General features: G+C 52.6%; 14 protein-coding genes, 4 long non-coding RNA genes and 1 other non-coding gene across 115 annotated transcripts, besides 74 other annotated features; 7 read left to right on the top strand and 12 right to left on the bottom strand.

Annotated features, from left to right (window-relative positions):
- Positions 3,848 to 4,014: a silencer, noted in NCBI's record as "fragment chr1:155075818-155075984 (GRCh37/hg19 assembly coordinates)". NCBI's record gives its function as "represses an EF-1alpha promoter that drives an FKBP-Casp9 reporter gene in an ReSE screen in HepG2 liver carcinoma cells {active_cell/tissue: HepG2}" and the evidence as "EXISTENCE:reporter gene assay evidence [ECO:0000049][PMID:32094911]".
- Positions 13,224 to 13,838: an enhancer, noted in NCBI's record as "H3K27ac-H3K4me1 hESC enhancer chr1:155065994-155066608 (GRCh37/hg19 assembly coordinates)". NCBI's record gives its function as "activates a minimal SCP1, AML or CMV promoter by ChIP-STARR-seq in primed H9 embryonic stem cells {active_cell/tissue: H9 hESC(primed)}" and the evidence as "EXISTENCE:reporter gene assay evidence [ECO:0000049][PMID:30033119]".
- EFNA3 (ephrin A3) lies at positions 19,818 to 28,519 on the bottom strand. The gene is made up of 5 exons (NM_004952.5): positions 28,287 to 28,519; positions 21,952 to 22,265; positions 21,414 to 21,479; positions 21,151 to 21,228; positions 19,818 to 20,943 (listed from the first exon to the last, which is right to left on the bottom strand). The coding sequence occupies exons 1-5, from the start codon at positions 28,412 to 28,414 to the stop codon at positions 20,813 to 20,815; spliced, it is 717 nt and encodes a 238-aa protein (NP_004943.1). The 5' UTR covers positions 28,415 to 28,519; the 3' UTR covers positions 19,818 to 20,812.
- EFNA4-EFNA3 (EFNA4-EFNA3 readthrough) lies at positions 19,818 to 43,616 on the bottom strand. The gene is made up of 5 exons (NM_001407761.1): positions 43,420 to 43,616; positions 21,952 to 22,265; positions 21,414 to 21,479; positions 21,151 to 21,228; positions 19,818 to 20,943 (listed from the first exon to the last, which is right to left on the bottom strand). Exons 1-5 carry the CDS (start codon positions 43,530 to 43,532, stop codon positions 20,813 to 20,815), a joined length of 702 nt encoding a protein of 233 aa, NP_001394690.1. The 5' UTR covers positions 43,533 to 43,616; the 3' UTR covers positions 19,818 to 20,812.
- Positions 21,346 to 21,395: a silencer, noted in NCBI's record as "silent region_1392". NCBI's record gives its function as "represses an Ori minimal core promoter by ATAC-STARR-seq in GM12878 lymphoblastoid cells {active_cell/tissue: GM12878}" and the evidence as "EXISTENCE:reporter gene assay evidence [ECO:0000049][PMID:35858748]".
- Positions 21,380 to 21,548: a silencer, noted in NCBI's record as "fragment chr1:155058284-155058452 (GRCh37/hg19 assembly coordinates)". NCBI's record gives its function as "represses an EF-1alpha promoter that drives an FKBP-Casp9 reporter gene in an ReSE screen in K562 erythroleukemia cells {active_cell/tissue: K562}" and the evidence as "EXISTENCE:reporter gene assay evidence [ECO:0000049][PMID:32094911]".
- Positions 21,746 to 21,945: a silencer, noted in NCBI's record as "silent region_1391". NCBI's record gives its function as "represses an Ori minimal core promoter by ATAC-STARR-seq in GM12878 lymphoblastoid cells {active_cell/tissue: GM12878}" and the evidence as "EXISTENCE:reporter gene assay evidence [ECO:0000049][PMID:35858748]".
- Positions 22,146 to 22,245: a silencer, noted in NCBI's record as "silent region_1390". NCBI's record gives its function as "represses an Ori minimal core promoter by ATAC-STARR-seq in GM12878 lymphoblastoid cells {active_cell/tissue: GM12878}" and the evidence as "EXISTENCE:reporter gene assay evidence [ECO:0000049][PMID:35858748]".
- Positions 22,746 to 23,045: an enhancer, noted in NCBI's record as "active region_1805". NCBI's record gives its function as "activates an Ori minimal core promoter by ATAC-STARR-seq in GM12878 lymphoblastoid cells {active_cell/tissue: GM12878}" and the evidence as "EXISTENCE:reporter gene assay evidence [ECO:0000049][PMID:35858748]".
- Positions 25,317 to 25,396: an enhancer, noted in NCBI's record as "active region_1804". NCBI's record gives its function as "activates an Ori minimal core promoter by ATAC-STARR-seq in GM12878 lymphoblastoid cells {active_cell/tissue: GM12878}" and the evidence as "EXISTENCE:reporter gene assay evidence [ECO:0000049][PMID:35858748]".
- Positions 26,315 to 26,384: a silencer, noted in NCBI's record as "silent region_1389". NCBI's record gives its function as "represses an Ori minimal core promoter by ATAC-STARR-seq in GM12878 lymphoblastoid cells {active_cell/tissue: GM12878}" and the evidence as "EXISTENCE:reporter gene assay evidence [ECO:0000049][PMID:35858748]".
- Positions 28,261 to 28,410: a silencer, noted in NCBI's record as "silent region_1388". NCBI's record gives its function as "represses an Ori minimal core promoter by ATAC-STARR-seq in GM12878 lymphoblastoid cells {active_cell/tissue: GM12878}" and the evidence as "EXISTENCE:reporter gene assay evidence [ECO:0000049][PMID:35858748]".
- Positions 28,441 to 28,600: a silencer, noted in NCBI's record as "silent region_1387". NCBI's record gives its function as "represses an Ori minimal core promoter by ATAC-STARR-seq in GM12878 lymphoblastoid cells {active_cell/tissue: GM12878}" and the evidence as "EXISTENCE:reporter gene assay evidence [ECO:0000049][PMID:35858748]".
- Positions 35,276 to 35,788: an enhancer, noted in NCBI's record as "H3K4me1 hESC enhancer chr1:155044044-155044556 (GRCh37/hg19 assembly coordinates)". NCBI's record gives its function as "activates a minimal SCP1, AML or CMV promoter by ChIP-STARR-seq in naive H9 embryonic stem cells {active_cell/tissue: H9 hESC(naive)}" and the evidence as "EXISTENCE:reporter gene assay evidence [ECO:0000049][PMID:30033119]".
- Positions 35,864 to 35,943: an enhancer, noted in NCBI's record as "active region_1803". NCBI's record gives its function as "activates an Ori minimal core promoter by ATAC-STARR-seq in GM12878 lymphoblastoid cells {active_cell/tissue: GM12878}" and the evidence as "EXISTENCE:reporter gene assay evidence [ECO:0000049][PMID:35858748]".
- Positions 36,303 to 36,815: an enhancer, noted in NCBI's record as "H3K4me1 hESC enhancer chr1:155043017-155043529 (GRCh37/hg19 assembly coordinates)". NCBI's record gives its function as "activates a minimal SCP1, AML or CMV promoter by ChIP-STARR-seq in naive H9 embryonic stem cells {active_cell/tissue: H9 hESC(naive)}" and the evidence as "EXISTENCE:reporter gene assay evidence [ECO:0000049][PMID:30033119]".
- Positions 37,329 to 37,841: an enhancer, noted in NCBI's record as "H3K4me1 hESC enhancer chr1:155041991-155042503 (GRCh37/hg19 assembly coordinates)". NCBI's record gives its function as "activates a minimal SCP1, AML or CMV promoter by ChIP-STARR-seq in primed H9 embryonic stem cells {active_cell/tissue: H9 hESC(primed)}" and the evidence as "EXISTENCE:reporter gene assay evidence [ECO:0000049][PMID:30033119]".
- On the bottom strand, positions 37,803 to 43,616 carry EFNA4 (ephrin A4). 4 transcript variants are annotated; one of them, NM_001406810.1, is made up of 5 exons: positions 43,420 to 43,616; positions 42,796 to 42,914; positions 40,340 to 40,626; positions 39,916 to 39,984; positions 37,803 to 38,337 (listed from the first exon to the last, which is right to left on the bottom strand). In NM_001406810.1, exons 3-5 carry the CDS (start codon positions 40,509 to 40,511, stop codon positions 38,183 to 38,185), a joined length of 396 nt encoding a protein of 131 aa, NP_001393739.1. In that variant the 5' UTR covers positions 40,512 to 40,626; positions 42,796 to 42,914; positions 43,420 to 43,616; the 3' UTR covers positions 37,803 to 38,182. The 4 variants fall into 4 exon arrangements, with proteins under 4 accessions (NP_001393739.1, NP_005218.1, NP_872632.2 ...); NM_005227.3 differs by lacking the exon at positions 42,796 to 42,914 and having other exon boundaries at positions 37,803 to 38,503; NM_182690.3 differs by lacking the exon at positions 42,796 to 42,914 and having other exon boundaries at positions 37,803 to 38,357.
- Positions 37,803 to 56,040, bottom strand: ADAM15-EFNA4 (ADAM15-EFNA4 readthrough). The gene is made up of 26 exons (NR_176418.1): positions 55,891 to 56,040; positions 54,579 to 54,685; positions 53,863 to 53,939; positions 53,368 to 53,446; positions 53,130 to 53,206; positions 52,850 to 53,042; positions 51,504 to 51,566; positions 51,356 to 51,424; positions 51,107 to 51,276; positions 50,886 to 50,970; positions 50,255 to 50,403; positions 49,994 to 50,168; positions 49,627 to 49,719; positions 49,201 to 49,505; positions 48,915 to 49,110; positions 48,569 to 48,646; positions 47,382 to 47,454; positions 47,013 to 47,151; positions 46,524 to 46,593; positions 44,987 to 45,111; positions 44,097 to 44,896; positions 43,420 to 43,577; positions 42,796 to 42,914; positions 40,340 to 40,626; positions 39,916 to 39,984; positions 37,803 to 38,503 (listed from the first exon to the last, which is right to left on the bottom strand). It is a non-coding gene; the product is annotated as an ADAM15-EFNA4 readthrough (long non-coding RNA).
- Positions 42,164 to 42,665: an enhancer, noted in NCBI's record as "NANOG hESC enhancer chr1:155037167-155037668 (GRCh37/hg19 assembly coordinates)". NCBI's record gives its function as "activates a minimal SCP1, AML or CMV promoter by ChIP-STARR-seq in naive H9 embryonic stem cells {active_cell/tissue: H9 hESC(naive)}" and the evidence as "EXISTENCE:reporter gene assay evidence [ECO:0000049][PMID:30033119]".
- Positions 43,156 to 43,305: a silencer, noted in NCBI's record as "silent region_1386". NCBI's record gives its function as "represses an Ori minimal core promoter by ATAC-STARR-seq in GM12878 lymphoblastoid cells {active_cell/tissue: GM12878}" and the evidence as "EXISTENCE:reporter gene assay evidence [ECO:0000049][PMID:35858748]".
- DCST1-AS1 (DCST1 antisense RNA 1) lies at positions 43,365 to 62,165 on the top strand. 2 transcript variants are annotated; one of them, NR_040773.1, is made up of 4 exons: positions 43,365 to 43,599; positions 57,995 to 58,087; positions 61,201 to 61,396; positions 61,503 to 62,165. It is a non-coding gene; the product is annotated as a DCST1 antisense RNA 1 (long non-coding RNA). The 2 variants fall into 2 exon arrangements; NR_040772.1 differs by lacking the exon at positions 43,365 to 43,599 and adding an exon at positions 56,191 to 56,749 and having other exon boundaries at positions 61,110 to 61,396.
- Positions 43,596 to 43,745: a silencer, noted in NCBI's record as "silent region_1385". NCBI's record gives its function as "represses an Ori minimal core promoter by ATAC-STARR-seq in GM12878 lymphoblastoid cells {active_cell/tissue: GM12878}" and the evidence as "EXISTENCE:reporter gene assay evidence [ECO:0000049][PMID:35858748]".
- Positions 44,126 to 44,215: a silencer, noted in NCBI's record as "silent region_1384". NCBI's record gives its function as "represses an Ori minimal core promoter by ATAC-STARR-seq in GM12878 lymphoblastoid cells {active_cell/tissue: GM12878}" and the evidence as "EXISTENCE:reporter gene assay evidence [ECO:0000049][PMID:35858748]".
- ADAM15 (ADAM metallopeptidase domain 15) lies at positions 44,581 to 56,040 on the bottom strand. Of its 12 annotated transcripts, none has more exons than NR_048578.2 (23): positions 55,891 to 56,040; positions 54,579 to 54,685; positions 53,863 to 53,939; positions 53,368 to 53,446; positions 53,130 to 53,206; positions 52,850 to 53,042; positions 51,504 to 51,566; positions 51,356 to 51,424; positions 51,107 to 51,276; positions 50,886 to 50,970; positions 50,255 to 50,403; positions 49,994 to 50,168; positions 49,627 to 49,719; positions 49,201 to 49,505; positions 48,915 to 49,110; positions 48,569 to 48,646; positions 47,382 to 47,454; positions 47,013 to 47,151; positions 46,524 to 46,593; positions 45,867 to 45,941; positions 45,239 to 45,452; positions 44,987 to 45,111; positions 44,581 to 44,896 (listed from the first exon to the last, which is right to left on the bottom strand). NR_048578.2 is itself a non-coding variant. In NM_207197.3 (23 exons), the coding sequence occupies exons 1-23, from the start codon at positions 55,967 to 55,969 to the stop codon at positions 44,854 to 44,856; spliced, it is 2,592 nt and encodes an 863-aa protein (NP_997080.1). In that variant the 5' UTR covers positions 55,970 to 56,040; the 3' UTR covers positions 44,581 to 44,853. The 12 variants fall into 12 exon arrangements, 9 of the variants coding, with proteins under 9 accessions (NP_997080.1, NP_997079.1, NP_997077.1 ...); NR_048577.2 differs by having other exon boundaries at positions 45,867 to 45,938; NM_207197.3 differs by having other exon boundaries at positions 45,381 to 45,452.
- Positions 49,809 to 50,619: an enhancer, noted in NCBI's record as "H3K4me1 hESC enhancer chr1:155029213-155030023 (GRCh37/hg19 assembly coordinates)". NCBI's record gives its function as "activates a minimal SCP1, AML or CMV promoter by ChIP-STARR-seq in primed H9 embryonic stem cells {active_cell/tissue: H9 hESC(primed)}" and the evidence as "EXISTENCE:reporter gene assay evidence [ECO:0000049][PMID:30033119]".
- Positions 55,876 to 56,335: a silencer, noted in NCBI's record as "silent region_1383". NCBI's record gives its function as "represses an Ori minimal core promoter by ATAC-STARR-seq in GM12878 lymphoblastoid cells {active_cell/tissue: GM12878}" and the evidence as "EXISTENCE:reporter gene assay evidence [ECO:0000049][PMID:35858748]".
- Positions 56,426 to 73,550, bottom strand: DCST1 (DC-STAMP domain containing 1). Of its 2 annotated transcripts, NM_152494.4 has the most exons (17): positions 73,502 to 73,532; positions 73,259 to 73,384; positions 72,796 to 72,921; positions 72,629 to 72,703; positions 67,825 to 67,953; positions 66,732 to 66,871; positions 65,743 to 65,959; positions 65,499 to 65,642; positions 64,500 to 64,621; positions 63,847 to 64,004; positions 61,364 to 61,463; positions 61,136 to 61,231; positions 60,870 to 60,996; positions 60,044 to 60,160; positions 59,427 to 59,569; positions 59,186 to 59,299; positions 56,426 to 56,739 (listed from the first exon to the last, which is right to left on the bottom strand). In NM_152494.4, the coding sequence occupies exons 2-17, from the start codon at positions 73,317 to 73,319 to the stop codon at positions 56,488 to 56,490; spliced, it is 2,121 nt and encodes a 706-aa protein (NP_689707.2). In that variant the 5' UTR covers positions 73,320 to 73,384; positions 73,502 to 73,532; the 3' UTR covers positions 56,426 to 56,487. The 2 variants fall into 2 exon arrangements, with proteins under 2 accessions (NP_689707.2, NP_001137159.1); NM_001143687.2 differs by lacking the exon at positions 72,629 to 72,703 and having other exon boundaries at positions 73,502 to 73,550.
- Positions 56,806 to 56,865: an enhancer, noted in NCBI's record as "active region_1802". NCBI's record gives its function as "activates an Ori minimal core promoter by ATAC-STARR-seq in GM12878 lymphoblastoid cells {active_cell/tissue: GM12878}" and the evidence as "EXISTENCE:reporter gene assay evidence [ECO:0000049][PMID:35858748]".
- DCST2 (DC-STAMP domain containing 2) lies at positions 73,575 to 88,829 on the top strand. Of its 5 annotated transcripts, NM_144622.3 has the most exons (15): positions 73,575 to 73,922; positions 74,092 to 74,262; positions 74,588 to 74,689; positions 75,585 to 75,782; positions 76,122 to 76,187; positions 76,711 to 76,924; positions 77,115 to 77,272; positions 77,959 to 78,123; positions 80,641 to 80,808; positions 80,954 to 81,054; positions 82,754 to 82,884; positions 83,397 to 83,524; positions 83,899 to 83,992; positions 84,099 to 84,239; positions 88,596 to 88,829. In NM_144622.3, exons 1-15 carry the CDS (start codon positions 73,655 to 73,657, stop codon positions 88,810 to 88,812), a joined length of 2,322 nt encoding a protein of 773 aa, NP_653223.2. In that variant the 5' UTR covers positions 73,575 to 73,654; the 3' UTR covers positions 88,813 to 88,829. The 5 variants fall into 5 exon arrangements, with proteins under 5 accessions (NP_653223.2, XP_047301527.1, XP_011507490.1 ...); XM_047445571.1 differs by lacking the exons at positions 84,099 to 84,239; positions 88,596 to 88,829 and adding an exon at positions 83,736 to 83,803 and having other exon boundaries at positions 83,899 to 83,988; XM_011509188.3 differs by lacking the exons at positions 73,575 to 73,922; positions 74,092 to 74,262 and having other exon boundaries at positions 74,602 to 74,689; positions 75,589 to 75,782.
- A 3-nt stretch (positions 88,830 to 88,832) lies between these two features.
- Positions 88,833 to 105,606, bottom strand: ZBTB7B (zinc finger and BTB domain containing 7B). 23 transcript variants are annotated; one of them, NM_001377451.1, is made up of 6 exons: positions 104,687 to 104,707; positions 104,413 to 104,513; positions 96,959 to 97,098; positions 96,341 to 96,440; positions 91,542 to 92,701; positions 88,833 to 91,136 (listed from the first exon to the last, which is right to left on the bottom strand). In NM_001377451.1, exons 4-6 carry the CDS (start codon positions 96,434 to 96,436, stop codon positions 90,671 to 90,673), a joined length of 1,722 nt encoding a protein of 573 aa, NP_001364380.1. In that variant the 5' UTR covers positions 96,437 to 96,440; positions 96,959 to 97,098; positions 104,413 to 104,513; positions 104,687 to 104,707; the 3' UTR covers positions 88,833 to 90,670. The 23 variants fall into 23 exon arrangements, with proteins under 23 accessions (NP_001364380.1, XP_047277809.1, XP_047277807.1 ...); XM_047421853.1 differs by lacking the exons at positions 104,413 to 104,513; positions 104,687 to 104,707 and adding exons at positions 98,370 to 98,408; positions 98,592 to 98,762; XM_047421851.1 differs by lacking the exons at positions 96,341 to 96,440; positions 104,687 to 104,707 and adding an exon at positions 105,153 to 105,606.
- Positions 89,571 to 90,040: a silencer, noted in NCBI's record as "silent region_1382". NCBI's record gives its function as "represses an Ori minimal core promoter by ATAC-STARR-seq in GM12878 lymphoblastoid cells {active_cell/tissue: GM12878}" and the evidence as "EXISTENCE:reporter gene assay evidence [ECO:0000049][PMID:35858748]".
- Positions 89,571 to 90,081: a biological region, named in NCBI's record as "melanoma risk locus-associated MPRA allelic enhancer 1:154989823".
- Positions 89,937 to 90,081: an enhancer, noted in NCBI's record as "145 bp 1:154989823 sequence used in MPRA reporter constructs". NCBI's record gives its function as "activates a minimal TATA-containing promoter with 1:154989823 allelic activity by MPRAs in C283T melanocytes and UACC903 melanoma cells {active_cell/tissue: C283T | UACC903}" and the evidence as "EXISTENCE:reporter gene assay evidence [ECO:0000049][PMID:36423637]".
- Position 90,009: a transcriptional cis regulatory region, noted in NCBI's record as "1:154989823 MPRA-significant variant associated with a GWAS melanoma risk locus at 1q21.3". NCBI's record gives its function as "allelic transcriptional activity by MPRAs in C283T melanocytes and UACC903 melanoma cells {active_cell/tissue: C283T | UACC903}" and the evidence as "EXISTENCE:reporter gene assay evidence [ECO:0000049][PMID:36423637]".
- Positions 94,454 to 95,201: an enhancer, noted in NCBI's record as "H3K4me1 hESC enhancer chr1:154984631-154985378 (GRCh37/hg19 assembly coordinates)". NCBI's record gives its function as "activates a minimal SCP1, AML or CMV promoter by ChIP-STARR-seq in primed H9 embryonic stem cells {active_cell/tissue: H9 hESC(primed)}" and the evidence as "EXISTENCE:reporter gene assay evidence [ECO:0000049][PMID:30033119]".
- Positions 96,701 to 97,450: an enhancer, noted in NCBI's record as "H3K4me1 hESC enhancer chr1:154982382-154983131 (GRCh37/hg19 assembly coordinates)". NCBI's record gives its function as "activates a minimal SCP1, AML or CMV promoter by ChIP-STARR-seq in primed H9 embryonic stem cells {active_cell/tissue: H9 hESC(primed)}" and the evidence as "EXISTENCE:reporter gene assay evidence [ECO:0000049][PMID:30033119]".
- Positions 98,952 to 99,666: an enhancer, noted in NCBI's record as "H3K27ac-H3K4me1 hESC enhancer chr1:154980166-154980880 (GRCh37/hg19 assembly coordinates)". NCBI's record gives its function as "activates a minimal SCP1, AML or CMV promoter by ChIP-STARR-seq in naive H9 embryonic stem cells {active_cell/tissue: H9 hESC(naive)}" and the evidence as "EXISTENCE:reporter gene assay evidence [ECO:0000049][PMID:30033119]".
- Positions 101,910 to 102,582: an enhancer, noted in NCBI's record as "H3K27ac-H3K4me1 hESC enhancer chr1:154977250-154977922 (GRCh37/hg19 assembly coordinates)". NCBI's record gives its function as "activates a minimal SCP1, AML or CMV promoter by ChIP-STARR-seq in primed H9 embryonic stem cells {active_cell/tissue: H9 hESC(primed)}" and the evidence as "EXISTENCE:reporter gene assay evidence [ECO:0000049][PMID:30033119]".
- Positions 102,076 to 102,125: a silencer, noted in NCBI's record as "silent region_1381". NCBI's record gives its function as "represses an Ori minimal core promoter by ATAC-STARR-seq in GM12878 lymphoblastoid cells {active_cell/tissue: GM12878}" and the evidence as "EXISTENCE:reporter gene assay evidence [ECO:0000049][PMID:35858748]".
- Positions 102,186 to 102,235: a silencer, noted in NCBI's record as "silent region_1380". NCBI's record gives its function as "represses an Ori minimal core promoter by ATAC-STARR-seq in GM12878 lymphoblastoid cells {active_cell/tissue: GM12878}" and the evidence as "EXISTENCE:reporter gene assay evidence [ECO:0000049][PMID:35858748]".
- Positions 103,286 to 103,405: a silencer, noted in NCBI's record as "silent region_1379". NCBI's record gives its function as "represses an Ori minimal core promoter by ATAC-STARR-seq in GM12878 lymphoblastoid cells {active_cell/tissue: GM12878}" and the evidence as "EXISTENCE:reporter gene assay evidence [ECO:0000049][PMID:35858748]".
- Positions 105,116 to 105,305: a silencer, noted in NCBI's record as "silent region_1378". NCBI's record gives its function as "represses an Ori minimal core promoter by ATAC-STARR-seq in GM12878 lymphoblastoid cells {active_cell/tissue: GM12878}" and the evidence as "EXISTENCE:reporter gene assay evidence [ECO:0000049][PMID:35858748]".
- Positions 105,416 to 105,655: a silencer, noted in NCBI's record as "silent region_1377". NCBI's record gives its function as "represses an Ori minimal core promoter by ATAC-STARR-seq in GM12878 lymphoblastoid cells {active_cell/tissue: GM12878}" and the evidence as "EXISTENCE:reporter gene assay evidence [ECO:0000049][PMID:35858748]".
- Positions 106,056 to 106,275: a silencer, noted in NCBI's record as "silent region_1376". NCBI's record gives its function as "represses an Ori minimal core promoter by ATAC-STARR-seq in GM12878 lymphoblastoid cells {active_cell/tissue: GM12878}" and the evidence as "EXISTENCE:reporter gene assay evidence [ECO:0000049][PMID:35858748]".
- Positions 106,356 to 106,435: a silencer, noted in NCBI's record as "silent region_1375". NCBI's record gives its function as "represses an Ori minimal core promoter by ATAC-STARR-seq in GM12878 lymphoblastoid cells {active_cell/tissue: GM12878}" and the evidence as "EXISTENCE:reporter gene assay evidence [ECO:0000049][PMID:35858748]".
- Positions 107,023 to 107,975: an enhancer, noted in NCBI's record as "H3K27ac-H3K4me1 hESC enhancer chr1:154971857-154972809 (GRCh37/hg19 assembly coordinates)". NCBI's record gives its function as "activates a minimal SCP1, AML or CMV promoter by ChIP-STARR-seq in naive and primed H9 embryonic stem cells {active_cell/tissue: H9 hESC(naive and primed)}" and the evidence as "EXISTENCE:reporter gene assay evidence [ECO:0000049][PMID:30033119]".
- Positions 107,026 to 107,265: a silencer, noted in NCBI's record as "silent region_1374". NCBI's record gives its function as "represses an Ori minimal core promoter by ATAC-STARR-seq in GM12878 lymphoblastoid cells {active_cell/tissue: GM12878}" and the evidence as "EXISTENCE:reporter gene assay evidence [ECO:0000049][PMID:35858748]".
- Positions 107,446 to 107,505: an enhancer, noted in NCBI's record as "active region_1801". NCBI's record gives its function as "activates an Ori minimal core promoter by ATAC-STARR-seq in GM12878 lymphoblastoid cells {active_cell/tissue: GM12878}" and the evidence as "EXISTENCE:reporter gene assay evidence [ECO:0000049][PMID:35858748]".
- Positions 107,746 to 107,825: a silencer, noted in NCBI's record as "silent region_1373". NCBI's record gives its function as "represses an Ori minimal core promoter by ATAC-STARR-seq in GM12878 lymphoblastoid cells {active_cell/tissue: GM12878}" and the evidence as "EXISTENCE:reporter gene assay evidence [ECO:0000049][PMID:35858748]".
- Positions 113,035 to 113,770, bottom strand: LENEP (lens epithelial protein). 2 transcript variants are annotated; one of them, NM_018655.3, is made up of 2 exons: positions 113,508 to 113,770; positions 113,035 to 113,426 (listed from the first exon to the last, which is right to left on the bottom strand). In NM_018655.3, exon 1 carries the CDS (start codon positions 113,746 to 113,748, stop codon positions 113,563 to 113,565), a length of 186 nt encoding a protein of 61 aa, NP_061125.1. In that variant the 5' UTR covers positions 113,749 to 113,770; the 3' UTR covers positions 113,035 to 113,426; positions 113,508 to 113,562. The 2 variants fall into 2 exon arrangements, with proteins under 2 accessions (NP_061125.1, NP_001381459.1); NM_001394530.1 differs by having other exon boundaries at positions 113,041 to 113,770.
- FLAD1 (flavin adenine dinucleotide synthetase 1) lies at positions 114,245 to 124,012 on the bottom strand. 7 transcript variants are annotated; one of them, NM_201398.3, is made up of 8 exons: positions 123,959 to 124,012; positions 123,290 to 123,514; positions 118,507 to 119,251; positions 117,649 to 117,796; positions 117,099 to 117,197; positions 116,828 to 117,017; positions 114,570 to 114,643; positions 114,245 to 114,454 (listed from the first exon to the last, which is right to left on the bottom strand). In NM_201398.3, exons 2-8 carry the CDS (start codon positions 123,368 to 123,370, stop codon positions 114,319 to 114,321), a joined length of 1,473 nt encoding a protein of 490 aa, NP_958800.1. In that variant the 5' UTR covers positions 123,371 to 123,514; positions 123,959 to 124,012; the 3' UTR covers positions 114,245 to 114,318. The 7 variants fall into 7 exon arrangements, with proteins under 7 accessions (NP_958800.1, NP_079483.3, NP_001171820.1 ...); NM_025207.5 differs by having other exon boundaries at positions 123,290 to 124,012; NM_001184891.2 differs by having other exon boundaries at positions 114,245 to 114,643.
- Positions 121,055 to 121,744: an enhancer, noted in NCBI's record as "H3K27ac-H3K4me1 hESC enhancer chr1:154958088-154958777 (GRCh37/hg19 assembly coordinates)". NCBI's record gives its function as "activates a minimal SCP1, AML or CMV promoter by ChIP-STARR-seq in naive H9 embryonic stem cells {active_cell/tissue: H9 hESC(naive)}" and the evidence as "EXISTENCE:reporter gene assay evidence [ECO:0000049][PMID:30033119]".
- Positions 124,100 to 124,279: a silencer, noted in NCBI's record as "silent region_1372". NCBI's record gives its function as "represses an Ori minimal core promoter by ATAC-STARR-seq in GM12878 lymphoblastoid cells {active_cell/tissue: GM12878}" and the evidence as "EXISTENCE:reporter gene assay evidence [ECO:0000049][PMID:35858748]".
- Positions 124,100 to 124,759: a biological region, named in NCBI's record as "OCT4-NANOG-H3K27ac-H3K4me1 hESC enhancer GRCh37_chr1:154955073-154955670".
- Positions 124,162 to 124,759: an enhancer, noted in NCBI's record as "OCT4-NANOG-H3K27ac-H3K4me1 hESC enhancer chr1:154955073-154955670 (GRCh37/hg19 assembly coordinates)". NCBI's record gives its function as "activates a minimal SCP1, AML or CMV promoter by ChIP-STARR-seq in primed H9 embryonic stem cells {active_cell/tissue: H9 hESC(primed)}" and the evidence as "EXISTENCE:reporter gene assay evidence [ECO:0000049][PMID:30033119]".
- Positions 125,360 to 125,957: an enhancer, noted in NCBI's record as "H3K27ac-H3K4me1 hESC enhancer chr1:154953875-154954472 (GRCh37/hg19 assembly coordinates)". NCBI's record gives its function as "activates a minimal SCP1, AML or CMV promoter by ChIP-STARR-seq in primed H9 embryonic stem cells {active_cell/tissue: H9 hESC(primed)}" and the evidence as "EXISTENCE:reporter gene assay evidence [ECO:0000049][PMID:30033119]".
- Positions 128,105 to 132,675, bottom strand: CKS1B (CDC28 protein kinase regulatory subunit 1B). 2 transcript variants are annotated; one of them, NR_024163.2, is made up of 3 exons: positions 132,444 to 132,675; positions 129,242 to 129,369; positions 128,105 to 128,631 (listed from the first exon to the last, which is right to left on the bottom strand). NR_024163.2 is itself a non-coding variant. In NM_001826.3 (3 exons), exons 1-3 carry the CDS (start codon positions 132,608 to 132,610, stop codon positions 128,579 to 128,581), a joined length of 240 nt encoding a protein of 79 aa, NP_001817.1. In that variant the 5' UTR covers positions 132,611 to 132,675; the 3' UTR covers positions 128,105 to 128,578. The 2 variants fall into 2 exon arrangements, 1 of the variants encoding a protein (NP_001817.1); NM_001826.3 differs by having other exon boundaries at positions 132,552 to 132,675.
- MIR4258 (microRNA 4258) lies at positions 131,573 to 131,663 on the bottom strand. Its single transcript, NR_036212.1, has one exon. It is a non-coding gene; the product is annotated as a microRNA 4258 (primary transcript).
- Positions 132,270 to 132,329: an enhancer, noted in NCBI's record as "active region_1800". NCBI's record gives its function as "activates an Ori minimal core promoter by ATAC-STARR-seq in GM12878 lymphoblastoid cells {active_cell/tissue: GM12878}" and the evidence as "EXISTENCE:reporter gene assay evidence [ECO:0000049][PMID:35858748]".
- Positions 132,430 to 132,579: an enhancer, noted in NCBI's record as "active region_1799". NCBI's record gives its function as "activates an Ori minimal core promoter by ATAC-STARR-seq in GM12878 lymphoblastoid cells {active_cell/tissue: GM12878}" and the evidence as "EXISTENCE:reporter gene assay evidence [ECO:0000049][PMID:35858748]".
- Positions 132,850 to 132,939: a silencer, noted in NCBI's record as "silent region_1371". NCBI's record gives its function as "represses an Ori minimal core promoter by ATAC-STARR-seq in GM12878 lymphoblastoid cells {active_cell/tissue: GM12878}" and the evidence as "EXISTENCE:reporter gene assay evidence [ECO:0000049][PMID:35858748]".
- On the top strand, positions 132,980 to 145,058 carry SHC1 (SHC adaptor protein 1). 42 transcript variants are annotated; one of them, XM_047427995.1, is made up of 14 exons: positions 132,980 to 133,108; positions 133,848 to 134,063; positions 137,157 to 137,324; positions 137,908 to 137,978; positions 138,522 to 138,585; positions 138,742 to 138,861; positions 139,099 to 139,152; positions 139,325 to 139,376; positions 139,559 to 139,685; positions 140,839 to 141,037; positions 141,125 to 141,194; positions 141,279 to 141,410; positions 141,575 to 141,717; positions 143,425 to 145,058. In XM_047427995.1, the coding sequence occupies exons 3-14, from the start codon at positions 137,160 to 137,162 to the stop codon at positions 143,551 to 143,553; spliced, it is 1,326 nt and encodes a 441-aa protein (XP_047283951.1). In that variant the 5' UTR covers positions 132,980 to 133,108; positions 133,848 to 134,063; positions 137,157 to 137,159; the 3' UTR covers positions 143,554 to 145,058. The 42 variants fall into 41 exon arrangements, with proteins under 42 accessions (XP_047283951.1, XP_047283938.1, XP_047283948.1 ...); XM_047427982.1 differs by having other exon boundaries at positions 141,575 to 141,813; XM_047427992.1 differs by having other exon boundaries at positions 141,276 to 141,410.
- Positions 133,030 to 133,179: an enhancer, noted in NCBI's record as "active region_1798". NCBI's record gives its function as "activates an Ori minimal core promoter by ATAC-STARR-seq in GM12878 lymphoblastoid cells {active_cell/tissue: GM12878}" and the evidence as "EXISTENCE:reporter gene assay evidence [ECO:0000049][PMID:35858748]".
- Positions 136,731 to 137,281: an enhancer, noted in NCBI's record as "H3K27ac-H3K4me1 hESC enhancer chr1:154942551-154943101 (GRCh37/hg19 assembly coordinates)". NCBI's record gives its function as "activates a minimal SCP1, AML or CMV promoter by ChIP-STARR-seq in naive H9 embryonic stem cells {active_cell/tissue: H9 hESC(naive)}" and the evidence as "EXISTENCE:reporter gene assay evidence [ECO:0000049][PMID:30033119]".
- Positions 137,282 to 137,832: an enhancer, noted in NCBI's record as "H3K27ac-H3K4me1 hESC enhancer chr1:154942000-154942550 (GRCh37/hg19 assembly coordinates)". NCBI's record gives its function as "activates a minimal SCP1, AML or CMV promoter by ChIP-STARR-seq in naive H9 embryonic stem cells {active_cell/tissue: H9 hESC(naive)}" and the evidence as "EXISTENCE:reporter gene assay evidence [ECO:0000049][PMID:30033119]".
- Positions 144,487 to 145,226: an enhancer, noted in NCBI's record as "H3K27ac hESC enhancer chr1:154934606-154935345 (GRCh37/hg19 assembly coordinates)". NCBI's record gives its function as "activates a minimal SCP1, AML or CMV promoter by ChIP-STARR-seq in naive H9 embryonic stem cells {active_cell/tissue: H9 hESC(naive)}" and the evidence as "EXISTENCE:reporter gene assay evidence [ECO:0000049][PMID:30033119]".
- Positions 144,487 to 146,028: a biological region, named in NCBI's record as "H3K27ac hESC enhancers GRCh37_chr1:154933865-154934605 and GRCh37_chr1:154934606-154935345".
- On the bottom strand, positions 144,733 to 145,818 carry PYGO2-AS1 (PYGO2 and SHC1 antisense RNA 1). The gene has a single exon (NR_171036.1). It is a non-coding gene; the product is annotated as a PYGO2 and SHC1 antisense RNA 1 (long non-coding RNA).
- Positions 145,109 to 145,518: a silencer, noted in NCBI's record as "silent region_1370". NCBI's record gives its function as "represses an Ori minimal core promoter by ATAC-STARR-seq in GM12878 lymphoblastoid cells {active_cell/tissue: GM12878}" and the evidence as "EXISTENCE:reporter gene assay evidence [ECO:0000049][PMID:35858748]".
- Positions 145,227 to 145,967: an enhancer, noted in NCBI's record as "H3K27ac hESC enhancer chr1:154933865-154934605 (GRCh37/hg19 assembly coordinates)". NCBI's record gives its function as "activates a minimal SCP1, AML or CMV promoter by ChIP-STARR-seq in naive H9 embryonic stem cells {active_cell/tissue: H9 hESC(naive)}" and the evidence as "EXISTENCE:reporter gene assay evidence [ECO:0000049][PMID:30033119]".
- Positions 145,569 to 146,028: a silencer, noted in NCBI's record as "silent region_1369". NCBI's record gives its function as "represses an Ori minimal core promoter by ATAC-STARR-seq in GM12878 lymphoblastoid cells {active_cell/tissue: GM12878}" and the evidence as "EXISTENCE:reporter gene assay evidence [ECO:0000049][PMID:35858748]".
- On the top strand, positions 145,574 to 150,330 carry PYGO2 (pygopus family PHD finger 2). The gene is made up of 3 exons (NM_138300.4): positions 145,574 to 145,882; positions 146,330 to 146,379; positions 147,510 to 150,330. The coding sequence occupies exons 1-3, from the start codon at positions 145,780 to 145,782 to the stop codon at positions 148,575 to 148,577; spliced, it is 1,221 nt and encodes a 406-aa protein (NP_612157.1). The 5' UTR covers positions 145,574 to 145,779; the 3' UTR covers positions 148,578 to 150,330.
- Positions 147,572 to 148,071: an enhancer, noted in NCBI's record as "H3K4me1 hESC enhancer chr1:154931761-154932260 (GRCh37/hg19 assembly coordinates)". NCBI's record gives its function as "activates a minimal SCP1, AML or CMV promoter by ChIP-STARR-seq in primed H9 embryonic stem cells {active_cell/tissue: H9 hESC(primed)}" and the evidence as "EXISTENCE:reporter gene assay evidence [ECO:0000049][PMID:30033119]".
- Positions 150,331 to 151,256: 926 nt separating the features above from the next.
- On the top strand, positions 151,257 to 163,276 carry PBXIP1 (PBX homeobox interacting protein 1). Of its 3 annotated transcripts, NM_020524.4 has the most exons (11): positions 151,257 to 151,287; positions 153,599 to 153,685; positions 155,435 to 155,561; positions 155,821 to 155,885; positions 155,959 to 156,124; positions 158,990 to 159,223; positions 159,351 to 159,374; positions 159,644 to 159,714; positions 159,808 to 159,939; positions 160,553 to 161,784; positions 162,239 to 163,276. In NM_020524.4, exons 2-11 carry the CDS (start codon positions 153,635 to 153,637, stop codon positions 162,330 to 162,332), a joined length of 2,196 nt encoding a protein of 731 aa, NP_065385.2. In that variant the 5' UTR covers positions 151,257 to 151,287; positions 153,599 to 153,634; the 3' UTR covers positions 162,333 to 163,276. The 3 variants fall into 3 exon arrangements, with proteins under 3 accessions (NP_065385.2, NP_001304663.1, NP_001304664.1); NM_001317734.2 differs by lacking the exon at positions 153,599 to 153,685 and having other exon boundaries at positions 155,437 to 155,561; NM_001317735.2 differs by lacking the exons at positions 153,599 to 153,685; positions 155,435 to 155,561; positions 155,821 to 155,885 and having other exon boundaries at positions 156,100 to 156,124.
- Positions 154,872 to 155,371: an enhancer, noted in NCBI's record as "H3K4me1 hESC enhancer chr1:154924461-154924960 (GRCh37/hg19 assembly coordinates)". NCBI's record gives its function as "activates a minimal SCP1, AML or CMV promoter by ChIP-STARR-seq in naive H9 embryonic stem cells {active_cell/tissue: H9 hESC(naive)}" and the evidence as "EXISTENCE:reporter gene assay evidence [ECO:0000049][PMID:30033119]".
- Positions 155,001 to 155,110: an enhancer, noted in NCBI's record as "active region_1797". NCBI's record gives its function as "activates an Ori minimal core promoter by ATAC-STARR-seq in GM12878 lymphoblastoid cells {active_cell/tissue: GM12878}" and the evidence as "EXISTENCE:reporter gene assay evidence [ECO:0000049][PMID:35858748]".
- Positions 155,481 to 155,530: an enhancer, noted in NCBI's record as "active region_1796". NCBI's record gives its function as "activates an Ori minimal core promoter by ATAC-STARR-seq in GM12878 lymphoblastoid cells {active_cell/tissue: GM12878}" and the evidence as "EXISTENCE:reporter gene assay evidence [ECO:0000049][PMID:35858748]".
- Positions 162,276 to 162,777: an enhancer, noted in NCBI's record as "H3K4me1 hESC enhancer chr1:154917055-154917556 (GRCh37/hg19 assembly coordinates)". NCBI's record gives its function as "activates a minimal SCP1, AML or CMV promoter by ChIP-STARR-seq in primed H9 embryonic stem cells {active_cell/tissue: H9 hESC(primed)}" and the evidence as "EXISTENCE:reporter gene assay evidence [ECO:0000049][PMID:30033119]".
- Positions 163,509 to 163,578: an enhancer, noted in NCBI's record as "active region_1795". NCBI's record gives its function as "activates an Ori minimal core promoter by ATAC-STARR-seq in GM12878 lymphoblastoid cells {active_cell/tissue: GM12878}" and the evidence as "EXISTENCE:reporter gene assay evidence [ECO:0000049][PMID:35858748]".
- Positions 164,539 to 164,918: an enhancer, noted in NCBI's record as "active region_1794". NCBI's record gives its function as "activates an Ori minimal core promoter by ATAC-STARR-seq in GM12878 lymphoblastoid cells {active_cell/tissue: GM12878}" and the evidence as "EXISTENCE:reporter gene assay evidence [ECO:0000049][PMID:35858748]".
- Positions 164,539 to 165,453: a biological region, named in NCBI's record as "H3K4me1 hESC enhancer GRCh37_chr1:154914379-154915254".
- Positions 164,578 to 165,453: an enhancer, noted in NCBI's record as "H3K4me1 hESC enhancer chr1:154914379-154915254 (GRCh37/hg19 assembly coordinates)". NCBI's record gives its function as "activates a minimal SCP1, AML or CMV promoter by ChIP-STARR-seq in naive H9 embryonic stem cells {active_cell/tissue: H9 hESC(naive)}" and the evidence as "EXISTENCE:reporter gene assay evidence [ECO:0000049][PMID:30033119]".
- On the top strand, positions 164,698 to 182,616 carry PMVK (phosphomevalonate kinase). 4 transcript variants are annotated; one of them, NM_001323012.3, is made up of 5 exons: positions 164,698 to 164,780; positions 174,941 to 175,004; positions 178,180 to 178,332; positions 180,873 to 181,002; positions 182,091 to 182,616. In NM_001323012.3, exons 3-5 carry the CDS (start codon positions 178,246 to 178,248, stop codon positions 182,225 to 182,227), a joined length of 354 nt encoding a protein of 117 aa, NP_001309941.1. In that variant the 5' UTR covers positions 164,698 to 164,780; positions 174,941 to 175,004; positions 178,180 to 178,245; the 3' UTR covers positions 182,228 to 182,616. The 4 variants fall into 4 exon arrangements, with proteins under 4 accessions (NP_001309941.1, NP_001335625.1, NP_006547.1 ...); NM_001348696.2 differs by lacking the exon at positions 164,698 to 164,780 and adding an exon at positions 170,637 to 170,765 and having other exon boundaries at positions 178,299 to 178,332; NM_006556.4 differs by lacking the exon at positions 164,698 to 164,780 and adding an exon at positions 170,637 to 170,765.
- Positions 165,009 to 165,058: an enhancer, noted in NCBI's record as "active region_1793". NCBI's record gives its function as "activates an Ori minimal core promoter by ATAC-STARR-seq in GM12878 lymphoblastoid cells {active_cell/tissue: GM12878}" and the evidence as "EXISTENCE:reporter gene assay evidence [ECO:0000049][PMID:35858748]".
- Positions 165,449 to 165,528: a silencer, noted in NCBI's record as "silent region_1368". NCBI's record gives its function as "represses an Ori minimal core promoter by ATAC-STARR-seq in GM12878 lymphoblastoid cells {active_cell/tissue: GM12878}" and the evidence as "EXISTENCE:reporter gene assay evidence [ECO:0000049][PMID:35858748]".
- Positions 169,247 to 170,188: an enhancer, noted in NCBI's record as "NANOG-H3K27ac-H3K4me1 hESC enhancer chr1:154909644-154910585 (GRCh37/hg19 assembly coordinates)". NCBI's record gives its function as "activates a minimal SCP1, AML or CMV promoter by ChIP-STARR-seq in primed H9 embryonic stem cells {active_cell/tissue: H9 hESC(primed)}" and the evidence as "EXISTENCE:reporter gene assay evidence [ECO:0000049][PMID:30033119]".
- Positions 170,168 to 170,367: an enhancer, noted in NCBI's record as "active region_1792". NCBI's record gives its function as "activates an Ori minimal core promoter by ATAC-STARR-seq in GM12878 lymphoblastoid cells {active_cell/tissue: GM12878}" and the evidence as "EXISTENCE:reporter gene assay evidence [ECO:0000049][PMID:35858748]".
- Positions 170,168 to 171,187: a biological region, named in NCBI's record as "NANOG-H3K27ac-H3K4me1 hESC enhancer GRCh37_chr1:154908701-154909643".
- Positions 170,189 to 171,131: an enhancer, noted in NCBI's record as "NANOG-H3K27ac-H3K4me1 hESC enhancer chr1:154908701-154909643 (GRCh37/hg19 assembly coordinates)". NCBI's record gives its function as "activates a minimal SCP1, AML or CMV promoter by ChIP-STARR-seq in primed H9 embryonic stem cells {active_cell/tissue: H9 hESC(primed)}" and the evidence as "EXISTENCE:reporter gene assay evidence [ECO:0000049][PMID:30033119]".
- Positions 171,088 to 171,187: a silencer, noted in NCBI's record as "silent region_1367". NCBI's record gives its function as "represses an Ori minimal core promoter by ATAC-STARR-seq in GM12878 lymphoblastoid cells {active_cell/tissue: GM12878}" and the evidence as "EXISTENCE:reporter gene assay evidence [ECO:0000049][PMID:35858748]".
- LOC105371449 (uncharacterized) lies at positions 185,723 to 196,179 on the top strand. Its single transcript, XR_001738239.2, has 2 exons — positions 185,723 to 186,044; positions 194,559 to 196,179. It is a non-coding gene; the product is annotated as an uncharacterized LOC105371449 (long non-coding RNA).
- Positions 195,861 to 196,361: an enhancer, noted in NCBI's record as "H3K4me1 hESC enhancer chr1:154883471-154883971 (GRCh37/hg19 assembly coordinates)". NCBI's record gives its function as "activates a minimal SCP1, AML or CMV promoter by ChIP-STARR-seq in naive H9 embryonic stem cells {active_cell/tissue: H9 hESC(naive)}" and the evidence as "EXISTENCE:reporter gene assay evidence [ECO:0000049][PMID:30033119]".

Here is a 216,537-nt window from a genome sequence, read left to right as displayed (position 1 = left end):
GCTGTAGTCCTCTTTGGAGGGGATGTTCAGCGTAATTAAGCAGCCCTTTCTGATACCTGATCCCCGTGGATGTGCTTCACCTGGACACAGAGGACCTGGGCATGAAGATCCCCCACTCCTGGGGTTGGGGGCAGGATAGGTTTATGGCCACCGAATGGAAATGCAGCTCCTTCTGTTGTTCAGACCTCACTTGTCATATTAATGTTACTTCCTTGCTTGGCTTCAAAGTTAGACAAATGCAGGATGGTCAAGCCCATTCAGTTCCCGGGAGAGAAAGAAGTGGCTGTGACAAGCAGGCCTGGGTGCAGCTAGTGATGCACCTGGGGTGGGCGTGGCCTTCCTCCCCGTTAGGCTGGCTGTCTCTTCCTCTCAGCCTTCTTTTGTCTCTTTTTATTCCCATTCTAATTTCTTTTTATTTTTACTTTAAAAAATTGTTTTTAGAGGCAAGGTCTCATTCTGTTGCCCAGGCTGGAGTGCAATGGCGTGATCTCGGCTCACTGCAACCTCCGCCTCCCAGGTTCAAGCAATTCTCCTTCTTCACCCTCCCGAGTAGCTAGGATTACAGGCGCATGCCACCATGCCCGCCTAATTTTTGTTTTGTTTTGTTTTGTTTTGCTTTTTGACACAAAGTTTCACTCTTGTTGCCCAGGCTGGAGTGCAATGGCACAATCTCAGCTCACTGCAACCTCTGCTTTCCAGGTTCATACAATTCTCCTTCCTCAGCCTCCCAAGTAGCTGGAATTACAGGTGCACACCACCACGCCCAGCTAATTTTTTTGTATTTTTAGTAGATACAGGGTTTCACCATGTTGGCCAGGGTGGTCTTGAACTCCTGACCTCAGGTGATCCACCCGCCTTGGCCTCCCAAAGTGCTGGGATTACAGGTGTGAGCCACCACACCCGGCCTAATTTTTGTATTTTTAGTAGAGACGGGGTTTCACCACATTGGCCAGGCTGGTCACAAACTCCTGACCTCAAGTGATCCCCCTGCCTTGGCCTCCCAAAGTGCTGGGATTACAGGCATGCCTGGCCTAGTCCTATTCTTCACACACAGTTGAGAGATCCTTTAATTTAATTTAATTTAAAGAGACAGGGTCTTGCTGTGTTGATGCTACAGTGCAGTGGCATAATCACAGCTCACTGTAACCTGGAACTCTTGGGCTCCAGTGATGCTCCCACCTCAGCCTCCCTAGAAGCTAGGACTACAGGTACGTACCACCACACCAGGCTAATTTTTTTTTTTTTTTGTAGAGAAAAGCTCTCACTATGTTACCAGACTGGTCTCAAACTCCTGGCCTCAAGCAGTCCTCCTAGCAGAATTACAAAGTGTTGAGCCATCACACCTGGCCTCAAGAGATCCTTTAAAGTGTGACTCTTATCTGTGCTCCCCTGGCCAAACCCTCCAGTGGCTCCCAGTCATGTTTACAGTGAAATTCAGATGCACACTGTGTTCTCCCAATCCCCTGGCGCCCGCCTCCACCATTTCTCAATCCATTTCCCTCCTTACACACCATTCTCCAGCCACACTGGGCTTCTTCATGCTCCTCGACCTCCCTGGCCATGCTCCAGCCTCAGGGAATTTGTACTTTGAAACAGAGGAAGCAAAACTCTCCTCCAATGTATAATTTGGCTCAATCAAATGTTCCCTCCAGTGAGAGTCTTTCCTGATGGCTACAGCATGCACAATGGAGCGCGCTCACACACACACACGCAGACAAACAGACATACACGCCTCTTACTCTATCCTCTTTTTTTTTCTTGGCTCACTGCAACCTCTGCCTCCCAGATTCAAGCGATTCTCCTGCCTCAGCCTCCTGAGTAGCTGGGACTACAGGCATGTGCCACCAAGCCCGGCTAATGTTTGCATTTTTAGTAGAGACGGGGGTTTCACCATATTCACCAGGCTGGTCTTGAACTCCTGACCTCAAGTGATCCACCTGCCTTGGTCTCCCAAAATGCTGGGATTACAGGTGTGAGCCGCCATGCCCGGCCCTATCCTATCTATCTATCTATCTATCTATCTATCTATCTATCTATCTATCTATCATCTATCTATCTATCTAATCTTTTCTATTTTGTTTCTCCCCAGCTGACTATAAGCTTCATAAGGCAGGGACTTTGTTCCATACTGTAGAGAACATATCCAGAAAAAGGTTCTGAGCACAAAGTAGGATCTTAAAAAACAGGAAGGGCATTGCTGATTCTCAGGAACACCAAACAGAGTGGCTTTGAGGAGCAGATACATAAAAATGGCAGCCTGTATGCTGCTCCCTTCCCCCTAACTGTTTCCTGAGAGCCAGGTTTACACTTCCAGGAATAAGATTAGAGGACTCTTCTGGAAAACTTCCAGAGAATGGTCCCAGGCCAAAGATCTACATTTAGAACAAATGAGAAGCCACTAGATGTCCTTTTATTCTTGCCTTCCACACTTACTCCCTTCTGCACCTACTATTGAACACCTGCTATGCGCTAGAAAACATTCTAGGTGCTGGGACTCTATCTGTAAACAAAACTGCTGTAGATCCTCACCTTGAGGAGCTTACATTCCGAAGAGTGTGCCTTCGAAACCCAGGTGTACACAGTCACCCAACAGCACTCTGTCCTGCTTCATGCAGAAATGTGAATGGAGAGCCACCAAGGGGAAAAACAGACCAAAGCACAGAGAAAAAGAAATCAAAGGGAACTAGGAATCATTCAGGGAGTAGAAGAAAACCTTTAAAATGGCAATTAGTATTTTTAGAGAGGTAAGAGATTATTCATAAAATGAGAACCAGGTTATATTAAAAAATAAAATAAGGCCAGGCTCAGTGGCTCATGCCTGTAATCCCAGCACTTTGGGAGGCAGAGATGGGTGGATTACTTGAGGCCTGGAGATCAAGACCAGCCTGGCCAACATAGTGTACTGCCTTCTCTACTAAAAATACAAAAATTAGCTGGGCATGGTGGCGCACGCCTGTAATCCCAGCCGCTCAGGAAGCTGAGGGAGGAGAATTAACTTGAGCCTGGGAGGTGGAGGTTGCAGTGAACCAAGATTGTGCCACTGCACTCCAGCCTGGGCCACAGAGTGAGACCCTGTCTCGAAAAAACTAAACTACTCGGAAATTAAATATAGGTAAGTAAAAACAATTAACCAAAGGAATGGCAAGTCTGAGGAAATCTCTGAGAAAGCAGAATAATTAGACAAAGAGTTGGGGAACAAAGGAGAAAAATAGAAAAATTAGAGAATCAGCCCAGGAGACTGAACATTCAACTATAAAAGAGAGGAGACGGGAGGAAATTATCCAAGAAATAATACAAAACGCTTTCTTCCTCCATTTCCTCCTTTCTTTTCCTCCCTTCCTCCCTCCTCCCTCCCTCCCTTTCTCTCTCTCTCTCTCCTCTCTCTCTCTCTCTCTTTCTTTTCTTAATAAGGAGTCTTGCTCTGTTGCCCAGGCGGGAGTGCAGTGGCATGATCTCAGCTCACTGCAACCTCTGCCTCCTGCGTTCAAGCAATTCTCCTGCTTTAGCCTCCCAAGTAGTTGGGACTACAGGCGCCTGCCATCACACCTGGCTAATTTTTGTATTTTCAGTAGAGATGAGGTTTTGCCATATTGGCCAGGCTGGTCTTGAACTCCTGACCTCAGGTGACCCACCTGCCTTGGCCTCCCAAAGTGCTGCCATTACAGGCGTGAGCCACTGCGCCTGGCCAAGAAACTTTCTAAGAACTGAAAATTTAGAATGAGTGATAAAGATTAGTATTCATACACAGGATCGGGAATCTGTTTTGACTTGGATTTCTCAATAGCAGCGCTAGAAACTGGGATAGCTGAATCAGTGACCTTGAACTTCTGAGGGAAAATGTTTTCCAACTTAGAATTCTACCCCCAGCTAATCTAACAATCAAGAATGAGGTTAGTGCCGGGCGCGGTGGCTCATGCCTGTAATCCTAGCACTTTTGGAGGCTAAGGTGAGTGGATCGCCTTAAGACAGGAGTTCCGAGAACAGCCTGGCCAACATGGTGAAAACCCACCTCTACTAAAAATACAAAAATTAGCCGAGCGTGGTGGCGCACGCCTGTAGTCCCAGCTACTCTAGAGGCTGAGGAAGGAGAATCGCTTGAACACGGGAGGTGGAGGTTGCAGTGAGCCAAGATCGCACCACTGCATTCCAGCCTGGGCCACAGAGCGAGACTCCATCTCAAGAAAAAAACAAAAAGCCGGGTGCGGTGGCTCACGCCTGTAATCCCAGCACTTTGGGAGGCCGAGGCAGGGGATCACAAGGTCAGGAGATCGAGACCATCCTGGCTAACACGGTGAAACCCCATCTCTACTAAAAATACAAAAAATTAGCCTGGCGTGGTGGCAGGCGCCTGTAGTCCCAGCTACTCGGGAGGCTGAGGCAGGAGAATGGCGTGAACTTGGGAGGCGGAGCTCACAGTGAGCCGAGATCGTGCCACTGCACTCCAGCCTGGACGACAGAGCAAGACTCCGTATCAAAAACAAAACAAAACAAAAAACAAACAAAAAATACATACATACAATACATCCCGGAGATCTTTCTTGGAGAAATTCCTTACTCCTTTGTCTAGTGGCTTATTCCATTGCGTGGATGTACAGTAGTGTATTTAGCCAGTCCTCCATAGGACACTTGGGTTGTTTCCAATACTTTACTATTGTCAGTGAATGCCACAATGAATAACTATATACCTACTTCGTTTCAAATGTGCATAGACATAGCTGCCGGACAAATTCCCAGAAGGAGGATTGCTAGGTTAAAGGGTAAATGCATTTGTCATTTTGCTTGGTATCTCCAAATCCCCTTCCATGTGAGTGATAGAGCTTTGCCCTCCCACTGGCAATGTATGAAAATGCCTGTTCCCTAAAGCCACGTCAACAGACTGTGTTGTAAACCTTTGGATTTTTGCCAAGCTGATAAATGAGAAGTGCTATCTTGGTGTGGTTTTAATTTTCATTTCTCTTATGTGTGAGAATGAACATCCTTTTAAACATTTAAAAGCCACTTGCATTTCCTTTCAGTAAACTGTTCATTTTCTTTGGTCATTTCTCTTTTTTTTTTGAAACAGTCTCACTCTGTTACCCAGGCTGGAGTGCAGTGGCGCAATCTCGGCTCACTGCAACCTCTGCCTCCCAGGTTCAAGCAATTCTCCTGCCTCGGCCTCCCGAATAGCTGGGATTACAGGCGTGCCCCACCATGCCTGGAGAACTTTTTTGTATTTTTAGTAGATACGGGGTTTCATCATATTGGCCAGGCTGGTCTCAAACTCCTGACCTTGTGATCCGCCCACCTCGGCCTCCCAAATTGGTAGGATTACAGGCGTGAGCCACTGCTCCCGGCCTCTTTGGCCATTTCTCTATTGGGTTATTGGTCTTTCCAGTTAGTTATTAATTCCAAGGAAAAGAAAAAGTTTTTAAAGAACTAGAATGAATCATAGTATATTATGTGAGTCAATTGTGAACAATTGTCACAGTTTAATAACCATCTAAATGCTAAATATTGATTTAACCAAAAATTTTGGATTTGACTCTATTGGGAGGGCAGTGTATGTGTTTCTGTGCATTGAGAGGCAGGACACAGAGAACTGAATCCTCATGTTTCATGAGAGGAAGTCGATAGAGCAGGTCTAACATTGAATAAAGAAAAAGAAAAAAGAGAAAAACAGCAGTGCAAGCATCTTATTTAGAAATATAAAGGTAAGGCCGGGCACGGTGGCTCACACCTGTAATCTCAGCACTTTGGGAGGCCGAGGTGGGCGGATCATGAGGTCAGGAGATTGAGACCACCCTGGCTAACACGGTGAAACCCTGTCTCTACTAAAAAATACAAAAAAATTAGTCGGGCGTGGCTGGGCGCTGTGGCTCACGCCTGTAATCCCAGCACTTTGGGAGACTGAGGCGGGCGGATCACGAGATCAGGAGATTGAGACCATGGTGAAACCCTGTCTCTACTAAAAATACAAACAATTAGCCGGCCTTGTGGCGGGCACCTGTAGTCCCACTGTAGTCCTACTGGGGAGGCTGAGGCAGGAGAATGGCGTGAACCCAGGAGGCGGAGCTTGCAGTGAGCCGAGATCGCACCACTGCACTCCAACCTGGGTGACAGAGCGAGACTCCGTCTCAAAAAAAAAAAAAAAAAAAAAAATATATATATATATATATATATATATATATATATATATATAGGTAAACTGGGTGTGGCGGTGCACACCTGCAGTCTCAACTACTTGGGAGGCTGGGGGAGGATTGTTTGAGCCCAGGAATTTAAGGGTACAGTGAGCTATGATTGTGCCACTGCACTCCAGCCTGGGCAATAGAGTGAGGCCCTGTCTCTAAAAATAAAAAAAAATAAAAAGAAATATGGGCCGGGTGTGGTGGCTCACGCCTGTAATCCCAGCACTTTGGGAGGCCAAAGCGGGCAAATCACCTGAGGTCAAGAGTTTGAGATGAGCCTGGCCAACATGGAGAAACCATATCTCTACTAAAAATACAAAATTAGCCAGGCATAGTGGCACACAACTGTAGTCCCGGCTACTCACTGGGACTACAAATATCAGAAGAAACTAGAAGATTGGAGAGTGGTTGCCTATGTGATGTGAGATTGGGAGCTGGAGAAGGGTGTGGCAGGATGTGCCATTTTTCTTTCTTTCTTTTTTTTTTTCTTTAGATGGAATCTTGCTCTGTCGCCCAGGCTGGAGTGCAGTGCCACCATCTCTGCTCACTGCTGCAACCTCCACCTCCTGGGTTCAAGCAATTCTCCTGCCTCAGCCTCCTGAGTAGCTGGGATTACAGGCACGTGCCACCATGCCCAGCTAATTTTTGTATTTTTAGCAGAGGCAGGGTTTCACCATGTTAGCCAGGCTGGTCTCAAACTCCTGACCTCAAGTGATCCACAAGCCTCAGCTTCCCAAAGTGCTGGGATTACAAGTGTGAGCTGCCACGCCTGGCCTCTGTCATTTTTCATCAAAGCTGTTTGGTCCATTTGACTTTTTTTTTTTTTGAAATAGAGTTTCGCTCTTGTTGCCCAGGCTGAAGTGCAATGGCACGATCTCGGCTCACTGCAACCTCTGCCTCCTGGGTTCAAGCGATTCTCCTGCCTCAGCCTCCCGAGTAGCTGGGATTACAGGTATGCACCACCATGCCCAGCTAATTTTTTTTTTTTTTTTGAGACGCAGTTTCGCTTTGTTGCCCAGGCTGGAGTGCAGTGGTGTGATCTTGGCTCACTGTGAGCTCCGCCTCCCAAGTTCATGCCATTCTCCTGCCTCAGCCTCCCGAGTAGCTGGGACTACAGGTGCCTGCCACCATGCCCGGCTAATTTTTCGTATTTTTTTTAGTATAGGCGGGGTTTTACTGTGTTAGCCAGGATGGTCTCGATCTCCTGACCTCATGATCAGCCCACCTCAGCCTCCCAAAGTGCTGGGATTAGAGGTGTGAGCCACCGCGCCCGGCCTAATTTCGTATTTTTAGTAGAGACAGGGTTTCTCCATGTTGGTTAGGCTGGTTTTGAACTCCCAACCTCAGGTGATCTGCCTCCCTCAGCCTCCCAAAGTGCTGAGATTACAGGTGTGAGCCACTGCGCCTGGCCCCATTTGACTTTTTTTTTTAGAGACAGAGTTGGGCTCTGTCACTCAGGCTGGAGTGCAGTGACACGATCACAGCTCATTGCAACCTCAACCTCGTGGGCTCGAGCAATCCTCCCACTCAGCCTCCTGAGCAGCTGGGACTACAGGCGTGTGCCACCACACCCACTAATTAAAAAGTTGTTTTTGTAGAGACAGGGTCTGGCTATGTTGCCTAGACTGGTCTGAAACTCTTGGCCTCAAGCAATCCTCCTGCCTCAGCCTTCCAAAGTGCTGGGGTTACAGGTGTGAGCCACTGCACTTGACCCTATTTGACTTTTTAAACTACGTCATGATGTAATGTGTTACTATGATAAAATAAAATTAATTATATGCAATTAAAAGGGATGATGTAGTCTGGGTGTGGTGGTTCATGCCCGTAATCCCAGGACTTTGGGAGGCTGAAGCCGGAGGATGGCTTGAGCTCAGGAGTTTGAGAATAGCCTGGCAACATGGAGAAACCTGGTCTCTATAAAAAATATGAGTTAGCTGGACATGGGGGCGTATGCCTATGGTCACAGCTACTTGGGAGGCTGAGGTGGGTGGACTGCTTGAGCCTGGGAGGTCGAGGCTACAGTGAGCCATGATCATGCCATGGCCCTCCAGTCTGGGAACAGAGCAAGACCCTGTCATAAAAAAAAAAAAAAAAAAAAAAAAAAAAAGGATGGTGTATACATTACAATATAAAGCCCCTCCCCTGCCCTGTGATATACAGGAGTGTTAATGCTAGTTTTGAGGCTTTTGTTTTTGTCGTTTTGAGACAGAGTCTTTCTCTATCATCCAGTCTGGAGTGCAGTGGCACGATCTCTGCTCACTGCAACCTCCACCTCCTGGGTTCAAGTGATTCTCCTGCCTCAGCCTCCCAAGTAGCTGGGATTACAGGCATGCACCACCACACCTGGCTAGTTTTTGCATTTTTAGTAGAAACCAGGTTTCGCCATGTTGGCCAGGCTGGTCTCAAACTCCTGGCCTCAGGTGATCCACCTGCCTTGGCCTCCCAAAATGCTGAGATTACAGGCGTGAGCCACTGTGCCCAACCACAACAAGGTCTTTTTTATTTATTTATTTATTTTGGGAGATGGAATGTTGCTCTGTCGCCAGGCTGGAGTGCAGTGGCACAATCTTGGTTCACTGCATCCTCTGCCTCCCGGGTTCAAGCAATTCTCCTGCCTCAGCCTCTTGAGTAGCTGGGAGTAGATGGCTGCATTTTACAGGGCAGAGTACTGGAGAGGAAAGAGCTGCACAGCGATCTGCAGGGTCTCCCTCAAGTCTTCAGCTGCGTGCTGAGCAGTATATGCATATGAGGAAAGGACAGGATTAGGGAAAGAACCACAAGAAAGATGCAGGAAGGCCGGGTGTGGTGGCTCACGCCTGTAATCCCAGCACTTTGAGAGGCTGAGGTGGGCAGATCACCTGAGGTTAGGAGTTCAAGACCAGCCTGGCCAACATGGTGAAACCCTGTCTCTACTAAAAATATAAAAATTAGCCAGGCATGGTAGTGCGAGCCTGTAATCCCAGCTACTCAGGAGGCAGGAGAATTGCTTGAACCCGGGAGGCGGAGGTTGCAGTGAGCGGAGATCGTGTCACTGCACTCCAGCCCGGGCAGGAAGAGCAAAACTCCATCTCAAAAAAAAAAAAAAAAAAAAGCAAAAAATCTGAAGTGCTCATACAGTGCCAGGAATACTTTGTGTTCCCACAAACCAGAGTGGAAAGACCTCCTCATAGTTATCGGTTTGTGCCAGTTATTAATGTATTGCCTCTCAGCTCTAAATTGATTTTTCATTGCCTGCTCTGTGAAAATGTAGCTGGGCCCTTTAATTACTTTTCTTTTGCCAGCCCAGCATGATGTTAAGCTTTGTCAATGCAAAGTGCTAGAGAGACACCGTGGGAGAAAGGAGCTTTTCTTCCTGATTCTGGTGTGCTCCATGGGTCCATAGCACATGCAGCTTCTCAGATGCAGAGAGGGGAGCTGGGAAACAAGGACCATCTTCTCACTTGCTTTTTTTTTTTTGAGACTGAGTCTTGCTCTGTCGCCCAGGCTGGAGTGCCGTGGCAAAATCTCAGCTCACTGCAACCTCTTCCTCCCAGGCAGCTGTGATTCCAGGCACATGCCACCGTGCCCGGCTAATTTTTGTATTTTTTAAATTTTTATTTATTTATTTATTTATTCATTTTTTGAGATGGAGTCTCACTCTATCGCCGAGGCTGGAGTGCAGTGGCACGATCTTGGCTCACTGCAAACTCCACCTCCCAGGTTCACGCCATTTTCCTGCCTCAGCCTCCCGAGTAGCTGGGACTACAGGCGCCTGCCACCGCGCCTGGCTAATTTTTTGTATTTTTAATAGAGACAGGGTTTCACTGTGTTAGCCAGGATGGTCTCGATCTCCTGACCTCGTGATCCGCCCGCCTCGGCCTCCCAAAGCACTGGAATTACAGGCGTGAGCCACCGCGCCCGGCCAATTTTTGTATTTTTAGTAGAGAGAGGGTTTCACCATGTTGGCCAGGCTGGTCTCAAACTCCTGACCTCAAGTGATCCACCCACCTCAGCCTCCCAAAGTGCTGGGATTACAGGCATGAGCCACCGCACCCGGCCCCACCTGCTTTAAACAACTAAAACACCTGACAGACTATATGAAACAGTGATTCCAGACATAGGACAACAGGCAGAATGGGGAGGGCTGTTCTTGGGTGTTCCACCTTAGACCCAGGAAGAGTAGTCGCTTCTTGTATCTGCTATTCCTGATTTTTTTTTTTTTTTTTGAGACAGAGTCTCGCTCTGTCACCCAGGCTGGAGTGCAATGGCAGGATCTCGGCTCAATGCAACCTCTGCCCTCCCCAGTTCAAGCAATTCTCCTGTCTCAGCCTCCTGAGTAGCTGGGATTACAGGCACCCGCCATCATGCCCAGCTAATTTTTGTATTTTTGTAGAGACAGGGTTTCACCATGTTGCCCAGGCTGGTCTTGAACTCCTGACCTCAGGTGATCCACCTGCCTCAGCCTCCTAAAGTGCTGGGATTACAGGCATGAGCCACTGCATCTGGCCCCCTATTCCTGTATTCATTTAGAGTTCTGTTTATTTCTTACTAGCCAATCCCTTCTAACCTCAATTCCTTGTTAAGTTAATACCTTTTTACATTAGACTGCATGTGGTGGGTCACACCTGTGATTCCAGCACTTTGGGAAGCTGAGGTGGGAGGATTGCTTAAGTCCAGGAGTTCCAGACCAGCCTAGGCAACATAGGGTGACCCTCTGTCTCTACAAAAGAAATGTAAAAATTAGCCAGGTGTGGTAGCACACGCTTGTGATCCCAGCTACTCAGGAAGCTAAGGCTGGAGAACCACTTCAGCCCAGGAGGTGGAAGCTATGGTGAGCCATGATTGCACCACTGCATACCGGCATGGGTAACAAAGCAAGACCTTGTCTCAAAAAAAAATTTTTTTTCTTTTTACATTAAACTTTCCCTGTTCAAATTGCTGTGTGGTTTCTGCCTCTTGACTAGATACTGACTGATACATGGGACATCAAGTAGAGTCATCAGATGATACTGCCTCAGTGGTGAGAGCAAATTAGCCTTAGACCAAAGGCTATTCTCCTCTTGCCAAATGGTACCTAAAAGCACACCTTAAAAGGATCAATCTGTTTCCAAGGAACTTAACTAAGTCCCTGAACGAGGCTCAAATATATTCAAAGGAATACAAAAAAATCTAGCACCAAACAACATAAAATATACAATGTCTGGCATCCAATCAATAATTACCAGGCATGCAAAGACACAGGCAAATAATGACACAAAGCTGACCCAGAAATGTCACAGAATTAGTAGACAAGGACTTTAGCTCCAATAGCTATTATTAAATACCATCCATATATTCAAACAGATATGGAAAAACATAAACACGATGTAAAGAGGTGTGAAGATATAAAATAAGACCTCAATTGAACTTCTAAAGATGAAATGTATAATATCTGAGATGAAAAGTATACTGGATGGAAATAAAAGCAGATTAGACCCTGTAGAAAACAGGTTTTTGAAGACTTAGCAATAGAAACTATCCAAGATGAAACACAGAGAGGAAAAAAAGACTTAAAAACAAAAAACAAAAAACAAAAACAAAACCTCCAAAACCAAAATCCAGAAAATCAGTGAGCTGTGGAATAACAAGTAGCCTGTATACCTGTTTGGAGACCAGAAACGTGGGTCTAACAGATTCACAGGAGAGATGACAGAAAAAATATCTGAAGGAACAATAATTTTCAAATTTGATGGAAACTATAAATCCCTATGTCGAAGAAGCTCAATAAACCCTAAGCAGAAGAAATATGAAGACAACTACACCAAGGGTACATCATAATCTGCCTTAATCACTGCTGAACACCAGTGATAAAGACACAAATCTTAAGAGCTGCCAGAGGAAAAAAACACATTGTGTAAAAAGGAAAAATAGAAGTGATTTCTCGTCAGAAACAATGCAACCCTGAAGACAGTGGAGTAATGTCTTTAAAGTACGAAAAGATAAAAACTGTCAACCTAGAATTCAGTGGAGATATCTTTCAAATAGGAAGATGGAATAAAGATGCATTCAGACATTCCAAAATTGAAAGAATTCATCATCAGTAGACCTGCACTAGAAGAACGGCTTTAAAAAGTCCTTCAAGCAGAAGAAAAATGATACCAGATGGAAATCTCCGTCTACACAAAGGAATGAAGAGAGCTGGAAATGGTAAATATGTGGGTAGATAGAAAAGATATTTTTCTGATTTTAAAATTCTCTTTAAAAGATACTTGAGGGTTTAGAGCAAATCTAATAATGTATTGTGGGGCTTATAGCATGTGTAGAAATAAATCCATGGTGACAATAGCACAAAGGCGGAGAGGTGGGGAATGGGAGGAAGGTGTTTGCGCTGAGTGGTGTGATATTACTTGATGGAGATAGACTATAAGTTAAAGAAGCATTGTGTAATCCTAAAAGAACCACAAAAAAATGTAAGTGTAGTATTATGAACCAATAAAGGAGATAAAATGAAGATCACAAGGGGTGTGCTGGCCACCCCCTTGGCACACAGAACAGTTGGGTGGAGTTCCCCAGCCCAGCAGGGTCCCATAGAGCCTCTGTAGGTGTTTGGGATAGAATGAGTACCGTCAGAAAGAAACTTCCTCTCCTGCCACCTTCTGGCAGTAAATCCAGCCTATTTTTAACTCAGGCCTCTGCTTAAGTGCTTTTGGCTAAAAGAGAATTGCTGCTTCTAAGAATCTCAGGCAGCCACAGTCTCCTCGGCTTCTCTGCTCGCTCCAGCCCTAGAAGGCTCAGGGACTGCTCAGATGTCCCCGGCTTCCCAACCACTTGTCCCAGGAGAGGAGGCTCCCTCAACTCTGGGTGCTCACTGTGGGCACCCACAGACAGGCAGCCCTTCAGCAGGGTGCAGGTGTGAGAGGATCTCTAAGGGATGTCATCTCATGGAGACTGCGGGGATGGTGCCACGGAGTGGTGTGAGGGCAGCCTGGAGCGAACAAACTGCAGAGTGTTGCTCCAGGAGGGTGCACATGTGTACAAAGGCGCCCTGTGTGAAAAGGGCGTGCTCTGTTGTGAGTGTGAATGTTTTTGTGACTGCTTATGCTGTGAAACATAAACACAGCAGCCTCCGTCCTTTTGATCATGCTGCCCCCTCTGCTGGCCTGTCTCCCCTCGTAGTCCCTCCCAGCCAACACCCACACCCTAGCTGGCAAACTGCCAATCATCCCTCAAGCCTCTCATCTCTCCCAAAGTCTTCCCTGACAACTCTGGCCAGAGGCCCAGCCAAATGGCCGCCAGACTCGGGGTTGTATACCCAGGGGTTAGCATGATGCCTGCTGTGTGCTTAGCCTGCAAGGAGGGAGGAAGGCTCTTAAGGCCTCTTTTGGGGGCCGTATTAGGAGGGCACTGAGAATATTTGCTTTTTCCACTGTCAGACCAGGTCCTGCCAGGCCCTGAAGGGCACCCAAGTGACAAGCCTGGGGTCACAGAGGGATGCGAGGGTCACCCTCCATGCCCAGTGTGCTTAATGGTGCAGAGAGGCCAGGCCTGGGGTCTGTGCCCAGAGTGGGCAGTGCTGGTGTCCAGGTGGTCAGATATGGGCATGGCCCCACGTGGAGTTGGACAGCCTCTGTTGATTTCTCCTCAGGGCTCTCCCTGGAGGCTCAAGGTCTGGCATCTGTGTATGTGTGTGTGTGTGTGTGTGTGTGTGTGTGTGTGTGTGTGTGTGTGCAGGCATGTCTGTGGTGTGGGAAGAGGGCTTTCTCCTGTCTCAAGCTTAGCTCTTACTCTTCCCAGCCCCCTCTGCTCCCCACCATTGTCTTCTCCTTCACCAGCACAAGGCAGGAGTGGGTAGGAGGTTCCCAAGGTCCCTGGGAAGAATGTGGTGGGCACTGCGTGTGATGTTGGGTGTGGGCACGTATCTGTGGGTGCACATATGGATGTGATTGAGAAGCCCCTGCCTCTCCTTGTGTTTGTGTATGTGTCTGGGTATATCCTTGGGGTCCTAGAGGTTGTTTTTGTGTCTCCTGTGGCTGTTGAAATGACCTATCGGTTTCCAGAGGGTGTGAATGTGGCTCTGATCTACCCCCTCCCACCTCCTCCCTCTTCTGATTTTCTTGACTCTAGGGTTTGCCCAGTTGGCTTGGCTGGGATTGTCATTGGGTCCGTGTTAGAGAATTGTATCATCTGTTGAATGCCAGCCCTCAAGTGTGTCACCGTATGTGACCCTGGATGCAAGCGCGGCTCAGGGTACCTGGGAGCCCCTTGCCCTGTGTGGGGTCTGGTGCCTGCGTGAGTGTGTTATAGACAGTGGGGCGTTAGTATGTGCCTAATACCCATGAATGGCTTGAGTGTGACGGCCGCAAAACGGGTCGAATGTGCACACATGGATGTGTGTGCAAGTGATGGATGAGTGTGTGTGCGTGTTCCCTCCTGTGGGTGCCTGGACTGGTCCCTCAGTCCCGTGGGGGGCCTCTCCCACTTCAGTGGTGTGAACAAAGCCCCTGCTTTCCTCCCTGCTTTGCCCCCCAGCCCCCTCTCCCTCAGCACCGAGTTTGATTGACTGTGTGTGGTTGCAAGGTTATGAGATTATATGATTGGTGTATGGCATATGAAGTGTATGCCATTGAATGTGAAACTCTAGTATCCCCTGGCCAATGCCAGCCTCTCAGAGGCAGGCTGGTGGACCTCCGGTCAGTTGAACCTAGCTCTCCCAGGTTCCTAGGCTGGCCCATCCATCCTTTTATAGCCAGGCTTGGCCCCTGTAATTACCTGGGGCCAGATGCTGTGGCGAAGGCCAAGAGTTTGGTGCTAACACTCTGGGGAGGAGTCATATCTGCCCCTCCCCCAGGCCACACCGGAGGAGACTGGAGGAGGCCAGACCTCTTTGGAGTCAGATCACAGGCCACATCACTAGGTTCAGCCTGAAGCTGCTCTGCTGCTCTGGGCCCAGTGTGTCTCTGGCTGACCTGGCCCCAGCACATCTGGGCTATCCCATCCGCGTCACACTTCCCCAGACTGTCGTCCACAGGCTGCAGACACCGAGCCTGTGTTCCCATCACCTCCCACCTGGACCCCTCTTGCCAGTCCATGCCCCCAACCCAGCTCATGCCCCTCGTTCCCCCCCTCCATATCCTCCCGCCCCCCTCATCCTAGTCCTTGTCTCCTGGTCCCAGCTTGTGTCCTTCATTCCAATCCATGGCCCCCCAGCCCCGTCACCACCACCTCCAGTCCACGCCTCTGTCCCTGCCACGTACCTCCAGCCCAGTCTGTATCCCTGGTTTGCCAGCTGGACGGAACATGGAGGTTGAGAGAGAATGGCGAGATTTGCGTGCCGAGTAGGTCTGGGCTGGACGGCTGTGGACTGAGCCCAAGTCCACTCCCAACCCCATGGCATCTACAACTAGGGGAGGAAAAGAAGAGAGTGGGGATAAGAGAAATGGACGGAGAGTGGGCTGGGCCTTAGCCCACCCTGCCCCAGGCCTGAGAACAGAGGGTCCTACGGCGCAGCTGCTTGAGTCCCCTCAAGGACCAACACCCGCTCCACCGACCGCAAACCCATCCCAAGCTCCCCTCACAGCTCCGGCGAGTCCCAGCCCAGGTGCTGCGCCACCTGGTGGATATCGGCAGACTTGCAGGCCCCGAGTGGCAAACCCACGTGGCAGCGAGGCTTAGACCCCAGCCGGGATTGTAAATAGCTCCTTCCCTGCTACCCACAGCGCTGCTGGAGTGACCTCTCACCCCGAAGGGAGGGGCGGGGCAGCTCTGAACTTTACTCTCCAAGCCAAAATCTCTGTTCAGTTGTTTGATGTTGCTGTTGTTTTTCACCCTGGGGAGGACGGGAAGAGGAGGGATGTGTGCGATCTCTACCTGTGTTGGGGGCATTAACCTGTGACAGCCTCTGGGAATGCCAGCGTGTCAGGTGGGAGCCCTCTTTGTGCCTGTGCTGGAGGGGGCCAACATGAGACAACACAAGGGTGAAGAAGACCCTGCCCAGGGTGAGGCTGCTCTGCCCTCAGGCCATACCACTGTGCCTGGTGACATCTTACCACTGCCTTGGCCAGGACGCCCTGGGCTCTGCAGACCTTGGTGTCACAAAGTAGGGCCCTGTACCAGACAGGCTCAGGGTCATTGGTGTCTGGCCATCTAAGTGCAGACCTCTCTCCCCAGTCTTCCTTACATGCTCTGGGATTGAAAGCCTCGCTGGACGGGAAAATCCTCAGCAGGGCTCCGCAGCTTTTAAAACTGATTTCATTTATTTATTATTTATTTAGATATTTATTTTTGAGAGACAGAGTCTCGTTCTGTCGCCCAGGATGGAGTGCAGTGGCTCGATCTCGACCCACTGGAACCTCCGCCTACCAGGTTCAAGCGATTCTCCTGCCTCAGCCTCCTGAGTAGTTGGGATTACAGACATGCACCACATGCCTGGCTAATTTTTGTATTTTTAGTAGATACTGGGTTTCGCCATGTTGTCCAGGATGGTCTCAAACTCCTGACCTCAAATGATCTGCCTGCCTTGGCCTCTCAAGTGCTGGGATTACAAGTGTGAGCCACAGTGCCTGCCAATTTACTTATTTATTTATTTTAAAGACAGGGTCAGCCGGGCGCGGTGGCTCATGCCTGTAATCCCAGCACTTTGGGAGGCTGAGGTGGGCGGATCACCTGAGGTTGGGAGTTCGAGACCAGCTTGACCAACATGGAGAAACCCTGTCTCTACTAAAAATACAAAATTAGCCAGGTGTGGTGGCACATGCCTGTAATCCCAGCTACTCGGGAGGCTGAGGCAGGAGAATCACTTGAACTCAGGAGGTGGAGGTTGCGGTGAGATGAGATCACACCATTGCACTCCAGTCTGGGCAACAAGAGCAAAACTCCACCTCAAAAAAAAGAGTCAGGGTCTTGCTCTTGCTCTGTCGCCCAGGCTGGAGTACAGTGGTGTGATCATAGCACATTGCAGCCTTGCTCTCCTGGGCTCAAGCAATTCTCCCGTCTCAGCCTCCTGAGTAGCTAAAACTACAGGTGCATGCCACCACGCCTAGCTTTTTTTTTTTTTTTTTTTTTTTGTAGAAATAGGGTCTCACTATTTTGCCCTGGCTGGTCTTGAACTCCTGGGCTCAAGCGATCCTCTCACCTCAGTCTTCCCAGTAGCTGGGACTAAAGGTTTGTCACCACACCTGGATATTTTTTTTATTTTTTGTAGAGATGGAGTCTTCCTATGTTGCCCAGGCCGGTCTCAAACTCCTGGGCTCAAGTGATCCTCCTACCTCAGCCTCCCAAAATGCTGGGATTAGAGGCCTGAGCTACTGTGCCTGGCCATTTGTTTTGTTTTTGTTTTTGTTTTTTTAAAGATGGGGTCGGCTGGGCACACTGGCTCACGCCTGTAATCCCAGCACTTTGGGAGGCTGAGGCGGGCAGATCACCTGAGGTCGGGAGTTCAAGAACAGCCTGGCCAACATGGCAAAACCCCATCTCTACTGAAAATACAAAAATTAGACAGGCGTGGTGGCATGCACCTGTAATCCCAGCTACTCAGGAGGCTGAGGCAGGAGAATCACTTGAACCCAGGAGGCGGGGGTTGCAGTGAGCTGAGATGGTGCCACTGCACCCCAGCCTGGGCGACTGAGTGAGATTCTGTCTCAAAAAAAATAAAAATAAAAATAAAAGATGGGGTCTTGCTATATTACCTGGGCTGGCATTAAACTCCAGAGGTCAAGCGGTCCTCCCACCTCAGCCTCCTGTTAGACCCACTTTGAATGCCAGCCCTATCATTAGCCAGGCTGTGTGGCCCTAAGTCTTAGATCCTCATCTGTGTTATTGGAATAGTGAGGCTTACAAAGGCGCAGCACTCGGCACATAGGAGGTGCTCAGTGAATGGAAGCTGGCTTATTCTAGTTACTGCCCAAAGTGCTTGGCCCTTTCAGTCTTACTATTCCAGAATTTTTGAATCTGCAAGGCCCTCCCCCATCCCATCTGGCCAGCCCCTATCCTGCCTGGCCCGGGGAATTGAAGCAAGCCTGCAGCCCAGGCCCACTACTATGGGTCCTCGAGATTCTCCCCAACAGTACCCGACCCCGCTCTGTGTATCTCCTCCTGTCTGAAGCCTCTTTCCTCTGTCCCTAGGCAAGTGTGTGCTTTTTCTTGGCATTCCCACAGCTCCCAGGCATTTACCCACGAAAGAGCTGGTTATGTTGTCAGTTATGTATGTGTGTGTTACCAATTTCTGCTCATACATCAACACATACTAAAGTATGAGCTTATTTTGGGGTAGAGACTATATCTTGTGTCTCCAATACCCAGGATAGAGCCTGGCACTCGGCAGGTGCTCGATAAATGTGGATTGAATGCATGGACGATTGGATGGATAGGCCCACCTTTTCTGTCTTATCAGTCTGTAGGGAGTCTCAGACTGGTCTAGTGGCTGCCCCCAGTTCTTTCCCCACCTGCTCTCCCACCCCACACTCTTCCCTGTTCCGCTATTGGGAAACCCACCCACTCTGCAGAGTCTAGCTCAGATTCCATTTTCCATGTTTTATGGGTAGAGAGGAGCAGAAAACACAGTCCTTACCACCAAGGGCTCATTCTCACAAAGCAGCCGGCAAGAGCCACAGGGGCACACAGGATCTGGCCTGCTCACACAGTGCCAATTAGAGAGCCTGGGTGGGATGGAGTCCCATGGGTGCACAGCTTGGCAATAAGGTGTCCCCTCCCTGGGCCAGGCACTTGGCTCAGCAAGTGAAGTTGCAGGTACATTTCAGCCCCTATCCGCACTCCCTTATGCTGTGCTGGTCTGTAAACCCTGACCTTCTCTGGGGCCCCTGGGAAGCGGCCATTATCCTGTCTTTTGCCCTTCTGTCCTCTCTGCCCTCCCGAGCGATGCAGGGTGGTGTAGTTATGAGCAGCCCCAGCCCCAGCAAACTCCCAGCACCTTGGGCATAATGTTTGAAATGAGTAAAATTACAAAGGGTTATAAAGAAAGCTAATTATATTGAAAGAGTTATCAAAACATTTACATTTCTTGATATAGTAATATATATGCTTTCTTATTAACACATTAAAAATGAGGAAGGCCTAACAACTATGATCATTTCAAAGTACTGATGAGTGTAAATTGTATTTTGAGATATCTTCAACAACTATAATGCAGCCTGAAAACGTGTGATTTCTGGTTACAAAGTCACAGGTACTATTAATACTATTATGGCTTGCTGCCCAAGCACACAAGAGAATGTTAAATTTTAGTTATAGGCAAGTGAAAATAAAGATAGTTTTTTTTCTGTCTAGGTTCTCAAATCCCCTGAAATCCATAGACTCCAGTCAAGAACCTCAATTACAGCATGGAAGGGGAAGAAAAGGTGGAAACCATAATTGATGGAGCCTTTAACTCCCTGCGTCATTTAATCCCTACACCAACCCTAAGAGAGAGATACCACAACCAGTTTTTCTGGTGGGATACCTGAGAATCAGAGAGGTTGAGTGATTTGCCCAAAGTCAACCAGGCCCTGCCTGGAGGCCCCTCTTGCTCTTTCCAAGCAGCGCTGCCTTTGTAATGAAGATGAGCCCCAGAACAAGATTTGAACACCTCGTTGTGACTCTTTGGCCCCAGAATTCCCTCTCCTACTCAGGCCCTGTGCCCTGTGAGGTTTAACCAGTGTAACAGAAGGGTGATGGCCCCTTGAAATCACACACACTCAGTTATTTTTATCTCCAGTTTATTTTTTTTAGACTAAGAGCAGAGTATGAAAGTCACAGCCAAAGCACTTGAAAAAGGCCCAGGAGGATAGGTGGGACCACATAGGGTGAGCAGGGCAAGGTCCTGGGAGATGGTTCCCGGCTCAGGGCTGGAAGGGAGGGGGCGTTGTTGTTTTACGGTCTCCAAAAGTGTCTGTGCGTTGCATAGGTCCTGTCTTCACAGAAGACAAAAGAGGGGCCAGGGGGTCCCCCAGGTGTGGGGGGCCTAGCCTGGTGGGGAAGGGGTCTGAAGCTGAAGGGGAAGTCAAGAAAGGTCAGGGGGTTAAAGAGGGAAGGGACTCTGTCTGTCTGTACATTATATATAGAGATATAGAGTCTGTACATGCCTGCCTGGCACCCCAATGCCCACCCCTTGCCATCCTTGTCCACTGCCCGCCCCCCCAGGGGTGTCTACTTGTAAACTTGGTTTCAATCCAAACCACAATCCTGGAAGTGGGAGTGGGGGAGGAGGACGTGCTTATTGCTGTAAACAGGGGAAGGAAGCAGCAGGCAGTGCTGCCCCTTGCCCATCTAGTCCCCTCCCCATGTTCTGCCCCTGGAGGAGAGCAATGGGGGTGCCTCCCACGCTTCGATTTGCTCTCTCTGGGGGCATATGTCTCTCTGGGGGGACAAAGGGAGAGGGCACCAGGAGTCAGGGAAAGGTACCAGGGGCCAGGGAGTCCTGAGCACTGCCCTTTTTGGCCCCCAAGTTTGGTACCAAACATTACCAGAGCCACAAGGCCGCCCGGGACCCATGGCTGTCCCCGTGCTTGGTCCACTACAGTGCCCTACGTGGGGGGAAGGGGTAGAGGGGGCGGACACAGATGTATGGTGCAGGCCCCACTTCTAGCCATGGGAGGAGGGGTCTAGGCCCACTAGGCTTCCCTTGGAGAGGCCAAAGGCTCCCTGCTCCTTCCAAGCCCCGCCCCATCTCTCCCCCCCCAGGGGAGGGGGCAGAGCTAGGAGGCCAAGAACGTCATGAGGAAGAAGGCGATGCCCACGGCCAGGGGCAGGTGTTCCCGTTTGGGGCTGGTCCCGCTGATGCTCTTCTCAAGCTTGGGCACCTGAGGGTTCTCTCCCTCAAAGTCTTCTGTGGACAGAGGAACAGACAGACTGGTGAGGGCTGGGTTGCGCGCCAGGGCAGGGGCACGCGGCAGCAGCAATGGAGCCAGGGACGTGACCACCCACAGGGTAGGAAGTATCAGTGCCCCCAGGGAAGGCATGCGAGGTGAGCAGGCACCGGGGCGGGGGGCTGCGGTTCCAGCAGTGGCCACCAGAGGGCGCTGCGCAGACTCACCCAGCACGTTGATCTTCACATTGGGGCCCATGGTGAACTGGGGGAGAGTGGGGACCGGCTTCTCCCCGGAGTGCGATGCTGCGGGGTGGGGTGCGGGTGGGGAGAGAGGAGGGGAGAGTCAGGGCCAGGATTCCCTCCCCTTGCTACGGCTGGGGAGCAAGCCCCCCTCACCTGTGCCCTCCGCCCCCACCCCCAGGAAGCCAGGGGAGCCCCAAAGCAGGGAGCTGAGGATGGGGGCGCGGCTCGGAGCCTATTCTACTCACTGGAGGCGCAGCAGACGAACACCTTCATCCTCAGACACTTCCAGTGCAGGTTGTGAGTGGGCGTGGCTGGGGAGGAGACCGGGCCTGAGTCACTTTCGCCCAATGTGTGCCTGTGCCCTCCCTCGACGGCTCTATTTCTCACCCCCTCCAAACTGTCCCCGTCGGGCGGTCTCCTTCAGGAGCTCCCCTACCCTTTGGACACGGGTCACTTTAGCTCTGCCGTCGGCCCTAGACGCCCCTTTGGTCCCACCCCTCAAGAAACTGGGATCCCTGATGTTCCAACCCCGGAATGTCCCTCACAGAAACAGCGATTCTCCGCAGCCCAAACTTGGGACTGTCACCAAACTCCTCTCTTGGCCCCACGACCTCGTCTGAGCTGAACCCCTCAGGCGTCCCGTGCCCACGCCTCCTCCCTGGTCTCAGCCGCGAGACCTGGCGCCCGCCGCGCCGGCCCCGCCCCGGAGCCTAGGGGCTCCACCCCCCGGCTGTCACTCAGACTCTCGCGTTCAGACCCGCCCGCCCGGCCGCCGTCACTCACAGATGTAGTAGTACTCGTGGCCGGCGTGGAACTCGTAGCCCAGAGAGAAGGCGCTGTAGCGCTGGAACTTCTCCGAGAACTTGATGGGGCTGTGCGGGGCGTGCGGCCGGTTGCACTCCCAGCGCTTGAAGCCCTGGCTGGCGTTGCAGGTGCGGTAGCCGTTGCGGCTCACCATGTACAGCACGTACTGCTCTGCCCCGCCTCCGGGCCCCGGTCCCGCCCCGGGGCCCACCCCCGAGCTGTTGTAGTGCGGGCAGTAAATATCCAGATAGTCGTTCACGTTCACCTGCACGGTGTAGCCCTCTCGCCGCAGGCTGTGGGGAAGAGGAAGCGGCTCAGAGAGAAGAAACCCCAGAGCAAAGCCGCTTTCCATCTGACCGCTCCGCAGCCCCTCCCCAGGGTCCGCGTAGCCTTCCGACTTTTCCTCCGAGCTTCCTCGCGGCTCAGCCCTGTCTCTGCCCCCGGGGCCCTAGTGCCGCCGCTCCCCTAAGTCTCCTTCCGTGCCCTCCTTCTTGGTCTGTCCTTCTCCTGTTGGCCACCAGAGGGTAGCAAAGGCGCAGGGAAGCCCGGCCTGCCTCCAAAGAAAAGGAGGCGAGGGAGAGGGGCGGAGGGAAGAAGGGAACGTACGCTTTGGTTGCCACAGAAACGGCGCAGGCCCCAGCGACTCTCAGACCCAGGCCCGGATTTCCTCCGTCCATCCCCCATAATTCAGCAGCCGGGAGGAGGGATGGGAGGGATGGAAGCCAAGGGTGAACGTGGGAGGGATCCCCTCCGAGGGACGCACACACCCTCCATCGCTTCTCCCACCATGCTTCCCTGCGGCTGCCAGTCCACCCCGGAGGCCAGTCCAACAGGACCTGCCCTTACAGACGCATGTATGGCGGCTTCATGCATATACATGCATAAGTTCTATGGCACACGCACAAATATGTCCACCGCCCACTCATAGGCAGCAGACACACAGAAAAGCTGGGCTGTATGTGTGCTGGCCCGCATGCCAGTATTGGTTGACCCCACCAATCTGGGGGTCTCCCCCTGCCCTCCCCATACTACAGTATCACTGGCTTCTGTACCTTGAGTCCCGTGACAGAGACCCCACCCTGAGGCCAAGGACAGTTAGGCTCCCAGGAACTTTAAACACATGAGGGCGCTAAGGGACTCAGTACCAAGACTCCACATGGCATCATGCCAACCAGCCCAAACTTCTGTCTCATTGTGCACCTCCTTCCTCAACCTGGCACAACGGCCCCCCTTAATGATGCTGGGCAGAGCAGTGGGCACAGGGCCTAGACAAGATGGCTGCGCCTCTTATTTCCCTGATCCCTCTTTGGGACAGAGAAGCAGATGCTGGGTCCCTTGTAATCCCCACCTGCCTTGCTAGTCACCATCAAAGTGTTGGTCTTAACACCCTCGATGGCAGTAGTGAGCGGTGTGGGGATGGAGAAACCTCTGAATGGAGAAAGAAACTCGGAGAGGGGGCAGGAGTTTTCCCTAATTTCTTTAGCGTAAGAATGCACATATCTTGGCAGTGCAAGGAGAGTGGTGGACACAGAAAGGCATGGGGTCCTTGGCAAAATGTCATACCACGGGGTCCCTAGTCCCTGGGAGCTCCCTGGGGGGAGAGACTGGCTCCCTATGTCACCAGGCACCACCCAGTTCCCCAAACAGTAATTAGATCCATTAAAGAAATGAGCGTGGAGGCTTCTGCACACGGTGGGGCCTTGGGGGTCCCTCCCCCCTGACCCCACTTCCTTGGCTTTGCTTGTGCTGTCCCCTCCACCAGCAACCCATTCCAAGCCTGACAGTGAGGCAGGCAGAGAGCTGATGTTTGGGTACCCCAGTAAGAATTGGCACAGCCTCCTTTGGTCATCAGGAATGCCACCAGCCCCACTCTGTTCCCATGGGATTAATGGGTCACTCAGGCCCCTCCCTTGCCCTGGCACTCAGGTGGGCAGGAGCCTCGGCCTGCGGCACTGGGAGCAGGAAAACGGGTTAGACCAGGCCTGGCTCCAAACTGCCATCCTAGGCTTGCCTGTCCGTCACCAACCCACAGTCTGTTCCTCCCCTCAGGCCTTGGGGAGGGGGCCTCCAGTGGTGAGGGTGCCAGGTCTGGAGCAGCTGCACAGCCACACTGGGATCTCTGTCTTTGAGCCTCACCCATGTTTCCAGTCCCACTCTGAAGCAGCCCCTCCCTGCTGTACCGCCCAGTTCCCCCTACAACACACCCCATTCCAGCAGGGAGGAAGCCAACACCCAAGGTATTCCTACAGGTAATTCCATTTCCTCAACAGGGCAGGACTAGCCTTATAAAAAAGGTTGCAGGGCGACCACAGGTGAAGGGAAGCCATCTGTTATGTACTCCTGCGCTGGGTGGCAGGAACAGCTCCTGAAATGCCCCCCCAAGGCTGGGCATGTGAGAGAAAGACCTGCCGGTGGGGTGGCTGGGCCCAGTTGGTACACAGAGGGCACGGGGACAAACGGGGTGAGAGCCAGGAATTCCCAGCCACAACTCTTTGGAGACCCAACGTGTCTGCTTGGCTTGGGCACTTTAATTGAATCTGTCATCCTCCCTCCTTCTCCCTAGCAGTGCGGAGAGAGAGGTGCCGCTGGGCCCACGCGAAGCTCCGCAGCTAACCCCGCCTCTAGGGCCGCGCCTCCTGCGGAAGGGTGGGGGTGGGCTGGGACCTGGGGACCGGGTTGTGCCCTGCCCCTTCGTACTGTTCTCTCTTCTTGCTCCACTTCATCCCCTATAGCCTCTCGCCTCTCTTGCAGAAAGGCGAATGCCGACACACCCCATTTGGAGGGGGTGTCCCCTCACCCCGTTATTTCGGTCTCTCCTGGCTCTCACAGCCTCTGAGGCGCATCCCGACACCTCTCTCTCGCTTTCAGTGCCCTGCCGGCCCGCGCCTGGCTCCACTTAACCCGGAGTGTCCGCGGAGGGGGCAGGCGGGCGGAGCGGGGAAGGAGCAAACTTCTCCCCCAGCCCGGGGCAATTAGGGCAGGTAAACAGGGTGTCCAACAAGACCAGGGAGTAGGGAAAGGATCCCAGGGGGCCCTGAACTTGTCAAATCCTCGCCATCCTCCACCCCCAGCCCCGGTCTTAGACGCCGGGCTGCAGAGTTACAGGGGTGGAGGACGAATGTAGACCCGGGTTCCTCTTCCCTCTAGCGCGCGCCCCCGAGGCTGCGCGCCGCCCGCTCCAGCAGGCGAGGCCGGACCACGTGTGCGCGGCGTGGGGTCCGCGCGCCCGGGCTTTGAGGGTGGTGGCGGTGGTGGCGGGAACGCTGGGGGGCGGCGGTTGCACGCTGACACCTCTGCGCCCCTCAGGCGCCCTGGGCCTCGGCGCCCCGCCCGTCCCAGTCTGGACAGCCCAGGTCTGGGCGCAAGGCTTCCCTGGGCCGCGTCGGGTGGGGGAGAATCAGCGCGCCCGACACCTCCGCCCCTCCTCCCTGCGACAGCGGCGGCGGCGGCGGCGAAGGTTTATTGATCTGCAGCGGCGGAGAGGAGCGAGAGACCTGCCGAAAGCGAGACACAGAGACGGAGTGAGGGGGAGACACACACCGACAAGGGGAGGGTGGCAGAGGCCGGATTCACTGAAAGGGGAAAGGAAGGGAGACACAGTGCGAGAGAGACGCAGAAACCGAGAGAGGCAGGGAAGAGAACGAGAACCGAGAGTCTTGGAGAACAGGAGAGACAGGCAGGCCAGAGAGGCCCACAGACGGCGGAGACGGAGACAGAGACGCAAAGGAGAGAAGCAGGGACAGGGAAGGGTGCAAGGCTGAGACTCAGAGACTGGGAGAAAACACAGAGAAAGACCATCAGGGACGTAGTAGAGCCTCAATAAATATTTGTTGAATGAATGCATGAATGAAAGAGAGATCAGCAACAGAAGCATTTCAGAGATAGGTCGAGAGACAGCTATATAGAAAGATGTTCCCGAAGCTCCTTGAGAACGGAGCAAATACCAACATCCTTGCTCAGTTCTGCAAAGAAATGAAACACAGGCCAGGGGGCATATATTTGGCCATCGGCCGTCCCAACCCCCCTCACCAAGTTCGATTCCCGGCTTAGGGGACTCCTCGACCTCATACTCTAATGCATCGCTCCAATACAGTCCCCCCATCCCTAGTTTCTGGGCCAGATTGGGAACAGGTCTCTCCTGTTCCACGGGACTAAATGGAAGTACTGAGTGGGGGGCAGAGGGCTAGGTCGCGGCCGGTGTGCAAGGCACAGTCCCCAGGTCTGTCAAAGGAGGCCGACGCACGTGACCCCCCCAGGAGGCGGGGTCGCAAGACCCTCCCCACGTGACCCCAAGGGGCAGAGACCCTCCGCACGTGACGGGAGGTGGGAGCCAGGAGCCCAGCTCACGTGACTAGGGGGAGGGGGCGCGGGAGCCTGTGGCTCGGTCGGCCCCGCCCCCAGCTCCCCGGCCCTCTCCATTCTCGGCTCCGGAGCACGTCGCTCTCACGATTTATGGGGCCGCGGCTGCCGCAGTGAGGGAGCCGGGGAGCCCGGGCGCAGCGGCAACAAAGGCCCGGGAAGCGAGGCGGGGGCGGCGGCAGCCTCCTGGCCCGGTGTGCGCCCCCTCCTACCTCTGCCGGCCCAGGCCCGCACGGAGTAGAGAGGACAGAAAGGAGGCTCCCGGAACCCGGGCTCCCCCACCCGCTCCCTGAGCTTTCACCTGCGCCCAGGTGTATGCGGGGGAGGGGAACCTGATCAACACCTCCCCCCACCAAACCTATTCCCGCATCCTCCCCGGCTCTGGCTTCCCCTAAGAACGCTGAGGTGCTCCAAGGGTGGCGGGGAACCCGGGGCCCCTCACCTGCGAGCTCTCCGTTCCCCGCCAGACTCTAGCGGGGTGGGGGGCGGACGTGTGAGTCTGGGGGAGGGGGCTGAGCTAGATAGAGCTGGAAAGTCAGCCCCCAGCGCCCCCCGGAGTTCTTGGAGTCCCGCTCCGGGGGGGAGGGGCCACGTCCCCACCCCCGAGGTTTCCATGGGAAGCGAGAGGGGGGCGTCGTTGGCTCATCCCCACCCCCAGTCTGACACTCCGGGCGCGAGGAGGGAGAGAGGGGGAGGCGCGGAGCCCCAAACAACAAAGAGCGGAGCGGCGAGCGGCAGCCCCTCCTCCGAGAGGTTGGGGGTCGCGGCCGCCCGGCCCTCCCGGTCCCCTCCCCTGGGGTCTGGCCATTTGCTCCCTGGTCGGTCGGTCCCTGGGGTGGGCAGCCAGAGGCAGTGCTGCCGCCACCGCCCGGGCAGGTGTGACAGTGACCCCCGCGTCCCCAGGGATCTCCCCCTACTAACACACAGACACACACTGATGTGGCCAGGGAGATACACACGGCGGCTTGGCGGGGAGGAGAAGACAAGGGCAGCAAGGACTGAGCAGAATGAGGACCCGGCCCCGCAGCCAGCACCCGGCCACCGCGCCACACACCCCGGGAAACCACACGGCCGCCCTGACACCCGCCCAGACCGCGGCGGCGCCAACAGCCACCCCAGCCCAGACGCAGCTGGCCGCGCGGACAGCGACCGCAGCCCCTTCCCCGACCCGCAGCCCGCTCCCACCCCCAGACGATCGCCGACGCAGACACACAAATCACACACTCAGACACACACGCACACTGACAGCCGCGCACGCCCGCTCACACTTGGAGCCATTCGCCGTCCCCAGCCCGGGCGTGTGTGTGCGTGTGTGACACACCGACATCTCTCTGCCGCCTTCCGTCTCGCCGGTACCCCACGTTCCCATCCTAACCAAGCAGCATTCCCAGGGCCCCCCAACTCAGCGACCCAGCCCTAGCTCACCCTAGCCGGGCTTATCCACACAACCAAGACAACCCATTCGCCTTCCTTCTAGGGAGGTGCTCGGTCGGACTCCCTGCCTCAGCTCTGGACCCCACTTTTAAAAGCAGGAGTCCTAGACAGAACCCCTGGAAGCCCTCATGGCCAAAAACAGGTCATCCCTGGGCCCCAAAATGCAGCGGCCTATCCCCAGCACAGCGCTACCCCCAAACCCCAGCCCAACTGGTGGGACTATGGGACAGGGGCATGCTATTCCAGCGGCGGGTGCGGAGAGAAGCCAAGATGGGGTGGGGGGCCCCTCCAGCAGCCTCCTCCACACGGCCCGAGCGCTCCTTACTATAGCCCAACAGCCTCTTCAGACACCCCCGAGTTTCCTAGACGCCCACAGAGTGCGTCCCCCTCTCCGTCCCCTCCCAGCCCCCAGCTCTGGTCTCCCAGGACTCCCACCCCGGGATCCCCCAGGACTTCTCGGGCCCACCGGCTCCCCCTCTCACTGAGACGGGACGCGCGGACTCCCAGGGTCCCCGACTCACTGCTGGTTGGAGCTGTTCCAGTACACCGCATGCCGGTTTCCCAGCGCCCCTCCGGGCCCTTGGGCCAGCAGCGGCAGCAGCGGCACGGGCACGAGCAGCAGCAGCAGCAGCAGCGGAGCCGCCGCCATCCCCGGAGCCGCCGCCGCCGCCGCCCCCCGACTGAGCCCCGCGCTCCCGGCTTCTCCGCTTCCCAGCTCCCTGCTGCCGCCGCCGTCGGCCCCCAGCCTTAGGCCACGCCCCCAGCCCTTCCCTCCGCCCTCCTGGGCGCGCCCCCGAAGCCCCGCCCCTGGCGCGCCCCCGACAGGCCCCGTCCCGCTCCGGTCGGGAGCGCGCGACGCGTGGGAGGTGGGGACCGTACTGCCCCCTCGGGAAAGACCAGCGCGTGCCTCGTCTCTCCTTCTTGAGTTCAGTTTGCTACAACTGGTCCTGGGTCTTTTGCTCCCCAGGCTGAATTTCCCAGAAGGATTTGGGAACCCAAGATAAGGATCTCGATCTCAGGGAAGCCCAATCATCTCTGGGAATGAGGGGAAGGAGAAGACTTGAGAAGAAGTTGGGGATCCAGGACCTCTTAGTAAGTAGGGCTGGACCCCTTCCCTTCTGAAAACTGTGGCCCTCTGCTGCGTCCATGCCCCCTTTTCCCGTGTGCATGAGGACTCAGGTGGGCACAGAAGGGTGGTGGAGAAGTCCTCAGCTGGCACCAAGGCTTTGACAGCTGGTGACCTGAAGCCCCCAGCTGAGCATGAGGCTTGTTTATCTTGGAGGCAGAGTAAAAGAGCTCAGCCCCTGAGAATGTCAATACTGGGAGCTGTAAGAGTCTTCAGTGGTCCAGAACCCAAGGCGCAGGAGGGGGTCAAGGAGAGAGTCAGCTGGGGCAAAGCAGGGTTCCCTGGACACCTACAAAGGATTCCTCACTGGCACTTAGGCAGGGCCCCTCCCGGGGCAGCCAGGGTTGTCCCCAGGGATTCTCACTCCTACTCTCAGAGACGCTGATCCTGAGTCAGAGGGCAGAGCACCTTGTGTTCCAGCTCTCACCACAGTCATTGTCCTCACAGTGACACCCAAGCACACACATCACACACACACATTCAGGAAAAAAGGCACAGTCACCCAAAGGCAGAGAACATAGAGACACAGGTGCCTGACACAGACATATGGACACACAGGTACACCTTCCAGACACACATAGGAAAGGGTACTATCAGACTGCTAGAGATCAGGCACAGAGACACCCAAGCACACACCTATATCCATCCACACACAACACACACACAAACCCACATGCATCCTGACACACACAGTTCCTTGCTCTCCTCTTCTCTCTTTCTAGGAAGTAGAAGTTCAGGAAAAGGGTTCAGAAACCAGACCTAGGGCTATCTGTCCCTTATCTCTTCTCTTTTGGAGAGGCCCAGACCAGGCGGAACCAGGCCTGACTGGGTTCTCAGAACGCAAGCCAACCACCTGTGTCCAGGGAGACAGGCATGCTGCTACTTTGCTTCTATCCTTCAGGAGAGGGAACATGCAGGCACCTCCCTATCTGCTTATCTGTGGCAGGACAGAGTCTTGACCACAAGTCAGCCTCAGGTGCTAGGCTGGGGGCAGGGGCGGTGCTATCCAGAATAGGTTCAGTGTCTGACTGCTGCCAGGTGAGAGTAGTCTCTGTTTTCTCTGGGCTCCTCTCCACCCCAGGAGATCTCTTCTTCCTTCTCAGGAGCCAGCAAATAAATTAGGCCCCTTGGGATGGGAGTGGGGGACTCTGCAAACAGCTCTCCCTCCCTGCAGGCTCCTCATCCCCAGAGAGATTTGTTTCACCCAAATGATGCTAACCTGCTTACTCCAGGTGCCACAAATCCCAGCCCCCTCCACTCAAATCATATTCCCTGCTCCACAAGGGCAGCTTCTCTCTGTAGGGGCCCACAGTTGGCAGAGACGCTGCTCATATTGATAGTGAACAGGAACTTGCTGGTTTGGTCTAGGACTTTAAATTCCATTTTAGAAAAGATATATCCCTGTTTATCGAATCTAGGTTCTGCTTAAGAATTTGGGCCTTTTTCTATAGGGCCTGGGTACTCTTTAGAATCTGGCACCCCCACACCCACCCTCCAATAATAACTGAGCCCTTCTCTTAGAATCCGGAGCCCTCTCTACAGGATTTAAGCAGCTCTCTCTATGGAGTCGAAGCCTCTGGTTTTGAAGTTGAGATACTCTTTATAGGGCCTAGCTAGGCCTGTGTCCGTGGGATCTAGTGCTTTGTCTACCTGGGCCTCTATCCATAGGGCTGCTAGCTGATTTGGGCCTTTGTGTGAATTAGAAAAAGGACCCTTCTTTGCAGGCTCAGTCCCTAGGGTGCATCTCTTGGCAAGTGGTGCCTTTGTGCAAAAACAAAGGTGCTGCCTCCTTCAGTGAGAGGTGGCTCTAGTGGCTCCCTGTCTTAGTGAGGGAGCTTGGGCCGATGTCCCCTTCCCCTTGGGTGGCTCCTTTGTGCCATGCACAAACTATATGACCATATATGGCAATTCTGTCTACAGGATATGTGCTTCTAGCTATAATGCCTATGTCTGTCTATAGGCCTCTATTCATAAGGTCTGGGCTTCTCTAGGGACTGAGTCCCTGTGTATAAGATCTGAGCCACTGTCCACATGCCCAGGGCCTAATCTAAAGGCCTGGGCTTCTCTCTGTGGCATGTGAGTCATGGAAGGACCCAGGCCTTATTGATGGGGTCTAGACGTTTGGGTATAAATGTAACTCAAATTGTTTCTGACTGTGATCCACCACAGTAGGATTATATTTTGCACTGCAGTTCAGTCACACACACACACACACACACACACTCATACACACACACTCATACACACACACATTTAACTGAAATAATAAGTTTCATGAAACAATACTTACCCTTACTACAGAGGATGCACGATGATATTTTCCTCTGTTCTAGTTTTAAAATTAAAAACAATAAAATAAAAAGCTGGTTGAAGCCCATAAAATTGACTTCTTGACTTTACCATCCCCACTATAGATCACAACCTATAGTGTGAAAAACTGGTGTCTAAGGCCTGGGCCCTGAACGACCTCTCTGTTGGATGAGGGCCTCTGTGGAGGTTGGAGCTCCCTCCATGGGGCTGGTCCTGTTTTCAGGGCTTCAGGCCTCCTCCTCCTTACCTGCAGGCTCTGACTCTTGGGCTTGCTAGCACACTGCTGGCTGCCAAGATCTCTCCCGGGACACTGAGCTCAGCTCCTGGGAGGACTCTGACATGGTGCCTCACTCTCCTCCATCCCTCAGGGGCCAAGGAAGCAGGGAGCTGAGCAGGTGTGGGACAGAGGGAGCTCTCAGGCTGTGTGGCCGAAGGCAGCGTCTGGGACAGTAGGTGGCAACCACAGAGCTGAGCTGTGTTCAATAAATCATGGAGGCTAGGGCCTGGGGAAGGGGGAGGTCAGGAGGGAAGCGGGGCCATGGATAAATAATTCATTAAACAAATAAACAAGGAGCCTGTGAGAGGGAAGATCAGGCACACGTGTGAGCAAGAGAGGCAGCTGCCAGCTCCAGGCATGAAATATTCACAGGTTCTGCACCTTGCACAGGGCCCGTGTGTGTGGCCCCAGCCCAGGCAGGCTGTTGGTGCCGTCCTAACCAGGAAACCTGGGTCCCAGCAAGTGTGTGTGTGTCGGCATGGCTCTGAGGATGCTCTAACGTCTGTGAGTTGACATGGAACTACATACAAGCCTGACAGCAGGGAACATAAGCACTGGTATGTGGTCCAGTTCACAGGAAATTAGGATGCAGGGCTTGGTGGGTGGCATTGGGGTGTAATCACCTCTGATTCTGGTCATGTCCTGATCCCTCTAATGAGTCCAGCAAGCCAAGAAGCCTGGAGCTCTGGGGTGTTACACTAGAGGTGTGTGTGAGTCCTCTGAATGTATTTCAAGAAAAGCTGAGAGGCAGCAGTATTGGCTTAGCAGTGAACAGCCTGGGCTTGGATTCGAATTCCAGTTCTGCCACTCGCTAACTATGCTAGTCACTCAACTTCTCTGAGACTGCTTCCTCATCTGTAAAATGGGGATAATAATGCCCCACCTCAGGGAGCTGGTAGTTAAGAGGATTAAGATCCATAATACCTGGGAAGCACTTAACACAGTGTTTAGGATCCCAGAGGCACTGGATTAATGGAGGGTTTCTTATAATTAAGAGGTTATCTACTGAGGTCTGCCCACCTAGACCAGCCCAGACTCTTTTCCATTTGTTCTCCCTCATTTCCAAGCTTTCCTAACAGCTAACATAGGGAGAGATGTGACCTAGGGCTTAGAAAGTATGCAAGGGGTAGGAAAAGATTAGATGGAATGAGAAGAGGAGGTTACAGTCAAAAAAGGAAGTCTCTATTCTTGACAGTGTGGAAGAAGGGACCTTGACCTTCTCCTCAGACCCCAGAGACTCTCCTTAAGCCTTAAAAGTCTTCCTAAATCCAGACTTTCACCAAAGTTTAGCTCTCTAGAAAGTGACTGCAATGGCCGGGTGGCTCACACCTGTAATCCCAGCACTTTGGGAGGCTGAGGCGGGAGGATCACGAGGTCAGGAGATCGAGACCATCCTGGCTAACATGGTGAAACCTCGTCTCTACTAAAAATACAAAAAATTAGCCAGGCATGGTGGCGGGTGCCTGTAGTCCCAGCTACTCGGGAGGCTGAGGCAGGAGAATGGCGTGAACCCGGGAGGCGAAGCTTGCAGTGAGCCGAGATCGTGCCACTGCACTCCAGCCTGAGCAACAGAGCGAGACTCTGTCTCAAAAATAAATAAATAAATAAATAAAAGAAAGTGGCTGCAATGCCCATGCAGTGGCTCACACTTGTAATCAATCCTAGCACTTTGGGAGGCTGAGGCAGGAGGATGACTTGAGTCCAAAAGTTTGAGGCTGCCATGAGCAATGATCACACCATTGCCCTTCAGCCTGAGCAACAGAGTGAAACCCTGTCTCTTAAAAAAGAAAGGAAGGAAGGAAGTGGCTGCAAGGAGGCAGAGAGATTGGAGCAGAGGTCTCTGAGTAGCATCATAACCACCACCCCCAACAAGTCTTCCCTGCCAGAGTTCTGGCCCCCACCCTCTGCCTAGTGGTTGAAGGCTTCCTTGACAAAAATGATTGTGTCTGGGCAAAAACCAGAAGAGTGGCACCCCAGAGTGGGTGGGGAGAATCCAGGATGGAGAGAGCCTCAGAGGGCCAGGGTGGAGTATCTGGCGGCCTCCCAGTAGGTCCCAGCATTCCCCAGCCCTCTGTGTCCCCTGGAAAGGATCCGCTCCCTGTGGGAGAGCCAGCAAACAGGTCTGAGCTGGCCTGCTCCTCCACAGACAGAAGAAGAACAGGTTGGGGGAGGGGGCCTGAGATCTTGGTGGGGAGTGGTAGCGGTAACCCCCATGTCTCCTCTGAGGAGTTAGGGACAGAGGGGACTAGAGCCTGGGCACACCCTACAAAGCCAGGGGCCCAACCCTTCACCTTCTTTGGTCAGCCTGCTGCCACTTTGGGAGCCAGGGGTCTGGGCCCCCAGGTGTGAAGATGGTGCCTGCCCACCCTTTCCCAAGGAGCCAACATCAGTCTCCACTTCCCCTCCCCTGGGCTGGGCAGGTTCAGGCCAATCTGCTGAAGAGCTTCACAGCAAACATTGATCTGTAATAAAACCACAATGTGTTTCAGGAGAAGGGATTCCAGACACAACACACATACACTAACTCACACACATACATACGGATGCAAAACATGCCGCTCTGGGAGGGCAGACACCAGCAGTCCTGAAAACACATCCAAACATAGACCCACACTGTGTCAAACCCACAGACATTATTAGTTCTACACATCCCCTCTCTGCCATATACTTTGTCCTTCAAAATCAAAGCCTTCTCTGATGACCCGTTTTCCCTGTGTTCCCATAACACTTCGTATATAGCTCTATATTAGCATTTTCACTTTGCATTATAATTACTCATTGGCCAGTCTGTCTCCTTGGGTAATCTGAAGATCCCTTAAGGGAAGCGATCTTGTCTTATGCAAGTGTGTGTCCCCAGCATCTAGTATGCAGCCTAGTATTTACTTAGTAGGAGTAGTGAGGTGCTTAATAATTGTTGAATCAAGGAACAAAAGAATAAATGCCTTCTGACAGTGGGACTCCCATTTCTAGAATCCTTCAGAAGCCCACAGTAGAAAACCGTGCATGCTACTCAGGCTTCTGACCCTGCCTTCTTTTCTCTTGGTCCCCTCACCACCACTCAGCTCTCCAGAAGCCCTCCTTTCCTTCCCTTCCCTCAGTGTGAGACCACGAATTTGAGTTCAACCTGAGGGTTGGCAGGCAAGGTAAGGGTTAATGACACCTCATTAGTGTTTAATTGGAGGAAGGAAGCTGCCTTGGCACCAGACAGGTGGGCAGGCCTGCCCCTTGCTGGAACCAGGCATCCCTAGTTCCAGCACCCCGCCAGGCATGTGGGTGATTTGGCCCTGGAGACCCTCCACCCAGCCGGGGCCAAGCAGTATAGACTAGTACTCCCCATCTGTCACCAAACATCCAGCGGGAGAACAAACTCCTTATCCTTTCTTCTGTTGCTGGCTTTGCCCCATCCGTCCCCAACAGACACTGGAGAATGGGAGAGGTGGGGTATGAAGGTGGAGAACTGAGGGACAGATTACAGAGCCACTCAGGGATAGATTCCAGAAACAGACAGGCGACAGGGCTGGGGATGTGGAGATGTCTGCCCAATTTGACCTTAAATGAAGAGAATGCAAATGAGATGCAGACGATATGCAGATGAACACAGGATCTCAGTACTGACATTCCTGGTGGCAGCAGCTCTGCACCCCAATGCTGTTGCCAATAACCAACCTACTCCTAATCTTTCTGCGTTAAGTGGTGCTGACCATTACTTTGAGAACGAAAAAGGATCTCAAGAGAGATAAGAGCTTGCTTGGGCTAGGGCTGCAGGACCTGGGAAGCTGAGCTCCACCCCAGCTTCCTCACCCCATCCCAAGCACCCACCCAAGCTGCCACAGCAGCTCAGGCAAACATTACTCTCCAGGTTGCACTCGGACGCACCGTCGGTTGCTATGGGGACCCCTTCCTCACTTCCAGACCTGAACCAATGGGCATCACCGCTGATGACCTCATGCCCCAGGCCCCGGGATTCTATTGGCTATTTGGAAGCCAGAGCGCACCCTTTTCAATGGCGTCACCGCTGGGGATCCCCCGACGACCCCAGCTAGCGTCTGGCCTACTGAAAGAAAGGCGCGCTGGAAGCTCACAATGTGCTGAGTGAATGAAAAAGGAAAGAAGGAACTAATAAAAGGGAAGAAGAAAAAGGGGGGAGGTGACAGAAAAAGAACAAAACTTCAGGGTTGAATCTGGAGAAGAAAAGGGAGATTTGAAACCCCAGAAAGTGTGGAGCAGGATTGCCCGTCGCAGAGACTCTCAGGCTCTCAAACAGGGAGACAGGGCGAGGTAAAGATGAGTGGAGTTTTCGCATCTATTCGGGAGAGACTAGGGCAGGCCCAGCAAATTGAGGGCCCCACCCTAAGCCGCCTAGCGCTACTGAGTTTAGGGGAGATCGGTGACGCCCCAAAACTTGCAGGCCTGCCCAGCCTCCTGGAACTGCGCCCTGGAACACGCCTCGACTTCTCGTGGGTAAGGCCCGGTGCCTGGAAGACCTCCCAGCGCCTGCAGCCCGTCTCGGCCCCATGAGTGGACTCAGCCCTGGCTTTCCATGGGGACGCGCCCCGGGACTGAATCAGCCGCCCGCGCATGCTATGAGGAAAGTTGTATAGGGAAGGCCGGCTGGGCCTGAGCGCCTGTGGCTGGGCGGGCCTAAGTTTAAGACTCCCCCCGCCCCCCACCAACCTCCCCAGCCCGGCTCCCGTGGTCGCTGAGGCATCCGCCCTTGCACCTGCAAGGGGCTGGGCGGCCGGCAGGGGCGTGTGTCCGTGTCAAGTGGGAGCGCCCGACAGTTAGGGCGTGCGTCTGAGTGCGGAGAAAGCTGACTGGGCCCCGCGTCTCTTTCGCACATGCGTTATCAGCGGCGCGTCCGCGCGCCAGCCCCAGCCGCGGGAGCGAGCGCGCCCGCCTGGTTCTGCGAAAAGGAGGCTGGCCTGGGGCCGCTGGGAGCCGGGTGAGACCCCCACAGTTCTCAATCCAGGGAAAGGGCTGCTAACTAGTCGCTCCCAGTCTACTCCGCCTATGGCTTCACTTGGGAGGGGCGGAGGTAGCAGTAAAGCCAGTTTCCATGGCAACGTGTAGACACCCTCCTGGATGACGGTAAAGATGGAACTTGAACACTTGAACCCAGGACCTGAAGACCTAGCCCATAGCTTCTCCTTCAGCCGACTACACCCTCCCCTTCGCGTCCCAGACCCTCGCCCCCGCTAAAGATCAAGGTTTGGGGTGAAGGCCCTGATACACGCACCTACCTACAAGAGGCATTTTCTGAAAGGTGGCCTCGAATTGGGGGAAGGGACAGACTGGAGTCCGCTCTGCCCGCGGTGCTGCCCTCCACCCAAGGCCTCAGCTAGAGCAATCGAATTAACATGAACGATGGCAGCCGAAATGGGTGCATGGTGGTGGGGGATAGGGCCCCCGCCCCCTCCGAGAGAGACCGGGATCTGACCTAGGTGTGCAAAGGGGTGGGGGAGGGGTTAGAAAACCCTAGCACCTCTGTGTCGGTCTCTGGACCTCTAGCGCCCTCCCCCCACCCCGCCGTCTCCCCCACACCCCGTAACCATGTTCACACGCTGCCTCTCGCTGCCGCAGCCGGGCCGAGCTAATCAGCACAACATCCACCTATCGATGGCTGGCTCGGTGCCAGGCGGGCCGGCACCGTGCCAGTGGAGGCTGCGGGGCACCAGGGCGGGTAAAGTACAGCTGCAGGGGAAGGGGCGCCCCTTACCCAGGCACCACCTAGGATACCATTCAGAAAGAGGGCCCCACTTGGCCTTGTGGGGATCATAGCCTCGCCTACCAGAGGTGGAAGAGACAGTGTGGGCTGAGAGCAGAGGGAGCCCTCCCTCCTCAGCCCCACCTCCTCCTCCTCCTTATAAAAGCTAAGAACAAAGAGGCCGCTGGGGACGGAGGCTTTGATCTGACCCCACCTTCCCAGTTCTAGGCCAGGCACCGCCCAGAGTGCCCTTGGGGAGGGGGAGGGATGACCAGCTCTCAGGGACCCAGGCATTCTGAAACCCAGATGCTATTAATACTACCCTTTGCTTTTGCTGGGCGCCCTGGTTGGTGCTACCAGGACTTGGGCAGGGCCCCAAGCGGATGGGCTGTCAGGAGCATCTGCCCCTCCTCAGCACAGGAAGCCGGCTGGGGAGGTGAGAGAGGGTGCCAAGCTCCACAGCTGCTGCTGGCACCCACCCCACATTGCCCAGAGGGGTGCCCACTGAGGCCTGGCATGGATGGCCTGAGCACAGCTGGCATGGAGGTCAGGCCAAGCTAAGCTGAGAGCCCAGGCCACAGGGAGTCCTGCTATCAGGGAAGTGGCCTGAGGGCAGTAGATTGGGGAGGGCAACAAAAAGATGAGTGGTTTATTGAAGGTTTGGTCTAGATACTTATAAAAATACAAACTGGCATGAAATTCAACCTCATGAAGAGTCCGTCTTCATAGAAGACAAGTGAGTGATCCCCTGGGGAGGGCAAGGTGCTGCCCCAGGGAAAAGGCCCACAGGGCACAGATGGCAGGGCTTCTTCTTTGCCCTGGTCCAGCAATCGACCTGTCCCCAGGTCTTCAGCCTGGGCCCCCAGCTGGCTTGAGGATTTGATCATACCAAATCCCAGTCCTCCTGGGGGATGGGCTGAGACCCTCAGAGCAGCCTGCAAAGCGCCTGTGTTTGTCTTGCCTCTGCTTCAGAGTGTCCAGGGCTGTCTACTGCTCTTCTTTAGCCTGTGATGAGGGGACAGGCTCCTGCAAGAGTCACCTCAGACCCTCTGATCTCCCCCATCAATGCTCCATCTTGTCGGTCTGAATTGGCACCCCCAGTGCAGGCAGCAGGGATCCCTCCTCCTCCAGGGGATCTTGGGAGGACTCTGGCTCCTTGGGATGAGAGGGAAGGTCTGCTTGGCTCACAGAATTCGCAGAAGACGAAGAATCAGAAGCAGCAGTAATAGCAAGAGACAGAGGGGGCTGGGAGTGTCCCCCCCTCGCCACCCTGATGTGCCACTCTCTCCAGGGCTCCCAACAGGATGGGCTGACTCAGACTCTGTGAGGGGGAGGGGGTAGCACTGATCAGTCCTCCCACTTTACCATCCTCCTTCCTCCCCTTCCCATTAGCAGTTCCCTCCTTTCCCATCCTCCAGGGTCTCCCAAACCAGCCACTCCCTTCCCATGATCTATGACCTCATCCTTTCTAAGCCCCAACTTCCAAGCCTCCCCAAAATTGCCAATAGAGACAACCAACTCAGCTAAGACCTTGAAGGGCCTTGCCCCTGGACACCCTGTTCTCTTGGCCCAGCTTTAAAAAGTGTACAGTATGTCGGGTGTGATGGCTCACGCCTGTAATCCTAGCACTTTGTAAGGCTGAGGCGAGTGGATCACTTGAGGCCAGGAGTTTGAGACCAGCCTGGCCAACACGGTGAAACCCTGTCTCTACTAAAAAAAAAAAAAAAAAAAAAAAAAAAAAAAAAATCAGCTGGGTGGCACACACCTGTAGTCCTAGCTACTCGGAATACTGAGGCAGGAGAATTGCTTGCACCCAGGAGGGTGAGGTTGAAGTAAGCTGAGATCGCACCACTGTACTCCAGCCCTGGGCGACAGAGCGAGAGCGAGACTCTGTCTCAAAAAAAAAAAAAAAGTGTGCAGTGAGGCCACACAAGACATGGTGGCTCACGCCTGTAATTCCAGTGCTTTGGGAGGCAGGAGGATCTCTTGAGGTCAGGAGTTCAAGACCAGCCTGGGCAACACAGGCCAGGAGTTCAAGGCCAGCCTGAGATCCCATCTCTACAAAAAATAAAAAGTAATTTAGCCAGTTGTGAGTTGTGGTGGCACATGCCTGTAATCCCAGCTACTCGGGAAGCTAAGGCAGGAGAATCGCTTGAACCCAGGAGTTTGAGGCTGCAGAGAGGTATGATCGTGCCACTGCATTCCAGCCTGGGCAACACAGCAAGACCCTGTCTCTTAAAAAAGAAGTGGGGGAGCTGGGGGTGGTGGCTCATGCCTGTAATCTCAGCACTTTGGGAGGCTGAGGTGGGCAGATCACAAGGTCAGGAGATCGAGACCATCCTGGCTAACACGGTGAAACCCCATCTCTACTAAAAATACAAAAAATTAGCCGGGTGTGGTGGCGGGTGCCTGTAGTCCCAGCTACTCCGGAGGCTGAGGCAGGAGAATGGCGTGAACCAGAGAGGCGGAGCTTGCAGTGAGCTGAGATCGAGCCACTGCACTCCAGCCTGGGCAACAGAGCGAGACTCCGTCTAAAACCAAAACAAAACAAAACAGAAGTGGGGAGAGGATGGTGCAGTAGAAGCTCCCTCAAGGCTAAATGGGGAGAAGAGACCACAGCTTGAAGCTTCACCAGGACCCCTGGAGTCTGATCCTCCTAGATTCTTCTCACTCCTTCCCTCCTTCCCAAGGCCCCACATTAGCCAGTAGGGTCCATGCTCCCAACCCACTTACTCCTCTCCTTGCAGCAGACAGACACCTGGAGCCTCAAGCACTGGCCAGAACTCTCTGGAGTGGGCACCGCTGGGTAGTGGGAAAGTGGGAAAAAGTTAGCACAGGGAGTCACCCCTTTGTATGCCTCAGACTGTTTCAGACCCTCCCAGGTTTTCTTCTCTCCAGGTCCCTGGAAAGCGTTTCCTTACTTTGGGGCCACACCCATGTATCAGGCCCCATCCAGTCCTCTCATCTCCCTGGCCCCCTTTCCTAGCTCCTCCTACTTTCTCCTTTCTAGACATTTCCCTCCTCAGTCCTGAGTTCAGCCCATACCTCAACCCGATGTACATTAGAGACCCAGCCCCCTCCTCCTTCCAGGCCTCTCCTTCCCCCTCCCTACCCTTCTGGTACACAAGAGGTGTCCAGTGTGCCCTTGGCCACTCACAGATGTAGTAGTAAGTCTCTCCAGGTAAGAACTCAAAGCCGAGGGAGAAGGGTGTGAAGCGCTGAATCTTCTCTGAGAATTGAACATGGCCAAAGGGCAGGGAGCACACCCAGCGCTTGTAGGCCCGGGGGCCCTCTGCCTGGCAGGACTCATAGCCTGGCCAGTCCACCATGTACAAAGCAAACGTCTCGGGGCCCTCAGGGGGCCCTGGGCCTTCGTAGTGGGGGCAGACAATGTCTAGGTAATCGTTGAGGCCCAGCTCCACCACGGCGTCTCCTCGAAGCAACCTGCAGGCATAACGCAGGGGTGGGCTGAGGAGTGGAGGGCACCACGCCATGGCCATGGATGCCAGAGACACCCCTTCTCAGAGGCCCCTGCCAGCCTCTCCTCCACCCATGTGCGATGGAGCAGCTCAGGAAGGCCCGAGGTTCCCAGACTGACAACTCTTGAGAGACAAAGAGAGTGCAAGAAATGGATGAGATGATCGATTCACAGGTTCCGAGAGGCTAAGACCTGCAGTGCCCATAACCACACAGCTTAGATGTGAGAAGGAGGGTCACCACACCCTGTCCTACAGGCTGGAGCTGCCACACACCTCTCTAGCTCCAGTGCCCAACACTCAATGTGGTATAGCACCAGGCTTGATCAATGTCAGGTGGATGGATGCTGTGAAGAAGCTGGGCAGAGAGGCAGGAGGTACAGTTGCACACAGTGCAGCTGCAGACACAGAGGTGGAAACAGGGGTTGGGAAAGGTCTCCTCAAACAGATATAAAGTGAGGAACACTGTCCTTTAGACTGACTTCAACCCAAGGGTGAAAAGAATGTCACGGTAAAAAAAGAATGAGGGAGGCCAGGTGTGGTGGCTCACATCTGAATCCCAGCACTTTGGGAGGCCGAGGTGGGAGGATCGCTTGAGGCCAGGAGTTCAAGACCAGCCTGGGCAACATGGTGAGACTGTCTCTACCATAAATAAATAAATAGGCTGGGCGCGGTGGCTCACGCTTGTAATCCCAGCACTTTGGGAGGCTGAGGCGGGCGGATCATGAGGTCAGGAGATCAAGACCATCCTGGCTAACACGGTGAAACCCCGTCTCTACTAAGAATATAAAAAGAAAACTAGCCGGGCGTGGTGGCGGGCACCTGTAGTCCCAGCTACTTGGGAGGTTGAGGCAGGAGAATGGCGTGAACCCGGGAGGCGGAGCTTGCAGTGAGCCGAGATTGCGCCACTGCACTCCAGCCTGGGAGACAGAGCGAGACTCCATCTCAAAAAATAAATAAATAAATAAATAAATAAATAAATAAATAAATAAATAAAGGCCATGAGTGGTGGTGCACTCCTGTAGTCCCAGCTACTTGGGAGGCTGAGGCGGGAGGATCCTTAGAGTCCGCAAGTTCCTGTAGTGAGCTATTATGCCACCGCACTACAGCCTGGGTGACAGAGCAAGACCCTGTCTCTAAATTCTAAAAATTAAAAAAAAAAAAAAAAAAAGAATGAGGGAGTGGGTGCTAGGTGCCTCCCTTTTTTGGCCAGGAGGAGCAAGTGCCAGGCATGGGGGGAGTCCACATACTACCCAGTCTTCAGTCTTCTCAGGACTCCCTTCCCCACCTCTTGGGAGCTGCCTGGGGAAGCCAGCACAGGTGGGAAGGGCTGGAAGGGGCTGCTCCCCACAGTACTGAATGCTGCATGAACCACCCCCCATACCACAAACACAGCGAAGCATGACTTAGGAAAAGCCTCCAGTGGGTGGTCCAAGGACGACCTGTATCAGTTCTGATTAGAAATGAAGATTCCTGGGCTCAGCCAGCCCAGACTTACTAGAACGCAAGCTGAGCAAGGACAGGGCCTTGGTAAGTTTTGTTCTACTGCATCCCCCGTGCCTGGAAAAGTGCCCAGCACAGGACAGTGTTCAATAAATATTTGTGGATTGAATGAATGAGCCAGAAACCTTAAGATTGGGGGGTGAGAAACCTGAATTTTTAACAGGTCCTCCAAGTGATTCAGAAGCTTTGGTCTGTGACAGAGATAGAGAATTCAGAGTCCAAGGACAACAAAAGCTCTTATCACTTGTTATTGGTATTGTAATGACCTGTCTTTATGCAGGCTCTCCTGCCTGCGCCTGTTCTCCAGAGAGTCTGTGGAATCCCAGAGGGCAGGGTCTTGATCTTCTCATCTATATAGTTAATCCCCTGCAACCTAGCACAGGGCCGGGCACACACAGTATGTGTTTAATAAATAAATGTTAGTGAGTGAAGAAATGAATAGTCACAGATTGTCTCAAGTAGAAAATCAGAAAGAAAAACAGATAGGAAATAGGAGAGGCAGGGAGACTTGGGGAGGGGGATGGAAACAGTAAAATATACTAAGGTTCAAAGGCAGGCAGCTCAGGAGAGAGAAAGAAATAATAGTTTATATCTGTACAGCCTGAGCCTCTTTCACATACATGACCTCACTTACCCTGCCAGACTTCCCAGGGTACTAGGTATTATTAGCCCATTATACAGGTGAGATAAATGAGGTTAGGAAGGTCACGAGACTTGCCCAGAGGTGATTCGGCTAGAAGGGCAGGGCTGACACTGGAAAGAAACAGAAGGACCAATAAAGACAGAGATGAAAGCAGAGATAGCAAATGAGATCAGGAGACAGAGTGAGAGCCAGAGGTGAGACCCAGCGGGCAGGAGAGTAACCCACGCTCTTTCATAAGAGTAAAGCCCCCTCCCTCGCTCTCAAGTTCGTCAGCCACAGCTCCAGCCTGCGGGAGGCTGGGGATCGCCAGGAGAGCAGCGAGGGGGGCGGAGCCCGGAGTGCGGGCAAAGGCCCCCCCAGCTCCATGCTCCAAGACCCCCTAGACAACCCTTGGGGCTGGGGTCTTCTGCCTGCCCCCCAACACATGCGGGCTGTGGGGAGACCCAGGGCGCGCCTCGCCCCTCGCCCCTCCCCCCTCCCCCGCCGGCTCAAACAAAGGAGCCCCGGCGCGCGGCCAGGCTCAGGCGGCGCCGCGCAAAGAGCGGGTGGCGGGCGCGCGCAAAGCCCGGGAGCGCGCAGACTTGGCTGTGCGCTCGCCCGGTTCGGCCCGGCTACCTGGGGTTACTGGAGTTCCAGTAGACTACGTGGCGGAGGCTGGAGCCCCCGCGCAGAGGGGAGCCGAGGAACGCGGCCCAGAGGACAGTCCGCAGCAGGGGCAGCAGCCGCATCGCCCCCGAGGTCCGGTTTGGTCTGGCCTGGCAGGTCCCGGCCCGCTTCACAGTCGAGGAGAGAAAGGTACAAAGTGAAGAGGGAAGTTGCGGAAAGGGGAGTGGGGTACGGAGATTCACTGACCCCGCCCCTGAATAACTTTCCGCCAATGGGAGCGCGTCTCCTCCTCTCCACCCAGCGCCAACTCCAGTTAACCCTCTGTGCACCGCAGCGCGCGCCAGGTTCGCCAAAGCTTCCACTGAGGCTGCACCGCACTGCGAGGGGGCGGGAAGGAAGGACGTATTCCAACAGCAGTATTTTTAGGGAGGTCATCTCTTTCGTGTCTGCTTTAGTGCAGGGTAGACTGCCTTATTAGAAGTTTGGAAGATTTTAAATAAGGGTACATAACCTTTGCCCAGATAGGGGAAAGTGAGGCGCGGGCGAGGATCCATGAAGCCTGTCCAACCACCTTCATGCACTGCCCCGTTTTCTTTGCACATCTAGGGACAGTGCAAGCGGAAGGGACAACACAGCTCTGGGACCACCTTCCCTAAAGAGCCTTAGGTGGCGCGCTAGATGCTCACTTTAGGATTGGCGTCTGTCCCTTGCCGCTCCACACCTTCGTTCCGGGCTGGGGGCCCACGCGGCCCCAGTCCCTAAGACGAAGTAATGAGGTGGTTGCGGCCTGTACAAAGCACCTTTGTTCCCGATCCCTCAGGTGGCGGCGGCGGAGGGGGAGGAGGCAGGTGCGCGGCCTTGGGATCGTGGGAGCAGCCGCCGCCCCGCTCCGCCCTGGCTCCTGGGCTCTGGGAGCATCAGCCAGATCCACTTTTCCCAGCCAATGGTCAGAGTGGGGACGGCAGGTCCAACAGCTTGACAGATTGCGCCGAAAGCCACCCCAGTCTGGGCAGAGGGAAGCTGCGAGCATCCCGGGGACACACGCCGACCCTTTCTGGTACTCCCGCCCCACACAGCCCGCCCTCGTCTGAGGCGGCAGCGTCTTCTGGCGGCCAAACCTGGAACCGCAGCAGGAGCGACCCGGGTTCTAGAAGCAGACAAACTCTGGGGAACGCTCCCAAGATGTCACGTTTATTGCAACTGAGCAGAGACAGGCTGTGCGGACCTTCCTCAATCCCGTCCAACCCCCAGCCCCTCCCCAAGCCCCCGCTGCAACTACGCCGGCAGGTCCGCAGAGTGTTGCTTGACAGCGCGTGGCGGTGCCCGGAGTCTTAAGACACCGCCAGTCTCTGGCGCCTTCAGTCATGGTAGGGGACTCCAGAGGGCACGCCCGCCTCTTGAAGCCCTAAGTCCGGCTTGGAGGCAGCGGAACCTCCGGAGAGGTCAGAGGTAGAGCGAGGACACTGTCGGAGGCGGTGGCGCTGGTCTGGATTGCGGGAAGCCAAGAAAAAAGAGTCAGAGGCCCCTTTCCCCCAGGTCACTCGCCCCGCCCACCCATGCCCAGGGCTCCTCCTACCTGGAGGGTACCACTAGGGGCGGGATTCCAGCCCCTGGGCCGGGCAGGTCACCCGATGGGCACCGGCCCTGGGGGTCGGCAGGCAGTGGCTTCCTTGGGGGTGGGGGCTTGGCTGGCCCCTGAGACTGAGGGAGAGAAGGCAGGAGGCCGGCTTAGGTGGGGGGGTGTCATGTTGCCCACCCCCAACGCACTGGTGCTGGGGAACACCAGCTTGGGGGCAGCACCAGCGGTCACCCTTGTCTGCAAACAAACCTGTCACCATTAAAGGCACCACCGGGATATGTGCCCTCATGCACTGAGGGGGCATCTCGCCACGGCCACCACCGTCATGGCTACCAGCACCACAGCCCTAGGTGGGGGGAGAGGCCGTGCCCTTCTCTCCCCCCACCGTTACCTTCGGGCTTCTCACCACCGGGTCAGCGGGCAGAGGGCGGGTAGGGGGATTGGGTCGGTCAGCCAGCTCAGCCTGAACAGAGAGAGGGGCAGTGGCTGTGAGAGCATAACCAGGGGCTGTGGACATGCACAGAGATTCCCCAGAGGGGTTCAAGTCAACATGCAAAGTCAGCCAGGGGGCAGGAGAGAATGAGGGCATGCGCAGAGGGCTTGGAGGCATGCCAGCTGATGTCTCAGGGGAGGAAGGTGTAGGTCAACCGCAGTCCCTGGCCGACTGCAGTCCCGCCATTGACCACCAGATGGTGGTAGAAACCAAGGCAGGAGGCTCACCCTTTGCTGCTTCTGGGGCTCAGAGTGTCTGAAGGCTGAGGGGCACCCCGATCACCTAATGAAGAGCACCACTGGCAGGGAGCAGGGATGAGAACTGCAGTTGGGTACCAAGCCTCCCACCTGCCTTGGCTCAGGGCGGGCCCTGGCCCAGATTTACCTGGAGTCTCTTGGACACAGGGTCAGGCGGCAGCGGCCTGGAAGGGGGGGCCGGGAAGCTGAGAGCACTAGCCTGCTGAGAGGGCAGGAGGGGCAGATAGGCACAGAGGGGGAAGAGGAAGCAGAGAGACAGAGTGGGCAGGGAAGGGTCAGTGCCCAGGGGGGGCCAGCAGGGGCCCAGGGCAGTGGGTGCTGTGCATGCAGTTATGCAGGTGCATGCAGGTGGGGAGCGAGTGGGGAGGAGGTGTGCACACACTCCCATCATCCAAGCAGAGGGCTCAGGGTGGGGATGCTCACCAGCCCTTCTAACATGGTGACCTGGGCCTACGGAAGGCCATTCTGAGCACCACTGCCCTTGTGCCCTCCTGGGGTCACTGCTGGGGGCATGGATAGATCCACCTCTCAAAGCCACCTCTTGGCCAGCGGACGGAGCCCAGCAGCTCCTGCTCCAGCTGGCTGCCCTCCCCACTCTTCTGGACTCAGCTTCCCTGCCTGTAGCCAGGGGAGGGGAGGGCAGGGCTGGCCCTGACTCCTTCGACTGACTCTTGGGCAGTGCTAGCCTTTCTCTGAGTCTGGAGCCTTTAATGCGCACCCCCCAGGGCCCAAGCTGGATGCCCGGCCAAGGTGGAGTCCCCTTCCTCTGGCATCCAGGACTCACCTTAGTGCCTCGTGCCAGCAGGGCCCTCTGCGGAGGTCCTGGCCGTTCAGAGGGACCAGATTGGGCTGCCCTATGCATGAGGAAAGGCAAGAAGGGAGAGGGCCCAGCCTCAGACCCTGTTTTCTACCATATGCCATCCCTGAGTGGGGTTAACCCTTTGCAGGCACTTATGTGTGGTTTAGGTAAAATTGTGGTAGGGCCGGGGTGGGGGGCAGTATTTATTAGCTTGAGGGAAGACCCTACTTATCCAGCACAGGGGCTCCTGGGGAGAAATGGCCCTAGCAATCCAGCCACCCCACAGGGGCACAGCTGTGAGGTAAAAAGCTGTGGGCACATATAGGGAAGGGAGGTGTGGGGTATGGCAGTCAGCAACTTTAAGGTCCAAGGGGCCTGGGGCTCAGAACCAGGTGGCAGGGGCTGCAGAGGTGAGGCAGCCTTCAGCACTGTCCCCAGTTGAAGGAAGTGGTAGCAGGGAGGTGATGCTCATACCTGTACTGGCAGGTGGGTCCCTTGAGCTGGCAGAGTCGCTGGTGCAGGCGGGCACGGTACCAGTAGCTGGCACCAAGCATCACCAGGACCAATAAGACCAGGAGGCTGAGGAGCAGCCCTGTGGTCAGGGAGCTGGTTGCTGTGGGCGGAAGTCAGGTTTAAGGGAGGACGGGGCTAAGAACTCTAGATCCATGAAGGCGCAGGGGGCAGGGAGTGAAGTCAAGTGATCAGGGAGAGTGAAGGGTTCAAGGGGCACAGACTCAGGGAACCAGCAGCAAAGGGGGGTCAGAAAGAGAGGGCCGAGGGGGCAAGATAAAGCATGAGACGCTTTGCCCTCCCAGCTGCCCCTGTCCCCCACCCCCATGCTACCTTTGAGCTGAGTGGTGCAGTCAGGGGGTGCCCAGCCCTCCTCACAGTAGCAGTGCCTGTTGCTGTCACAGACCTAGGAGGTACAAGGCGAGCAATGAGGAGCTCTGCACTCTGGAACTATTTCCTTGTCTCTAGCTTTTCAAGATCTCAGATTTCTACAACTGGGGGTTGTGCTGGGTATGTGTGTAGAGACAGCCCGGAGGGAGGGTCTTTATCCATACCAGAGCAAATTAGATCAAACTAACACTTACTGAGCTCCTTCTGTGTGCTGGGCACTGTGGTACATGCTTTCTTTCTTTGTGTTTGTTTTGTTTTGTTTTATTTTATTTTATTTTAGACAGCAAGTAAGATGGAGTCTCACTCTGTTGCCCAGGCTGGAGTGCAGTGGTGCAATTATGGCTCACTGCAGCCCCAAACTCCTGGGCTCAAGCAGTCCTCCTGCCTCAGCCTCCCAAGTAGCTGGGAGCATAGGTGTGCACCAGCAGGCCTGAATAATTTTTAAATTTTTCCTTGAAAGAGATGGGGGTCTCACTATGTTGACCAGGCTGGTTTTGAACTCCTGGCCTCAAGTAATCCTCCTGCCTTGGCCTCCCAAAGTACTGTGATTTGGCTGGGTGCAGTGGCTCACCCCTATAATCCCAGCACTTTGGGAGGCTGAGGCGGGAGGATCACTTGAGGTCAGAAGTTCAAGACTAGCCTGGCCAACATGGTGAAACCCATCTCTACTGAAAATACAAAAATTAGCTGGGCATGGTGGCGGGTGACTGTAATCCCAGCGAGTAGGGAGGCTGAGACATGAGTAATGTTTGAGCCTGGGAGGCAGAGGTTGCAGTGAGCCGAGATCACGCCAGCGCACTCCAGCCTAGGCAACAGAGCGAGACTCTGTCTCAAAACAAAACAAACAAACAAACAAAAAAACTGTGATTATAGGCATGAGCCATTGTGCCCAGCCTGTGCTAGATGCTTTCATACTCATCTCATGTACCCTGGATGGGGATACTATTATTATAGCCATTTGATAGGTGGGGAAACTGAGCTCAGCAAAGTTAGTAACCTGCCCGAGGTCACACAACTGGGAAGTAGTAGAGCAAGGATTAAAACCCAGATATGTCTATTTCCAAAGCCCAGTATCCTTTTCCTCTCTAGAGGCTCTCTGCTCCCCTTCCACTTCCCCCATCCCAGCTCACCCCATGTCCATGGCATTTGCTTCGACATTCCTGTGCCCCCAGGAGATCCACACGCTGGCATCGATGGTCTATACACACCTGACCCAGGGAGAGAAGAGCCTGGATCAGATTCCCACAAAGCTTTAATGGGACTGGGAGGCCAATAAGGTTGAGGCCATACCCTGCGTTTACAGATGGGGAAACCAAGGCATAGTGAGTTGATAGGACTTTGCTCCATCTGAAGTAAGAAACTGACTTCCCTTGGAGTCCCTGCCTTTGACATTGGTGAATGGTGAAGTCTGGGCTCTGTTCATTGTGGTCCAAATGTCCCTTCTCACACCTGGTCTTGCCCACCCAGGCTGCTCACCAGGCCAGGGCCACAGGCTGTGCCAGGCAGAGTCAGGAGGGGCTGGGCCACATCACTGCCCAGGTCCAGGTGCACCCAGCTGCAGTTCAGCTCAGTCCCATTCACATCTATTGTCTCCCAGAGTAGATCCCGGATGGAGCCCAGCAGAGGCTGGGTCCTACCTGTCTGGCACTGGAGCTGCCCACAAATGGCATCTCTGTGGGGAGGGGGAAGGGCACACAGAGTTAGTAGGAGCAGGGCCAAGGCTCTCAGAAACCCAAAGGAGGAGCCAGGTTTCCTCACTTACCTAGGGGTGCAGGACACATAACTGCCACTGGGGTTGCGCCCACAGCTCCCAAAAGCATTTCCCCGAGTATTAGCTGTCTGGAGGCAAAGTGGCGCAGCGGGCTGGGCTCCAGGTCCCCAAAGTGACTGGCACTGCTGGGCATAGGAGGCACAACGCCCGTGCATGCACACAGCTTGCCCGCCAGCGCAGGGCTCGCCATCCCCTAGGCTGACATCAGGGGGACACTGGGAGCTGTCTCCTGGGCAGAATTCAGGCAAGTCACAATCCCCTCTGGTAGGACGACACTGCCAGCCAGACGGGCGCAGCTGTGGAGGGTGGATGAGCATCAGTGTGGGCACTGAGCAAATCCAGCCGGGGGTCAGAATGACCCTTTCCACCTTGGCCCCGGCAGGTGAGCTCCGGGTGGCCAGTCTAGTCTCTACCCACCTGGCAATTTTGACAACAGGGTCCGTCAGATGCACACTGTGCACCTGGCCTCAGCTGGCAGGTCAAAGAATCACAGCAGGGATCGACGCAGTCCTGTGGGCAGGAGCACGGGGGCCGGGCATCAGAGCAGGTGGGGCCTGTGAGCCTCCCTCCAATCTCTCCTCCTCCCACAGGCCAAGACCAGAAGCTACACAGCAAGCGAGGGCTAGAGCCCAACAACCCATGTGCTGTCCCCACAGACAGGGCAAGTAGGAGAGGGGTGGAAAGTCCCTTCAGAACCCAAGAGCTCAGGAGGCTGGGATAGGGCTAATGAGCCAGGGTGAGGGTACAGAAGTGAGTGGGGCGAGGCTTTGGGAAAGGGGCTCACATCCAGGAAGCCACAGTCACACTGCTCGCCCGGCTCCACAAACATATTTCCGCAGAAAGCAGCCATAGGGGGTAGGCTAGGCAGCCGTTCGAAGAGGCAGCTGCCCATTCCATCCAGGAGGGCTTTCTCCAGGGCCCGTCGGCTGCAGTTGCTGAAGTTCAGGCCTGGTAGGAAGCTGGGGAGGGTGGCAAGGAAGGTTGGGGCTGGGGGCCTCTCCCTGCCCCCTGCCCCACACCCTCTCTCCATCCTGCAGCTACTTACTCTGTGGAGGCCTCCATGATGCAGGTCTTGGCTGGGGCTGGACCTGGACAGGGGCAGCTATTCCCAGGCAAATCATGGTCCAGGCCCAGGCTGTGGCCCAACTCATGGGCTATGGAGGAGGCGACTCCCAGGATGCTGGTGGAGTGGTCCTGTCATTGGGGAGGGGTACTGTAGGTCCAGTCCCAGCCTGCCTCCACCACAATGCCCAGACCACCCTCTCTGCTCCTGTTCCCTCCACGTCTGACCTCGTGGGCACTCAGCAGGCACTGCTTCCCTCCTGAATTGCTTCTAAAGTAGGAGAACCCAGGCCTGGATGGCAGAAACTTGGGTTCTAGCTCAGCTCTGTCCCCCTCCCTCACTGGAGGGAGATCACCTCTGTTCTTTGGGCCTTAGCTGCCTCCTACCCTCCTCTAAGAAATGGGAAGACTGCACAGGGGATGACTGTGTACACTGTGACTAGCTGGCCATAAGCGAGGGCTCCCTGATAGCAAAGGCCACATCACGTACCTCCACCCTCTATACCTGTAGCTTTGGGGTTGGGCAACTTTATAGGGGGGTTTCAGTGCATAAATGCCACCACACTTGGGAGGAACTGAATTGGGAATGAGGAGGAGACCTGGAAATAACTCACCATGTTCACACCTCCTGAGAAGTCAGGAGAACAGATGGAGTTCTGAATGGCCATGCCCACCGTAGGCCCAGAGAATGAAGTACCACTGTGGGACAGAGAGGCTAAAGTTCAGGGCCAGAAGCCACGGTGGTCAGAGCTTCAGGGGCTGAGGTAGGGTGCTGAAGGGGTGTGAATTTGGCCAGGACAGGACTGGCCTCTCTGGCTGAGTCTGGGGCCCTTACGTCACCAGCTGGGCACTGTCATGGGGCAATCGAGGCAGCAAATGTGCCCTGCGCCAGTGGAGGAAGTTTTCGAGGGTGACAGCTGGGTTTGGGCTGATCTCCACCAGGTCACGCTGGGTCCAGGCCTCCAGGCCCACTAGTGCCACTCGTACATTCAGGGGCCGGAAGAACTGAAAGACAGCTGGGGCTCAGAAGAGGGGTTGCCATGGTCAGGGGCCTGGGGTGGGGGTTGCCCTGTCCAGCACTCACTGTGTCCAGCAAGAGGGCCACTTCCAGTGTGCGGTTTAGCAGGTGCTGGAAGTCCCGGTATTTCTGGGCCTGTAGGCCAAGAGAGGTGACATGAAAGGCGGCAGGGCAGTGCAGGGGGAGGAGGATGTGCAGGGGCCAGCAGGCTCACCTCCGAGTGATCAGCCACAATCACCAACTCCACAGTCTTGGTCTCTGTTACCACATCCCGCCTCTACTATGGACAAGAAGAATTATCAGGCAAACCTGCCGCTCGCAGCCAGCAGCTGTGCCGGGCTGACCAAGAGGCAGCCACTCCTACTCTGTGGGTCAAATAGGAGGGTGAAGAGCCCATTTTACAGATGAGCCACTGAAGGCCAGAGGGCCCAGGAACTTGCCAAGGAGGACCAGGAAGTAGATAATGAAGGTTGGAGTAGACCCCTGCTTTTCTGGCTCCAAACTCAGTGGTTTTTTTCAAATTTTTAAAAAACAGTAATTTAGCTGGGTGCGGTGGCTCACGCCTGTAATCTCAGCACTTTGGGAGGACAAGGCGGGTGGATCATGAGGTCAGGAGATCGAGACCATCCTGGATAACACGGTGAAACCCTGTCTGTACTAAAAAATACAAAACATTAGCCGGGTGTAGTGGCGGGCGCCTGTAGTCCCAGCTACTCGGGAGGCTGAGGCAAGAGAATGGCGTGAACCTGGGAGGCGGAGCTTGCAGTGAGCCGAGATCATGCCACTGCACTCCAGCCTGGGAGACAGAGCGAGACTCTGTCTCAAATAATAATAATAATAATAATAATTTTTAAAAATCCCAATAACAACTCTTGTCACTTACCATAGGTCTGGCATAGTTTTAAGCACTTTACATCTATATGGACTTATTTAATCTTCCCAGCAACTCTATGCAGCAAGTAGTTTTATTATCTTCATTTTACAAATTAGGAAATTGGGTTTATATTGCTTCATCATTGGTAACTATGTATTATCTATAACCAAGTGAGAGCTCTCTGCAAATGGGATCATAAGACAGATGAAGAGCCAAATACAACTAATAAATGGATAGGCCATTTATTAGTTGTAGGGCCTCGGGCAAACCACCTAATCTGTCTCAGCTAGATTTTATTTTATTTTATTTTTATTTTATTTTTTGAGACGAGGTCTCACTCTTTCACCCAGGCTGGTGTGTAGTGGCTCGATCTCGGCCCACTGAAACCTCTGCCTCCTGGGCTCAAGCGATTCTTCCACTTCGGCCTCCTGAGTGGCTGGAACTACGGGTGCACGCCACCATGCCCAGATACTTTTTGTAAGGTTTCGTCATTTTAAAATAGAGCTATTGATAGCACCTACCTCCTAGGTATGGGAGGAGTACACGAGCTAATGTTCACAAAGTGCCCAGCATGTGGAAAGTGCTCCATTCGCAGGAGCTGTTGTTACTGTGCACACATAGCTCTAAGTGTCTGGGGATCAGCCCTCAAGACAACCAAAGCCCACCCCCCTGCCATTCATCCTCACCCGGCGAATGTGGCGCTGTCCCAGGGGGTGCTCTGGTGGCTTCTGAGTGTGTACAGATTCCCGCCAGCTCAGGGCACAGGTGTGGCCTGGCAGGTGGAGATCTTGGATTCGCGAAATAATGGGAGGACCCTGAAGGTCCCCAGGCCCCTGCTCCAGGGTATAGCTTCTCTCTGGGGTCAGGACCACCAAGCCTCTAAGAAAAAAGAAAGTCAGAGAACATTTCAGCTCCATGCCTGGGTCTCCTTACTTTCTCTACTGTCATTAAATCCGCCCAGTATACCTGAGCCCAGAGCAGGTGCAGATGGACACCCAGGAGCCTGCATATCCCCGCACTCTTCCCTGGTAGCAGCAGTTCTCCTGCAGCATGGGAACAACATTAGTGCTGTCTCAGAGAGCACACCAGGACTGGAACTGAGGAGCCTAGCTTGACGGTAAAAATATGCAGTGTCCTCTCACCTTCCAGCCACCCCCTCCCTCTTTCCCCTAAGCCAAAAATGGCACAAGAGGGCCTGACTCACCAAAGTGTGTCCCTCACTGACCACCCGAGTGCCATCGGGCTGGTACCACACCAGGGTTGGGCGGCCTGGGACCAACTCCCTGTGGAGTGAAGAAAAAGAAGGCAGTGCTAAAGCCACTTCCCAGGTCGTGCATTGACAAGCAGAGGCTTGAAGGTGGTTGTGGGGCTGGGGACCAGGCAACCCCCGCAGCCAACTTTTCCACTCCTGACCCCGGGGCAGCAAAGTATACTGGTTGGGCCACTGACTCTGTTAGTTTATTTGAATTCCAATCTGGTTTTCACCACATACTAGCTGTGTGACCTGGGGCAAGTTATTTAATCTCTCTGTGCCTTGACTTCCTCATGTATAAAGTGAGGACAATAATACATGATAGTATATCCCTTATAGGGCTGTTATGAGGATTAAATGAGCACAAGCACTTAGTACCTGGCACATAATAAATGCTATACAAGTTGTTGGCCATGTGGTCACTGTTATTGCCACCATCACTATTACCTATTCTGTAGCAGCTCCAGGATATGACTGTCACCGTCCAGCTCCAACTTGATCCTCAGGGGCTCAGGCAGACTGGTCTGTGGGCACCAGAGGGCAGGTCACCTCCCTAGACCTGTCCACAACTCCCAGCCTCTCTAACCAGAAAACCTCAGGCCCACAGAAGAGCACCAGCAATTAGATCACTGGTGGGGGGATCCCAGGGGAGGGGCCAGGAAACCCTGCCTGGCCTGGAGCATTGTTCTGGGGGGTTGTGTGCGGAGGTCAAGGAAGGTATCTGAGCCACCCCTTCTCGGCTTCCTGCCCAGAGAGGAAGCACCGTGTAGGACCCAGCACAAGCCCCAGCCCTTCCTCTGACTCAGCTTTAGAATGGGGTGGGGGGGGGGGGGTTTGGTAAGGTCCTGACTCTTTCCAAATCCCCCCACTGAGAAAACCGACAACATGAGATGAAGAAAGCAAGTTTGGCTTCACAATTTCCCCAGTGGAGATGGATGGGTTGGGTGGGGCTGAGGCAGACAGATACACGTGTGTGCAGAGGGAGAGGGAGATAAGTGAAGCCAGGTGCTGGGGTGTGGTGGGAGAGGCAGCTGGGCCTGGGATAGACCCACTACAGTGAGCTCTACCCACCAGCTCCTCAGCCAAGCTTTGGCTTTGAGACACCTGGCTATACCGGGGCGTGTGTGGATTCGTTTATTTATTAGAGGGGAGTGAGAGCTCACCTGAAGCACCTTTTTGAGGCTAATTGGGAGATCGTCCTGAAGGACCTGGGGCTCCAAGGGCTCCCTCGGGGCCTTCTCTGACTCTGCCTGCTGCTCCTCAGTGCCACCTGCAGGTCCCAGGACACCCCAAGACAGTACTGAGGGAATCGACAGCAGGGCTGGGGGTGACAGGTGCCCTCAGATCCACCAGCTCCCAGCCCATCAAGACCCTTAGGTACCTGAGGGGCTTCCACATTGCATGCTGAGACTTAAAGAAGAATACTGGAAGGAGAGGGTGTCTCTCTAATTTATGGCTTTCCACCCACCAACCCATTCACAAGTCCCCAAGAAAGACTTTCGGCTTGCGCAGCCTGTGGCCCTCCTTGTCCCCTTCCGGCCAATCCCAGGTTCTCACAGGACCCTCCCCGGTTCCCACTCCCTCCCAATCACTCTCCCCCCACTTCAGGAACGCCCCCTCTCGAGACTGAGCTAAGCCTTGTGGCCGGGTGCCCGCTCACCCTCCCCTTCGCTCACATCGGAGATGCCAGGAACGCCCATTTCTGGGTGAGCAGTGCAAACACCCCCACCTCCCTAAACACCCTCATGCCCAGTCAGGCACACCCGCTGCCTACAGCCTCTGCTTCCTCCTCGAGCACCCCCCACCCCCCCAACACACAATGGCCCTCTCTCCTCCGGACACTCCACCCGCGCCTGCCCTCTCGGTCCCGGCCCAAGACAGCAGCGGGAAGTGAAAGTTCCAAGGAGGAGTTGGTGTCCCAGCCTCTTTCCTGGCCAATTCTCCCTTCTCCTGGCTCATCTCGGGCCCCTCCCGCTCGGCCAGGCACTGGTGGCAACAGCACCAGGGTGAGGAGTGCCTGGCGGCCCCAGGCCTGGAATAGAGGCTAGAGAGAATCCTCTTCACTAAACCCTACAAGCCATGCCCGCTCAGCGCCCTGGCACCGGGTCGAACGGTTAGCTAGGCCCCAGAGCAGCGAAGATGCCAGTCCTGGGGAGCAGCGACCCTCTCATCACGATCTTGAAGTGGCGCTGGACAGGCCCCTCGGTACCTGGTACCTGAGCCTGAAAGTGTCCGCAGGGACCGCGCAGAGGATGACCAGGCAGGAGGCAGGGGGCGCCGGCATCCCCCCTCCTTCTCTTTTCACCCCATCGCCAAGTCACCGGGCCCTAGGCCCAGGACAGCGGACCAGGGCGGGCCGCGCTCTGGCTGGGCTCTCCCAGGGTCTCCGTCCGGCCCCATTACCCTAATGCCTTCCGACTTTCCTGCACCTCCCTCCCAGTCCGCCCCCCGACCCACTCCAGGCGGAGGACTCACCTATATTTGGGAGCGGCCAGGAAGGCAGAGGGCTGCCCGCGCCCAGGAGCCCCAGGGCCCAGAGCAGCGCCAGCCGCATGGCAGCGGCGCTCCGGGCCGGGCGAGGGCAGCAAGTGCGGAACAGCGCGCGGAGGAGCGGCCGGCGGCCAGGTCGCCTCGGAGAACCCAGCAGCGCCGCGCGGCCACCAGGCCCCGCCCCGGCCCGCCCCCTCCCACCCGGCCCCAAGCCAAGCTCCGCCCCCGGCAAAGCCCGCCCCGCTGCGCGCCGGGTGCCTCGGGAGCGGGGACACCGCCCACTACGCCCGCGCTGCTCAGCGCTACCGCTTCCCCGCAACTGTGCGGAGTGGGAGCCGGTGCCCGGTCCGACCGGCTTGGGCGGCGCGCCTTCACCCGGCGCCAGGTCCGGACCCCTCCCTAGTAGCTTCGCGGCCTCCCTGCCTCCTGTGCGCGGCCTGGCTCGGAGAGGTCGGGCGGGCAGGCTTTCCCGACTGCAGGCGAGGCAGTGCGCGGCTCACCCCAGTCCCCGACCCACGTGAAGCGTACAGGGCATTTTATTAACCGGGAAGGACGGTGCGGAAGAGCGAGCAGGACGCCTCTTCACCCCGCGTAGGCAGTGTCGTCGTTGCTGTCACTAAAGGCGGAGGAAGAGAGCTCTTCGCGGGGCGTGCAGACCGGGCACCGCTGCCGCATGTCGTCCCAGCACGACCAGCAGTACACGGCCTCGCAGTCCAGCGTCCGGCACACGTAGGACTCGGGCGTCTCGGGTGCCTGGCACACCACGCAGCGCCGGCACAGCCAGCGGCGCAGGAGCGGGCAGCCGCGGTGCAGGATATCCGCCAGCGGGTGGCGCTGTTGGGAGGTGGGCGTTAGCGCCAGCCCGGGAGCGAGGCGGGAAAGAAGGGGAACTGGACAGCGTTTCCTGTCTGAAGTCGCCAGGCCTGACAATTCCCGCGTGTTGGAGGAGGCTGGGTTGGACAAAGGAAACCCCTGGAGGGCGAGGGTGCCTCCCTCCCCAACTCTGTGATGGAGAATGGGAGGATGCACCCTCCAGGCTCTCTCCAAGCGGATATCAGCCACAACTCTCATTTGCACTTTCCTGTAAATCATCTTATTTGGTTCTCACAGTGAGGCTGAGAAGTGAGCAGGCCAGATCGACTATCACTGTTGCTATCCCCACTTTACAGTTGAGAAAGGTGAAGTGACTCTCAAAGTCACACAGATAGTAAACAATCCAACTTGGCTGGACCCCAGGGGCCCTGATTCCAAACCACAAACCTAGTTCACTATGCTCCCTGCCATCCCTCACGACATGTCTCTACACAGTTGTCAGGGATTTTCCACAGGCCACCTTACCCAGGAAGCAGCCACTCTTTGCCCAAGAAACTCCAGAGGCCCTGCTGCCTGCCAGACAGGCAGAACTCTTGGGCTTGGCCTTCAGAGCCTTCCCTCACCTGGTCCCTTTCTAGCCTCTTTCCTACTTTAGCCCTCCCTGAGAGCTGTCTCTTCTGAGCCAGTTTCTCCTGAGACTAGCCCTGGCACTTCGCATTCCCTGTGGACTGAGTCTTTGCACATTCTGCTTGGAATGACTGTCTGGCACATTTCCATCTGTGCATTCACATTCAGTTTGCTTCACGACCCTGTCAAGGAATCCCAGCATGTTCTTTTTTGTTTTTTGTTTTTCATTTTTTCACAACACATTCATTTGGCCCCTATTGTGTGTCATGGGGGCTGGGGGTATCCAGGCCCTAGGGAAAAAGCTAAGCAAACACAGTCTCACTTTTATGAACTTTGTTAGGACTGATTAAATAAGAATGGCTGCCACTCATTGTTTATAATGTCAGGTCCTGTACTAAGATACTGTACATAAATTATTTCAATTCTAAATTAGCCGGGCGTGGTAGTGTGTGCCTGTAATCCCAGCTACTCGGGAAGCTGAGGCACGAGAATCGCTTGAACTGGGGAGGTGGAGGTTGCAGTGAGCCAAGATCACGCCACTGCACTCCAGCCTGGGCGACAGAGTGAGACTTAGTCTCAAAAAAAAAAAAAAATTCAATTCAATTGTCATGTAAGGCAGATAGTGTTATTATCATCTCCTTTTTTTCAGGTGAGAAAACTGATGCTTGGAGATGTGATCACTGCCCAGGGTCACCCAATGATAACATGCATGCATATGGAACTTGCTGCATGCCAGCACCATGTAAGTACAACTCATTTAATCCTTAAAACAACCAGATGGAGTAGTTAACCCCATTTTATGGAAGGCAAAAGCCCAGGCACAGCAGTTAAGTCATGTGCTCAAGGTCACACCGTTGTCATAGTAATGAGGGAAGGAGCCGGGATACACACTTAGGCCCTCTGGCACCGGAGTCCCACACCTGACCACCACTCTAGGCTGATCTCCAGTGAGCAGGCCTTACAGATCTCTCCAGTCTTGCCATTCTTCAGAGGGAGAAACTGAGGCTCAGTGAAGACCTTGGCCAAGGTGACACAACTTAATGAGGGAGTATGGACTGGAGTCTGCTTCCTCAGATTCCATGTGCCTTACCATGTGCCCCTGCATGAGGCCTTCCTGACTCCCAGCCCACCTGCCTCCTCCTGTCCCTTGAACTGCACTGAGCTTCTGGTCTGCAGCCCTCTGGTAGAAACTTTGGTTTTGCCTTGGGCCTCCTGTTTCTGTGCGGCCCTCTTGCTTTTCTATGAGCAGACTGTATTAAATCTCATTCTCCTTTTCTGCCTGCTTCCTAATGGTCCACTGAGTGTCTTAGGCTGGGCTGAATCCTGGGATTCAGAAACGGGCACAGCCCTGACCTTAGGAGCTGGATGGCTGGGGCCCTCAGCATGTGTTGCATCAGATTACACCGGGCTTGGCTGGGCTTGGTGGCTCACGCCTGTAATCCTAGGACTTTGGAAGGCTGAGGTGGGCAGATCACCTGAGGTCAGGAGTTTGAGACCAGCCTGGCCAACATGGTGAAACCCTGTCTCTACTAAAAATACAAAAAAATAGCTGGGCGTGATGGCGTGTGCCTGTAATCCTGGCTACTTGTGGAGTGGGGGGCTGAGATAGGATAATCGCTTGAACCTGGGAGGCAGAGGTTGCAGTGAGCCGAGATCGTGCCACTGCACTCCAGCCTGGGCGACACAGTGAGATTCCATCTCAAAAAATAAAAAGAACTTACCAGGCTCGAGTAGGCCTGCGACCATTGGTGGGTGCTGGGTGGACTGAAGGGAGCTGCCCCTTGCCTGCTGTACTTAGACCCAGCCAGGAGCTGGCAGCAGCACTTACGCCTGGACTTACCGGAGCCTTCTGCTGTCGCTCCCGCCTCAGGATAGCGGCCCTCCTGAGTTTGGTGAAGGCTGCTCTTTTCTTCAATAGGTCATTGTAGAGGAACAGGATCCGCTTCTTCTCTCGCTGGGGGCAGGAAGGGGGTCAATGATAGAGAAAGGCATCCCCCAAATATGGAGTTGGTAGGGAGCTGGGTGGTGTGTGTGTGTGTGTGCAGGTGTGTAGGGGTGGAGAGGTCTGGGGAGGGGCAAACCTTGGGGAAGTAGAAGGCTGCGATGACCCTCCGGAGTCGGTAGCCAAAAGCCTGTAACAGGCAGAGACACACTAACAGGCCAATCGGTACTGCAGCTCTCCAGTAGGCCCTGGCATCCAGGCCCACAGGCTGGGGCAGGCAGGCTAGGGGAGGGGCAGGCCAGGGGTCTGGTCAGGACCAGCCAAGGGGCAGGGCAGCCCTGGGTTGGACTTCCCATCCCAGTGGGAGGTGCAGTCCTCTGATTCCCCTGCTCTCCTCCTGCCTGCCCCTCACTGCAGAACTGCCCTGTCAGTACTGTAGCCGCTGGGCCCAATGTGGCACAGATCTTGCAGATTTCTATCTTGACTGAATGTCCTGTTGGACAGTGCTGCTCTGGAGGGCTGGGGCCCCCTAGCCACAAGACCCTGGCCTCCAGACTCCTCTGACTGAAGCTGGTCATGCTCCCCTTTTTCAAGCCTGCCCAGATGTGTTCCCTGCTCCGATTTCCCCAGCTCAAGCGCTCCAACCCCCATCTCTCCACACCCAAGGCCCAGGCCCCTAACTCTTTACCTTGGAGTCTTTTGACCCTTGCCCCACCGCCCTCGATTCCTCTGATCCAAACTTTCAGCATCACTCACGCATGTTGTTTGATTCCATCACTGTCTCTGAGGAGGTGTTCAGGGCCCCAATGGTTTTTCGAAGAAGCCGGGCTAGCATGGAGTCTCCCCCGACCTTCACCTCCAGTTTATGACTGCCTGCGGCCAGGAGGACAGGTAGGGAAGTCAGGGCAGGTGGAGAAATCAGGAATGTGTTAAGGGGGTGGATGTCAGGGAGGGGTCAAGACACAGAAATGCTTCTCAGCTGCCTGAGTCTTTCTGTCCCTTCCTGAATCCTAACCCCTCCCTGCTCCCAGTTGTAAGTGTAAAGGGGTACAGAGCCCCCCTCCCCTGCTGTGAGAGCTGTCAGGTTGCAGGGCTGTCATTTGACCTTGAGGAGGACAGGGAGGGGCTGAATCACAGAAAGGGGAAAAGAACAGGCAGAAGGATGGCTGGCACAGTGGCACACACCTGTAATCCCAGCACTTTGGGTGGCCGAGGCAGGTGGATCACTTGAGGTCAGGAGTTCGAGACCAGCCTGACCAACATGGTGAAACTCTGTCTCTACTAAAAATAGAAAAATTAGCTGGCCGTGGTGGCTCACACCTGTAATCTCAGCTACTCAAGAGGCTGAGGCAGGAGAACTGCTTGAACCTGGGAGGTGGAGGTTGCAGTGAGCTGAGATTGTGCCAATGCACTCCTCCAGCCTGGGTGACAGAGCGAGACTCTTTGTCTCAAAAAAAAAAAAAAAAAAGAGGCAGAAGGACGAGGCACAGTTGGAAGAACTAGGGTGGGGTGGCTGTGCAGGCATTGGAGTTCTCCAGAGGGTGTCTCTTGGGCCTGGAATGTGTCTGGGGGATGGGCTTACTGCGGAAGGAGTACTGCAGGAAGGAGTGGTGGCGGATGGTGTCGAAGATGGAGTAGAGAGCCCAGTCCAAGCCACACAGCACCACCAGCAGCAGCAGAATGGGCAGTGTCTCCAGGAGCTCCCTCACCTGGCCAAGGAGCAGGAGGGGCAGAGCTGGGCAGTGCCATCTGCCTGGGCACGGAGCACTCTCTGGTGCCTTTTACCCTCCACCCTCACCTTCAGGCCTGTCTTTGCACCCAGGAGTCCGCTCCCCATGCTGTCCTCACCACATTGCTCATTTCTGAGGCCTGGATGGTGGGCTTGCAAGGGAAGATGACGGTTTTCTCCTCAGCTTTGCGGAGTGGCAGCAGAGTCCGTTTGCCCTGGAAAACAAATGTCCACACAGTTAGGAAGCCCAAGGGCCCTCTGCCCTTTCCTCTCTGCCTTCCTGGAGCATGAACCCACACAGGGCACACAGCAGCAAGGCATCCCCGGGCAGTGCCGTGCCCACTCACCAGCTTCTTCCTGCGGTCATCGATCTGGCAGAAGTAGGTACTGATGTAGATGTTGTCAAAACGAATGTCATGGTTATAGCTGTCCATGTAGGAGAAAGACCTGTGGGTGGATGGGCAGGGATGTCTCCATCTCTTCCAGGTTCTCCTCATCTATCCCCAAACATGGGCTTCCTTGAGGCACAGTCATTCAACCAACCAGCCAGCATTCATTGAGCACCATCTATGTCCTGGGCACTGCTAGGGGATGGTGATAACAGGGAGAAGACTCTGTCCCTGCCTTCCAATTGTGTAGAGGAAGACATCCCCCTACATGATGGGTGAGACATAGCAGAAGTGAGTAGGGGATGAGGTGGGGGCTCAGAGGAGGGCATGGTCAGCCTGTCTGGGAGGGAGTTGCATGTGTGCATCTGAGGTAGGGACAGGCATGCATCTTACAGGATGAATATCGAGCAGAGTTACAGAGAGGGGGAAACTCCTTGAGGTTTCAGGAATCACCTAATCCACTGTGACTCACAAATTCCTGCCTCTTGGCTTTGCCTGCAGCATATCTCCTGGAAGTGTGCTGGGGCAAAACTCATCCCAGACCACCATCTCCATCCTCCCCCAATACACCCTGGCTCTCCCTGGCTACCCTTGAGCACGGTGCACGTGTGCATGGGTGCATGCCTGCATATATAGCTATCCCCCATGTATTTCCCAAAGCCCTACATAATGCTTCAGTTTGCTAAGGAAAAAATGTTAATTACTGCAAATGTGTTTAAAACTGTAAAAGTACATTAAACAAACTCTGTAAAGTGTGAAACATTAGTTTCAATGCTATTGCTTCTGGGGCCCTGTAAAAATCCACATCTTTGCCTTTAAAACTACTGTAAGTGCAAAGACATACTGTGAGTGCCCTCTTGTGGAGAGGCTCACAGAGGTGGTGCCTGGGCTTCCTGAGCCAGGGCCTGCCCTCCCGCCAGCTGTCCTTTCAGTGCATGACCTCACCCAGCTTGAAAGCCTGGAAGTAGCTTTTGACTCTGTGCCTCCTTCCTTCCCTCCACAAGCTGGCTCTGAGCCTCGCTGCACCTTTCCCCTTCCCCCACCATCTCAAGCCATCTTCCTGCCATGCTCTACCCGGGCCAGGCTCCCTAACCTCCAACCCAGCCTGGCCTCCCGCCCTCCCTCCAGACTTCCTGAGGCCATCTTGCCACCACCGCCAGTTCCAGGTCTTCCTGCAGGGCTTTCCAGACTGTTCTGGTCATGCCCACTTCAGTTCTCCAGGCCAGCCTCTGCCCTCTGCATCCCATGGATACCAGGAGCCTTACGCAAGGGACACCCTTCTTTCCTTGACCACCGTTCCGCATCTGCGGCCATTTGGAGCCCAGTTATTGCCCTTCCAAGGGGCACCTTCCCAGCTCCCATACACGTCTCAAAAGCCAATCCATAGAATGGCCCTTGAACCATCTCTGTCTTGTGGGTGTCTCATGATCCCAACTAGATCATTAGCTTTTTTTTTTTTTTTTTTTTTTTGAGACAAGCTCTCACTCTGACACCAGGCTGGAATGCAGAATGCAGTGGCACAATCACAGCTCACTGCAGCTTCGACCTCCCAGTGATTCTCCTGCCTCAGCCTCCCAAGTAGCTGGGACTACAGGCATGTGCCCCACACCTGGCTGATTTTGTTCATTTTTTGTAGAGACGAGGTCTCACTGTGTTACCCAGGCTGGTCTCAAACACCTCAACTCAAGCCATCCTCCCACCTCGGCTTCCCAAAATGTTGGGATTACAGGAGTGAGCCGCCATGCCTGGCGATCATGAGCTTATTGGGGGCAGGAATAGAGCTCCTTCATCTTTGTCTTCCCATGGGGCCCTAGATACACACATACCCACTCACTTGCAGTCACTCTAGGCCCCCCACATAGGGGCAGACAGAGCAACAGCCCTGTGGCAGCCCTCACCCAAGCCCTGCCCATCTCAGGTGTTTGGGAGTGGAGATGGGAAATAGAGGGTCCAGAGACCAGCAGGGGAGCTAGAGCAGAGCAAGGCCCGGGGCAGCCCAGCTGGACACTGGGCTGGGTGGGGTTGAGGACTTTGTTCTAAATGGAGGGAAAGTCGCTGCCAACGCAGCAGGCAGGAGAAAATGAAAGCAAAATGGAAAGATAAAAATGGCACAAAGTCAGAGCCAAGGGGAATATGAAGGGCAAGAAAAAATCAAAAGTCAAAGCTAAACGTAAAAAAAAAAAATCAGTATTGGGATAAAGGCTGGAAGGAGGTGGATGAATGAAGACGGTTGGCCTTTTAAGGCAGTGGGAACATGGGTAATGTTCTTCTGACAAAATGTCCACTTTTCCTTTAACTTTGTGTAAACAAAGACAAAGGTAAATAATATTCAGATTCAGAGGTGAGGATAGGTGCTAGGGTTCCATCCTTACAGCCTCCCTCAGGGCAGGGCTCCAGTCCGGGGCAGAGGAGGGGCTGCTGGGGTGGGGACTATGGCTCACGCATGCAGGACCAGCAGGAAAGTGCAGGAGAGCAGCACGTGCAGCAGCCCCAGGGCCCACTCCAGCCGGGCCTCCTGGCGGTACACGTAGTCCCGCACCTCGGTGCTCACGCGCTCCCAGCTTGTGTTGAGCCCCAGCACCCCAGCCTGCTTCTCTTCCTGGTGGAGGGCACATGAGCAAACTCAGCCTGCGGCCACCTCGTCAGACCTGGGTCCCACCTCTTCATGACATCTGTTCCCCAGTACCCCACTTGTGTCCCTGGGGCCCTCCCAGGACCTCTAGGAGTTGTCACTTCCTTCTGCTCACCACCCTCCTGGACACAGTCTTGCTCCCCTGCACCTACATCAGCTGACATCATCTCATATCTGGCTGATAGCTCCCACCCCAGGCCAAGTCTGCACAAACCACAGGCTTGGCACTGTCCCCTCCTCACCACCTTTCCCCTCCCCTGCCCATCTCAGGTGTTCGGGGGTGGAGATGGGAAACAGAGGGCCCCCTCAACACCAGCGACATTCCCCCTCCTTGTCCCCCTCCCTCACCCCTGGTCACCTCTTTCCTGTGCCCTCTCACTTGTCCTTCCTCTAGCTCTATTCCCTCATGCCCTCCTCCCACTCCCTATCTACCCCCCACCAACCCTCGCCCTTGCCTTCTACCTTGAAGTCAATATTGGCTGAAAATTCCCCATCCAGGCCACGAATAGACTGGTTGAGGGAGTCGTAGGTCTGCCCAAAGTTGCCTTCCACTGGGATGCGATTGCGGCACCAAACCTCCATCACTGGTGAACAGTGGACGGGGTCAGGGGCCTCCCCGGGCCTGTCCTCCAGGTGCAGGCCTGGCCTGCCTGTCCTCCTGTAGTCCTCCTCATCCTGCTTTTTTGTCTCTCTGCCCATGGCTTGCTACCACACCAATGCTGAGTCTTCCCCTCTCTGCTCTCTTTGGATCCTGCCCTCCAGGAACCAGACCTGAGTTCCCTCATTTTTGTCAATCTATCCTCAACCATAACAAACATCAGTAAGGAGAGCCAGCGTTTACAGAGCAGCTCCTCTGTGTGCCAGCTCTGCCACTGCCTTCACATACGTTAGCCCCATAAATCCTTAAAAGCCCTTAATGTGGCTGGGTGCGATGGCTCACACCTGTAATCCCAGCACTTTGGGAGGCTGAGGTGGGTGGATCACCTGAGGTTAAGAGTTCAAGACCAGCTTGGTCAACGTGGTGAAACCCCGTCTCTACTAAATATACAAAAATTAGCTGGGCATGGTGGCGGCCACCTGTAATCCCAGCTACTCAGGAGGCTGAGGCAGGAGAATCGCTTGAACCCGGGAGGCAGAGGTTGCGGTGAGCCGAGATTGCGCCACTGCACTCCAGTCTGGGTGACAAGAGTGAAGCACCCCGTCTCAAAAAAAAAAATTAATGCAAGAACTACTGTTATTCTGCCCATGCGCATCTTTCAGATGAAAAGCCACAGCTCAGAGCTTTGCTGTAACTCACCCTGCGTCACAGAGCTATTCAGCAGGTGGAGGGCTCTAAGGATGCTGTGGCCTCAGGGCCAAAACCCTCCTCATCTGTTGCTTTCCTGCCTGTCACCTACCAGTGGGTCCCAAGGACTCAGCTCCCTACCCCGATGCTCCCCACCCCTTTGCAACTGTGCAGACCCTTGGCAATGCCACAGAAGAACTTGAACTTCATAGGCAGGCAGAGCAGGTGGGTGAGGAGTGGGACCCAGATGTGCTTCATGCACTGTTCATGCTTGCGGTCAAACCAACGACGGCAGCTGAGTATGGCCTGGTTCACCACATCTGTAGGAAGGAGCAAGGGTGTCTGAGGTTCCCACATCTTGATCCACAATGCTGGCCCCACATCCCACCCCACCCTCCACTCCCCAGGGATACCCCTCACAGGAGCAACGCAGCTTGGTCTTCAGCTCATACATCTTCTGTGTCGACAGGTGGAGTCTGGAGGCTGGGGCTTGGCGGGCCTCCCTGCCCTGGGCTGTCTCCCCTGAGTCCATGGTATCCTCAGGCGTGTAGCCCGTCTCACTATTCACCTGGGCATCCAGGTCCTCAAAAGTGGCGGAGATGTTCCGAGTCTCTGCTCTCAGCAATTCTTTGCTACTCTGGGATTGGAGGTGGAGGGAGGAAAGGGTGAGGGCTGGGGCTTTAGAACTTCTGCTGCCTGAGGGCCTGTCCTCCCCCAGTAGCCAAGCTTTGGGTTCTCACCCCAGGCCGACAGGGAGCCTAGGCCCTGAGACACAGCCTCTCACCTCAAATTCCCGGCTGTCCATTGCCCTTGGGAGCCCCCCCACCAGCTGCCTTGTCTGATGCCACATGTCCTGGCTCTGCGTACCTCCCAGACTCTCAGCTCTTCCTCAGTCCTCCCATCCCAGACCCTTCCTGGTCAGTGGTTCCCCAGGTCCTTAGACCTTACCCTTCACCACTAGTCTCTGAGATCATTATGCCATCTGAATGCCCCCAACTTCCAAACCCCTCAGCCCCCATGTCCCCAACTCTCCAGCTCTCCAATTCTCCCAAACCCCCAGTCTCCAGCCTTCCAATACCCAATTCTTGAATACTCTTGTCTTCGAAACTTCTGAGCTACTCAAGGCCAAAGCCCCCAAATTTCCTAGATATTCTAGTTCAGCTGTCCAGAGTACTGACCACTCAGGTATTAGGAAATGTGTATAGAGCATGTCCTAATGACTCAGGGGCTCTCCTGGCATTTAACACCAGGACCAGGGCACGTTCTGCAATGTTTGGGAATAGTTCTGCAAAAAATGCCAGTAGTATCCCCATTGGGAAACTGTAAATCCAGGGTGACAACTCCCAGCTCAAGTTAACTTGGCCCCAGGGAGAGGGACCCCCCAGGCTCTGCCTGTGCAGATTCCTGACCAGCAGGTCCTTGAACATGGCCCGTAAGGGGGCTGTGGAGATGCGCCAAGCTGCGCGGGTGTTGTTGATCTGCAGCTCCACGGTGCAGCCCAGCGATGCGATCACGTTGTTGAGATTGTGTCGCAGATTGGCTACTGGCCCTGGAGAAAGAGGCCCTGGTTGGTCACCTCCCTGTATAACCAGCACTTTCTCAAACCCGCTCAGCTTCCCTCTGCAAATAGTGCCCATCGCCTAGAACTATACAGTGGTGGGGCCGAGAGCCTATGAAAGGTCAACTTGTTCAACCTTTGATTTTTTTCACTGTTTTTTTTTTTTTTTTTTTGAGACGGAGTCTCCCTCTGTTGCCCAGGCTGGAGTGCAGTGGCTCGATCTCTGCTCATTGCAACCTCCGCCTCCCGGGCTCAAGCGATTCTCCTGCCTCAGCCTCCTGAGCAGCTGGGATTACAGGCACACGCCACCATGTCTGGCTAATTTTTTGGTATTTTTAGTAGAGACGGGGTTTCAGCATGTTGGTCAGGCTGGTGTCGAACTCCTGACTTCGTGATCCGCCCGCTTCGGCCTCCCACAGTTCTGGGATTACAGGTGAGCCACCGTGCCTGGCCTTTTTTTTTTTTTTTTTTTTTTTTTTTTTTTTGAGACGGAGTCTTGCTCTGTCACCCAGGCTGGAGTGCAATGGCGCAATCTCGGCTCACTGCAGGCTCCGCCTCCCAGGTTCAAGTGATTCTCCTGTCTCAGCCTCCCGAATAGCTGGGACTATAGGTGTGCACCACCATGCCTGGCTAATTTTTGCATTTTTAGTAGAGATGGGGTTTCACCATGGCTGGTCTTGAACTCCTGACCTCAGGTGATCCACCCACCTCAGCCTCCCAAAGTGCAGGGATTACAGGCATGAACCACCGTGCCTGGCCAATGTTTTCACTCTTATAAACTGAGGAGGCCCAGATATGGGGAGGAGCTCCCTCAGGGACATACAGTGAGTTAGAGCAGCTGGGATGACACTCCTGTCTTTTCTCCTTCACCCGGCCTGGCTCCCATTGGATGACCCACCCAGGGTCACTGCTTCAGTGTAACTCACTGGCCCCCACATACTCACCCACATAGATGGCAGCCAAGGCGTATCCCAGGACAAAGAGCCTGCCTTCCTTGCCCAGCATCTTGGGTACTAGTAGGAGGCTGGCACAGCGGATGTGAGGGGAGGTCCCCCAGCCCATGGCCCCCAAGCCTGTCAGGAGAGCCCAGGAGGTGGTGAGCTGAAGTGAGGAAGCTGCCTCCCTTCCTCACGTTTACCAGAGCACCCACCTGCAACACCCCCTTCTGGAACCACCACCATCCTGCCCTTATCCCCATTTACACTGACTCTGATAGACCTGCTGGGCCACTCATTCATTCATTCAGCAGCCACTCACAGAGTTTAGCTATGTGCCAGTCTCTGGAAGGGCATAGAGGGATGGCTAGAACTTAAAAAACCACAAATGATTGACTTGTGTGTGTTTGTGTTAGGGAAGGAAGCCAAGGTTTTCCGGGCTACAGTGACACTGACCCTAGGTGCTGAGGGAGCAGAGAGAGCAAGAGAAAATATCTGGAAACAGGTGCTCATGCTCAGAATGGTCAGAAGAGAGATCAGAGCCCACCTCAGTACTCCCAGTACTCAGACACCTACAGCACTCGCAGTCCCTGCCTCTAATTTTAGCCCTTGGTCATGTACCGCCTGGTATGTTTTAGCAGTTTCACATGTGTCTCCCTGTGGTCTCTGCAAGGAGACAGTGAACTTCTGGAAGCTCATAATCCAGAGAAAGAGACAGATGAGTAAACAAGTGACTACAACACGATGTGCTAAGTGCACAAGGGAGGTGCTTATAGAGCGCTGTGGGAGCCAAGGAGGGAGTACGTATTTCTTCAGGGAGGGGTGGGGCTGAGAAGGCTGGACAAAGACAGGACGTGTCAGCTGGGCCTGGAAGGTGAGTAAGTGTTGTTAGGAGGTGCAGATGGCATTCCAGGCCAAAGGAACAGTATAAGCTGGTCGGGGGAGCTAGAAGATTCCTGTGTTGATGGAATGTTCACCCAATGATCGTCAAAGCAAATCCCAAATCCTTACACTTCCTCCATCTCCACTGTCGTGGTAGAGTCCCCATCATCTCTTACTGGGACTATAACCTGATGAGTCTCCCTATGTCCTCTCTTGCTACCTTACACTTCAGTTTTTACAAGGCAGCCAGAGTGATCTTGCAAAAGCATAAATCGGATCATGTCCCTTCCCTGCTTCAAACCATTCGGTGGCTTTCTACCACATTTGGTATAAAATCCGAACTCCCTAACATGGTCTACCTAGCTTGTGATCTGGCTCCTGCCTGCCTCCTGATCTCATGCTATGCAGCCCTTCACCCACCATGTCTACCCACACAGACCTCGTTGCTGCTCCTTGGACAAGCCAAGCTCATTCCTCCTCTCTGGTCTTTGCCCTAGCTGTTCCCCCTGCCAGGAGCACTCCTCTCCCTGTTCTTCACATGGCTGGCTCCACCTAGTCATTCAGGTTTGTGGCAAACCCTGTCGGGTGCCACCCCACAGTTTTTTTTGTGCCTTCTTCCTTGCTAACACAACTTGGGTTTTTTGCAAGGGCAATAGCCTGGCCCTGCCCCAGCCCCTGAGGGATAAATCTGGATCTGTCTAAACCAGTCATGGTAGAACAGGACACTGAAAGGGACTAGTTCTGTGGTCTTGGCCTTCTGGCCAAAGACTCGAGCTGAGGCTAATAGTTGACAAATAGTTGCCCTATGTTCTAATGAGAGCCCCATGGAGCTATGGGTGTCTTCTTTGGGCTCACCAAAACAGCAAAACTTGACTCTCACTCCTCTATCCCACCCCATCTATATAAAAAGAACAGCAATATGGGCCAGGCATGGTGGCTCACGCCTATAATCCCAGCACTTTGGGAGGCCAAGGCGGGTGGATCACTTGAGGTCAGGAGTTTGAGACCAGCCTGGCCAACATGGCTGTCTCAACTAAAAATATAAAATTTAGCCAGGCATGGTGGCAGGTGCCTGTAGTCCCAGCTACTCAGGAGTTTGAGGCAGGAGAATTGCTTGAACCCGGGAGGCGGAGATTGCAGTGAGCTGAGATCGTGCCACTGCATTCCAGCCTGGGGGACAGAGCAAGACTCTGTCTTAAAAAAAAAAAAAAAAAAAAAAAGACCAACAATGTGGATTTCCTGGAAGGGGAGAAAAGTGGTTGGAATGGGCAGGCAGAGAGGGAGAGTCTGTGGAGAGGATGGGTGTCACATGTCAAGTGAGAGACTCCAGGAGTCCAAGAGGCTTCAGGGACTGGCGCTGCAGGAAGGGGAACCTGCCTGGTCTCTGTAGACTAGACTCCTGCTGAGTGCAGAGCCTCATGAGGCCACTCCAGGGCTCCCACCAGAGCACAGAGTGGAGGGAGAGCTCCTGGGAGAGCTCAGCCTCTGTAATGCCTCTGTAGACCTCCCCTGGACGATGTTGGCACACAAGCATGGAGACTGGCATCTGCTTCTCATCAGGGCAGGAGAGAGGCAACCATAAGGTGCTCTGCTTTTGATGGGGCGTTGGTGGCTCACGCCTGTAATCCCAGCTCTTAGGGAGGCAGAGGCGGGAGGATAGCTTGAGCCCAGGGGTTTGAGACCTGCCTGGGCAATATAGCGAGACCCCATTCTCCACAAAAAGGAAGGTGCACTGCTTTCTCTGCCTGGCAGGGCACGGACGTGTGCACTCCCAGCCTGCTGGAGGGAGGGATCCAAAAAGCAAGAGGCTGTGGGTGGCCCCTGAAGGGGGGCTTCACTCGAGGTCAGCCAAAAAGAACTGCCCTCTGCAAGAAACCGGGCATTGCCGAGGTCCACACACAGCCTCCAAGGGGACAATAATCAGGCCTACTGGGACAGCCAGGGTGTGAGTGCCTGCTACACGCAGGCATCCACAGTGGAATTATAATAGCATTAGTGACTTAAGACTTTTGTCCCTTTTCCTCTAATTCTTCTAATCTCCCTTCTGACATCAGAAGAACCAGAAAGGGAAGGAAGTAGAGGAAAAAAGGGAAAGAGCAGGCCACGCCCCTTCTCCATTGCAGGACCCCATGCTAGGGAGCAGGCCTGAGCTGGGGGCGCAAGGGATGGGGAGGGCAAGATAAGGAGGGAAGATGCTTGAGAATGGATGAGGTTAAAAGTCTGATGTAGAGTGGACTGGACCTCTTTAACCCCTAAAAATAAGTCTTAATTGTTGAAGTAGGACTAGGTCTTCTAAAGAAATACAACCAGAAATCTAAGGGGCTGTGTGAAAGGTTATCAATGGGAAAAAACATGTTTGAATACAGTGGGTCAGAGAAAAAGTAGTCTCCTGTTGGTATCCAGCAGGATTAATTCAATAAACAGGTGATGAAATGCTAATTCTATTTCCCTTGCCTGGGACAGGTTCAGGAAAGGGCATGTGTTGCACGCAGTTCTGACCAAAGAGATGTGAGGAAGTCTACTGTGGGGATTATAGGCAAGTTTCCCTTGTTCCTAAAAAGAGACATGAGGAAAGGATGTTTCTTCCTTTTTTTTTTTTTTTTTTTTTTTTGAGACAGAGTTTCACTCTGTCACCTAGGTCATTTTCCTTTTTCCCTGGCCTCAAATCGCACAGCCCAAGACAGTGAAGTTGGGCCTGGGATTGAACTTCTATTCTTTTCTTTTTTTTGAGATGGCCTTTCGCTCTTGTCACCCAGGCTGGAGTGCAGTGGCACGATCTCCACTCACTGCAATCTCTGCCTCCTGGGTTCAAGCAAGCCTCCTGCCTCAGCCTCCCAAGAAGCTGGGACTACAGGTGTGCACCACCACATCCGGCTAATTTTTGTATTTTTAGTGGAGACAGGGTTTCACCATGTTGGCCAGGCTGGTCTCAAACTCCTGACCTCAGGTGATCCACCCGCCTCAGCCTCCCAAAGTGCTGGGATTACAGGCGTGAGCCATTGTGCCTGGCCTGTTTCTTCCTCTTTTTTTATTTTTTTCTGATCTTTGATATTATTGTATGAAGATGTGATGCCAGAGTTGCTGCAGCTATCTTGTGACCTGAAGAGAAGTGGTCAATAGACTGAAGATGGCAGAGAAAAGACAGAAGGAACCTGAGTCCTTCTCGAAGCTACTGAGCTGTTAAATTATCCAAACTGGGCTGGGCACGGTGGCTTACACCTGTAATCCCAGAACTTTGGGAGGCCGAGGCAGGTAGATCTTTTGAGGTCAGAAGTTCGAGACCTGCCTGGCCAACATACAGAAACCCCGTCTCTACTAAAAATACAAAAATTAGCTGGGCATGGTGATGGGTGCCTGTAATCCCAGCTACTTGGGAGGCTGAGCAGGAGAATGGCTTGAACCTGGGAGGTGGAGGTTGCAGTGAGCTGAGATTGAGCCACTGCACTCCAGCCTGGGCAACAGAGCGAGACTCCGTCTCAAAACGAAAACAAAAACATACAAACAAAACCAAAGCAAAACGGCTGGATGCTTGTCATCCTTGTTTACTGCTAAATCCTCAGCAGATTCTCAGTAAGTGCTGAGTGAATGAATGAATGAATGAATGAATTTAATTTCTTAGGAGGATCAGAAAACGAGGTCAGACAGGTCAGGAGAGATGAGAGTTATGAAGGGTTATGGGGTTGGACTATATCATGTGGGTGATGGGGAGTCCCTCGGAATGGAGAGACTCCCTCAGGGCAAGGACGGTGTCTTCCTTCTTAAATTGGCAGCCTCTTCCCTCTGGACCTCCCCGTAAAGCCCAGGAGGAGGCGGAAGCCACAGGGGATGTATGGGTACAGAAGAAACAAGTCCCGACTCCTTCCTGGGCATGCAGGACGGCGCTGTGTTCCACAGGCCGCTTGAGTGTTCCTGGCTTTTGCCCAGCACTAACCCACCAAGCTGTACAAGAACATAATCTTCTGTTCTTCGTAGATGTTCATGGGGTTCACCAGGAGCTGAAAGAGACCTAAGGGCACAAGGTCAAGCCAAAGGCCAAAAGATGGGTCCTAGCCCTGGTCCAGCCTCTGCCCACCCCGAACTTTCTGCTTCCACACTCACCTATGGCCAGGAGCCCCCCAGCGCCTGCCCCCAGCAGGAGAGCAGTGACAGGAAACTCGCCCGGCTGGCGCCACAGGAACCAGCTACAGGAGACTGGCAGCCCCCAGGTCAGGAGCCTCTGCACCGCTAAGAGGGGGACAGGGTAGCTCAACAGCCCACTCTTCTGCCTGGGATGGGGCTCATTAGGATTCAGGGCTTGCAGGTGGATAGAGGCTGGGGAAACCTGGCATGTGAAACAGTAGGAACTTAGGGGACCCTGGAGGAGGATGAGGGAGCCTGAGGAAGTGGTATGGGTGTAAGGGACAGCAAAGGCAAGGGCTGGGCTGGGAGGCGGGAGGCACTAGACCAGAGAGGTGGTGGAGGCGCGGACACCGAGTTGGGGGATAGTGTGCAGGAGTTCCAGGAGGAGAGATGGGATGAGAGTGGAGGTCAAGGGATACTGGGTCTCTGCTGAGTGACTCACTGGTATGAGGCTGTTTTCTTCTTTGCCCTCTTGTGCCATTCTGATGATGTTTAATGTCCATGAGTCTGTTTTGGGGAAGCACCACTCATCCCAGGTCTCCTGAAGGACCTCCTTGGACACAAGGTTCTGGTGAGAGAAGAGAGGTGCTGCCTGTCTCTTCCGCTTCATGGGAAGCCTAGGCCTGAGCTCTGGGCCTTTTAATCCTTCTGCTCCGAGAAGTGGGGAAGGAGATTAGAGACCTACCTATCCCCTCTCCAGTCCTCGGAACTGGGTCAAGGATTCCAAGACATATGCAGTGAAAGCCCTTTGGAACCTTAGAATACGGTGAGAAATTCCAGGAGCACAGAAGTCAGCGGGCATCTCCTGGAGACAGGCAGACATTTGGTCTCAGCAGCCATGCCCAAAGTCATGAAGGATGTTGTGCACCCCTTGGGGGGAGAGGAGCCTAGCATGGCGAGAGCTGTGGTTCGCAGCGTGGGAGGTTTTACCCTGGGCTTGTCTTTAGCCACGGCCTACGGGCTTCTGGAGCTACTGGTGGAAGGCCACAGCCCCTGGGGTTGCCTGGTGGGCACCCTCACTTTGGCTGCCTTCCTTAGCCTGGGCATGGGATTCTCTCGCCAGGTCCGAGCCACTGTCCTCCTGCTGCTGCCTCAGGCCTTCTCCAGTGAGCTTGGCACCCAGGGCTAGGGGGCAGGTCCTGGGGCTGGTGCTGGGGCAGAAGAGATGCTGGAGGAGAGGCAGGGGTTAAGGGAAATATTCTGAAGGCTTATGTAAGGGACTTGCTGCCATGTTTGGGGCTGGGGTCTTGGTTCTAACAAAGCTGTCGCCCCCAGGGCAGGGCCGGACACTACTGTTGGTGGCTGCTTTTGGGTTGGTGCTTCAAGGGCCTTGTGCCAACACTCTACGCAACTTCACCCGGGCCAGCGAGGCTGTAGCCTGTGGGGCAGAGCTGGCCCTGAACCAGACCGCCGAAGTGCTACAGAGGGCCAAGCAACCTCTTGTCAGTAAGTCCCCCACCTCTACCACTGTCTCCCACGGGCCCCCCTCGCCCCCCTCATCCTGCATGTTCTACAGTCCTTTGGCCTCCTTCTCTGCTGGTGCTAATCGCGGAGCATCTGGGCCTGGAAGGGACTCTGGGCACAGCTAAACCCTCTCTCCTTGCTCTCTGGCCTCCTCCACTCCCAGATTAACGATCTCCCAGGCCCCAGAATCCAGGCTTCCCGCCTCTGGAAATGGTGGCCTCCTCTCTACTCCCTGCTTAAGGGGCAATGGTGAGAACCAGCCCCTAGAGGAGAAGACTCCAAAGTGCCTCTGTCCCTCACCCATCAGGTGCCCTGAACAAGATTAAAGCTATTGCCCGGAAGACCAAAGAGGTGGCTGACCGGGTCCGCAAGTTCTTTCGGTCAATCATGGATGGTGTGAAACACATAGGTAAGCACATTAGCATGTCTATCCCGGGGACTCAAAATGCACCCAGTCCTGGCCGGGTGCGGTGGCTCATGCCTGTAATCCCAGCACTTTGCGAGGCCGAGGTGGGAGAATCACTTGAGCCCAGGAGTTTGAGACCAGCCTTGGCAACATGGCGAGACCCTGTCTCTATAAAAAATAAAAAAATAGAAAATAAATAAAACTAGCCAGATGTAATGACACATGTCTGTAGTCCCAGCTACTGGGGAGGCTATGGTGGAAGGATCTCTTGAACCCAGGGGTTTGAGGCTGCAGTGAGCTATGATCGTGCCACTGTACTCCAATCCAGCCTGGGTGACAGTGTGAGACTCCATCTCTAAAGAAAAAAAAAAGCGGGGGGGCCAGGTGCGGTGGCTCACACCTGTAATCCCAGCACTTTGGGAGGCTGAGGCGGTGGATCAGGAGGTCAGGAGATCAAGACCATCCTGGCTGACATCGTGAAACCCCGTCTCTACTAAAAATACAAAAAGTTAGCCGGGCGTGGTGGCACGCAGCTGTAGTCCCAGCTACTCAGGAGGCTGAGGCAGGAGAATCTCTTGAACCCAGGAGGCGGAGGTTGCAATGAGCCGAGATCACTCCACTGCACTCTAGCCTGGGCAACAAGAGCGAAACTCCATCTCAAAACAAAACAAAACAAAACAAACAAACAGAAACAAAAAAATTCAGTCTCCTCACCTGTACCCTGTCCAGGGTTTTTTGGGCCCCTTCTGGGCGCTGGCTAGTGTTCACTGGACACAGCACAGCCAGGTCCCTGACCACAGGCCTCTCCAGCCCTGGATACTGTGGTATTGTTCCCCAAAACCCTGAGAAGAGGCTGTAGGATTCCAGCCCTGGGTGCCAACCCTGCAGCTGTCCCCAGCCAGGGCTCTCCGGAATGTGTGGCAGTGGCTCCTGCACATCGGCGATGTGTGCAACTCGGAACTGGGCAACCCTTACCTGAAGTGTGCACGGGTTTTCGATGATGCCAAGGACAGCTGCATGATGGTCATACCACAAGCCTACCACCTGTGTTACGTGCTCATGCCCTTCAAACTGGCGCTCTGTGGACTTGCCAGCCGTGAGAAAACCAGGGTCTGCCAGCGGGGAGGAGCCGATGTGGGGTGGGGTGGGGTGGGAATGTGGGGGTCAGTTGGGAGGGCAGGCTCAGGAGGACGATTAGAGGGCAACAGAGAGGAACCAATAAGCTTGGTAGGACCAGTATTGGGGGTGGGGGTGGGCAGTAGGGAGGGACTGGTGTTGGGAGAGAAGGGCGACAGGGAGGTGCTACAAGGTTTTGAGCAAATGTGGAGGCCAATAGGAAAATCGAAAAGAGGCCCTGTGAGAAGAGGTCTCCAGAGGTCGGGGGCAGGCCTGGCTGTGCCCCTCCTTCCGACACTCAGCCGACTCCGCCCCTCAGTGGTCCAGGTGTTCTGCGTCATCCCTAAGTACATTCAACCCTTCTTGCGCCAGACCATCGGCACCCGTGAGTGACCCCCTCCTGCCACATATGGTGCTCCCTAGTGGTCTCCCTCCCTCATCCCGGTGTGGCCATGGCCAGCCCCCAGTGCTCCCAGCCCATAAAGGAGAATGTAAGAGAAAGAAAGGGGCTCAAGTGATCACCCAGGCCCATATCCATGCTGTACAGATCAGGAAACGGGTCCAGCGAAGGGCCAGTGCCTCACCACAGCCTGCCCTGAGAGCAGGAGCTGGGAACAGAACCAGGGCCTCCTGTCCACATTCAGGTCCACACTCAGGTCATCAAGATCATTCCTTAGGGGCATCTGTTGCATGCCCTGTGTCATGCTGGGTGCTGAGCATGTGATGGCGATGGCACAGATACGTGGAGGCTTTGTCCCCTCCTCAGTCCACCTTGACCCAAGCACTGGGGGGTTCCCAGCTGGTCTGTAAGCTGCGCCCCCTGGGCTGTGCCAGGCCCCTCCCCAGGGGCAGCTCCACCCTCTCCTAACTCTCCTTGCCCACGTCTCCCCTGAACCTGCTGGCCCCAGCCGTGATTCAGTTGCTCAACCGGGTGCGTCAGGAGTTTGAGTTCAACATGACAGCCACCCACCACTTCTCTGTGGATCTCAATGCCTCTCGGAGCCTGTCCCAGGTAGCCATGGACCTCCACGAGGCTGTCAGCATGAAGCTGCACCGTGTCCGAGAGGCCCTGGCTCTGATGGGCTTCACCACGCCTCTGCTGCTTGTGCTTCTCTACCTCCAGTGAGGGGCTGCCGGGCAGCGTGGGGGATGCAGGGCCGGGGGTGCAGGGCCAGGGCTGCAGGGAGCAGCTCATTTCTCCCTGCCCCAGCATCCAGGGAGGTTGAAGTTGTGGGGTTGAAGCGCGGATGCCCTGTGGGGTCTGGCCTGGGGTCCTAAGGGGCCTCACATGTGCTCCACCTCCCCTTCCCAGAGCCCTATTTTACCGGTATTGTTACCTGAACTGGGACCATTATGACAATATCTACATCACTAGCCGATTCCTGCGCATGGAGGCTGTGCGCTCCACGGCAGGGCTGCCCACAGTGCTACCGCTCAGTGCTCACGAGGCCAGGCGCTACATCCCACCGGGTGAGGGCCCTGAGGACAGGGAGAGCCCAAGCCAGGGAGGCCAGGGCTTCCCCCCACCCCGCTGCCCTGCCCCTAAGCCCCTGCACAGGCAGGGCTCAGGATGGGCTTGGGGCAGGGGCCAGAGGGAGGAGACACAACCCAGAGCTTAAGGAACTTTCAGGCTGAGGGAAGACACTGCCCGGTCCTTGGGGAGCCCGCAGTCTGAAAGGGGGAACATAGACACCCTTGGAGAAAGTAGCCAGAGACAAGAGGGGCAGATGGTGCTTCTGGGAGCACCCTGGACATCAGGACAGCAGGGGATGGACACAGAGCGAGGGAAGTCAAGTTGGGAGGGCTTCCCCGGGGTGGGCAGGAAGTGCTAATATGGAGGGGGAGGACTGCCTGTGAGGTGGGGAGGCAGGTAAGGGGATGAGGGATGCCCTAGGAGGGAGGGCTCCTTAGACTGGAATGGGCCACAGGGCCAGGTGGAGATGCTAGGCAGGCCCCTCCCTTCTAGCCACGGAGCCCCCTCCCCTGAAGAGTATTTTCCATCCTTGCCAGAGTCCTCACAGCTTCTTTTCTTTTCCGTATTCCTGATGAGCAGACGGGCCCACACCTGATTAGGGGCAGGAGGCCTCTCCAAGAACTGGGATCTGGTGGACGGGAGAACTGGGGAGCATCCTCCTGACCATCCCACTCCTGCTCAGGCTCCATCTTCTTGTCCCAATGGGAGAAGTTTTTTTACATTCTGGAGACCTTCAACCTTATCCGACACCTCCTCCTCGTGCTGTTCCTAGTCTTCCTAGACTATGCTGTCTTCTGGGTGCTTGACCTGGCCCGGCACCAGCTGCAGGGGGAGATTGTGGCCCGCAGTGAGTGCCTACGTGACAGCCTCCTCCCACTCACCCACTGCAGCCCCCTCGGCCTGTTTCTGATCTCCCCGCCTGCTCCCAAGCCTTCTCCTCTTCCCATCCTCAGTCCTGGTGACTGCCTGAATGTCCCCATGTCACTGTTACTCAGCAGCCCACAAGTGTGCCACTCTTTCAACTCTATGCTTTGCCTAGTAACACCTATGTCTAGGTCAAGATTATAACTTACAGAGTAGTTAAAAATGCAAGCTCTAGAGTCACACTGGCCAGGGTTCAAATCCCAGCTCTGTCCTTTATTAGGCGGTGACCTTCAGCAAGTTGCTTAACCTCTTCAGCTTCAGTTTCCTCTTTTTTTTTTTTTTTTTTTGAGACAGAGTCTCGTTCTGTCACCAGGCTGGAGTGCAGTGGCGCCATCTCGGCTCACTGCCTCCGCCTCCCAGGTTTAAGTGATTCTCCTGCCTCAGCCTCCTGAGTAGCTGGGACTACAGGCACATGCCACCATGCCCAGCTTATTTTTGTATTTTTAGTAGAGATGGGGTTTCACTGTGTTGGCCAGGATGGTGTTGATCTCTTGACCTCATGATCTGCTGGCCTTGGCCTCCCAAAGTGCTGGGATTACAGGTGTGAGCCACCATGCTTGGCCTTTTTTTTTGAGATGGAGTCTCACTCTGTCACCCAGGCTGGAGTGCAGTGGTGCAATCTTGGCTCACTACAATCTCTGCCTCCCGGGTTCAAGCAATTCTCCTGTCTCAGCCTCCCAAGTAGCTGGGACTACAGGCACATGCCACCATGTCCAGTTGTATTTTTAGTTGAGACGGGGTTTAACCATATTGCTCAGGCTGCTCTCGAACTCCTGACCTCCGGTGATCCACCCACCTCAGCCTTCCAAAGTGTTGGTATTACAGGCGTGAGCCACTGTCCTGGCCCAGTTTCCTCATCTGAATAGTGGAATAATAATGGTAGCAACCTCTCTGGGTCACTGTAAGGAATAAATTAGATTATGTGTGTTGGGGCCAGGCGGGTGGCTCATGCCTGTAATCCTAGCACTTTAGGAGGATGAGGCGGGTAGATCACCTGAAGTCAGGAGTTTGAGACCAGGCTGGCCAACATAATGAAACCCCATCTCAACTAAAAATACAAAAAATTAGCCAGGCGTCGTGGCAGGTGCCTGTAATCCCAGCTACTTGGGAGGCTGAGGCAGGAAAATCACTTGAACCTGGGAGGCAGAGGTTGCAGTGAGCCGAGATCCTGCCACTGCACTCCAGCCTGGGCAACAAGAGTGAAACTCTGTCTAAAATAATAATAATAAAATAAAATAAAATAAAATAAATTATGTGTGTCGAGTGCCTGGTAAGCCATTAATTGAGAATGTGAGCCAGGTGCGGTGGCTCACGCCTGTAATCCTAGCACTTTGGGAGGCTGAGGCAGACAGATCACCTAAGGTCAGGAGTTCAAGACCAGCATGGCCAACATGGTGAAACCTTGTCTCTACTAAAAATACAAAAAAATGAGCCAGGCATAGTGGTGGGCACCTATAATCCCAGCTACTTGGGAGGCTGAGGCTCAAGAATCACTTGAACCCAGGAGGCAGAGGCTGCAGTGAGCCGAGATCACACCACTGCACTCCAGCCTGGGTGACAGAGTGATACCCTGTCTCAAAAAAAAAAAAAAAAAAAAAAAAGAAGTAAAAAACTCCTAAAAAACAAAAACCAAAACCCCAAAACAAACAATAAAGCACTTGGTTAAGTGTCTGCTACACAGTCAGTGCTCAGCCAATAAATGTTTCTGGGGGTCTTACTCGGTGGCTCACACCTGTAATCCTAGCACTTTGGGAGGCTAAGGCAGGCGAAGTGTCTGCTACACAGTCAGTGCTCAGCCAATAAATGTTTCTGGGGGTCTTACTCGGTGGCTCACACCTGTAATCCTAGCACTTTGGGAGGCTAAGGCAGGCGGATTGCTTGAGCTCAGGAGTTTGAGACCAGCCTGGCCAGCATGGTGAAACCCTATCTCTTTACAAAAAAAAAAAAAAAAAAAAAATAGCCGGTCGTGGTGGCACGTGCCTATAGTCCCAGCAACTTGGGAGGCTGAGGCAGGAGAATCACTCAAACCTGGGAAGTTGAGGCTGCAGTGAGCCAAGATCACACCACTGCACTCCAGCCTGGGTGACAAAGTGAAACCCTGTCTCAAAAAATAAATTAAAAAAAAAAATAAATGCTTCTGGGTGGTCATGGAGGCCGGGGGGTGGACTCACTGACCATTAAGGTCATCTTAGATATGGTGGCTTGGATAGGAAGACCAGACACCAGTACCACCCAGTTGGACCATGGGGCCAGTCCTAGGAGCCAGAACTGAGGTCAGGCCCCAGGGCACCATGAGGGTGCCTGAGGCATCAGAGGCCCCCAGCCAAGGGTCTGAGTCATCCTATGACCTGCGCTGCTCCACTTTCCTCATTCCAGAAGGTGTGGGGTTTTCTGCATAGCAACTGCCATGAGTGTCACTCACACAGTGTCTTTGTGCCAGGTCCTGTGTTGGTGTCTCTAACCGTGGAAGGTACTGGCTACGCTGGGAATATTTATCGTGACCTGGTGTCAGCATTTGATGTCCTGCAGCAAGGCAACATCAGTATTTTGTCCCGGCGTTGTCTCCTTCGTCCCTCGGAGCCTGACAGCACTGGCTACATAGTCATTGGTATCAACTACACCCTGAGGTCCCTGGGGGCGTGGACACCATGTGGGAAATGAGGGGTGCAGACTGCTGAGGATGTGGGGGGCGCCAGGGGTGGGCTGGCACTTGTGCCTGCTGGTGAGGCTGACTGTGGCTGCTGTGCTCCCAGGCGTCATGTATGGCCTATGCTTCTTCATCACCCTGTTTGGCAGCTATGTCAGCCGGCTGCGGCGAGTCATCTGTGCCTCCTACTACCCATCCCGGGAGCAGGTGAGGGGTCCGGGGCTGGGAGCTAGTCCCTGCCCCCTCCCCAGGGGGCTTAGCTAGTGGCTGGCTTTTTTGGCTTTGGGAGCTGACTTCCTTCAGCAGCCCCAGCCCGCTCTCCTCTGGTTGAACTCCAAAGCAAATGACCTGGACTGCAAGCCTCTGGACCCAAGATGGGGCTGGGAGAAATGGTGCCTCTGGGGTGGGGCTTCCTGAGACAGCATTTACATCCAAAGTTTTGTTAAAATCACAGGGGTGTTGAGGGGGTGGGGGATGAGGGACGGGGGAGAGTTGGAGAGTGGAGCAGGCAGCATGGCTCACACCTGTAATCCAGCACTTTGGAAGGGTGAGGCAGGCAGACTGCTTGAGGCAAGGAGTTATAGACCCTTTCTGCAACAAAGTGAGCCTCTGTCTCTATTAAAAAAAAAAGAAAGAAAGAAAAAAAAAGAAAATAAAACGCCAGGCATGGTGGTGTGTGCCTGTAGTCCCAGCTACTAGGGAGGATCGCTTGAGCCGAGGAATTCAAGGCTGTAGTGAGCTATGATTGCACCACTGCACTCCAGCCTGGTAATGGAGTGAGACCCTGTCTCAAAAAAACAAAACAAAACAAAACAAAAAAACATGGTGGTGAGGTGGGGGCAGTGTTGGCATGTTGAGGTGTAATTAAAAACTCACCATCGGGGCTGGGTTTGGTGGCTCATGCCTGTAATCCCAGCACTTTAGGAGGCCGAGGTGGGCAGATCACAAGGTCAAGAGATTGAGCCCATCCTGGCCAACATGGTGAAACTCCATCTCTACTAAAAATACAAAAATTAGCCGGGCGTGGTGGCACGTGCCTGTAGTCCCAGCTACTCGGTAGGCTGAGGCAGGAGAATTGCTTGAACCCGGAAGGTGGAGGTTGCAGTGAGCCGAGATTGCGCAACTGCACTCCAGCCTGGCGATAGAGCAAGACTCCATCTCAAAAAAACAAAACAAAACAAAACAAACAAAAAACCCTCACCATCGGTTTACTCATTTACTAATCATTTACTGAGCATGTACTGTATTCCCCTATCTCTTTGCCAGTCTCCAAGGATGCCAAGATGAACCAGACACAGTCTGGAGCTCACAGATTCGAGGCAGGCCAGACAAGCTTTCTTTTCTTTTTTTTTTTTTTTTTTGAGACAGAATTTTGCTCTTGTTGCCCAGGCTAGAGTGCAATGACACGATCTCGGCTCACCACAACCTCCGCCTCCCGGGTTCAAACGATTCTCCTGCCTCAGCCTCCCGAGTAGCTGGGATTTCAGGCATGCGCCACCACCCCAGTTAATTTTGTATTTTTAGTAGAGATGGCGTTTCTCCATGTTGGTCAGGCTGGTCTTGAACTCCCGACCTCAGGTGATCCACCCGCCTCGGCCTCCCAAAGTGCTGGGATTACAGGCGTGAGCCACAACGCCCGGCCAGACAAGCTTTTAACAAGACGTTGTAATTTAAAAAGCACTTTTATTTAGGAATGAATAAAAGTGTTATGGAAACCCAGAGGAGAGAGTGGTAACTCCACCTGGGCAAGTCCAGAAGACTTCCCAGAGGAAGGGGCATTTGAGCCAAACCTAGAGGGATTCATAGGAGTTGGATAGAAGGAAAAGGTAGGTAGTGGGTGCAGAGGGCATTCCAGGCAGACAAAACAGGGTCAAGTGGGACCCCATCCCTGATCTCCCCGCACCAGGAGAGGATCTCCTACCTGTACAATGTACTTCTGAGCCGCCGAACCAATCTGTTGGCTGCCCTGCACCGATCAGTGAGGCGGCGGGCGGCTGACCAGGGCCACAGAAGTGCCTTCCTAGTGCTGGCCAGTCGGTGAGGCCACTGTCTTTTCTATAGGGGTGGGGCAAGAGGGGATAGAAAAAGAGCCAGGAGTTGGAATGGATTTCTGTGCTATCTAAGTGTCAAGAGATTTGGTTGAAGAGAATGCCCATTGCATACCCTTAACGCTGTGAAAGGTGGGAATTCTTTTTTTTAATTTATTATTATTATACTTTAAGTTTTAGGGTACATGTGCACAATGTGCAGGTTAGTTACATATGTATACATGTGCCATGCTGGTGTGCTGCACCCATTAACTCATCATTTAGCATTAGGTATGTCTCCTAATGCTATCCCTCTCCCCGTAAGGTGGGAATTCTTAGGGGTGAGGAGTGAAGGGAGGAAGGAAGGCAGGGCCATGGAGAGGTTGCTGCTGAAATCAGAGGGATGGAGGATGTACTGCAGGAAGTCAGGAAGTCCTCCCTGCCATTTGGAGGTTGGTGCTGGAGTGGGGAGGGTTAAGCTGGCTGGGCTGGCCTGCTTAGTGTCTGTGACCCTTTTCTCAGGTGCCCCTGCCTAGGTCCATTTGTCAGCCACTTTTGGCTGCATCAGGCCTACTGCCTGGGCTGTGGGCAGCCCCAGGATGAGGGAGACATGGAGAACACTGTGTCCTGCAGTACCCCCGGCTGCCAAGGTGAGACCCCCTGGGGCGTGTGCCTCTCCCTGCTCGGACTTACCCCACTTGCATATGACAATCCACTGTGGTCCTTCCTTGATGGACTTCTCTTGTACCTCATCTTTTGTGCCCCTCCCTTCATTACTATGCACGTTCTCATTTACACAGAGCCTTCAGGTAGCTCATTTTCTCCATGCTTGCCTTTATTCTCCCGGGTATTTATGAATAGGATTTATATGCAAGTGGCATTGCAGCAGCTCCCTAGTGTGCACCCCTTGACAAGGATGGTTCATCCAGGTCTGTGATAGGGGAGGCAGGGGCTGGCAACCAGGAAGCACAGAGGGTGGGTGGGTGAACTCGGGTTCACCTCCATTCCCCATGGCCTCCACCAGGTCTCTACTGCCTCACTTGCTTCCGCCTCCTGGACAATACCTGCTCCGTGTGTGCATCTCCCCTCTCCTACCAGGGGGACCTGGACCTGGAGCTGTGAGTCTTTCAGTGACATGGGGTGGCTGGAGTCTGTAGGGGCAGTGGAAGTAGGCACCCTTCTCCCAGGATGTCTGCAGGCCACTGAGATGAGAGTCTTCTCCAGGGACTCCAGCGATGAGGAGGGCCCTCAGCTATGGCTGGCTGCAGCTCAAAGGAAGGACCCTGAGCAGGCATGGTTATTGCAGCAACAGCTCCAAGAAGTGCTCGGCAGGAGCCTCTCAATGGAGTCCACTTCCGAGTCCAGGTGAGCAGGAAGCAGGAGTTGGCACCTGGGAATTGTGAGTCCTAAGCATGTTCTGTTCCATTTGCAAAGGCCTTCCTGGGTGTCTGGACCTTTGCCAGGGCTTGAAACAGACATGAGGGGAGGGGAAGTAACTGAGGTTTGCCAAGCGGCTGCTCTGTGTCAGCACCGTGGCCCAGGAGGAGCTCACCATGCCCTTGGGGAGAGTGACATCGAATAGATAACAGGGTGGACAGCACCCTGATAAAGGAGTGAAGTACACTCTGGACAGCACAGAGGACACAACAGCCAATTTGGGAAAAGGGGCATATTAATGAAGGCTTCATAGAAGAGGTGATACATGAGCTGGATTTTTGTTTTGTTTTGTTTTGTTTGAAACAGGGTCTCACTCTGTCACCCAGGCTGGAATGCAGTGGTGCAATCCCAGTTCACTGCAACCTCGACCTCCTGGGCTCAAGTGATCCTCCCACCTCAGTCTCCTGGGTAGCTGGGATGTCAGGAACACCATCACACCTGCCTTATTATTATTATTTTGTTATTATTATTATTTTGTAGAGACGGGGGTCTCACTATGTTGCCCAGGCTGGTCTCAAACTCCTGAGCTCAAACCATCCTCTCGCCTTGGCCTTCCAAAGTGCTGGGATTATGGGATTATAGGTGTGAGCCATGGTGCCTGGCCACGGGCTGGATTTTGGGGGCAACTTGGTGGTTTGTTAGGCTGAGAAGTAGAGGAAAGCATTCCAAGGGGAGGCCTGTGTGGGTTTGGAGAATGTGAGGCATTCAGAAGGGTAGAGCCCAAGGGATGGGTGTGGCTGGGTAGAGACCTCAGAGAATGCTGGGAGATGAGGTTGGAAGTCAAGGTGGGAAGAGATGGGCAAGAACCTTAACTTGTCATTTGAAAAGCTTAGGTTGGAAAGTGATATGCTCATATTTGTCTTTTAAGACCATAAGCGGGCCGGGCACGGTGGCTCATGCCTGTAATCCTAGAACTTTGGGAGGCCGAGGTGGGTGGATCACCTGAGGTCAGGAGTTCGAGACCAGCCTGGCCAACATGGCGAAACCCCATCTCTACTAAAAATACAAAAATTAGCCGGGTTTGGTGGTGCATGCCTGTAGTCCCAGCTACTCGGGAGGCTGAGGCAGGAGAATTGCTTGAACCCAGGAGGCAGAGATTGCAGTGAGCCAAGATCACACCACTGCACTCCAGCCCAGCCTGGATGATAGAGTGAGACTCAGTCTCCAAAAAAAAAAAAAAGACCATAAGCAAAGAAGGCAGAGTGGAGGTTGGGCAGGAGCAGGGAGGTCAGAGAGAAGCTTGTCTTAGTCTAGGAGAAGTTCGTGATGGCCTCAGTACTGAAGTGCTGAGCGTGACTGGGATTTCTATGCTTGGGCCTGGGCAGGTGTTAGGGCAGGAAGATAAACAGGTTCTGGGGAAAGACGACTGGCCCAGTTTGAGATCTTTGAGGTGTCTGTAGGGCATCCAGCTGGAGATGCCCAGGGGGGCAGTTAGAAAAGGGCAGGGATCCGGGCTGGAGGTATATTTTTGGGGGGTTAAGTTAGAGACTGTAAGAGAGAGGATGAGCTAGATCATCCTGGCAGAGGGCATGGCAGGAGAGTGGGAGGGGACAGGGAGGGGAGAGGCTCAAGAAAGCAGGAGAGCCAAACATATGAAATCAAGTAGGGGGATGGGCACAGTGGCTCACACCTGTAATTTCAGCAATTTGGGAGGCCGAGGTGGGCCGATCACTTGAGTCCAGGAGTTCGAGACCAGCCTGGGCAACATGGCAAAACTCCATCTCTACTAAAAATACAAAAACTTGCCAGGGCATGGTGGCTCACGCCTGTAATCCCAGCACTTTGGGAGGCTGAGGCGGGAGGACCACTTAAGGTCAGGAGTTCGAGACCAGCCTGGCTAACATAGTGAAACCCCATCTCTACTAAAAATACAAAAATTAGCCAGGAGTGGTGGCACGCACCTGTTAGTCCCAGCTACTCAGGAGGCTAAGGCAGGAGAATTGATTGAACCTGGGAGGTGGAGGTTGCAGGGAGCTAAGATTGTGCCACCGCATTTTAGCCTGGGTGACAGAGGGAGGATTGGTCTCAATAAATAAATAGGTAATAATACAAAAATTAGCTGGGCATGGTGGCGTGCATCTTTAGTCCCAGCTTTCAGGAGGCTAAGGTGGGAGGGATCACTTGAGCCAGGGAGGCTGAGACTGCGGTGAGCCAAGATTGCACCACTGCACTCCAGCCTGGGCAATAGTACAAGACCCAGTCTCAAAAAATTAGAAGATTAAAAAAAAAAAAATCAAGTAGGATCATGTGAAGACAGGTGACAGGCAGTTAAGACATCACTGGAGTAGCTTGTGGGAATATTTTTCATGGCATCGGGAAGACCAAAACTGGATCTGTCATGATGGGTTGAGGGGTGTCAGGTAAAGAAGACTCAGAAAGGCTGGGTGTGGTGGCTCACGCCTGTAATCCTAGCACTTTGGGAGGCTGAGGCGGGCAGATCACTTGAGGTCAGGAGTTTGAAACCAGCCTGGCCAACATGGTAAAACCTTGTCTCTACTAAAAATACAAAAAATTAGGCATGGTGGCAGGCGCCTGTAATCCCAGCTACTTGGGAGGCTGAGGCAGAAGAATCACTTGAACGCGGGAGGCGGAAGTTGCAGTGAGCCGAGATCGTGCCACTGCACTCCAGCCTGGGCGACAGAGCAAGACTCTGTCTCAAAATAAATAAATAATAAAAGGACTCAGAAATATGGTATGTGGCTCCTGCATCACTGTTGCCAGGAGTTTGATAATGCTTTTAATCTAATGAGTGCTGTAGTTTGAAAAAAATGTAAGCTTGATGGTGAAGAGAAAGAGAGAGTTAGCTTCACAGAGCAAGAAAGTAGCTTGAAGGGGATTCAGCACTAAAAGGGTTTTCTAGATCTAAGAACAGGAAGATTTGAGCATTTAGGCAGTGTAAAAGCACGTTGGGGAGGGAGGTTTGGGCTCCAGGGCCAGGTGGACCAGGTGGCCTGCCTGAGAAAGGAGCAGGCTGGCAGAGGCAGAGGGGGAGAGTATAGGTTCCCCTGAGCAGCTGAGCCCACTCCAGCCTGGTGGCCTCGCTTCTCTTTGGGGAGTAGGAGGCAAGAGCACCTGCTGAGAGAGCAGAGCAGGCAGCTGGGAGTGGAATAAAGGTTTCAAGGAGTGGGTGGTAGAGGTTGAAAGACCTGCCGTGGCAAGTGTGCAAAGAAGCCGACTAGGGAGGTTAAGGGATTTCCAGGTAGCGTCAAAGGCCCAGATGATGCTGGAAGCTGTAACTTGTAATGATTGCTCCAGTGCGCTCAGTTATGTGATTTTCTCTGGCAAATGTGGTAGCCATGAATAGGATTCACAGGTGGAGGGCTTTTTCTGGGCAGGTCAGGAGGACAAGATGGAGTGAGAATTGAGGTGTCTTTGGTAAGAGTGTCTGAGATGACTGGGGAAGAGGAGGGGCTAAGGCCCCTGGGGGCAGCCCAGGGTCTCTGTCTTGATGACGTGTTAGAGCAGGGGCAGTGGCCAGGAGGGAGAGCTGGCTGAACAGGAGGGACTCAGAGAGGGGGCCATGGCCAGGGAAGAACTCTGGAATGAATCCAGTGAAAGGCCAAGGCTGAGGAAGACGTCTGAGTGGGAACAGAGATGACGGTCAATAGAACCAAGGAGGTTAGGGATTGAGAGGCCAGAGAATTGGGTGGGTCCTCTAGCGACGAGGTTGCAGGACCATACAAACAGCAGGAGTCCAGAGCCGGCATCTTAAACAGATGTGGCAGGTGTCTGGCAGGCCTGAGGAGACAGCCACAGCACTGGTGGTACAGCTATCATGGCAGCCAGGGGCTTTGCAAAAAAACACTACGGGCCAGCTGGGTTTGAGAAGGTTAAGCTGCCTCCTCTTGGGAGGACTGCAAAGAAAACTGTCCAGTGGGCACATTCCAGTGTGAATGGGGCGGTAGAGGTCATGATGAGTCAAGAGGTTGAAGGGGAAGCAAAGCTTTCTTTTCAGAGGTTCTAGAGGGCCCAGTGAAAGGATAAGCTGGGTCAGCAGAGGGGACAGCTTGAGCCTTGAGCAGGTGTGACTACTGAGGTCACTAGTGATTCTGCCCTTCCTAGCCATGTGGCCTCAGGCAAGTCACTGCCCACCCCCCAGCATCAGCCTAAAATCAGAAAATATCTACAGCCATGGGCTGGTACGCCTCGTGGGCCTGAGAGAGCAGGAGTTGCTCAGAAAGAACAGGAGCTGGATCTGAACAGATGGGGCAGGGCAGGGGGCAGGGATGCACCTGTGAAGACAGAAGGTGGGTGATCCGGCCACCCCCTTCCTCTCCTCACTAGTGACCTGGATGAGGAGAAGGGGCCTCAGCAGAGGAAGCACGGGCAGCAGCCCTTACCTGAAGCCCATCAGCCTGTCAGCATTCTCACCAGCCCTGAGCCCCACAGACCACCTGAGACATCCTCCGCCACTAAAGGAGCCCCCACTCCAGCTTCAGAACCCTCAGTCCCTCTCTCACCTCCCTCTCTTCCTGATCCTTCCCACCCACCCCCCAAATAAACCAAAAGTGGACACAAGTGTGAATCTTAAATTATTATTATTTCTTCCTGTCGCTTACACCCGAGGTGGGGGAGTTGGGGTGGGGGGAAGGGAATAGGAGGGGGGGAGTGCCTCTCCCCCTAAGGCACTGACTGGGAAAGCCGAAAGTAGGGAGAAGGGAGGCCACATTGTCCCCACTTTCTGGGGCTGGGCCCCAGGTCTCCCCAGCCCTGGGCTCCCCCCATCACCTGAAATGCTAAGATGAGGCCCAGGACAACCCGATCTCCCCGCCACCCCAATATATTACATCATCACTTTTTAAATAGATAACAGGGACTGGTCCCGCTACCCCCTCCCTGTGACCCCTCCCCACTGTTAGGGGTACCTGGGCAGCTGTGCAAATGGGCATGGGGGTGCATGGAAGGGAGGAAGAGCACCGGGCCCCTGAACCTGCCCCTTTTAAGGAGGGGGAGGAGCCGTCAGGCCAGGAAGGGGAAATAGTGCAAGGCAGAGCCCAGGCTGCAAAAGGGGTCCAGCACCCAGCGAGGAAGGGGGGGTGTCCCCCACCCCCAGCAGAATTGGGTAGTTAAAAATCTGAAACTAGATTTCAACAAGACCAACAGAAGAGGCTATGTACAGAATGGGGGTGGATTCAATCCTAAGAGCAGAGTGGGGATTATTCTCCCCTGCCTGACAGGAAGCCCGGCTGGCAAGGATCTGGGAAGGGGATCACTTTCCCACAGGTCCGCAGCCCCTTCCCCTGCGGCCAAGCGAGAAGTTCTGTGCCCACTGCCTTGGCAAGGGGGCGCCGCTCACCAGCTGGGGTGGATGAGGAGCGTGAAGACAGCTCGCTCCAGTGGCCGCGGGGGGCGCTCGCCCACTCAGAGCATGGCCGCCAGATGGCGCCGGCTCGCCCGCTCTCCACAAGGCTCTTCCAACCCCTTACCCTGTCCCACACCCTTCGCTGCGCCAGCCCGGGGGCGGCGTGAGTCAGGGGCGGCAGCGGTGGCGGCGGCTCCGGCTCGCACCTGGGCGGGGAGGAGATGGGGAGGAGGAGAAGAGGGTAGGACGCCGCCCGGCCCGCCCTGCCCTCTGGCCCCGGGGAGGGAGCGGCGGGAACAAGACATTCCCTGCCCAGGGCCGTGGGGAGGGAGGGCTAGGGAGGGGAGTGGAACGGAGCGGCTCCCCTAGCTGGGCGGGGCCCCTCTACTGCCCCCAGGGGCAGGCGAGCCAATCAGGCCACCCCGCCCCCTTCTCCACGACCCCATGACTCAGCGCCGGGAGCAGGGCGGAGGGGGACTGGGATGGCTCCTTCCTTACAGGCCCAGTCCCCCAGTCTTTCAAGCTTCCACCTGGCTTTCCCCCACCTACCCTTCCTTTGCCGGCCCCCTTTGCATAATTCACTGCCAGGAAAAAGGAACAGAAACCAGGAAGGAGGGGTCTCGAAAGGGAGGGGCAGTCCTTCACCCCCTTACACAGCCAAAACCCCCAAGGGGCATAGGGGCGGGGCAAGGCTTTGGTCCCAAGCCCCCACCCCCTAGAAACCCGCATAGCCGAAGTGGGACCCACAAATTAGAAATACATTATTGCTTCTACTCCCCAGGAGCAGCTGGGGACAGGGACCCCACTTTTACAATACAGCTGTAAATATATACACAATATATGTATCACTCCTTGGGGGATCACCCCAATTTGGGGAGCCTCTGCCCCAATACCTTCTTAGCTTGGAATTGGAATGAGGGCTCTGGGAGGAAGGGCTGATGCTGATGCCAGCAAGGCTCCGTGCCCCAGACCCCTGCTGTGTCTGTCCTGCGTGCTCCCACTGCTTGGCATGGGTGTCCCCGGCCTTGTGCTGCTTCAGTCTGGCCCTCGTCCCTCTTTAAGAGGACTCCATGGCACCTTCAGCCTGGGGTGTGGTGGGTGCCCCTTCCTCCTCATCGTCATCAGGGGGCCCTGGGGTAGAGACCGGGGGCCCAGTGGGGGCTGACTGCTCCCAGAATCGAGCTAGAGAGAGGCGGAAGGTGTCCAGGTGGCCATTGGAGAGGTCGAGGCCAGCGGGGGATGCAGCAGCGGTAGAGGGTGGTGGGTAGTGGGGTGGTGCATCGTCCTTGCGGCGCCGTCGGGTGCGCACCTCCAGGCAGTTCTGGCCTTTGAGGTGGCGCTGCAGGTGGTCCTCCTTGGCGAAAGCCTTGTGGCACAGGTGGCACTCATAGGGCCGGTCCCCTGTGTGCAGGTGCATGTGGTTCTTGAGGTCGTAGCTGTGCAGGAAGCGGGCTGGGCAGTGCGGGCATGAGTAGGGGCGCTCTCCCGTGTGCTTCCGCATGTGGATCTTCAGCTTGTCGTTCCTGGCACAGGCAGGGGTGAGGGGCAGGGAGGTGTTCAGGATGGGATCCCTGGCTCCTCCTGGTCATCCCACCCTGGCCTTGTCCCATCCCTGTTCCTCACCATTTGTTACCCCACTATTGCCCCAGGAGATACCCTGCTAGCTCACCTCTAGCTTAACTAGGCCTTGTCATTATCCACTCCTCTGCTTCCAGCACTGCCCTCCTGGGCACCGAATCCTCCATGCTCCAGATCCACCCCCTGCTGGCTTGTTTTCTTCTGCTCTCCTCACTCCAGTAACCCACCCATGCCCCAGTCCCTCCAGGACCACCTACCACCACCTCGGGTCTCCTAACTTCTTCCCCATCTCCTCCCACCCTGTCCCCTACCCATGGCCCCTGCCGGGCCCTTCCCCCCTTGCTGCTCACCTGGTGAATCGAACACCGCAGACCTCGCAGGCAAAGGGCTTCTCGCCTGTGTGGGTCCTCATGTGGCGAGGCAGTTTGCCTGCCCCATGGATGATCTTGTGGCAGACAGGGCACTCCTGAGGCATCTGGGAGCGGCGTTTGCGCACCAGCTTGTCTTGGCTGTCCAGGCCTGGTGCCAGGTTGTCCTGGTGCAGGGAGCTTAGGTAGGCCATCAGGTCAGGATCGATGGCATCCTCATCTGAGCCCAGCTCCTCTGGGGACAGCGGGGGCCCGCCACCCTGCGCCAGCCCATAGGCTGGGGGATATACCAGCTCCTCTTCTTCTTCCTCACCCTCATAGGGTTCGTAGCTCTGGGGACCCTCAGGAGGGGAGGCAGTTCCTGTGGGAGGGCTGTAGCTGTCCCCCGGCCCACTGCCCCCACTGCTGCCCACTCTGCCCGCCACCTCCTCCTCCTCATAGGTCAAGGGATGGGCGGGCACTGTGGGCACCTCAGGGACTAGGTGGTTTGCTCTGGCCCCCTTGGTTTGCAGGAAAGCTTTCCGGGGCTTGCGGCTGCGGCGGGCAACAGGCCGAGGTGGCGGTGGCGGAGGTGGTGGGAGGGGCACCTGTGGAGGACTGTCTTCACCATTGGGAACTCCAGAGGCCGTGGCTGTGGCAAAGGCCTCCAGATACTGGCGGGCTCGCTCACAGTCATCCTCGTCCGGGCTGGGAGCTTCTAGCCCACTGCCCTGCAGAATCTCCATGCAAGCAGCGATGACACACGGGATCTCCAGCAGGCGGGCAGCCTGGAGCACAGCTGGCATGTTGGCGCTGCTGGTGGTCAGTGTGGCTGTATAGGCAAATTCAAGGAGGGCGCCTAGTGCCTCTGGCCCTACAAAGTCCAGCTCACACACACCGGCCCCTGCTCCCCCAGTGGCCGTCCCGCTACCCCCGGCCCCCATGACAGCTCCGCCACCGCCCTCAGTGAAAAGCTTCTTGAAGTAGTGGCTACAGGCAGCTAGCACAGCCCTGTGGGTGCGGTATTCAAGGCCCTGCGTCCGGATGGTGAGGTCACATAGGTGGCCCAGCTGGCGCTGCTCATTGAGGCAGCTCAGGAGCTCACTGCTGTGGTCCGGGAATGGAATCCCAATCAGGTCATCCTCGGGGCTCCCCATCTTCTCCTGCAGAGTCAAGTAGAGGGGAGATTAAGAGCGCTCAGCCCACAGGGGTCTGGGGAAAGAGGACCAACTTTAGCCAATACTTATTGAGGGATGACTGCATGCCAGTCACCCTTCTGAGTACTTTACACTCATTTCATCTTCCAGAACCCTCTGAAGTATGATCATCATCTGTTTCACAGACAAGGAAACTGAGGTTCAGACAGGTGAAGTGATTTTCCAAGTTAAGTGCAGAACAGTGTTCAAACTCAGGGAGTGGGCCCGGTCCTTGTTCCTAACCACTATACTATTCTACTCTGCCTCTGTGGCAGCAGGAGCCCTGCCTTTCTGGCCCTTTCATGGAGGTCCATCTATGTCACCTGCCCCATTCCCCATCTCTTTGGAAGGAGCAGTGGACTGGGAGATAGGATGCCTGGGTCCCGGTTCAGGCTTCATAAAGAATTGGCTGAAGGACCGGGGGTGGTACTGGCAGCTGGCCTCAGTCATTTGAAAAGTGAGGTAACAGTCTTTGTAATGAACCTCCTCATAACCTGGGGAGAGGCCAATGAGAGAGTTCAGACTCACACTGGACCAAGATCTGCTGGAGGCCAGGCACAGACAGGTGCTTTAACTCAAGTTATCGCTCTCCAAAGCGGTTAGGACACTGTAAAACATATGCAAACAAGAGAAGGCAGCTTCCAAGCATCATCCTCTTCCTCCTCTTGCCCCTCCCCTGGCTACCAAAAGTTCATCTCCCCTTCTAGATCCCCCACTTCTCCAGGCCAAACGGGAAACACAGCTCCCAGCATCCCTCCCCCCACATCCTCCCCTCCCCCATGGGGCCAAGGAGCAGCCACCCTTTGCTGGGGTGTCACTGGCTGGCGCGGGTGCTTCCTGCCCCGCACAGATAAGCATCGCCCCCGCCCCCTCCCCCACTGCCAATAGGCCAAGTTCCAGTCCCACCCCCCACCTCCCCCTCAGCTACTGCCACCCCTCCCTCCCTATTCCAGGAGAGCCCCGTCTCCAGAAGGCCTTGGTCCTGCTCTCTATCCTTTACCCTCCAAGGCCCAGCCACAGGAGGTGGGTGCAGAGCAGCCAGGAGGTGGGTGCAGAGCACCAAGGCTGGCAGAGGTGTCGGCAGGGGTTGGGGCCTGGAAGGGGGTGAGACCTGCTTTAAATCCTGGCTCTGCTACTGTCTTGCTGAATGACCTTGGGAAAGTCATTTCTCTCTGTGCTTCCATTTCCTCAGCTGTGCAAGGAGGGGGTGGAAGTAGTGGCCCCAATGGCTCAGACCTTCAGCCCTGACATTTTGTGGGTCTGGAGCAACTGGAGACAGTGCTGGGGCTTGGAAAGAACTGGGCTCTGGAGTCAGCCAGGCTTGAGTTTGAATCCTGTCTCTGCCACCAGTTAGCTCCATGACCTTAAACAAGTGATTTAATCTCTGAGCCGCCTTCCTCATCTGTAACATAGGATAATTCCACCTGACTCCTAGGGTTGTGGTGAGGGTTAAATGAGACCAAATATGGCACAATGCCTGATATGCAGTAGGGATTCGATAAATGTTCTGGCCTTGGCCTAGCCTGGGGTCAGATTCCACTATACAGATGGCCTCTGTTAAGAAAACTACTTGGGGACAGGTCTGCCTCCCTCCCTCAAATCACCCTGAGGGAACCAAGCTACTACTAGCTACATGACTTTGGACAAGTCACTTCCTTTCCTGAGGAAGCCTGTTCCTCATATGTAATATTAAAGACTGGCCCAGATGATCCCTAAGGCAAGTCCCACTGACATTTTGTCAGTGTCCCCTCTGCCACTCCAGCAGCTGTTCAGACCTGGCCATTGATGGGGAAAGGTTTTTTTTTTTTTTGGGTGGGGGGGTGAATGGGGGAGTCAAGCCACAAATTTCCTCTTTAGGACACAAGAAGTGCATTCTCTGTGTCTGCCTCCCTGCCTGCCCTCTTCATTGCAAGGCCAGGGCTCCTGCACAGAAACCTTGGGTGAGCAGCACCCGCATGTCCTTCTTTGCTTGTAAGCCACCTCTAGGCACCCTTAGATAGCTCACCTGTTCCCACCGTAAGTCCGCAAACCACTTCTCTCCCTAGGAACCAAGCCATCTGGGAGCTCTCCCTGCTCCCTTTAATCCTCCTGCCTGTACTTTACAAATGGTACAAGTGGCAAATGGCCCCCAGACTTGGGAACAAACAAAAACCAGGTGGGCAGCAGCAGCAGCAGGAGGAGCAGCAGCAACAGTGGCTGCAGCTACTTAAGCAGCAGTAGGCACCCTCCTGGGCCCAAGTGGATCCTGTCCCTCCTAAGGGGGATGGGTGGGGCTGTCCTCGCTGTCCATTGGCTGGGAGCTGGGCACTGGCAGGCACGTGGCTCACCCCATCCCTCTCCCTCCTTCCCTGCCCACCCCACCCATTCCCGCTGCTAAACCCGCCTCCTTTCTCCCACCCCAGGGCCGGTCTCCGTGGCAACTTGGTGTGGTGGGGGCGCTGATTGGCTGACCTCACTGTCAGGTCACAGGCTCAGGCTCGTTCACCACGCAACTCACACAGGGATTGGGCAAGGGTGGGTGTTTAACTCCTTAGGCCCAAATCCAATGCCCATGGCCAAGAGGTAGCAATGAAAGAGGGGGAGAGGCAGAGGACATGTGTGGGAAGGAGAGGGTGTTCATAAGCTTCTCTAGCTTCTGGGAAACTCCCCTAACCCTTACCCAGGGCTCTAACACCCATGCCAATATAGGTGCCACCTGGAGCTATGGTGGTGCCAACCAGGCCAAGGGGCCCTCCTAGACCCATCATCTGGGAGGGATGGGTGGGGCAAAGGCCTCCCCCTTCTTTCTGCCAGGGCAGGGCACTGGTGCCAGGGTGCCCACCCTACCTTGGGCACCTTTCCCACCTCTGCATCCCAGAGGGCCCAGTCCCCTGACGCCCCATGAAGGCGGCCCATCCCCACCCAATCTGGCATGCCCCCTCTTGCTAAGACCTTGTGGGCATGGGTGTGTGTGGTGGTTGGGGGTGCAGCTGTGCCAGGGAACCGGGCAAGGTCTGTTTGGTCTGTTTGCCTGGTAGGGGGAAGAACTGGGGGCCCCACCCCATCACTCCCCTCTTTCCCGCCACCCCCCCAGGCTCCCCTCACTGTCAGGCCTGCTAGACCGGCCAAGCCGGTGGGCAGCTCTCTTGAAACTGGGCCCTGAGTCAAGCCTGCCCTGTCCTTGGTTGGGGGAAGACTTCAGGGTGAGAAAGTTGGGAGGGGGTAAAGGTGGGAGTGCCTATCACCTACCCTTCAGTGCTCAAGGGCACCTGGCAGGGTATGTCCAGCACCAAGAAACCAAAAGGTGGAGGCCACTGGCCTGGTCTTGGAAAGAAAAGGGAGATGGGAACTCTTTCCGGGTGCTGACCTCAGGCAGGGTCCAGTGCAGGGCTGGGGGCCACGAAGGCCAACACTGCTGGCTTGAGCCAGCCGAAGGGCAGGGATAGCAGGCCCTGAACAGGGCAGCTGAGTAAAGCTGACCCCCCTTTCCCCCACCCTGGGGATTAGGGGAGTGAGGCTTAGTGTGGGGGGCAGCAGGCGGAACCAGGATTAGCAGCAGAGAAAATAGATATGGGCCTGGGACACAGGCACGCAGAGCCCCCCCTCCCCAGGTTCCAAGGCCCCTACCTCTAGGCTCTGCCAGGGAGCCTGAGAGGGGCCTGGCCAGGCTTCTCCAGGAGCAGCAGCTTGGGGTGAGGGAGGATGAGGACCAGGCTGTAACATCTTCCTGCCAGGGATGATGGAGAGACCTGAGGCTCTTCCCAACGCTCCTGGTGCCTTGGCTGGCCACCCCTCCCCCTTACTTCTGTCTCCTTTCTCCCTCCACCCCCCCACCCCAACTCCAGCCTCAGGTTCTCTTCCTGTTTTTTTGGAGCTAAGTTTGCACGAAGCCATGGCTTTGGCCTGCGTCTGGACCAGGGGGGTGGGGAAATTGGACAGCCAGTCCAAAGTCCTAAGGGACCCAGGAATCCTTGTTCTCCAGCTTCCCCCACCGCTTCCCAGGGCCTCTGGGGCCCAGGAGCTGCAGCCATCTGGATTGCCCAGTTGGGGAGGGAAGGTAAAGGGGCTGAGCCTCTTCTCACATGAGGACTAGAAGGGCTTCAAAGAAGAGGTTCTCTGCCCAGGGATGCTCTGACATTTATGGAGCCCTTCTCTCCCCACCCCAGCCCCTCCAAGCTTGTGCATGCCTTCCCCATCCCCCATATGACGCTTCCCCCTCCTAACCTCACCACCCCCAGCACTCACACTTCCTGGGGGCCGAGGCGGGGAAGAGAGACCGCAAGCCACGAAGGGGGAAGGAGGCGAGGGGAGTTGGCTGCTTCCCGGTGCTGTGGGGGTTAAGTCTCTGCCCAGCTCCAAATCCCCCAGTCCTGGTTCTGGGGCTCCTGAAATGAGGGAGACCTTAATGCTTCCCTACATTTTCTTTCCATGACACCAGCCCTTGCCCATAGCCCCTTAGTCCCCATCAAGGGAAATATGAGGAAGATAAAAGATGGCGGAGGAAGGAATGGGGGCAACTCTCTCAGCCTTAGCGCCGCCACCTTTGGGTATTCCCTGCCATCATCCAGCCCTCACTCTTGCCCCTCTCTTGGCCTCCTGGTTCTGTCCCCTCATTGCCTCCTCCGACCCTTGTCTTCCCTCCACAAGTCCACCCTTTGCTTTCCTTCCTTCAGCCCTCCCTGAACTCCGCATCCTCTCCACCCCATCAGTGTCCCTAGGCCTCCTCCCAGGAACTGTCCCTGCCTCTCCTTTCTCTTCCCCTTGGTTCTCTCTTGCTCAAACTTCTCCACTTTCTCCATTGGCCCCCTGCTCCAACCATCCATTCCCTTCTTCCCAGGCATATGAGGGGTGGAGAGCCGCAGAGGAATTAAATCAGGGACCAGGCCTGCCTTCCAATGCCTGGTCTTGCCAAAAGATGGTTGAGTTTAGGGCACCCACACCCCACTTTTGGATGAAGCAGGGGACCACAATTTGGGAGCCAGTTGGGGAGAATGAGTGGTGGAGGGGGGTTTGCAGCGAGAGCGGATGTGGGGTGGGGGTGGGGGGACAACCTGTGCCTCTCTGCCCGTCAGAGTTTCCAGCCCTGGAGCTGCTGGACTTTCCCCGGAGGGTGCCCACCCTGGACCAGGCAATTGTCCACTTGGACAGACTCTGGCCATCAGGATTCTCAGCAGGGTCTGCCTGGACAGTGCCAGCTCCCCTTAGGGCCTGAGGAGACCGCACAAGGTGCCAGGGTCTGCCCTGTGCCCACCCCCTCCCCCCCAGCCTAGTGTCTCCGGCTGGGTAACCGAGCTGGCTGGTAACCCCACACCCGCCAAGCCGCCAGCAGAAACCTGAGCCCCCCAGCCCCAGAGGACACCCCAGCCCGATCTCCGGAGCCCGGCTCTCTGCCAGCCTGTCCAGCCTCCTGGCCTGGCCCAGCAATCACTCAGTCCCTATAGGCCCCTCTTCTGCCTCTCCTGATCTGCTCGGGTCCCCTTAAACACTGAGGCCTCCCCACATTCCCGCTTCTCAAGCCCTCAGTTCCCTAAACTCTCTTGTGAAGTCTGGGCACCCTCTTCCTGACCTGTTTTTCAGTCCTCTGACCCTTGGCTAATTCTAGGCCTCCAAGCCCCCCTGGGGCCTGATCTCCCAAGCCAGAGCAGGGCCTACTCACCTGAACGCTGAGGGGCCTGGCGGCAACTCCTCCTGGCCCCTGGGGGCAGCAGGTTGGGACAGGTGGGGGAGGGCCAGGCTTGGGGGGAGGTAGGGTGGCTGTTCCCCGCTCCAGCTCCCTCCTTCAAAGGGGCCGCCCACGACCTGGCCCAGCCCCTCCCCCCTACAGCCTTAACCCTCTGGGTGCTGTCCCCCCTCCCCCCAGCTTGGAGGGAGGGGTTACCGGAGGGCTGGCGGCGTGGGAGAGGGCCCAGAGTCTCTGCCTGTGGTGCCTGAAGCCCCAGCAGAACCCACCCACTCCTGTCCTTACTCAGTCCTAAAAGAGGAAAAAGGTGAGGGGTAGGAAAGGTAGGAGCTGGGACAGTCCAGGAGGACAGAGATGAGGAGGAGCAATGGGAGAGGCTACTGGAGGTGGGACCAGGAGAAGGAAGAAGGGAGGGGAGGGGACGGAGGCAGCTGTGGCTAGAAGAGGGAGGAGGGGAACCCTGGACAGTCAGTGCCAGGGGTGACAGGTGCCTGGGTCCCAGCCCCTCAGAGTATGTGGGATGGGGACCACAAGGAAGCCCTCTAGACCCCAGCAAGCTCCTCAGTCCCCCTGGGAGCTGGCCGAATTCTCCCTACCCTGTACTGGGCTGGGGCCCTCAGGGGCTGGGCAAGGCGGCACCCCGCCCTCCCCATAGCCTCACCCCAAACCCACTCACATACCACAGTTCCTTGCCCGGGTGCCAACCCCTGCCAACCAGGCCAGGGGGCAGCACTCATGCCAGCCCCCAATAGCCAGGGGGATCAGGGGGAACAGAGCTGGCCTGAGGGGGATAGACAGATTGGGGGAGCTGTGGGCACCGAAAGAGGAAGGAGCTGGGAGGGGGCATCTGCTGGGAAGCGCCTAGCCCCACCCCTTGCGCAAGCTGCTGCCACCCTGGCCGGTTGGGTGGGACCCGCCTGGGCCTGAGGGGCAACTCAGGAGAGCTCTGAGCCCAGACATGGATGGGCCACCAAATTTCACTTAAACAACTCCTGGGGTCCCTTATTCCTGGAATGAGGGGTGCCCTAGTGACCCCCAGACACTAGGCCATCCCAAATCCTGCTAGGCTTGGGGGTACCATAGAAATGCCCCCTAAAATATCCCCTCCCCTTTCCCCCAACAGCTGCTGGCTCAATGCCGCTGGCCTGCTGCCCCTCACCAGCTCCCGGCCCGGTTGGCACCTACCCACCAGGATGCTGGCAGTCCTGCCCTCCTCTCCCTCCTACCCCCCTGCTCCCAGCGCCCCATGCCAACTGTGGGCCTGAGGTGGGGGAGGGTCACCCTGTGCCTTGGTGCCAGCCAGACGGGCCCAGGCCCCTAGGCCTTACAGATAAGGCCTAAGACCCTGTTCTCAAACCACCTCCTCAAGAGGTAGCACACTGGTCAGGGCCTACACAGAGAGAGCCTAGGAGGCAATGGACAGCCCTGTGAGTAGTTAATGAAGGCTCCACACCCCAGGGTGGGGGCCAGTGTCTCTCCCTACCACCAGGTGCCAACCTCCCGGCATTCCCCCTGCCCAAGCATTTGCTTGGGCACCAAAGTCCCTGCAATTCCTGAGAGCCCTAGTGCCTGCAGCCTGCAAGGGAGTGGGGTGGGGCTGCTCTCTGCCCTTTGATCCCCATAAAGGGAGGGAACCAGCCTAGAGGGCAGGGGGCAGGGAGGGAGTTCATGGGGCCCCTCTGTTTCACCCCTGCCAGGGGCAGCAGGGCAGGGTGTGGGCATCTTTTGGGTGGGGCCCTAAGGTGAGGACAGGTAGCATGTCTCAGCAAGGGAGATGGATGTCAATCATAGGTACACAGCATCCCATGGCAATGCGATAGCAAGAATAAAGTGGGGGGATGCAGAGGGTACCCACATTCCAACCCATCCCAGTTCTGACTTTCACCTTCATCCAGAAACACTTCCAGACTCAGCCAAATTGAGAGCTCAAGGACTACAACTCCCAGTGTGCACCACAATTGCTTTGTATGTACCTTGGGAGTTGTAGTCCCCCTTGAGAAGCTCTGGGTTCTCCTCTTCCCCAGAGCCTTGCTGATGGGTGAGAAGGGCAGATGACTTGGTCATGAATCTCCAAGGGGGCTAGGTTTAAGAAGAGGTAAAAGGCTAGGATGTCCATGGTGGAGGAAAGAGGACCCCTGCTCCCAGGCAAAGGGGGAGGAAAGGAGGAAGGAAGGAGGAGAGGATGTCTGTTGAAAGGGGCATATGGGTGGGGAGGAGTTGGGGGGACGGTGGAAACAGGAAGGAAACTGAAGCCAGAGACATGAGGTCGAAAGTAAGGGCCTGGGGGAGCCCCACTCTGAGGCCTGTCAGGGACTGGGATGGCATTTCCCCATGTCATTCTGTTGGCCTGGGAGGAAGAAGAGGATCAGTGATGTCAAAAGATAGCAAATTGACATATTTATGGGGGATCACTGTTTCATTTGCCTGCCATCAGCCCTCTTTTGCCTGGGGCACCTTCGACCCCTGAATCTGGCACAGGTATTTGCTGACTGGGAAGCTCTGAAGGCTGACCTGGTTCTGGGGAAGATAGCAGGCAAAGGAAGGGGTTTGGGGAGATCAGGGCTAGGCCTGATGGTGAATATGGTAGAGGTATATGTGGGGTTAGGCCCAGGTGTGGTCAGGGCAAGTGCTGGCAAATGAGAATGCTATCCTCCATAGCAGAACCATGGCATCTGGAGGCCTCAGGGAAGAGAGGGCTAAGATGTCCATCCCAAACTATGGGACAGGATGAAGAGGGCAGCCCTCTCTGGTCTCCCTGGGGAATTTGTTAAAGGTAGCTTTGTCCCTGTGCCAGTGAATATTAAAGATGGCAACTCAGGGGGCCAGGTGGTAGCTGGGTGCCTTTCCCTAGTAGAGGTGGAAGTCAGAAGTGGGCAGAGGACCTGCTTTGAAGCCACTTTTCCTGGGCTCCCCAGGGCTCTGGGACAGATGCTGGCAGGCCCCAGCCAAGACTCTTGCCAAGACCTAGGCCTGGCTGGGTGTGGGGGTCTTTCTTGTCCCCACCCCACCAAACACTTGATGGTGGATGACAGCAGCTCTATCCCCTTCCTCCCAGTCCCCCGGGCCCGCCTTGGCGCCTGGCCGCTTCTGTGTTGGCAAGAGTGGGGGGGAGGGGGCAGCGAGGCAACTTCAAACTGTCCGGGCAAAACGTCAAGTTTACTCACGAGTTTACTCAGCACAAGGAGGGGGAAGAGGCCAGGGCGGGCACACCCCATGCCAGGGTCCTATCCATCTGCCTGTCCCCACCTTCCTCCCCCACTGTTCTCTCCCGCCCTAGGCCAAAACAGGCATAGGCCCTAAGGCCTGGTGTCAGGGCAGTCTTAACTCTCAGGAAGGTCAGGGAGCCAAGCGGGGCAGAGGCAGGAAGCCCCGCAGCAGGCCCAGAGGCTTCTGTCAGAGGGCAGTGCCCTGCCTGGAGCCCATTCACTACTCATCTTGGGGCCTTGGTCTTGGGCCAGAAGAATTGGGTCTCTCAGCCATTAAGAAGGGGGCAGTACCAGGCCAAACCTTCTCCATCTGAGCAGTCCCCTGGGCAGTGACTTCTGACCCCAAATGCCCAGTCCTAGGCTGTCCCTCAGTCTGATGCCATCCAGGCAGCCATAGGATCAGGGGCTGGTTCTCTCAGCCTTGGCTTGGAATGGGGGGCTGGCACCCTATCTGACCTACTTCCCTTTCCTCCCCACCTGCTTTCATTTGCTTCTCTCCCCCAGCCTTCACTGTCCCCACCCCAGAGCGCTCCGCCCCCCATGCCTGCTGGGCCCCCTCCCCCACCCTTCCCCAGGGTGCCAAGTGCAGGCACACAAAGGGCCTGATGGTGCATTGTTAGCCCAGCCCCCGCTGCCCGCCGCACCCTCCCTGGGCAGGCACTAGGCCAAGGAGGAGCTGGGGGCCCTGGGTGCCAGGGGGCACCATGGGGAAGAAGAAGGGGACAGCACCTGTCTTCCAGACACTGGGGTCTACATCAGCCAGAACTGAGTAGTGATGAGAGTCCCATTAGAGCAAGCCTGTCTCCTTGACACCTGAGCCTAGTGGGCACTGCCTTCTTTCTTCCCCAGAGCCCCATTCTGGTGGTATTAACCCCTTTTTGACCCCTGTGCCAGGGCTGGGGGTGTGTGGTACCCAAGGGAGGGGACAGTGTCTGGGGGTGCCAGCAGGTTGTGTTGTGCCCACAGCAACCATGTAACAGAGGCACGCTGGGGGAGCTGGGGTCCCTGGGGCCAGGGACAGAGGCACTGACAGAGATTTCTCCTTGTTTCATCAGCTGCTCCAGGGGGAGCCCCCTACCCTTCTCCCCAGTTACCACTAAGGAGGAACACTAACTATCATCCAGACATAGTCACACATATGTCCCTCTCTAGCGCAGCACAACACTCCTTATGCCCACTCTCTCCTCCCCAACCTGATGTCCACTCCATGCCAGCTCTCCCAGCAGTGCCAGGCGGGTACAGGGGTGACCAAACCAGTTGGTGTGTGTGGGGCAGCAGGAGGCAACCCCATAATCCTCCAGGCCTCATCCCCACACTCACACATACTCCCTTAGGGACCAGACAGTTCCCATCCTGCTTTAACCCCTCACAGCCCAATCTGGTTCCCCCGTCCCTGATAAGCGGTCTCCCTCCTCCAGGAATAAGTTGGGGGAAGGGGGAATAGCTGCGCTGACTCATTCCCATTCTCGGCTGCAGCTAGGGGTCTCCAAGGCATTCGGGCGGGGGTCAATTCAAGAACACCCTCCACCTGGCCCGGAAGCCTGGACAGCCTGCCGGTCTCCCCCTCTCCCCAGCACCCACTTCCGGTGTCCCAAACTAGGTCAGCAGCGCTCGTTTCCTGTGGGTCAGCTAGCACCGGCGCCTCTGCCCCTCCCCTGCTCCGGACCCAGGCTCCCCGCCCCCCTGCCCCCCAGGGCGCCCCGAGGTCTCACCATGTCTCAGCCGCCCTTTGATACGTGGGGGTTGTGCGGGGCGGGGGGCAGGGGACCCGCCCTCTCTCTAAACACCAGCAGGGCCGGGGCGCCTGGGCAGGCACGTGTCCGGGCACAACCCGCTGCCCACGCCGCCCCCCCACTCCCGCCCCCACCTCGCTCTGGCCGGGACACGTCGCTCTCTTACTTGGGATGGGGTGGGAGGAGGGAGAGAAAGCTGGAAATTGAAAGCAGCGCCCCCCACCCCTTTGAATGGCAGCCTTCTGCCAGGCGCACTCTGTAGGTTCTACAACAACACAGTAGCGACCCCCACTCTGGGCTGGGGCAGGTGCGCCGGCGCCGGTGGGGGGACGGGTAGTAGGTAGGAGAATTCTTCCTAGTCACCCGCCCTCGCTCTTGGGTTCTGTGGTCATGAGCTGGCGTGGAAAAGGTAGCGGCGGGACTGGAGCCTGAAGGAAGGGAGTGGGATTGAGGGGCAGGGAAGAGAGCGGTCGTTCTATGTCGGTTCAGAGGTTGTTGCTGAGCCCCACTACCGCTGGAGAGAGCGCGGCTCTGGAAGCGCAAGAAACCGAATAGTCCAGCCGGTAACTTTCCCCCAAGCCGCGGCTCCTCCTGCGCCCCCCCAACCCCCATGCAACTGGCCTGGGGCCAATCCACCGCGCCAGGGGGCGCGGGGTGGGGGGGGGGTGCGCGTTGTCCTAGTTAGAGTCCGTCAGCGTTTCCATTCCCTCAACTCAGTCCGGTCTGGGGTCTCCCCCTAAAGTCACGAAGGAGACTGGGGGAACGCTCAGCGTCGCCTCACCCCCTCTCCATCCCGAAGCCGTCTGTCTGTCTGATCCCAGGAGAAGTGCAGATAAACTTTCTGGGGACCCTCCGCCTAGGGTTGGGGGGCATCCGCAGTTCCTTCTCTGTCTTTCATCTCAGTTAAAACCAATTCCAGAGACCCGGGGTGTTGGGAAAGCACAGGGAAGGGGAGTGGTGGGAATGTGATCTGCATGCGTGTGTATCTGGGGGTCCCACTTACAGGACGGACGAAGGACACTGCAGTAGTCTCGAGCCTAGTGAACCCCGAGCCAGGAGACAAAAGTGGGGTACACTCACCTCTCAGCCGTCGGGTCCGCTGGCTGGAGCTGCTGAGGCTCACAGTGTGGGAAGAAGCGCGTCCCCCACCAGGCCCGGGGGCTTGGGGCCCTGCTCCGGTCCTGGTCAGAAGGCCGCGGTCAGTTGCTCGCCGCTCGCTGCTGGGGGGCTCCTCCTCCGCCGCCCTCTGCCTCCTCCTGCCGCCCGCCCCCCCTCGGCCGCCAAGAGCCGTACATTCACCTGGCTCCCACCCGCCCCCCCCTCAGGGCCCGCCTCACCTGTCCTGCTGTCTCACCTGTCCTCCAGCTTGCTTTCCCCCCATCCCTCCCCTCCCTCCCCCCGCCCCTGCCACCCCCCAAACTCCCCCCCCCCAACACTTAGAAACACCCTCTGTCACTTCCTGGTTTTTCACCCGCCCCCCCAGGCCCCCTCCCTCCGCCCAATAAGGACATAAACTTCAACCCCTTCGTCCAGCCAGTCCCTGCAGAGCGCAGATGGGTCCCTCCCTCCTTTTTTGCCCCCTTCTCCAAACTCTTACTTAGCTCTCCTAGCCTTTCCCACCCTCCTCCTTTCCCTCCTTCTTTCCTTCTCTCTGTCTCCCTTCACCTGCCGCGGTCCCTCTCTCCCCCCCCTTTCTCCTGCCCCTATCTCTCCCAGTCCACCTTAACTCAAACTCCGCCCCCGGCCCCCATCCAGCCCTTTGCTGCTGCTCTGCCCGCCCCCTGCACGCCACCGCCCTGTCCGCTCATTGGCCTGAATACCCGCTCATCTCCAGTAGGTCTCGCCTTGCGTTCGTCCAGGGAGGGGGCGGAGCCGAGGGGCTGGCCTGGAACCTGGAGAGGAGGGGGGAGGGGGCAGTGTCCGCAGCGGCCAGGGAATCGAGCACCCCCTACAGGGGCTCCCTCTCCTTCAAGAGGGGCTTCTGTAGGGTCAGGACCTCAGGAGGGAAGGGTATGAGAGGTTAGGGATAGGCTGGGTGGGGGTGAATTGGGGACTTAGGGTCTTGAGGGAGGGGGTCCCGTGAGGGGCTGTAATCAGGTCAGGGACCTAGAAGGGAGGGGGAGGGGGAGCCACCAGGCCTTCGGCTCCGGCCCCTACGCCCCACCCCCTCTCGGAGGGAGCCGGGGAGTTGAGCCTGCGGGCGCCCTGCGTCCCTCCCCACGCGTGACGGTGCCCCGCGGGGAGGGAAGGGCGCCCCAGGCAAGCAGCCTCTGTGCTGTCGCCAGTGCCCGCTGCGGCCTTGGCATTGTCGGAGGGGAGGGGCCCAGTCTGCGAAGGGGGAGGGGGCGCGCCGACGCTTTTGCTCCCCACCTCCATCCCGCGGGTTCCCTAAGTGGAGAAACTGAGTCTCCACCGAGGAGGGATAGCTTGACATGAATTCGCTGAGAGACCCAGGTGGCGAGGGGTGCCTGGATGTTTTGGGATGTGTGGTATGTGTAGGTTTTGGGGAGGACCGGGATAAATACTTAGGAGTCCCCCAACTGAGAAAGGTAGCGGGTGAAGGATGTTTCTGACTGAGCCTGCGGAGCTGCGTACCCCAAAGGGCCCCTCCCACTAGTGTCAAATGGAATCAAATCCGGCTACCTAGGGCCAGGTTTGGCTCCCCTGCGACAAGCCAGGCCGAACCGGGTCGGACTCGCTTTCCCCTCCCAACCCCCCTCCGCAGGGGGCCTCCCTCCCTTTCCAGCAGGTGGCTTCTCGGGACACCAGCTCAACCTGTTGGACCACAATGGGCGGCGCCAGGGGGGCCCTGGCCCTCACCCGGGCTGACCCGGGATCCCCGCGCACGAGGGGCGGAGTCCAGGTCCCTCCCTCCCTCTTTCTCCCTCTCTCCCTCTCCGCGCCGGGCCGTGACTCAGCCTCGGGGCCGCTGCCCTGCGCCCCAGCCAGGGGCGGAAAGTGTGAGGCGCCCCTGAGGGCTCAGGCCAAACCAAACAGCCCCCCACCCCAGACATTATCTCACTGGAGAATTAGGGGGGCTATAGGAAGGAGGAGGTAGCGGCAGGCATGGGGCGCTCTGGCTCGAGTAATCCGCTCCGGGTTTTCCTATCGTCCCTGACCCCCTTGGGTCGCGAGGCTGATCACTGCTCCGGGTTTTCTTCTCAGCCCCGCCGGACAGATCCTGGTCCGGAGGGGCCCGGAGCCGTCCAGGCCGGGGTTTTCCCCTTCCTACTCCAGCCGTCTGGGTCGTGCAGGCCTGGTGAAGGGCTGTGCTAGGGGCTAGGCGGCAGTGCCACAAGTGAAATGGAGAGGGGGCTGCTTTGGGGAGGAAGGAGGATAGCCAAGGAAAGGGGGCGGGGGGCAGGGGGCGGGGGGCGGGGGGGGTGGGAACGTGGCCCGGGGAGGGCAGAGCCAGGGCTTCCAGAGGCAATAGAAGGGCGGGCTCCCTGGCACCAGCCTTTGGGTACAGAAACTCGAAAGGTGCCCAGTGCCTCAGGCTCGCCTCGCCCAACTTCCCCCATGTTTGAGGGTCGCGTTCTGCGTCTGGCTGAACATGACTGATCTTTCTGCGGCTAGATTGCCACTCCTCACCTCATTCCCAATGGTCCTGGAACCCGCAGTTAGTTCCTCAGTGACGCCCACCCTCCCTTGTCTCTCTTTTTCTCCTGGTGCAAATAGCTCCCCTCCTTACTCAGAAATCGGAGCGGGGAACCCCTACTTGAAATTCCCTCTTACCCCAACCCCTAACCACGCCAAACGACTGAAACAGCGGCGGCAGAGAAACGCTGACTGGGGACCCCGCCCCCTCCCATGAAACCCCTGCTGGGCCCCAGGGGCCGGCCGCCCCCGCCCCGCCACTAGGCCCAGACTGGAACTGGGAGCTGGAGGGCAAGTGAGGGGCCTGCAGGGGCCGCCTGGGGATAGGAGAGCGTCCCAGATCCGCATGTTAAGACTTAAATTTTTAGGTGACCAGCTAGACCTTAAATTTGGGGAGAGTAGCACGAGTTGGACAAATACCCAGAGAAGGAAGTGTTTACCCTAAGAGAGGAATGAAAGCCCCGAGTGGGAGGACTGAATACCTGGGGCTGGGGACAGCGACTCGGAATGACGGCCAGGTGCGCGGACTGGCCGGGCCACGTGCGCCGAAGGGTAGAAGCATAGAAGTTAGATGCTTGCAGAACCTGGGGGAATGAGGCCTTCAGGTGTTAAGAAAGGCGAGGCTTTGCCTGGGCGGGGTCCTGCGTGAGTGGGTCTGGGGGCCTGTTTCGGAATGTGGGGGGCTGAGCTGCAAGCGGAGCGTCAGCATGCGCCAGGCGCCCACCTCTTCTCCGCTGCTCCCCCCCATCCTCCGCTGCCTCCGCTTCCCTCGAAAAACCCGCCGCCCAGGAAACCGCTGGGGGCGCTCAGACCGCAGACCCCCCACGCCCCCCGCCCCCCAGCGCTCCCACCGCGACCGCCCAACCCACCTGAAGGGGCCGTGGCCGCCAGGGGTACCCCCCTCCCGCCGACTCCCCCCAACACCTGCGGGTGGCACTATTTATAACTCCGCGCCTATTCCGGGCCTCTGGGTTGGAGCCGGCTGCCGCGCAGCGCTAATCGCCGCCGGGATCTCTGCGCCCCCCAAGGCCGGGGGAGGCAAATTTAGCTTCAGGAAGCTCAGGGGAACAGTTTCCAAAACTCCACGTCCCAGAGAAGGCAAGACAACCCCTCTGCACTCAGCCTCCTTCCGATCAGCCACCAGGAGGCGCAGGTCCCCGGCTTCTCGAACCCAGCCAGCTAGGAGGTTACGGTCGCTTCTTTGAAGCTGGGGTAGGCGAAGGCCTGAGGGCGAATGATGGAAAGGAACTGAGGCCGAAGAATGGCTGGAGGAACGGGTACGCTCCAAGGCTGGCGAACACTCTAGAGTCTGAGAGTAACTGAGAAAGTTGGGTGGAGGGAAATAACTCACATGCAAGACAGATGTAAATATGATGCAAATAAGAGCCTATGCCCATGCCGGGCGCGGTGGCTCTCGCCTGTAATCTCAACACTTTGGGAGGCAGAGGCGGGTGGAACACCTGAGGTCAGGAGTTCGAGACCAGCCTAACCAACATGGTGAAACCCTGTCTCTAGTAAAAATACAAAAATTAGCCAGTCGTGGTGGCACACGCCTGTAGTCCCAGCTACTCAGGAGGCTGAAGCAGAATTGCCTGAACCTGGGAGGCGGAGGTTGCGGTGAGCCGAGATCGCGCCATTGCACTCCAGCCTGGGCAACAAGAGCCAAACCCCGTCTTTAAAAAAAAAAAAAAAAAAAAAAGCCTATGCCCTTGGGGATGGGTCTGCGCTCTGGCGCTGCCAGTGAAATGATTGCCACACACCCCTTTTTGCCGGCCTCTTGGTGTTGGGAAAACGTGGGACATCCCCACCCACCCACCCCTCCCCGCCGCCAGATTATTGCTATGATATCCAGTTTATTGCCTGCCGCTCCTCAGACCCTTGGGCCGTGACCCCTCTCCTCCAACTGTTCCTTGCATGCCAACGAGGGTCCTGTATCCGATGTAATCCGCCGGGAATCCTGGATATCAGGCTTCTCCTCTCGCTGTTGTACTTGAGGGTCACATCCAGCTGGTCCCTCCTGTCTCCATTCCTACTCCACCCATTCCCCCACCCCCTGTGACCATTAGAGGGCACCAGGGCACCGAGGGGTAGGTGAGGTTTTAATGGCAAAGGCCGCAATTACTTTTGCACCAACCTAATATCTTGGTACCCTGTCTCCTTCACCTCCCTCCCACCTTACTCCACTTGAGTTCCTGAGGGAGTAATTTGGACACTCAAAACCTGAGTTGCCCTAGTCGGGGAGAGATACTTGTGGGGGAACAGCCACAGAGTGGGGAGCCATGGGCCAGGAAAGATCTCTTGGCTGTGTGGATTAGGTGAAAGGGCTGCACCTGAAACCTCCAAATGGGCTGAGAACAGGGAGCTTAGGGCTGAGGTGGGAAGTGGCATGGAGCGGGTGCATGGAGGTGGTACCCTCCATGCTTTTGTTTGCATGGCCCTGCCTCCAGGCCACTTTGGCCACCATCTCCATGCAAACACCAGCTCAGAAGAGGAAGGCAGGCTCATTAGGAGAAGCCGTGAGTTGGGGATCTGAAAATCTGGGTTCGCTAAATGACTCCTTTACCTCAGTGTGCTGTGTATGTTCTTGGGCGAATCATTTCACCTCTTTGGGCCTATTTCCTTCATGTTAACATGGGATAATTGCTGAAGTGGACTTTCGTAAGGCTCAAAGCACTCTGTATTGTGAAAAGGGCTCTCTGAATGGTATCTGAGGTTTCTTTTATTCTCCTCATCCCTCTCCTCAGTCTTTACACTGCCAAAGCCCTCTTTCCCACTCTGACATTCTCCTTGGGCCACTGGCAGTCTCTACCTGTCACTCCCCCTGCTGCTCTCTATTACCCTTCTCACCACAGGCCACAGCCCTGGATTCTGCCTTCCTCTACCCACCACTTCCCCAGTGGTTTCTGCCAGACTTCCCCTCCCCTGGCAAAGGCCCTTGGGCTCAGACCTCAGACTCCAGGATCCACCTCTAGGCACTGCCCCGCTTGGTGGGAGTGAGGCCTAAGAAAGGAAAAGAAGGCGGTAGGCCAGGGCCTGAGTCAGGGAAGGAAAGGCTGGAGCTGGCCAAGTAGGGTGCAGGCTCTGAGGGGGAAGAAGGAGCCCCAGATTCATGGGAAGGTAAATTCTGACTACCCCCATCACTGGGACCAGGTGAGAGCCTCTCAACGGACCAGCCAAGAGCACTAAGCTGCATTTTGTGGATGCCTAAAGAGATGCACTGAGGCCGGGCACGGTGGCTTATGCTTGTAATCCCAGCGCTTTGGGAGGCCGAGGTGGGCGGATCACTTGAAGTCAGGAGTTCGAGATCAGTGTGGCCAACATGGTGAAACCCTGTCTCTACTAAAAATATCAAAATTGGCTGGGCGCGGTGGCTCACGCCTGTAATCCTAGCACTTTGGGAGGCCACGGTGGGCGGATCACGAGGTCAGGAGATCAAGACCATCCTAGCTAACATGGTGAAACCCCGTCTCTACTAAAAATACAAAAAATTAGCCGGGAGTGGGGGCGGGCACCTGTATCCTAGCTACTCGGGAGGCTGAGGCAGGAGAATGGTGTGAACCCGGGAGGCAGGGCTTGCAGTGAGCTGAGATCGCGCCACTGCACTCCACCCTGGGTGACAGAGCGAGACTCTGTCTCAAAAAAAAAAAATCGAAATTAGCAGGACATGGTGGTACGCTCCTGTAATCCCAGCTACTCAGGAGGCTGAGGTAGGAAAATCGCTTCAACCCGGGGGACGGAGGTTGCAGTGAGCTGAGATTGTACCATCGCACTCCAGCCTGGGTGACAGAGTGAGAATCTGTCTCAAAAAAAAAAAAAAAAAAAAAGACACATTGACCTGCCAGGGATAAGAAATAAGCTCAAGTTGGAGTACCGTAGAGGCTAGGCTGCTGTAAAAAAGAATGGACAGGCTCTCCGTGTACTGATGTGGGATCCTGAATCCTGTCCAAGGTTTATCAAAGGAAAAGAAGCAAAGTGCAGAACAGCGTGGAGAGTATGTTAACTAGGAAGAGTAATATATCCAGAATCCAGCCACCCCTCACTACTGCTATTGCTATAAACCTGGTCCGAGACCACCAACATGTCTGGCCTATATTGTGCCATTACCTCCTAATAGGTCACTCGTATTCTACCTTTGCTCCCCTGAAATCTATTCTCAACACAGCAGCCAGCTTGAGCCTTTTAAATTAAAAAACTCATTTCACACTCAATATTCGGCAATAGTTCCTCATTTCACTCAGCATAAAAGCTCAAATTCTTAGGCCCTCTATGACCTGCCCCCATTCCCACCTCCAGCTCGATTTCCACTTCTTTTTTCTATAGTGCCTATCATCTAATAACATATACATACTTTAAAAAATGTTTATAGTTTGTCCTCTCCACCCCCTAAAATGTAAGCTTCACAAGTACAAGGATCTGTTTTGTTCACTGCTGCATCCAAAGACCCACAGTGACATATAATATACACTCAATAACTCAATATTTGTTGAATGAATGAAGATGCAGTCTATGCACAGACTGGAATGTTCTCCAAGAAACTGGTAACCATGGTTGCCTCCAGGGGGAGCGCTAAAGGATTGGGGGATAGACGTGGAGACTTTTAACTATTAGAGTTCTTTTTTTTTTTTTTTTTTTTTTATAAGACGAAGTCTTGCTGTGTCACCCAGGCTGGAGTGCAATGGTGCAATCTTGGCTCACTGCAACCTCCACCTCCTGGGTTCAAGCCATTCTCCTGCCTCAGCCTCCCAGGTAGCTGGGACTACAGGCATGTGCCACCACGTCCAGCTAATTTTTTTGTATTTTTAGTAGAGATGGGGTTTCACCATGCTGGCCAGGCTGGTCTCGAACTCCTGACCTCAAGTGATCCACCCACCTCGGCCTTGTCCCAAAGTGCTGGGATTACAGATGTGAGCCACCGCGCCCGGCCTTTTTTTTTTTTTTTTTTTTTGAGACAGAGTTTCATTCTTGTCCCCCAGGCTGGAGCGCAGTGGCATGATCTCAGCTCACCGCAAACTCTGCCTCCCGGGTTCAAGTGATTCTCCTGTCTCAGCCTCCCAAGTAGCTGGGATTACAGGCACTCACCACCTCGCCCAGCTAATTATTTTTAGTAGAGATGCAGTTTCACCATGTTGGCCAGGCTGGTCTAGAACTCCTGACCTCAGGTGATCTGCCCGCCTCTGCCTCCCAAAGTGCTGGGATTACAGGTGTGAGCCACTGTACCTGGCCTGGCCTAAAGTTCTTTACTCTGGGCATATATCACCTTTACAAAAAGAATCTAGAAAAAAAAAAGAGTTAACTAAGAAGAAGGCTGAGGAAGAGCTGGTCCCAGGCAGGGAGGAAGAGGGCACTATCTATAATCTCCAGGCCAGTGCCCCAAGTGACAAAGGGCTGGGGGATGATAACTGGCCCCCCAGGAGGGGCCAGAGAATGCTGGATGGGAATCCCAGGGAAATACTGAACAGTCCCAAACAGGCTGGCTCTGAGGTTTGGGGGGCTGTGGGTGGGCAGATCAGTAAGCATAAGCACCCCCTGAGCAAGACGATACACATGGCTGGTGTATATCTACCACCGGGAGTAACTCATGGAAAATACCAGCTGTGGCTACCAAGAGGAAGTAAAGAGCCAATTCTGCTCAATCTAGCTGTTTATGTCCTGATAGGGCTGTGTCATGATAAGCCTGAGGGACCTGTGTGGCCACACAGGTGTCTTTCTCTGGTAACTTTGTATGTGAGCTGGGAGCTCTTGTAGCTCATGGGGTCCTACTTCCTTGATGAGCTGGGGACTAGCCTCAGCGCAGTGCTTTCCCCAAGATCCTCAGAGGCAGGAAGCTGCCTGGACCAGGTCTTCTATTTGGGAAAGGGCTGGGTCCTCTGGGTTTCCACACACCCTTGGCCTCACAGATGAAGACCCTACTCAAGCTGGGTCCCCTCCTTACCCACAGATTGAGAGGAACCTGAACTGTCTTCCACCCTCCCCACTCAGGAACCAGTGAGTCAGAAAACCTGGCTTTCAATCTTGGTTCTATTCAGGACAAGCTCCTTCCCTCCCTGGTCTGCACCCTTGCTCCCAGACCGTTCTAGTGCTGACTTTTTCTGATTCCCCTTTAGACACTTATAATCTTGGGCCTCAAGGCCTATGGATTATATTTATAATTCAGTGATTCTCAAACAGGTTTCTTAGGGGGCAGTCCATTCTTGGTACTATGAGGGTATGGTAAGATCAACCATCTGAGCTGGTGGGCTCACTGTGCCAAGCTTGGAGGAGTGCCAGGTCTTGCCACAATCTTACTGGGGTCCTAGCCAGAGCAGTCCAAGCTCCTGCCCACCAGAGGTCCACCAGAGGCAGGGGTTGGGAATGAAGGAGGCTCAGAGATGAGGCAGGTCTGCTAGATGACACAGCTCAAAGCAGGATCCACACTTTACTGTTTACTCATTGTTTATGGCCCATCCTTGGTCAAGCACAGCTGGCTTCAGGAGTCTTGATGGCAATTGGGCTGGGGGCTAAAGAAGAGAATGAGAAGCTAAGGCAAGCTCTGCCACAGAAGCTGCAGCTATGCCTCCTGTTTACTCTACCCTGCCCACCTGAGCGATGCCAGCCATGGTGCTGGTGGGGAGAGGAGGCAGTTCCCTGCTACCATTAATCCAGCAGTTCCTTGATACACCAGCAGCAGAGGAGGATGTAGGCGACTTCCTTCAGGGTCCGCTGGAAGCCCTCCCACCCTGTGCCCATCTTAATGACAGGCACCCGCAGCCCAGTGTCTCGAGGGGCCCCTCCGAGGAAGAAGGGTAGGGTTTGGGCTAGGGGCTGTGTCCGGGGCTGCATGTGGGCAACAGTTCCGAGGAAGGGTGTGGGAGCTGCCTCTAGTGCCTTTTATCAACACTGTCCCCACCCCCTTCAGCCTCATGACTACAGAGACAAAGGATCCAGGGTCTAGCAAAGGGAAGGTTCTAGGCCTGGGAACAGGCTGAGTCAGCCCCTCTAGACAGGGATGGGAGGGTGGGGTTAGTGGGAGGGAGGGCCTGGCCACTCCATCTTTCATCCTCCACAGCTAGGCCAAGGCAGCTTCCCCTCTTCCAGCCCAGGTGGTGCCCTGCCTGATTGCCCTTTTCCCAGTGGTTGGCACAACTCCTGCTTTCGCCCTCTGGTGGGCTCCTGCTGAGGCTGACATTGAGAACCATCAGTGAGAGCTCCTTTCCAGCCTGTTCTGCCCTGCCCCTGGGCCCCTTAGAGTGAGCACAGCCAGTCAGAGCTGGCAGCATTTGACCCACTTCTGCTTCTCCCATCCTCTGGAGCAGGAAGACACAGCTAGAGCAACAGGCACAGTGAGAGGCACGGTTTATTGCCAGGTTATACCCTAGGACGGTGTCCTTCCCTCCCTCCTAGGGTGGGAGGTCATGTGCGGGAGTTCCGCTCCTCTTCTTCGTTCTCCAGTAGATAGGCTGGACGGTATGTGGGGTGTCCTCCTGGGCTCAGGCACTTCAGGGCCGGGTTCCGCACGGTATTCTCCCGACTCCCCAGTGATGTGTATCTGGAGCAGGGAGGGTGGAGGGCAAGCATGTGGTAGGGTGGGCGATCCTATTGGCCCTCCCTATCCCAGCACCCTAAAAACTCCCTTACCCATTCCCTTCCCCTAATACCCTTACCCTCGGTCATACAGGATACAGTATGGGACAAACAGCTGACGCAGAAAATCCCAGATGTCTCTGTAGGTCCAGTCCTGGGAGGTCAGAGTAATAGAATAGTCACAAATGCTCACCTTTCCCACTTCTACCCCTGCTGTCCTGGGAAGGGGCCCATCCATGGCTCTTCTGCTCCCTTGGCCTCTGAGGGAGGGCTTGCTATCTGATTCTCTGGTATAGCTTGCTCTATGTATGCAAAGAGAAAGAGAAGGACTTCATCTTCTCCACTCTCTGCTTTCCATTCTTGAACCACCCTCTAGTGCAAGGGTGGAGCTTGAGGACAGGGAGAAACCGTCTATTTTTTTTTTGAGACGGAGTCTGGCTCTGTCGCCCAGGCTGGAGTGCAGTGGCGTGGTCTTGGCTCACTGCAACCTCTGCCTCCCGGGTTCATGCCATTCTCCTGCCTCAGCCTCCCGAGTAGCTGGCACTACAGGCGCCCACCACTGTGCCCAGCTAATTTTTTGTATTTTTAGTAGAGACGGGATTTCACTGTGTAGCCAGGATGGTCTCCATCTCCTGACTTCATGATCCGCCCGCCACGGCCTCCCAAAGTGCTGGGATTACAGGCGTGTGCCACCATGCCCGGCCCTATTTTTTTTTTTTTTTTTGAGACGGAGTCTTGCTCTGTCACCCAGGCTGGAGTGCAGTGGCGCGATCTTGGCTCACTGCAACCTCCGCTTCCCAGATTTAAGCAATTCTCCTGCCTCAGCCTCCTGAGTAGCTGGGATTACAGGCATGCGCCACCACAGCCGGCTAATTTTTGTATTTTTTTAGTAGAGATGGGGTTTCACCATGTTGGTCAGGCTGGTCTTGAAATCCTGACCTCGTGATGTGCCTGCCTCGGCCTCCCAAAGTGCTGGGATTACAGGCGTGTGCCACCGTGCCCAGCCCTATTTTTTTTAGACAGGGCCTTTACTGTTGCCCAGGCTGGAGTGCACTGGCATGATCATGGCTCACTACAGCCTCGACTTCCCTGGCTCAAGCGATCTTCCCGCCTCAGCCTGAGTAGCTGGGACTACAGGCATTGATCAGCCCACCTCGGCCTCCCAGAGTGCTGGGGTTACAGGTGTGAGCCACTGTGCCTGGCCAGAACTTCCTGTGATGATGGAAATGTTCTGTATCTCTACTGTCTAATATGGTGGTCATTTGAAATGTGGCTAGTACAACTGAATAACTGTATTTTTTTTTTGTTTGTTTGGACGGAGTCTCACTCTGTTGCTCAGGCTGGAGTATAGTGGTGCCATCTTGGCTCACTGCAACCTCTGCCTCCTGGGTTCAAGTGATTCTCCTACCTCAGCCTCCTGAGTAGTTGGGATTACAGGTGCCTGCCACCACGCTCCGCTAATTTTTGTATTTTTAGTAGAGACTGGGTTTCATCATTTTGGTTAGGCTGGTCTCGATCTCCTGACCTCAGGCGATCCACCTGCCTCAGCCTCCCAAAGTGCAGGGATTACAGGTGTAAGCCACTACGCCCGGCCTGTGTATGTGTGTGTGTATATATATATATACATATATATATATATATTTTTTTTTTTTTTTTTTTTGAGACAGAGTCTTGTTCTGTTGCCCAGGCTGGAGTACAGTGGTGCCATCTCAGCTCACTGCAACCTCCGTCTCCTGGGTTCAAGCAATTCTCCTGCCTCAGCCTCTCGAGTAACTAGGACTACAGGCCACCACGCCTGGCTAATTTTTTGTATTTTTAGTAGAGACAGGGTTTCGCCATGTTGGCCAGGCTGGTCTCGAACTCCTGGCCTCAAGTGATCTGCCCACCATGGCCTCCCAAAGTGCTGGGATTACAGGCGTGAGCCACTGCGCCCAGCCAGAACTGAATTTTTAATTGTACTTAATTTTAAAAATTGAGGTATCCACATACCATCAAATTCATCCTTTTAAAGTATATAATTCAGTGGTTTTTAGTCATATGTATTTCATTCTAATTAATTAAAATTTAAGTATAAATAAATAATTAATGGCTATATTGGACAGCACAAGTCTAAGTCACTATTCTATCCACAGTAGGAAGTGCAATGCCTGCTATTGAATTTGGGCTCAATAAATATTGGTCAAAAGGATGAATGAACAGATAGCACTGCCTCCCTTGGATGATGAGGCCCCTTCATCCAGGTTCCAGGCTCTAGCCTCCCCACTACTGCAGGTGAGCTAGGGTGCAGTGACTGCTGGGGCACGTGAGACTGAAGGTGATAAACCCTCTTCCCCATTACCAGCAGTGGGTTGATGCGCATGAATGCGGGCCAGCCTGGGTCAGTGGGGCTGAAAGGGCAGAGGCTACAGGAGTAGGGGTCAGTCCGGCGGGTGCCCATAAGGACAGCCTCCAGCTGGGGGTGCCGTGCCTGCAGTTCACCCAGGGCCTGCTTCATGCTGCCCTCAGCTTCCAACATCTGCAGATTATACCTTAGGAAGAAACAGAAGTAGGGGTCGGGCGTGGGCTCTGTCAAGCTTCTCTTGGAGCCCAAACCTCCAGGCCCCTAGTACCTCTTGATAGTGTCCTGTAGAAACTGTTCCAGCTCAGGGAAAGGGGAGATGCTGCGGATATACAGGATCTGGAGGGGGTTTGGAACATCAGGTAATTTCCTGCAGAGGGGGAAGAATCCACAGGCTTGTGAGCATGGACAAGGAAATGGCTCCCCTGAAACAGCTCACTGTTCTCGTTGGCCCCTAGGACAGACTCTCACCCCTTCTCCCTTTTCCTTGTCCTTTCCATCCATTAGACCCACTTCCTCTGGGAAGCCCACTCTGACCTTTCACCTCTCAAATCTAAGCACGCATCCCTGGTTCAGGTATGTAAATCTCTCATCTCCCCAGCAGGACTGTGACCTCCCTGTCGTCAGGGATAGTGGCCTGCACATCCATACACAAGGCCAGGCACATATCATATACTCAATATGGTGGGAGAATGGAACTGAGAGGTCACCATGACTATCTCCCTCTTGAACTCCACCTGTACACCCCCTTTCTCCTTGCTTTCTGGGATGTGGAACTGGAGAAACAGATCAGGGGTCTTGTCTCCCGGGGGCAGGCTCACCTCTGCACAGCTGCATGGAAGAGGTGCAGGAGGGCAGTGCAGTCTTTGCCCCCGTTGAAGCCCACACAGAGCTGGGTGAGGCTGTACTGAGCCAGGGAGGTCTCAATGGTCTGTAGGGCACCTGCCACCTTTTTCCCCAAAGAAGACCCTGCCAAGCAGGCAGGGAAGAGGGCATCAGATGGACACATATGGCTATCAAAGGGGAGTGAAGGCATGCTGCCCTTGCTTAAACCCTTCAATATCTTCCCAGTGTTCTGAGGATAAAGTCCAAACTCCTTCATGCTGCCCGCTAGGCCCTGCAGTCTGCCCCTGACCTGCCCTGCCATCTGCCACCCAGCCACACCTCACAGTAGCCTCAGTGTCATTCCTCTGTAGCAGGGGGTGTGGGGTGTGGGCTTCCTTCCATTCCCTAACCCCATGCTGCTTCCTTGCAGGCCCTCATTCATACTGTTGGCTCTTGCCCACCTACTGAACTGATCAAATCCTCCTTATCACTCAGTTTATGTCATTTGGCCTTCTCTGACCCCAGATCAAGGCTGATCTCCCTGCTGTGGGAGATCACTCCTTTCATCACCCCATGCAGGATCACCTGTTTAATGTCCATCTTTTTTTGTTAAAACACTGGTCCATAAGAGCAGGGCATACATTATCCTATTGAGCCATATCCCCAACACCTAGCACAGTGCTGATGAAAATAGGTACTCAATCAACATTTATTGGAAGAATAATGAATTAACAGAAGCTATCTTCTGCCCTCTCAGGGATTTGCAGGAAGCACCCAACAGCCCCTGCATTACTGAGATCTGGGGTGCCACCAATGGCTTTGGGCATAATGCCCCTCCTCCATAAGGTCCCTACCTGATTCAGCGAGTTTGTATACAGCCTCACTGGCCTGCTCCACAGCGTTGGGCATGTAGGGGACCAGCGATCCCTGGGGCAAACGGGCAGTCAGGTAGGCCAAGCATTCCTCCAGGGGTCCTTCTTCCTCTGAGTCTAGAGTCAGCTTCACCTGATAGTAGTTGCTGCCCCAGTCAGGGTAGGAACCCAGGCCAAGCCTACGTCCAAAGTGGGCCTGGGCCTCAGCCAGAATGGGGGCGATGGAGGCTTCATCAGCAGCCACATATAGCTCCTTTGAGTGGAACTGAACAGCTGGGTTTTGGAATAGTCCCTTCATCCCCTCCAGCACCCGCCGCAGCAGCTCTGGAATGCCTGGGAAGAGGTAGACGTTTCGGACGGAGACCAGAGGGAATCTGAAAGGTTGACCAGTGCAAGGATCTGTGCCATAATGCAGGCGGGCAGAGGAGGGCACCAATGATAGCTTCTCCCAGCCTTCCCCTCCTAGGGCTTTGGTGGCTGCTTCCAACTTGGGGTGTGGCTTCAGCTCATCTCCAAAGGCCTGTGCCACTGCCTCAAAGGTCACATCATCATGAGTGGGGCCGATGCCCCCTGCTGTGAGGACATGGGTGAAGCGGTTGGAGAAAGAAGTGACCTCAGCTGCAATGGTGGCTACCTCATCAGGTACAACTGAGACTCGGCAAACCTGGACCCCTAGGGAGCGCAGTGTCCGGCACAGAAAGAAGGTGTTGGTGTCCTGAGTGTGTCCCTGGGGGTTGAAGGGGAAGATGAGGCCATCAGTACTGTAGGGATGAAGGGGAGGGGTTGAAGATGATGGCTGCATCCACCTGATGATGCAGTGCTCTGCTCTTTGAAGGACACCACCTCAGGCTGCTGAGGGGCCTGGACTGGACACAAGAGTGGGAAAATCCATTTGTTTGGTTTTAAAGCTGGGTCTCTGTCACCCAGGCTGGAGTATAGTGGCTCAGTCACAGTTCACTGCAGCCTCAACCTCCTGGCTTCAAGGGCCACCCCAGCCTTCCGAGTAGCTGGGACTACAGGCGCGTGCCACCACATTCAGCTCATTTTAAATTTTTTTTGTAGAAATGGGGTCTTGCCATGTTGCCCAGGCTGGTGTTGAATTCCTGGTCTCAAGTGATCCTCCTGCCTCAGCCTCCCAAAGTGCTGGAATTATAGGTGTGAGCCACCACGCCTGGCCTGCTTTCTTCTTTCTGTCCCCACTGCCACCAAGCAGGTCCTTAGCACCTTTCACCTGGACAATGGCGACAGCTTCCTGGCCAGGCTCCCAGCCTCCAGCCACAGTGCTCTGATGTCTCCGGAGTAACCGTTTTAATGCGTCACTGTGATTGCATCACTCTTGGACTCAAAAGCCATTTGTTGTTTCCAACTGTATACAGAAGAAAGTTCAAATTCCTTTGCAGAGTATTTGGGGCTGTCTGTGGCGTATACCCTATCTTCTTTTCCAGCCCCATCTCCCTCTAATTGTCTACAAAGGGTTTAGTGGTTAAGGGTCTGTGTTCTGATGGCCGGGCATGGTGGCTCATGCCTGTAATTCCAGCCCTTTGGGAGGTGGAGTGGGGTGGCTCGCTTGAGCTCAGAAGTTCGAGACCAACCGGCACAGTATGGTAAAACCCCATCTCTACAAAAAAATACAAAAATTAGCGGGGCGTGGTGGCGCATGCCTGTAGTCCCAGCTACTTGGGAGGCTGAAGTGGGTGGGCTGCTTGAGCCTGGGAGGCAGAGACTGCAGTGAGCCGAGATCATGCCACTGTACTCCAGCCTGGGTGACAGGGACCCTGTCACCAAAGGAAAAAAAAAAAAGGGTCTGTGTTTTGGAGTAAGGGAGCATCAGGCATTAGGCTGGAATCCCATCTCTACAACTTCCTAGGTATGTAACCCTGGGCAGGTTTCTCAACCTCTCTGACCCCCAGTTTCATCAATTGGGATTTTTTGCCGACCAGGTGTGGTGGCTCACGCCTGTAATCCCAGCATTTTTGGAGGCTGAGGTGGGAGGATTGCTTGAGCCTAGGAGTTTGAGACCAGCCTGGGCAACATGGTGAAACCCTGTCTCTACAAAAAAATACAAAAAATTAGCTCTAGCCTAGGCGACAGTGAGACTTTGTCTCAAAAAAAAAAAAAAAAAAAAAAGGGTGGGGGGCTGGGCAAGGTTGCTCATGCCTGTAATCCCATCACTTTGGGAGGCTGATGTGGGAGAATTGCTTGAGGCTGGCCTGTTTAACATAGCGAGAACCCCGTTTATAAAACAAATGCACACAGAAAAATAAAATTTTAAAGAAGAAAAAAAGTGCCAACTTCGTGGGATTTTTGTGTGGGGTTGTTGTGAAGATTAGTAAAATCACATATATGTGATGTATAGGACACTACCAGACTCTAGTAGGCACTTAAAATATAGGGGTCACCAGCCTGGCCAAAATGGTGAAACTCTGTCTCTACTAAAAATACAAAAAATTAGCCAGTCGTGGTGGCGGGCGCCTGTAGTCCCAGCTACTCGGGAGGCTGAGGCAGGAGAATGGCGTGAACCCGGGAGGCGGAGCTTGCAGTGAGCCGAGACCGCGCCACTGCACTCCAGCCTGGGTGACAGAGCGAGACTCCGTCTCAAAACAAACAAACAAAAACCCCACAAAAATTAGCCAGGCGTGGTGGCGGGTGCCTGTAATCTCAGCTACTCGGGAGACTGAGGTGAGATAATTGCCTGAACCTAGGAGGCAGAGGTTGCAGTGAGCTGAGATTGCGCCATTTGCGCTCCAGCGTGAGCAGCAGGAGCGAAACTCCGTCACACACACACACACACACACACACACACACACACACAGCCGGGCGCAGTGGCTCATGCCTCCCAGCACTTTGGGAGGCTGAAGCGGGTGGATCACCTGAGGTCAGGAGTTCGAGACCAGCCTGACCAACATGGAGAAACCCCGTCTCTACTAAAAATACAAAAATTAACCGGGCGTGGTGGCCCATGCTTGTAATCCCAGCTACTCGGGAAGCTGAGGCAGGAGAGTCGCTTGAACCCAGGAGGCGGAGGTTACGGTGAGCCAAGATCGAGCCATTGCACTCCAGCCTGGGCAACAAAAGTGAAACTCTGTCTCAAAAAAAAAAAAAAAAAAAAAAAAAATTGGGGTCAGGGCCAGGTGAGGTGGCTCACGCCTGTAATCCCAACATTTTGGGAGGCTGAGGTGGGTGGATCACTTGAGGTCAGGAGTTCGAGACCAGCCTGGCCAACATGGCGAAACCCCATCCGTCCCTACTAAAAATACAAAAATTAGCCAGGTGTGGTGGCACATGCCTGTAGTCCCAGCCACTTGGGAGGCTGAGACAGGAGAATTGCTTGAACCTGGGAGGTGGAGGTTGCAGTGAGCCAAAATTGATCACGCCACTGCACTCCAACCTGGGCAACAGAACAAGACTCTGTCTAAAAAAAAAAAAAGGGTCTATTAAGGCTGAGTGCAGTGGCTCATGCCTGTAATCCCAACTACTCGGGTGGCTGAGGCATGAGAACTGCTTGAACGCGAGAGGTGGAGGTGCAGTCAGCTGAGATCCCACCAATGCACTCCAGCCTGGGCAACAGAGTGAGACTATCTAAAAAAAAAAAACAAAAAAAACAAAAAAAACACAAATTTACAAAGAATATTAAAAAAGATTATTATTAAAACTTGACATTTGGCCAAGCTCAGTGGTTCATGCCTATAATCCCAGCAAGGTGTGGGAGGATTGCTTGAGCCCAGGAGTTTGAGACCAGCCTGGGCAACATAGTGAGACCGTTTCTGAAAAAAAAAAAAAAAAAAAAAAAAAAAAAAAAATTAGCCAGGTGTGGCGGCTAACACCTGTAGTCACAGCAACTCCAGATGCTGAGGCAGGAGGACTGCTTGAGCCTGGAAGATGGAGGCTTCAGTGAGCTGTGACTGTGCCACTGCACTCCAGCCTAGGTGACAGAGCAAAATCTTGTCTCAAAAACAAAAAAACCCGTGTCATCTGTTATGTCCTCTAGTAAGACTTTCCTGATCATTCGGAGGGGATTCATCCCTTCTAGTACCTTCCTTCTAGCTCACTTATCCACTACGCTGAGTACCTTGAGTCATTTCCAAAAAGGCTGGGTAAAACTCTTTTTTTTTTTTTTTTTTTTGAGACGGAGTTTCGCTCTTGTTGCCCAGGCTGGAGTGCAATGGCACGATCTCAGCTCACTGCAACCTCCGCCTCCCACGTTCAAGCAATTCTCCTGCCTCAGCCTGCCAAGTAGCTGGGATTACAGGCATGCACCACCACGCCTGGCTAATTTTGTATTTTTAGTAGAGATGGGGTTTCTCCATGTTGAGGCTGGTCTCGAACTCCTGAACTCGTGATCCACCCGCCTCGGCCTCCCAAAGTGCTGGGATTACATGCGTGAGCCACCGCACCCGGCCAAAACTCTTAAATATACAATACACACACCTGTACCTCCTCTACTCGAGGGGCTTCCTGTCATTGTTGTGTAGCTCCTCTGCCCTCTACCATACTGCTTGGTAAATTGCAATGACCTTTTTATTTTTCTTTTTTTCAATCAGCTCTCTCAGGTTGAAAAATTGTAGGGACTTTGCTACAAGTTTTTCAGTAGAGTAATTGAAAGAATGAGGGTTAATTTTCCTCCAATATGCTGGATTCACTCCAGGATCCTACTGCAGCAAAGAGGCTCCCACCCTGTTTCACCTCCTTCCATGGAGGGATGTGCAGCAGGCCCTTAAGGACAGGAGAACGCAGCGCCCTCCCCCCTTTTCTGTCCCAGACACACCTTAAGGATCTCATCTCCAACAATGATGATGCCAGCCGTCACGCTGCGCCCCGGAGAAAGTTCAGAGGCCCTAGATGTCATGGTCCTGCCTTCTCTGCCCCTCTGCAAGGCCCTCCAGTAGCCACCCAGACCCCCAAATAGGGGTCGCAAGCACGGGGGGCCTGCCAGGTCTACAGGGCACTGGGGGCCATAGCCTGGGAACAGGGGGTCCTGGGTCGAGGGAACCTGGAGAAGCCAGAAAAGACAATGGGGGAGAGCAGGCGTGCGCGTGCTTCCTTCGAGGAAGACCCTAGTCTTCTCTAACCAGATCCTTGACAAGCGACTCCTTTGTTCCTGCCTCTGGAATAAACGTGTTCCCAAATCCCAACCCATGTCCTTTTAAATGTCTTGCTTAGCTCTAGTCTTAAAAACTTCTTCTCTCTTGAGAACCTACCACTTTAAGTGTCTTCCGTTTGCTGAGCTGGTCTCCTCAAGTGTCTGCTCTACCTTGGGCATCCGTACCCCTTTAAATGTCTACCTTATCCTGGGCCTTGGCCCTTTTCAATGCATTCGCTCTCCACCCCGGACCAAAATCCCGTCTCTTTCTACTTCAGGCTTCTGCACCCTTTCTAGCCCAGAATCCCTTCTTCCCACCAAGCTTCAGATTACTGAGCCCTCTTAGACTCTCACCTGCCTGTTCTGCCCCTTCACCGGCTCTTTCCCTTGTTCCTTTCCTCATGTCCCGGGGCAGCTTCCGTACTTAAAGTCCCGCCTTGCACCTAGCTGACATTGAATGGTGATTTTGGCTGTCGCTTAGACTCTTCCAGGGTCCCATTGGTGTATTCAACTGTCGCTCTCAGGCTTTAGCCAGTGGATGGGAGCAGGGCCGGATTGTTATAGGCGACAACCACGTGGTCACTTCTCGCCCGGAAATACGGGGGCCGGACCTTAGCCCACGGTCGGGGGCGGGACCTCGGGAGTTTAGGGCGGGAAAGGAGCCGTAGTTAAAGGTGCTGTAAGGCCCTCGGGGAGTTTCTGGTGCTGGATTCAAATAATTGTTATGCATGTGTTGCTTTGTTTTGTTTTGTTTAATGGGTCAGTTAGCCATGGTTTAAGCTGTTTTCATTCACCGTGACTCTAACACTAGGCTAAGGGCTTTTACTGGAGTGAGAAAGCATCTTATTTATAGCAGAAGGAAGTTGGAGGGACACCGAGAAAGATTATTACCACTGTCTGTCGGATATGAAGACCCTGGAGTAGGTGAGCTTTTGATGTGTGGAACCTTAATTTATCTCTAGTATAGTAGACAAAACGAATTACTTAAATCTCTTTGACAAGAAAGAGTCCAAAAACCCTCTCTTCCTCCACCTTGCTCCAGATGGTGCTTAGTTCAAATGACCTTTCCCAGTAATTGGTCTTGTAGGTGCAAATGAGGCAGCGAATAGGGAGTGCCTTACATGTTTACTCTGGATCCTCACATCATCCGAGCTTACCCCCATTTCAGTTGCCTTTGTTCTAAAAGTACATCTTAAACTTTTTTCCAACAATAATCTGGGGATCTTTTCATATGCAGATTGATTCAGTAGGTTTGGGTGGGGCCTGAGATCTGCATTTAGCTAGTTCCCATGTGATGGTGATCCCACTGCTCTATGGACTACATTTTGAATGGTAAGGGCCCGAATTCATTCTTTGTTTTTTTGAGACGGAGTCTCCCTCTGTCACCCAGGCTGGAGTGCAGTGGCGCGATCTCGGCTCACTGCAAGCTCCGCCTCCCGGGTTCACGCCATTCTCCTGCCTCAGCCTCCCGAGTAGCTGGGACTACAGGCGCCCGCCACCATGCCCGGCTTTTTTTTAAAAATTTTTTTATTTTCATTTTTTTTTTAGTAGAGACGGGGTTTCACTGTGTTAGCCAGCATGGTCTCGATCTCCTGACCTCGTGATCCGCCCGCCTCGGCCTCCCAAAGTGCTGTGATTACAGGCGTGAGCCACCGCGCCGGGCCGAATTCATTCTTTGTAGGACTGGTAAACCACACCTTGCCAAATTTTACTCTTCAAAACCCTTGGTCGGGCGCAGCACTTTGGGAGTCTGAGGAGGGAGGATTGCTTGAGTTCTCTCAATTGAAAAAAAGAAAAAAAGGCCGGGCGCGGTGACTCACGCCTGTAATCCCAGCACTTTGGGAGGCCGAGGCGGGCGGATCACCTGAGGTCAGGAGCTGGAGACCAGCCTGATCAACATGGAGAAACCCCGTCTCTACTAAAAACACAAAAAATTAGCCGGGCGTGGTGGCGGGAGCCTGTAGTCCCAGCTACTCAGGAGGCTGAGGCAGGAGAATGGCGTGAACCCGGGAGGCGCAGCTTGCAGTGAGCCGAGATTGTGTCACTGCACTCCAGCCTGGGCGACAGAACGAGGCTCCATCAAAAAGAAAAAAAATACCCTGTAAGATACACATCATGCTCATTTTACAGATGAGGAACAGGCTCAGAAAGGTGAAGGGATGCCACACAACCACAAAACACAGTGAATGGTGGACCCAGGTGATCAGGTGTCTAGACCATTCTTTTAAGTAATAAGCCCCCCCTCCCTTTTTTTTTTTTGAACCAGGGTCTCTCTGTTGCCCAGGCTCGAGTGCAGTGGCGCAAGCACCGTTCACTGCAGCCTCGACCTCCTGGGCTCAAGTGATCCTCCCATCTCAGACTCCAGAGTAACTGGGACCACAGGGGCGCCCCACCATGCCTGGCTAATTTTTGTATTTTTAGTAGAGACGGAGTTTGGTCATGTTGCGCAGGCTGGTCTTGAACTCCTGGGCTCAAGTGATTCCCTGCCTTGGCCTCCCAAAGTATTGGGATTACAGGTGTGAGCCCCCGTACTTGGCCCTCATTTCTTTCAATTATAAAAAGTCAGCTCTTTGAAAAAAAAAAAAAGGGCAAAACAAGAATTCCACTTGCCTAGTAAACCACATGTTCCAATATCTTTATTAGCAATACAGGTGATATTTGATCCCCTCCCAAAACAGAATACCAAGACTGTTCCAGTATTTTCCTAGTGGATTCTCAAGCTTAAGTGTACATCAGAATCAGCTGGAGAGCTTGTTAAAACATTGCTGTGCCCAATCCTGAGTTTAGGATTCAGTAGGTCTAGGTTGTTGCCCAATAATTTGCATTTCTAATGAATTTTCCCGATGTTGATGCCTGCTATTTTAGGAATAAGTGGATGGAAGACAGGAAAAATGGGGGAGATTAATATCCTTACTTAGTACTAGTATTTTTTTTTCTTTTTTTTTTGAGGCGGAGTCTGGCTCTGTCGCCTAGGCTGGAGTGCAGTGGCGCAATCTCGGCTCACTGCAAGCTCCGCCTCCCGAGTTCACGCCATTCTCCTGCCTTAGCCTCCCGAGTAGCTGGGACTACAGGCGCCCACCGCCTTGCCCAGCTAATTTTTTTGTATTTTTAGTAGAGACAGGGTTTCACCATGTTAGCCAGGATGGTCTCGATCTCCTGACCTCATGATCCGCCAGCCTCGGCCTCCCAAAGTGCTGTGATTACAGGCGTGAGCCACGACGCCCGGCCACTTAGTACTACTGTTTTGTTAGACTAGAGGGGAAGTTATTATTCTGTGGAATGTTTTTTTTTTAAATTGAGACACAGCTTCTGTCGCCCAGGCTGAGTGCAGTGGTGTGATCTTGGCTCACTTTCACCTCTGCCTCTCGGGTTCAAGCGATCCTCTCACCTCAGCCTCCTGAGTAGCAGGGATTACAGGCACACACCACGCCCGGCTAATTTATTTTTATTTTTTTGAGACAGAGTTTCACTCTTGTTGCCCAAGCTGAAGTGCAATAGCGTGATCTCAGCTCACTGCAACCTCTGCCTCCCAGGTTCAAGTGATTCTCCTGCCTCAGCCTCCGGAGTAGCTGGGATTACAGGCGTGTGCCACCACGCCCGGCTAATTTTGTTTTAGTAGAGATGGGGTTTCACCATGTTGGCCAGGCTGGTTTCAAACTTCTGACCTCAGGTGATCCACCCACCTCAGCCTCCCAAAGTGCTGGGATTACAGGCATGAGCCACTGCACCCAGCCTAATTTTTGTATTTTTAATAGAGACGGGAGTTTCACCATGTTGGCCAGGCTGGTCTCGAACTCCTGACCTCAAGTGATCTGCCCTCCTTAGCCTCCCAAAATGCTGGGATTACAGGTGTGAGCCACCACGTGTGGCCTGGAATGTTTTCTTAAACAGCTACATTTTGCACCTGTTTTCTCAAAGCTTAGTTCTTTACCTACCTGCATAAGATGCCTGAAATCTTTACCCCCAGTCCACACTCCAGACCAATTAAGAATCCTTAAGAATGACTCAGGCAGGCATCAGTACTTGTAAAGCTCCCCAGGTGATTCCAACGCCCAAGCCAAGTTAAGAACAGCTGAAAACCTTCCCCAACCAAGGGGCACAGTGAATAGGTCATAGATATGCCTATTATTCCTATTAGGAATTGGGACACACAAGCAGCCCCTGACTGACAGCATCCTTTTATCCATGTGTGCCATTCAAATATTGGGACTATGTTAAAGGCAGCACCCCGACTGTAGGAAGCAGTTCATTTGTTTGGATGAGATGAAGTTGTCCCTATATAACCTCTACCTCAGGCTAGTAGTTAGAGTGAAATATATTTCAGTAGATGTTTGACAGCAAGTCTGCTTAAAGTAGATTAAAAACCAGTTATCTCAATGTTAAACCTCATTATCAGCAAAGAGCTGAGCTTCATTATCAAACTGAAGGGCATATAATTAGAACCATGATATTGATGATGCTCACCCTGAGTGAGGGGGAAAAAACCCGTACAATTACAGCACTAGATTATAAAAACTTCCTCTTTAATCAAGGCTTTTAACATGAACAGATTTCTTGAATAAAATGGAAAGTTTCCAGTACACTGAAACATAAATCCGCAAGTCACCACACATACAACACCCGGCAGGAAAAAACAAAAACAGCAAGTTTACATGATCCCTGTAACAGCCATGGTCTCAAACTCAGATGCTTCCTCCATCTGCCAAGTGTGTTCTGGATACAGAGCACATCGTGGCTTCTGGGGTCACACTCAGCTTAGGCTGTGGGTCCACAGAGCACTCATCTGGCTGGGCTATGGTGGTGGTGGCTCTACTCAAGAAGCAAAGCAGTTACCAGCACATTCAAACAGTGTATTGAACATCTTTTAAATATCAAAGTGAGAAACAAGAAGGCAACATAATAATGTTATCAGAAAGATGTTAGGAAGTAAGGACAGCTGTGTAAAGCTTGAGGCTGAAAAGTAGCTTGCCAGCTTCATTTCTTTGGTTTCTTGGGTAGTGGGCGCCGGAACAGCAAGATGTGAGGTTCTGAAAGAGTGAGGGAAATCTAAGAGACAAGCTCACACCATTCTATGTACAACCTATAGTGTATTCCACTACCACCTCCCCAGCTATCACCCACTCAGATCTTTATAACTAAATAAAGACTTAAGCATATGGCCTTAGAAGCAGACCCAGAAGTCTGGACTGTCTGCCAAGTACAGAATTGTTAATATCAGTTCTTTTGCTATGTTTATACAGCCCCAGGGTGTCCCTTATTAGTTTTGCCTGGCAGCTGGGTGTCTGGTGTCTTATCAATAAATATACTTTCCTTTGCTTATTTAGAACACATCCAAGAATGTTTTCGATGGAGAATGAGGCAGGGGCTATGATCAGGCTATATGTGGCCTTAAAAAGAATACCCTCTGATTGAATGAAAGATTACAGGAGGTTTTTCAGTGACAGGTTGTCTCTGAACTTCCCAGATATTTTAGTCTTATTTTTGGTCACTAGTTTTTTTTTAAAAAAATCCCCCACGACTGGAGGGGGAAGGAACCAGTAAACCATTTCCTATCTCCCTATTTGGGTTATACAATCTTATTCTTTCATTCTCTCAGTGTAGCAGTTCTATATGGTTGTTTTTAGCCAGTGCACTGACCTGGTTCATGGATCATATAATGGACCCATCCCTGACTCTGCTGAACGCCAAGATTCCTCCATTCAGATTCAGACATCAGATGGGTTTTAGGGACCAGCTTGGCTATGTCCTTGGGCAGCATGACATGTCTGTAACAGAAACGGGGAAGTGGGGAATTTATGTTAGTACCAGATACAGTCTCTTAGACAAATGCCTGTTTACAAGGCCAAGAAAGGAAAGAAAAACTGGTTTTTGATGTCAGAGTTTATATAATTTTATTGTGGGGTAGCAGCAGCTAGAAATACAGGCTATGTTATATAAATTCCGAGAGTATATTAAAAATACAAATTAGTGAATAATTCCAGTGAATGAGCACTTAAGTTCAAGGCACATTTTCTCCGCCTTCATGGACCTTATAGTCTTCTAGTTGATTATCTACAACATAATGGGAGCCCCACGGAGCACACAGTGTTAATAATTAGAAGGAAGGAAGAGAAGTTATTTTGTGGCGAGGAAAGGCCTTTTATGAAGTACTGTGTGGACAAGTTATTACAAAGGATGAAATGAACTATCTTGTCCTTTAAAATCTAAGCCAGGCATGGTGGCACAAACCTACAGTCCCAGCTACTTGGGAGGCTGAGGCAGGAGGGTCATTTGAACCCAGGAGTTTGAAAAAGATACAGTATGAAGTTTGAAATCTGATTAAAATACAGAAGAAATAGGCCAGGGGCGGTGGCTCATGCCTGTAATCCCAGCACTTTGGGAGGCTGAGGTGGGTGGATCACTTGAGGTCAGGAGTTGGAGACCAGCCTGACCAACAACGTGAAACCCCGTCTCTACTAAAAATACAAAAATTAGCCGGGTGTGGTGGCATGCACCTGTAATCCCAGCTATTTGGGAGGTTGAGGCAGGAGAGAATCCCTTGAATCCAGGAGGCGGAGGTTGCAGTGAGCTGAGATCTGGGCGATAGAGTGAGATTCCGTCTCAAAAAAAGAGAAAAAAAATAAGAAAAAAGAAAGGGCTGCAATGCACAATGGTTGTGCCTGTGAATAGCCACTGCACTCCAGTCTGGGCAACAAAGCAAGACCTTGTCTCTTAAAAAAAAAATTAAATCTATCCTGAATCTTATTTTCCTAACTCTGGAGGGATGTACCTTGAGACTTTCTGGGTAAATTCCGTGCTTTTCTAACCAAGGATAAGTCTCCCTTCATAGCAAAAAAATTATTACCCTGATGTGAATCAAACTAATCCACATAGTCTTCGTCATGCTCAATGAAAATGTACTAAGTTCTCCCTCTGTGCTAGTAACAGTGATTCCCCACCATTCTCCTAAAAGAAAAAATTCTAGTCCAAATATAATGAAAATAGCTCACATTCTAACACCACCCTGGCACGAAATTTGGCTTCAATACATACACCAAAAAACCCCTCTTAAACCAAAGTGCCACTGCCAAGAGTTTCATCTTCCAGGGGATGAAATGGTGATTCCTTCCCAGCTCCACAAATCTCTTATAAGCACATACAGTTTTAAGTTAGTTTAGTTCAGATGTAGAGGAAAACAGCTGAGGAAAAGAAAGTTAATTAAAGGAGGGTCTGGAGCCGTCTTGGCATAAAGATGATTATGTATTTGTCAATGCACATCGAGTTCTCTGGAAGACCCAAAGCCCTGAACTAGGCTGGGTGAAGAGACACAAGAAAAGCAAGTTTTCATTTTATGTTCTCCAACTGAGGAGACAAGATACAAACCAGGAAGTGGTCTTAATTATTACAATTAATACAGATTAGCATAATGCCAACATTTGTGGAATCCTGTGTCTTCCCTTATTCCCAATCTAGATTATGCACTTAAAATTTATCAAGCCCGAATGCCACATCCAGTGCCAGGATTCCATCATCACCATCCTTGGCAGATGGCTATCCAGTGTCTTCTAAACAATTTCAGTCAAGAGGTGCTTCCTCCCACATACCTTTTTCTTAGAGTCTCATCTCAGGCTCTGCCCTCTAGGAAGCTTTCCCCAACATTCCCTCTTCCGTTTTTCCTCTCAGTATTTTAAGTTTCATGTTCAAGGGTACATGTGCAGGTTTGTTATATAGGTAAAATCCTGACTCGGGGGTTCGGTGTACAGGTTATTTCATCACCCAGGTACTAAGCATAGTACCCGACAGTTTTTTTTTTTCCTGAACCTCTACCTCCTCCCACCCTCCTCCCTCAAGCAGGCCCCAATGTCTGTTGTTCCCCTCTTTCTGTCCCTGTGTTTTTATCTCCGACATATAAATGAAAACACGCGTAGTTTACTACTGGTTTCGTTTTCAATGGTGGTGAAAGAGACATCACGCTGAATTGGCCCTTAGGACACTCCCCCGCCCCCAAACCAAGCCCAGGGAAGAAGACCGACCGAAAGTAAGAGGTCAGCCTCCAAGGCGGTGGCGGGGCGGGGGGCGTTCTCGAAGCGTGGGATGGGGGAGCGTCCTGGAGTTAGCAAAAGTAGGGGACTGACTTTCTAGCCCCACCTCAACCCCCGCTCACAGCTAGGAAGCCGCAGCCTTCGGGTCGCCAGTTCCCTCTCCTTAGCAAGTCTTGTGTGCTCCCATCACACCCTGTAATGGCTCCTTGCATAGCGTGTGTCACCTTTCTGGTGTCTGTCGGTACCACCCACAGATTTTTAAATTTGTGAACAGCAGAGACCATGTGTTATCCTTGCACTTTAGCAGAACACCTGAAACCTGTTAAGTATTCCGTAACTGTTCCCTTTGATATTTAAAGGGCATCTATTAGACCCATATTAAGTATTTTCTCAATGCTCCTAGCCAGTTTTATTCCATTGCAGTCCCAAGCGATCCCCTTCCTTACACAAGCCAGACAACCACGCCCCTTGTCTTTTTCACGAGTTAATAAGCAATATTCAACTCTCTCAGCGCTACTCTCCTGTTAGGGACGCCAGGAAACTTCCAGCTCCGCTTTTGCTACGTTCTCCCACTGGATTCGACAAGATTACTGTGAAACAGTCTCTACAAGGCAAGTTAAGTTTGCCCGATAAAGTTCAGAGAATGATCCAGAAAGCCTCATGGGTGAGGGTGGTCAGTACCCTAACCACGCCCACCCCTCTCTCCTCTCTACTGAGAGGCGACTCCAAATTCGCAACCACTTTGTTTTACGAGCGCCTCCCACCTCCGCGCATGCGCCTTACGCCTTCCACAATATCACACCATTGCCCGTTCGCACCTCGTACGCATGCGCCAATTCTATCGCCTCAGTTCCTGTTACTAATTCCTTGTGCCCTCAGCGGCCAAAGCTCACGACCCTCGCTATTGCTCCCGCGCCAGCACTAACCGATACTCAAACTCCTCGTCGTCGTATTTGTCCGAATAGTAAATTTGTTTGTGCGACATGATCGCTCGGTTTGCTAGCCTTCAGCCCCGCGCCGCCAACCTCCAAGCAACTCCCAACAGCACGCGCTCCCACCCACTTTGGCCTCGCTTTCAAACACGCCGCCCGCACTTCCTATTGGTCCGTTTGGCTCGAGGCGGGACACCTCTACTTTCAAGCCTCCGATTGGCTTAGATTTACTTCTCTTCGGATCCTTATTGGAGGGCAGTTCTCACGCTTCTCAAGAACGAGCGTGGGTCAAAAGTAGGCGTCTTATTGGCCACCACTGCCTTTGTGCGCGATCTCGCGCTGCCATTGGCTAACTCGGGAAAGTGGGAAGCGTGAAGGAGGGACCCTGAGGTAGAGGGTCAGGGGTTAGTGAGGCCGGAAGTGAGTGTAATAAAGTTTCTCCAGGGAGGCAGGGCCCGGGGAGAAAGTTGGAGCGGTAACCTAAGCTGGCAGTGGCGTGATCCGGCACCAAATCGGCCCGCGGTGCGGTGCGGAGACTCCATGAGGCCCTGGTGAGTCTTGACTTTTTTCTCCTTAGGTGACTCACTCTTTCACCCCGGAACCCCTCTCCCGGGACCCCACTTCCGGTCTTCATTTATAAGTCCCGCCCCTGAGACCCCTCTCCCCGGAAGTCCCACCTCCCAACTTCAGGGGGCTCCCCCGAACCCCGACTTGATTTTTATTTTTTGTCTCCGACCCCACCCTGTCGCCCAGTTTTTCTGGAAGTCCCCACCCCCCGACACGTTCCAAGCCCTACTACGAGAAACCCTTCGTTACTCCTTCCATTCTCCGAAACTCCGCCTCCTAGCAACGATCCTCGGCTAACTCCTGTCAAAAGGCCTATCTCCCAAAAGGGCAAAACCCTGCTCTTCAAAGAACGATTCGAATTTGTTGAAGCTCCGCCCCTCCGAAGCCACGCCCCCTCCGTAATCCACGTCTGACTGTCCAGAAAGCCTCCCCGCCCAGAAGTCTGAAGTTCGCGTCCTTAGGGGACCACGCCCCCTTAGGAGCTTTATCTTTGTGGGACCTGGGTCATCAGCTGAAAAGCCTTGTCGTCAATCCCTGAAACTCCACCTGCTTATATTTTCCTGTCCTTTCTCTTTTTGGGCCTTGGGATCAGTTTTCCGAGCACTCTCGTGCTCCCCCAGGTGGGAAGTCAAAGTTCCCATCTCTGGCTGTAAGGAGTGAGATTAAAGGCAGCCGTTTTCCGTTTTCCTTTCTATCTTTTTTTTTTTTTTTTTTTTTTTTAAGACGGAGTTTCGCTCTTATCGTCCAGGCTGGAGTGCAATGGTGCGATCTCGGCTCACTGCAACCTCCGCCTCCTGAGTTCAAGTGATTCTCCTGCCTCAGCCTCCTGAGTAGCTGGGATTACAGGCGCCCACCACCACGCCCGGCTAATTTTTGTATTTTTAGTAGAGACGGGGTTTCCCCATGTTGGCTAGGCTAGCCTCGAACTCCTGACCTCAGGTGCTCCACCCTTATCAGCCTCCTTAAGTGTTAGGATTACAGGCGTTAGCCACTGCGCCCGTCCCCGTTTTCCTCTTTCTTAACCTCCTCCAAGGGTAGAACTATTTGAAAGGGCTGAACGTGGGGTTTGGCACGAGAGGGAGAGAGAGACTTGCCCTCAGACTCCCAGCCTCACTTCCTGGCTTTCCCTTCCCAGGACCAACCTCATCCCAGAAGTAGCTCTAGGCCTTCCTAGACATAAGTGGATAAGACCATGGATTTGTTGGTGTGTGGCATGTGGGTGTGACATGAGCAAAAGTTTTCTACTACCAGAAGAACGGTAGTTTGGAGTGGGGGTAGATAATAGTGCTCTTTTTGTTGTTTGATTTTTTTTTTTTTAAGGGACAGTTCAGTCGCTACTTCTCTGTCTCTTCCCCTCCCCCTAACCAGAGTTCTTGTCTGGGCATTCCTCCTGGCCCCGTTTGCCCAGCCTTCCCTGCTGGAAACATTCCTGAGGCTTTCGCCATTTCCTGCCACTTCCCGCCCCTGTCCCCTCCTCCCAGTTGGGCTGCGAAGCCACACACAGCTTTTCCCCTACACCCAATCACCTGGACTTCCAGTAGGCAATCTCCTTTCTCCCTATGTAAATTTCAAGAGTCATACGTCTTTCTTTTCTTCCGAACGCCCACACCCGTTGGTCCTTCCCTGGCTCTGGATACTGTAGGCTCCCACAGAACATCATCTCTACAGATGAGGGACATCCTAGTGTGTGTTTGTGTGTTTTGGGGGTGTGAGGCTATGGTGGAATCCTTTCCTCATTCTCTCTATGCCCGAGAGCTGGCTGGAAATGAAGTGATAAAATTCCTTCTCAGGATTGGCTGGCAGAGTGACAAAGCTCTTCTGGAATGAGCACTAAGGGGAGATGTAAGAGTTAAGCACAGCATCTAACACACTTCAAGTGTTAATGTTGTTAATCAGGATAATTATCTATCTATATTTTAATTCTCTGAAGTAAATCTAAGGGTAATTCCAAGGTGAGCTGGGGGGAATACGTATTTTTTTTTTTTTGAGACGGAGTTTTGCTCTTGTCACCTAGGCTGGAGTGCAATGGCTCGATCTCGGCTCACTGCAACCTCCGCCTCCTGGGTTCGAGCGATTCTCCTGCCTCAGCCTCCTGAGCTGGGATTACAGGTGCCCGCCACCACGCCCAGCTAATTTTTGTATTTTTAGTAGAGACAGGGTTTCACCATGTTGACCAGGCTGGTCTCGAACTCCTGACTTCAGGTGATCCACCCGCCTCAGCCTCCCAAAGTGCTGGTATCACAGGTGTGAGCCACCGCGCCCGGTAGGAATACGTATCTTTGTTTTTTTTTTTTTGGTCACTTTCCAGCTTTGCCTGTGGCATTCTCCGGAAGAGCAGTGGCAGGAAGCCGTGGGTGGCAGGAATGGGTTTGGGACTGTTCCCTGTGTCCAGCTTCAACCCATCTTCTCCTGACACCCCTTTCTCCTGTACTTATTTTTCTCCTGTCCTTATTGACGCAGATGTGTCTTCTGATCTCTCTGTCCCTTCCTGGCCTGTAGTTTCTACTTCTCTTGGAGAACTGTTTCTTCCACCTCCTCCAGCCAGGCTCCTTCCCTGGTGTGAAGGATGCTGTGCTCTTTGGTGGGGCTTAGGGCCCTGTAAGAGGAGGGATGTGAATTGGGGTGGTTTGGAGTGGGAGTGGGGACCTGATTGCCTCATTCTCACCCTTGACAGTGTGCTGTGTTAACAAGCCCTGTGGAAAGGGGAGACAGGACAGTGCTTGGCTATGAGCCATCGGTCTTGGTGTGGTAGATGGCATACGTAGAGAACAAGCCGTGACCAGCATGTCCTCTTGTTCCCTTCTTGCCTGGTAGCTTCCTGATGTATCATCCAGGTTGAACTTTATTCCCCTTTTTTCACCAGCTTTGCTCTTCCTCTTGGCCCTGCTCTGCATCCATTGGGACCACTTACTTCCCATCCCCACTTCGCTAGCTCCAGTCCACAGCTGCTGTAGCAGAGGATGCTAATGGCCCAGGCTTACTGTATGGGGTAGCGGTTGGGGGTGGCCTGGGCTGGGGCCAGCCAGCTTTCGGGCATAGAGAGGGTGGGGGAATTCGAGTGTCCAACCAGGACAGGAAGGGAAATGCTGAGCTCTGAGATCTCCTCCCTTTTCCACCCCCAGCTGCCTCTGTTTCCTCCCTCATTCCCCTGTACTCCTGCCTGGCTTCCTGCCCCCTTTGGCCTGCGTGTGTCCGGTTTTGAGTGACCCAGACCTCCTATCTCCTTCCTTTCCGTCCCACTCTTCCATCCTTCCCTCCCACCCCCACTTTACTTCTCCCCAGATTACTAGTTGTTTGTATAGGGCAGGGGAGAGGGGCTTGGATAGCCCTACCCCCTGCTCCAGTTCGAGGTTGGGGCGGGGTGGGGGCTCAGCCCCTCTGAGCCTGTGAGTCAGCACTGTCCTCACGATTGGTCTCTCCCCTTAGCTCCCCGCCCCTGGGGAGGAGCCAGAAGCGCTGGGTCCAGCCTGTTCTCTTCTCAGCCAGAGAAGAGGCTCCACGTTGGGCGGGGATGGGGCCTGAAACTGTCTGGGTCTGAGCTGGGGAGCGGAAGCCACTTGTCCCTCTCCCTCCCCAGGACTTCTGTGACTCCTGGGCCACAGAGGTCCAACCAGGCTAAGGGCCTGGGGATACCCCCTGCCTGGCCCCCTTGCCCAAACTGGCAGGGGGGCCAGGCTGGGCAGCAGCCCCTCTTTCACCTCAACTATGGATCTCCTGCCCCCCAAGCCCAAGTACAATCCACTCCGGAATGAGTCTCTGTCATCGCTGGAGGAAGGGGCTTCTGGGTCCACCCCCCCGGAGGAGCTGCCTTCCCCATCAGCTTCATCCCTGGGGCCCATCCTGCCTCCTCTGCCTGGGGACGATAGTCCCACTACCCTGTGCTCCTTCTTCCCCCGGATGAGCAACCTGAGGCTGGCCAACCCGGCTGGGGGGCGCCCAGGGTCTAAGGGGGAGCCAGGAAGGGCAGCTGATGATGGGGAGGGGATCGTAGGGGCAGCCATGCCAGACTCAGGCCCCCTACCCCTCCTCCAGGACATGAACAAGCTGAGTGGAGGCGGCGGGCGCAGGACTCGGGTGGAAGGGGGCCAGCTTGGGGGCGAGGAGTGGACCCGCCACGGGAGCTTTGTCAATAAGCCCACGCGGGGCTGGCTGCATCCCAACGACAAAGTCATGGGACCCGGGGTTTCCTACTTGGTTCGGGTGAGTGAACATCCTCCTCTCCATTCCCCCGCAGACCCCCTCCAGTTCTAATGCTCACTCCAGCTTGGCCGGAATCTCTTTTTTCCTGCTGTTCCCCAACAACCCCGTTTCAGTGTCCTATTTCCTAAACCTTTCTCATCCCTTCCCCGATTCTGTAGCCCCTTCCCTTCCAGCTTTGCCTGGGCCCCCTTCCTTCTTTTCACTCCCCCACCCCCACCCTGGCATGCTTAGCACAATGCCCAGCATGGCAGAAGCTCTTAATAAGTGTTGGAATGAATGACTTCTTGATCTTTCCTCCATTCTCCTCCCGCTTTCTGGAGTTGTCACTCCATCCCAGCCAATGCCTGTCGGTCCCCTCCAAACTCTCTCCCCAGTGTGTGAGGTCCTTCTAGCCTGCCTTTTCTTTTTCTCCTCATTCCCTGTTGTCTTTCACCTTGGTTGTGGGATGTAGCCACGGGAAGTGGGCAGAACTTCTTCCTCTTTACTTCCCTTAGGGACCATATGGGTAAAGTCCTAGGGCCCTTTGTGAAGGGGCTGGGGTGGGGGAGCCGCTGACCTGCTGTCCTCTTCTCCCTCCCCTTAGTACATGGGTTGTGTGGAGGTCCTCCAGTCAATGCGTGCCCTGGACTTCAACACCCGGACTCAGGTCACCAGGTTAGTGGGGAGGGAGTGGATTGTGGGAGTCCTGGGATTAGTGAGGCCATGGGAAACAGAGGAGGGGAGTGGGTCACTTGGGTGCTGCTGCTGGGGGCTGATCTTTGCGTAGTAAAGGGGATTGAGAGAAAGCTGAGGTAGTGATTCCGCCTCTTACTGAAAGGAGGCCCCTTTGGCCCGGATCCTCCTTACCTATCCAGCCTTGGGAGTTGTGGGGAAGGTGGCAGAAGCAGCTGGCAGGTGGAGCTGGAGTAGAAAAGGGGGGTAGATGGAAGGTTGCTGCTGCCTTTGGGAAGGGAATGGGACATTTGGTAGCTGGAAGGGGGTGGGGCTATACCCATTGAGGCCCTAACCCAATCAGCCAGGAAGTGGCCTCTCAGTGTCATCAAATATTAAAGGCCCTTAATTCAATCCACCATGACAAAGAGCCTGGAGTGCCCTGGGAGTCTGGCCTGGCTTTCCCCTCCCCCAGCCCTGTGGCAGCCCCAGTTGAGTGGGAGGCAGGCAGGCAGGCGCTGGGTCTGAGTACCCCTCTTTCCCCAGGGAGGCCATCAGTCTGGTGTGTGAGGCTGTGCCGGGTGCTAAGGGGGCGACAAGGAGGAGAAAGGTACTTGGGGTCCTTGGGGATAGGGATGCTGCTGGGAAATGTGGAGGGGCAGTGGGGAGGCAAGTGTGGGGCATGTGGGGAGAGGGCCAGGAGGCAAAAGTGTGGTTTGCCTGTGCTGGGAACCCTCACCTTCTGAGACCCTGGGCCCTACCTTAGCCCTGTAGCCGCCCGCTCAGCTCTATCCTGGGGAGGAGTAACCTGAAATTTGCTGGAATGCCAATCACTCTCACCGTCTCCACCAGCAGCCTCAACCTCATGGCCGCAGACTGCAAACAGGTTGGTGAAGGTGGGCAGACGGACCAGAAACACTGATGGGGGTGCTAAGGGGAGATCTAGTTAGGAGGCCAAAATCTAGGAAGAGGGCTTGAGAGCAGGAGACCAGTAGGGAAGGAGGAAATGAGGATATGGGATAAGGAACCCAGAGAATGAGACTGGGGCACCAGGGTTCTGGGCCCTGAGGCTGCCTGACACATGGCATTCCCTTCCTTCTTCATCCCCTGCCCTAATTCTCAGATCATCGCCAACCACCACATGCAATCTATCTCATTTGCATCCGGCGGGGATCCGGTGAGTTGGGGAACAGAGCAAAGGCGGTGGGAGAAGAGCAAGGGGCTAGGGATTGGGAAGACATTGATTAGAGAAGTGGGGGTGCTAGGATTGTGGGGATATCTGAAAAGGACTGGGTTTTAGGGGTCAGGAGTAAAGTAGAACTGTAAAATTTTTTGACCTTCCTCCCCAGGACACAGCCGAGTATGTCGCCTATGTTGCCAAAGACCCTGTGAATCAGAGAGGTGAGGCATGGTGGGGAGCACTGGGTGGGTCTGGCTGTTTGAGGAGGTGAGTAGGACCTTTGGTCATCTGTACCCACTCTAAGTAGATCTCAGTGGGGGTTCCTGCAGAGGAAGATGAGGGCCCCTGTCTGTGCCTCCTCCCAGTGGGCTCAGCTCACTGACAGCCTCTGCTGTGCCCTCAGCCTGCCACATTCTGGAGTGTCCCGAAGGGCTTGCCCAGGATGTCATCAGCACCATTGGCCAGGCCTTCGAGTTGCGCTTCAAACAATACCTCAGGAACCCACCCAAACTGGTCACCCCTCATGACAGGTGAGCAGGTGGGGAGAGTGTGGAGCAGCTCTTGGATTAGGATTAGGAAAGGAGGGCTGCTCTTCCTACACTTGAGTTGAGAGGTTCAGGGAGGGAATAACCTGTGTGCCTCTGCTTCCCACTTCCTGCTATTCTTCTGTTTCCTGTGGCCCAGGAGGAAAGACTTTTGAGGCCCTGCTTGCCGCAGGACCAGCTTTTCTTGTTTGCTCATGGTGGAGTTGTAGTCCGGGGCCTCCAAGTTACATCTCTCTCTGGCTAGGTGGGATTTTCTACTCCCATCCCTCTTTCTTGCTCATTTCTCTGCTTGGCATTATGTGTTTTCCTGCCTCTAGAAGCCATCAAGAATTTGGGTTTGGGAGGATATCTCTTTTCCCTGAGATTACAACCTTTCCCACCTCAGGCCTTGAGGGATAAGCAGTGGAGCCAGTAGGGATTGAATATTTAGGAGAGGTTAAAATATTCTGGAGCTGGAGTGCCTCCCCCGGCCCCCCACCCCCCTACATGGTGCTTCCCTTCCTTGTTGGGAGATAGCACAGAGATCAAGAGCAAGAGCATTACTTATTTGAGACAGTCTTGCTCTGTAGCCCAGGCTGGAGTTCAGTGGTACAATCACAGCTCACTGTAGCCTCCATATCCTGGGCTTGAGTGATCCTCCCACCTTAGCCTCCTGAGTAGCTGGGGCTACAGGTGCATGCCACCACACCTGGCTGAGTAGTAGTATTTTTATTCTGGTAGAGATAAGGTCTCGCTATGTTGTCCTGGCTGGTCTTGAACTCCTAGGCTCAAACAACCCTCCCTCCTTGGCCTCTGAAAGTGTTGGGATTATAGGCGTGAGCCATTGCACCTGGCCAAGGGGATGAGCTTTAAAGTCAAACCTGAATTTAAATCTGAGCTCGGCCGCCTTTTAGTTGTGAGACCTTGGGCAGATCTTTTCACCTCTGACCCTCATTTTCCTCATCTGTAAAAGTGGGGAAGGAAACAATACCTACCTTACGGGGTTGCCAGGAGAATGAAATGATTATGTATATAAAACACTCAGCCTCAGGCTTAATCCATAGTAAATACCCAATAGATGGCTGCTGTTCTATTCTGTCCTTCCCTCCTCCTGCCCACCACACATTTACAGCCACAGCTTCACTGTCCTGTCCCTCAGGATGGCTGGCTTTGATGGCTCAGCATGGGATGAGGAGGAGGAAGAGCCACCTGACCATCAGTACTATAATGACTTCCCGGGGAAGGAACCCCCCTTGGGGGGGGTGGTAGACATGAGGCTTCGGGAAGGAGCCGCTCCAGGGGCTGCTCGACCCACTGCACCCAATGCCCAGACCCCCAGCCACTTGGGAGCTACATTGGTAAGTTGCTTGGATGGAGGCGGGCTGGGGCTAGGGTGGGAGTGGTTGGTTAGGGCTTCTGGTCTCACCTTATTTTTATCCCTGCAGCCTGTAGGACAGCCTGTTGGGGGAGATCCAGAAGTCCGCAAACAGATGCCACCTCCACCACCCTGTCCAGGTATGAAGGGAGCCGAGATAGGCAGAGCTGGGGAGTGTTGGAGGCAGGGCTGGGATCACTGTAGAGCCTCCCTTTCCTCAGCAGGCAGAGAGCTTTTTGATGATCCCTCCTATGTCAACGTCCAGAACCTAGACAAGGCCCGGCAAGCAGTGGGTGGTGCTGGGCCCCCCAATCCTGCTATCAATGGCAGTGCACCCCGGGACCTGTTTGACATGAGTGAGTGCTCGTCTCTCTCCTCTCTGCATCCCCACCTTTCTACTTGGTTCTGGCCCTTCTCCTGCCTATCTGCTCTTTCCTTCCTGACTTCCCTTCCCTGAAGTCTGGGTCTTGGGTGTGTGTTGTGCCTGCTACTTCCCCTCACCCTCCCTCTATACTTCCAGAGCCCTTCGAAGATGCTCTTCGCGTGCCTCCACCTCCCCAGTCGGTGTCCATGGCTGAGCAGCTCCGAGGGGAGCCCTGGTTCCATGGGAAGCTGAGCCGGCGGGAGGCTGAGGCACTGCTGCAGCTCAATGGGGACTTCCTGGTACGGGAGAGCACGACCACACCTGGCCAGTATGTGCTCACTGGCTTGCAGAGTGGGCAGCCTAAGCATTTGCTACTGGTGGACCCTGAGGGTGTGGTGAGTGTGGCAGAGGTGTGGGTGAGGGGTGGCAAAAAGGAAGGTACAGTACCCTACAGTGTATCCCTCTTCCTTCCCTCATTGCTTTGTAGACATTCCCGCTGGGCAGCTGTCTATGGGCCTCTCTTGCTCTTTAAAGTGTCTGGCATCTTCCTCCAGAGGCTCATCCCTTAGCCTGAACTATGTTCTTTATAGTCCTGGCACAGGGCCAGGCGTGGTGGCTCACACCTGTAATCCCAGCGCTTTGGGAGGCTGAGGCAGGTGAATCACCTGAGGTCAGGAGTTCGAGACCAGCCTGACCAATATGGTGAAACCCTGTCTCTACTAAAAATACAAAAATTAGCCGGGTGTGGTGGCAGGCACCTGTAGTCCCAGCTACTCAGGAGGCTGAGGCAGGAGAATTGCTTGAATCTGGGATGCAGAGGTTGCAATGAGCTGAGATCACACCACTGCACTCCAGCCTGGGTGACAGAGTGAGACTCTGTCTGAAAAAACAAAACAAAACAAATACAGTCCTGGCCCGTCCTCAAATCCCCAAGCCTTAAGCTTATCAGAGCTAGAAGGCAGTCATCTCATCTGTGCCCCTCTTTTGACAAATAAGGAAACCACCCTGAAGAGGTTGTGATGCCCAATGTCAGATGGTTAGAGGCTAGACACTGCAAGTTTCCTTTTGTAAGAAGATCCAAGGGCTTCTCCAGCTCCCCAGACTCAGGACTCAGACCACTGTGCTTTCTCTTATCTGCACTGCCTCACTGTTCTTCAAAACTTTCCTTGTTTAGCCAGGTGTGGTGGTTCATGCCTGTAATCCCAACATTTTGCGAAGCTGAGGTGGGAGGATTGCTTGAGGCCAGGAGTTCAAGACCAGCCTGGGCAACATAGCGAGACCTTGTCTCTAGTCAGGAATGGTGACACATGCCTGTAGTCCTACCTACCCAGGAGGCTGAGGCCTGAGGATCGCTTGAGCCCAGGAGTTCGAGGTTACAGTGAGCCATGATTGCGCCACTGTACTCTAGCCTGGGTGACAGAGACCCTGTCTGGAAACAAAAAAACTTTTGTTTGTTTTCTACAGTAATCTCAGCTTCCTTTCTTTTTTTTTGAGATAGGGTTTTGCTTTGTCACTCAGGCTGCGGTGTGGTGGCACACCTGGCTAATTTTTGTATTTTTTTTTTGGTAGAGATGGGGTTTCGCCATGTTGCCCAAGCTGTTCTTGAACTCCCGGGCTCAAGTGATCCGCCTCCCTCGGCCTCCCAGAGTGCTGGGATTACAGGCACGGACCACCATGCCCAGCCTCCACATCTTTTTTTGCACTGTGTATACTCTTCTGAGACATGCCAACTTCCTCCAGGTCAAGAAAGGGGTATATAGCTCTCAGCTTCACTCTTTCAGGGCTGATGTCGCCTTTGCCTTTTCTCACTTCACTGACCTGTCTATTCCTACAACTGTCTCTTTCTAGAGAAGCCTCAATGATCAGGATTGACAGGCCACACTCTCCCCCACCATTTTTTTCTCCTCCTTCAAGCCTCTTGTCTGTTTCACCCTCTTCCACCTTGGAGGCTGAGGTCTTATTTGACTCTTCACCTGAATTGACCTTCTTCCTTCCCACCCTCCCAGGTTCGGACTAAGGATCACCGCTTTGAAAGTGTCAGTCACCTTATCAGCTACCACATGGACAATCACTTGCCCATCATCTCTGCGGGCAGCGAACTGTGTCTACAGCAACCTGTGGAGCGGAAACTGTGATCTGCCCTAGCGCTCTCTTCCAGAAGATGCCCTCCAATCCTTTCCACCCTATTCCCTAACTCTCGGGACCTCGTTTGGGAGTGTTCTGTGGGCTTGGCCTTGTGTCAGAGCTGGGAGTAGCATGGACTCTGGGTTTCATATCCAGCTGAGTGAGAGGGTTTGAGTCAAAAGCCTGGGTGAGAATCCTGCCTCTCCCCAAACATTAATCACCAAAGTATTAATGTACAGAGTGGCCCCTCACCTGGGCCTTTCCTGTGCCAACCTGATGCCCCTTCCCCAAGAAGGTGAGTGCTTGTCATGGAAAATGTCCTGTGGTGACAGGCCCAGTGGAACAGTCACCCTTCTGGGCAAGGGGGAACAAATCACACCTCTGGGCTTCAGGGTATCCCAGACCCCTCTCAACACCCGCCCCCCCCATGTTTAAACTTTGTGCCTTTGACCATCTCTTAGGTCTAATGATATTTTATGCAAACAGTTCTTGGACCCCTGAATTCAATGACAGGGATGCCAACACCTTCTTGGCTTCTGGGACCTGTGTTCTTGCTGAGCACCCTCTCCGGTTTGGGTTGGGATAACAGAGGCAGGAGTGGCAGCTGTCCCCTCTCCCTGGGGATATGCAACCCTTAGAGATTGCCCCAGAGCCCCACTCCCGGCCAGGCGGGAGATGGACCCCTCCCTTGCTCAGTGCCTCCTGGCCGGGGCCCCTCACCCCAAGGGGTCTGTATATACATTTCATAAGGCCTGCCCTCCCATGTTGCATGCCTATGTACTCTACGCCAAAGTGCAGCCCTTCCTCCTGAAGCCTCTGCCCTGCCTCCCTTTCTGGGAGGGCGGGGTGGGGGTGACTGAATTTGGGCCTCTTGTACAGTTAACTCTCCCAGGTGGATTTTGTGGAGGTGAGAAAAGGGGCATTGAGACTATAAAGCAGTAGACAATCCCCACATACCATCTGTAGAGTTGGAACTGCATTCTTTTAAAGTTTTATATGCATATATTTTAGGGCTGTAGACTTACTTTCCTATTTTCTTTTCCATTGCTTATTCTTGAGCACAAAATGATAATCAATTATTACATTTATACATCACCTTTTTGACTTTTCCAAGCCCTTTTACAGCTCTTGGCATTTTCCTCGCCTAGGCCTGTGAGGTAACTGGGATCGCACCTTTTATACCAGAGACCTGAGGCAGATGAAATTTATTTCCATCTAGGACTAGAAAAACTTGGGTCTCTTACCGCGAGACTGAGAGGCAGAAGTCAGCCCGAATGCCTGTCAGTTTCATGGAGGGGAAACGCAAAACCTGCAGTTCCTGAGTACCTTCTACAGGCCCGGCCCAGCCTAGGCCCGGGGTGGCCACACCACAGCAAGCCGGCCCCCCCTCTTTTGGCCTTGTGGATAAGGGAGAGTTGACCGTTTTCATCCTGGCCTCCTTTTGCTGTTTGGATGTTTCCACGGGTCTCACTTATACCAAAGGGAAAACTCTTCATTAAAGTCCGTATTTCTTCTACCTCTGCCTCTTAACCCTTCTGGGAAGCCTATTGTGTACGCCGCGGGCCCTCAGCGGCAGACGGGGAGGCGGGAGGTCGCGGCCGCCCAGGGAAGCTGGGGGTCTGCAGAGTTTGGGTGCGGCAGAGTGGGGCGTTTCGCGCCACCGTCCCCATGGGGATGTCGTGTCCGCAGAGGGGGCTGGCTCCGGGTGGGTCGAGGCGGGAGCCGGGCCTGCCCGGCGCCCCAGCACCGGCCCCCGGGCTACCTGGGCCTCCCGGGTGCGCCTTCGGCTCGCGCGCGCCCCTCCGCGGCGGCTCCACCGCCCGGGATGGTACGGTCCGGCAGCCGGGCCGCGCGCTGCCGCCCCTCGGTGAGCTGGTGTGGGCCGCCGCTAGCGGAGACGACCCTTTCCACTCGCGTGGTGCCGTGGTAAGCCTCGTCCCTCGCCCGCCGCCTGTTTTCAGGCGTAGCGTCTCGTCCGGTCCTTGCTCCCCCTCCCCGCAGCGCTCAGTGGTGGTGGCCGCGACGAGTTCCGGTTCCGGTTGCTGCCGCCGCTGGCGGGCGGCGAGTCTGGAGAGAGCGCGCAGTTTGCGCGGCGGCTCGGCGCTTCCCTGTCGTCGCACTTTGTGGTTGCTGCAGCTCGGGGGCCTGGGCTGCCCCTGACACCCCTTCTGGGCGATGGTGCAGCCCAAGGGCGCCTCCATCCCCCGCCGCTGCCGCTAACCCGGGTCCCCCACTCCATGGCCGCCTCGGCGCCGCCCCCACCGGACAAGCTGGAGGGAGGTGGCGGCCCCGCACCGCCCCCTGCGCCGCCCAGCACCGGGAGGAAGCAGGGCAAGGCCGGTGAGCGCGCTGCGAGGGGCGGGGGCTGAAGAGGCCCAGGACTTGGGAACCTCAGAGGGGAGGGATGGTGGGCGGGGGGTGTTTCACAGTCTGAAGGCTTGAAGGGAGGCTCAGGTGAAAAGGATGGGTGGGTGTAATCCTCCAGGGGTTGGGGGCAGGTGTCACACATTGAGGACTCTAGGGTTTGGAGCCACATGGAATTCAGTACTCACTTGGAGCTTGAGGATATCGAAAGATGGGATATCTTTCATTTAAAGGAAGACGTAGCTGAGAGTATGATCATCTTCACAATCTATTTTTCATATTGCACCCCTTGTTAGCATTTGTTGAATAAATAAGCAAGTATGTATTGACGTTAAAGGAGTTCCTCAGAGCATGGCTGAGAGAAAAGAGGTTGGGGAAACCTCAGGGAAACTTGTCTGCGTCTTCCTTTTGCCGCTCTTCCAGGTCTGCAAATGAAGAGTCCAGAAAAGAAGCGAAGGAAGTCAAATACTCAGGTGAATGGTGGTTGGTGGTGGGTTTGGTTCCCAGCAGCCCCTTGGCGGCACACTGTCTACTCTGCCATTCCAGTATCTGTTTGTATCTTGTATCAGCTGCAGGGAGGAGAGAGAAAACTGTCTTTCTTGCTTTGCTTCTTGTTCTTTCGCTGAACCTTATAACAAGTTTAGGGGAAAGTATCCTCTCCTAAGAGATGATTCGACCAAAGTTCTTACCACGCAGGGTTCCAGTCTCCTCCATGTTTCCTGTCCTGGTTTCCTCCTGATGATAACGTAACACCTACCACTTACTGATCCTTTTTTTAGTGCCAGGGATTGCGCTAACATGCTTTAACAGTTTGGGGAGATAGGCATTATCCCTATTTTACAGATGAGAAATCTGGGGGTTAAAAATGTTAAATACATGCTCCACAGTCTTGAGGTTGTTTTTCAGGGTCAGAGCTGGGATTCCATCCTAGTTCTGCCTGTTTTTAAAACATAGTTACTGCACTATGTTGGTTCCACTCTCCACCCTCTTTTTCTTGTCTTTTTTTTTTTCTTTTTTCTTTTCTTTTCTTTTCTTTTTTTTTTTTTGTAGTAACAGAGACTTGCTGTGTTACTACTCAAACTCATGGGCTCAAGGGATCCTCCTGCCTCGGCTTCCCAAAATGTTAGCATTACAGGTGTGACCCACTGTGCCTGGCCTGTGGTCCATTTTTTTTTTTTTTTTTTTGAGACGGAGTCTTGCTCTGTTGCCCAGGCTGGAGTGCAGTGGTATGGTCTTGGCTCACTGCAAGCTCCGCCTCCTGGGTTCACGCCATTCTCCTGCTTCAGCCTCCCGAGTAGCTGGGACTACAGGCGCCCACCACCACGCCCGGCTAATTTTTTTGTATTTTTAGTAGAGACGGGGTTTCACCGTGTTAGCCAGGATGATCTCGATCTCCTGACCTCGTGATCTGCCCGCCTTGGCCTCCCAAAGTGCTGGGATTACAGGCGTGAGCCACCGCACCTGGCCTGTGGTCCATATTGATTTTAGACCTGAGCTGCCCACAGTATCAGCCTCCAAAATGTGTATTGTGTTGGTAGTGCTCTCTTGGTTTAGCTCTGTGTTTCCCTCCATGACCCTCTTTCCCTCAACTGTTTCTCACTAGGGCCCTGCATACTCACATCTGACGGAGTTTGCACCACCCCCAACTCCCATGGTGGATCACCTGGTTGCATCCAACCCTTTTGAAGATGACTTCGGAGCCCCCAAAGTGGGGGTTGCAGCCCCTCCATTCCTTGGCAGTCCTGTGCCCTTCGGAGGCTTCCGTGTGCAGGGGGGCATGGCGGGCCAGGTACCCCCAGGCTACAGCACTGGAGGTGGAGGGGGCCCCCAGCCACTCCGTCGACAGCCACCCCCCTTCCCTCCCAATCCTATGGGCCCTGCTTTCAACATGCCCCCCCAGGGTCCTGGCTACCCACCCCCAGGCAACATGAACTTTCCCAGCCAACCCTTCAACCAGCCTCTGGGTCAAAACTTTAGTCCTCCCAGTGGGCAGATGATGCCGGGCCCAGTGGGGGGATTTGGTCCCATGATCTCACCCACCATGGGACAGCCTCCCAGAGCAGAGCTGGGCCCACCTTCTCTGTCCCAACGATTTGCTCAGCCAGGGGCTCCTTTTGGCCCTTCTCCTCTCCAGAGACCTGGTCAGGGGCTCCCCAGCCTGCCGCCTAACACAAGTCCCTTTCCTGGTCCGGACCCTGGCTTTCCTGGCCCTGGTGGTGAGGATGGGGGGAAGCCCTTGAATCCACCTGCTTCTACTGCTTTTCCCCAGGAGCCCCACTCAGGCTCCCCGGCTGCTGCTGTTAATGGGAACCAGCCCAGTTTCCCCCCGAACAGCAGTGGGCGGGGTGGGGGCACTCCAGATGCCAACAGCTTGGCACCCCCTGGCAAGGCAGGTGGGGGCTCCGGGCCCCAGCCTCCCCCAGGCTTGGTGTACCCATGTGGTGCCTGTCGGAGTGAGGTGAACGATGACCAGGATGCCATTCTGTGTGAGGCCTCCTGCCAGAAATGGTTCCACCGTGAGTGCACAGGCATGACTGAGAGCGCCTATGGGCTGCTGACCACTGAAGCTTCTGCCGTCTGGGCCTGCGATCTCTGCCTCAAGACCAAGGAGATCCAGTCTGTCTACATCCGTGAGGGCATGGGGCAGCTGGTGGCTGCTAACGATGGGTGACGCTGGTGAAGTGGCCCAGGGAAGTGCACATGTCTCTCCCTGCTCTTCCAGGGTGATTTTTTTGATGTTTGGCTCTTGGTCCTTGTTTCCACTGGCTTTCCATCCCCATGGGGCAGAAACAGTGGCTCCTGGGAGCAGAAAAGGAATTGAGGTGGGCAGGCAGAAGAGCCTGGATTGCTCACTGTTTTGGGAAACTTACATGTTGAGATCTACAGAGATCCAGGAAACCAAAGCCCTGCTGAGCAGAGCCATTTTGTGGCTATTTCTGGAGGCCCAGGAGTGTGGCTGCAAGAGAAAAGGGGCTGGAGGAAGATCCGGAGGGCAGGGGTGTTCCCTCTGCTGATGATGGATGCCCCTAACACCTGTGCCTAACACCCCTACTGAACCCCACAGCTCCAGCCTTAGTTTTTGGAGTCAAGTGTTAAAGGTTTCTGGCCAGAGGAATTGGGGTCTTGCCATCCCTGCAATAGCCCTTTTATGGGCTCTGGGAGACAGCTTTAGGGAATAAATGGGGATTTTCCCCTTTTTCTACCCACTCCTTTGCTTCCTCCAAGACTTACCCAACTCCTTCCCCCTCAGAGAACCAAATAGCCTGAGGAAGCAGGAGAGTTCCTGGTTATGGCAGTTTCTTGGTGATTTGGGGCTTCAAGACAGTAGGTGAGAGATGCTGTCAGGACGTATCTTCTTCATACCAAAGTCACTGGTCCTTTCTCAGCCTCTCTCGTGCTTTTCTCCTAATGACCATATTTTTGCCAAAAATTGGGATATGTTATCTGACAGACCAGAATATTTGAAGTTTGGGCTGTCCTGAAAGTCTGGACTTTGGTGGTACCCTCCTCCCCCAGCCCATCTGTTGCACATTATACTCCGTGTGTTCTTCAACTTTCGGCGCCCTTATTCCCCTGCCTTCCTGGCTTGATTGAAGGAAAGCTTGAAAAGGCGCAGAGCCCTATACCTCATTTCCTCCATGATAAAAGGATCCAAGTGAGGCCCTGTCACAGCCTGTGGGTAGGGGATGCGGCGGGATCCTCATTGCCATGGTACTCAAAGGTAGAAGAGCCTGGAGTTTGTTGCTTCTCTTTGCTATTCTTTCATATCCTCTTGGGCCTGGTGATTAATTAGCAATTCTCATTCCTCTCAGCCAAAGGCCTGCACTGGGCTTTATTTGTCTTTTTTTATTTTTTAAGCACTGCCTGCCAGAGATGGGCCTGGGGCCTGATGAGGACCTTAGCGCTGCTCGTTCTCCTTTTCTGTTCATGCACACATTCCTCCATGGGGTGGGGAAGGCAGGCATGGGGTGTGGCCCTCGGAGAAGTTAGGAGTCCCCCAGCTCAAGATACAGTGGCAAAGACCTAGTGGTCCCCTACCCCCACTTCTCTCAGTTCCTGGCATGAGGAGAGAAGACCCTGCTCTGGTGGAGCTGACAACCTTTGAGGCTGGGAGGAGAGCAGCCTCTGGGCATCGTTCCCAGTGTCCCTCACACTAAAACGGCGTAGATGGCAACCCCCCACCCCCACCCCGCTGCTCAACTCTTGTGTTTGTTGTTCTGTTTGCCCCATTTATCTGTTGCTGTTTTTGTGTTGTCTTCCCCTGCTCCGCATTTTGTAAAATGGCCCCTGGGGGAGTGTTTTTGCTGGATCTGCTCCCTCTCGCTCTCTCACTCCACTACTTTTTGGAACAAAGTGATGGCAGAATGCGGTGGTGGTGGGGGTCTTTTGTACTGTTGGATTAATAAAATGATTTTAAAATCCCAGACAAGGACTCCTTGCTGTTGCTGTGTGAAAAGGCTGGAATGAGCCGCTGTCACTGCTGGGTAGGGTGCTTAGGGGTTGAGGATATGTATGCTCCCCAGGGTCCCTGGGAGTGGGAATGGCAGATTTGGCCCCTGAGCTGACCCTGGTATAAGCTGCTGAGCCAAGGGAGGCCTGTGTTTCCCCGCCCATCCCCCTGTGTCTCCACTGTGAGAAACTGAGTTTCCTTTTTGAGCATATTCCTGGGCCAGGCCTGGAGCCAGGCGGATTTGGCACCACAGCCTCTGGAAGACAAGTGCTTGAGCTCTTCTGGGTTTAGCACCCCACCCACCTCCCAGTTGTTTGGGTTAGGGAGCAAGTGTCGCTCTAAGGGTGAGGGGAGGGGCTGCTTCTGTCCTAGCAAATTTCATTTTGGGATGTTTTTCAGATCGTTCCCGTCCCCCAACCGTTTTTTAAAGTAGCAATGGCATCTTTTAAGCAGTCTGTTTTGGAGCAGATTGGGGAGAATGGCAGGAGGGCTATTTCCACACCCTGGATTTGCGACCTGTCCCTCTCCCTTCCCCCATCTCACAGCTGTCTCTGTCTATCCTGGGGCCAACCTGGCCCCTTGTCTTCGTCATCTCAGAAGACGGCACCGTCTGCTTTTCTCTCAGTTTGTGGGGGTTCCCTCTAGAAACTGTTTAGACACTGGGAAAGAAGGGCAGGAAACTCAGGATTCGGTTAGCTGGGACCCCGGTCGCCCACCAGGAGGTAAGCCCAGGTTTAGGGCCGTGTCGCTAGACCTCCCTTCCCCTCCCCTGGCTCTCAATTCCTGCTCTTATTGGCCAAAAGTTTCCGCCCCCTTGGGGAAGTTGACTTTTCATTGGTCAGTTTCTGGTCACATGATTTTCTTCTCGGGCTGCAAACAAAGGGAAGCCTGCAACAAGTTAAGCTGAAGACCGAAGCAAGAGCTGGTTCAGGTAATGCCTTAGCTGGGAAGGGGTCCACAGATTCGCTTTGAAGGGGGTGGAATAAGGAAAAGGGAAGGCGGAACTAATCTAGAAGGAATGAGCTGCTTTTCATTTCTGGGCTGGGGGAGGAAGGCCAGGTGCCGACGCTAACACAACAGGAACTTGCTCTGGGTACCCCAGGCAAGTGGCCCTAGATCCTTTGCTTTAGCGGTTTGGAGGAGCAACTGTTAGAGGAGTTTAAATTAACTAGAGGCGAGACTTCCTAGCTTTATGCTGAGTGGGAGAGCTCCCCCTTTAGCTGTTTTTTAGAAATAGCAGAAGTCTCTGTCATAATCCTTACAGGAGGTGTTTGTTGAATCCTGCCTGAATGAAAAGAAGGGGGTGGAGGGAGGGAGTGGAGGTGGGTTTTCTTCCAGAAGGTCGATGAAAAGAAAAAGATCTGGAAACACAGCAGGGAAGGGTGGAGATTAGACAGCAGAAGGAACTTCCTAATAAGGCAGTGAGATGCTGGCTTGGGAGAAGAGGTGTTTTTTTGAACCCTGGGTTAACCTAACCAAGAAAGAGGTATCAGGGTTTGGAACCCAGAGTATAGGAGTTTCAGAGTGTCTCCTATTTGGGTCTCATAAGTATTTGTTTTGTTGACCCAAATACCTTTGCTGGTTTCCATGGAGACAGTGGGTCTGACATCACTGTGGTTGCCATGGTGCCTGGTTCTAGAGGACCTGAGCAGGCTGCACACACAGCTAGGGATAAACAGGGACTTCAGCCCAAGCTGCTGCCACTTCCTTCCTGCCACCACCTGTTAACAGTCAGCAACTGGGGATGGGGAGATGATAACAAGGGCGGGGGTGGAGCCACAAGCGGAAGGCTGAACAGCCATGGCTCTATGGATACTTACAGATGCATGCCAGGGTGTCCTGTTGGATTTGGTACAGGGAGGTCATTGCAGCCATTCTCCTGTCTCCGTGTGGAATGGGTGCATGTGTCTGGGAGGATGGGCATTGGGAAAGACCTATCCAGGACTTGGATCTTGACTGGCAGGAGCCACAGGAGGTTACTTAGGGCACCACGCAGGACTTGAAAACAGCTCAAACAGAAGGGGATAATGTGGTTGGTTTCAAAGGTAGAACTGCCATACTCTCCCAGCCTCACTTCCCTTTTCCTGAGTTTTCTTATAAAGTGCTCGGGAAGCAGTCATTTATCCTGTTCTGAGGGATCACAATCCAGTACTCTTGAGAGGTCAGCTCATCTATCCTTCCACCTTTATGCCTGGTCCCAACAGGAGCTGCCTGAGGGAACTGTTTTAGCCTTGGATGAAGGGGCGGATCCCTCTCTTCTTACCCTGCTTTGTGTCAGTCAGGCTTTGGAAACTGGAGTGATTCCCTCCCCTATCCCTGTCAAGTCAGAGCAGATTAACCGGGTGCAGGACCATAGCCCTGATTTTTGTCTATTTTTTGCAAGCTATAAAGTGATGTATATATACATGATAGTTGCCATAAATCCATTTTCCCAGTCACCTTCAAGTTCCCTAAGACCAAACTCTGGCGATTACTAAGAAGGTAAACAGAATTTAGGATGAAGACTGAGAGTGATGAGGAGACTTATAAAAGGTGCATCCAGGTGGATCTAAGCTATGCCAGTGGCTCTTAACCCTGGCTGCGCATGAGAATCATTTGAGTGGTTTTTTAAAAGACCCACAGCCGGGCCTACCCCCCAACTCAATTGAATCAAAATCTTAGGTGATTCCAATGTGCAGCCAAGATTGAGAACCACTGAACTAGACCATACCAAGGACTTATGCTGGGCAAGTGGTGGGACACTTAGGGCTGAAGGAGGCCATTGAGTCTTCCCTTCCAGGTCCTGGGGGAGAAGGTAGTGATTGTGTAGGTACCTGGTGTTGTGAAGGGAGGGCTGTGTTGTTTCCCTGCTCTTCTTATTAACAAGTCTTCTTATTGGCAAGTTGAGTCTGTCAACCTTGCTGGGCTTCATCTTCCCTGACTCAAATGTCAGGGGGCTGGACTGGAATTCCCCAGAGCCTTTCCAGCCTATGCTACTTTGACCTTTCAAGGTCAGTTCAGTTTTCCAAGGCCCTGTTGGTCCCTGGAAGAGGCTGGCTTCTCTGTGGGTGTTGGCAGATTCTGATTTGCAAGGCAAATACTGCTTAGAAGAGCTGGGGTGTCAGGGAGAGAAGGACTGGAACCAGGCTTGGTTCTGGAGGCTGCTGCCCAGCACTTGAACCTTGGAACCCAGCCAAGGCTGCTTTCTGCATTCTGCCCCTCCTGAAGGGAGCTCCCATCCTTAAGAGAGCTTTCTTCTGCAGGTGGCAGCCACAGCAGCCTCAGGGACCTCAGCAACTATGGCCTCCTGCCCAGACTCTGATAATAGCTGGGTGCTTGCTGGCTCCGAGGTAGGAAGAGCGGGCCTGGGAACCATGGGGGTGGGGTTGGGGGGTGTTTCTGCAGTGCTGGGCTTCTTTCTTGGTGGGTCCTTTTCCTTAGTCCTGATGGTCACCTACATCACTTCCTGCTGGCTGTTAGAGGAATTCCAGTAGCAGGAAGAAGTAGATCAGGCCCCAGGGGTCAGGTGTTGGCACTTGGACCATGCCATGAAGGAAGGGACCAGTTGGGTAAGCTGAGACAAGTAGGGATGGATTTCGAATGGAGAGACCAATGTGAACAAAGGTCCTGAGGCGATAGTGGGGAACGCCATGCTGGGGGAGACTGTGGGACACCCATGGGTGATGTGGAGACGTGGGTTGGAGCCAGTGTTGGAGTGAGGTTGGGGACAGAGCCTGGGAACCCCTGGAAGAGACCGGAAGAGCCTGGCTGAGGCCTTCAGGCCTCATCCTGATGGGAAATCAGTGTGGGGCTTTGGGTTAGAGGGATCAGGACAATCATTGTCTCAGGCAGAGGGTGAAGCCACTGTGCATGCTGGGTGGGAACAGGGAGAGAGTGTTTCAAAGACCCCCTGCAGCAGTCCAGGTAGCAGCTGGTGGGGCAGAAGCCCACTGAGGAGGGAGAAGGGGGTTGGCAGGATGGGGAACTGAGTGGCTAGAGAAGGGATGGCAAAAATTTGTCAAAGGCATCTCTGAGAGTTCCAAGACGTAGCGACTTTGTATATTAGAGCCACCAGGAGGGGAGGAGGAGAGAAGCTCAGTTTCAACATGTTGAGTTTGAGGTGCCCTTGAGGAACCCAGCTGGGAGTAAGGAGTTGACCTTGGGGATGACGCTGGAGCAAGATAATGGACTGGGGCTCACTGGCAGAGGGAAGGCAGGTATGAGCAGACGGGCACCAGGCTCTCAGAGCCCTGGCCTCCTGTTGAGGTGTCTTTGTTGACAGCTGGGGGACCTTGGGCATGCCATTTCACCTCTCTGTCCTCTCCTGTAAAACGGGCGTCATGATTTTTGCCTTGTAGGGGGGACCATGAGAATAAAAATGTTTTGAAAATAGCAAAGACATAACTAAGGTGAAGCATTACTCTCAGAGGGATAGTTGGAGCCACGGGGCGGGTGGCAGGCCAGGGCCCTATGGAAGGGGAGTAGGCAGAGGGAGGAGGCCGAGGCTGTGTGGCCAGGGCTGGATGTCCAGGCTGAGAGTGCCCTGGAGACAGGCTGTCTGTGGTTGGGGTGGGTTGGGCTTCTGTGAGCAGCTGCTGGGAGACGGGTGTCGGGGGAGTGTCAGGGGCCAGCGGGAAAGGCCAGAAAGGCTTGAGAGATGTAAGTAGTTGTCCAGTTGAGAGGGCAGCTGCAGGGACACCCTGGGAGGCATAACTGTGACCCGTGGGCACCCAGGGGACTTTGTTCTCTTGCCTTCTTCCCACCCTTAATATTATAATATCTGGGTTGTTCATCTGTGGGGAAGGAAGTGCTGCTGATCTTGATGGGAGGGAAACGTAGGCTCTAGCTCACCTTCTGGAGGCGGGGCACCAGGTTTGTACTGCAACCAGTGCCTTGGTCTGGTGGTGCGGCGCTGTGTAGCGGAAACCTGGCCCCTGAAAGTTCCTCCTCGCAGTGAGTGAGGCTGGGGAATGCCGAGCACTTGGTGCTGCCCCGAGCCCCTTTTTGGGCCAGCTCATGACTGAATGTGTGTGTTTCTGGGATGTGGGCTGGGGCCCCATTCTTGGGTGCAGCCCTTCTCCTTGCACTTCTCCTCCCAGAGCCTGCCAGTGGAGACACTGGGCCCGGCATCCAGGATGGACCCAGAATCTGAGAGAGCCCTGCAGGCCCCTCACAGCCCCTCCAAGACAGATGGGAAAGAATTAGCTGGGACCATGGATGGAGAAGGTACTGGGCCCTGCTTAGGACATAGCTTACCGGACAAAGCTATTCTCCATATTTTGGGGTTTCTCAGTTTCCTCAGAGAAAGGGAGGCTGGTTCGTTTTAGTTCCTCCATTAATCTCAGTTGACAAACTCCTTTTCTCATTCCATCCTGGCTTTTTCCTGCCTCTTCCAACCTGGTAGGGGCCCGTGGGATGGACAGAGGGCTGCAAAGGAAATTCAGCTGGGGCAGTGGGTTTTTCTGCGCCTTTTCTCCTACCGCAGGGACGCTCTTCCAGACTGAAAGCCCTCAGTCTGGCAGCATTCTAACAGAGGAGACTGAGGTCAAGGTGAGGAGATTTGCTGTGGGAAGGAAGGGAGGCGGGGAGGGCTAGCAGCTGCTCACTGCTGCATCTGCATTAGGGCACCCTGGAAGGTGATGTTTGTGGTGTGGAGCCTCCTGGCCCAGGAGACACAGTAGTCCAGGGAGACCTGCAGGAGACCACCGTGGTGACAGGCCTGGGACCAGACACACAGGACCTGGAAGGCCAGAGCCCTCCACAGAGCCTGCCTTCAACCCCCAAAGCAGGTGAGAGTCTTCCTTGCCTCTCCTGTCACTCTCCTTCTAGAAGGTATGGGAGAGGGATCAGCCATCACTACTGAGCACATGCTGTGGTCCAGGCCCTAGGGCTGAGCAGCTTGGTGCTCTCCTTTCTCACCACTACCCCTGGGACGTTGAGGCCCAGAAAGGTTGAATGACTTGACCAAGGTCACACTGCTGGTAAGGGGCAGGGCCCACATCTGGTTGACTCTTTCCTCTCTGCCATGGGGACCTCCTCTTTTCTTGCTTCCAGAATTCAACCCTCATTTCTGGAGTCCCTTCCTTGTGCTGGCCCTGGGCCTGGGCAGAGGGAAGATGGTTGGTTACCGCCTATGTAAGCGGCAGATCAGACTGAGCCAAGGTGCATATCAGACCTAAGAGTGGTACAGAACTGTAATTAAGGTACTCCCAAAGGAAGGAGAGGCCATTCAGTCAGGGGACTGGTTGAGGGCAAGGGAGAGGCTGGGACAGTGAGAGGTGACATTTGAGTGGAGCCCTGAGCACAGAGTAGGCTTTTGGTACGTAGGGCAGGGAAAAGAGAATGTTTTAGGCCAAGGCTGCAGCATCAGCAAAGGAGTGGGGACCACCTGTCTTGTGCTAAGGAGCTCTGTTCCAGGCTTGTGGCAGAGGAGTGTAGGAATTGGTCCCTGTTGAGTGACAGGATGGAGGGCCTGGGGGCCATTTAGGAGGCAACTGCAGTGGTCAGGCAAAGATGATGCAGACCTGGGCCAGGCATGGTGGCTCGTGCCTATAATCCCAGCACTTTGGGAGGCTGAGGTAGGAGGATTGCTTGAGCCCAGGAATTCAAGACTGCAGTGAGCCATGGTCATCCCACTTCACTCTAGCCTGGGCAACAGAGGGAGACCCTGTCTCTAAAGGAAATAAAAATAGGCGGCAGGGTGCAGTGGCTCACGCCTGTAGTCCCAGCACTTTGAGAGGCCAAGGTGGGTGGATCACCTGAGGTCAGAAGTTTGAGACCAGCCTGGGCAACATGGTGAAACCCCGTCTCTATTAAAAATACAAAAATTAGCTCGGTGTGGTGGTGCACGCCTGTAGTCCCAGCTACTTCCCAGCTACCTGGGAAGCTGAGGCAGGAGAATCGCTTGAACCTGGGAGGCGGAGGTTGCAGTGAGCCAAGATTGTGCCACTGCACTCCAGCCTGGGTTACAGAGGTAGACTCTGCCTCAAAAAATAAAAATAAATAAAATAAAATAAAATAAAATAAAATAAATAAAAATAAAAATAGGCTGGGTGTGGTGGCTCACACCTGTAATCCTCACACTTTGGGAGGCACAGGCAGGAGGGGCTGGGCTAGGGTAACCCACCTAGGCCAGGCGTCTGTCCTAGCATCCTCCCCCAAAAGGAATGTTTCCTATTTACCCACACATCCTGACCCTCCCCTCTCCCACTATAGTCAGGGCGTCTTCCCAGTTCTTGGTTCACATCCCTTGTGCTAAGGTTTGGGCCAGGGCTGGCATACCTGTTCCACATGGTACATGAAACATACATGGTATCACCTGTGATTGATTGGTGTGGTCTGCCTGGAGCACTGTGTGGAAAAGGATTTAAAGAACATGCCAGGTGCCATGATCAGTTAACACTGTTCCAGGTATGGGAGGTGGAAACAAGACTGTGAGAGCCACACATTGGCTATCCTTAGGTGAATCTAGGAAGTGTGTGCTTATATAAAGATGTAGATGCCGAGGCTCAGGATGGAATTTGGGGATCCCTGTGTCTCATTCATGATGGAGATGGGGTGGAGGATGAAAACCAAATCCTCTGGGTGTTCCAGGCAGGTGGATCACTTGAGCTCAGGAGTTTGAGACCAGCCTGGGAAACATGGCAAAACCCCGTCTTTACAAAAAAATACACACACACACACACAAATTAGCCGGGTGTAATGATGCATGCCTATAGTCTCAGCTACTCAGGAGGCTGAGGTGGGAGGATCGCTTGAGCCTGGGAGGTGGAGGTTACAGTGAGTTGTGATCGTGCCACTGCACTCCAGCCTGGACGACAGAGCCAGACCCTGTCTCAAAAAATAAAAATAAATAAAAATAAATAAATATTAAAAAAAAAAGAAAGAAGATGCAGACCTGAACTAAGGCAGGTACAGTGTGGGTTGTGAACAGGGGTGGACTGTCAAGATGTTTAAGTGTAGAACTGTGAAACTGTCTGGATGTGAGGTGGAGAGGGAGGGCTTAGGTTAGCTAGATGGTGGAAGCAGTGCCTTCCCCTGAATTGGGGAAACACCAGAAAAGAACCAGTTTGCAGAGCAGTGTGTTGAATGTTTGGTCCCAGAGGGAGTGGCCAGCAGGCAGTCAGACATACAGGCTTGGAGCTCTGGGAGGCCAAGTGAGGAGTTACACACTAAGGACTCATTGCTGAAGGGGGGTGTCAGTGGTGTGGGTCAGAGAATTGTGACTATGTGTACAGTGAGAAGAGCAGAGAACCTGAAATGGTGCCAGGGAGACCACTGACTTTAGGATCAGGGAAGAGCCAGGGAGGGAGAATGGGAAGGAGTGGCCAGAGAGTTTGGAGGCAACCCAGGAGGGTGGTAATAGCTGCAGAAGTTTGATGCACAGCGCACACTGAGGAAGGAGGATGCTTTCAGGATGAAAATGGCTTTTATAGCTCGTAGATTGACAGCACTGGTCTCCTGCCTCCAGACTGGGCAGGGACAGTCATCAATGCCCAGGCAGAAGTGGGCAAGTGGGCAAGGTCTTCATGTGCCCCTCTCTGGGGTCAGGGCTGACGACCTCCCTCCCTGTGCCTTCCTCTGATTCCCCTCTCTCCCTGTGTCTCCCCATCTCTCCAGTCACCTCACTGCCCTGTCCCTGTCCTTTCCCCTAGCTTGGATCAGGGAGGAGGGCCGCTGCTCCAGCAGTGACGATGACACCGACGTGGACATGGAGGGTCTGCGGAGACGGCGGGGCCGGGAGGCCGGCCCACCTCAGCCCATGGTGCCCCTGGCTGTGGAGAACCAGGCTGGGGGTGAGGGTGCAGGCGGGGAGCTGGGCATCTCCCTCAACATGTGCCTCCTTGGGGCCCTGGTTCTGCTTGGCCTGGGGGTCCTCCTCTTCTCAGGTGAGTGGTACCTCTGAGGCTGGGGCTTTGGGCTTCCATGCCTGCCTGCCTTCCTGCCATGTTCTCACCTTACCTCACATCACCCCTCCCCGAGGGCCTCATCAGACTCCTCTGTCTCTGTCCTTAGGTGGCCTCTCAGAGTCTGAGACTGGTGAGTAGGGAGGAGCCTGTCTTGTGCTGGGGAGTTGTATGTGTTCTCTGGTTCTGTGGGTCAGGAGTAGGGGTGCTGGGGGCTCACATTTATTTCTCAGTTAGTGGCCTTGTCAGCTGTTCAGGGTGCCCCTTGGCCCTTTATCTCACCAAACCGCTCAGCCACAGGGTGGGTCCTGAGCAGGAGTGGTGGCTGTGTGAATGGGAAGGTGTGGGGAGAATGGGCTCTGTGTGCCTCAGGACCAGTTTCAGGGTTTCCCTTTCCCACAGGGCCCATGGAGGAAGTGGAGCGGCAGGTCCTCCCAGACCCCGAGGTGCTGGAAGCTGTGGGGGACAGGCAGGTATGTGTGAATGTCTCCAGAGGCAGGTGGGGCCTGGCTGGGGAGAACCTGGGCTGTGGGGTAGCATGGCATAACAGGCTCTTCTGCCCTCAGGATGGGCTAAGGGAACAGCTGCAGGCCCCAGTGCCTCCTGACAGTGTCCCCAGCCTGCAAAACATGGGTCTTCTGCTGGACAAGCTGGCCAAGGAGAACCAGGACATCCGGCTGCTGCAGGCCCAGCTGCAGGTGGGCACAGGCAGGAGGGGCTGGGCTAGGGTAACCCACCTAGGCCAGGCGTCTGTCCTAGCATCCTCCCCCAAAAGGAATGTTTCCTATTTACCCACACATCCTGACCCTCCCCTCTCCCACTATAGTCAGGGCGTCTTCCCAGTTCTTGGTTCACATCCCTTGTGCTAAGGTTTGGGCCAGGGCTGGCATACCTGTTCCACATGGTACATGAAACATACATGGTATCACCTGTGATTGATTGGTGTGGTCTGCCTGGAGCACTGTGTGGAAAAGGATTTAAAGAACATGCCAGGTGCCATGATCAGTTAACACTGTTCCAGGAAATAAGACTGTGAGAGCCACACATTGGCTATCCTTAGGTGAATCTAGGAAGTGTGTGCTTATATAAAGATGTAGATGCCGAGGCTCAGGATGGAATTTGGGGATCCCTGTGTCTCATTCATGATGGAGATGGGGTGGAGGATGAAAACCAAATCCTCTGGGTGTTCCAGGCTGTAAAACGGGCTCAGGCCACCTGCCCACTATAATAGAATGGAATTGGGGTAGAAGGCATTGGGGCTATCCTGACAAGAACTCTTTGTGACTTCCTTTGTCCCAAACCATATTCTAGGCCCAAAAGGAAGAGCTTCAGAGCCTGATGCACCAGCCCAAAGGGCTAGAGGAGGAGAATGCCCAGCTCCGGGGGGCTCTGCAGCAGGGCGAAGCCTTCCAGCGGGCTCTGGAGTCAGAGCTGCAGCAGCTGCGGGCCCGGCTCCAGGGGCTGGAGGCCGACTGTGTCCGGGGCCCAGATGGGGTGTGCCTCAGTGGGGGTAGAGGCCCACAGGGTGACAAGGCCATCAGGGAGCAAGGCCCCAGGGAGCAGGAGCCAGAACTCAGCTTCCTGAAGCAGAAGGAACAGCTGGAGGCTGAGGCACAGGCATTAAGGCAAGAGTTAGAGAGGCAGCGACGGCTGCTGGGGTCTGTACAGCAGGATCTGGAGAGGAGCTTGCAGGATGCCAGCCGCGGGGACCCAGCTCATGCTGGCTTGGCTGAGCTGGGCCACAGATTGGCCCAGAAACTGCAGGGCCTGGAGAACTGGGGCCAGGACCCTGGGGTCTCTGCCAATGCCTCAAAGGCCTGGCACCAGAAGTCCCACTTCCAGAATTCTAGGGAGTGGAGTGGAAAGGAAAAGTGGTGGGATGGGCAGAGAGACCGGAAGGCTGAGCACTGGAAACATAAGAAGGAAGAATCTGGCCGGGAAAGGAAGAAGAACTGGGGAGGTCAGGAGGACAGGGAGCCAGCAGGAAGGTGGAAGGAGGGCAGGCCAAGGGTGGAGGAGTCGGGGAGCAAGAAGGAGGGCAAGCGACAGGGCCCGAAGGAACCCCCAAGGAAAAGTGGTAGCTTCCACTCCTCTGGAGAAAAGCAGAAGCAACCTCGGTGGAGGGAAGGGACTAAGGACAGCCATGACCCCCTGCCATCCTGGGCAGAGCTGTTGAGGCCCAAGTACCGGGCACCCCAGGGCTGCTCAGGTGTGGACGAGTGTGCCCGGCAGGAGGGCCTGACTTTCTTTGGCACAGAGCTAGCCCCAGTGCGGCAACAGGAGCTGGCCTCTCTGCTAAGAACATACTTGGCACGGCTGCCCTGGGCTGGGCAGCTGACCAAGGAGCTACCCCTCTCACCTGCTTTCTTTGGTGAGGATGGCATCTTCCGTCATGACCGCCTCCGCTTCCGGGATTTTGTGGATGCCCTGGAGGACAGCTTGGAGGAGGTGGCTGTGCAACAGACAGGTGATGATGATGAAGTAGATGACTTTGAGGACTTCATCTTCAGCCACTTCTTTGGAGACAAAGCACTGAAGAAGAGGTGGGCAGCTGTGGGGGAGTTGGGTCGGGTGGGACAGAGGCAGTCGGGAGGATGTGAAGAGCAAGGATCATTAGTTTGAGTATCCTTACTTTTGGTCCCCAGCTGGCTTCCCTTAGAGAAGGCATTCAGGTCCGCTTCCTTTCTTCCCTTGAGGGTAGGAAGCTGCCTGTGCCCACCCCAGAGTGGTCCTGAGCAGTCCCCTTTTGGGCAGGGGGATTCTTTCTCCTGAGTTGCCCTGCCCTACCTCTACCTGCATGGCCCAGGGGACGAGGGAGATCCCCATCTTCCTGTCTCCCCGACTGGAGCCTTTATCCTGGGAGACCAGGTTTTTCCCACATATGCTTGGTGGTGCCTGCTCAAGTCAGCTTCATTGGGAGGAGCAGGGTCCTCTCTCCTTGGGGAACCCGTTTTCATTGCATGGTATTGTCCCCTAAAGGCCTCTTCCTCCCCACAGGTCAGGGAAGAAGGACAAGCACTCACAGAGCCCAAGAGCTGCGGGGCCCAGGGAGGGGCACAGCCATAGCCACCACCACCACCACCGGGGCTGACACCCTGCCCCACAGGGAATGGCCTTGGCCTGGCCCAGCCCAAGATCCCAGCGTTATCTAACTCCTGGAGGGTGGACTCTGTCCTGGCTTGTTTGGTGTCCTCAGATATCTTTCACACAGTAGAGCAAAATCACCAGCCCTGCACTGATGTCACTTTATGTAGAAAAAGGCCTTAGCTGGACCTGCGTTGCCGTCTATGCAAATGCATGCAAATACTCCAGGCCCTGGGATGTGGGCTTGTGTTTTGTCACTGTGAAGGGGGAGATGGGAGAGGAGCCTGTTTTGGGGTGGGGTCTGGGGAAGGCAATCTGATTCTGAAGCTAAAGAGCTTTCATCCTCTTGAGTGTATGTCCCCATAGTGGGCCCCTTGACCCACATGCTGACCGGTGCCTTGGGATTTGACTAGAGTTGCTGGCTCGAGGCCCAGCACGAGGACTTACCCTGGGGTTTTGTTAGGTTTGGAAGCAGCTGTCCCTAGGGGGTGAAGTCCCCCCCCTTTTTTTTTTTACCCCTGCTTCTCCCACGGCTTCACCTCCCTATGTGAACTGTAGACTCAGATCCCAATAAAGTGCTGTTGCAGCTATGATGCTAGGTGGTTTCTAAGCACAGGGGACACCCCACACCCCCTGCCTGAATGGATGGGTCCATCCCAGGCACTGGTACTTGCCCCCTTGTTCTGTATCCCCCTTTGCCCTTGCCTTGCCCTTCCAACAAACCCTAGGCCCTTGAGAAGCTGATACTTCTCCTTTTGCTCACAGCTGCCTTGGCCCCACCCCTGGGAGATGTAGCAAATTGAGTGTGGGTTTTGGAGTCTGAGCCTCAGGCTCAAATCCAGGCCAAGTGATCTTGGGCAAGTTAATCTCTGGGAACTTTGGGTTTCTTATCCTCAAAAAAGGCGATGGAAGGGCTGGGGAAGTGATTAAATAAAAGCAACGCAAGAAAAATGCCTCTCCTGTTTTGGGCACTCAAAAGTTATTGCCTTCTTTAGGGAAGGGTGTGGAGGAGGGAAAAGAACCCAGGCCCAGAAGGAAGAGCTTCTGGGGCTGGGGAGGTGAGGGAACCACTAGGTGGCACCCTGGCTCCATTTTGCTCCAGACCTCGCCTCTCCCACTACTCACTGTCCCCAAAATCTCAGACCCTACCCCACTGACCCCAGCGCCTGCTCCACTGGCCAGCTCTCCCAGGATGACCAGACTCCCCTTGGCTATTCTCTAGGAAGTCCTTCCTGAGATCTAACCTTAGTCCCTTCGGCAATACACTGGGCTTTTTGATGACCCTGGAAATGCCCAGGAAGTACAGGAGACAGAATAATGTGGTGTGACTGCTCAGGCAGGAGGCGGGGGACTACAGGTTCTAGAAGGGGCTGTAACTGATTTCTGTATTATTTAGCAAGCGAATATGTAACTCTGTTTAAGGGCTTAAAGGTATTAGTTCATTGAATTCATGTGTGGGTGGGGCAGGGGTTAGGGCAGGCTGGGGATGGAACAAGGACCACTAATTCAGCAAACATTTATAAAGTCTACTGTGTACCAGAAACAGAGAGGCACTGGGAATACAGAGGCACCTTAAGAAGCCTAAAGTTGGGTCGGGTGTCGTGGCACACACCTATAATCCCAGCACTTTGGGAGGCCGAGGCGGACGGATTGCCTGAGCTCAGCAGTTTGACACCAGCCTGGGCAACACGGTGAAACTCCGTCTCTACTAAAATACAAAAAATTAGCCAGGCGTGGTGGTGGGCGCCTGTAGTCGCAGCTACTCGGGAGGCTGAGGTAGGAGAATCACTTGAACCTGGGAGGCGGAGGTTGCAGTGAGCTGGGATCGTGCCACTGCACTCCAGCCTGGGCGACAGAGCAAGACTCTGGCTCAAAACAAAACAACAACGACAACAACAAAAAACAGAGAAGCCTATAGTCCAGTGGAAACTTTCTACAGCAGGAGGAACTGCAGTTAGATCTAAGGAAGAACTTCCTTTCAGGTAGAAGGTCAGTGATATGGGCTGGGGAGGCTTAGGATTTGGTACCCAGGCCTGTGAACCACTGCTCCTTGAAGAAGCCTAGTTTTACCCTGTTCACATTGCTCACCTTCTGTAGGTGCTCAAAATTCTTGCTGCCTGAACAGCTGACTGGTAAAGTTGGGTTGCTGAGAGACAGATTCAGGCTAGAAGGTAGGTAGGATTCAGTGTCCTGGGGCAGGTGGCTGGGCCTGGGAAAGGGGATACAAACTGGCCTACCTGAGTTCCCAGAGGGTGGTGACTCTCACTGTGGCCCCTTGGGGCTTCTCAGTTTCATTTTTAGGGCTCATTTCCTTCGTTTGCATAACGAACGCTCAGGGAGGCTGCCAGGTTCCCCTAAGCCCCCTCCTGTTCCTTACCCACTCAGGAAGTAGATATGCTGAGCTGGAGGTTTCTGAAGCTGCTGAATCAGGAAGAAAAAGCCACGAACCCAAGGGGTATGTTGGGGAGGGCTGGGATGCCAGTGACATTGGCTGCTCTGATCGCCCTCTCTCTGGGATGCCCCTGGGAGGCGATCCTCGCACTCATCACAGGCCACGAGGCCCCTCTCTCTAACACACCCATGCAGCACTGGTGGTGAGGAGGAGCCCAGGGTCCAGGTCTTCGGATGATCTCCTGACCATGGGCCCAGTGTGTAGAGATGAGTCCAGGGAGGCTAGAGCCAAGGGACAGCATTCCCTCCTTCCCACAGGCCTTGGGGATAGCTCTGGCCTGGGCAGGGCTTCGGGGAGCTTGTGGGTAGACTCACTGGATTTCACCACGTGTCTGTTTGGCCTCCCAGGGTTTGGGCTGGGCTCTTCCAGTTTCAGCACTTGGCATTTTTAGCACTTGGCTTTCTGCCTTTTCCGCTGGGAGCTCCCCAAGTTTGCCCAAGTAGGGCCTGCTTCCCTGAGAGCTGAGCTCAGGGGTCCTTGGGAAGAATCACTAGAGTTAGGGGTGGCCTTCTTGGGCCTTCTACTCTCAAATGGAAAAATTCTATTTCCTTTGGCCAGTCCCAAAAACTCATTTCCTGGTAGTCCCCAGTCTGCATTCCCCCCTCCCGTCCTTATCTCTCATTCTTCAGCCTCACCTGCTTCCCAGGCTCCTTCAGCCACCCTTTCCCCAGTGCCCTCAGCCCAGCCTCTGCCACCCATGCCCTGTCTGGCCCTGTGCCTCCTCCAGGATCTCCCCCGTCTCCTGCTGCCTCCCCAGGTCCCCTAGGCCCCAGGCTTTCCCCATTGCCTGGCATTCACACCCATCCTGGGGTGACAGGTGGTGGAGACAGATGGGGTGGGTGGGTCATAGGTGGTAGTGGGTCACTTCGCTTCCCAGCCTGACCACCCCTATTGGCTTCTGGAAGGTCAGAGGCACATTGCTCCTTTTGAGAGTGGCTCCCAGCCTCGTCCGGCTGGGCCCAAGGACACACACTGGACTGGCTGGCTGTTGCCATGGGAACCTCCCAGGGTTACCCTGACACAGGAATGTCTCCTCATCCTGCCTGGTTCTGGGCCACAGATGTTCCTGGCCCCTTCACATGCTCACAGCAGGGGTCTGGTAGGGACAGTGCAGGTTGCAGGGTAGGGGTGTGGAGGGCTGTTGCCTAAATCAGACAACAGGTTCTTCCCCTCCCCAACTCAGCTGCCTGAGCCACAGAAGCCCCTTGTTAAGCACTTATCTGAGTTCCCTGTCCCACCTCTCCCAGGTCTCCCTTAAGGTGGCCACCCATCTCTTTGGTAACCTTTGGCACCCAGGATAGGTGACTGCCGCTCCCAAATGGAGAACAACAGTGAACCCCTTCCCCGCTCACCTGTTCTTCTGGCTGGGCCTGTTCCTGGCTCACCTGTTCCTGGGCCAGGGGGGCTCCCAGCCCAGATCTTTTCTAACCAGAGCTTTGACCTGAGCGAGATTTGAAGTCGGAAACCCCAGAGTGGCGGTCTCCACCGCTGCCCACCTGTGGGCCTTGGGCAAGAGGGCTCTCCTTGCTTAAGGGCTCAGCTTTCTCATCATTGAAGTGGAGACCACAGACTCTGCTCTCAGAGGCTGTCCCGAGGGTGAGATGAGTCAATGTAAGATACATGAAAAGGCTTTGCAAGCTAAAGGGCACTGAAACAGAGCAGTTATTTTTATTGTACTTAACCTCTAAGGGGGAAACTGGGAGCCACTGGGAGCTACTGATATGGGAGGAAAGGGTGTTGGTTCCCCGATGTGGCAGGAGCTGGCGGGAAAAGATGCTAACTAGCATTCAGGTCTCAATACTGTGCTAGATGCTGTGGGGCCCCCCAATCCTTGCCCCGAGGCTAATTGGATTAGCTGCATACAAAGCAGAATTTTAATAGTACTCTCTTAATGGTGCCAGGAGCAGTCTGCCAACTGGGTGAAGAGGAAGAAAGGGGTGGCCTTTGAGTTGGATCTTGAAAGATAATAGGATTTCAGAGATGGGAGAATGGGGGAAGGTATTTCAGGCTAGGCAAAGGTGAGGCCTGAGGTAAGGGTGTTATAGCCTATAGCTAGATGGTTCACAGAGGGGGCAAATTCTGCCACTGGCAGCCTGCAGGTCTGAGGGGATGGCTACTGTAGGAAATGGGAGGGGTGCCACTAATCCTCACCATTCCCCCCACCCTCCACTTCCTCTCCAGAGCAGGGCCCCTTTGCAGGAGTTCTCACCAGCATGGGGCACTTACCTTCGCTCAGCCCCAGGGGAGGCATTCAGCAGAGGGGAGGGTCATCCATTGAGGTCATCACTGAGACTCTGTTCAAAATCAAAGGGACAGGTCATCTGGCTAGAGCAGGATAGGCAGACACCTGAAGCCACATGCTGTGGAGAGGAAAGTGCTAGATAGCTCCCTTTGGAAGGTCCATTGCCCATGGGTCAAACAGGCTGGCCATCAATGCTTGCTCATCTGGAATGACAGGACTAGTCCAGAAATAGTGGCATGAGGCCAGCAAAGGAACAGGCTGGCTGGGCGCTGTGGCTCATGCCTGTAATTCCAGCACTTTGGGAGGCTGAGATGGGAGGTTGGCTTGAGGCCAGGAGTTCGAGACCAGCCTGGGAAACATAGCAAGACCTTATCTCTACTAAAAATTAAAAAAAAAAAAAAAAGTTTAACTCAGCATGGTGGCACACACCTGTAGTCCCAGCTACTCAGCAGGCTGAAGGTGGAAGGATTGCTTGAGCCCAGGACATCAAGGCTGCAGTGAGCTTATGATCCGCCACTGCACTTCCAGCCTGGGCACAGAGTGAGACCCTGTCTCAAAAAAAGAAAAGAAACAAGCCATGGCTGTCATCTAGGTGGATCATTAACTTTTCTTTCTTTTTTTTTTTTTTTTTTGAGATGGAGTCTCGCTCTGTTGTTCAGGCTGGAGTGCAGTGGCGTGATCTCTGATCTCCGCTCACTGCAAGCTCCACCTCCTGGGTTCACGCCATTCTCCTGCCTCAGCCTCCCGAGTGTAGCTGGGACTACAGGTGCCTGCCACCACGCTTGGCTGTTTTGTTTTTTTTTTTTTGTATTTTTAGTAGAAATGGGGTTTCACCGTGTTACCCAGGATGGTCTCGATCTCCTGACCTCGTGATCTGCCCGCCTCGGCCTTCCAAAGTGCTGGGATTACAGGCATGAGCCACTGCACCGGGCCACATTTAACTTTTTTCCCCTGGGTTGTGGAAGGCAGGCAGAGCATGTTATATAATGTAACCAGTTCCACCAGCTAGTGGACTTGGGAGGGAAGTGCTACTTTGGGGAGTATTTGAGCAAGTGACCTTGGAGGGTTGGGTGGATGAGCATGTGAGTTTGCAGGTTGAGCAGCTTCTGGTGATGACAAAGCCCAGGGTGTGTCCATAGGAGCTGGCCTCTGAGGAGGAGAGGGGGGAAAAGGCTTTGAACAGCCAGGGCCAAGGGATTGAGCAGCGGGGTGTTGGATGGGCTGGCCATGACCGTGATGTCACCGAGGATGATGACAGCAACTCTGTAGAAAAGGAGACTGGGAGCCAGTGGCTGAGTCTCAGAAAATGAGAATGAGGCTGGGTGCAGTGGCTTACACTGGTAATCCCGGCACTTTTGGAGGCTGAGGCCAGAGAGGACTGCTTGAGCCCAGGAATTCCAGACTAGCCTGGCCAACATAGCAAGACCCCGTCTGCATAAAGAAACAAAAGAAAATGAAAATGAACCACCAGGATTGCTGGGCTGCCAGTACTGAGGAAAGCAGGAGGGTAGCGCAGGCAGGTGGCATGAGCCTTAGAGGAACCATAGTTTTCCAAGAGGCAGGATGAGTAATGGTGTGGAAATTAAAATGGGGAGGAAGGGAGGCCATAGACTCAAAGCGGATGCTGAGGGATGAGGGCTGGGAGACTAAAGCCTCCACTTGAGACACCAGTAAGGGACAGTGGAGTTCAGTTGAGGCATACTAGGAAGCCTAGTATGGGGGAAGTTTTTTTTTATTTTTTGAGACGGAGTCTTTTTCTGTTGTCCAGGCTGGAGCGCAGTGGTACAATCTTGGCTCACTGCAACCTCTGCCTCCCAGGTTCAAGTGTTCTCATGCCTCAGCCTCCTGAGTAGCTGGATTGCAGGTGCCCGCCACCACGTCCAGCTATCCAGCTAATTTTTGTATTTTTAGTAGAGATGGGGTTTCACCATGCTGGCCAGGCTGGTCTCGAACTCCTGCCCTCAGGTGATCCGCCTTGGCCTCCCAAAGTGCGGAGATTACAGGCGTGAGCCTGGGGGAAGTTTTCTGATCGCTCACTAGGTATTCAGGGAGCTGGATCTCAGAGTCAGAGAGGGAGGTAAGGGGCGTGCATTGGGTCAGGTGAGGAAAGAGACTCCGGGAGTAAGTTCTGACTCCTTCCATGTGACTCAGGTAAAACAGGAGATGTGGACTTTCCGTGGAGGCCCAAATACATGTTTATTGAAGATGAGCTGGAAAATCTGATTCTGTGTTGAATGACGAAGTGCTAAGAATAAATAACAACCCCTTACATCTGGATGATACTTGAGAACTTACAAAGTATTTTATTGTACCTTGTCATATATTTTCTTCATTCCTTTCTTATTATAACCCTGGGAAGTGGGCCTTATCAGTGGTAAACTCAGAGTGACTTGCTAAGTGTCCAAGCTGGGACTGAAAATCCACTCTGTGCTGCCTTCTAGGGCGTTGATGAGTGCAGTGTTTTCTGGGTTGCTGAAAAAAAACAAAAAAAACCCCAAAAAACAAAAAACCACCTCCTTAAGTCTGTTCTTTTTGCATCTGACCACTCTCCTGTGCCTCTTTTCAACATTCAGGAAATTAATGGTTTCTCCCTAAGTCTCCACACTACACTTTTTCTCTAGTGGAGGCAGTAATGAGTTGCAGGCTCTGTTCTGACATGCTCAGAAAAATGCAGGACGGCAAGTCATAGCCAAAAACAACTCGACGTACTCAGCTGGGGCAACCCGTCACCTACTGCGGGAAGAGGCAGAACCGGGGATGCAGGGAAAGGACAGATTATTCTTATCCTGCCTCTCAAACTTCTGGCTGGGAGCCAGACTTCGGATGAAACCAGGCAATCTCATCTAGGGATTCAACGCTCCCTTACTATTGATGTCACCCACGCCGTTTGCTTCCGAAAACCTTTGGGCCGGAGGCTGCGGCTAGAAAAGCAATCAAAGGTTTCTCGCCGGGCTTAAAGGGCCACATCTTAGTGACGTCTCGGGTTATAAAATCTGCTTGACAATGAAATATCGTGTGCGCGATTCTGCTCCTCCCCCGACATGACGTGGCCAGACACGCCGCTCGCGTCAGGGCTGCCTTACGCCCCCAGGAAGACCCATTCCCACTCTGGGGCGCGCGCAGATTTGCTGTGGCACATGTACTATAACGCACAGGCAAAAGGGCAGTTTCCAAAACGTCTCCAACGTGATCTCACTCCAGAGATTTTTTTTCCTAAAGTTTTAGGGCTGCGCGGAAGGGAACATGGGGTTCACCTCAGGAAATTTCAGACGTCACCCCCCTCGGAGGAAGGTAGTCGCGTCCGGTTCCTCCCCGGGTGTCAGTTAAGCAGGCCAGGCTGTGAGCGAAGGTTCTGGGCGGGGCTGGACTGTTCTAAGTGAGTTCGGGTGGGGGAGCTTCACGAGGGGAGGCTGCTCTGTGAAGGAACCGCCTTTCTCTCCGCGTGTCTCACCCTTTTCTCCCCATATCTGTTTGGACATGAGCTGAGGGCACGGTCGCGGGCGGTCAGCCCTGTTCGCAGCTACGGCGAGGAGGGGCGCGATTGTTCCTTGTTGCCGCTCCGCTTAGTGGCCGCGTCCATTCCGCGCGGTGTCCCGATTTTAGGGGTAGGGAGAAGTGTCAGCTTCAGGCATCGCGAGGCGTGGCGGCCCCATGGCCCCGCTGGGAGGCGCCCCGCGGCTGGTACTGCTGTTCAGCGGCAAGAGGAAATCCGGGAAGGACTTCGTGACCGAGGCGCTGCAGAGCAGGTGTCCGTGAGGCGGGAAAGGTGGAAGGGGGAGCTCTCCGCATCACGTGACACGAGGAGTGCTTTTGGGTGTCACGGAGTGAGCTTTGGAGTACGGGTCGTCCGTTTGCAAGGCAGGAGGAGCACTGGGCTGGGGAAGGTGGAATGCCACCATTACATAAAACAGTAGTCTACACAGGCGAGCCTCAAAGAAGCAGGTGACCACCTCTCCAAAGACCTTCAGCTGCAGGTCTCTCTGAGAAGCATTAATAATGGTTCCTACGAAGGCACTTTCTATATACCAGGCGTTGGATACCAGCCTGGGCAACATGGCGAGACCCCGCCTCTACGAAAAATCCAAAAAGTAGCTGGGCGTGGTGACGCGTGCCTGTGGTCCCAGCTATTCAGGAGCCTGAGGTAGAAGAATCGCTTGAGCCCGGGAGGCGGAGGTTGCAGTGAGGCGAGATTGGCCACTGCACTCCAGCCTGGGCGACAGAGCGAGACCCTGTCTTAAAAAAACAAAACAAAAAACCCTCTTCACCTCTTTGTTAGGTACTGTGTGCCATTATTAGCATCTCCATTTCACAGGTGAAGAAACTGAGGCTCTTAAAAAGTTAAACAGGCCGGGTGTGGTGGTCATGTCTGTCACCCCAGCACTTTGGGAGACAGAGGTGCGAGGATGGCTTGAGAGCCCAGTAGTGGAGACCAGCCTGGGCAACACAGTAAGACCCTAGTCTCTACAAAAAAATGGAAAAGTTAGCCTAGTGCGATGGCGAGCACCTCTAGTCCAAGCTACTCAGGAGGCTGAGGTGGGAGGATCGCTTGAACCTGGGGGCTACAGTGAATTGTAATCATGCTACTGTCCTCCAGTCCTTGCAGCAGAGCCTGAGACCCTGTCTCGAAGTAAAATAAAATAAAATAACATACGAAGTTAACAACAAAAAACCCTTGCTGGTCACAAAGTAAGTGGCAAATCCAGGATTCAAATTCAGCTTTGTGGTTCATGATGGGCATCTCAGCAATTAATATATAATTGAAACAAAAAGAAAAAAAACCCAAACAAATTCAACTTTATCTTGCGCCAAGGACTGGTTTCTTTCTGTTTTATCTGGCTGCCTCCCCAAATAATAATACCTTTTGCACAGTGTTTTCTGTCAAAGCAAGATCTTCTGTGCAGGAGCATTTTGCTGAGACCTGGGCTAGGAGAGCAGAGGTTGGGGAGAAAGTGGGGCTCCTCTCCTCTTGAAGGCCAGTGTGGTGGGGGTACCAGGAAGCTGCTTTTGGGTACCACGGGGGTTCTATGAAGGTGTGGGAGAGCCCAGAGCAGAGGTCACCACCTGAATTTTTCATCACTAAGTATCTCACCACCTTTTCCTAAGTTGCATTTCTCCTCACCTCCAAACCCTGACGTCAAATAGTGGTCCGAAGCACAGGCTCTGGAATTAGACTGCTGGGATGCAAACCCTGGCTCACTGTTGATTAGTGTGTGATCTTGTACACATCTGTCATTCACTCTGTGCCTCATGTTTTTTTTTTTTTTTTTTTTTTTTTTTTGAGACGGAGTCTTGCTCTGTCACCCAGGCTGGAGCGCACCCAGGTTGCGGCTCACCGCAACCTCTGTCTCCTGGGTTCAAGCGATTTTCCTGTCTCAGCCTCCCGAGTAGCTGGGATTACAGGTGTGTGCCACCATGCCCAGCTAACTTTTGTATTTTTAGTAGAGACAGGTTTCACCATGTTGGCCAGGCTGGTCTGGAACTCCTGACCTCAGGTGATCTGCCTGCCTCGGCCTCCCAGAGTGCTGGGATTACAGACGTGAACCACCACCGCACCTGGCCTGCGTCTCAGTTTTGTCATCTGTAAAATGGGGATGATAATAGGGTGGTTGTGGGGATTAAATGAGATAATGTGTGTGAAGGGCTTAGAATAATTATTGGCACCTAGCAGAGGTGCAGGAACTAAATGTTGGCTATATTTATTTTACCAATCTTGGCTTCACTACTTGCAGTGTTGCTTTGGGGGAGTCAATCCTCCTTTCACAACCTCAGCTTCCTCATCTGAAACATGAAAATAAGAACACTTACAGCCAGGGCAACATAGTGAGACCCCCTCTCTACAAAAGATAAAAAAAATTAGCTGGGTATGGTGGTGCATGCCAGTAATCCCAGATACTCAGGAGGCTGAGGTGCGAGGATTGCCTGAGCCCAGGAGTTCAAGATTGTAGTGAGCTGTGATCATACCACTGCACTCTAGCCTGGGTGACAGCAAGACCCTGACTCTTAAAAAACCAAACCAAAACAAAACAAAGAACACTTATCGTTGGGCGCAGTGGCTCACGCCTGTAATCCTAGCACTTTGAGAGGCCGAGAAGGGTGGATCACTTGAGCTCAGGAGTTCGAGACCAGCCTGACCAACATGGTAAAACCCTTCTCTACTAAAAATACAAAAATTAGTGGGACGTGGTGGCGCCGGCCTGTAGTCCCAGTTACTTGGGAGGCTGAGGCAGGAGAATAGCTTAAACCCAGGAGGTGCAGGTTGCAGTGACCTGAGATTGCACCACTGCATTCCAGCCTGGGCTACAGAGTGAGACTCAGTCTCAAAAACAGCACTTATCTTCCTGTGCGTTAAGTGTATTGTGAGCATCTCAAGGCTAGGACAGGAAGCATGTATCATTCACATTTGTATCACCTAGATCCAAATATGGTACCCAATAAATGGTTGGTTAAGCCAGGAGGCAGAGGTTGTGGTGAGACGAGATGGTGCCACTGTACTCCAGCCTGGACGACAGAGTGAGACTCTGTCTCAAAAAAGAGAAAAAAAGAAGGGCCGTGTGCGGTGGCTCACGTCTGTAATCCCAGCACTTTGCGAGGCTGAGGCGGGCGGATCACGAGATCAGGAGTTTGAGACCAGCCTGGCCAACATGGCAAAACCCCGTCTGTACTAAAAATACAAAAATTAGCCGGGTGTAGTGGCGGGCGCCTGTAATCCCAGCTACTTGGGAGGCCGAGGCAGGAGAATCGCTCAAACCTGGGAGGCGGAGATTGCAGTGAGCCGAGATCGCGCCATTGCACTCCAGCCTGGGTGGTGGAGCAAGACTCCGTCTCAAAAAAAAAAAAAAAAAAAAAGGTTGGTTAAGTAAATTAAATAACGAATGAGTTATTTTTATTTTTATTTTCATTTTTGAGATGGATTTTCACTCTTGTTGCCCAGGCTGGAGTGCAATGGGGCGATCTCGGCTCACTGCAACTTCCACCTCCTGGGTTCAGGTGATTCTCCTGCCTCAGCCTCCCGAGTAGCTGGGATTACAGGCATGCGCCATCATGTCCGGCTAATTTTATGCTTTTAGTAGAGACAGGGTTTCACCGTGTTGGTCAGGCTGGTCTCAAACTCCTGACCTCAGGTGATCTGCTGCCTCAGCCTTCCAAAGTACTGGGATTACAGGCGTGAGCCACCACACCTGGCTTTTGTTTCAGTTTTTTAAATTTGCTTTTCTTATTTCATTTTTATGAGACAGGGTCTCACTCTGTCTCCCAGGCTGGCATACAGTGGTACAATCATGGCTCACTGTAGCCTGGAACTCCTGGGCTCAGGAATGCTCCCACCTCAGCCTCTGGAGTAGCTGGGAGTACAGGCACATGCTGCCATGCTCAGCTAATTTTTAAATTTTTTGGTGGAGATGGTATCTCTGGGTCTTATTGTGTTGCCCAGGCTGGTCTTGAACTCCTGGCCTCAAGCACTCCTCCTGCCTTGGCCTCCCAAAGTATTGGGATTACAGGTGTGAGCCACCATGCCCAACCAGTGAATTAATAAATGATATATGTTATGGTGACCAAGTCAGTGGAGACAGATACCTCTGGCTATGAGAGAATTAGTTTAGGGTCTGGGCAATAACCTAATCCAGCTAGAATATTGTGCGCCTGTTCACACTGTAATTAGCACTTTATAGGTTTTACCTGTTAGTTTCAGGGCTCTTTTATATTCTTTAGAGTTTCATAATAATCCTGTGTGGGAGACAGAACAGAAAGTGTTATCCCCATTTTCTGATGAGGAAACAGGATCAGGGACATTGAGACCTACCAAAGTTACATAATACCAGTAGTAGAAATGGGACTTCAACACAGGCCTCTTGACTCCCTTTCTGGGACATGGAAGCTCCTGGAAATTCTAGGCTAACTGGATTCTGATCTCCCTGTCCTGCAGACTTGGAGCTGATGTCTGTGCTGTCCTCCGGCTCTCTGGTCCACTCAAGGAACAGTATGCTCAGGTAGGTGGTGCTTTGTGGCATCCGGTGTGTTGGGCGGGGCCGGCTCCAGGACTTTGGAGCTGTGGCTGCTGCCTGAGTCACTGGCATGATTCCCGTCACCACTGCTGGCAGGGTGGTGGCCAGCTCTTGGTTTTCTGTGAGTGGACCTTTCGGGGGCATTTTCAGCTTATATTTCTTTCCTAATAGCCTCCCTCCCTTCAGAGTGAGTTCAGGAAGGTGTGCCCAGGAAAGGCTGTCGACACTCGAGTTGGCAGCTCTGATGCTGTGTGATTAGTAAGGACCTGCCTGTGCCTCCTCACACCACCCTCTCACTCAGCTGGCCTGACACAGCCCCTAGAACTTTGCTCCTAGAAATTTAGTACAGGCCGAGCACGGTGGCACATGCCTGTAATCCCAGCACTTTGGGAGGCCGAGGCAGGTAGATTGCTTGAGTCCAGGAGTTAGAGACCAGCCTGGCCAACATGGTGAAACCCCATCTCCGTTTCTTTAAAAAAAATTTTTTTTAAAGTAAACAACAACACACAAAAAAGAAATTTAGTCCCAGAAGTTGTCAAAATATATCATTAAGTGAAAAAAAAAAAAAGCCAATACCAAGATATAGAACAGTGTGTAGAGAATGCTACATTTGTCTAAAACTGAAGAGGCACTTTGTGACCAAGAATTGTAAAAGAATTCTAAATATATCTGCTCATATATTTGGCTATTTAACAAATATTTACAGGGTGCCTGTCTCATGTTCAGCACTGTTTCAGGTGCCTGGGATGTGTTCCTGCACTGCATGGGAAAGACAGGTTAGAAACCGTACCATTGGTTGCCCCCAGGGAGGGGACAGGGTGAGAGAGAGATTTTCGACTGTAAATTAATGTGTATCTTTGAATTTTGAACCACATGGATTAAAAAAAATAGAATCGTTAAAATAGAATAAAAAAAATAAGTCAACAGGAACTCTCAGAATCTTAGACTTCAGAAAGGGAACTTGGAAGGCAAGATCAGCCTCCCACATGGTGAAGAGCCCTCTTGTCGCCACATTTTGCCCTTGACCTCTAGGTGCACCCTTCTGGGACGTGTGCTTTGGCCCCTCAATTGGCCAGAGTGTGGTTTCCGGAACCACATAAAATGAATTGTCCCCCCTTCTATATGCCATCTTTGCCTCCATGGGAAGCATTGGGTCATCTCTCACCAGCTGAACAGACCTATTCATAGGGTGGCAGCCTGAGGAATTGTAAGAATAACTAAATTAAGTGGTTTATTTTTTTTTCTTTTTGAGACAAGGTCTTGCTCTGTAGCGCAGGCTGGAGTGCAGTGGCGCATAATGGCTCACTGCAGCCTTGACCTCCTGGGCTCAAGTGATCCTCCCACTTGAGCTTCCCAAGTAGCTAGGAATACAGGTGCATGCCACTATGCCTGGCTAAGTTTAAAATTTTTTTTTGTAGAGATGGGAGTCTCATTATGTTGCCCAGGCTGGTCTCCAACTCCTGGGCTCAAGTGATCCTCCCACTATGGCCTCCCAAAGTGCTAGGATTTGGGCAGGAGCTACTTTACCTGGCCTGGTTTTCAAAAATTTTAAGCAGGATTCTTTCCCAAATGAAACTGGATACAGAATTTCTTTGTATCCAGGAGACAGACTGGGAGCGATGCTGCAGGGTGGTGGGGTGGTGGTGGGGGGATGGGAGGAAGGAAGGGGTGAAGGGGAAGGCACTGAGCCTTCCCTAGTGGGGCCTAGGCACTTCCAAAGGCCTCCCAGGAGCACTTTCAAAACTGATCTTCCAAAGTTCCCAGACAGGTCTTGCTTCTGTCCTACTGAGTGAGACTGGTGGGGTTGGGTGGGGGGCGGGAGGAAGAAGGAGCAGGAGTTTGCATTTTTATTTATTTATTTATTTTATTTATATTTGAGACGGAGTCTCGCTCTGTCGCCCAGCCTAGAGTGCAGTGGCACGATCTTGGCTCACTGCAACCTCCACCTCCTGGGGTTCAAGCAGTTCTACTGCCTTAGCCTCCTGAGTAGCTGGGATTGCAGCCATGGGTGACCACGCCCGGGTAATTGTTTTGTATTTTTAGTAGAGACATGGTTTCACCATATTGGTCAGGCTGGTCTTGAACTCCTGACCTTGTGATCTGCCCGCCTCGGCCTCCCAAAGTGCTGGGATTACAGGCGTGAGCCACTGTGCCTGGCCAGTTTGCATTTTTAAAAGCTCCATGGAAGACTCTGATAGGCCAGACTGCCCTTGCTCTGTGCAAGTCCAGCACCACTCTATCCCCCACTCCCATTAAAAAACAAAACCAAAATGAAATGTTCATGCATTGATTTCCTAAGTCACAAGAAGAAATATAACCAACAAGTAGACCACAACGCTCCTGGAGGGAAACTGGTTCAGGAGCAGGAGGTGGCTACTGACCTCCTCTTGCAGCAAGGGGAGCAGGTGGGTGATCAAGAAATTGAGAGCCTGAGGGGAGAAGGTCTTGTTGCAGTGAGTTCATGGAGGAGCCAGAATCTGAACGAGGTGATGCTTTTCAGACCCCTCCTATCCTGGATCCCTTTGGATGGACCCCTCTGCTTGGAAAGGGGAGAAAGGAGTTCCCCAGGGTGGTCAGAGTAACCTCTCCTGCCTTGGGGGTCCTCTGGGTGTGGGAGGCCTTGCAAGTGCCCAGAGCCAGATGGAGTGATGCTGTTTCAGCAAAGGCGCCAGGAATTTGGGGATGGGAAGGGGTAAGGGGGAGAGAAAGGAGACACAATCTCCGTGGGATTTGGGATGGGGGCAAACAATGCTAGTGGGAGGACATGGAGTGCAGGATTTTTTTTCCCCCCTCAGATTTCCCACTTTAGTTGAAGGCTAAGCCTTTGCCCAGGGGATGCAAACTAATTTCAGTATTAGTTTAAGCCAGAAATAATTGGGAAGGTAAAACTTGCAAAAGAGAAACCACGCCACATATTTCAAAGACAAATTGAAACAATTTCTGGATTATCCCCAGACCTTTCTTCTGTCTACCAGTGATCGGGATTTCTTAGTTGCTGAGACTCTTGCCCTTGCAGACCTTTGTCCTGGCTGAAACCTCATTAATCCTTGCATCAGCCCTGGGGGAGGCAGGTGAGGGTGAGGGATGGCTCTTCCGCTGTTTTAGGAGAGACCACTGAGGTTGAAAGGCCGGTGACGTAGACATAATGTCCTTTGGGCAGGAGCATGGCTTGAACTTCCAGAGACTCCTGGACACCAGCACCTACAAGGAGGCCTTTCGGAAGGACATGATCCGCTGGGGAGAGGAGAAACGCCAGGCTGACCCAGGCTTCTTTTGCAGGAAGATTGTGGAGGGCATCTCCCAGCCCATCTGGGTAAGAGGGCTCCATGGCAGCATGAAGAACACCTGTTTCCCTAGCTCTTCGCTGTGTCCATCTCTCTCTGTCTCCACTGCCACCATCCTGGCCCAAGCCCCCACCATTTCTGGCCTGGACAGTCGCAGTAGCCTCCACACTGGTCTCTAGCTGTGGCTCTTGCCCTCTGTGGTCTATTCATTACACAGTAGCCAGACTGACCTTTTATTATTTATTTATTTATTTATTTATTTATTTATTTATTTATTTTTGAGATGGAGTCTCACACTTGTCGCCTGGGCTGGAGTGCAGTGGCGCAATCTTGGCTCACTGCAACCTCTGCCTCCTGGGTTTAAGTGATTCTTCTGCCTCAGCCTCCCAAGCAGCTGGGACTACAGGTGTCCACCACCACGCCTGGCTAATTTTTGTATTTTTAGTAGAGACGGGTTTTCACCATGTTGGCCAGGCTGGTCTCGAACTCCTGACCTCAGGTGATCCACCCACCTTGGCCTCCCAAAATAGTGGGATTACAGGTGTGAGCCACTGCATGCGGCCCAGACTGACCTTTTAAAAACGTGAACCAGGTGATGTCACTCTTCTGTTTAGAATACTTTGGTGGCTTCCCATTGTGCTCATGAACAAAATGAAAATCCTTCACATGAACTTCTGGGCCTTGTGTGATCCAGTTTCTGCTACTTTTTTAGCCTCCTTACTCCTTAAGCTGTAGCAACACTGGCCTTCTTGGTCCTCAAGTCAGTCGAACTCCTTCTGGAATCAGGGCCTTTGCACATGCCCTTCCACCTGTCTGGACTGCCCTTTCTTTCTCTTTCCCTGGTTAGCTTCAGCTCAGTTGACATGACACCTCCACAGGGAAGCCTTCCCTAATATTCAGGTCTTAACTGGTGCTCCCTGGCAGGTGCTCCTATAGCACCCTACCCCTTTTTTTCCTCATTCATTCTGGCAGTGAATATTGAGTGTCTACTTCTGCCAGGTGTGGTTGCATGTTGTGGGGATATATTGGTGCAAAAGCGCAATGAAATCTCTTCCTTCAGGGAGCTTACATTACAGCTGAGGGTGGCGGGGAGATAGGCACAGAATAAATACAGAATATATCAGGCAGTGGTAAATACTAAGGAGTAAAATAAAGTAGGCCTAGGATATGAGGAGAGATAGGGAAGCGTTGCTGTTTTATTAAGGGTGCCTGGGAAGGCTACACTGATATGATGATGTTTGAGCAAGACCTGAAGGAAATAAGGGATAACTGAATGGATATTTGGGGAAGTAGCTTTCCAGAGAGAGGGAGGAGGAAGTGCAGAGGCTTGAGTGGTGAGTGTGCCTGGTGTGTCTGAGGACAAGCCAGGTGGCCAGAGTGGTGGAAGGTCAGGTCAGACTTCCCAGGGCGGACCTTTGGGAGAGCTGGGATTTTATTCTGAGTGAGATGGGGAGTCACTACAGCGTTCTAAGCAGAGGAGAGACATGATCTGATTTCAGATTGAGAAGCCTGGCCATAGCTGCTGTGGGGAAGATGGGAGCAGAAGCACAGGGGCCGGGTGGAGGACTTTCCTGTGTTTTTTTTTTTTTTTTTTTTTTTTTTTTGAGACAGAGTCTCACTCTTGTCACCAAGGCTGGAGTGCGGTGGCGCGATCTCAGCTCACTCTACCCTCTGCCTTGTGGGTTTAAGCGATTCTTGTGCATCAGCCTCCCGAGTAGCTGGGATTACAGGCATGTGCCATCATGCCCAACTAATTTTTTTTGTATTTTTAGTCGAGACGGTGTTTTACCATTTGGCAAAATTTGAACTCCTGACCTCAAGTGAACCACCCACCTCGGCCTCCCAAAATGCTGGGATTACAGGCATGAGCCACCATGCCTGGCCAGGACCTTTCTGTAACAGACAAAATGACTATGGTTGGGGCGCAGAGGGGAGCAAACGTAGAGTGGAGAGAAGGGGTCAATTTTGCGTGTATTTTGAAGAGAAAACCAACAGGATTTGCCCTTGGGTTGGCTGTGGGGTGTGAGAGACTATACCAAGGATTTTGTTCTGAGCAGGTGGACAAATATAGAATTATCATTTTCTAAGACAGGGAAGGTGGGGAGGAACAGGATTGGAGAGGAAATCAGGAGTTGAGTTTCAGCCGTGTTGAGGTTGAGACACTTGTTGACATACACTGTAATCACATGGTTATTTGATTACTGAATACTTGTTCAGTGTCTCCCACTAGACTGTAAGCTCTGAGAGGGCAGGCACAGGGTCTGTTTTGCTTACCAGTCTAGCCTTAGCACCTAGCACAGTGACCAGCGTACAGTAGGTACTTACTATAATACTTGTTTAATTGGATTAATGAACTTGTCAGCAGCACTGCCTGACATGTAGTCAGCACTCAGTGGTGTATGTTCAATGAATGAATGAATCCGTGAATAGTGAGTCTAGCTGCTGACATGCTCACGATGATGGGGGGGTAGAGCCACACCCCACACTGCCCTGGGTTCTGTAGTCCTCCCACCTCCCCTCACTTCTATCATCCTGTCCTGTTGGTCACCTGTCTGTCCCTCTCCTGCAGCTGGTGAGTGACACACGGAGAGTGTCTGACATCCAGTGGTTTCGGGAGGCCTATGGGGCCGTGACGCAGACGGTCCGCGTTGTAGCGTTGGAGCAGAGCCGACAGCAGCGGGGCTGGGTGTTCACGCCAGGTGAGCCACTCTATGTGTAGGGCACAGGAGGACACAGGCTACCCACCCTGTGGTTTGTCTACCGGGCAGGCCTGGGGGAAGTGAATAAGGGATGATAAAGGAGAATCTGAGGCCTCCTGATTAGGGAGTAGCATGGTGGACAGAATCCTGAGGGTCAAGGTTCCCTTGGCTTAACCTAGGCTATCTTCTCATGGCCAGTGGGCTGCTTTGGTGGTCTGGCTGGGACCCACCCCCATGATTCTTCACCTTTGCTTTCCAGCCCAGTAGGGGCTGACAGTGGTCAGGGGCAAACCTGACAAAGCTCACTTCTGTTTAACACAGTAGTGGAGTTAGAAGTTAGTAGTGGAGAGGAAGTTCTGCTGGGAGCTTCAGTGGTGCAAGCCCAGGACCCGCTCTGTGGGCTTCAGAAGCACAGCTCAGGCTTCCTTCCTGCCCTAGATCACTGTGACTTAGAGCAGCAGTTCAGATCCAATGGGTATGACCACTACTAATGCTGCTCATTTCTGGGGCACTCACATGTCCAGGCCTGTGCTAAGCATTTTATATGCACTGTCTCACTTTACCATCAAAACAGATTCAGCAGGTAGATGCTGTTATTAGTTTACCCATGGTTGGATGAGGCCCTGGCCTGAAAGGTTAAGTCTCTTTCCCAGGGTCACAAAGAGTGAGAGGAGGAGCTGGCCTCCTGACCCTCTGCTTCTGACTCCAGCACATGCTGCCTCCTGAGGGGATTGAGTCAGACAGATTTAGGGATAGAAAAGGACACAACCAGCTTGACAGAAAATGAAAACACAGTGCCCTTTTGGGTTGTGTGTGGTTTTAGATGACCCGATTCACCCTCTGTAGGCAGTAGCAAGTGAAGGATTAAGTCAGGAGGGATCAGCTGAGAGGCCCAGGTGGCTATGGGCTACTGAACCTGCCATCACAGTGTTTCAGGGGTAGGGAGGTGCCTTCTGGGTGGGTAGCCCTTGGCTCTAGGGTAGCAGAGGAGAGGCCGGGAGGGCCCACTCCAGTTGGGGTTAGCAGGCCTTGATGCCTGCTGTCTGTCTGGAGGGCTGAGGCCTGACCTCACCATGCTTCCTTCATAGGGGTGGACGATGCTGAGTCAGAATGTGGCCTGGACAACTTCGGGGACTTTGACTGGGTCATCGAGAACCATGGAGTTGAACAGCGCCTGGAGGAGCAGTTGGAGAACCTGATAGAATTTATCCGCTCCAGACTTTAGTCACTAGGTTCTAGGAGTGAGCTGGGGCCTGCTGAGGTGGGGGTGGGGCTGACTCTGCAAAATGGGGGTGTCCCCCGATCCTGGCCGAGGTGAGGAACAGACAGGGGGGGTCTAGATTCTGAGGGGGTTGGTGGATATTGGGCAAGGCAGGAAACCTCTGGAGACCTCATTTTCTCCATGGGGAAGACAGCCATGCTCTTCAGGAGGAGACTCCAAGGGCAAAGGAGGGTGTCTTGGCTGTGCTTGAAGGCGAAACCCTGCCATATCCCCAGTGCCAGTCCCCTCAGCCTGTGGTGGCCTTGCATCCTGACTGGATGTTCTCAGCCCCTTGTTCTGGGCAAGAACCCAGAGCTCCCCAGTGTGGATACTAATAAACCTCTTGGAGCACACTCTCAGAGCTGCTTGTCTCTCATTTCCTTGATGCCAAGCTGGCCTGGGTGGGGTTTAGAAGGCGTTAGGGTGTCATGGTGGCTGGAGGGTCCCTGTTCCACCTCCCACCTGGCTAGAATGTATTCTTCAGAGGTTGACCTATGCTGCACCCCACAGGCAACTGGCCTGTTTATGTTGGAGGTGGGATTGGGTTGAGGCCCTTACCCTCTGGTATAGCGCCATGAAAGGCTGTGATCCATAGAAAGTGCCACCAGCAAGTGCCCCCTCCCCCCGCTTTTTTTTTTTCTTTGAGACAGGGTCTTATTCTGTCACCCAGGCTGGCATGCAGTGGTGTGATCATAGCTCATTGCAGCCTGACCTCCTGGGCTCAAGCAATCCTGCCTCAGCCTGCCAAGTAGCTGGGTCTACAGGCACACACCACTATATTTGGCTAATTTTTTTCATTTTTAGTAGAGACAGGGTTTCGCTATGTTGCCCAGGCTGGTCTTGAACTCCTGAACTTAAGCAATGCTCCCACCTTGGCCTCCTAAAGTGTTGGGATTACAAGTGCGAGCCATTACCATGCCTGGCCCTGCCCTTGTAATTTATATAGCCTTTTATAATTTCCAAATTTCTTCTAGATTCTTCACAGCTACCCCCTGAAATGGGCGAGGATAGGATTTTCATCGCATTTAGCAGATGCCAAGAACTCAAAGAAGTGAAACAACTTCTCCAGGGTTAGAGGGCTTAGTAAGTGTCAGTGCTGTGTGGAACCCAGGCCACTTGACTCCTGACCAGGCCCCTTCTGCACATTCCTATGGTTGTGGTACAAAGTCCCAAGGCTCCTTGCTGTCCCCAGGCCAAGCCTAAGCCCTCCAACTCTGGCCCTGGCTTCGTAATCCTCCCACAAATTCTGTTCTCACAGATAAGGGGACAGCCAAAGAAATTACACTTTCAGTGTGACCCAGACTGAATCTTGTTTCTGCCCAGATCTCCTCTGCTCTGCTGCCATCATCCTTGCTGGGTGCCAGGCACTGGGCACATAAAGATGAACAGGTCACAGGACTGTTCCTTAAGGAACTCTTGACCTCAGTGAGAAATAGACACCCTCCAGGTGCCCAGGAACCTGAAGGCAGTGCCAAAGACAACTTCAGTTCTCTGGGAAGGAGGGTGGGCTTCCATGACACCCAGGCCTGCCGTGCCTGGGTGAGCACTGACCCCTTGTCCCAGGGGCACTGCCATTGCTGCTTGGAAATCCCTCTCTGGAGCTGGGAGCAAATGATTGTGAACAATCCCAGTCATGGAAATGTCCAAAAGTCACTGGGGCCAACTCTGATGAATGTGGGAGGCAAAGTTTTTGGGTTACAAACCTTAACGAGTCATAAGGTTTGTAAAGAAGTCGATTAGGGGCTGGGGTGGGGTGGCTCATGCCTATAATCCCAGCACTTTGGGAGGCAGAGGAGGGTGGATCATTTGAGGTCAGGAGTTCAAGACCAACCTGGCCAACATGGCAAAACCCCATCTACCAAAAATACAAAAATTAGCTGGGCATGGTGGCAGGTGCCTGTAATCCCAGCTACTCAGGAGGCTGAGGCAGGAGAATTGCTTGAACCTGGGAGGCAGAGATCTTGCCACTGCACTCCAGCCTGGGCGACAGAGCGAGACTATCTCTGAGAAAAAAAGAAGGGCAGGAAGGACACAATCAAACCAGGGAGAACATAGAGTCCACGGGGCCAGCTAAGAGGCTTCTGCAAGATTCCAAGCAAGAAGTAGCACAGGCTGAAGGAGAGAGGGTCACTGGAAAGCAGATGGGTTGGTGGTGGCATTCAACTTTGTTTCTGACCCAGCCCACCTGATACCGGGCATATTCCCATCAGTGAAACTGGCTCACTGCCTGAAGGGGAGCAGAGGTTCCGGGCACAGGAGCCCTGTCAGAACCTCCGGGTTGGAGGTGAGGAAACACCTACTGCATGACATCATTACCTGCTTGATTCCAGCATGTCTTCTGTAGTCCTGTCTCACCATGCATTCAATCACATCCACTTCCTGAGCACCTGCTGTGGCTCTAGGAGCTAGGGACACAGCTACAAGAGAGACATGGGCCCTGCCATCACGGAATTTACCTTTCAGAAATAATCCTAGACAGGGTAGGTTCCACAGAACTTGGGGACCGATTAGCCACAGCAGCTGGGGAGATGGAGGAGTTCAAACTTGTGCCAGAAACCCTGGGTTTTATCGCCTTCCCTGAAGGGGGTGTCTTCAGCATGTGGGAATGTGGTAGTACCTTCTCAGTTTGGAAGCCAGTGAATCCCTGCCTTCGTAGGCAATGAGGGTCAAAGCTCCAGATGGATGTGAACCTATCAAGTGTGGTACTAGAGTAAGAGTTGATGCAGACAGGGGGGTAGGGACTGGTGGGTCTCCTGTGCCCTCCGGGAGGGGTGCTGCCCTGCTTTCTTGGCTCTGGGTATTTAGAGGAGACACAGGATTATGACTTGGGAGCCAGTGGGTCTGTCTACCTGGTGACAGGTTGGTAGTGATGCCTTTTAAAATAGGAAGCCCAGTGTCTGCCGGATTCGAAGTTCATAATATTTTTTTTTTTTTTTGAGATGGAGTCTCGCTCTGTCACCCAGGCTGGAGTGCAGTGGCACAATCTCAGCTCACTGCAACCTCCACCTCCCAGGTTCAATGCTTCAGCCTCCCGAGTAGCTGGGATTACAGGCTCCCGCCACCACGTCCAGCTAAGTTTTGTATTTTTGGTAGAGACGAGGTTTCACCATGTTGGCCAGGCTGTTCTCAAACTTCTGACCTCAGGTGATCCACCTGTCTCGGCCTCCCAAAGTGCTGGGATTACAGGCGTGAGCCACTGCGCCCAGCCTCATAATTTTTTTTTTTAAGCAAGGTCTTGCGCTGTCATCTGGGCTGGAGTGCAGTGGTGCAATTACAGCTCACTGCAGTCTCAACCTCCTGACCCCAGGTGATCTTCCTATCTCAGCTTCTTGAGTAGCTGGGACCACAGGTGTGTACCACCATGCCAAGCTAATTAAAAAAATTTTTTTTTTAGTGATGGGGTCTCGCTGTGTTGCCCAGGCTGGTTTTGAAGTCTTGGGCCCAAGTGATCCTCCTGCCTTGGCCTCTCAAAGTGCTAGGATTACAGGCATGAGCCACTGCGCCCAGCTCATAATTTTTTTTAACTGATATTTCCCTAAATATAAAAACCAAGAATAACCCTCACTTTTGACACTATATGTTATGATGAGAGCCTTAGCTGCTTTTTATTTCAAGACATTCTCCCCACTTCACTGCTACAGGTTGACCATCCCGAGTCCAAAAATCTGAAACCTGAGGTACTCCGAAGTCCAAAACTTTTTGAGGGCTGATATGACGCCCAAAGGAAATGATGAGTGGAGCATTTTGTATTTTGTGTTTTTGGATCTGGGATGCTTAACTGGTAAGTATAATGCAAATATTTTAAAATAAAGATCAGAAATTCAAAACACTTCTGGTCCCCAGCATTTTGGATAAGGGATACTCAACCTATAGTCTTTGCTCACTTTGTCTGTGGTTATAATCTCAGAGTATAAAGCTACTTATTTATTTTTTTCTTTAAGACAGGGTCTCCCTCTGTCACCCAGGCTGGAATGCAGTGGCATGATTATAGCACACTGCAGCCTCAAACTCCTGGACTCAAGTGATCCTCCCACCTCAGCCTCTGGAGTAGCTAGGACTAAGGTACGCGCCACCATGCTTGGCTAATTTTAAATTTTTTTTGTAGAGATGGGGGTCTCACTATGTTGCCAGGGCTGGTCTTGAACTTCTAGCTTCAAACGAAGCTTCCACTTTGGCCTCCCAAAGTGCTGGGATTACAGGCATGGGCCACCATGCCTGGCCAAGTTATTTTTAATATTATGTGTCTGTTATTTTACTACTTCTTCTTTTTTTATTTATTACCCACCCATGAATGTATGTATATGTTATTTTAGTCATGATTTGTAACACTAACAGCCTCTTTAAAAATTTATTATTATATTTCTAAACAACTTTATTGAGCTATAATTAAAATATAATAACTACATATATTTAAAATGTACAATTTAGGTGGGGTACGGTGGCTCACACTTGTAATCCCAGCACTTTGGGAGGCTGAGGCGGGTGGATCACTTGAGGTCAGGAGTTCGAGACCAGCCTGGCTAACACGGTGAAACCCCGTCTCTACTAGAATACAAAAATTAGCTGGGCATGGTGGTACATGCCTGTAATCCCAGCTACTTGGGTGGCTGAGGCAGGAGAATCACTTGAGTCAGGAGGTAGAGGTTGCAGTGAGCCAAGATGGCGCCACTGCACTCTAGCCTGGGCAACAGAATAAGACTCCATCTCAAAAAAAAAAAGTACAGTTTACTGAGTTTTGACATATGTATACATCTGTGAAACCACAGTACAATCACTATGGACATATTCATCACTCTCAAACATTTCCTCATGTCCCCTTGTAATTCCTCCTCTCGCCTCTCCCTGATTCCCCACCCTCACCCCCAAGCAACCACTGGTCTGCTTTCTGTCTCTATGGATGTTTATATTTTCAAGGATTTTGTATAAAGAATAATAAAATTTGGCGAGATGCAGTGGCTTACGCCTGTAATCCCAGCACTTTGAGAGCTCAAGGGAGGGCAGATCACCTGAGGTCGGGAGTTCAAGACTAGCCTGGCTAACATGGTGAAACTCCATCTCTACTAAAAATTAGCCAGGTGTGGTGGCGAATGCCTGTAGTCCCAGCTACGTGGGAGGCTGAGGCAGGAGAATCTCTTGAACCAGGGAGGCGGAGGTTGCAGTGGGCTGAGATCGTGCCACTGCACTCCAGCCTGGGTGACAGAGCCAGACTCCATCTCAAAAAAAAAAAAAGATTAATAAAGTTTTATACAAAGAACAGTATATATTCTTTATTGTCTTGTTTCTTTTCATTGAGCATAATTATTTTGAGGTTCATCCACATTATTGGTGGTATCAGTAGTTCATTCCTTTTTTTTTATTGGTATGTGGTATGAATATACCACAGTTGTTTACCAGTTCACCTGTTGATGAACATTTAGGTTGTTCCTAGTGTTTGGATATGACAAATAAAGCAACTATATACATTGATGTACAACATGTATAAGTCTTTGTGTGGACATGTGCTTTCATTTCTCTCAGGTAAATATCTTTTCAACTTTTTTTTTTAAGACGGAGTTTCGCTGTTGTTGCCCAGGCTGGAGTGCAATGGCACAATCTCGGCTCACCGCAACCTCTGCCTCCCGGGTTCACACGATTCTCCTGCCTCAGTCTCCTGAGTAGCTTGGATTACAGGCATGTGCCACCAAGCCCAGCTAATTTTGTATTTTTAGTAGAGACAGGGTTTCTCCATGTTGGTCAGGCTGGTCTCAAACTCCCAACCTCAGGTGATCCACCCGCCTCAGCCTCCCAAAGTGCTGGGATTACAGGCGTGAGCCACCACACCCGGCCGACTTTTGTTTTTGAGACAGAGTCTTGCTCTGTCGCCCAGACTGGAATGCAGTGACAGGATCTCAGCTCACTGCAACCTCCACCTCCTGGGCTCAAGCGATTCTTCTGCCTCAGCCTCCTGAGTAGCTGGGACTACAGGTGCCTGCCACCATGCCCAGCTACTTTTTGTGTTTTTTCATAGAGACTGGGTTTTGCCATGTTGCCCAGGGTGATCTCGAACTCCTGGGCTCAAGCAATCTGCCTGCCTTAGCCTCCTAAAGTGCTGGGACCACAGGCATGAGCCACCGGGCGTGGCTTAACTTTATTTTTGGAGACTGTGTCTCATTCTGTTGCTTGGGATGGAGTGCAGTGGCATGATCACGGCTCACTGCAGCCTCGACCCCCCTGGGCTCAAGTGATCCTCCCATCTCAGTCTCCCGAGTAGCTGGTACTACAGGCATAAACCACCATGCCTGGCTAAATTTTTTTGTATTTTGTAGACAAGGTGTCTCCATGTTGCTCAGGCTGGTCTCAAACTCTTGGGCTCAAGCATTCCTGAGCCCAGGAGTTTGGCAGGCTGAGGCCTGCCTCATCCTCCCAAAGTGCTGGGATTATAGGCATGAGCCACTATGCCCAGCCACCTTTTTAACATTTTTTTTTTTTGAGACAGAGTTTTGGTCTGGTTGCCGAGGCAGGAGTGTGATGGCGTGATCTTGGCTCACTGCAGTCTGTACCTCCCGGGTTCAAACGATTCTCCTGCCTCAGCCTCCCGAGTAGCTGGGATTATAGGCATGCACCACCATGCCAGGCTAATTTTTGTATTTTTAGTAGAGATGGGGTTTTGCCATGTTGTCAGGCTGATCTCGAACTCCTGGCCTCAGGTGATCTGCCCACCTCGGCCTCCCAAAGTGCTGGGATTACAGGCGTGAGCCACCATGCCTGGTCTTAACTTTTTTTTTTGAGACGGAGTTTTGCTCTTGTTGCCCAGGCTGGAGTCAATGGTGCAACCTCAGCTCACTGCAACATCTGCCTCCTGGGTTCAAGTGATTCTCCTGCCTCAGCCTCCTAAGTAGCTGGGATTACAGGCACCTGCTACCATGCCTGGCTAATTTTGTATTTTTAGTAGAGACAGGGTTTCACCATGTTGGTCAAGCTGGTCTCAAACTCCTGACCTCAGGTGATCCATCTGCCTTGGCCTCCCAAAGTGTTGCGATTACAGGCATGAGCCACTGCACCCGGCCTACCTTTTTAACTTCTTCTTTTTTTTTTCTTTGAGTCTGTGTTTCACGCTTGTTGCCCAGGCAGAAGTGCAATGGCACGATCTCAGCTCACTGCAACATCCGCCTCCCAGGTTCAAGCGATTCTCCTGCCTCAGCCTCCCAAGTAGCTGGGATTACAGGCATGTGCCACCATGCCTGGCTAATTTTTGTATTTTTAGTAGAGATGGGGTTTAATCATGTTGGCCAGGCTAGTCTCGTACTCCTGACCTCAGGCGATCCACCCGCCTCAGCCTCCCAAAGTGCTGGGATTACAGGCGTGTGCCACTGCTCCTGGCTTACCTTTTTAACTTTTAAAGAAATCCCTGCCAAATTGTTTTCCAAAGTGGTTGTACCACAGTCCCACCAATTGTGAATGAGAGTTACAGTTGGTGTGCATTCTTACCAATACTTTATATGATGAGTCTTTTACCTTTTAGCCATTATAGTAAGTATGTAGTGGTATGTCATTGACTTTTTTTTTTTTTTTTTTTTTTTTTTTGAGACAGAGTCTTACTCTGTTACTCTGTCGCCCAGGCTGGAGTGCAGTGCCATGATCTCGGCTCACTGCAACCTTCACCTCCTAGGTTCAAGTGATTCTCCTGCCTCAGCCTCCCGAGTAGCTGGGACTACAGATACATGCCACCATGCTGGGCTAATTTTTGTATTTTTAGTAGAGACGGGGTCTTACCATGTTGGCCAGGCTGGTCTCGAGCTCCTGACCTCAAGTGATCTGCCTGCCTCAGCCTCCCAAAGTGCTGGGATTGCAGGCGTGAGCCACTGCGCCTGGCCCTCATTGGTATTTTATTTGCATTTTCCTAATGACTAATTTGGTACAAATCCTGTATTCACATTTGATGAAATCTGTCAGCAAGCTTGAAATAGGATGGTGATATAGTTTGGATATTTGTCCTCACCCAAATCGCATGTTGAAATGTAATCCCAGTGTTGGAGCTGGGGCCTAGTGGGAGGTGTTTGGATCATGGGGGCAGATCCCTTTTGAATGGCTTAGGCCATCAACTGAGTCATAAGTGAGCTTTTGTTCTGAGTTCACACGAGATCTGTTTGTTTAAAAGTGTGTGGCAGAGGCCAGGGTAGGAAGATCACTTGAGCCCAGGAGTTCAAGACCAGCCTAGCCTGGGCAACATAGTGAGACCTTGTCTGGATTCATTAAAAAAAAAAAAAAAAGTGTATGGCACCTTCCCCATAATCTCCCTCTCTCTTGCTCCTACTCTTGCCATATGACATGCCTGTTCCTCCTTTGCCTTCTGCCATGATTGTAAGCTTCCTGAAGCCTCCCCAGAAACTGAGCAGATGCCAGCACCATGCTTCCTGTAAAGCCTGCAGAACAGTGAGCCAATTAAACCTCTTTTCTTTATAAATTACCCAGTCTCAAGTATTTATAGCAATGCAAAAATGGCTTAATGTAGATGGAATATACTCAGCCTCATAAAGAATATCTGTAAAAGCCCTACTGCTAACAACACACTTAGTGGTGAAATACTAAATGTTTTCCCCCTAAGACTGGGAATAAGGCAATGATGTTTGTTCTCATCACCTATTCGACATTCTACTGGAGGTTCTAGCCAGTGCAATAAGAGAGAGAAAAAAAAAGCCATCTAAATTGGGAAGGAAGTAATAAAACTCCTTTTATTCATAGATGACATGATCATCTATGTAGAAAATTGGATGGATTCTCCAAAAAAGCTATTAGAACTTATAAGTGAGTTCAATAAAGTTGCAAGGTCAATATACAAAAGTCAATATTTCTATTTCTTAGCAATGAGCAATCAAATTGAGATAAATAATGCCAATTACAATACCATCAAAATATGAAATAGGGATAAATCTGATAGAAGACATAACATCTGTACATTGAAAATGACAAAACATTGCTAAGAGAAATTAAAAGACTAAATAAGCAAAGAGATTATACTACATTCATATATTGGAAGACTCAATATTGTTTATTTTTTTGAGTTGGAGTCTCACTCTGTTGCTTGGGCTGGAGTGCAGTGGTGTGATCTCGGCTCACTGCAACCTCTGCCTCCCAGGTTCAACTGATTCTTGTGCCTCAGCCTCCCATGTAGCTGGGATTACAGGCACATGCCACCACACCCGGCTACTTTTTGTATTTTTAGTAGAGATGGGGTTTCACCATGTTGGCCAGGCTGGTCTCAAACTCCTGACCTCAAGTGATCCGCCCACCTCAGCCTCCCAAAGTGCTGAGATTACAGGCATGAGCCACCGCACCTGGCTCAATATTGTTAACATATTTATTTTTTAAATTCAGGTATAATCACACACAGTGAAATGTACTGACCTTAAGAATACAGTACAATGAGTTTTGACAAATGTGCACACCTGTATAACACAAACCCTTATCATGATAGAACACATTTTCATTATTTCAGAAGGTTTCCTTTTAACTCATCCTACTCAATCCCTGCTTTCCCAGAAACAATTGTTTTGAATTCTTTCACCATAGATTAGTTTTGCCTGTTCTAGAATTTCACACAAATGACTAACATCCAACTTTAAACCAAATTTACAACAATGATTTATAATTTAGACTTCACCGGTTTATTGCTCATTTTCAATCCTTTTATAGTACCTCAACTTCCCCATTTTTGAATTTTGTATTTTGATTCCTCTCCAGATAGTTAATGTGTCTTGAAAAATTTTTTGAAAATGGTATGTAGATGATTTTTTTTTTTTTTTTTGAGACAGAGTCTTGCTCTGTCGCCCAGGCTGCAGTGCAGCAGCATGATCTTGGCTCACTGCAACCTCTGCCTCCTGGGTTAAAGTGATTCTCCTGCCTCAGCCTCCTGAGTAGCTGGGATTACAGGCATGTGCCACCACACCCAGCTAATTTTTGTATTTTAGTAGAGATGTGGTTTCACCATGTTGGCCAGGCTGGTCTCGAACTTCTGACCTCAAGTGATCAGCCTGCCTCGGCCTCCTAAAGTGCTGGGATTAGAGGCATGAGCCACTGCGCCCGGCCATGATCTATTTTCTGAACCTATATGTATGAGAGAATGACATTCTCTTGCCTCTATATTTGGACAATGACTTGGTTGGCATAAGTTTCATGACCTGGTTCCACTGTCTGGAGAGTATGAGGTCACCTTGACTTTTGTTCCTTTGAAGGTAACCTTCTTTTTTTGCCTGGATGCTTTTGGATATTTTCTTTCTTCTTTTTGTCTTCATTTTCGAAATTCAAATCCTGGCATTCTCCAAGGCAGAGATATGGACGTGTCTTAACAGGAAAAAGTTGGCATCTTATTGTTCCTGGTAAAGCATTATTGAATAATGAGATGGGAACTGAAATGGTCTTGTGCATCCAACTGTCTGCTGTAACCTAAAGTAGTCACCTTGGGCATTTGGGCTGAGACACTTCAGGGCTGTTGCCTTTATCAAATGGCTTTGGGAGCTCCTCTTTGCTTTGAGGACCTGCCCTCAACTCTGCCAAATTCTCATCCCCAAAAGTGCATTTGGGTTTTGGAAACGACCAAAGGGAATTTGGTACTAAACTCTGGTGAAAGAGACATCTTATGGCCAGGAAAAATAGTCCTGTAATGTAATAATTCTAAAACTTACCAAAGTTAATTCTCAGAGAGGAATTTTTAAAAGTTGCCTTAGTAATCAAGCCTCTGTATCTTCGCATGTGCCATTCATGCTGCCTAAAGTACCCTTCCTAGTTGCTTGGGCTTGGACCCCTACAACTTGAGCAGAGCAAGGGGCACTCCACTTCCATTTCCAGAATGCTCCACAGTGTACACTTTCTCACTCCTCCACCATGCTGTGAGCAAGTAAGGAAAGGTTTTTTTCCTTTCGAGTCTTTGGTACATTGCACATAGTAGAGGTATATTAGTCGGTTTTGCATTGCTATAAAGGAGTACCTGAGACTGAGTAATTTATGAAGTAAAGAGTTCTACAGGCTATACAAGCATGGCACCAGCATCTGTTCTGCTTCTGGTGAGGGCTCAGGAAGCCTCCGCTCATGGCTGAAGGCAAAGGGGGAGCAGGCGTGTCACATGGTGAGAGAGGGAACAAGAGAGACAGCAGGAGGTGCCAGGCTCCTTGAAACAACCAGCTGTCCTGTGAAGTAACAGAGAGAGAACTCACTCATTACCACTGGGATGGCACCAAGCCATTCATGAGGGTTCTGGCCCCATGACCCAAACACCTCCCATCAGGCTGTACCTCCAACATTGGGGATCACATTTCAACATGAGATTTGGAGGGGATAAACATCCAAACCATATCAGTAGGTCTCAATACATGTTTGTGACAATGAAGAAAGTTTATGTGTTAGAAAACAATATGACCTCCTAAGCTTATTGTCATGAAGCAGTTAGCAGTCATTTGGATGTATTAAGTTATGGCGAATGTGTTTGAAGCAAGAACAAATTGCCTCCCGTTGCATTACTCTTACTCATTATAGACAGTCACATGCTGGCAAATGTTTAACAATCAGCTCCCTGGAAGGGGAAAAACAGCCCTGATTTGTAGTGTTTGACCATTTCTGTAGTGTAAATATTCCCACTGTGGCTGATTTCAATCTACCAGTGGGATGTCAGCTGGCTAGCAAAATCCCTGAACATGCAAAATGTTGGCTCTTGCAAGCCAGTAGAAGGTGGCTGAAGCTGGTTCCAATGCACCATTGTACACATTCTACACCTCTTTTGTTTTTCCATCATCACCCAGTTCATTTGCGTGCTCCTTGTACAGCACATGTCTATGACTATATTTTATCCCTTGCATCAATCTGATACTATTTTTATCTTCATTTTACAGGTAGTAAAATAAGGCCCAGAGACAAAGGGACTTGTCCAAGGTGGCAAAGCTTTCCTGTCTATTCCTGGGTTCAGTTTCTCACTGTAGCTCCCTGCCTGGAGCCCGACACTGCAAGGGACTAGAGAGATGTCTTCTTTGCCCAGTTTTCTTTTCTCTGATGTTGAGGGAAGGACCCAAGCACCCTGTGCTTGCCACCAGCTCTCATGCCCAGGACATTCCTGCTGGCAGCTGAGCTGTGATGAATGCTGGCATTTGTCTTGTTCACTTGCTACCTGATAAACAGGTGACAGGGAGTTTAACAACTTTCATTAGACGGGGATCAGCTCTCACTCTCATGGCCTAATTCAGGATCTGGACAGTGTCATGTTGTCTGACAGCCAAGTGAAGTGATGGGTCCCCCTTTACAGTTTAGGATTTTAATTATTTTCTTCCAGGTGAGTCCCAGGAACATCCAGCCAAAGGCAAGTTCTTTGGGAGCCCAAGCTCATGGCAGTGACAGCTCCCCCAGGAGACGAGAGGTGAAACTGATGCCTGCTTCCTGCTATGTTATTTTGTCTTTAACACTTGCCAGTTTCTGGGCTTGTTGAAGGCCTATGTTAGGGACTGTGTGAGACTTTCTGAGAGATCACCACCTAGATATGTGATGTCACACAAAGTGAGTATTGTAATGGACCTCAGTGATCTAGCTCGAAACCTCTTGCTTACAGACGAGGAAACTGAGGCTCAGAGAGGGGAAGTGGTTTGCTCAAGGTCAAGCGGCAATGACTGGCAATGCCAAAAGTTGGCCCCAAGGCTTCTGACTCCCCACTCCGTGCCCTTCCCTCACCCTAAATGTCTCAGAGAGCATGAACCTGTGCCCTTTATCGGAGGAGGGCAGAGACGGCTCAGCCTGAGCCCATGGGAGTTCAGCCCAGTTCCCTGCTTCCTGGGTTTGTCCAGCCTACTCTGAAGAGGCCAGGCCACCTGCCTATTCCACCTGGCATGTCCTGCTTAGGTGAATCAAGCTGTACCAGGATGAGGAAGCCACAGAGTCACTTCCCAGAAGGGAATAATGCTGTGTGCTAGAGGATGATGGGGTGGGAGAGATGGGAACAGACTTGGACTTGCTGTTCCTAGGGTGCTGAGGCTGAGATTCCTGAGGTGGGGGAGGCCCTGCCCTTCACTGTGGCTGTTTTCCATCTGGGCATTGACTGTGTCTGCTAAATGGGACATGCCCAGCAATGTCCTTCTGCCGTGACACCTTTGGTGAATTTCCAGGCATATTAGAACTGAGCCAGTGGTAGCTTTGGCTCCTCAGCTCTTCTGCTGCAGTGGCTGGCTGTCCTCAGGACAGCTGGATTGGATTGGGCATTGTTCTAGCAGATCTGGGATGTTCCAGGAACCGCACTATAAATTCTGTTGAGTATTGGCTGAGTGTGCCAGGAAGGGCAGGGGGCCAAGGACTTGGATCCATTTGGCAAAGTTACTCTCAGCACCTCTTGAAGAAAGCACTAGAGAGAGAGGGGCTCAGAACCTTGCCTGGGCAGGGTCAGTGGGGAAGCAGTGGGTCAAGGGAAGATAACATGATGGCATGCTTCATGATTTACCATGTGTTTTCCCATATATTATTTCATCTAATCCTTGCAATAGCCCTATTGTCATTTCCATTTTAAAACTGAAGAAATGGGGACACAGAAAGATGAAATGACTTTGCCCAGCACACTTTGGAGTCAGATTTGAATCCCACCTGTCACTATCCACCTGTGGGATCTTGAGCAAGTTAGGTTACCTTTCTGAGCCTTGATTCCTGCCTGTACAAAGGGGATAATGCTGCTCACATGGAGGTTTGTTTAGGCAGCACAGCACTTGCCTGGAGCAAGAGGCCAGGGACTGACTTTTTCCTTTTCCCCTGACCTCAAATCACACAGCCCAAGACAGTGGAGTTGGGCCTGGGATTGAACTTCTATTCCATTTTTAGTGTCTTCTCCCCCTTACTCTTTGGTATATGTGAGATAAAGCTGGCAGTTTTGGAAAAGGAATTCTTATTAAGAAATAAAGGGGAAACATGGAAATAGACATGAAGGTGTGAAGGGCAAAATGCTGACGCCATGTCTGTGTAATGTGGAGCTCAGGCTGGCGTGCCCGGGGCTCTCCCACCTCCACCCCTGCTCTTTTGTCTCCTCTCAGCATGTCTGGCTGGCCCAGACTTGCAATATGCCCACAGGCTGGTCCTCCAGGGTTCCAGGGGCCCTCCCAGAAGCTTCCCCCACCTGCTCTGGGTGTGGGCCCTATGAATGGGATCAACAATGAATGGTCTGAGCCTACCTTGAACTGGGAGTGTGGCCAACCAAAATCAGCCCTGCACAGGCTCGGTGTGTCCTTTGGTGGCCCTGGGGCCCCGAGTGAGTGGCTCCTCAGCACACCTCAGGACTCGAACCCCTTCCCACCATGGCCACAGGTAGTTTTTTGTTTGACAACAGAGGTGAATCTGGAAGGTCCACACTCAGGATGTATAGGCCATGTAAGCATGAGTGAGGTGCAACTTAAGCCTTGGTCATACCTGGTTTCCTTCTGTCAATCATTCTTCATGGGCTCCATTTTCATGACATCTGGTGGGATTGAACTTGACCAGCTCAAAAATTGGTATTGTCAATTATGGTCAACTTCCATTAAGCCAAACCTAGTATGGAGCTTGGAGCCCATTCATTCATTCATTTAACCAAGGAGTATCTATCACCCATTATACATGAATCAGGACATATAAGGTTGAACAAAACCCAGCCCTTGCCTTTGGGGAGCTCACAGATCAGTAGGGGTAACAGACAAGAAAATACAACCGTGTGATAACAGGGATGATAATACTTTCAGGAGGAGGGAGGGTGAAGTGATGTGACAGTGACTTGCAGAGTCTATGGAATTAGATGAGCTGACTCCTGCAAGCCAAGCAGGCCATCGTGACCCTTCCCTATGTAGTTGCTGCCATTGGGACTTACCCAGGTGTGATGGGAGATGGAAGGAGCTTGGGGCACACAGCAGTGCCACCTCATGTATGCCCTCATTCTTCCACCCTCTTTCTCGGGGTAGTTTGACTCATCTGAGCCTGGGTTTCCTCCACTTACATCTCAGGGAGGGGTTTGACCTTGCCTAGTGCTGGCCGGATGGATGGTCAGCTCCATATCTTGGCGCTGTGACTTCCTGGGACCCGCCTTTGCTTCCAGGAGTCCATGTTTCTTCTGGTCACTGATTTAGCCACTGCAGTCACCCCTGCCCCAACTCCTGGCAAGGGTTATGGATTTTATTCAGTACACAATGTACACAGTTTTGGTCTTAGGATATAGTGACCTATGGCTGTCTGCCCATAATTAGGTCCTTATTTCATGTTATTTGGTACTTTTTGCTGAATAGCCTGGGCAGGCCCTTTTACTATGGCTTTGGTCTCACCCCTTGGATGACCATTTTGGTGCTGTGCTCTCCATTCTGAACTTTTTTTTGAGAGGGGGTCTGGGTCTTGCTATGTTGCCCAGGCTGGTCTCAAACTCCTGGGCTCAGGAGTCCTCCCACCTCAGCCTCCGAGTAGCATTCTGAACATTTTGCTCCCAGTTCCTAGGGCTTGCCAGGCTCCTGCTCACCTTTGCTTACCTTTGTGTGTACTGTTTCTCTCCTGGAACGCTCTTGCCCCTTCTGCTCTCCTGGCCAACTCTTCCTCTTGCTTTGGTTCCGTGTCACTTCATTCTCTGGCTTTGCTACTCCTTCCCCAAGGTGAGGTGTCCTTGCTCTGGAATTCTACAGCATGCTCTGTCTAGCCTCACCATCTCCTGGGAAAGTCTATGTAACTGTCCTCCCTGCAACCCTCTGAGCTCTCTGGTCCCTCTTACTGATGCAACTCCTAGCATTTCTCATGTGGCCGGTGGGCAGTAAATGTTGAAAAAGTGAATAAGAGAGTGAATCCACCACTGGTCAGGAGGCCATAATTAGGACCATGAAAGAGCCTGGGCTCTGGGGCACATGGATCCATTAGCTCAGGTCCCAGACACACAGTGGTGGTGTGGCCACATTGATGTTGTCTCTTTTCCAGGCATCAGGAAGCTGAGCAGGTGATGAAAGCCAGAGCGGCTGAGCCCTAGCCTGTGTCCCCGCCTTATCTCCTCAACCCCATTCTCCTCCTCCCATCCCTTCCTCCTGCCTCGGTGGTGAGTCTTTCCGTGCTTAGCTGCTCACTAGTGCCCACCCCCATCTATGGCCCTGCCACATTAACTAGCCCCTCTCTCTCATGTTTTCCAATTTCTCCATCCTCGCCTGTCCTGAAACAGCTTTCCTTCTGCTGACCCCTCCAGTATCATCTCAGTTATTTTGTCCCCTTTACTCCTGAACACTTTGCAATTTGACCTCTGCTCCTGTCTCTACTGAAACTGCTTCTTGAAGGTCACCCACCACTGACAGCGTCTTTAGTTCTCCCTCATGACCAGTCTGCATCAGCCGACCAACTCACCCACTCCACTCCCTCTCTCTTGAATTCACTTTTTTGGTTCTCCTGCCTTTCTGCTCCTGCCTTTTCTATTTCTGACTCCTCCTCTTGTTGGGGTGATCAGACCCAACACCAGGTCGTAGGGGTGACAAAATCCGGCAAATTCAAAGGATTGAGAAAAAGAGTTTGAGAGAGAAAGGTGGGATCAGGGGGCCATCGCGATTGTGGAGGCTGCAAAGGCCCTGAGCTCTGGGACCCTGTGGTATTTATTAGTAATCCAACAAAGAAACAGGTGGTGAGAATGTGGAGGTCAAAAGGGCAGGCACATGATCTATAGCTGTGATGGTTTAGCATTTATAAGGAACATTTTCTGCTACTTGAGATAGTGAGAGTAGGTTCTTTTAACTCAAGATACAATTGATCCTGGGAGAGCAAGGAGCCAGCAAGTCTAGACACATTCCAGAGCCATGAGCCCTGGATTCTATCCAAGTCACGAGGGATTTTATGCCCTGGGCTTAGATTATGGTGCGTCAGGGTAGCCTTCCACCCTTTAGCACAGAGCTTGGTGTTCCAAAGGCCACAAGGGGTTTTAGACCCTGGACCCCGGACATGTTCCAAGACTCTTTTACATTGTGTCAGACATGCAAACCCTGCCTCAGCTTCTCCTAACACTCAGCTTTTCCCAACATCCTCTCTTCTTGTCCTAGAAATACAGGTGTTCCTCAGGCCCTGCCTTCTGTTCTCTCTTTTGCCTCCTTCCTTGGTGAGATCACCTTAATATGGATGACTCTGGAGTTTTCCTGTCTTTACATGGGCGTCCTATGCGCTGTATTCGGAGTGGCTTCATGTTGGCTCTTGAAGCGTGCTTCTTCCGTAACGGGCTCCCTTCCATCACTCACACTGGAACAGGGTACCTGGCCGAGACCCAACCTTCAGATTTTTGAAGACTTGGTAAACTGAAAAGGGAAAAACTGCTATGGAAAAGTTGCAAGGAATTTTTATATTTAGAGGTGGTGAGATCAATTCCCTTTAGGATCAGGGAGTCTCTTCGTTTCAGAAAAATTGCCCAAAGGAGCCCTTTCATTACGCACATATGAAGTAAGCACTTACCCAGTGCTTGGGCAGAATGCAGTCCCAGGATACCTGAGTGCACTAGCTTTGATCCATCATTCTGTTTGGCAACATCATCTCTTGTGCGTAACTGAGCCGGAGCTCTGCCTCTGAGCCATTCTTACTTTTTTTTTTTTTTTTTTTTGGGACAGAGTTTGCCCAGGCTGGAGTGCAGTGGCACGATCTTGGCTCACTGCAATCTCCACCTCCTGGGTTCGAGCGATTCTCCTGCCTCAGCCTCCTGAGTAGCTGGGATTACCATGTGCCACCAAGCCTGGCTAATTTTTTTGTGTTTTTTAGAGATGGGGTTTCCCCATGTTGGCCAGGCTGGTCTCAAACTCCTGTCCTCAAGTGATCTGTCCACTTTGGCCTCCCAAAGTGCTGAGATTATAAGCGTGAGCCACCATGCCCGGCCCATCCTCACTTTTGGGGAGTTGGGGGAAGGAAAACTATTTCTTGAATCTGTAGGAATTTAGAGGACGCTGAGCTGCAGACTGCTGTTTGTCTTGTGGGATTGAGTGTTCTTGTAGGCCAGTGGTTTGTGGGGTGTCCAGAGCTGAGGTGACAAGAACTGCTGGTAGGACCCATGGATGTGATGCGCTCATACTTTGTCTTGGAGGACAGACTAAAGCCAGAGCTGTCTGGACCCAGTGCAGTAGCGCCTGAATGGGATGGGCCGCAGGTGGCCTGTTTGTGGTCATGTTGTCTGTCTCCCACTGGACTGTAGGCAGCATGAGGGCAAGCACCATGCTTCTCCAGTGTCTAGCTCACACAGCACCTGGCCAATCCCTGCCGATTGAATGAAAGATGAATGAATATTGTGGGCTGCTGTACTTGGGGCCATAGAGCAAGAGCACCCTCTCTTGGTAGGGCTGGGGTTTCTCCGGAAGGATCCATAATCCTGGGAAAAGAATGCTCTTCAATGGGAAAGGTGGGCTGTCCCTGGCTACTGGGGAACCTCTTTATTTCCTCTGTGGGCTGGCTGGGAGCTCATCGTGGTGGTGGGCCTGGGGCCCTGAGAGTAGCGCCATCTCTAGTAGCTGGAGCTGTTTCTCCTCGGCCTTGTGCTTTCCTTCCGTGATCCTTAGTAAGAGTCTGAGGTGTGGCCTATGGAACTGCCCCTCACATTTGTGGGGCTGGAACAAGAGGCCTACATACTAGATGTCTAAACATTCAAAAATTATAAATAAGCCAGGCTCACGCCTGTACTCTTACCTACTAGGAAGGCTGAGGTGGGAGGGTTGCTTGAGCCTAGGTGTTTGAGTTCAGCCTGAAGAACATAGTGAGACCCTGTCTCAAAAAAAAAAAGTTATAAATAAAACTAACAAACTGTTAAATAAATAAAATGTGGCTGGGCGCAGTGGCTCACGCCTGTAATCCCAGCACTTTGGGAGGCCGAGGCAGGTGGATCACCTGAGATCAGGAGTTCGAGACCAGCCCGGCCAACATAGTAAAACCCCATCTTTACTGAAAGTACAAAAATTAGCTGGGCGTGGTGGCTCATGCCTGTAATCCCAGCTACTCGGGAGGCTGAGGCAGGAGAATCACTTGAACCGGGGAGGTAGAGGTTTGCAGTGAACCAAGATTGCAACACTGCAGTCCAGTCTGGGCAACAAAGTGAGACTCTGTCTCAAAAAAAAAAAAAAAAAAAAAAATATATATATATATATATATATATATATTCACATATATATTCATATGTTCATATATATGTATATATATTCTAACCTCCTACTTTGACAAATATACCTTTATAATGACAAAGCTGAAAAATATGTAACTCAAAGTTGCCAACATATCAAAATTGATTGAATTTAATTATTGTTGTATATGTCTAGATGTTCTATTAATGTGCCAGAGATGATTGCATAAGTAATGAAGGTAAATGTCACTTATAAATTATTCTATTTTTCCATAACGTTTATTTTTCTTGCCTTTATTTTAGAAAATCACAAATTATATTAATTTGATGAAGATCTTCACCTAATTTGTGTGCTGTTGATAGTAATGATCTAGATAAAAGTATAAAAGTCATTTTTTCTAAAAAGTATAGAATCTGAATATTTTTCATTAAAATATACATTGCAATAAATGTAAAACACTAAGAAATTAAGGCTGGGCGAGGTAGCTTTGGGAGGCTTAATTTTGGGAGGCCAAAATTAAGCACTTTGGGAGGCTGAGGCGGGTGGATCACCTGAAGTCAGGAGCTCAAGACAAGCCTGGCCAACAAGGCAAAACCCCGTCTCTACCAAAAATACAAAAATCAGCCGGGCGTGATGGCGCATGCCTGTAGTCCCAGCTACTTGGGAGGCTGAGGCATGAGAATCGCTTGAACCTGGGAGGTGGAGGTTGCAGTGAACCGAGATCGCGCCACTGCGCTCCAGCCTGGGTGACAGAGCGAGACTCCGTCTCAAAAAAAAAAAAAAAAAAAGAATGAATAAGATCTAGTATTTGCTAGCACGACAGGGCGAATATAGTAAAACAAAATTGTACATTTAAAAATAACAAAACCTAGGCAACATGGCAAAACTCTGTTTCTACGAAAAACACACAAAAATTAGCAAGGTGTGCCGGTGTGTGTCTGTAATCCTAGCTACTCAGGGGGAGCTGAGAGGTGGAAGGATCACTTGAGCCCAGGAGGTTGAGGCTGCAGTGAGCCAAGATTGCTCCACTGCACTCCAGCCTGGGTGACCCTGTCTCAAAAAAAAAAAAAAAAAAAAAGAACAACAAAAAAGCCTAGAACAATATAATTGGATTGTTTGTAACACAAAGGATAAATGCTTGAAGTGATGGATACCCCATTTACCCTGATGTGATTATTGTGTATGGCACGCCTGTATCACTCAGCTCTTATATCTCATGTAACCCACAAATATGTACACCTACTATGTACCCAGAAAAATTAAAAATTAAAAAAAAAGATTAAAAAGAGAGAGGAAAAAAGAGACCTGAGGGAGCTTGTTCCCCTCTTCCGCCACGTGAGGATGCATAGAAGGCACCAGCTATGAGGAATAGGCCCTCATCAGACACTGAATCTGCTGGTGTCTCAATCTTGGACTTCTCAGCCTCCAGAGCTGTGAGCAAGAAATTTCTGTTGTTTATAAATTACCTAATCCAAGATAATTTGTTATAACAATCTGAATAGCCAAAGGCATCAACTTATCTATTAAAATAAAAGGCAAAATATTGGTTTAAATAAATGAATATAAAAAATTGAAAGCAAATTTTTTGAATAAAGACAATTATTCTAAATTTGATTTTACAAAAATTTAAATTTTATTACACGTTTTTACAAAAATAAAACTATTTCCAATTCTAGTATTCAATATCTAGTATTTACCTCACAGCCAATGTAATAATTGAGCTTTATGCATTTACATCTAGGCCTACATATTTACTAATTTAAGAGTAATAAGAATTATTTATTTATTTTTAGGTATTTTGCTAAGCACCATACTCTTTATTATTATTTTAAAATTTCATAGAGGGTCTCACTAATCACTATGCCCAGGCTGGTCTCAAATTTCTGGCCTCAAATGATCCTCCCACCTGAGCTCCCAAGTAGGTGGGATTACAGGCATGTGCCAGCATGCCTGGCTCCATAATACAAATTATTCGATATTGAAAATATTCCTCAACTACTGTGCACAACAGTTAAGAATGCTCTGGTAGTCGACGAATACTTCCATAGTCGTGTTTGAAACAGGAAGGGAAGGAAGAAAACGAACATTCAGCCCTTCTGGTGAAAGATATGTTGTGCTTATATAAAAGGGTTTGACAAATTAATTCATTTGTCTTTTCTTTTACTGAAACAATTCTCCACTGAAATCTTCCCTGTATTCTAAAGCAGAGTTCATCAGCAACATTGGTTGTGCGGCAACCCACACACCTTTACAGCGTTCGGATTTCGTTGCCTTTGTTTTGAAGACATAAGGTGAGAGATGTGCAGAAATGTTAGTCACAAAAGAAGATGTTAGGATTATGTGGTGCCCTGTGCCAGCACTGAGTTCAGCTCCTGAGAGAATGAGGTACCTGCACGTGTGTGTGTGTGTGTGTGTGTTTGAGACAAGGTCTCACTCACTCTGTCACCGAGGCTGGAGTGCAGTGGCATGGTCACAGCTCTCTGCAGCCTCAACCTCCCCAGCTCAAATGATCCTCTCACCTTGACCTCCTAAAGTGCTGGGGTTACAGGCATGAGCCACTGCTCCCAGCCATGTGTGTTTGATTTATTGTAACATTTTCACATACCATAAAATTCATCCATTTAAAGAGAATACTTTAGTGGTTTCTAGTACAATTCGGAGTTGTGCAACCATCACCACCAATTCCAGAATGTTTTCATCAGTACAAGAGAAACCCCGTACTCATTAGCAGTCACTTCCCATTCTCCCCTCCCCAACCCCCTGGCAGCCACTAATCTACATTCTGCCTCTATAGATTTGCCTATTCTGGATGTTTAATATAAATGGAATTGTAGAATATGTGTCCTTTGTGACTTATGTCTTTCACTTAGCACAATATTTTCAAGGCTCCCCCATATTGTAGCAGATGTCAGTACTTCATGGCTGAATGAGATTCCAGTGTATGGATACACCACATTTTGTTTATCCATTCATCAGTTGATGGCCATTAGGGTTCTGGCTATTATGAATAATGCTGCCATGAACATTCATGTACACGTTTTTGTGTGGGCATGAATTTTCAATTTTTTTTTTTTTGAGACAGAGTCTCACTGTGCTGCCCAGGCTGGGGAGCAGTGGTGTGATCTTGGCTCTCTGCAACCTCCACTACCTGGATTCAAGTGATTCTCCTCTCTCAGCCTCCTGAGTAGCTGGGATTATAGGCATGCACAACTATGCCTGGCTAATTTTTTGTTTTTTAATTTTGTGTTTAACTAGAGACAGGGTTTCACCATGCTGGCCAGGCTGGTCTTGAACTTCTGACCTCAAGTGATCTGGCTGCCTCGGCCTCCCAAAGTGCTGGGATTACAGGCATGAGCCACCGCGCCTGGCCATATTTTCAGTTCTTCTGGGGATATACCTAGGAGTGGAATTTCCAAGTCACCTGCGTTCATTAACAATGTTTGTGTGTATGTATGTGTGTGTGTGTGCATGTGTGTGGGTTCAGGGAAGGGTCCTTTTGCTTAAGTTTAAGGGTGGTATTGGCAGCCCATTCTCTGCTGTCCTGTGGGGAATGAAGGAAAGGGCTTTTGTCACACTGGGCTGAGTGGCCAGAAAAGGGTAAAACCAGAATGGTGGCTGTCACTTGTGAGAGATGCCAAATTATAATCTGGGCATTTAACTGAAAAGTGGCTATTCTGTGCTAACATGCTGGTTATAGGGCCATCACCTTCCCAGTCACCCAGCCTAAATTTCATGACACACATTTTGTGTATTAATTTCATGGTATACATTTTGTCTGTGTCATCATCAATAACTCTCGCATCTGCCCCTTCCCTCCACCATCCTAGTTTGGCCTCACGTGGTTCATTACCTCTTGTTTGCTCTTTGTGTTTTCTGATCACAGAAGTAATGCACAGATACACAAACCCAAAAGATTGCAGAAATACAAAATGTAGAAAGCAGAGCCATCCCCATACTGACTCCCCCAGAAATAGCTATCATCAACAATTTAGTGCCTTCTCTTCTGAAACTTTTATACATATTCTAACATATTATCTCTGTTTTAAAACAAAAATAGAACTGTGTATACTGTTCATCCTTGTGTTCCCCCCCCCATCAAAATATATTAGACATCTTCTCATGAAAATACATAGAGGCTCGCATCATTCTTTCAAATAGTGATATGCAGTCTATAGTGTGGCTATATGGTGGTTTATGTAACCAGCCCCATGTTTGTGGATATTTGGGTTGTTTCCAAGTTTCCACCATTATAAACTATGCTGCAACAGTGTTTCTGTATACATATCCTTTCTGCATTTGTGGGAGTTTTTCTGTAGAATAAACTCCCAGAAATGGAAATGCTGGGTCAGAAAATATAAACATTAAATATTTTAAATAAATACTACTACATTTTCCTCTGAAAACTTTATACAGTTTATATTATCATTAACAGTTCCTGCTGGGCACGGTGGCTCATGCCTGTAATCCTAGCACTTTGGGAGGCTGAGGCGGTTGGATTGCCTGAGCTCAGGAGTTCGAGACCAGCCTGGGCAACAACGGTGAAACCCCGTCTCTACTAAAATACAAAAAATTAGCCGGGCGTGGCGGTGTGCGCCTGTAGTCCCAGCTACTCGGGAGGCTGAGGCAGGAGAATCGCTTGAACCCGGGAGGCGGAGGTTGCAGCGAGCTGAGATCGCGCCACCGCACTCCAGCCTGGGCATCAGAGCGAGACTCCATCTCCAAAAAAAAAACAAACAAAAAAAACAGTTCACGAGAATGCTGGTTTCCCTGCCTTTTGCAGGGCTGGATATTATTGATTTTTGTCATTTTTACCAATCTTGGCAGTATGTCTTTTTTTTTTTCTTTTAGACGGTGTCTCACTCTGTCGCCCAGGCTAGAGTGCAGTGGCGCGATCTGGGCTCATGGCAACCTCTGCCTCCTGGGTTCAAGCAATTCTCTTACCTCAGCCTCCTGAGTAGCTGGGATTACAGGCACGTGCCACCATGCCTGGCTAATTTTTGTATTTTTAGTAGAGACAGGGTTTCACTCAGGCTGGTCTTGAACTCCTGACTTTGTGACCCGCTCGCCTTGGCCTCTCAAAGTTCTGGGATTACAGGCGTGAGCCACTGCACCTGGCAGCAGTATGTCTTCTTACCTCCCTTGACATATCATCCCAGCCTCCTAAAAGGTCCCTCTATGCCCAGTTCTTTCCTTTTGTTTTTGTCTTTGATTTTTGTTTTTTGTTTTTAGACGGAGTTTTGCTCTGTTGCCCAGGCTGGAGAGTGCAGTGGTGCCATCTTGGCTCACTGCAGCCTCCACCTCCTGGGTTCAAGCTATTCTCCTGCCTCAGCCTCCTGAGTAGCTGGGACTACAGGCACCCACCACCATGCCTCGCTAATTTTTGTATTTTTAGTAGAGACAGGGTTTCACCATGTTGGCCAGGCTGGTCTTGAACTCCTGGCCTCAAGTGATCCACCCGCCTCGGCCTCCCAAAGTGCTGGGATTACAGGCGTGAGCCACTGCACCCAGCCCCAGTGCTCTCCTTTTGTAATCTGCCCAATACATGGTTCTAATTATGACTTTGCCAACTCTAAAAACCCTTTTGAAAAATTGCAATAGGCCTGTCCAGGACACTTTTCTTCACGCAATCAACAGATAGTTATTGACTATGACCGATGTGCCAGGCATCGTGCTAAGCACTGGAGGCGCAGCATTGAACGGGAATGATAAGGTCTCTGCTGTTGTGGAGTTTAATTGTCATGGTGGGAGACAAATCACAAACACTGGAGAAGCAAAAATTATCAGACTGTTATACATGCAATAATGAGAATTAATATAGGTAGGTGGTGATGGTTACTGGGAGGTTGGGTGGACAAGAAGAAAGTTTCTGAGGAGGAAACACTTAAACTGAGCTCTGAATGATAAGAGCAAAGATGCAGGGAATAGCATGCTAGGCAGAAGGAACAGAATGTGCAAAGGCCAGAAAATAGGAAGGAACTTGGCATGGTGAGGAGTTGAAAGAAGCCAGATTGGCTAGGGTGGGGAGGACATGGTGGTGGAATGGGATGTGATGAGAGTAGAGGCTTAGCCAGGGTCTGGATTGGCACAGTTTTTTGAACCAGGGCAAGGAGATTGAATTTTAAGTGTGATGAGAAGCCACTGGGCAATTCTATTTTTTTTTTTTTTTTTTTTTGAGATGGAGTCTCACTCTATCGCCCAGGCTGGAGTGCAGTGACATGATCTCGGCTTACTGCAACCTCCGCCTCCTGGATCAAGTGATTCTCCTGCCTCAGCCTCCAATGTAGCTGGGATTACAGGCACAGACCACCATGCCTGGCTAATTTTTTTGTATTTTTAGTAGAGATGGAGGGGGCCTCCCTATGTTGCCCAGGCTGGTCTTGAACTCCTGGCCTCAAGTGATCCTCTTGCCTCAGCCTCCCAAAGTGCTGGGATTACAGGCATGAGCCACCACGCCTGGCCACAACAATTCGAATTTTGAATCTGGCCTGATCTGAGTTATGTTTTCAGAAGATCACTCTCACTGGGTGTGGAACATAGATGGTAAATGGGCAAGAGGATCAGCAGGGAGACCCTGTAGGAGAGACTGTGGTGGCCTGGGCATGGGGAAGGCAGTGCAGACAGAAGTGAACAGAATTTGGATGGAGTAACTAGGTAGACAGTGATGTTATTTACTGAGAAGGGGACGACTAAGGGAAGGCTAATCCTGTTCTGTCCAGGAGTAAATTTGAGATACTTATTAAACATTTCCATGGAGATGTCATGTAGGCAGTTGGATATTTTATTTATTTATTTATTTATTTATTTATTTATTTATTTATTTATTAGAGACAGGGTCTTGCTCTGTCACGCGGGCTGGAGTGTGGTGGTACAATCACAGCTCCCTGCAGCCTTGACCTCCTGGGTTCAAGCAATCTTCCCACCTCAGCCTCCCGAGTAGCTGGGATTACAGTGGTGTGCCACCACGCCTGGCTAATTTCGAAATATTCTGTAGAGACGGAGTCTCATTATGTTGGCCAGGCTGGTCTCGAACTCCTGGGCTCAAGTGATTTTCCCACCTTGGCCTCCCAAAGTGCTGGGATTGCAGGCGTGAGCCACCTAGTCTGGCCTTCTACAGAAGTTTTGCTGTGGGCTGGGCGCGGTGGCTCACGCTTGTAATCCCAGCACTTTGGGAGGCCAAGGCAGGTGGATTACCTGAGGTCAGGAGTTCAAGACCAGCCTGGTCAACATGGTGAAACCCCATCTTTACAAAAATACAAAAATTAGCCAGACATGGTGGCATGTGCCTATAATCCCAGGTATTCGGGAGGCTGAGGGGGAAGAATCGCTTGAACCCGGGAGGTGGAGGTTGCAGGGAGCGGAGGTCGTGCCATTGCAATCCAGCCTGGGTGACAGAGTGCGACTCTATCTCAAAAAAAAAAAAAAAAAAAAGAAGAAGAAGAAGGTTTTGCTGTGGATGAGGAGGAAAGGAATGGAGGAGCAGAGGGAGGGGAGATGAGATTGAGGGAGGATTTAAAAAAACGATTCCAGGTTAAGTTCACAAGACGGAGGATTTTAAAATAAGAGATACTAGGACACTATATTGTACACACCGCAGGGTGGATTTGGTAGAAAGGCAGAAATTAACGTGCAGGAGAGAGAAAATGGGCAGAAGTCTGTCCTTGAGACGGGAGAGAGAAGGGGTCCAACACAGGAATGGGTGCAGGGCTGCAGGGACACTGTCTGTCCTCACAGGGGAGGAGCAGAGAGAGTGGGCTTTTTTTTTTTTTAAAACTTAACTATTCTAAATACATATGTAAGAGAGAGGGGTCTTGACACAGGTGGGCTGTAAGTTTTGTGGTATGCAGGGATGAGGTGGTTCCTGCCAGGTAGCATCAGGTTTTCCCCAAGGAATGCCAATGCAAGGTTACTGGCATAGTGGTGTGGGAGTTGTGGGGAGGAGGATGCAGGCCATCTGGGGACTGAGGAGAAGGAATGAACTCATCATGTTGGAGACTGGGGAAATATTCATTCCAAGGAAGTGTGGTAGGATTACTGGGTACTCATTTTATTTTATTCTTTGAGACAGTCTTGCTATGTTGCCCAGGCTGGCCTCGAGCTCCTGGGCTCAAGTGATCCTCCTGCCTCAGCCTCTTGAGGAACTGGGATTACAGGCAGGAGCCACTGCGTCCAGCTTTGGGTGCTCATTTTAGATTGACTTATAAATATCCCCAGCTTTTTCCTCAGAGGGAAGCCTTCTGTGCTTCCTGGCCCAGCTTTCCCGCCCCCATACCTGTGCTCATTCATTTCTTCATTGGGGTTTACTAGGTGGAATCTGAGCCAGAGGGAGGAAAGGAGGAGGCTGGCAAAGAGAGAGGCCACACAGAGTTCCCTGTGTGCTGCTCAGGGGGTCCCACCACAACCCCAGGCAGCCCAGCTCAGGGGGTCCCACTACAATCCCGGGCAGCCAAGCTCAGGGGGTCCCACCACAATCCTGGGCAGCCCAGCTCAGGAGGTCCCATCACAACCCTGGGCAGCTTAGCTCACAAGGTCCCATCACAATCTAGGGCAACCCAGCTCAGGAGGTCCCATCACAACCCTGGGCAGCTCAGCTCAGCTCACGAGGTCCCACCACAATCTGGGGCAACCCAGCTCAGGAGGTCCCATCACAACCCTGGGCAGCTCAGCTCACAAGGTCCCATCACAACTGTGGGCAGCTCAGCTCAGGAGGTCCCACCGCAACCCTGGGTGCTGGCAGAAGACCTAGCCCGCCTGCCCAGGCAGGGTTGGAGGCAGACTGACTAATTTTAGGAGGCCTCCTGGTTCTATTGTTCTGGGTGAGGCTGGGCGGTAGGGGAGGTGGTTTCAGGCGGGGATACCAGTGTGGGAAAGGAAGCGTGGCCGCTGTTGCCATGCGAGAAGGATGGAAACTGTGAGCCTGGTGTGCAGGTTTCGGCCCCAGGGAGGTTCTGCTCCGGTTCCTATGGAGCAGGTAGGAAGTTGCCCTTCCCCTCACCCCTTCCTCTGTGAGTGGCTTTTCCATTGTCCCAGCAAAGTGTGGGGTTGGCTGGACCCCTCAGCTCCCACGCCAGCGCCAGCACTGCCCTAGCAGTGCTGGGGGCAGTTTTCCCCCACACAGCTCTCCAGCTGGACAAAGAGTGAATGCCAGCCTGTCATAGGAACACGGTGAACTTGTTTGATTCTTTCAACTGCCAGCAAGGCTGCTAATTGCCATTTTGTGTGCAGGGATTGGAGACTCACTTGCTGAATGCCTTGCCCAAAGCCTCCCTTTGGTAGCTGAGTTCTCTCATGATCCCCCGGTGGGTTCTTAGGCTTCCAGAAGGACAGAATACTTTGTGCTTCTGGTGAGGTTTGCTCCTGTTCACATGGCAGCCTGGGTGGGCACAACAAAGATTTTTTTCTTAGAATTGTTGTATAAGAACAGAGCTAGCATGGGGGTCTAGAAATGGGCCCCAAAGGCCTGTGTTCAAATCTTGACCCCTCTAGGTGTTAGCCCTGTGACCTTTGAGCAAGCCACTGAATCTCCTGGAGCCTCTGGGTCCTCATCTGCTCCCTGGGGCCGGTCACCCCTGCCTGGTTCTTGGGGCTGCTGTGAGCTCCCATGAGATAATGCGTAGGAAAAGTCTTGCACGGGAGAAGGGACTCCCACTGGTGTGAAGCTAACAGTCTACAGCAAGGGCTGGATTTTATCTTGGCTCAAGAGGGAAAGGATTGCTTTACAAAAGGAAAGAGGGCTCATGGTAGTTATTTAGGAGTTTCATGGTGGTGGATTTTGTTGTTAAAGTCTTGTGGCCAAGTTACAGGAAGGCACACAGGGAGACGGATGAGGTGTTGCCCAGGCTGGTAAAATTCCGAACCCCACTGGTCTCCAAGGCCCTGTTGAAGAGGAGAGCACTAGGCTGGGAAAGCCACTCTGAAGGCAACTTGTATGATTTAAAATTCCAAAGATGTCTCGGCAGCTGGGTATGTTCTTTGTTGCTTAATAGGTTTTCTCCAGCTAATTCTCCTGGGTTCTTTCCATTTCCTGGCCAGACGGAGTAGCTTTAATATCTCTCCTCACTAGCAATAAGCTGCTGTCTGGCGAATGGAGATGAGAACCTGCAGATCCATGGGGGAGGGAGGACCAGAGTGATGGGATCTCAGCAATAGTGCTGGAGGGAAGTCAGGCCGCCCTCAAGGTCACCTGAGGGTCGTGGAGGGCCACGCAGCTGCCTGACAGAAGCAGTGCTGATCATTTTTACTTCTCTTATTTCCTGATGAACTCTTACTCGTCCTATAAGTCAAAGCTCAAGTGATTTCCCCTGTGGGAAGACTTCTCCAACATCACCAGACAAAATTAATCGGCCCTTTTTTGTGCTCCTATATCATTAAGGAAGATTTGGTTGCAAGGAACAGGGGAAAATCAATTTAAATGGTTTTAAACAATTAAAGATAATTTATTATCTTACACAGCTGTACCTTTCAGAAGTAATGTTAGCTTCAGGCATGGTTTGATCAGGATGCTGGCTCTGTTTCTTGTTAGTTCTCTAGACCCCACCCTCCTCTGATGTGTTGGCTTTGTCCTCTGCTAGCCTCTCCTATGGAGGTGATATGACTGTCAACAGCAATGGAGACTAAATTGCTTGCTTATTTATAGGCAGAAGGAAAGAATGTCTTCTTTCCCAGCCATAGACCAAAAGCCCTAAGACTTACTGGGTTTAGACCTGAACTGGCCAAGAAAATCCATACACCAACTGACTTAGGTCAGCATTATCTCCTCTTCCTGAATTAGTCAGTGTGTGGTAGAAAAGATGAAATTATGCCAGGCAGGGGCCACCTTGGATCTGGGATGGAATTAATCTCACTCAAACGTGTGGCTGCTATAAAATACATGTGGGTAGTTCCTAAAAGAAAATATTTTATGGAGAAGAGGGCAATTGTTGCTGGTGGTGCAACCAGCAATTGCCCTCTGTACTCTTGTGGTATTTGGTATACTAAACTCATGGGCACTTATGTTTGCCACTCCAATTCTTCTTAATTTTGGTGAAGTCCAATGTATTATGTTTTCTTTTATGGATTGTGCTTTTAGTATCATATCTAAGATATCTTTGCCTAACATAAAGTCACAAAGATTTTTCTCTTATGTTCTTTTCTAGAAGTTTTACAGATTTAAGTTTTACATTTAAGTCATTGATCCATTTTGAATTAATTTCTGTATATGATATTAGGTATGGATTAAAGTTACATTTTTGCATATGTATATTCAATTGTTTTGGCATCATTTGTTGAAAAGGTTGTCCTTTCTCCACTGAATTGCCTTTGCACCTTTGTTGAAAATCAGTTGCCAATACGTGTAGGTCTATTTCTGGACTCTATTCTGTTCCACTAATATTTTTCTCTTTTTGATGCCAATACCACACTCTTATTATTGTAGCTTGATCATGTCTTGAAATTAGGTAGTGTAAACCCTCTAACTTTCTTTTTCAAAATTATTTTGACTTTTTTTTAGGTCATTTGCATTTCCACATAAGCTTTATTTATTTATTTATTTATTGAGACGAAATCTTGCTCTGTTGCCCAAGCTGGAGTGCAGTGGCGTGATGTCAGCTCAGTGCAACTTCTGCCTCCCAGGTTCAAGCAATTCTCCTGCCTCAGCCTCCCGACTAGCTGGGACTACAAGTATGCTACCATGCCCAGCTAATTTTTGTATTTTCAGTACAGATGGGGTTTCACCATGTTGGCCAGGCTGATCTTGAACCCCTGGCCTTAAGTGACCTGCCTGCCTACCTTGGACTCCCAGAGTGCTGGGATTACAGGCATGAGCCACTGCACCCAGCCTAAATAAACTTTAGAATCAGCTTATAACTCTACAGAAAAAGCCTGATGTGATTTTGATTGAGATTGCACTGAATCTATAAATTTGGGGAGAACTGGCAACTTAATGATATTGAGTGTCTAACCCATGAACATGGTATATACTTCTCTGTTGGTTTAAATTTTCTTTAATTTATCTCAGCAGTGTTTTGTAGTTTTCAGTGTACAGGTCTAACATTAGGTCTTTTATTAGGTTTATCCCTATTTAAATTTTTTTTAAAAATTTGAGACGAGTGTCACTCTGTCGCCCAGGCTGGAGTGCAGTGGTGTGATCTTGGCTCACTGCAACCTCTGCCTTTCTGGTTCAAGTGATTCTCATGCCTCAGCCTCCTAAGTAGCTGGGACTACAGGCATGCACCACCACGCCCAGCTAATTTTGTGTGTGTGTGTGTGTGTGTGTGTGTTTAGTAGAGGCAGGGTTTTGCCATGTTGCCCAGGCTGGTCTCGAACTCCTGAGCTCAGACAATCCACCTGCCTCAGCCTCCCAAAGTGCTGGGATTACAGGTGTGCAGCACCAGACCCGGCTAATATTTGTATTTTTAGTAGAGAGGGGGTTTCATCATGTTGGCCAGACTGGTCTCAAACTCCTGGCCTCAAGTGATCCACCCACCTTAGCCTCCCAAAGTGCTGGGATTACAGGCGTGAGCCACCGTGCCTGCCCCCTACTTCAAAATTTTGATGCTATTGTATAACACATAGCATTGTTTATTTCAGTTTTGGATTGTTTATTGCTAAGTAATAGAAATACAGTGGATTTTTGTACATTAATCTTGTATCCTGTAACCATGCTGTGCTCATATATCAGTGCTAGTAGCTTTTTTGGAGATTCCATCAAATTTTCTATGTAGATGATCACGTCATCTCTGAATAAAAACATTTTGTTTCTTCTTTTTCAATTTGTTTGCTTTTTATTTCTTTTTCTTATCCTATTGCACTAGCTAGAACCTCCAGTATAATGTTGACTAGGTGGTGAGAGAGGACATGCCTTGTTCCCAGTCTTAGGGGGAAATCACTTAGTATGCTGTTCACCATCAAGTATGCTGTTAGTTGTAGATTTTTTAAGTAGACGCTTTTTATCAGGTTGAGGGTGATGCTGGCCTCATATAATGATTTGGGAACATTTTCTCCTCTTCAATTTTCTGGAAGGGTTTGTATAAAACTATTATTATTTCTTCATTAAATGCTTGGTAGAATTGACCAGTGAAACAATTTGAGGCTGGGGCTTTCTTTATGAGAAATTTTTGAGCTACAAATTTAATTTTTTTAACATATATAGGACTAGTCATGTTATTTATTTCCTCTTGTGTGAACCTTGGTAGTTTGTGTCTTTCAAGGAATTTGTTCATTTCATATAAGTTGTCAAATTTATTGGCATAGAGTTGTTTATAATATTTTCTTATAATCCTTTTAATATTTAAGAATTGGTAGGGATATTACCTCTCTCATTCCTGATTATTGATTAATTTTTGACTTCTTTCTTTTTTCCTGATAAGCCTGGTTAGAGATTTATTGATGTTATTGATCTTTTCAAAGTGCAGCTTTTGGCTTACAGATTTTTTCTTCTGTTTTTCTGTTTTATATCTCATTGATTTCCACTATGATCTTTATTATTTCTTTTCTTTAGTTTACTTAAGATTTAATTGCTCTCTTCCTAATTTCTTACGGTACCAGCTGAAGTCATTTACTTGAGAAGTTTCTTCTTTTCTAATATAGGTATTTGGTGCTATAAGTTCCTCCTAAGTACTGCTTTTGTGGCTTCTCTCAAATATGTTATGTTTTATTTTTCATTCAACTTAGAATACTTCCTGTTTTCCCCTTTGATTTCTTCTCTGAACCATGGGTTATTTGGAAGTGTGTTATTGTGTTCCTAAATGTTTGAGGATTTTGTAAAGCTCTTTTGGTTATTGGTTTCTAATTTAATTCCATTATGTTCAAAGAACATACTTTGTATGGCCTGAAACTTTAAAAATTCTTTGAGACTTGTTTTATGGCCCTGAATATGGCCATTTTGGTAAACATGTTCCATGTGCACATGTAAATAACGTGTATTCTATTGTTGTTAGGTGGAGGGTTTTATAAGCGTCAGTTAGGTCAACTTGGCTGATTGTGTCGCTTAAAGCTTCTATGGCCTTGTTTTTTTGTTTGTCCCCTCTATTCTTTTTTCCTCTCCCCCTCTTTTTCTGCATACTTTTGAATTAATTGAATATTTTAAATAATTCCATTTAATTTATCCTTTTCTTATCCACATAGTTGCCAATGTTGATGATTTTCCTTCCTTTGTGTAGATTTATATATCTGTTATCCTTTTCTTTCTGCTTCAAGGATCTTCTTTAACATTTGTTGTATCTCAGGTGATAAATTATTTTAGCTTTTGCATGGCTGAAAAAGTCTTATCTTACCTTCAGTCTCAAAATATATTTTCAAAGATATAATATACATCTAAGATATATTCAAAAGATATAATTCAAAGTTGGCAGTGTTTTTTTCTTTTAGTATTTAGAGATATTCTTCCATTATTTTCCGGTATGCATTATTTATGACAGGAAGCTTTTTGTCATGCTTATCTTTGTTTCTCTTCATGTAATGTCCCTAGTTGCTTTTAAAATTTTTCTCTTTATCATAGGCTTTGAGCCATCTGATTGTTCTGTGCCTTAGTACAGTTTTATGTTTCTTGTGCTTAGGGTTTATTGAGGTTCTTGGTTCTGTGAGTTTATAGCTTCATAAAATTTTGAATAATTTTGACCATTATTTCTTCAAGTACTTTTTCTGTTCCCCTCTCCCACCCAGCTTCCTTTATTCCCTGGGATTCCAATTACACATATGTTAGGTTATTTGAAGCTCACTGATGCTCTGAGAAAAGTATATTGGATGGGTTTAACAGCAGATAGACATTGTGGAAGAACATACTGGTAAACTTGAAAACATATAAATAGAAATACCCAACATGAAACAGAGAGAAAAAAGACTAAAAAAATGAACCCAGCTGACATTTTCACTGCAACTCCATGAGAGACTATGAGTCAGAATCACCCAGCTATGCTGCACCCTAATTCCTGACCCAAAAAAGCTTTGAGGCAATACATGTTTGTTAATCCCAGCACTTTGGGGGGCCAAGGTGGGCAAATTGCTTGAGCCTAGGAGTTCAAGACCAGCCTGGGCAACATGGTGAAACACCATCTCTACAACAAATACAAACATTAGCCAGGCATGGTGATGCGCACCTGTAGTCCCAGCTATTGGGGGTGGTGGGGGGCTGAGATTGGAGGATTGCTTGAGCCCTGGAGGTCAAGGCTGCAGTGAGCCATGGTGGCACCACTGTACTCTGGCCTGGGTGGCAGAGCGAGAACCTGTCTCTAAATAAATAAA

Source organism: Homo sapiens, chromosome 1, assembly GCF_000001405.40.
Source record: "Homo sapiens chromosome 1, GRCh38.p14 Primary Assembly".
NCBI classification, from domain to species: Eukaryota; Metazoa; Chordata; class Mammalia; order Primates; family Hominidae; genus Homo; species Homo sapiens.
Note: the sequence above shows the minus strand (reverse complement) of the source record. Positions and strands in the feature narration are given on the sequence as shown.

What these genes read in the sequence shown, in the direction of transcription:
- EFNA4 (NM_182689.2), bottom strand. Translation starts at nt 43,532, where the DNA reads ATGCGGCTGCTGCCCCTGCTGCGGACTGTCCTCTGGGCCGCGTTCCTC. An exon ending in TGGAACTCCAGTAACCCCAG is followed by an intron (nt 40,627 to 43,419) that starts GTAGCCGGGCCG and finishes TTATGCCTGCAG; the next exon opens with GTTGCTTCGAGGAGACGCCG. An exon ending in TGTCTGCTGCAAGGAGAGGA is followed by an intron (nt 38,338 to 39,915) that starts GTAAGTGGGTTG and finishes TCTCATCCCAAG; the next exon opens with GAGCCAGAGTCCTCCCAAGA.
- PMVK (NM_006556.4), top strand. Translation starts at nt 170,671, where the DNA reads ATGGCCCCGCTGGGAGGCGCCCCGCGGCTGGTACTGCTGTTCAGCGGC. An exon ending in ACCGAGGCGCTGCAGAGCAG is followed by an intron (nt 170,766 to 174,940) that starts GTGTCCGTGAGG and finishes CCTGTCCTGCAG; the next exon opens with ACTTGGAGCTGATGTCTGTG. An exon ending in GCATCTCCCAGCCCATCTGG is followed by an intron (nt 178,333 to 180,872) that starts GTAAGAGGGCTC and finishes CCTCTCCTGCAG; the next exon opens with CTGGTGAGTGACACACGGAG.
- DCST1 (NM_152494.4), bottom strand. Translation starts at nt 73,319, where the DNA reads ATGGACATTAAACATCATCAGAATGGCACAAGAGGGCAAAGAAGAAAA. An exon ending in CCTGCAGTACTCCTTCCGCA is followed by an intron (nt 60,161 to 60,869) that starts GTAAGCCCATCC and finishes TCCTGGCCGCAG; the next exon opens with GCAGTCATAAACTGGAGGTG. An exon ending in CAGCCTTCTACTTCCCCAAG is followed by an intron (nt 59,300 to 59,426) that starts GTTTGCCCCTCC and finishes TCCTGCCCCCAG; the next exon opens with CGAGAGAAGAAGCGGATCCT.
- PYGO2 (NM_138300.4), top strand. Translation starts at nt 145,780, where the DNA reads ATGGCCGCCTCGGCGCCGCCCCCACCGGACAAGCTGGAGGGAGGTGGC. An exon ending in GAGGAAGCAGGGCAAGGCCG is followed by an intron (nt 145,883 to 146,329) that starts GTGAGCGCGCTG and finishes CCGCTCTTCCAG; the next exon opens with GTCTGCAAATGAAGAGTCCA. An exon ending in GAAGGAAGTCAAATACTCAG is followed by an intron (nt 146,380 to 147,509) that starts GTGAATGGTGGT and finishes GTTTCTCACTAG; the next exon opens with GGCCCTGCATACTCACATCT.
- DCST2 (NM_144622.3), top strand. Translation starts at nt 73,655, where the DNA reads ATGCCCAAAGTCATGAAGGATGTTGTGCACCCCTTGGGGGGAGAGGAG. An exon ending in GGCCAAGCAACCTCTTGTCA is followed by an intron (nt 74,263 to 74,587) that starts GTAAGTCCCCCA and finishes CTCACCCATCAG; the next exon opens with GTGCCCTGAACAAGATTAAA. An exon ending in CAGTACCCCCGGCTGCCAAG is followed by an intron (nt 83,525 to 83,898) that starts GTGAGACCCCCT and finishes GGCCTCCACCAG; the next exon opens with GTCTCTACTGCCTCACTTGC.
- ZBTB7B (XM_017001399.2), bottom strand. Translation starts at nt 96,607, where the DNA reads ATGGCTTCGTGCAAACTTAGCTCCAAAAAAACAGGAAGAGAACCTGAG. An exon ending in CTCCCTGGCAGAGCCTAGAG is followed by an intron (nt 92,702 to 96,340) that starts GTAGGGGCCTTG and finishes TTGACTCTGCAG; the next exon opens with GAGAAGATGGGGAGCCCCGA. An exon ending in TGCGGTGTTCGATTCACCAG is followed by an intron (nt 91,137 to 91,541) that starts GTGAGCAGCAAG and finishes TGCCTGTGCCAG; the next exon opens with GAACGACAAGCTGAAGATCC.
- EFNA4-EFNA3 (NM_001407761.1), bottom strand. Translation starts at nt 43,532, where the DNA reads ATGCGGCTGCTGCCCCTGCTGCGGACTGTCCTCTGGGCCGCGTTCCTC. An exon ending in CCACGAGTACTACTACATCT is followed by an intron (nt 21,480 to 21,951) that starts GTGAGTGACGGC and finishes TCTCCTCCCCAG; the next exon opens with CCACGCCCACTCACAACCTG. An exon ending in GTTCGTCTGCTGCGCCTCCA is followed by an intron (nt 21,229 to 21,413) that starts GTGAGTAGAATA and finishes CCCACCCCGCAG; the next exon opens with CATCGCACTCCGGGGAGAAG.
- EFNA3 (NM_004952.5), bottom strand. Translation starts at nt 28,414, where the DNA reads ATGGCGGCGGCTCCGCTGCTGCTGCTGCTGCTGCTCGTGCCCGTGCCG. An exon ending in TGGAACAGCTCCAACCAGCA is followed by an intron (nt 22,266 to 28,286) that starts GTGAGTCGGGGA and finishes TCTTCCCCACAG; the next exon opens with CCTGCGGCGAGAGGGCTACA. An exon ending in TGTGAAGATCAACGTGCTGG is followed by an intron (nt 20,944 to 21,150) that starts GTGAGTCTGCGC and finishes CTCTGTCCACAG; the next exon opens with AAGACTTTGAGGGAGAGAAC.
- ADAM15 (NM_207197.3), bottom strand. Translation starts at nt 55,969, where the DNA reads ATGCGGCTGGCGCTGCTCTGGGCCCTGGGGCTCCTGGGCGCGGGCAGC. An exon ending in CAGCCTGTGGCCCTGGCCTG is followed by an intron (nt 48,647 to 48,914) that starts GTGAGCAGCCTG and finishes TCCCTGGGTCAG; the next exon opens with GTGTGTATAGACCATCGATG. An exon ending in CTGTGTCCAAGAGACTCCAG is followed by an intron (nt 45,453 to 45,866) that starts GTAAATCTGGGC and finishes CTCTCTGTTCAG; the next exon opens with GCTGAGCTGGCTGACCGACC.
- LENEP (NM_018655.3), bottom strand. Translation starts at nt 113,748, where the DNA reads ATGCAGCCCCGGACACAGCCCCTAGCCCAAACCCTACCCTTCTTCCTC.
- SHC1 (XM_005245449.6), top strand. Translation starts at nt 136,830, where the DNA reads ATGGATCTCCTGCCCCCCAAGCCCAAGTACAATCCACTCCGGAATGAG. An exon ending in GGGCGACAAGGAGGAGAAAG is followed by an intron (nt 138,586 to 138,741) that starts GTACTTGGGGTC and finishes GCCCTACCTTAG; the next exon opens with CCCTGTAGCCGCCCGCTCAG. An exon ending in TTGCATCCGGCGGGGATCCG is followed by an intron (nt 139,153 to 139,324) that starts GTGAGTTGGGGA and finishes CTTCCTCCCCAG; the next exon opens with GACACAGCCGAGTATGTCGC.
- PBXIP1 (NM_020524.4), top strand. Translation starts at nt 153,635, where the DNA reads ATGGCCTCCTGCCCAGACTCTGATAATAGCTGGGTGCTTGCTGGCTCC. An exon ending in GGGTGCTTGCTGGCTCCGAG is followed by an intron (nt 153,686 to 155,434) that starts GTAGGAAGAGCG and finishes TTCTCCTCCCAG; the next exon opens with AGCCTGCCAGTGGAGACACT. An exon ending in CCTCTCAGAGTCTGAGACTG is followed by an intron (nt 159,375 to 159,643) that starts GTGAGTAGGGAG and finishes CCTTTCCCACAG; the next exon opens with GGCCCATGGAGGAAGTGGAG.
- FLAD1 (NM_025207.5), bottom strand. Translation starts at nt 123,661, where the DNA reads ATGGGTTGGGATTTGGGAACACGTTTATTCCAGAGGCAGGAACAAAGG. An exon ending in TTGGAGATGAGATCCTTAAG is followed by an intron (nt 119,252 to 123,289) that starts GTGTGTCTGGGA and finishes TTCAACCCCCAG; the next exon opens with GGACACACTCAGGACACCAA. An exon ending in TGCGCATCAACCCACTGCTG is followed by an intron (nt 114,644 to 116,827) that starts GTAATGGGGAAG and finishes CTGACCTCCCAG; the next exon opens with GACTGGACCTACAGAGACAT.
- CKS1B (NM_001826.3), bottom strand. Translation starts at nt 132,610, where the DNA reads ATGTCGCACAAACAAATTTACTATTCGGACAAATACGACGACGAGGAG. An exon ending in GACGAGGAGTTTGAGTATCG is followed by an intron (nt 129,370 to 132,551) that starts GTTAGTGCTGGC and finishes TTTCTGTTACAG; the next exon opens with ACATGTCATGCTGCCCAAGG. An exon ending in TTATATGATCCATGAACCAG is followed by an intron (nt 128,632 to 129,241) that starts GTCAGTGCACTG and finishes TCACTCTTTCAG; the next exon opens with AACCTCACATCTTGCTGTTC.